The sequence below is a fragment of the Scyliorhinus torazame genome, chromosome 9, assembly GCF_047496885.1.
Source record: "Scyliorhinus torazame isolate Kashiwa2021f chromosome 9, sScyTor2.1, whole genome shotgun sequence".
Taxonomy (NCBI): domain Eukaryota; kingdom Metazoa; phylum Chordata; class Chondrichthyes; order Carcharhiniformes; family Scyliorhinidae; genus Scyliorhinus; species Scyliorhinus torazame.
In genome coordinates, this window is record NC_092715.1 from 34891522 (window position 1) to 35179879 (window position 288358).

Genomic DNA, 288358 nt, shown 5'->3' on the forward strand with positions numbered 1-288358 from the left:
GAATAAATAATATACAACAAAAACGAAAACTAAAACTAAATGGCAACTGCCTTGTCTCAGATAAACACTCTCCAAAAATATGATTTAACAGTCCAATATACAATTATTTATAGCAACGACCTATACATATTATACATATATATTAACAACCCTGAGAGTCCTTCTGGTTCCTCCCCCCCCCCCCCCCCCCCCCCCCGGGCTGCTGCTGCTGTCTTCTTCTTTTCCATTCCCTCTATCTCTCTGTGAGGTATTCGACGAACGGTTGCCACCGCCTGGTGAACCTTTGAGCCGATCCCCTTAGGACGAACTTAATCCGTTCCAGCTTTATAACCCTGCCATGTCATTTATCCAGGTCTCCACACCCGGGGGCTTGGCTTCCTTCCACATCAACAGTATCCTGCGCCGGGCTACTAGGGACGCAAAGGCCAAAACATCAGCCTCTTTCGCCTCCTGCACTCACGGCTCTTCTGCAACCCCGAATATAGCCAACCCCCAGCTTGGTTCGACCTGGACCCCCACCACCTTCGAAAGCACCTTGTCACCCCCACCCAGAACCCCTGCAGTGCCGGACATGACCAGAACATGTGGGTGTGATTCGCTGGGCTTCTCCAGCATCTCGCACACCTATCCTCTACCCCCAAAAATTTACTGAGCCGTGCTCCAGTCATATGCGCCCTGTGTAACACCTTAAATTGAATCAGGCTTAGCCTGGCACACGAGGACGATGAGTTTACCCTACTTCGGGCATCCGCCCACAGCCCCTCCTCAATCTCCTCCCCCAGCTCTTCTTCCCATTTCCCTTTCAGCTCATCAACCATAATCTCCCCCTCGTCCCTCATTTCCCTATATATATCTGACACCTTACCGTCCCCCACCCATGTCTTTGAGATCACTCTGTCCTGCACCTCATGCGTCGGGAGCTGCGGGAATTCCCTCACCTGTTGCCTCGCAAAAGCCCTCAGTTGCATATACCGGAATGCATTCCCTTGGGGCAACCCATATTTCTCGGTCAGCGCTCCCAGACCTGCGAACTTCCCATCCACAAACAGATCTTTCAGTTGCGTTACTCCTGCTCTTTGCCATATTCCAAATCCCCCATCCATTCTCCCCGGGGCAAACCTATGGTTATTTCTTATCGGGGACCCCACCAAGGCTCCCGTCTTTCCCCTATGCCGTCTCCACTGTCCCCAAATTTTCAAAGTCGCCACCACCACCGGGCTTGTGGTGTATTTCTTCGGTGAGAACGGCAATGGGGCCGTCACCATAGCTTGTAGGCTGGTCCCCCTACAGGACGCCCTCTCCAATCTCTTCCACGCCGCTCCCTCCTCTTCTCCCATCCACTTACTCACCATTGAGATATTGGCGGCCCAGTAGTACTCACTTAGGCTCGGTAGTGCCAGCCCCCCCCTATCCCTACTACGCTGTAAGAATCCCTTCCTCACTCTCGGGGTCTTCCCGGCCCACACAAAACTCATGATACTCTTTGCGATCCTTTTGAAAAAAGCCTTCGTGATCACCACCGGGAGGCACTGAAACACAAAGAGGAATCTCGGGGGGACTACCATTTTAACCGCCTGCACCCTCCCTGCCAGTGACAGGGATACCATGTCCCATCTCTTGAAGTCCTCCTCCATTTGTTCCACCAATCGCGTTAAATTTAACCTATGCAATGTACACCAATTCTTGGCTATCTGGATCCCCAAGTAACGAAAGTCCCTTGTTACCTTCCTCAGCGGAAAGTCCTCTATTTCTCTGCTCTGCTCCCCTGGATGCACCACAAACAACTCACTTTTCCCCATGTTCAGTTTATATCCTGAGAATTCTCCAAACTCCCGAAGTGTCCGCATTATCTCTGGCATCCCCTCCGCTGGGTTCGCTACATATAACAACAAATCATCCGCATACAGAGATACCCGGTGTTCTTCTCCTCCTCTAAGTACTCCCCTCCACTTCTTGGAACCCCTCAATGCTATTGCCAGGGGCTCAATCGCCAGTGCAAACAATAATGGGGACAGAGGGCATCCCTGCCTTGTCCCTCTATGGAGCCAAAAGTATGCAGATCCCCGTCCATTCGTGACCACACTCGCCACTGGGGCCCTAGACAACAGCTGCACCCATCCAACATACTCATCTCCAAAACCAAATCTCCTCAGCACCTCCCACAGATAATCCCACTCCACTCTATCAAATGCTTTCTCGGCATCCATCGCCACACTATCTCCACTTCCCCCTCTGGTGGGGGCATCATCATTGCCCCTAGCAGCCTCCGTATATTCGTATTCAGCTGTCTCCCCTTCACAAACCCAGTTTGGTCCTCATGGACCACCCTCGGGACACAATCCTCTATCCTCATTGCCATTACCTTGGCCAGAATCTTAGCGTCTACATTTAGGAGGTAAATAGGTCTATAGGACCCGCATTGCAGCGGGTCCTTTTCCTTCTTTAGGAGAAGCGATATCGTTGCCTCAGACATAGTCGGGGGCAGCTGTCCCCTTTCCTTTGCCTCATTAAAGGTCCTCATCAGTAGCGGGGCGAGCAAGTCCACATATTTCCTGTAAAATTCAACTGGGAATCCATCCGGTCCCGGAGCCTTCCCCGCCTACATGCTCCTAATTCCTTTCACTACTTCCTCTATTTCAATCTGTGCTCCCAGTCCCACCCTTTCCTGCTCCTCCACCTTGGGAAATTCCAGCCGGTCCAGAAAGCCCATCATTCTCTCCCTCCCATCCGGGGGTTGAGCTTCGTATAATTTTTTATAAAATGCCTTGAACACTCCATTCACTCTCTCCGCTCCCCGCTCCATCTCTCCTTCCTCATCCCTCACTCCCCCTATTTCCCTCGCTGCTCCCCTTTTCCTCAATTGGTGGGCCAGCAACCTGCTCGCCTTCTCCCCATATTCGTACTGTACACCCTGTGCCTTCCTCCACTGTGCCTCTGCAGTACCCGTTGTCAGCAAGTCAAATTCTACGTGTAGCCTTTGCCTTTCCCTGTACAGTCCCTCCTTCGGTGCCTCCGCATATTGCCTGTCCACCCTCAGAAGTTCTTGCAGCAACCGCTCCCATTCCATTCTCTCCTGCTTTCCTTTATGTGCCCTTATTGATATCAGCTCCCCTCTAACCACTGCCTTCAGCGCCTCCCAGACCACTCCCACCTGGACCTCCCCATTATCATTGAGTTCCAAGTACTTTTCAATGCACCCCCTCACCCTTAGACACACCCCCTCATCTGCCATTAGTCCCATGTCCATTCTCCAGGGTGGGCGCCCTTCTGTTTCCTCCCCTATCTCCAAGTCCACCCAATGTGGAGCGTGATCCGAAATGGCTATAGCCGTATACTCCGTTCCCCTCACCTTCGGGATCAATGCCCTACCCAGCACAAAAAAGTCTATTCGCGAGTAGACTTTATGGACATAGGAGAAAAACGAGAACTCCTTACTCCTAGGTCTGCTAAATCTCCACGGGTCTACTCCTCCCATCTGCTCCATAAAATCTTTAAGCACCTTGGCTGTTGCCGGCCTCCTTCCAGTCCTGGACCTCGACCTGTCCAGCCCTGGTTCCAACACCGTATTGAAATCTCCCCCCATTACCAACTTTCCCACCTCTAGGTCCGGGATGCGTCCTAGCACACGCCTCATAAAATTGGCATCATCCCAGTTCGGGGCATATACGTTTATCAAAACCACCGTCTCCCCCTGTAGTTTGCCACTCACCATCACGTACCTGCCCCCGCTATCCGCCACTATAGTCTTTGCCTCAAACATTACCCGCTTCCCCACTAATATAGCCACCCCCCTGTTTTTCGCATCTAGCCCCGAATGGAACACCTGCCCCACCCAACCTTTGCGTAGTCTCACCTGGTCTATCAGTTTCAAGTGCGTTTCCTGTAACATAACCACGTCTGCCTTAAGTTTCTTAAGGTGTGCGAGTACCCGTGCCCTCTTTATCGGCCCGTTCAGCCCTCTCACGTTCCACGTGATCAGCCGGGTTGGGGGGCTTTTTACCCCCCCCTTGTCGATTAGCCATCCCCTTTTTCCAGCTCCTCACCCGGTTCCCACGCAGCTGTGTCTCCCCCAGGCGGTGCCCCCCCCGCCCATCCCACCCCATGCCAGCTCCCCCCTCTCCCCAGCAGCAGCAGCCCAATAATTCCCCCCCCCACCCCCCCCCCCGCTAGATCCCCCACTAGCGTAGTTACACCCCCCATGTTGCTCCCAGAAGTCAGCAAACTCTGGCCGACCTCGGCTTCCCCCCGTGACCTCGGCTCGCACCGTGCGACGCCCCCTCCTTCCTGCTTCCCTATTCCCGCCATGATTATCATAGCGCGGGAACCAAGCCCGCGCTTCCCCCTTGGCCCCGCCCCCAATGGCCAACGCCCCATCTCCTCCACCTCCTTTCCTCCCCCCACCACCTCCTGTGGAAGAGGGAAAAGTTACCACATCGCAGGATTACCAACATAAAACTCCTCTTTCCCCCCTTTTTACCCCCCTCTTCGCCCCCCATACTCGCCCCACCACTTTGTTTCAAACGTTCTTTTTTTAATAACCCGCTCATTCCAATTTTTCTTCCACGATAAAAGTCCACGCCTCATCCGCCGTCTCAAAGTAGTGGTGCCTCCCTTGATATGTGACCCACAGTCTTGCCGGTTGCAGCATTCCGAATTTTATCTTCTTTTTGTGAAGCACCGCCTTGGCCCGATTAAAGCTCGCCCTCCTTCTCGCCACCTCCGCACTCCAGTCTTGGTATACGCGGATCACCGCGTTCTCCCACTTACTGCTCCGAGTTTTCTTTGCCCATCTAAGGACCATCTCTCTATCCTTAAAACGGAGGAATCTCACCACTATGGCTCTAGGAATTTCTCCTGCTCTCGGTCCTCGCGCCATCACTCGGTATGCTCCCTCCACCTCCAACGGACCCGTCGGGGCCTCCGCTCCCATTAACGAGTGCAGCATCGTGCTCACATATGCCCCGACGTCCGCTCCCTCCGCACCTTCAGGAAGACCAAGAATCCTTAAGTTGTTCCTCCTCGCGTTGTTCTCCAGCGCCTCCAGCCTTTCCACACATCGTTTATGGTGTGCCTTGTGCATCTCCGCCTTCACCACCAGGCCCTGTATGTCGTCCTCATTCTCGGCAGCCTTTGCCTTCACGACCCGAAGGTCCCGCTCCTGGGTCTTTTGCTCCTCCTTTAGTCCTTCGATCGCCTGTAATATCGGGGCCAACAGCTCCTTCTTCATTTCCTTTTTGAGTTCTTCCACGCAGCGTTTCAAAAACTCGTGTTGTTCAGGGCCCCATATTAAACTGCCACCTTCCGACGCCATCTTGGTTTTTGCTTGCCTTCCTTGCCGCTGCTCTAAAGGATCCACCGCAATCCGGCCACCTTCCTCTCCTTTTTTCATCCGCATCCAGGGGGGATTCCCTTCTGGTTCACCGCACAGTACTTTTAGCCGTTAAAATTGCCGTTGGGGCTCTTATTAAGAGCCCAAAAGTCCGTTCCACCGGGAGCTGCCGAAACGTGCGACTCAGCTGGTCATCGCTGCACCCGGAAGTCACGCCAGCAGCTCCTTAAAATAAAGCGCCTCACCCTAGCGACTGCCATCGAGACCTGTGTCCTCCATGAGAATGTGACCAGCCGGTACTCCCAAATCCAGGCGGCCGAAACGGCACGGCACGGGTCCCACGAGGCGGAGCAGGTCCAGTCGATCAAGTTCCTCCCGGCCCGCGGCCATTTCGCGCGCTCTCCGAGGCCTCCCGCACTTGTACGTGTCAAAAGAGGGGACGTTGACGCAGAGGGACGTGATGCGCAAGCGTGCTCTACGCAGGACCGCACCATGCATGTGCGGTGGCGCAACAAATGCAACGAACGCCATGACGTCACGACGTGTGGCAACTGTGGCTCCGCCCACTTAAAGCGGCAATGTCTGGCCAAAGCGCGACAATGCCTCCGCTGTGGCAGGATGGGCCACTATGCTGCCTGCTGTCAAGCAGCTCAACCTGCCAACTCCCAACAATTCCACCAGCCTCGCAAGGACGTGCGGGCGATTCAGCCCCCCTACACTGAGTCATATCCAGACAGTATGCAGACCAGCGATACTGAAGACAGGGAGCCCTTCCGCGTTGCGGTAATCCACAAGAACCGGATGTCCCGAAGTCGGAACCACCAGCCGCTGCCAGTGCACAGTATTGATCCGGGCGATGAGTGGTGTGCCACCCTAACGGTCAACCGATCACAGATCACATTTCGCCTGGACACTGGTGCCTCCGCCAATCGCCTCGCATGGTCAGCCTTCCAGACCTTGAAGGTTAAACCACCGATTCTGCCATCCCACTGTCAGCTAGTTGACTACAATGGAAACGTTATCCCGGCCACGGGGTCCTGCCAGCTCGAGGTTACACACAACTCACACAAAGCCACATTATCATTTGAAATTGTTGGATCCTCGAAGGACTCTCTTGTTAGGCACACAGGTGTGCAAGATCCTCCACCTTGTTCAGCGGGTACACACTCTGTCTCCAGAAGGCACATCCGATTTCCCAGATGCAGACTTTAGGGCGCAGCTCCACTCACTCCTCACGCACAGCCAGGAGGTTTTCGAGGGCATGGGCACACTGCCCTACACTTACAGAATACGGCTCAAACCGGACGCCACCCCAGTCATTCACGCACCTCGTAGAGTCCCAGAACCACTCAAGGACCGTCTCAAGCAGCAGCTGCAGGACCTGCAGGACCAAGGAGTGCTTTCCCAGGTCACGGAGCCAACGCCATGGGTCAGCTCCATGGCGTGCGTCAAGAAGCCCTCCGGCGAGCTCCGGATCTGTATCGACCCAAAAGATTTAAATCACATTATGAGGGAACACTACCCCATACCCAAAAGAAAAGAAATCACTAGCGAAATGGCTCGGGCAAAAATATTCACCAAGCTTGATGCCTCAAAGGGTTTTTGGCAGATTCAATTGGATCAGTCCAGCAGGAAGCTGTGCACTTTCAACACCCCATTCGGCAGATACTGCTACAATAAGATGCCATTCGGCATCACCTCGGCCTCCAAGGTGTTCCATCGCATCATGGAACAGATGATGGAGGGCATCGAAGGGGTACGCATCTACGTAGATGACGTTATCATCTGGTCTACCACACCACAGGAGCACATCAGTCGTCTCCAGCGTGTCTTTGCACGGATACGAGATCAGGGCCTGCGCCTGAACCGAGCCAAGTGCTCTTTTGGCCAGACTGAGCTAAAGTTTTTGGGGGACCACATCTCCCGGTCGGGTGTGTGGCCGGATGCCGACAAAGTGGCAACCATCGCAGCCATGCCGCAGCCGTCAGACAAGAAGGCAGTGCTGCACTTTCTCGGGATAGTCAACTTCCTGGGGAAGTTCATTCCTAACCTTGCTTCGCATACGACTGCTCTTCGCCACCTGGTCAAAAAGACAACAGAATTCCAGTGGCTGCCCGCACACCAGAGTGAATGGGAGGAGCTCAAGGTCAAGCTCACCACCGCCCTCTTCTGGCGTTTTTCGATACCACACGGGAAACAAAGATCTCAACTGACGTCAGCCAGTCCGGCATTGGGGCGGTACTCCTGCAACGGGACGACACTGCATCATGGGCCCCGGTCGCCTATGCGTCACGGGCCATGACCCCCACAGAACAGCGCTATGCGCAGATTGAGAAGGAGTGCCTAGGCCTGTTGACTGGCATCGACAAATTTCACGATTATATATATGGTCTTCCGCAGTTCACTGTGGAGACCGACCATCGCCCCCTGGTCGGCATCATTCAGAAGGACCTCAACGATATGACCCCTCGCCTCCAGCGCATTCTGCTCAAGCTCCGGAGGTACGACTTCCAACTTGTCTACACCCAGGGAAGGATCTCATCATCGCAGATGCTCTGTCCAGGGCGGTTAACACACCGCCCGACTCGGAGAGGTTTGTTTGTCAGGTCGACGCACAAGTAGCCTTCACATCGGCTAATCTGCCGGCCACTGACGCACGTCTGGCCCACATTCGCCGTGAGACTGCGGCTGACCCCCTTCTACAGCATGTAATGCGCCACATGACGGAAGGGTGGCTCAAGGGGCAGTGCCCATAATTTTACAATGTCCGGGACGACTTGGCCGTCATTGATGGTGTCCTCCTAAAGCTGGACCGGATTGTGATCCCCCACAGCATGCACTGGCTTGTCCTCCAACAACTGCACGAAGGCCATCTCGGGGTTGAAAAGTGCAGGCAGAGGGCCCGAGAGGCTGTGTACTGGCCGGGCATCAGCGACGACATCGCCAACATTGTGCTCAACTGCCCCACCTGCCAAAGGTTTCAGCCGGCGCAACACCCTGAGACCCTTCAGCCCCATGAGTTGGTCACGTCCCCGTGGTCGAAGGTGGGCGTGGACCTCTTTCATGAGCTCGGCAGGGACTACATTATTCTGATTGACTACTTCTCAAGTTATCCGGAGGTCATACGCCTGCACGACATGACATCATCAGCTGTCATCCGGGCATGCAAAGAAACCTTTGCTCGCCATGGAATTCCCCTCACCGTCATGTCTGACAAAGGGCCTTGCTTTGCGAGCCAAGAATGGTCTTCCTTTGCCAATTCACACAACCTCACACACGTGGCGTCCAGTCCCTTGCATCCTCAGTCGAATGGCAAGGCGGAAAAGGGAGTCCACATTGTGAAGCGGCTCCTCTGCAAGGCTGCCGATGCCGGATCTGACTTCTGTTTAGCCCTGCTGACCTATCGCTCAGCCTCACTGTCCACGGGCCTCTCGCCAGCCCAGCTGTTGATGGGTCGCACCCTCAGGACCACTGTGCAGTCCATTCATGTTCCTAAGCCCGACCATGCTCCACTACTGCAAAGGATGCGACAGCAGCGTGCTCAGCAGAAGGTGGCACATGACGCTCGGGCAACTGATCTTCCTGTCCTGGCGCCTGGAGACAACGTCCGCATACACCTACCGAAGGGTGGCTGGTCGGCAACCGCCGAGTTTCTCCGCCACGTGGCTCCCCGCTCGTTCCTGGTTCGCATGCCTGATGGCTCCATTCGCCGCCGTAATCGGTGGTCCCTTCGTCTGGTTCCACACTCGCTACGAGATCATGCACCGGTGCCACGCCCTCCTGTTGTCCCTGATGTCGACTTTGTTGAACTTCCTGCCACTCTGCCTCTTCCTCTCTCGCTCATGGCCAGGCACATTCCTCAGCCGGTGGATCCTGACCCAGCCTTGAGGCGGTCAACCCAAATTCGTCGCCCACCTGAGAGACTTGACTTATGAGCCTATTAGCACATTGGACTCACTGAACTATTTTACAGTACTGTTAACGAGTTTCTTTTCTTGTTGTTCATTGTTCCAGAAGTTTTCTCTCGTCGTTTGCTGATTGTATTTGTTCTGTTATTGGTACAACCTCGTTGCTCTGTTGCACCTGACACCTTCCTCTGTATATAGTTTAGCCTCATGTATATGTTGTAAATATTGCACACACATACTCAGATGCACTCAGTACACATTTCTATTTATTAGCATGAAGGCACATATCCTTGTGAAAGGGAGGGATGTCATGATATCCACATCAGCATATCATGGTGCAATCACACACACACTGATGGACAGGTAGTTGGACCAACCAGCACACACATAATATCGCAGCCAATCACCAGTGAGAGCACACGCACTATAAAACAGGGAACACCACAGTTCCCGCTCATTCTACCAGGGGATAGCTCAGAGCACAGAGCTCACAGCGCGCCACTCAGACATAGACCATGTGCTGAGTGCCTCACTAAGATAATGATAGGGCTGGGTCCACAGGTTAGCTGGTGAAGCACGTACCCAAGCCAGCAGTTAGTAGTTGTCGTTGTTAAGACAATAAAACAGAGTTGTACCATCTACAGCCGTGTTGGATCATTTGTGCATTAGAACACCCAAAACGACAAGCGCCCGCAGTGGAGGTTGATGTGGGACGACTGTTAGCGGATGAGGAGATTTGTGAGCGGGTGAGGGTTACTATTTGGGGGTATGTGGAGTTGAGTGACACGGGGGAGGTTTCGGCCGTCACGCTATGGGAGGCACTGAAAGCAGTGGGGAGGGGGCGGAGCGGGCGGAGATGGAGAGGTTAGTGGATAAGATCCTGCAGTGGATAGGAGGGATTCGGAGTCATTGGAGGCGGGGGTGTTGAGGGAGTGGCAGAAACTCCAGATGGAGTTTGGACTGATATCTATGGATAAGGCGGTGGGGAAGTTGAGGAGGGCAAGGGGGGCAGCCTATGAATATGGGGAAATAGTGATCAGGATGTTGACACATCAATTGAGGAAGCAGGAGGAGGTGGGAAGATCGGAAAGGTGAAGGATAGGAGGGGGAACACGGTCTTGGACCCAGTGGGGGTGAATGGGGTATTGCAGGATTTTTATAAGAGGCTATATGATTCAGAACCCCCAGCTGGGGTGGAGGGAATCAGGCACTTCCTAGACAGGTTGGAATTCCCTAACGTGGAGGAGGACGTGGTGGAGGGACTGGGAACCTCCAATGGGCTGATGGAAGTGTTGGAATGTATGGGGGCGATGCAGGCAGGGAAGGCCCTGGGCTTGGATGGATTCCCGGTTGAATTTTATAAAATGTTTTCGGGGGATCTTGGCCCCTGCTGGTAAGGGTATTAGACGAGCTGAGGGAGCAGGGCATGCTCCCCCTACGTTATCGCAGGCCTCAGTCTCCTTAATTTTAAAGGATAAGGACAGGGAATAGTGTGGGTCTTACTGGCCAATTTCATTGCTAAATGTGGACACTAAGTTGCAGGCCAAGATCTTGGCCACACGATTTAGGACTTTGTGCCGGGGGTGATAGGGGGAGATCCGACAGGGTTTGTAAAGGGAAGGTATCTGTCGGCTAATATTAGACATTTGTTAGACATTACAATGATGCCCCCGGAGGGACGGCGTATGGAGGTGACGGTCGCCATGGATGCAGAGAAGGCCTTCGACCGGGTGGAATGGGACTATTTGTTGGAGGTGATGGGACGGTTTGGGTTTGCGCAGGGGTTTGTGATTTGGGTCTGCCTGTTGTATCAGGCGCCGACAGCGAGAGTGCGGACAAACCGGGTGAGTTCGGAGTATTTCAAGTTGCACCGTGGGACGAGGCAGGGATGCCCACTCTCCTCATTGCTTAGAGTATCATGGTATTGGCAGGGGATAGTGCGGAGGGGGTGGAGAATAGGGCCTTGTGTGCGGACGATTTATTGCTCTATATATCAAACCTTTTGGAAGGTATTGGGGGGAGTATGGGCCTATTGGAGGAATTTGGCTGGTTATCGGAGTACAAATTGAATATGGGGAAGAGTGAGGTTTTCCCGATCCAAGTGAGGGGGCAAGAGAGGAGGTTGGGGGAGTTGCCATTTAGAGTAGTGAGGGCAAGCTTAAGGTGCATAAGAACATAAGAGCTAGGAACAGGAGTTGGCCATCTGGCCCCTCGAGCCTGCTCCGCCATTTAATGAGATCATGGCTGATCTTTGTGGACTCAGCTCCACTCTCCGGCCCGTACAGCATATCCCCGAATCCCTTTATTCTTCAGAAAGGTATCTATCTTTTTCTTAAAAACGTTTAAAGAAGGAGCCTTAACTGCTTCACTGGGCAAGGAATTCCAGAGATTCACAACCGTTTGGGTGAAGAGGTTCCTCCTACACTCCGTCCTAAATCTACTTCCCCTTATTTTGAGGCTATGCTTTCCCCGACCAGTGGAAACAACCTGCCCGCATCTATCCTATCTATTCCCTTCATAATTGTATATGTTTCAATAAGATCCCCCGCATCCTTCTAAACTCCAATGAGTACAGTCCCAGTCTACTCAACCTCTCGTCATAATCTAATCCCCTCAACTCTGGGATCAACCTAGTGAATCTCCTCTGCACTCCCTCCAGTGCCAATATGTCCTTTCCCAGGTAAGGAGACCAAAACTGAACACAATACTCCAGATGCGGCCTCACCAACACCCTATACAATTGCAGCATAACCTCCATAGTCTTGAACTCCATCCCTCTAGCAATGAAAGATAAAACTCGATTAGCCTTCTTAATCACCTGTTGCACCTGCACACCAACTTTTTGCGACTCGTGCACCAGCACACCCAGGTCCCTCTGCACAGCAGCAGGTTTTAACATCTTACCATTTAAATAATAATCCATTTTGCTGTTATTCCTCCCAAAATGGATAGCCTCACACTTGGCAACATTGAATTCCATCTGCCTGACCCTAGCCCATTCACCTAACCTATCCAAATCCTTCTGCAGACTTCCGGTATCCTCTGCACTTTTTGCTTTACCACTCATCTTAGTGTCGTCTGCAAACTTTGATACATTGCACTTGGTCCCCAACTCCAAATCGTCTATGTAAATTGTGAACAACTGCGGGCCCAACACTGATCCTTGAGGGACCCCACTAGTTACAGGTTGCCAACCAGAGAAACACCCATTTATCCCCACTCTCTGCTTTCTGTTAGTTAACCAATCCTCCACCCATGCTACCACTTTACCCTCAATGCCATGCATCTTTAGTTTATGCAGCAACCTTTTGTGTGGCACCTTGTCAAAAGCTTTCTGGAAATCCAGGTATACCACATCCATTGGCTCCCTGTTATCTACTGCACTGGTAACGTCGTCAAAAAATTGTACCAAATTAGTCAGACACGACCTACCCTTTGTGAACCCATGCTGCGTCTGCCCAATGGGACAATTTCCCTCCAGGTGCCCCACTATTTCCTCCTTAATGATAGATTCCAGCATTTTCCGTACAACCAAAGTTAAGCTTACCGGCCTATAATTACCCGCTTTCTGCTGACCTTTTTTAAACAGTGGTGTCACGTTTGCTATTTTCCAATCCTCTGGGACCACCCCAGAGTCTAGTGAATTTTGATAAATTATCACTAGTGCGTTTACAATTTCCCTAGCCATCTCTTTTAACACTCTGGGATGCATCCCATCAGGGCCAGGAGACTTGTCTACCTTTAGCCCCATTAGCTTGCCCAATAAGACCATAAGACCATAAGACAAAGGAGCGGAAGTAAGGCCATTCGGCCCATCGAGTCCACTCCGCCATTCAATCATGGCTGATTTCAACTCCATTTACCCGCTCTCTCTCCATAGCCCTTAATTCCTCGAGAAATCAAGAATTTATCAACTTCTGTCTTAAAGACACTCAACGTCCCGGCCTCCACCGCCCTCTGTGGCAATGAATCCCACAGACCTACCACTCTCTGGCTGAAGAAATGTCTCCTCATCTCTCTTCTAAAGTGACTCGCTTTTATTCTAAGGCTGTGCCCCCGGGTCCTAGTCTCCCCTGCTAATGGAAACAACTTCCCTACATCCACCCTATCTAAGCCATTCATTATCTTGTAAGTTTCTATTAGATCTCCCCTCAACCTCCTAAACTCCAATGAATATAATCCCAGGATCCTCAGACGTTCATCGTATGTTAGGCCTACCATTCCTGGGCTCATCCATGTGAATCACCGCTGGACCCGCTCCAGTGCCAGTATGTCCTTCCTGAGGTGTGGGGCGCAAAATTGCTCACAGTATTCTAAATGGGGCCTAACTAATGCTTTATAAAGCTTCAGAAGTACATCCCTGCTTTTATATTCCAAGCCTCTTGAGATGAATGACAACTTTGCATTTGCTTTCTTAATTACGGACTCAACCTGCAAGTTTACCTTTAGAGAATCCTGGACTAGGACTCCCAAGTCCCTTTGCACTTCAGCATTATGAATTTTGTCACCGTTGAGAAAATAGTCCACGCCTCTATTCTTTTTTCCAAAGTGCAAGACCTCGCACTTGCCCACGTTGAATTTCATCAGCCATTTCTTGGACCACTCTCCTAAACTGTCTAAATCTTTCTGCAGCCTCCCCACCTCCTCCATACTACCTGCCCCTCCACCTATCTTTGTATCATCGGCAAACTTAGCCAGAATGCCCCCAGTCCCGTCATCTAGATCGTTAATATATAAAGAGAACAGCTGTGGCCCCAACACTGAACCCTGCGGGACACCACTCGTCACCGGTTGCCATTCCGAAAAAGAACCTTTTCTCCCAACTCTCTGCCTTCTGCCTGATAGCCAATCGTCAATCCATGTTAGTACCTTGCCTCGAATACCATGGGCCCTTATTTTACTCAGCAGTTTCCCGTGAGGCACCTTATCAAAGGCCTTTTGGAAGTCAAGATAGATAACATCCATTGGCTCTCCTTGGTCTAACCTATTTGTTATCTCTTCAAAGAACTCTAACAGGTTTGTCAGGCACGACCTCCCCTTACTAAATCCATGCTGACTTGTCCTAATCTGACCCTGCACTTCCAAGAATTTAGAAATCTCATCCTTAACAATGGATTCTAGAATCTTGCCAACAACCGAGGTTAGGCTAATTGGCCTATAATTTTCCATCTTTTTCCTTGTTCCCTTCTTGAACAGGGGGGTTACAACAGCGATTTTCCAATCCTCTGGGACTTTCCCGGACTCCAGTGACTTTTGAAAGGTCATAACTAACGCCTCCACTATTTCTTCAGCTATCTCCTTTAGAACTCTAGGATGTAGTCCATCTGGGCCCGGAGATTTATCAATTTTTAGACCTCTTGTTTCTCTAGCACTTTCTCCTCTGTGATGGCGACCATATTCAACTCTGCCCCCTGACTCTCCGGAATTGGTGGGATATTACTCATGCCTTCTACTGTGAAGACTGACGCAAAGTACTTATTTAGTTCCTCAGCTATTTCCTTGTCTCCCATCACTAGATTACCAGCATCATTTTGGAGAGACCCAATGTCTACTTTTGCCTCCCGTTTGTTTTTAATGTATTTAAAGAAACTTTTACTATCATTCCTAATGTTACTGGCTAGCCTACCTTCATATTTGATCCTCTCTTTCCTTATTTCTCTCTTTGTTATCCTCTGTTTGTTTTTGTAGCCTTCCCAATCTTCTGACTTCCCACTACTCTTTGCCACATTATAGGCTTTCTCTTTTGCTTTGATGCATTCCCTAACTTCCTTTGTCAGCCATGGCTGCCTAATCCCCCCTCTGATAATCTTTCTTTTCTTTGGGATGAACCTCTGCACTGTGTCCTCAATTACTCCCAGAAACTCCTGCCATTGCTGTTCTACTGTCTTTCCCACTAGGCTCTGCTCCCAGTCGATTTTCGTCAGTTCCTCCCTCATGCCCCTGTAGTTACCTTTATTTAACTGTAACACCTTTACATCTGATTCTACCTTATTTCTTTCAAATTGGAGATTGAATTCTACCATATTATGATCACTGCCTCCTAAGTGCTCCCTTACTTTAAGATCTTTAATCAAGTCTGACTCATTACATAACACTAAGTCCAGAATGGCCTGTTCCCTCGTGGGCTCCATCACAAGCTGTTCCAAAAAGCCCTCCTGTAAACATTCAATGAATTCCCTTTCCTTGGGTCCACTGGCAGCATTATTTACCCAGTCCACCTGCATATTGAAGTCCCCCATGATCACTGTGACCTTGCCTTTCTGACATGCACTTTCTATTTCGTGGTGCATTTTGTGCCCCCGGTCCTGACCACTGTTAGGAGGCCTGTACATAACTCCCATTATGGTTTTTTTGCCTTTGTGGTTCCTCAACTCTACCCACACAGACTCCACATCATCTGACCCTATGTCGTTTAGTGCTATTGATTTAATTTCATTCCTAATTAACAAGGCAACCCCGCCCCCTCTGCCCACCTCCCTGTCTTTTCGATAGGTTGTGAATCCCTGGATATTTAAATGCCAGTCCTGAACACCCTGCAACCATGTCTCTGTGATGCCTACCACATCATACCTGCCAGTCACAATCTGGGCCACAAGCTCATCTACCTTGTTCTGTACACTGCGCACATTTAAATATAGCACCTTTAATTCTCTATTGACCATCCCTTTTTGTTTTCTTAGTGTGGTGGACCTTGGTTTACTGAGCCTTTCCATACACTGTGTCATATTTTGTGGGATGGGGACTATCGTAACCTCTCCTGAGTTTTGTCTTTTCGTGCTTTTTTGTATTCCTAAGCAGCTACGCTTCCCACTGATTACTTCACCTCTTGGTTCCCTGACTTTCCCTTCCCCCCCAATATTTAGTTTAAAGTCCTATTGACCACCCTATTTATTCTTTTCGCCAGAACACTGGTCCCAGTTCGGTTCAGGTGGAGACCATCCCTGTCCCAAAACTGATGCTAGTGTCCCATGAAAAGGAACCCCTCATTCCCACACCACTCTTTCAGCCACGTGTTAACTTCCCTTATTCTTGCCTCCCTATGCCAATTTGCACGTGGCTCGGGCAGTAATCCGGAGATTATGACCCTTGAGGACCTGTTTTTTAATTTGAATCCTAGCTCTTTATAATCTCTAAACAGGTCTTCTTTCCTAGACTTGCCTATGTTGTTGGTACCGACATGGACCACAACAACTGGATCCTCCCCCTCCCTCTCCAGTATCCTTTCAAGCCGGTCAGAGATGTCCCACACCCTAGCACCGGGCAGGCAACATACCATGCGGGACTCTTTATCCTGCTCACAAAGGTTACTATCTATCCCCCTGATAATAGAATCCCCTACAACTACAACTTGCCTATTTACTCCCTCCCCTTGAATGGCCTGCTGAACCATGGTGCCTTGGTCAGCTGACTCACCCTTCCTGCAGCCCTGTTCGCCATCCACACAGGGAGCAAGTGCCTCATAGCTGTTGGACAGAGTCAAGGGCTGAGGCTCCTGAGTTCCTGACTGCTGGTTCCCTTTACCTGCCTGACTTGCAGTCACACCCTGCTGTCCCTGGCCACTGGCAGGATTTAAACTACTTACACTGACAGGTGTGACTGCCTCCTGAAACACAGTGTCCAGGTAAGTCTCCCCCTCCCGGATGTGCCTCAGTGTTTGAAGTTCAGACTCCAGCTCATCAACTCTGAGCCGGAGCTCTTCGAGCAGCCAACACTTACTGCAGATGTGGTCGCTGCAGCTCGCAATGGGATCTGCCAGCTCCCACATCAAGCAGCTCAAGCACATCACCTGACCAGCCATCACTAATTAATTAATTAGTTTAATTTAAGTTTATGAGTTTTGCTGTGTTTTTTTTTAAATTTGGGGCAGATTTGCTATCAACCACTCAGATCACAGCTTCCCTCTGACGTCACTTTTGGGAAAAAAACTGGAAAACAGGAAGTTTCCGTTAGGTTTTTATACTCACAGAGACTGCTCCTCCTCCTCCGAACGGCTCCCGAAATTAGGCCGGAAGAAATACTGCCTCCTTAGTGATTACAATCATCTCAAGGTCCTCACCTATCATATCTTTATTTCTATCAGTCACTGGCATGTTATTTGTGTCCTCCACTGTGAAGACTGACCCAAAAAACCTGTTCAGCTCCTCAGCCATTTCCCCGTCTCCTATTATTAAATCTCCCTTCTCATCTTCCAAAGGACCAATATTTACCTTAGCCACTCTTTTTTGTCTTATATATTTGTAGAAGCTTTTACTATCTGCTTTTATGTTCTGAGCCAGTTTACTTTCATAGTCTACCTTACTCTTCTTTATAGCTTTTTTAGTAGCCATGGTTAGGAAGTGGGTAGTAGATGAGTGGTCGGTATGGGAGCGGATGGAGGCAGCCTCTTGTAAGGATTTGAGTTTAGGGGACTGTTGTCAGTCAAACCTGGAAATGCTGGAAATATTGGCATGGACATTTTAGCAGTGAAGTGCCTTCACTTCCTCTTTCTTCACAATGGAAAGCACTTAACAGCTTTTGATGTGGTCAGGAGCTGCCAATCATTGCTTGATGTTTATAAACATTGTGATTAGGTTCAAAGCAGAGTTTGTGAGATGCATTCAAGCGTGAGGGGAGATGAAAATAAACAATCCAGGCACCTGGCTGTCTGGAAGATGTTACCCTGCCAATTACAGCCTACTAAAAGCTATTTCACTTTGAAAGTGAATAGAAGACTTGCAGATCAAAGGATCTGAGGGGGTTTACAGCCTTGTAATGTGGTTTCGGCTTTCTATGAAGTAACAGCTGCTGCTTTATATACCTCTAACTGAGGCAGCAGGTGTAAGGGACAAGTAAGTAAAAAAAGCAGTGCATTTTCACTGTTTCTGTCTGGAATGCTCTTTAGCTTACAGCCAGGGGTGACTGATGGGATGTCTTTGATATGGGGGCAGTTTGTTTTTGGGGGGTTCTCTGATATGGTAAATCTCTGACAGGAGTCTCTGATATGGGGATCTGGTAAGGAAGTCTGATGGGGGACCTGATGGGGGGACCTGATGGGGGGTCTCTGTTGGGGGTTTCTGATGAGGGGGTCTGTTGGAGGTCTCTGATGGGGGGGTCCAATGGGGGGGGTCTGATGGGCGTTTCTGATAGGGGGGTCTGTTGGGCGTCTCTGATGGGGGGTCCATTGGGGGGGGGGGTCTGATGGGTGTCTCTGATGGGGGGGGGGGGGGGTCAGTAGGTAGGTCAGGTCACCCTCATGGATTCTGTGGAAGGGGTGACCCAGCGCTTCCCGGGGTGGGGGAGAGACTCCTACTTGTCAGCGGTGGGGGTGGGGGGCAGGATTTGCATTGTGGAGGGGAGTGAGTCCAGCTGCCGGACCTCGGTATCAAAATGGGGAGCCAATAGTGAGATTCGGAATGGAATCCCTCGAGCTCCCATCATGCATAAATTAGCATGACAAGGGAGAGGGAATCGTTCCAGGGTGCCTCTCCTCGTGCCAGCGCAGACCAGGAATGATTCACCTCCGGCGGGAGAACATGGGGCAGAATTCTCCATTCCTGAGACTCAGTGTTGATGCTGGAGCAGGATTTGTCGTGTTGTACGACAGAAACACTGGCGCCGCATCTGGACTGATTCAGTGACTGTTGAGGGGCTTGCATCAGCGCCACATGGACCACAATCAAGTCCAATGGGAAACAATGCCAGATTTGCCGGGTTCACTATTGACACTCAGGAGGCTGACAAGCTGCAGCTGCATATACACATTGCACTCCCCACACGCACCATCCCAGCCAACAGGATGGCAGCGTGGAGAGCAGCACCCCGTTTCACCGACACTGAGCTGAGACCCTCTTGGATGGCGTGGAGGAGAGGCGGGCAAACCTGAATCCCGACCTGGGAAGGAGGCTGCCAGCCACCCCCGTTCACCGTGCCTGGTGGCAGGGGCAGTCAGCAACATCATCCAGACTGGCCAACAGTGGTATAAAAAAACTGCACAACCACCTTAGGGCGGCCAGGGTGGCCAGGATGGAACCAACCCCTGTCCCACACACCCGTAACCCTGCCCCCCACCAACCCAGAGGGCACTTGAACCCCCATCCTGCACCGCAGGCCGAAACCCATACCAGTCGCCATGGAGGGTGCCCTGGCCACTGAGGCCACCAGCTACCCATCCCCTGGGCTGCATGCATCGGACTGTCTAACACTGTGCATTTTCCGTTTCCCCCCGCGGCCCCAGGAGAAGGCTGCCCATAACCACCGGGAGCGCGGGAAGACGGGAGGGGGACTGCCGGACTTGCGGCTCCTCACCACTGCCGAGACAAGGGCTCTGTATGTGGTAGGCAGACCCAAGGAAAAGGCAGTCGCCGGGGCGGGGGTCAGCACGGGTGAGGAAGTGAGACCCTGCTGAGTTGCGGTTCCCCGTGATAAGTGTGTCACCCTCCACCCCCCCACCGACACCACCCACACCACCCTCACCCCCACACTATCCTCACCCCCGCTGCATCCCCACACCCACACCAACCCCTCACACCCGCTCCACACCCCCCCAATAGCCCTGCTCCCCCCCCCCCACCCCCCCCCCCCACCCCCCCCGCCCTGCAGTCTAATCGTGCGTCTTCTATCTTGCAAGATCTCCTGGAGATGGGGTGGGTCCTTCTGGTGTGTCCCCTGCCCCCTGCCAGAGCTCAGGTACCGAGCAGGGACGAGGATGATACTGACACGGACGGGAGCCATCAACCCGAGACTCGGGACACTGAGCTCGAGTCCAAGGATGACATGGACTTTCCGTCACAGCTGTCTTCGTGTTGGAGATCCATCCCTGAGACCTCACCTCGGCTGGGCATTTTAGTGAAGAGGCTCCTGGGACACTATCTGGTTCTCACCACACAAATGCTCCAGTACATCAGGTGGAGGTAGGAACTCCTGAGAGGGTGGACAGTTGGAGGGCAGGCCAACCCCAGGGACTAGCTGCCATCCAAATGGGTTGCGGCCTTCTGGAACTGACGGTCCCATCCATCGTGGAGATGCAATCGCAGAGCCAGGGACTACATGAGGGATTGTTCGCGAGCATCCAACACCAGCCGGCACAGTTGGAGGAGCCCAGGAGCAGGAGGTGGTGCCGGCCATGCATGCCACCCAGGCCAACACCGCACGAGTGGCGTCCCATCGTGGATGCTTTCGGAGCAAGGGTTTTGGCCATGGATCAGCATGTCCAAGGCCTGGGGCACGCTGGGCAGGCGGTCGCCAAGGCCCTTACAGGGCTGACCTCTCACAGGCAGCCATGTGCCAGAGCATCCGGGATGTTGCAACAGTGCTCCTGCATGTGGCCCAGTCAGAGCGGGCCATGGCTAGGAACGTCAGCGGCATTGCCCAGGCGCTGGCCGGCGTGGCCCAGTCCCAGAGGGAGGTGGCCCAGTCCCAGAGGGAGGTGGTGCAGTCACTGGCTGATGTGGCATGATGTGGAGATGCCGGCATTGGACTGGGGTGAGCAGCACAGTAAGAAGTCTTACAACACCAGGTTAAAGTCCAACAGGTTTGTTTCAAACACTAGCTTTCGGAGCACTGCTCCTTCCTCAGGTGAAGGAAGGAGCAGTGCTCCGAAAGCTAGTGTTTGAAAGGGCTTCATGGCCCCGTCCCTCCTCAATTTTCCCCCTTGTTTCGATCTGTGATTCCCTTGGGTTCCCTCCTCTCCCCTTCCTCCTCTGCTTTGTTTTCCTCCATCCCTCTTTCCCACTCTTCGCCCCCTCTCTTCCTCGTGGCTATTGGCTTCGAACAGGTCTTGGAACAGGCTGATGAAAGGCCCCCACGCTTCGTGGAAGCCCTCGTCCGACAGGTCTGCCAGCCAGTCTGCAGCTGTGGGTGGTGCTGCTGATCGCCAGTCGAGCATGATTGTCCGGCGTGCGATCAAGGAAGCAAAAGCAGGGCGTCAGCCCTCTTCCTCATTTGTAATTCTGGCTGGTCTGATATGCCGAAGTCTGCCAATCTTTAGCACGGCTCCACCCTCACCCCCACAACTTTGGACATCGCCTCAAAGAACCCGACAAGTCTGGGGCAAGCCCAGAACATATGGGTGTGGTTGGCTGGGCCTACCTGGCACCGTTCACATTATCCTCCGCTTCCAGCAAGAACCTGTTCCGTCGGGTTCTGCACACCAATTTAAACTGCATTAGACTTAGGAGGAGGTGGAGTTGGCCCTGCTCAGTGCTTCGCTCCAGAGTCCCGCCTTACCTCCATCCCCAGTTTGTCCTCCCATTTCCGTCTGGCTCCATACGGTGATATTCTTGCCCTATCCAGTAACCATCTGTCATGATATGCAGACATGCACTTAATGAGATACAGACAGGTACCTAATGAACACAGAGAACAGGACATAACCAATCAGCAGGCAGAACACTTGGGGGTGGTTTTCCACTAAAAAAGGCACAAGGCACTCACACTCCGCCTCTTTCCATTAGGGACATCTACAGAGTGAGTCCGGTGTATATATCACAATGCATACAGCACGTGGCTAAGAGCTAGTCTGGTTCAGTCAGACAGGGAGATCACACTTAGGTTAGAAGAGAGTCGTACTCACAGAGAACTGTGCTAACTGTGTGACGGGTTCAATAAATGAAATTGAACTAATTTCAAGGTTTGGAGTCTATTTCAGTTATAGCTGCATTGAGTTGCAGCCCGTGTTATCTCACTGTGCTTAACACAACACTATCCATAGCTCTTTCCAAAGTTCCCCCCCTCCTTACTGTCCGTGTGTTTTAGTTCCTCCAATAGTATGTCTCTCGGGGGCCCTGGGGTACCTGACCATCTCCTTGCAGAGAAAGTGTTTAATTTGAAGTTGCCTGTGTTTCTTTCCTGTCAGTAGTTCCAAGTCTTCCTGTCAGTTCGCCCAAGGTCGCAAGTCCCTGACTGTGAGCATCCCCCAGTCCTGTATCCATTTTTGAAAGGTGGTGTCGAGCATGGCTGGTGGGAAGATGAGGGCCATGGGGACATCCCGGTTAAACCAAAATGCTGCCTCATATGGTTCCATGTCTTCAGTGTGGCTACCACCACTGGGCAGGATGTGTACTTGTTGGGGGGGGATGGGAGTGCTGCTGTGGCGAGGGCCCAGAGGGTCATTTCCTTGCAGCAGGCGTCCACCATCCGCACCCATTCTGTGTTGGGTTCTCATATCCATCCCCTCACCCCCTCGTTGTGGCTGCCCAGTGGTGGTATTGTTGATTCAGTCGAGCCAGTCTGCCCATATTTTTCCTACTTTGCAGTGTCAACTTAGGAATCCTTGGATTCTCATGCCCCCCATCAAATGGCATGATCATTTTGTCTACCTTATGGAAAAAGGCCTTGGGGATGAAGATCGGTATGGATCTAAACACAAAGAGGAACCTCGGCAGTACGTTCATCTTGATCGTCTGCATCCTCCCCGCCAGGGAGAGTGGGAGTGTGTCCCACCTCTGCAGGTCCTTTTAACTTCCTCCGCCAGACTGGTCAGTTTCCACTTGTGGCTCCGTGGTCCAGTCATAGGCAATCTGGACCCCCAGGTAGAGGAATTTGTATTGGGCTAGTTTGAATGCTCGTCCTTCCCCGGTTCAGGTTCACTGGGAATGCCTCACTCATGCCCAGGTTGAGTTTGTAGCCCAAGAAGGCTCCGAAGTCTTCTGGGAGCTGCATGTTTGTTTTCACGCCGCTCTGTGGGTCCAAGACATAGAGGAGCCAGTCATCCGCATAGAGCGACAGGCTGTGCGTGAACCCCACCCCCGCCGGCCGCCAAATTCTCCGGCACCGCAAATTCGGCGGGGGCGGGAATCGTGCCGCGCCGGTCGGCGGCCCCCCCCCCCGTCAATTCTCTGGCCCGCGATGGGCCGAAGTCCCGCTGCTGGAATGCCAGTCCCGCCGACGTGAATCAAACCATCACCTTATCGGCGGGACTGACGGCGCAGGCGGGCTCCGGGGTCCTGGGGGGGGGGGGGGGGGGGAGGCGCGGGGCCATCTGGCCCAGGGGGGTGCCCCCACGGTGGCCTGGCCCGCGATCGGGGCCCACCGATCCACGGGCGGGCCTGTGCCGTGGGGGCACTCTTTTACTACGCGTCGGCCGTGTAGATCTCCGCGATGGCCGGCGCGCAGGTGACCCCCCCCTGCGAATGCACGGGGATGACGTCAGCAGCAGCTGATGCTCCCGCGCATGCGCGGACTTCCGCCGACCGGTGAAGTCCTTTCGGCCCCGACTGGCGTGGCACCAAAGGCCTTTCCCGCCGGCTAGCGGCGCGCTAACCACTCCGGCGCGGGGCTAGCCCCTCTAGGTGAGGGCTTGGTCCCTAAAGGTGTGGAGAAATCCGCACCTTTGGGGCGACCTGACGTCGGAGTGGTTCACGCCACTCCATCCCGCCGGGACCCCCCCACCCCGCCGGGTAGGGGAGAATCCCGCCCCTTTTCTGCGTCCAGGGAGATGATGACCTCTGGTGTTCTCTCCCCGGATGGGGTTGTTATTACATTCAGAAGCCGCCTGATGTTTGCTGTTAGCTGTCTACCCTTAACAAAGTCCCTCGGGTCCTCTGCGACCACCTCCGGTACGCAGTTCTTCAGTCTCTTGGCCAGGACTTTCGCGAGTATCTTCGTGTCTACGTTGAGAAGCAAAATGGGTCTGAACGATTCGCAGTCCGTCAGCTCAGTGTCTTTTTTGGGGTATCAGCGATATCGTGGCCTGTGTTAGCGTTAGAGGCAAGGTGCCCCTCGCTGCGAACATATCCTGTAGGTGTGAGGCCAGGCTGATGCAAATTTTTCATAAAAGTCCGCTGGGAACCCATCGGGTCCCGGCACCTTCCTCGCCTGCATGGAGTTCATGCTCTCCATGATCTCTCCCCGTCCTATTGGTGCTTCCAGTTCCCCCACCTATTGTCCCCCACGACTGCCATGTCCAGTCCATCAATGAACCGTTTTATCTCCGCGTCTCCGTCGGGAGATGTACAGTCCTCGGTAGAAAGTCTCAACCTCTTTTTCCTCGGTTACGAGTCTGCTATTCTTCACCTGGACTAACTCTTTCTCAGCTGCTGAGCCAGTAGGTGGCCAGCCTTTTCTCTGTGTTCATAGAAGGACCCCCGTGTCTGGCGGAGGTGGTGTACTGCTTTCCTGGTGGATAGCAGGTAAAGTCCATTTGTAGCTTTTACCTCTCCACCAGAAGCTCTATGGTCAGGGCCCCGGAGTACTTTCTGTCAACCTCCTGAATGTAGTCGATCAGTTGTTGCCAGGCCTCCCTCTCTTCCCTGTCTCTACGTGCCTTGTAGAGTCTAATGAGTCTCTATTTCTTTAGCGATCTTCCTCTGATCAGCCTTCATCTTGCCTCGTCTGTCCCTTGTCCAGGCCATTGGTCAATATGAATTTGTTTGTCTCTGCCGGGGTGTTGAAATAGTGCTCTTTGTTCTGGTATGTGACCCAGAGCCTGGCTGGGAACAGCATACCAAATCGCACCCTGTTCTTGTACAGGGCCGACTTCGCCTGGTTAAATTCAGACCGGCGATGTGCCAGATCTGCCCCAATGTCTTGGTAAATTTGGATTTTGTGCCCTTCCCGAGTACTCACTTTTGTCTGTCTTACCCACTGCAGGATCCTCTGTAGCCCAACACCGAAATCGTGATCGGTGATCGGGTGGAGAATGGCTTCCGACGTCGGAATCAGGGCAGGCGCCGGTTAGATACCGGTTGCCGATGCTCCGCCTCCTCCAAATTGGCATCATCGGGCCGCGCGCCGCGCACAGTCGTAACACCGTTGGCGCGTTAAAACTGTCTTTATAATAATTATCTTTACTGGTGTCACAAGTAGGCTCACATTAACACTACAATTAAGTTACTGGGCGGGATTCTCCCCTACCCATCGGGGCGGGTGGTCCCAGCGCCGAGGAGTGGCGTGAACCACTCCAGCGTTGGGCCGCCCCAAAGGTGCGGAATCCTCTGCACCTTCAGGGGCTAGTCCGGCGGCAGAGTGGTTTGCGCCCGCTGGCTGGCGCGGAAGGGGCTTGACGCCAAGCCAACCGGCGCCAAGGGCCTCCGCCAGCCAGCGTGAGTTGGCGCATGCGCGGGAGCACCAGCGTGTGCTGGCGTTATCCCAGCACATGTACAGAGGCAGTTCATCTCCGTGTCAGCCATCATGGTGGACCACAGCAGTCGACGTGGAGGAATAGCGTGCCCCCACGGCACAGGCCCACCCGCAGATCGGTGGGCCCCGATCACGGGTCAGATCACCGTGGGGGCACCCCCCCGGGGCTAGATCCCGCCGCGTCCCTCCGAGGACGCCGGAGGCCGCCCATGCAGCCAGTTCCCGCCAGTAAGTACCTACTCTAATTTACGCCGGCGGGACCGGCCGAAAACGGGCGGCCACTCGGCCCACCTCGGGCCGGAGAATCGGCGGGGGGGGGGGGCGATGCCAGCGGCCGCCGACCAGCACGGTGCGATTCCCGCCCCGCCAAATCCCCGGCGGCAGAGAATTCAGCAGCCGGTGGGGGCGGGGTTCATGCCGCCCCCCGGCGATTATCCGACCCGGCGGGGGTCGGAGAATCCCGCCCACTGTGAAAATCCCCTAGTCGCCTGTTCGTGTACACGGAGGGAGAATTCAGAATTTCCGATTCACCTAACAAGCACGTCTTTCGGGACTTGTGGCAGGAAACCGAAGTGCCATGCAGACACGGGGAGAAAGTGCAGAGTCCGCACAGATAGTGATCCAAGAGCGAATCGAACTCGGGAGCCTGGTGCTCTGAAGCAATCATGCTAATCATTGTGGTGCCATTTGGGAGCCACTGATGAGAATCCTGAGTGGAAACAATCCCCTGCCTCAGGTCATGGCTCCTGCTCCACACATCAGAAAGAACATCTGGGAAAGGGGGTTCCCGAGGCAGGCATTGGCACCAAATGAACATCTGGAAGGGACCTCATGCCCGATTTCGGTGACCTCCTGGAATGCCCCCCCCCCAAAAAGGCCTGTTGAAAATTAGCAGCAGCCCGACGACACGCACAGAACAGGCACGGGCTGTACCACTGCTAAATTTAATCAGCACCGCTTCCGTTTATTGCCTGAAAAACAGTGGCAACACTTACCCATTTCCACCTCGGAATATCCTGAGGATGTGAAATGTTCCGTATACAACAACAACTTTATATCGTACCTTTAACGTATTGGAACATATTTAAATTCTTCATTACTTTGAGTTCTTGTTGATGCCAACAGTGGAGAGAGGTCGTTGACATCTAAATGCAGCAAACATATTAGACACCTGAATGCCGGCCTATATTATTTGAGACAACCCTAGCTGGTTGTTACGATGGCTTTGAATGCCCACAGTTGAGTGAGAGAAAGATCGGCCAGGCTTCCTTCTTTTTGTTCATATCCAGTGACCCCTGTGATCTGTACTGGCGCATGACCAAGGTCAGCTTTTGGCTGTCACTTTCTCTTGCAGTAAAATAACTTGCCAACACGTGTGTTCAGCCTCACACATGAATAATGGCTCCTTGGGTTGAATACCTGAGAGCAGCTTAAGTGGTAGTTCTGGAACCCAATGCCAGCAAATAGCCACTGCCTTCAGATAAAGAGCAGAGACAAGTTCACAAGGAAATATACACCTTACTCGGTCTAAAAGAGGGAGAAATCAGTCCAAATCTTAGATTTATATTTTCTGCTGTTTTCTACCGCAGTGCTATCTGAGGTGAGATAACACCTGTGGGATACATTCTCCAGCAACGCCACCGCGAATGCTCAAGGTGTGGCACTCATACAGAATGCTGCCATTCTTCACAGAGTGGGCAGTTCTTGCACGGCGAGGTCAAGCATTGTACACTTATTTCTTTCCGTATCTTGTTACTTATCGGTAATGTTTACCTAAGGCGAAAAAAGAGACTTGACAGTAAAGAGTAACTATTCCGTATTGTCCAGTGGAATCAGGGGACATGGCCTCCATTGGTGATGGAGGGTAAATTCTAATCTACTGAAGCAATGATTATCTCAATTTTAACTCCTTCCATACCAATGCATGATGGGCTGCAGATGACCTGAAAGATGTCAGTGCCGCACTCGTTTATAGATCATCGAATTTACAGTGCAGAAGGAGGCCATTCAGCCCATCGAGTCCGCACCAGGTCTTATAAAGAGCACCCGACGTAAGACCACACCTCCAACCTACCCCGTAACCCAGTAACTCCACCTAAACTTTTTGGCCACTAAGAGCAATTTAGCACGGCCAATCCACCTAACCTACACATCTTCGGACTGTGGGAGGAAACCGGAGCACCCGGAGGAAACCCACGCAGACACGGGGAAAAGGTGCAAAATCCATAGCGACAGTGACCCAAGCCGGGAATCGAATCTGGGAACCTGGAGCTATGAATCAACAGTGCTAACCACTGTGCTACTGTGCTGTGCTCTCTAAATACTGCATGGGAATGAGAGCCTAGATCTTGTGCCAGGTCTTTGGAGGGTGACTTGAACACAAAGAGTACCATAAATTAGCTTGCAATAGTAAATTTTGGGGAATATAAAATTGATGAATGTTGGAGATTGGCGAATAAATGTTGCCATTATTCCAATTGATCAGTTTCCACGTGTTATGAAGGAATGCTCTTTAAATCTTGAAGATCAACAACATTCAAACTGGAGCACATAAGCTGCATTTGTTGTGCCATACTGCATATGTACCTTTAAGGATGCATATTTTAAACTGCTGTCAATCATTGCCACCTTGGGCAAGGTGTGATGTATTAGTCCCATGACTTGCAGTCAGTCTACAAGCAGCAGGTGTAAGATTCATATGTACTAAATTTAGTCTCCAAGTCAACTACATTTGGCTGTAGTCTTATCAGTAAATAAATGACTTATATTAATTTCAGAAATCCGCGTTGTGCGATAGGTATGTTTGTGATGCAAAGAATGTAACAAAACCCATCCTCTGAGTCCTGTCAATTTGACTCTTTTGCATTCTTGTTGGATGTTTGAATAATGTTGGTCTGAAGTAGGGCAGCACAGTGGTTAGCACAGTTGCTTCACAGCGCCATGCTTCCTGGTTTGATGGGCCGAATGGCCTCCTTCTGCACTGTAAATTCTATGAAGTCTATGAAGTTTTCGAAAGAGTCGTTGATAACTTTTTTTTAAAATTTAGAGTATCCAATTCATTTTTTTTTTCCAATTAAGAGGCAATTTAACGTGGCCAATCCACCTGCCCTGCACGTCTTTGGGTTGTGGGGGTGAAACCCACGCAGACACAGTGAGAATGTGCATACTCCACACGGACAGTAACCCAGGGCTGGGATCGAACCTGGGACCTTGGCGTCAGGAGGCAACAGTGCTAACCACTGTGCCACCATGCTGCCCCCATTGATAACGTTTTGATTAAACCTGAATCGGAACACCAAGGCCCATTAACTTCCAGAATTTGAGCTATGCAAATGACAGGGTGCAGAAAGTTTTGCTCAGCTGAGCATCCCAATAAGACCAAGAATCTTTAAGGGTATCAATATTCTATAAACAGCAATATAACAACAAAATGCTGCATGGATATAGTGGGTGGGATTTCGCCCCCTCCCCCCACCCCACCGCACGGCGTGAATACCAGTAGCTTGCCATTGGCTTCTGGCGGGATAGTCGGTCCCTGCGGCTTTTTGCTGTTCCCTACAGGTTGCTTCTCCCGCCAGTAGGGAACCCACTGCAAGGGGCAGTCTTCAGCGGGACCAGAAGACCCCCCCCTAGGCCGGAAGGCGCAGAACATCTTCACCCCACCTCCCCACCATTGTCCTTCATGGCCGGAAGGCGCAGAACATCTTCACCCCACCCCCCCACCATTGTCTTTCATGTAGCAAGGTGCTTTACAGAATCATAATCGGTCAAAATTGTCACTGAGTGAAAAAAGGAGGCAACAGGACGGGGTGGCGGCGGCGGGGTGGGGGTGGGGGTGGGGGGGGGGGTGGGGGGGGGGGGGAGACAGATTTTAAGGGGAGTTTGAATGGAGAGAGAGGTGGAGAAGTTTAGTTCAGGAATTCCAGAGTTCAGGATCTGCATGGCTGAATGCATGGGCGCCAATAGTGGCTTGACGAAAGTGGAGGGTGTACAAGATGCCAGGATTGGAGTGTTGGAGATACCTTCAGAGGGTTGTGGGCCTGGAGCAGGTTTGCAGATATAGAGTCACAGAATGGTCACACCAGAGACAGAGGCCATTTGATGATTTGACTTGTTTCATTTCCCTGTCCTTTCCCTCGAGCCCTGTAATTTCTTTCCCTTGAGGCACCTTCCAAACCCATGGATACTGCCATCTAGAAGGACAAGGGCAGCAGGTACATGGGAACACAATCACCTGCAAATTCACCTCCAAGTCACACACAATCCTGATGCTCCGAAACTACCGCCAGATCAAAATCGTGGAACTCCCTCCCTGACAGCACTGTGGATATACTTACACTACATGGACTGTAGCGGTTCAAGAGGGCAGCACAACATCACCTGCTCAAGGGCAATTATGTGTGGGCAATTAAAATGCTGGCCTCGCCAGTGGTGCTAATATCCCATGGAAGAATTAAAAAGGTGCCAATTAAATTTCTCTTTGAAAGCCATGATTGAATTCACTTCCATCATCCTTTCAGGCAGCGCATTCTAAATCATAATCACTGACCATATGAACAAAACTTTCCTCTTGCCGTCTTTTCCAATCACTTATCTGTTTCTCGACCCCTGTGCCAATGTGGAGAGCTTCTCTCTATAGATAGAAATAGGGAGCATCAACGTCGTTTGCGGATGGGCTTGGCGCCACACCAACTGGTGCTGAAGGGCCTCCGGCGGCCGGCGCGAGTTGGCGCATGCGCGGGAGTGCTAGAATGTGCTGGCGTCATCCCAGCACATTCTGGCGGGATTCACGCCGCCCCCCCGCCGATTCTCCGACCCGGCGGGAGGGTCAGACAATCCCGGCCAAGGAATTCTAAGATTAGAAAGAGTGATTTGCCTCTGAAGTAGGGATTAAAAATAAAAAGCAGACTTCATGCACTGGGAAAGGTTAAAAAGTTTATAACCATGTCTGGGCATAATTGTGTGTTCAAGGGCAACAACATCCTACGGCATAGGATATATTTCATTTCATTTCATTTCATAGTATACCCTCTAACACAAGGCAGTCCTGAAAAAACAAGAACTGGGCTCTACATCACCTCAGCAAGTCATTGATAAATTATAAGTTAATACACTTTCTGAAGGGCAACTAGGGATGGGCAATAAATGCTGATCTAAGCAGTGACACCCACATCCTGTAAAATGAATTTTAAAAAATCTAACAAAGGGTAATCTGACGGATAATCCTAAACAACTTGATTGAAAATGAAAAATTGAATGTAGTGACCATTACCTGCACCTCTTAGCATCCCGTTTGCTTGAAGGATAGTAATTATAATGAAGGATGTTGATGAAATCGAAGGATATTTCCCAGTATGTGTGCTCAACAAGCTTCCTGCTGGTTCAGTTCTTTTATGGTACAATATTGGATACACACAGTAGTGTTGAACCTCCAGGTCTCTGTTTCTTACAAGAGATCAAATAGTTATGTATCAAACAAACACTGTTCACTGAACTTATTATTCAACACAATTCAATTCACTAGACTTCAATCAAATACTTGTGACAATAAGTGATTATTATTATTATTAAATATACTATGTATTCAAAGCTTATGCTGTACAAATGATTACAATTGTCCCAAGACTCACATAACTTTAGACATAAGTTAGATATTACCCCATTAGAACTGGCCAAGTTCGTTCTTCTTCGGAGGTCTCCCCTGTTCTTCAGTCAGGATGTTGTATGTGCGATGTTGGTCCCAGATTACGCCAAAAGAAATGAGTCAAGAGCTGCGTATTTATGCCTCCTGCGTGTGCGTTTCACGAAAGAGGTCATGACTGATCCAAAAGCACAACGGGCCAAATGAGCTGCTTCTTCTAACCACATGGGCAGCACAGTAGCACAGTGGTTAGCACAGTTGCTTCACAGCTCCAGGGTCCCAGGTTCAATTCCCGGCTTGGGTCACTGTCTGTGCGGAGTCTGCACGTTCTCCCCGTGTCTGCGTGGGTTTCCTCCGGGTGCTCCGGTTTCCTCCCACAGTCCAAAGATGCGCAGGTTCGGTGGATTGGCCATGATAAATTGCCCTTAGTGCCCCAAAAAGTTAGATGGGGTTACTGGGTTACGGGAATAGGGGTGGAGGTGTGGGTTTAGGTATGGTGATCTTTCCACGGGCTGGTGTAGACTTGGTGGGCCGAATGGCCTCCTTCTGCACTGTAAATTCTATGATCTATGATCGGTGATCTACATGGTCACATTCAGACATTGTCGATTCAAGGTGTCGATTTGTGCAGTTACAAGTTCCTGTTTTTGCACTTTACAAACTCTCCTTAGATGGGTCATTCAAAGGTCCATGGATATGTCTGATTGCTACATTCCTGGCTTTGATCCATTAAACGATGGTATTTTGGATCACAATTAAACGTCCAGATATTCTTCAGCCAGCTTTATGTTTGCACATGGATATATATATCATACTTATTGTCCAAGCTATGTTACACAGTTCATTATTTTAAAATAATTTTTTAATAATTCATTTCTCATAAGCTTGACAATTCTCACACAGATATATGTTTAGAATTGGTTATACAACATTTAGGATAAGTCCTTAAGCGATTATCTCTAAACCGACATTATTCAAAGCCAGCTACAACAGATGTGGGCAGCACGGTAGCATTGTGGATAGCACAATTGCTTCACAGCTCCAGGGTCCCAGGTTCGATTCCCGGCTTGCACATTGTCCATCAGTTGTTGTACAACTTTCATGACTGACAGCTGCCAGTTCAGGTTCTGATAAGTCCAATCCCAAGACGGCTTCAATCCCCTTCAGGGCCGTCCCGTCATTGGGACATGTGCTGTATTTCTTTCTAACGTTAGTACAAAGGGTAGCACCACATTCTGTGTTGAGTTATTTTGCAGTACTGTTTTCCGCATCATTGTTTTTAGGGTTCTGTTCATTCTTCCCACTATCTTGCTGGATTGTGGATGATAGACTACATGGAACTTCGGATTGATTCCTAATCGTGCCATTATTCTCTGCAATATTTGAGCTGTAAAGTGAGTACCTTGGTCAGATACAATACTACGGGGTAAACCCCACCAGGCAAACACCTGTTGTACCGAGATCATGGCTGTGATCTTGGCTGTATTTGTTCTGGTGGGGAAGGCTCCTACGATTTGGTAAATGAGTCGATTACCACTAGGATGTACTTGTACCTCTCTTTACAGGGTGGCAAAGGACCAACATAGTCAATCTGTAAATTTGTCCATGGTCCTCCCACGAGTCAGGTATGCCTTTATTCCCCTTCTTTGCGTAGTGGTCTGGATTATTTTGTGCACACAATACAATTTTCTATTTAATGTTTCACATCTTTGGCGTAATTTGGCCACCAACATAAGTTTCCAACACTGTCAGCGGTTGTGTCAATCCCTTGATGCCTGTGCCTGTCATGACACTGGTAATTGATTTGATTTCTATTTGGGTAGGTACCAAGTACCCTCCTTCTTTTGGTACCAGGCCATTCTTAGTTTCTAATTTATTTTTTCCAATTCTCGGAGGGGTCAGGCATATTGCCTTCTTTGATTGATGTAATCTCTTTAGCTTCCCTTTGGGCTGCTTCAAGATCCTTGATCTTGATTTGGTTAGTGGCTACTGCGCCAATTTGTTCTGTACTTTTGGGAGTCGGGAGTTGCCATGGGATCCCATCATGGGCACCCTGTTTTGCGAACTCATCTGCTCTTACGTTGCCAGCTGGAGAAGACCTGTGATGGGCCTTTAACTTAATGATGGCGTATAGGGGGCTGGTTTCGCACAGTGGGCTAAATAGCTGGCTTGCAAAGCAGAACAATGCCAGCAGTGCGGGTTCAATTCGCGTACCGGCCTCCCCGAACAGGTGCAGGAATGTGGGGACTAGGGGCTTTTCACAGTAACTTCATTGAAGCCTACTTGTGATAATAAGCGTGTGGTAGTATGTATTAGGGGTAGTACGGTACCTGTGATGCCGATGCCGAGAGGCTATTGGTAGCCAGACACTGGGTCCTGATTGGATCTGCCGCCTGCTGGCTCCACCCAGTAAGGCGGAGTATAAGAACCCGGGTTCTCCCAGCAGCCGCATTCTGTAACTGAGCTGCTGGGGAACAAGTCTGCTTAATAAAGCCTTCGATTGACTTCATCTCTTCTCGTCTCGTGAGTAATTGATTGTGCTACAAAGTGATTATTATTATTATTACTCTCAGCCTTGGGTTTGGGATAAGATCTATTGAAGGAGAGGGGCAGAGAGTGAAGTTTTACCATCTGCAGAACTGAAGCCTCTGGTTTCCCATATGGGTAATAAATCTGTTAGGCTGCTGCACACATCCATACTGTCTGACTGGATATCTGCTGGCGTTGGAAAACCTTGATGTAAACTTACAACGTAAACCACAGCTACTAGTTCAGTTGCTTGTGCGCTCATAATGCTGGGCAGCTTGAGTGCTAATTTATGTACCACATTTCCTTTTGAATCTTCAACACAAATGCCACATCCTGTTTTACAGACACCATCCCCCACACTGGAGGCGCCACCTACAAACATGTTCAATTGATGGGTTTGGATGTCTTTCGGACCCATGTCTTTCTCTTCCTCTGTTGTTTGTTTTAGTGCTTGTTTGGTGAGTGGCTTTTGCCTTGCCACTTCCCCCTTTTTGTTTCGGCACAAAGTGGCTCCTGGGATCCTGTGCTGCCAAAATGTGGCACTTGTGTGGCTCCCCACTATAATTCAAATTGGCTGCTAAGAGGGTGGGTGTTTTGGTTCTTTTTATAGCTAAATCCTGTCCCTGGAGCATCAGACTCCCGCGGACAATGCAATTTTGGCTCAGTGTACCATCTTTTATTCTTCCATCTAATAACAATTGGAGAAGGGTGTGTTCTGTTAGAATGGGAAACAGATTTAATCCAATTATGAATGCGAGCCCAAAATACTGCAAGTATACGTCTGTCACAGACTGTAAAACCTTGTTCCACAGGAGATAGTAACTGAGGTACCCTCAATAACGAAGCTTAGAGATTAAACTGTAAAGAAGGCTTTATTAGACTAAGAACTATGTTAGAGCTGAGACAAGTGCTGACTGCTACACAGCCCATGAGGCAGCCCTTTATATATGGCTCACAGATGGGCGGAGCCAGAGGCGGAGTCCCCAGGGTTCCAAGCCCGGTCTTAAAGGGGACATCACCTTACATGATGATAAGGCAGTAACCGTTCATCACAGTAACCTAGATGCATAGCAATAGATTCCAATCTCCCAAGCCAGTCCTGCAGTAAGGTTGCCAAAATGGTGCTTTTAGTGGTTGCTGCCTCTAGCACAAAGGTTAGTTCAGGGTCAGAGATCTGCAGGGCTGGTGCCTTAGCTAGAACTTGCTTTAGTTTGAGTAAGACTTGGGTGTCATAATATCCACTCATGTATATAATGAGATGCAGACAGGCAGTGATTGACACACAGGATAACCAATGAACACACACGACACAGAACAACCAATCACCAGACAGGACACCACCACTATAAAGCCCACAGGGCATTATGACTCTCTCGCTCTCACAGGACACAGCTACTGAGATAGTTAGAGTGCACAAGCCAGTGAGCACTATCACCATGAGGTAGAGAGCTAGTCTGGTCAAGCCAGAAGGAAGTTATCAGTTAGGTTAATAGAGTGTCAACCCACAGCAGATTTCTACAGCAATCAGCAAGTTCAATAAAACAGTGTTGGACCATCTCCTGTGTCGGAAGCCTGTTTCTAGTTTCACTGCATCCAGTTGCAGTCAACGCTGAACCAATTCACACAACACATCATGGTACCAGAGTGCTATTAATCCTAACGAACCTACCTCGAGTGAATCTGCAACGTCCAGCAAGCAGCCATCCAGCGGCATGGAAGAGATCCAGCCTCCTCCGCAACTCCGGATCTCCGGCAACCTCGGCGCCAACTAGAAAGTCTTCACACAGACGTTCCTCCTGTACATCGAGGCCTCCGACCTCGAGGCAGCATCGGATGCCAGAAAGATCGCGCTGTTCCTGTCGACTGCGGGGGATCAAGCCAGCCACATTTATAACTCGCTCACCATTGCCGATGGTGAACACAAGACGAAGTTCAAGACACTGCTGCTGAAATTCGACAGCCACTGCGACATTGAGGTGAATGAGAGCTTTGAACGGTACATCTTCCACAGAGGCTTCAGGGTAAGGATGAACCTTTACAGTCCTTCCTGACCCATGTCCGCATCCTTGTGCAGTCATGTAACTATGACTCGACAGCTGATTCCATGATCCGGGATCAGATCGTTTTTGGGGTCCAGTCCGACTCCCTGCGGGAGCAGCTCCTCAAAATCAAACAGTTGACCCTCTCCGTCGCCATCGAAATGTGCATTGTCCATGAGCATGCTAGAAATCGCTACTCACACATCAGGGCGGCAGAAACTGCAAAACTGGCCTCCCACGAGGCAGTCTCGCATCCAATTTAAATTGGACACTGGCGCTTCTGCAAACCTCATATCACAGTCGGACCTCGACAGCATCCGACACCAACCTAGTATTCTTCCACCAGCCTGCCAGTCCCTTGACTACAATGGTAATGTCATAGGTGCCAGTGGATTGTGTCAGCTAGGTGTATCTCACAAGGCAATCAAGGCAACGTTAAGATGCAAGATCGTCTGGCCTGACAAGGCATCCCTGCTCGGTGCTCGCGCATGCAAACTCCTAAATCTGGTCCAGCGAGTCCATGCCATGTCTTCGACATCGGCGACTGCCTCGCCCAATGAGAATCTCCAGGCTGAGATAGACGTCATTCGCACGCAATACCACAATGTGTTTGATGGGATGGGCACGCTCCCATATCGCTACAAGATATTGCTCAAGCCGAATGCGACCCCAGTCATCATCATGACTTGTCCAAATTGTGGTGCCGGCTCCCCTCAAGGATCATCTGAAAATGCAGCTATGAGAGCTCCAAGACCAGGGCATCATCTCAAAGGCCACGGAACCAACAGACTGGGTCAGCTCCATGGTCTGCGTTAAGAAACCCTCTGGCGAACTCCGCATTTGCATTGATCCCAAAGACCTGAATCGCAACATCATGCGAGAGCACTACCCGATCCCGAAGCGTGAAGAATTAACCTGTGAGATGGCTCATGCCAAATTCTTTACCAAGCTGGACGCCTCCCGTGGTTTCTGGCAGATACTGCTGGATGAGTCCAGTCGGAAGCTGTGCACGTTTAACACTCCATTCGGCAGGTACTGCTGCAACCGCATGCATTTTGGTATCATCTCAGCTTCCGAAGTATTTCATCGCATAATGGAGCAAATGATGGAGGGCATCGAAGGGGTGCGAGTCTATGTGGGCGACGTGATCAACTGGTCCACGATGCCCGAGGATCATATCGCTCGCCTCAGATAGGATTTCCAGAGGATTCATGAAAATGGCCTCCAGCTCAACAGGGTCAAATGCTCATTTGGTCGGTCCACTATCAAGTTTCTGGGTGACCACATTTCACAGCAAGGTGTGCAACCTGACGCCGACAAGGTGCTGGCAATCAATGCCATGAAGACCCCAGAGGACAAAAAGGCGGTCCTCCAATTCCTCGGGATGGTAAATTTTCTCGGAAAATCTATTCCCAACACGGCATCCCACACCACGGCCGTCCGGCATCTTGTTAAAAAGTCGACAGTGTTCCAGTGGCTTCCCGCACATCAAGCGGAGTGGCTTTGAGCTGAAGGTGAAGCTCCCCACAACCCCAGTACTGGCGTTTTTTGACCCAACCAAGGATACCAAGAAATCCACAGATGCAAGCCAGGATGGCATTGGGGCGGTGCTCCTCCAGCGAGACGACTCCTCGTCCTGGGCTCCAGTGGCATATGCATCCAGGGCCATTACTCCGACCGAACAACGGTATGCCCAGATTGAAAAGGAGTGCTTGGGTCTCCTGACAGGAATAGTCAAGTTTCATGACTACATATACGGTCTGCCAAAGTTCACAGTGGAAACAGACCACAGGCCTTTAGTCCAGATAATCCAGAAGGATTTAAATGACATGACACCTCGGCTGCAGCGAATTCTTCTTCGTTTCCGCCGATATGACTTTGAACTCGTCATACACACCGGGTAAGGAGCTGATCATCGTGGATGCCCTATCCCGATCCATCACCATGCCGTGTGAACCGGGCGACTTCATTCGCCACATCGAGGCACAGGTGCAGTTGTGTGCCAGCAACCTCCCAGCCACTGGTGAACGAGTTGTCCAAATACACGAAGAAACTGCCAAAGATTCTCTACTGCAGCGCGTGATGCAACACCTTGCCCCTGGCTGGCAAAAGTGGCAGTGCTCCCAGTTCTTCAACGTTAAGGATGAGTTAATGGTTGTTGAGGGGATCCTTCTTAAACTGGATAGAATCGTCATTCCCCAAAGCATGCAAACCATGGTGCTCAGCCAGATCCATGAGGGTCACCTTGGGGTCGAGAAATGTCGACGCAGCTTACTGGCCTGGCATCAGCCAGGACATTGCCAACACAGTCCTCGACTGCACAACATGCCAGAGGTTTCAACCAGCTCAGCCCAAGGAAAGACTGCAACAGCACGAGATCGTGACTTCTCCGTGGTCCAAGGTGGTGATCGACCTCTTTCACGCAAATGGGCGTGATTACGTGTTCCTGGTCGATTACTTCTCCAGCTACCCAGAAGTGGTAAAACTGTCGGACCTCACATCCAAGTCAGTCATCAAAGCCTGCAAAGAGACGTTTGCCAGGCACGGGATACCATTCACAGTAATGAGTGACAACGGTCCATGTTTCTACAGCCAAGAGTGGTCCGACTTTGCACGATCCTACCACTTCAGGCATATCACATCCAGTCCCCATTACCCGCAATCAAACGGGAAGGCCGAAAAAGGGGTCCATATTGTCAAGCGGTTGCTGTGCAAGGCTGCAGACTCAGCCTTGGATTTCAACCTGGCGCTGTTGGCATACAAGGCAACCCCTCTGTCGACTGGTTTGTCTCCAGTGCAGCTGCTCATGAACCGCAACCTGAGGACGACTGTTCCAGCCTTCCATGTTCCAGACCTTGACCACCTCACGGTGCTGCAGAAAGTGCAGCGATCCAGGGACCAGCAGATGATCACGTATGATGCTCATGCCACAGATCTGCCTGCGCTGGCTCCAGAAGATGTTGTTCGCGTCCCGTTGCCTGAGGGAGGCTGGCCAGCCCCAGCTGTTGCCATCAGACAGGCTGCCCCCAGGTCTTTCATTATTCAACTGGCTGATGGCTCCATTCTACGGCGCAACAGGAGGGCGCTGCGCAAAGTTCCCTGCCCACCACCTGACTGCATTTCTCCGCATGTCATCATGCCGCCTCAGGACATCTCGCCCCACGTGGCCACAGATCTGGCAGCGATCCTGTCCATCCACGAGGCCACCAGAATGGCAGCAATCCCGCCTGTCCAGGTGCCGGCGTCCCCCCCTCCACCTCTGCGGTGATCGACAAGAATTTGTCGCCCGCCACAAAGACTGAATCTATATATTTAAACCTTGTAAATTTTGTTCAGTTTGCTCTGTATCTGCACGATAGACGCCTTCCCATGTACATATGTTCATTCATTCACCACTTGTATATAATCATGCATGTATGTACTGCCACATTCCAAAATTTATTTTAAAAAGGGGAGATGTCATAATATCCACTCATGTATATAATGAGATGCAGACAGGCAGTGATTGACACACAGGATAACCAATGAACGCACATGACACAGAACAACCAATCACCAGACAGGACACCACCACTATAAAGCCCACAGGGCATTAAGACTCTCTCTCTCTCACAGGACACAGCTACTGAGATAGTTAGAGTGCACAAGCCAGTGAGCACCATCTCCATGTGGTAGAGCGCTAGTCTGGTCAAGCCAGTAGGAGGTTATCAGTTAGATTAATAGAGTGTCAACCCACAGCAGATTATGTACAGCAATCAGCATGTTCAATAACACAGTGTTGGACCATCTCCTGTGTCTGAAGCCGGTTTCTAGTATCACAGCTCCAGTTTTTCGGAATGGCAACCGGTGACGAGTGGTGTCCCGCAGGGTTCAGTGTTGGGGCCACAGCTGTTCTCTTTATATATTAACGATCTAGATGACGGGACTGAGGGCATTCTGGCTAAGTTTGCCGATGATACAAAGATAGGTGGAGGGGCAGGTAGTATGGAGGAGGTGGGGAGGCTGCAGAAAGATTTAGACAGTTTAGGAGAGTGGTCCAAGAAATGGCTGATGAAATTCAACGTGGGCAAGTGCGAGGTCTTGCACTTTGGAAAAAAGAATAGAGGCGTGGACTATTTTCTAAACGGTGACAAAATTCATAATGCTGAAGTGCAAAGGGACTTGGGAGTCCTAGTCCAGGATTCTCTAAAGGTAAACTTGCAGGTTGAGTCCGTAATTAAGAAAGCAAATGCAATGTTGTCATTCATCTCAAGAGGCTTGGAATATAAAAGCAGGGATGTACTTCTGAAGCTTTATAAAGCATTAGTTAGGCCCCATTTAGAATACTGTGAGCAATTTTGGGCCCCACACCTCAGGAAGGACATACTGGCACTGGAGCGGGTCCAGCGGAGATTCACACGGATGATCCCAGGAATGGTAGGCCTAACATACGATGAACGTCTGAGGATCCTGGGATTATATTCATTGGAGTTTAGGAGGTTGAGGGGAGATCTAATAGAAACTTACAAGATAATGAATGACTTAGATAGGGTGGATGTAGGGAAGTTGTTTCCATTAACAGGGGAGACTAGTACCCGGGGGCACAGCATTAGAATAAAAGGGAGTCACTTTAGAACAGAGATGAGGAGAAATTTCTTCAGCCAGAGAGTGGTGGGTCTGTGGAATTCATTGCCACAGAGGGAGGTGGAGGCCGGGACGTTGAGTGTCTTTAAGACAGAAGTTGATAAATTCTTGATTTCTCGAGGAATTAAGGGCTATGGAGAGAGAGCGGGTAAATGGAGTTGAAATCAGCCATGATTGAATGGTGGAGTGGACTCGATGGGCCGAATGGCCTTACTTCCACTCCTATGTCTTATGGTCTTATGGGTATGTTGTTCTTTCCATTCCCATTTTTCTTTAATAGGTCTGATAAGGGAGCAGCTTTGGTAGCAAATCCATCAATGTGATTTCTATAGTAACCTACCAGGCCTAAAAATGATTCGATTGATTTCAAATTAGTTGGCGGTGGCAATTAGGCAATGCTTTTTATTCTACCTTCTTCTATTTCTCATTTTCCACATGTAATGGTTGTTCCCAGGTAGTTGACCTATGATTCCATGATCTGGGCCTTCTTGGGGTTCACTTTTAAACCCAATTTGTTTAAAGGGTTCAATAATTCACTGATCAATTGCAAATGTTCTCCCCATACCAACGTTGGCGGAGTTGCTGATGGTCAGAGGATACAACAGGATACAGATAGATTGGAGACTTAGACACAGAAATGGCAGATGGAGTTTAATCTGGACAAATGCCAGGTGATGCATTTTGGAGGATCAAATCAAGGTCTGAATTATACTGTAAATGGCAGAACCCTTAGGAACATGAACATAGAGAGGGGTCGTTTTTTAGTTACGGCACCATGATTGGCACAAGTTTGGAGGGCCGAAGGGCCTGTGTTGTACTTTTCTTTGTTCTTTGTACTTTCTGCCTGCAGATCATCTGCATACTGTACTAGGCATTCTGGCTTTGAGAATCTGGTTTAGCCTTGTGTTAACCTTTGGAGAAATATTGAGGACGAATTGTGGAACCCTTGAAGTAGGTGTTATGGGCCAGTGTTTAGAGAATCCCAAAGTGTATCATGGAGTTCACCTGACCCACAACTTTTAATAGATTGTGGTATGGGGAGCACACGGCCCACTCTACAGGTGTGGTGCAGCAGAAATGGAAAAGTAATTTTTAAGCAAAACAATGTTTATTCTATGAACTCAAGTTAACCTTTTTGAAACATACAGTGAACATCTTAGCAACCATCAATTCAAATACAACCCCCAAAGAATACAACATTAAGTAATCCTTAATAACTTCCCAAACAACATCCTGAAGACAGAAGAAACACCTTTTAACAGAAGCACATTAGGTTTACATCCACTACTGAGTACATTTATAATTCTGAATTCACCAAATGATCAAGAGATAGTCTTTTGATGGCAGAGAGAACAGCAGTACACCTGCTTGGTCTGGCTTCAGCTCCAACACTGAAAACAAAACTAAAACACACCCTGCAGCAGTCTAAAATGAAAGTAAAAAGCTGACAGACAGCCCAGCTCCACCCACACTCTGACATCACTGATAATACCCATTTCTTAAAGGTACATTTCTTAAACACCCATTTCTTAAAGGTACTCTCACATGACATAGGCATGTTCAAGCATACTGTTGGTTCTGGAAGGTAAAAGCAAATTTGTACTGACACTGCCTGTTCAGTGGGATAGACCAGAATCCATTACTAACATCAAAAACTATGCAATTTCTTCCCCGAGGACTTTGTTTCATCATTCCTTCGGGCTTGTTGCCACCACTGTGTGATTAGGGGAGTTACACTATTAAGCTCTCTATAGTCCATAGAAATATAGAAACATAGAAACTTCCTTTTCAGCTGGCTTAGGAGAGCCATACTGCTTCTGTGGTTTGGGGTCTGCGCCTTTGTCGTAACCTCACCTTCCATTCTACTGCAGTCTTGCTTGCTCAGGGCGAAGACGTTTTTATTTCTGTCTATTAGTTTCTGAACGTCTTTTTTATCTGATATTCCCTGTGGTTTAACCCACAGCTGTCCAACTGTGCAAATTCTCTCACTGCATTCCTCGGCAGATATTTCTTTGGGGGCCTCCTCCGAGTCTTCCATGTACCACACACAACAATATACAGGGTCAAATAATAAACCGCATTTCTTCATAACATCTGAGCCTATATGTGCTCTGCCTCGGGGAGTAATTTTACTAAAATAGCTGGGTGATTATATACCATGTTTCCTAGTCTAAATTTTAATGCTTTGTGTTTCAAATCCCTTCTGAGAGTGGCCAGTGAATCTACTTATATTATTGTTCTTCTGGTTTTCCAAGGTGGGTCAGTCTCATGGGCCGTATTAAGGCTATCCAGTATCCCATAGAAATTTGACAGGGTGGCCTCCTACCTCTCCTTCTACGAGTGGACATCCTACACTATCCTACTTGGTTTCACAGAACCAAACAGGAGAAGCCTGACACCATCATGCGCTATTTTGATTCTGATTTTTCCGTGGTCCAGAGGGGCCAGGGTAATAGTCACTGGAGTACAGAGGTGCCATTGACTGACCATTTCTTGATGGTCCCTCCTAGGGGCAATTGTGGACTTCTGTTCTGTGGCCCTTGTGGTGGATTGTTGCTAGGGGTCGATGGACAATTCCTTGCATAGTGCCCTTTGCCACCAAAGTATAACACTGATCACTGGGACCGGTTCCTCTTTGTCCCCGGAGGTCCTTGGTGTCGACCTCTTTGAGGTCCAGAGTTCGGTCTGCCTCTGGCTAATTTGCTGTTGCTTGGAGGTGGGGGCCCCTCGGGGTAACCTCCTCTTTCTTTTCATCATCCCTCATTTCTGCAATGGGGGCATTGGTTCTGGAGGGTATTTTGTCTTGTTTGTTTTCCAAGATCTTGTTTTGACCCCCTTTCCCAAGCTCTAGTCATTCTCTGAAGTATCCAGGCTTCTTTATGTGTTGGGGTCAAATGTGGGGTCAAATAATTCTATAAGATTTCTTGACCCTTCTCGGGTCCTTCTCGGACCCTATTAGGGTCCTTGTCCACTGACCTAGACACCTATCTAAGTTGTGTCTGAGTATATTTAGTCTATCGACTGCATTAAAATAAACCCACACCTATTTGCAAACGCTGTAGGATATTCTCCCTTTCTTTATCTACACTTGTTTAAATTACCTACGGGATCACACCCATCGCTTCCCACAGCTTGGAGAATAGCTGCTTTCATTGCGGCTAGCGTATCTACCACCCGACTCTGAGCATCGGGTAAGGCTGAGAGAAATACTGACCCAAAACACATTAACAGCAATTTATTTTCTTCATTGTCATTTAATCCATATAATATTCTTTGCTGGTTAGTTTTTTTGAAAGAATTCGTACTCAATTTTATGGCACGCTATAACATTCAAATCTGTGGGCAAAGTGCTGGCAAGTGGGATGAGGTGGGCAGGTCAGGCCTTTCATGCGTTGGTGCCGACTCGATGGGCTGAAGGGCCTCTTCTGCACCGTAGTATTCTGTGATAATCTTTAGGGCCGAATTCTCATTTTGCTAGCTATTTTTGATAACTGGTTTACTGTACATGGTGGGTCTATAAACTGTGAGGTCCACCCGAAACCTGAGGGTTTGTTCTTTGGGTAGTTATCGGATTCATCGGGATTTCTGCACCAGGTGCAGAGGGTTCTGGACTGTCAGTCCAAGGCAGGGGTGGTTCCCAGTCTCTTCCATCATTACATCTACCAGCTTCTTCTTCTAGGCCACTCCAGTTAATATTATCCTCATCACTGACGACTTCCTCTTTTTCCCCAAAGGCGCATGTTGTGCCTCTCTATATTTGTAACTGGGATTTTAATTGACCAGTTTCCCTTTGACACTTAGAATGGTCTGCAGCATCACGTCTGCTCTGAACATTATCTGAACGCAACACAGTGATTATTATTTCCAGACTTTCATTTTGATCTGTCAATTTGGTTACTTCCTTCTGATCTACTTCTTTGTCACAAAGTGCTCTACCTTTTTCCTAGAAAGCCCTTTCGCAATGAGCTTGGATCTGACTCATAGAACATAGAACATAGAACAATACAGCGCAGTACAGGCCCTTCGGCCCACGATGTTGCACCGAAACAAAAGCCATCTAACCTACACTATGCCATTATCATCCATATGTTTATCCAATAAACTTTTAAATGCCCTCAATGTTGGCGAGTTCACTACTGTAGCAGGTAGGGCATTCCACGGCCTCACTACTCTTTGCGTAAAGAACCTACCTCTGACCTCTGTCCTATATCTATTACCCCTCAGTTTAAAGTTATGTCCCCTCGTGCCAGCCATATCCATCCGCGGGAGAAGGCTCTCACTGTCCACCCTATCCAACCCCCTGATCATTTTGTATGCCTCTATTAAGTCTCCTCTTAACCTTCTTCTCTCCAACGAAAACAACCTCAAGTCCGTCAGCCTTTCCTCATAAGATTTTCCCTCCATACCAGGCAACATCCTGGTAAATCTCCTCTGCACCCGCTCCAAAGCCTCCACGTCCTTCCTATAATGCGGTGACCAGAACTGTACGCAATACTCCAAATGCGGCCGGACCAGAGTTCTGTACAGCTGCAACATGACCTCCCGACTCCGGAACTCAATCCCTCTACCAATAAAGGCCAACACTCCATAGGCCTTCTTCACAACCCTATCAACCTGGGTGGCAACTTTCAGGGATCTATGTACATGGACACCTAGATCCCTCTGCTCAGCCACACTTTCAAGAACTTTACCATTAGCCAAATATTCCGCATTCCTGTTATTCCTTCCAAAGCGAATCACCTCACACTTCTCTACATTAAACTCCATTTGCCACCTCTCAGCCCAGCTCTGCAGCTTATCTATATCCCTCTGTAACCTGCTACATCCTTCCACACTATCGACAACACCACCGACTTTAGTATCATCTGCAAATTTACTCACCCACCCTTCTGTGCCTTCCTCTAGGTCATTGATAAAAATGACAAACAGCAACGGCCCCAGAACAGATCCTTGTGGTACTCCACTTGTGACTGTACTCCATTCTGAACATTTCCCATCAACCACCACCCTCTGTCTTCTTTCAGCTAGCCAATTTCTGATCCACATCTCTAAATCACCCTCAATCCCCAGCCTCCGTATTTTTTGCAATAGCCTACCGTGGGGAACCTTATCAAACGCTTTGCTGAAATCCATATACACCACATCAACTACTCTACCCTCGTCTACCTGTTCAGTCACCTTCTCAAAGAACTCAATAAGGTTTGTGAGGCATGACCTACCCTTCACAAAGCCATGCTGACTATCCCTGATCATATCATTCCTATCTAGATGATTATAAATCTTGTCCCTTATAATCCCCTCCAAGACTTTACCCACTACAGACGTGAGGCTCACCGGTCTATAGTTGCCGGGGTTGTCTCTGCTCCCCTTTTTGAACAAAGGGACCACATTTGCTGTCCTCCAGTCCTCTGGCACTATTCCTGTAGCCAATGATGACATAAAAATCAAAGCCAAAGGTCCAGCAATCTCTTCCCTGGCCTCCCATAGAATCCTAGGATAAATCCCATCAGGTCCCGGGGACTTATCTATTTTCAGCCTGTCCAGAATTGCCAACACCTCTTCCCTACGGACCTCAATGCCATCTATTCTATTAGCCTGGGGCTCAGCATTCTCCTCCACAACATTATCTTTTTCCTGAGTGAATACTGACGAAAAATATTCATTTAGTATCTCGCCTATCTCTTCAGACTCCACACACAATTTCCCATCCCTGTCCTTGACTGGTCCTACTCTTTCCCTAGTCATTCGCTTATTCATATGTATGAAAGCATCTTGTGACTTGCGTTTTTGTTCTGCTTTCAATTTTTCTAAGTCTGCTTTATCTTGCTTCGGATTTCCTATTTCTTCCCTCAATCTCGCGGGCTAATCATTGCACTTGCTCAGCTGCCACACACAGCTGGCAATAGCGATCTCTTTCATTAACCTTTCTTTTTTTATTTCCTTGACAATCTCTGGCGCCGTCCCAATGCTCCTCTCCAGAGGCGCCGGCACCAGGCAAGTTGTTTTTCTGCAAAATCGAGCCATGCAGGTCATTTTTCTCTCAAGTTGTTCTCTAGTACTGATCTCCTACTTAAATCTGCAATGCTGATCATCAGCTTTTGTTTGCCGCCTTCCGAATTTAAAACAAGACGCCAGTAACGCTTATTGTCACGAAAAGTGAATTGTATGTTCTGGTCCTTAATACACTTTTATATTGTCTAGAAAATATCGCCATACGTTGTTGAATGGCGAGGTACATTGTTGAATAGAGCTGTCCGGGCCCATAATATATCCAGGTTGTTATAATCTAGCTCAAACTTGTTAAAACGTCCATCTGGAGTAGGGTGACATTTACTGCTGGTTTCATTTCTTTCGTAGAGTTAAATCAGTGTTTGAGATGCATTTCAGTCTGTGTGTAGCCTGTCTTTCTCAATCTTAAATGAGAATGATTATCTGAGGCATATGCCTACAAATGAACATACAAACATACAAATTAAGAGTAAAGGTAGGCCACTCGGTCCCTCAAGTCTGTTCCACAACTCAATAAGATAATGGTTGATCTAATTTTAACATCAACTCCAGATTCCGGCCAATCCTCCACAATCTTTCACTCCCTTTCTTATCAGGTTTCCTCTGGGTGCTCTGGTTTCCTCCCACAAGTCTCAAAAGACGTGGGGCGGGGTTCTCTCGCAGTTCTCTGAGAGCAAAAATAACCTAATCTCTGTCTTAAATGGGGTACCCCTTATGTTTAAACAGTGAACCCCTAGTTCCAGATTCTCCCAGAAGAAGAAACACCCTCTCCACATCCACCCTGTCAAGTTCCCTCAGGATCTTGGGCGGGATTCTCAGCGATCGGCACGGTGGCCCGACGCCGGCGTCAAAAACGGCGCGAGCCACTCCGGCGTGGAAAACCTCCGACCCAGAAGGGGCTAGCAGCAGCATGATGTCATTCACAACAGCGTCACGTGCGTGCCGTCATTGACGCTGCACGGCGTTGCAGCACAAAAGACCCCCCCCCCCCCGCCGGAGACCCGGCAAAATGGCCGCCCGCCGCGCAGTGCCGATGATCCAGGAGCGCGACATTGAGCCGTTCCTGGATGCAGTGGAGCAGAGGAGGGAGGCCCTGTACTCCGGACAGGGCCGCTGGGTCGCACCACACCTCAGCCGGCACCTGTGGAGGGAGGTGGCAGAGGCCGTCAGCGCTGTGGCCGTAACAGCCAGGACAGGCACCCAATGCCACAAGAATGTTAATGACCTAGTCAGGGTAGCCAGGGCAAGTACCCCCCACCTCCTCCACCCCGCGATGGGCGGGATGAGCCCTAGCTGAAACCGACATGGCTGCACCCACCCATGCAGGCTGCATTGGCAGGATGGGGTGTTAACCCATGCCATTATACACACAACCACTGGTCCGCATGTATATGTCTGCCTAACAGCGTTGCCCATTATCCCTGCCCCACCCCCCCCCACCCCCACCCCCACCCCCACCCGCAGAAGAAGCGCGCTCATAACAACCAGGAGCGAGAGAGGACTGGAGGGGGTCCACCTGAAGTGCGCCCCCTCACCGTTCATGAAGAGGGCGCCCTGGACCTTGCAGGCGAACCCGAGGACCGGGAGGCTGCGGATGCAGAGGTCGGGGGCGCACCACCAAGTGAAACTCCCCACTGCCTGCCTCATTTTCCTCCATCACCCATATCTCCCCCCCCATATCTCCCCCCCTTCCCCCCCCATATCTCCCCCCTTTGCCCCTTCCGCCCAATCCCCCAATCCCCAATCCCCTTCCCCCATCCCCCTATCCCCTTCCCCCCTTCCGCCACCCCCCTTTGCCCCTTTCCCCCATCCTCGTCTGCGTGTCTAACCACAACAATGCGGCCGACCCTATCTGACGGGTACTGGAGGGCCCCTCCAGAGCGGTCCAGCCACATGAAGCGCATCTTCAGCAGTCCAAAGCACCTCTCTATCACACCCCTGGTCACTGCATGGGCATCGTTGTAGCGGTTCTCCGCGTCAGTCTGTGGCCTCCATAGAGGTGTCATCAACCACGACCGCAACGGGTAACCCTTGTTGCCCAGCAACCAGCCTCTCAGCCAGGGGTGGCATCCCTCAAACATTGCGGGGATGAACGATTGCGCCAATATGAACGAGGCATGTACACTGCCCGGGTACCGGGCGCAGACATGCAGGATCCTCATGTGGTGGTTGCAGGCCACTTGAATGTTTATGGAGTAGATCCTCTTCCTATTTGTGAACACAGCCCTGTTTTCAGCTGGTGGCCGCACGGCGACACGCATCCCATCGATCGCCCCCTGTACCATGGGCGTCCTGGCCACGGCAGTGAAGCCCACTGCCCAAGCATCTTGGCTGGCACCGTCCATTGGGAACTGGATGTAGCGGTCCGCGATGGCAAACAGGGCGTCCGTCACTGCACGGATGCACCGGTGCACCGATGCCTGCGAGATGCCGGACAGGTCCCCACTTGGCGACTGGAATGACTCCGTCGCGTAGGAGTTCAGGGCCACCGCAATCTTGACGGCCACCGGGAGAGGGTTTCCTCCCCCAGTGCCACGCGGTGCCAGGTGTGCCATCAGGTGACAGATATGGCCGACGGTTTCCTGGCTCATCCGGAGTCTCCTCCTGCATGCCCGACCTGTGAGGTCCTGGTACGACACACGGGGCCTCATCGGGCGTCTCCGTCACCGTGGCACCACCACCTCCTCCTATTCCTCCTCCTCCTCGTCCTGTCGGTAGGGCGGCCCTCCAGCCTTGTCGGCTGCCACCTGCTTCTCTGCGGCACGCTTCTTTGCGGCAGCCTACACAGCCTCCCTGGCATGCTCCTGCTCCAGGTCCCCCAGGGCAACATGTAGAAGGGCGGCTCCCAACATCGCTGGGTGATGCCCAAACATTACGGTCTGCAGGGTGTGGGGGGTGGGGTATAGACGACATATCATCATTGTACATACCCCCCTCTGCAGCCAGGTGCCATGGGCTGCATGGTCGTGACTGTTGCCACCTGGCACCTGACCAGGCAAACACCCCACCCGGCACTCACACTCCCCAGCCCCCCCCTCCCTCCCCGGCAATCACTCCCCAACCCCCCCCCCTTGGAATTATCAGGTATTGCAGTACTCGTGAAGCTTAAGTTCCAATGGTTAAACCTGGGGGTTTACCATTGGCTGTATAGTATGTAGCTCCGCCCTGATAGACGGGGTATAAGAACCAGTGCCATCCCAGCAGCCCTCATTCTGTACCTGAGCTGCTGGGGACTAGTTCTTGTCTATTAAAGCCTTGAGTTGTGCTATAACCTCGTTGTAGTAGTTATTGATCGTGCATCAATTTAATAGACTACACTTAAGTAGAAAGGGTGGATCTCTGAATCAAGCCGGAGTGTCTGCAACTCAGACCCCACGCGGCGAACTCAGCGGTGATTTTCAAGCACTGGCTGGCGTGTTTCAAAGGCTACCTTGAGACGGCTGGAGGCACACCCTCGGGGGAGCAAAAACTGCATCTCCTGCACTCAAGGATAAGCCCTGGGATCTACACCCTCATCGAGGAGGCGGAAGACTTTGATGCAGCAATCGAACTTTTAAAAGGATATTATATCCACCCAGTAAATCAGGTCTACGCGCGTCACCTGCTTGCAACGAGACGACAAAGCCCTGGGGAATCGTTGGAGGAGCTCTACCGCGAGCTACTGGTTCTGGGCAGAAGCTGTGGCTGCCCGCAAGTTTCGGCGAGCGACCACACGGAACTCCTAGTCCGGGATGCCTTCGTAGCAGGTATGAGCTCCTCAGAGATCAACCAGCGTCTTTTAGAGAAAGACAGCCTGGGACTTAGGAAGGCACGGGCCCTGGCAGGGTCCATGGACGTTGCCTCCAAGAATGCACAATCCTACCTGCCCGACCGCGCGGCGGCCCCCTGGGCAGTGTGGAATCCCACAGCGGCAACCCCACAGATCTTCCCCATGTCCCCGCAGGCCTGCGCTGTAAGGTGGCCCGCCAACTCCGATGGGCCCCGCTGTTTCTTCTGCGGGCAGGAAAAGCACCCCTGCCAGCGCTGCCCGGCCCGCACATCCACCTGCAAAGTGTGCGGCAAGAAGGGCCATTTTGTGGGGGTCTGCCAGGCACGAGCGGTGGCCGTGGTCTCCAGCGGCGACTCCGGACTACCACAGTGAACTTCTCCTTGGGCCCCAAGCGGCCAGCGGTCACCGCCACCCCCGTATCCTAGGGCCATGTGCGGCCCACGGGTGCCGCCATCTTGTTCCCCGGACATCGCGCTGGACGGATGGGCGCAGCCATTTTGTCCATCTCCGACCACCATGTGAGACGCTATCTTGGATAGGGCCCCAGGACCCCAGCCCGTCTGACTACACACTGCCCGATCAAAATTCACAACTACTGCGTCTGGATCAAACTCGACATCGAACACTCTCAACAGCAACGACGACGATCTTCATCAACGGCCACGAGACGTCCGGCCTGATCGACTCTGGGAGCACGGAGAGCTTTATACACCCCGACACAGTAAGGCGCTGTTCACTTTTTACCCACCTTGTAAATCAAAGAATCTCCCTGGCCTCCAGTTCCCACTCAGTGGAGATAAAGGGGTTCTGTCTAGCAAACCTCACAGTCCAAGGAAGGAAATTCAACAATTTCTGCCTTTATGTCCTGCCGCACCTCTGCGCGGCTACACTCCTGGAGTTGGACTTCCAATGTAACCTGCAAAGTCTGACCTTCCAATTCGGTGGCCCTACACCCCCCTTTACTGTCTGCGGACTCGTGACCTGAAAGGTCGACCCGCCTTCCCTGCTTGCGAACCTCACCCCGGATTGAAAACCCGTCGCCACCAGGAGCAGACGGTACAGTGCCCAGGACCGGACCTTCATTAGGTCGGATGTCCAAAGGCTACTGAGGGAAGAGGTCATTGAAGCTAGCAACAGCCCCTGGAGAGCCCAAGTAGTGGTGGTAAAGATCAGGGAGAAGCATAGGATGGTCATTGACTACAGTCAGACCATCAACAGGTTTACGCAGCTAGACGGGTATGCCCTCCCCCGCATATCCGACCTGGTCAACAGGATCGTGCATTATAAGGTCTTCTCCACGGTGGATCTCAAGTCCGCCTACCACCAGCTACCCCTCCGCACTTGTGACCGCAAATACACTACCTTCGAAGCAGATGGGCGGCTCTATCATTTTTTAAGGGTTCCCTTCGGTATCACCAACGGGGTCTCGGTCTTCCAATGGGAGATGGACCGAATGGTTGACCGCTACAACTTACGCGCAACGTTTCCGTATCTCGATTATGTCACCATCTGCAGCCATGACCAGCAGGATCATGACACCAATCTCCGAAAATGTCTCCAGACCGCTAAAATCCTTAACTTAACGTACAATGAGGATAAATGCGTGTTTAGCACCGACCGTCTAGCTATTCTCGGCTATGAGGTACGAAATGGAGTTATAGGCCCTGACCCTGAACGCATGCGCCCCCTCATGGAGTTCCCCCTCCCTCCCCAAGGCCCTGAAGCGCTGCCTCGGGTTTTTTAGCTACTACGCCAAGTGGGTCCCTAACTACGCAGACAAAGCCCATCCCCTGATCCAGTCCACAACCTTCCCCCCGTCTATGGAGGTCCGCCAGGCCTTCAGCCGCATCAAAGCAGACATTGCAAAGGCCACGATGCATGCCATCGACGAGTCCCTCCCCTTCCAGGTCGAGAGCGATGTGTCCGACGTAGCTCTGATGGCCACCCTCAACCAAATGGGCAAACCCATGGCCTTCTTCTCCCGTACCCTCCATGCTTCCGAAATCCGCCACTCCTCAGTCGAAAAGGAGGCCCAGGCCATAGGAGAAGCTGTGCGAGACTGGAGGCAATACCTGGCCGGCAGGAGATTCACTTTCCTCACTGACCAACGGTCGGTGGAGTTCATGTTCGATAATGCACAGCGGGGCAAGATAAAAAACGACAAGATCTTGCGGTGGAGGATAGAACTCTCCACCTACAACTACGAGAACTTGTATCGTCCCGGGAAGCTAAACGAGCCTCCCGCGGCACATGTGCCACCAAAGTGGACCGCCTCCGAGCCCTCCACGAGGAGTTCTGCCACCCCGGGGTCACTCGCTTTTTCCACTTCATTAAGACCATCGAGGAGGTCTGGACAGTCACCAGGGACTGCCAAATCTGCGCGGAGTGCAAACTGCACTTCTACCGGCCAGAGAGGGTGCATCTGATAAAAGCTTCCCGTCCCTTTGAACGCCTCAGCATGGACTTCAAAGGCCCCCTCCCCTCCACCGACCGCAACACGTATTTCCTGAACGTGGTTGACGAGTACTCCCGGTTACCATTCGCCATTCCCTGCCCAGACATGACCGCAACCACCGTCATCAAGGCCCTCCATAGCATCTTTGCACTGTTCGGGTTCCCCGCTTACATACACAGTGATAGGGGGTCCTCCTCTATGAGCGACGAACTGCGTCAATTCCTGCTCAGCAAGGGCATCGCCTCAAGCAGGACGACCAGTTACAACCCCCGGGGAAATGGGCAGGTAGAGAGGGAGAACGGAATGGTCTGGAAGACCGTTCTACTGGCCCTACGGTCCAGGAACCTCCCAGTCTACCGCTGGTAAGAAGTCCTCCAGGAGGCCCTCCACTCCATCCGGTCACTGCTCTGTACGACCACCAATCAGACACCTCACGAACGACTCTTTGCCTTCCCCAGGAAGTCCTCCTCCGGGACATAGAATATAGAACATAGAACAATACAGCGCAGTACAGGCCCTTCGGCCCACGATGTTGCACCGAAACAAAAGCCATCTAACCTACACTATGCCATTATCATCCATATGTTTATCCAATAAACTTTTAAATGCCCTCAATGTTGGCGAGTTCACTACTGTAGCAGGTAGGGCATTCCACGGCCTCACTACTCTTTGTAGTGAGTTGTGCTACAACCTCGCTCCTGACCTGGCTGGCAGCACCCGGACCCATCCTGCTCCGAAAACACGTGCGGGCACACAAGTGGTCGAGAGGGTCCAGCTGCTGCACGCTAACCCCCAGTACGCCTATGTGGCGTTCCCTGACGGCTGACAAGATACGGTCTCCCTACGGGACCTGGCGCCCGCCGGAACCCCACGCGCACCCTAACCAGCCCCCCCCCCTCCACAGCATCTCACAGGAGGTTCAGTCCACCTGCCGCCCCTGCCTGGGCCCTCCCACCCACCGACGCCCCCTACAGGCGCCCCCCCTCCCAGGTCAACCGCTTTCACCACCAGCGCCGTCTAGGGGTGACAAAGCTGCCATGGAGGCCGTAGCCACGCTCCCGGAGTCGCAGACGCCTGGACCCCCACCGGAATCACCACCGAGGCTCAGACAATCCCAAAGGACGACCAGGGCACCCGACCGACTGATTGCTTCATTTTAACCGATCTGTAACTGTAAATAATAAACACTGACTGTATATATCTGCCATGACTGTAAATATCCTCTAAACACTGTAAGGAGGTATCACGGTACCTCCATATCTGATCATACCATGTTGAATACAGTTGTAGCCGCTGGCCACCACCCCTGCCGGACTCCTTTTTAACAGGGGGTGAATGTGGTATTATCAGGTATTGCAATACCCGAGAGGCTGAAGTTCCATTGGTTAAACCTGAGGGTTTACCATTGGCTGTATAGTATGTAGCTCCGCCCTGATAGGCAGGGTATAAGAACCAGTGCCGTCCCAGCAGCCCTCATTCTGTACCTGAGCTGCTGGGGAACAGTTCTAGTCTATCAAAGCCTTCAGTTGTGCTACAACCTCGTTTTAGTAGTTATTGATCGTGCATCACCCCCCTCCCTAGCACTCACCTTCCCCACCCCCCTCCCCTCCCAGGCACTCACCCTCCCCAGACCCCCCCATACCCGGCACTCACCCTCCCTGGCACTCACCCTCCCCGGCGCTCACCCCCCACAGCCCCCCCCTCCCTGGCACTCACCCTCCCCAGTCCCCCTCCTCCCTGGCACTCACCCTCCCCAGCCCCAACTCCCTGGCACTCACCCTCCCCAGCCCCCACTCCCTGGCACTCACCCTCCCCAGCCCCGGCCCCTCAATGGCACTCACCCTCCCCGGCACTCAACCCACACCCCTCCAGCACTCACCCCCCACCCCCGGCACCGACCATGATCACCGGCACGCACCCTCGACCCATCCCCACCTATGGTCGCACCGACACTTCTCCGGCGGCCGCCGTACACCAACCCCTACTTCCGCGCTGGCCGGCGTCAACCAGCACGACTGGTTGACGCCATTAAAAAGGTTGTTTGATTTACGCCGACATGACCCGTGGTCACGTCGGCGGGACTTCGGCCCATCCGGCCCAGAGAATTGGAGCAGCCCCAGGGCCCATAGCGTCGCGCCGGCCCTCGCTATTCTGCTAGGCGCGCGGCGCGATTCCCGTCGGCGCGAATTTTTGGCTGCCAGAGATTATCGCCGGCGGCGACGGAGCGGGATTCATGCCGCCTCCCGCCGATTCTCCGACCCGACGGTGAGTCAGCGAATCCCGTCTCTTTTATGTTCAAATCAAGTCACTTCTTAGTCTTCTAAACTCCTGTGGATACAAGCCAAACCTGTTCAACCTTTCCTCGAAAGACAACCCACCCATTCCAGATTTTAGTCGAGTGAATTTTCTCTGAATTACATCCAATGCATTTACATCCTGGGCGGGATTCTCTGACCCCCCACTGGGTGGGAGATTCGCCGGGGGTCGGCGTGAACCCCGCCCCCGCCGTCCGCCCAATTCTCCCGCCCCCAAAAAACCGGCCCGGCGTGAGTCGTGCCGCCTGCCTCGGAGAATGGCGGGGTCCGGCGCGACTCAATGGGCGCCGCAGCCGCCCGAATTCTCCGGCCCGCGATAGGCCGAAGTCCCGCGCATCTGTCGCCGGTCCCGCCGGTGTAAATCAGAGTAGGTCCCTTACTGGCGGGACCTGGCAATGTGGGCAGGCTCCCGGGTTCCTGGGGGGTCGTAGGGGGGAGGGGATCATGCCCCGGGAGGTGCCCCCACGGTGGCCTGGCCGTGGTCAGGACCCACCGATCCGCGGACGGGCCTGTGCCGTGGGGACACTCTATTGTTCCGCATCGGCCGCTGTGGTCCTCCGCGATGACCGGTGCGGAGACGAACCACCCCGCGCATGCGCCGACTCGCGCCGGCCGGCAGAGGCCCTTCGGCGCCTGTTGGCATGGCGCCAACCACTCCGGGGGGCCTAGCCCCTGAAGGTGCGGAGGGTTCCGCAGCTTTAGGGTGGCCGGATGCCGGAGTGGTTCACGCCACTCCGTCCTGCCGGGACCCCCCGCCCTGCCGGGTACGGGAGAATTCTTTAAATAAGGAGACCAATGCTGAACACAGTATTCCAGATATTGATTCACCAATGCCCCGTATAGCTGAAGCATAACCTTCCCATACTTGCATTTGATTCTCCTTGCAATAAATAATAAAATTCTATTAGCTTTGTTAATTACTTGCTGTAGCTAGAGACTAACTTTTTGCGAATCATGCACGAGGGCTCCCAAGTGCCTCTGAATCGCAGAGCTCTGGGGTGGGATTCTCCGACTTCACGTGACGCCGCTCCGACGCCTGCAGTCTCTCACCATTTGGGTCATATGCTTATCTTTTGTCATACCAAATGGACAACCCCATATTTTCCCACATTATGCTCTATTTTCCAGATCTTTGTCCACTCACCCAATCTATGTATATCCTTCTGTTAACCCCTTATGTGCTCTTCACAACATACTTTCCTACCGATCTTGTCATTAGCAAATGTCACACCATTTGTCACATCCTGCCAACCTGAAAATGAACCATTGATGCCTCCTTTCTCTTTCCTATTACCTAGCCAATCTTCAATCCATTCCAATATGTAATCTCCCACACCATAAGCATTTATTTTCCACAATAACATTTGACTTGGCACCTTATCAAAGACCTCCTGGAAGTCAAATGCATCAATTCAGCAGTTCCCCTTCATCCAGAGCACGTTATTTCTTTAAAAAATTGGTTAAACATGATTTCCCTCTCCTAAAACCACGTTGACTCTACCTGATTACTATGAATTTATCTAAGTACTCTGTTATAACATCTTTAATAATAGCATTTAATATTTCCCCATGACAGATGTTAAGCTTACTGGCCTACAGTTTTCTGCTTTCTCTCTTCCTTCTTTTTTGAATAAAAGAGTTACATAGCAATCTAATGGAACCTTCTCCTATCTATTACCCAATCGGTCATTGGGAAAATGTCGGAGTCCATTATAAAGGATATAATAACAGAGCATTTAGAAATACACAATAGAATCAAATGACACTAGCTTTGGGGAAGGCCATAAGGCGTGGAAGCAGGAGTAGTCCATTCAATGAGATCATGGCTGATCGGATATGATAATCCTCAGCTCCACTTTTCCACTTTATCCCCATAAGCCTTGATTTCTTTACTGGTTAAAAAGCTGTCTATCTCAGCCTTGAACATACTTAACGATGCAACCTCTGCAGCTCTCTGCGGATAAAGAATTCCATAAATTCATTACCCTCTGAGAGAAGAAATTCCTCCTCATTTCGGTCTTAATTGGGTGACCCCTTCCTCTGAGATTATGCCCTCTGGTCCTAGACTCTCCCACAAGAGGAAACATCAACCCTGTGCAATCCCCTGAGTATCCTCTTTGTCTCAATAAGGTCACCTCTCATTCTTCTAAACTCCAATGAGTACAGGGCCAACCTCTACAGGGTCTACATCTGAACCTGAGGGGCACAAATATCCTGGGGGGGAGATTTGTTAGTGCTCTTTGGGGGGGTTTAAACTAATGCAGCAGGGGCATGGGAACCTGGATTGTAGTTTTAGGGTACGCGAGATTGAGAGTATAGAGGTCAGGAGCACAGATTTGACTTCGCAGGAGGGGGCCAGTGTTCAGGTAGGTGGTTTGAAGTGTGTCTACTTCAATGCCAGGAGTATACGAAATAAGGTAGGGGAACTGGCAGCATGGGTTGGTACCTGGGACTTCGATGCTGTGGCCATTTCGGAGACATGGATAGAGCAGGGACAGGAATGGTTGTTGCAGGTTCCGGGATTTAGGTGTTTTAGTAAGCTCAGAGAAGGAGGCAAAAGAGGGGGAGGTGTGGCGCTGCTAGTCAAGAACAGTATTACGGTGGCGGAGAGGATGCTAGATGGGGACTCTTCTTCCGAGGTAGTATGGGCTGAGGTTAGAAACAGGAAAGGAGAGGTCACCCTGTTGGGAGTTTTCTATAGGCCTCCAAATAGTTCTAGGGATGTAGAGGAAAGGATGGCGAAGATGATTCTGGATAAGAGCGAAAGTAACAGGGTAGTTATTATGGGAGACTTTAACTTTCCAAATATTGACTGGAAAAGATATAGTTCGAGTACATTAGATGGTCGTTTTTTGTACAATGTGTGCAGGAGGGTTTCCTGACACAATATGTTGACAGGCCAACAAGAGGAGAGGCCACATTGGATTTGGTTTTGGGTAATGAACCAGGCCAGGTGTTAGATTTGGAGGTAGGTGAGCACTTTGGGGACAGTGACCACAATTCGGTGACGTTTACGTTAGTGATGGAAAGGGATAAGTATACCCCGCAGGGCAAGATTTATAGCTGGGGGATGGGCAATTATGAAGCCATTAGACATGACTTGGGGGGATAGGTTGGAGAAGTAGGCTGCAAGTGTTGGGCATACTGGATATGTGGAGCTTGTTCAAGGAACAGCTACTGCGTGTTCTTGATAATTACGTACCGGCCAGGCAGGGAGGAAGGCGTCGAGCGAGGGAACCGTGGTTTACCAAAGAAGTGGAATCTCTTGTTAAGAGGAAGAAGGAGGCCTATGTGAAGATGAGGTGTGAAGTTTCAGTTGGGGCGATGGATAGTTACAAGGTAGCGAGGAAGGATCTAAAGAGAGAGCTAAGACGAGCAAGGAGGGGACATGAGAAGTATTTGGCAGGTAAGATCAAGGAAAACCCAAAAGCTTTATATAGGTAAGTCAGGAATAAAAGAATGACTAGGGTAAGAGTAGGGCCAGTCAAGGACAGGGATGGGAAGTTGTGTGTGGAGTCTGAAGAGATAGGCGAGATACTAAATGAATATTTTTCGTCAGTATTCACTCAGGAAAAAGAGAATGTTGTGGAGGAGAATGCTGAGACCCAGGCTATTAGAATAGATGGCATTGAGGTCCGTAGGGAAGAGGTGTTGGCAATTCTGGACAGGCTGAAAATAGATAGGTCCGCGGGGCCTGATGGGATTTATCCTAGGATTCTCTGGGAAGCCAGGGAAGAGATTGCTGAGCCTTTGGCTTTGACTTTTATGTCATCATTGGCTACAGGAATAGTGCCAGAGGACTGGAGGATAGCAAATGTGGTCCCTTTGTTCAAGAAGGGGAGTAGAGACAACCCCAGCAACTATAGACCGGTGAGCCTCATGTCTGTTGTGGGTAAAGTCTTGTAGGGGATTATAAGAGACAAGATTTATAATCATCTCGATAGGAATAATATGATTAGGGATAGTCAGCATGGCTTTGTGAAGGGTAGGTCATGCCTCACAAACCTTATCGAGTTCTTTGAGAAGGTGACTGAACAGGTAGACGAGGGTAGAGCAGTTGATGTGGTGTCTATGGATTTCAGTAAACCGTTTGATAAGGTTCCCCACGGTAGGCTATTGTAGAAAATACGGAGGCTGGGGATTGGGGGTGATTTAGAGATGTGGATCAGAAATTGGCTAGCTGAAAGAAGACAGAGGGTGGTGGTTGATGGGAAATGTTCAGAATGGAGTTCAGTTACAAGTGGCGTACCGCAAGGATCTGTTCTGGGGCCGTTGCTGTTTGTCATTTTTATAAATGACCTAGAGGAGGACGCAGAAGGGTGGGTGAGTAAATTTGCAGACAACGCTAAAATTGGTGGTGTTGTCGACAGTGCGGAAGGATGTAGCAGGTTACAGAGGGACATAGATAAGCTGCAGAGCTGGGCTGAGAGGTGGCAAATGGAGTTTAATGTAGAGAAGTGTGAGGTGATTCACTTTGGAAGGAATAACAGGAATGCGGAAAATTTGGCTAATGGTAAAGTTCTTGGAAGTGTGGATGAGCAGAGGGATCTCGGTGTCCATGTACATAAATCCCTGAAAGTTGCCACCCAGGTTGATAGGGTTGTGAAGAAGGCCTATGGAGTGTTGGCCTTTATTGGTAGAGGGATTGAGTTCCGGAGTCATGAGGTCACGTTGCAGCTGTACAAAGCTCTGGTACGGCCGCATTTGGAGTATTGCGTACAGTTCTGGTAACCTCATTATAGGAAGGACATGGAAGTTTTGGAGCGGGTGCAGAGGAGATTTACCAGGATGTTGCCTGGTATGGAGGGAAAATCCTATGAGGAAAGGCTGATAGACTTGAGGTTGTTTTCGTTAGAGAGAAGAAGGTTAAGAGGAGACTTAATGGAGGCATACAAAATGATCAGGGGGTTAGATAGGGTGGACAGTGAGAGCCTTCTCCCGCGGATGGAAATGGCTAGCACGAGGGGAGATAGCCTTAAACTGAGGGGTAATAGATATAGGACAGAGGTCAGAGGTAGGTTCTTTACGCAAAGAGTGGTGAGGCCGTGAAATGCCCTACCTGCAACAGTAGTGAACTCGCCAACATTGAGGGCATTTAAAAGTTTATTGGATAAGCATATGGCTGATAATGGCATAGTGTAGGTTAGATGGCTTTTGTTATTTGACTTCCCATGTCGGTGCTACATCGTGGGCCGAAGGGCCTGTACTGCGCTGTATCGTTCTATGTTCTATGTTCTAACCCACTACACCTCTCCTCATAGAAAATCCTTCCATACCCGGGATCAACCGAGTGAACCTTCTCTGGACTGCCTCAAATGCCGGTGTATCTTTCCTTAGATAAGGGCACCAAAACTGTTCACAGTATTGCTGGTGGAGTCTAACGACTGCCTTTTATGCTTTTAGCAGGACTTCCCTGTTGTTATAAAGGCCAACATTCCATTTGCCTTCGTAATTACCTGCAGAACCTGCATGTTAGCTTTTAGTGATTTATGCATGCAGACCCCCAAATCCCCGTGCTGCAGCTTTCTACGGCCTTTCTCCATTTAAATGATATCCAGCTCCTTTACTTTTCCTACCAAAGTGCGTTACTTCACATTTTCCTGCATTATATTCTATCTGCCAATATTTGGGGATTCACTTAACCTGTCTATATCCCTCTGTAGGCTCTTTGCGTCATCCTTATCACTTGCCTTGCCACCTATTTTTGTGTCATCCGCAAACTTAGCAAAAATACATTCACTTAGAACATAGAACATACAGTGCAGAAGGAGGCCATTCGGCCCATCGAGTCTGCACCGACCCATTTAAGCCCTCACTACCACCCTATCCCCGTAACCCAATTACCCCTCCTAACCCTTTTTGATCACTAAGGGCAATTTATCACTCAGGCCAATCCACCTAACCTGCACATCTTTGGACTGTGGGATGAAACCGGAGCACCCGGAGGAAACCCACACAGACACGGGGAGAACGTGCAGACTCCGCTCAGACAGTGACCCAGCAGGGAATCAAACCTGGGAGCCTGGCGCTGTGAAATCACACTTGGAGTTTCGGCGGGAGCGGAGTGCAGGGGCTGCCGGTGGGTGAGTATTTAAGTTTAAAATAACTTACCTTGCAGGGGCAGCACTTGGAGTTTCAGCGGGAGCGGAGTGCAGCGGCAGCCGGTGGGTGAGTATTTAAGTTTAAAATAACTTACGTTGCAGGAGCGGCACTTGGAGTTTCAGCGGGAGCGGAGTGCAGAGGCTGCTGGTGGGTGAGTATTTTAGGTTTGAAATACTTACCTGGTCCCGTTTCTGTTCTGTTCCTCTTTGCTGTTGTATTTTTAAAAAAAAATATTTTTTAAGGCGGGAACCGGAAGTTCGACCCGCGGACTTCTGGGAAGGTTTCCCCCCCTCCCCTCACCAATAAATTCTGGTGGAGAGGAAACCCGAGACACTACACGTGTAGTGTCTCCCACCCGCCCTCCTCCTCTAACCTAATAATAAAACCCATTGGTGTGAGGTAAGTGCCATAGTATATTATTATTATTATTTTTATTTTTATTTTTAAAATTTATTTGTTAGCCAGATCTTGGTTTAAAGTTAGAGGGATGGCAGGGAAGGGAGTGCAATGTTCCTCCTGCAGGATGTTTGAGGTGAGGGATGCCGTTAGTGTCCCTGCTGATTTTACCTGCAGGAAGTGCTGCCATCTCCAGCTCCTCCAAGACCGAGTTAGGGAACTGGAGCTGGAGTTGGAAGAACTTCGGATCATTCGGGAGGCAGAGGGGGTCATAGATAGCAGCTTCAGGGAATTAGTTACACCAAAGATTGGAGATAGATGGGTAACTGTAAGAGGGACTGGGAAGAAGCTGTCAGTGCAGGGATCCCCTGCGGTCGTTCCCCTGAGAAACAAGTATACCGCTTTGGATACTTGTGGGGGGGAGGGACTTACCAGGGGTAAGCCATGGGGTACGGGCCTCTGGCACGGAGTCTGTCCCTGTTGCTCAGAAGGGAAGGGGGGAGAGGAGCAGAGCATTAGTAATTGGGGACTCGATAGCCAGGGGCACAGATAGGAGATTTTGTGGGAGCGAGAGAGACTCACGTTTGGTATGTTGCCTCCCAGGTGCAAGGGTACGTGATGCCTCGGATCGTGTTTTCCGGGTCCTTAAGGGGGAGGGGGAGCAGCCCCAAGTCGTGGTCCACGTTGGCACTAACGACATAGGTAGGAAAGGGGACAAGGATGTCAGGCAGGCTTTCAGGGAGCTAGGATGGAAGCTCAGAACTAGAACAAACAGAGTTGTTATCTCTGGGTTGTTGCCCGTGCCACGTGATAATGAGATGAGGAATACGGAGAGAGAGCAATTAAACACGTGGCTACAGGGATGGTGCAGGCGGGAGAGATTCAGATTTCTGGATAACTGGGGCTCTTTCTGGGGAAGGTGGGACCTCTACAGACAGGATGGTCTACATCTGAACCTGAGGGGCACAAATATCCTGGGGGGGAGATTTGTTAGTGCTCTTTGGGGGGGTTTAAACTAATGCAGCAGGGGCATGGGAACCTGGATTGTAGTTTTAGGGTACGGGAGAAAGAGTGTATAGAGGTCAGGAGCACAGATTTGACATCGCAGGAGGGGGCCAGTGTTCAGGTAGGTGGTTTGAAGTGTGTCTACTTCAATGCCAGGAGTATACGAAATAAGGTAGGGGAACTGGCAGCATGGGTTGGTACCTGTAACTTCGATGTTGTGGCCATTTCGGAGACATGGACAGAGCAGGGACAGGAATGGATGTTGCAGGTTCCGGGGTTTAGGTGTTTTAGTAAGCTCAGAGAAGGAGGCAAAAGAGGGGGAGGTGTGGCGCTGCTAGTCAAGAGCACTATTACGGTGGCGGAGAGGATGCTAGATGGGGACTCATCTTCCGAGGTAGTATGGGCTGAGGTTAGAAACAGGAAAGGAGAGGTCACCCTGTTGGGAGTTCTCTATAGGCCTCCAAATAATTCGAGGGATGTAGAGGAAAGGATGGCGAGGATGATCCTGGATAAGAGCGAAAGTAACAGGGTAGTTATTATGGGAGACTTTAACTTTCCAAATATTGACTGGAAAAGATATAGTTCCGATACATTAGATGGGTTGTTTTTTGTACAATGTGTGCAGGAGGGTTTCCTGACACAATATGTTGACAGGTCAACAAGAGGCGAGGCCACATTGGAATTGGTTTTGGGTAATGAACCAGGCCAGGTGTTAGATTTGGAGGTAGGAGAGCACTTTGGGGACAGTGAACACAATTCGGTGACGTTTACGTTAGTGATGGAAAGGGATAAGTATACACCGCAGGGCAAGAGTTATAGCTGGGGGAAGGGCAATTATGATGCCATTAGACCATAAGACCATAAGACATAGGAGCGGAAGTAAGGCCATTCGGCCCATCGAGTCCACTCCACCATTCAATCATGGCTGATTTCAACTCCATTTACCCGCTCTCTCTCCATAGCCCTTAATTCCTCGAGAAATCAAGAATTTATCAACTTCTGTCTTAAAGAAACTCAACGTCCCGGCCTCCACCGCCCTCTGTGGCAATGAATTCCACAGACCCACCACTCTCTGGCTGAAGAAATTTCTCCTCATCTCTGTTCTAAAGTGACTCCCTTTTATTCTAAGGCTGTGCCCCCGGGTCCTAGTCTCCCCTGCTAATGGAAACAACTTCCCTACATCCACCCTATCTAAGCCATTCATTATCTTGTAAGTTTCTATTAGATCTCCCCTCAACCTCCTGAACTCCAATGAATATAATCCCAGGATCCTCAGACGTTCATCGTATGTTAGGCCTACCATTCCTGGGATCATCCGTGTGAATCTCCGCTGGACCCGCTCCAGTGCCAGTATGTCCTTCCTGAGGTGTGGGGCCCAAAATTGCTCACAGTATTCTAAATGGGGCCTAACTAATGCTTTATAAAGCTTCAGAAGTACATCCCTGCTTTTATATCCCAAGCCTCTTGAGATGAATGACAACATTAGACGTGACTTGGGGGGGATAGGTTGGAGAAGTAGGCTGCAAGTGTTGGGCACACTGGATAAGTGGAGCTTGTTCAAGGAACAGCTACTGCGTGTTCTTGATAAGTACGTACTGGTCAGGCAGGGAGGAAGGCGTAGAGCGAGGGAACCGTGGTTTACCAAAGAAGTGGAATCTCTTGTTAAGAGGAAGAAGGAGGCCTATGTGAAGATGAGGTGTGAAGTTTCAGTTGGGGCGATGGATAGTTACAAGGTAGCGAGGAAGGATCTAAAGAGAGAGCTAAGACGAGCAAGGAGGGAACATGAGAAGTATTTGGCAGGTAGGATCAAGGAAAACCCAAAAGCTTTCTATAGGTATGTCAGGAATAAGCGAATGACTAGGGTAAGAGTAGGGCCAGTCAAGGACAGGGATGGGAAGTTGTGTGTGGAGTCTGAAGAGATAGGCGAGATACTAAATGAATATTTTTCGTCAGTATTCACTCAGGAAAAAGAGAATGTTGTAGAGGAGAATGCTGAGACCCAGGCTATTAAAACAGATGGCATTGAGGTACGTAGGGAAGAGGTGTTGGCAATTCTGGACAGGCTGAAAATAGATAAGTCCCCGGGGCCTGATGGGATTTATCCTAGGATTCTCTGGGAGGCCAGGGAAGAGATTGCTGGGCCTTTGGCTTTGATTTTTATGTCATCATTGGCTACAGGAATAGTGCCAGAGGACTGGAGGATAGTAAATGTGGTCCCTTTATTCAAAAAGGGGAGTCGAGACAACCCCGGCAACTATAGACCGGTGAGCCTCATGTCTGTAGTGGGTAAAGTCTTGGAGGGGATTATAAGAGACAAGATTTATAATCATCTAGATAGGAATAATATGATCAGGGATAGTCAGCATGGCTTTGTGAAGGGTAGGTCATGCCTCACAAACCTTATCGAGTTCTTTGAGAAGGTGACTGAACAGGTAGACGAGGGTAGAGCAGTTGATGTGGTGTTTTTGGATTTCAGTAAAGCGTTTGATAATGTTCCCCACGGTAGGCTATTGCAGAAAATACGGAGGCTGGGGATTGAGGGTGATTTAGAGATGTGGATCAGAAATTGGCTAGCTGAAAGAAGACAGAGGGTGGTGGTTGATGGGAAATGTTCAGAATGGAGTTCAGTTACAAGTAGCGTACCACAAGGATCTGTTCTGGGGCCGTTGGTGTTTGTCATTTTTATAAATGACCTAGAGGAGGGCGCAGAAGGGTGGGTAAGTAAATTTGCAGACAATACTAAAGTCGGTGGTGTTGTCGACAGTGTGGAAGGAAGTAGCAGGTTACAGAGGGACATAGATAAGCTGCAGAGCTGGGCTGAGAGGTGGCAAATGGAGTTTAATGTAGAGAAGTGTGAGATGATTCCCATCCCGCGGATGGAAATGGCTAGCACGAGGGGACATAGCTTTAAACTGAGGGGTAATAGATATAGGACAGAGGTCAGAGGTAGGTTCTTTATGCAAAGAGTGGTGAGGCCGTGGAATGCCATACCTGCAACAGCAGTGAACTCGCCAACATTGAGGGCATTTAAAAGTTTATTGGATAAGCATATGGATGATAAGGGCATAGTGTAGGTTAGATGGCTTTTGTTTCGGTGCAACATCGTGGGCCGAAGGGCCTGTACTGCGCTGTATCGTTCTATGTTCTATGTTCTAATCACTTGTGCTACTGTGCTGCCCCCATCACTTCTCTCAGCCACATCATTAATGTATATTATAATTAATTGTGGAACCAGGACTGATCCCTGTGGTATTTCACTAGTCACAGTTTGCCATCCTGAAAATATTCCTTTTATCCCAACTCATCTCAAATGATTCTAATAAATTTGTCAGGCATGATTTCCCCTTCATTTGATTATATCCCTCAATGCCAGCAAAACTAAAGAGCTGGGCATCGACTTCAGTAAGCGAAGTATCGTACACACTTCAGTCAGCATCAACGGGGCCGAGGTGGAGATGGTTGACCGCTTCAAATTCCTAGGTGTGCACATCACCAACAATCTGTCCTGGTCCACTCACATCGCGATACGCCAAAAAACACAACAGCGCCTATACTTTCTCAGGAAACTAAGGAAATTCAGCATGTCCCCATTTACTCTTACCAACTTAGACAGATGCACCACAGAAAGCTACCTATCTGGCTGCATCATGGCCTGGTATGGCAAGTGCTCGACCAAGACTGTGAGAAACTACAGAGTCGTGAGCACAGCCCAATCCATCACATGAACCCACCTCCCATCCATTGACTCTGTCTACACCTCCCGCTGCCTTGGGAATGTGGGCAGTATAATCAAAGACCTTCCCACCAGGCTTACTCACTCTTCCAACTTCTTCCATCGGGCAGGAGGTACAAAAGTCTGAGAATACACTCTATAATAATAATCTTTTTATTGTCACAAGTAGGCTTGCATTCACACTGCAGTGAGATTACTGTGAAAAGGCCCTGGTCACCACATTCGGCACTTGTTCGGGAACACAGAGGGAGAATTCAGAATGTCCAAATTACCTATCAGCACGTCTTTTGGGGCTTGTGGGAGGAAACCGGAGCACCCGGAGGAAACCCACGCAGACACGGGGAGAACATGCAGTCTCCGCAGAGACAGTAACCTATGCCGGGAGTCAAACCTGGGACCCTGGCGCCGAGAAGCAACAGTGCTAACCACTGTGCTACCGTGACAGCTTCTGCCCCGCTGTTACCAGACTCCTAAATGGCCCTCTCATGGACTGATCTGATCTCTTCACACAACTTCTCTACTGAGTTGCACTGCACACTTCACCCGAAGGCCGTGTCGATGTAAATACATGTGTATTTTATGTTTGCCCTATGTATTATCTTTTCGTGTATGGAATGATCTGTCTGAACTGTACGCAGAACAACTTTTCACTGTACCTCGATACACCTGACAATAAACAAATCCAATCCAATCTCCCTCAAACTGAATTTAAGATTTAATGCTACCTAGATCCAGCTTCACTATGAGGTCATTAATTAATCCATTCGGAGGTAATTAATTCTATCTCGATGCACAATACCAGTTTGCTCCAGGATGTGCTGTTCTAAGAAATTGTTCCAAAACATTCTATGAATTTGCCACCTACACTACTTTTGCCATTGGACTTTCTCAGTCTCTTTGTAGATTAGAATCCCCCATGACAATTGCCATACCTTCCTGACAAGCTCCGACTATTTCTTCAGTAATACCCCCATTCTACCATGTAATTGCTGTTAGGGAGCCTGTTCACCCCTCTCAAGTGATTTCTTGCCATTGCCGTTCCTTATCTCTACCTAAACTTGCTTCCATATCCTGGTTTCCTGAACTTAGATCACCCCTCTCGTGCTAACATAATGTTTAGTTAGCAGAGCCACACCTCCACCTTCTCCTGATTTCCTACTGTAATAATCCACAGGAGGCAGGGGTTCGTCACTACACCAGTATTTATTTGCAATAACTTATATACAAGAGCAGCTCCAAACAGTGCTGCTAGCATTCCAGTCAACTTAAGACTGCCTCACAAAGCCTACACAGATGCTTATATGGGCCCCTGCAATGAGCTATCATTGAGGGAGCTCATACTCCAATTGGCCAACCAATAATGCCAATTGGAGGTCATTACACCTACCCTTCCTAAATGTCACACGACCTTCAATATTCAGATTAATTAGCCTGATCCGGGATAGTTCCAAAAAGGGGCTAGGATTCTAATCCACTTTATTATCTGTTAATCTCTACTTGCTAATGGAGGAATTCTTCCCATCAGATAACAAAACAAAATCACGTTAACATTGTTGCTAACACTGTGTTGATCTGAGGCCAGTCAGAAAGTTCCAGCTTCTTATCTTACAAATTAAATTTTTTACAGTATTTGTTTATTTTCCATCTGCCCAGTTTGCATGTCAGCCTGTTTAGTCTAGGTTTAATTCAAGTTGCTTAACTGATTGTGCATGTTACTGCTTCACTGCTCCAGGCATCCAGACAATTTAAAAGTGAAGCCATATCTTCTTGCATTGCATTAAGCCTTGTTGAAAATGAAAATGAATGAAAATCGCTTATTGTCACAAGTAGGCTTCAATGAAGTTAGTGTGAAAAGCCCCTAGTCGCCACATTCCGGCACCTGTTCGGGGAGGCAGGTATGGGAAATGAACCGTGCTGCTGGCCTGCCTTGGTCTGCTTTAAAAGCCAGCGATTTAGCCCAGTGAGCTAAACCAGCCCCTAAGTGAGCTAAACCAGCCCGTTGTTCAATCCACAATAGATACATTTTTATTCAGCAAAGGTATTGTGGTGATATGCATCACTGTAAACACACAAGGGGTTAATGTAAATACACTACAACTAAGTAAACACTAGAGGGAGCATCGGAGATGTCATGACAAGCAGACATACAGCTAATGAACGTATAGAATAGGTCACGACCAATGGGCAGTCAAGACACCCAGAGGTGACACTACCACAAGGGGGCATTACACAACCCATATATAAAAGGACAGGGCACACATGCTCTGTCTCTTTCCACAGGCGACACTTAGAGAGTAGTGTCATGATATCCACATTAACATATTATGGTGCAATCACACACACACACTGATGGACAGGTAGCTGGACCAACCAACACACACACAACATCGCTGCCAATCACCAGTGAGAGCACACGCACTATAAAACAGGGAACACCACAGTTCCTGCTCATTCTACCAGGCGATAGCTCAGAGCACAGAGCTCACAGCGTGCCACTCAGACATACACCATGTGCTGAGTGCCTCACTAAGATAGTGCTAGGGCTGGGTCCACAGGTTAGCTGGTGAAGTATGAACCACAGTCAGAAGTTAACAGTTATTATTGTATAGAATAATAAAACAGAGTTGTACCATCTACAACCGTGTTGGTTCGTTTGTATATCGGAACACCCAACACGACATGATACCAGGTCTGGAAACTCGCCAGCGACTGTGAGACCTACCTGCACCTCTTCAGAAACCCGCCATCCTGCGCCATGGAAACCATCAGCCCGCCGCAGCCGCTCCGGATCGTTGGAAATCTTAGCGTCAACTGGAAGCTGTTTAAACAGCGCTTCCAACTCTTCCTAGAAGCCACAGACAGGGAGAATGCATCGGACACCAGGAACATCGCCCTCCTCCTCTCCACGGCGGGGCAACACGCCATCCACATCTACAACTCCCTGGCATTCACGGAAGGCAAGGACAAGACGAAGTACAACACGGTCCTTCTAAAATTTGAGGAACACTTCAATGTGGAAGTTAATGAGAGCTTCGAGAGGTACCTCTTCCAGCAGCGCCTGCAGGGTAAGAATGAGCCTTTTCAATCTTATTTGACACACCTCCGTATCCTCGCGCAGTCCTGCGGCTATGAGGCGACCTCCGACTCCATGATTCGGGATCAGATAGTTTTTGGGGTCACCTTGGACACCCTACGCCAGCAGCTCCTCAAAATAAAGCGCCTCACCCTAGCCACCGCCATCGAGACCTGCGTCCTCCACGAAAACGCGACCAGCTGGTACTCCCAATTCCAGGCGGCCGAATCGGCACGGCAGGGGTCCTACGAGCCCAAGCGGGTCCAGTTGATCGAGTTCCTCCCGGCCCGCGGCCCGGACGAGGGTGGCCATTTTGCGCGCTTTCCGAGGCCTCCTGCGTTTGTATGCTGCAAAAGAGGGGACGTCGACGCAGAGAGACGGGATGCGCAGGCGCGTTCTCCGCAAGACCGCAACGCGCATGTGCGGTGGCACAACGAACGCCATGACGTCACGACGTGCGGGAACTGTGGAACTGCACACTTAAAGCGGCAATGTCCGGCCAAAGCGCAACAATGCCTCCGCTGTGGCAAGATGGGCCACTACGCTGCCTGCTGTCGAGCAGCTCAACCTGCCAACTCTCCACAATTCCGCCAGCCTCGCAGGGCCGTGCGGGCCACTCAGCCCCCGTACACCGAGTCATAGCCTGACGACGTGCAGACCGGTGATACCGACGACCGGGAACCCTTCCGTGTTGCGGTAATAAACAAGAACCGGATGTCTCCTAGTCGGACCCACCAGCCAGTGCACAGCATTAATTCGGGCGATGCATGATGTGCCAACCTAACGGTCAACCGATCACCAATCACATTCCGCTTAGACACTGGTGCCTCCGCCAATCTCATTGCATGGTCAGCCTTCCACACCTTGAAGGTTAAACCACTGATTCTGCCATCCCACTGTCAGCTGGTTGATTATAACGGAAACATTATCCCGGCCATGGGGTCCTGCCAGCTCGAGGTTTCACATAATTCACATACAGCCACACTGTCTTTTGAGATAGTTGGATCCTCGAAGGACTCTCTGTTAGGCGCATAGGCGTGCAAGATCCTCCACCTTGTTCAGCGGGTACACACTCTGTCCCCAGAAGGCACGTCCGATTTCCTGGATGCAGACTTTAGGGCACAGCTCCACTCGCTCCTCGCCCACAACCAGGAGGTTTTTGAGGGCATGGGCACACTGCCCTACACTTACAGAATATGACTCAAACCGGACGCCACCCCGGTCATTCACGCACCTCTAGAGTCCCAGCACCACTCAAGGAATGCCTCAAGCAGCAGCTGCAGGACCTGCAGGACCAAGGAGTGTTTTCCCGGATCACGGAGCCAACGCCATGGGTCAGCTCCATGGTGTGCGTAAAAAAGCCCTCCGGCGAGCTCCAGATCTGCATCGACCCGAAAGACCTGAACAATAACATCATGAGGGAACACTACCCCATACCCAAACGGGAAGAAATCACGAGCGAAATGGCCCGGGCTAAAATTTTCACCAAGCTTGATGCCTCAAAGGGTTTTTGGCAGATTCAACTGGATCAGTCCAGCAGGAAGCTTTGCACTTTCAACACTCCCTTTGGCAGATACTGTTACAATAGGATGCCGTTTCGCATCATCTCGGCATCCGAGATGTTTCATCGCATCATGGAACAGATGATGGAGGGCATCGAAGGGGTACGAGTCTATGTTGACGACGTCATCATCTGGTCCATAGATCACAGAACATAGAACAATACAGCGCAGTACAGGCCCTTCGGCCCACGATGTTGCACCGAAACAAAAGCCATCTAACCTACACTATGCCATTATCATCCATATGTTATCCAATAAACTTTTAAATGCCCTCAATGTTGGCGAGTTCACTACTGTAGCAGGTAGGGCATTCCACGGCCTCACTACTCTTTGCGTAAAGAACCTACCTCTGACCTCTGTCCTATATCTAGTACCCCTCAGTTTAAAGTTATGTCCCCTCGTGCCAGCCATTTCCATCCGCGGGAGAAGGCTCTCCCTGTCCACCCTATCCAACCCCCTGATCATTTTGTATGCCTCTATTAAGTCTCCTCTTAACCTTCTTCTCTCCAACGAAAACAACCTCAAGTCCATCAGCCTTTCCTTATAAGATTTTCCCTCCATACCAGGCAACATCCTGGTAAATCTCCTCTGCACCCGCTCCAAAGCCTCCACGTCCTTCCTATAATGCGGTGACCAGAACTGTACGCAATACTCCAAATGCGGCCGTACCAGAGTTCTGTACAGCTGCAACATGACCTCCCGACTCCGGAACTCAATCACTCTACCAATAAAGGCCAACACTCCATAGGCCTTCTTCACAACCCTATCAACCTGGGTGGCAACTTTCAGGGATCTATGTACATGGACACCTAGATCCCTCTGCTCATCCACACTTTCAAGAACTTTACCATTAGCCAAATATTCCGCATACCTGTTATTCCTTCCAAAGTGAATCACCTCACACTTCTCTCCATTAAACTCCATTTGTCACCTCTCAGCCCAGCTCTGCAGCTTATCTATATCCCTCTGTAACCTGCTACATCCTTCCACACTATCGACAACACCACCGACTTTAGTATCGTCTGCAAATTTACTCACCCACCCTTCTGCGCCTTCCTCTACGTCATTGATAAAAATGACAAACAGCAACGGCCCCAGAACAGATCCTTGTGGTACTCCACTTGTGACTGTACTCCATTCTGAACATTTCCCATCAACCACCACCCTCTGTCTTCTTTCAGCTAGCCAATTTCTGATCCACATCTCTAAATCACCCTCAATTCCCAGCCTCCGTATTTTCTGCAATAGCCTACCGTGGGGAACCTTATCAAACGCTTTGCTGAAATCCATACACACCACATCAACTGCTCTACCCTCATCTACCTGTTCAGTCACCTTCTCAAAGAACTCAATAAGGTTTGTGAGGCATGACCTACCCTTCACAAAGCCATGCTGACTATCCCTGATCATATTATTCCTATCTAGATGATTCTGAATCTTGTCTCTTATAATCCCCTCCAAGACTTTACCCACTACAGACGTGAGGCTCACCGGTCCATAGTTGCCGGGGTTGTCTCTGCTCCCCTTTTTGAACAAAGGGACCACATTTGCTGTCCTCCAGTCCTCTGGCACTATTCCTGTAGCCAATGATGACATAAAAATCAAAGCCAAAGGTCCAGCAATCTCTTCCCTGGCCTCCCAGAGAATCCTAGGATAAATCCCATCAGGTCCCGGGGACTTATCTATTTTCAGCCTGTCCAGAATTGCCAACACCTCTTCCCTACGTACCTCAATGCCATCTATTCTATAAGCCTGGGGCTCAGCATTCTCCTCCACAACATTATCTTTTTCCTGAGTGAATACTGACGAAAAATATTCATTTAGTATCTCGCCTATCTCTTCAGACTCCACACACAATTTCCCATCCCTGTCCTTGACTGGTCCTACTCTTTCCCTAGTCATTCGCTTATTCCTGACATACCTATAGAAAGCTTTTGGGTTTTCCTTGATCCTTCCTGCCAAATACTTCTCATGTCCCCTCCTTGCTCGTCTTAGCTCTCTCTTTAGATCCTTCCTCGCTACCTTGTAACTATCCATCGCCCCAACCGAAACTTCACACCTCATCTTCACATAGGCCTCCTTCTTCCTCTTAACAAGACATTCCACTTCTTTGGTAAGCCACGGTTCCCTCGCTCGACGCCTCCCTCCTTGCCTGACCGGTACATACTTATCAAGAACACGCAGTAGCTGATCCTTGAACAAGCCCCACTTATCCAGTGTGCCCAACACTTGCAGCCTACTTCTCCACCTTATCCCCCCCAAGTTACGTCTAATGGCATCATAATTGCCCTTCCCCCAGCTATAATTCTTGCCCTGCGGTGTATACTTATCCCTTTCCATCATTAACGTAAACGTCACCGAATTGTGGTCACTGTCCCCAAAGTGCTCTCCTACCTCCAAATCCAACACCTGGCCTGGTTCATTACCCAAAACCAAATCCAACGTGGCCTCGCCTCTTGTTGGCCTGTCAACATATTGTTTCAGGAAACCCTCCTGCACACACTGTACAAAAAACGACCCATCTATTGTACTCGAACTATATCTTTTCCAGTCAATATTTGGAAAGTTAAAGTCTCCCATAATAACTACCCTGTTACTTTCGCTCTTATCCAGAATCATCTTCGCCATCCTTTCCTCTACATCCCTAGAACTATTAGGAGGCCTATAAAAAACTCCCAACAGGGTGACCTCTCCTTTCCTGTTTCTAACTTCAGCCCATACTACCTCGGAAGAAGAGTCCCCATCTAGCATCCTCTCTGCCACCGTAATACTGCTCTTGACTAGCAGCGCCACACCTCCCCCTCTTTTGACTCCTTCTCTGAGCTTACTAAAACACCTAAACCCCGGAACCTGCAACATCCATTCCTGTCCCTGCTCTATCCATGTCTCCGAAATGGCCACAACATCGAAGTCCCAGGTACCAACCCATGCTGCCAGTTCCCCTACCTTGTTTCGTATACTCCTGGCATTGAAGTAGACACACTTCAAACCACCTACCTGAACACTGGCCCCCTCCTGCGACGTCAAATCTGTGCTCCTGACCTCTATACTCTCATTCTCCCCTACCCTAAAACTACAATCCAGGTTCCCATGCCCCTGCTGCATTAGTTTAAACCCCCCCAAAGAGCACTAACAAATCTCCCCCCCAGGATATTTGTGCCCCTCAGGTTCAGATGTAGACCATCCTGACTGTAGAGGTCCCACCTTCCCCAGAAAGAGCCCCAGTTATCCAGAAATCTGAATCCCTCCCGCCTGCACCATCCCTGTAGCCACGTGTTTAAATGCTCTCTCTCCGTATTCCTCATCTCACTATCACGTGGCACGGGCAACAACCCAGAGATAACAACTCTGTTTGTTCTAGTTCTGAGCTTCCATCCTAGCTCCCTGAAAGCCTGCTTGACATCCTTGTCCCCTTTCCTACCTCTGTCGTTAGTGCCAATGTGGACCACGACTTGGGGCTGCTCCCCCTCCCCCCTAAGGACCCGGAAAACGTGATCCGAGACATCACATACCCTTGCACCTGGGAGGCAACATACCAAACGTGAGTCTCTCACGCTCCCACAAAATCTCCTATCTGTGCCCCTGACTATAGAGTCCCCAATTACTAATGCTCTGCTCCTCTCCCCCCTTCCCTTCTGAGCAACAGGGACAGACTCCGTGTCAGAGGCCCGTACCCCATGGCTTACCCCTGGTAAGTTGTCCCCCCCACAAGTATCCAAAGCGGTATACTTGTTTCTCAGGGGAACGACCGCAGGGGATCCCTGCACTGACTGCTTTTTCCCAGTCCCTCTTACAGTTACCCACCTATCTCCAATCTTTGGTGTAACTAATTCCCTGAAGCTGCTATCTATGACCCCTTCTGCCTCCCGAATGATCCGAAGTTCTTCCAACTCCAGCTCCAGTTCCCTAACTCGGTCTTGGAGGAGCTGGAGATGGCAGCACTTCCTGCAGGTAAAATCAGCAGGGACACTAACTGCATCCCTCACCTCAAACATCCTGCAGGAGGAACATTGCACTCCCTTCCCTGCCATTCCTCTAACTTTCTACCAAGATCTGGCTAACAACTAAATTAAATTTTTTATAAAAAATAATAATAATATAATAAAATATGGTCCTTACCTCAGACCAATGGGTTTTATTATTAGGTTAGAGGAGGGGGGCGGGTGGGAGACACTACACGTGTAGTGTCTCGGGTTTCCTCTCCACCAGAATTTATTGGTGAGGGTCTTCCCAGACGTCCGCGGGTCGAGTTCCTGTTCCCGCCTAAAACACTAATTAAAAAAAAAAATTCTCAGCTCCCGCTGAAACTGACTCACCAGCTGTCCTCCCGCCGAAATCGACTGGCCTGCCCCTGCAAAGACAAGTGCTTTTAAAGGACAGACTTACCTCCCAGCAGCCACTTCCGCACTGCTCCCGCTGAAACTGACTCACCACACCACAGGAGCACATCAGTCGTCTCCAGCGTGTCTTTGCACGGATACGAGATCAGGGCCTGCGCCTCAACTGAGCCAAGTGCTCTTTTGGCCAAACTGATCTAAAGTTTCTGGGGGACCACATATCCCGGTCAGGGGTACGGCCGGATGTCGACAAAGTGGCAGCTATTGCAGCCATGCCGCAGCCGGCAGACAAGAAGGCAGTGTTACGCTTTCTTGGGATGGTCAACTTCTTGGGGAAGTTTATTCCCAACCTTGCCTAGCACACAACGGCTCTTCGCCACCTGGTCAAGAAGACAACGGAATTCCAGTGGCTGCCCGCACACCAGAAGGAATGGGAGGAGCTCAAGATCAAGCTCACCACCGCCCCGCTGTTGGCGTTTTCGACGCCACTCGGGACACAAAGATCTCGACTGATGCCAGCCAGTCCGGCATTGGGGCGGTATTCCTGCAACGGGATGACACTGCATCATGGGCCCCGGTCGCCTATGCCTCGCGGGCCATGACCCCCACAGAATTGAAAAGAAATGCCTGGGTTTGTTGACCGGCATCGACAAATTCCAAGATTATGTGTATGGTCTTCCGCAGTTCACTGTGGAGACCGACCATCGCCCCCTAGTCGGCATCATTCAGAAGGACCTCAACGATATGACCCCTCGCCTCCAGCGCATTCTGCTCAAGCTCCGGAGGTACGGAGTCCAACTTGTCTACACCCCGGGAAAGGACCTCATCATCGCGGATGCCCTGTCCAGAGCAGTGACCACACCGCCCGAATCGGAGGGGTTCGTTTGTCAGGTCGACGCACAAGTAGCCTTCACATCGGCCAATCTGCCGGCTGCTGATGCACGTCTGGCTCACATTCGCCGTGAGACTGCAGCTGACCCCCTTCTACAACGTGTGATGCACCACATGACGGAAGGGTGGCTCAAGGGGCAGTGCCCACAATTCTACAATGTCCGGGACGACTTGGCCGTCGTTGATGGTGTCCTCCTAAAGTTGGACCGGATTGTGATCACACACAGCATGCACCGGCTTGTCCTTGAACAATTACACGAAGGCCATCTCGGAGTTGAAAAGTGCAGGCGGAGGGCCCGAGAAGCTGTGTACTGGCCGGGCATCAGCGACGACATCGCCAACATGGTGCTCAACTGCCCCACCTGCCAAAGGATTCAGCCGGCGCAACCCCCTGAGACACTTCAGCCCCATGAGTTGGTAACGTCCCCTGGGCAAAGGTGGGTGTGGACCTTTTTCATGCGCTCGGCAGGGACTACATCAATATAATTGACTATTTTTCAAATTATCCGGAGGTCATACGCCTGCACGATTGACATCATCATCTGTCATCAGAGCATGCAAAGAAACCTTCGCTCGCCATGGCATCCCGCTCACCGTCATGTCTGACAACGGGCCCTGTTTTGCGAGCCAAGAATGGTCTTCTTTTGCCGCTTCATTCGACTTCACACACGTGACGTCCAGCCCTTTGCATCCCCAGTCGAATGGCAAGGCGGAAAAGGGTGTCCATATCATGAAGCGGCTCCTCTGCAAGGCTGCTGATGCCGGATCTGACTTCTGTTTAGCCCTGCTGGCCTATTGCTCGGCCCCACTGTCCACGGGCCTCTCGCCAGCCCAGCTGTTGATGGGACGCACCCTCAGGACCACTGTGCCGTCCATTCATATTCCTAAACCCGACCATGCTCCAGTACTGCAAAGGATGCGACAGCAGCGTGCTCAGCAGAAGGTGGCACATGACGTTTGGGCAACTGATCTTCCTGCCCTGGCGCCTGGAGACAACGTCCGCATAAACCTATCGGAGGGTGGCTGGTCGGCAACCGCCGAGGATCTCCACCGCGTGGCTCCCCGCTCGTTCCTGGTTCGCATGCCTGATGGCTCCATTCGCCGGCGTAATCGGCGGGCCCTTCGGCTGCATCCGCGCTCGCTATGTGATCATGCACCGATGCCACGCCCTCCTGTTGACCCTGATGTCGGCTTTGTTGAGCTTCCTGCCACTCTGCCTATTCCTCTCTCGCCCGTGGCCAGGCCCATTCCTCAGCCGGTGGATCCTGACCCACCCTTAAGGCGGGCAACCCAAATTTGTCACCCACCTAATAGACTGCACTTATGAGCCTGTTAGCACATTGGACTCACTGAATTGTGCGATAATGTTAACGTGTTTCTTTCTTGTCGTTCCAGAAGTTCTCTTTCGATGTTTGCTGATTGCACTTGTTTTGTTCGTGGTACAACCTCGTTGTTCTGTTGTGCCTGACACCTTCCTACGTATATAGTTTAGCCTCATGTACATGTTGTAGATATTGCACACACATACTCAGATGCATTCAGTACACACCAATATTTATTACCATGTAGGCACATATTCTTGTGAAAAGTGGGGGTGTCATGATATCCACATTCACATATCATGGTGCAATCACACACACACATTGATGGACAGGTAGCTGGACCAACCAACACACACACAACATCACAGCCAATCACCAGTGAGAGCACACGCACTATAAAACAGGGAACACCACAGTTCCCGCTCATTCTACCAGGCGATAGCTCAGAGCACAGAGCTCACAGCGTGCCACTCAGACATACACCATGTGCTGAGTGCCTCACTAAGATAGTGCTAGGGCTGGGTCCACAGGTTAGCTGGTGAAGTACGAACCACAGCCAGAAGTTAATAGTTATTATTGTACAGAATAATAAAACAGAATTGTACCATCTACACCGTGTTGGATCGTTTGTGTATCGGAACACCAACACGACAAGTAGGATGGGGCAGATCAGAAGCATCACACCCACCACGTGGCTTAGAGCAGACTGGTTAGTTAGACTGAGTTACTATAGCAAGATTAGCAGGAGAGTCGAACTCATAGAGAACTGTACTAATGGTCCAATAAATCACATTGAACTTACTTCAAAGTCTGGAGTATCTTTTGGCAAAGCTGCATCGAATTGCAGCCTGTGTTATCCCAGAGTACATAACACATCAGGTATTAAGGTATATGGGCCGAGCCCAGTTATATGGAGTTAAGCCACAGACCAGTCATGATCTCATTGAATGACGGAGTAGGCTCGAGGGGCTGAATGGCCTGGTCCTGTTCCTATGAATCTTGAATTACATGTAGGCCAGGTGATATCCGAAAAAACATCAGTGAACAAAATGGGTTTTTACAAGAGTCATATTTTTACTGAGTTCAGGTTTCGCCATTTGTTGGGGTGGAATTCAAACCAGGGTCCCAGAGCATTACTGTGGGTCTCTGGATTATTAATCCAATGACAATACCATTAGGCCACCATCTCCAAAGCAAGGTGTTATGGAGAAAGCGCTCATCAATCACTCTGTTCTGGAGATGACAGATGGTAGCGTCACGTACCCCCATGAGGTTAGAATGCACTCAACTCCCCTCACGTCTCACCCTTTGGGGAGTTACGTGGCCCGCTGAGGCTCTCAAGAGTCAAGGCACTTCATTCAGCTAGAGTTGAGACTTGTGGTGATGAGGCTATTGTGTGAGAGGAGAGGGAGTGACGCTCATTGGAAAAGTACTCACTTAGGGGGATGCCCAGATCCTGGGAGGGCTGTGGGTCACCAGAAGATGGACCTCCTGAGAAGATGGAATCTCCGGGAACGTTCTGAGACCAGAGGATGGACGCCCTCCGGGTCAACAAATCTGTAAGGTCCACCTGAAGGTGCTCCCCCCACCCATTGCTGCGGCGTTCCAGGTTTCCAGGGTTGGGGGTGGCCTCCATCCTGAACTCCGGAGGCAGCCCCAGGTTTTGTTCAAGTGAGTCCTGACATCCACACACCACGTTGTTCCGGATGTGCTTCATGCCAGTCTGTTTTCCTGCCAGCATTACAGAAAATCTGATGTGTGTGTGTGTGTGGGGGGGGGGGGGGGGGGGGGGGGGGGGGTTGTGGCGGTCATCTGCATGGGGGGGGGGATGTTGGGGCGCTCATCTGCATGGGAGGGGGTTTCATCTGCATACTACTAATGCGATGTAGTTCACAATGGCCTCTGGCGAGTTTTCTGACCTGCCATGAAGGGTACCAGCGGAACATCCCGCTGTAAATTCACACCAGCGTGAAACCAATTTCTGGGCTTCCCGCCATTTTCTCCCACCGTGCCCATCATCAAAGACACTGATGGGGGTCTTGGGAGAATTCCGTCCCTCCTCTCGCACGTATGCACATCCAGGCACAAACACAGCACTCCTGTGTTCTTGAATGCTCAATATTAATTTTAATTTCATGAGCATTTTGGGCTTTTGTCCCTTTGTTCAAAATTATTTGAAGGGAAGTGTCTGCTTTGAAGTTGCTGGAAACCAAAGGAATATATTCTATCAGTGTGGCTGAGTGAAGATTCAGTTGGATCCTGGGAAATGAGGCAGGCTGCACATGCTCAGACTGTCCAATCAAAATAAAGCTCAGTGTCACAGCTCAACCCTTGTCGAGCCTTTGAGAAGGAAAGAAGCCTTCAAATAAAAAATGTTAATGACGGAATTAAAAAACACAAAAGATAAATCACTAGATGAATTTATTTGCAACTGCAAAGGATGCAATTTTGTGATTATTTTGAAGGAATTGTTTAAAGGCTTATTTTGCGACACTGATTAATGCGAAAATAAAGCAGTGGGTTAAAAAAGAATGTTTAGAAATTTTGGGTTTCGATTGTGAAATCTCAGGATAATATAACGGCCCCTATGAAATAGCAGATTTTGAATTCACGCAGCTTTAACAATGAAAATGCATTTTTGTGTGTGATATATACACACCAATGAGGTGTATATTGTGGTTTAAAAAAAACAATTTAGCGTACCCAATTCATTTTTCCAATTAAGGGTCAATTTAGTGTGGCCAATCCACTTTCCCTGCATATCTTTTGGGTTCTGGGGGTGAAACCCAGGCAGACATGGGGGGAACATGCAAACTCCACATGATCAGTGACCCCGAGCCGGGATCGAACCTGGGACTTCGGCACCATGAGGCAGCAATGTTAACCACTGCGCCACCGTGCTACCCTATATATCATCTTTTATTCGTTCAACATGGACAGCACTGGCTGGGCCAGCATTTATTGCCCATCCCTAATTGCCCTTGAACGGAAGGCATTTCAGAGGCAATCACACTGCTATTGGGTGTGGAGTCACTCATAGGTCAGACCAGGTAAGGACAATTGGATAGCACAATTTCTTCACAGCTCCAGGGTCCCAGGTTCGATTCCGGCTTGGGTCACTGTCTGTGCGGAGTCTGCACTTCCTCCCCGTGTGTGCGTGGGTTTCCTCCGGGTGCTCCGGTTTCCTCCCACAGTGCAAAGATGTGCAGGTTAGGTGGATTGGCCGTGATAAATTGCCCTTCGTGTCCAAAATTGCCCTTAATGTTGGGTGGGGTTACTGGGTTATGGGGATAGGGTGAAGGTGTTGACCTTGGGTAGGGTGCTCTTTCCAAGAGCCGGTGCAGATTAGATGGGTCGAATGACCTCCTTCTGCACTGTAAATTCTATGACATTGGTGAACCAGATGAGTTTTTACAACAACGGTTCCATGGTCATCATTAGACTCTTAATTTTAGATTTTTATTGCATTCAAATTTCGCTATGTGCCTTGGTGGGATTTGAACCCGGGTTGCTGAAGCATTACCCGAGGTCTCTAGATTATTAATAATAATAATCTTTATTGTTGTCACAAGTAGGCTTACATTAACACTGCAATGACGTTACTGTGACAATCCCCTAGTCGCCACACTCAGGCGCCTGTTTGGGTACACTGGGGGAGAATTCAGAATGTCCAAATTCACCTAACAGCACTTTTGGGACCTGTGGGAGGAAACCGGAGCACCCGGAGGAAACCCACGCAGACGCGGGGAGAACGTGCAGACTCCACACAGACAGTGACCCAAGCCGGGAATCGAACCTGGGACCCTGGCGCTGTGAAGCCACGGTGCTAACCACTGTGCTACCGTGCCGCCCATCATGGAAACCATTCAGAGAAACATTAAAAATCCATTTACGTTACGCCATCTACATTTACTTTAATTACCTAATTGATCACCTCTAGTAATTTTCATGGGTTTAACGCGTTTCATATACTAACTTTGTTGGGAATCAGCAGAGCCCACAGCTGCATTTTAAAAAACAGCGATGTGTGAAACAGTTCTAAAAGGGGGGCAAAAGTGAAGAAGAAAAGTACTTGGGAAGGAGAGAATCCTTAACAGATTCAACAGACACACAGCATACCAAGACACAAAACACACATGCGTGTACACACATACCACACTTTCTTCACATTAATGCAAGCACCTGCACAGTCAGATGCTGTTCAAAGCGCTGTTTTGATTAATCTCTTCTGAGGATGTTTCCCTTATCTCATAAGCTGTTTTAATATCTATTTGCGGGCAGAATGAGTTAGGAAATTACACTGTAGCAAACCGTGTAATAACTGTTCTCAAGCAATGTGACCTTTGGAAATCGAGTTTTCATTTGATAATTGAAACGTGCAGTTTGAATTTCATGAACTGTTTGCGTTTTTTTATTCCCTGAAAGGTTTCTTTCGAACTTTTGCCCTCTCATTGGGTTTCCAGAAGGTTCTGTTGTGGTTCTCATCCCCCACTATGTCAGTCTTTATGCCATCTGCTCTTGTCGAGCTGCATAACCTGGTTGTCAACAATCAGGTTTAATGCAGTAATCTGTTTATCTAACTTAATGTAGTTTTACTCACTTCAGAATGGCAGAGATGACACTCAGATAGATGGCAATAATTCAAATATTTATTCATAATTACTTAGTTATGGTTCAATGCATAAGAGGGTAGGCCTCCTGGGGATGTTTTCCCAATTTTTAAAAATATTTATATTTAATTGTGAATAAATATTTGAATTATTGCCATCTATCCGAGTGTTATCTCTGCCGTTCTGAAGTCAGTGCAGCATGAAAGTACATTAAGGTGGGTAAACAGATTACTGCATTCAACCTGATTATTGACGACCAGACCATGCAGCTCGACAAGGGCAGATGGCATAAAGACAATGACATCAGGTTTGTAGGGGTTGAGAACCACAGCAGAACTTTCTGGAAACCCATTGGCACAATGACCTTGAATCACATTTTACCAGGCATCCTGCCAGAGTCACAAAGCCTCTGTGGGAACTTTATACCACATGCAAGGTGTTAGAACCAGACCGGAGGCCATGGGGCCTGCAACCTCAGAGACCCTTTGGCCTCACCTGAGTATGATCTGCCTAGATGAGGGATGTGCCAGGGGCCACTGGGTCGTATGTACGCCGGCCCAAGTGTGGGCTGGGTACGGGAGACCCTTTGGGGAATACATAGTACATAGAGTACATAGAACATACAGTCTGCACCGACCCACTTAAGCCCTCAGTTCCACCCTATCCCCATAACCCAATAACCCCTCCTAACCCTATTGGACATTAAGGGCAATTCATCATGGCCAATCCACCTAACCTGCACGTCTTTGGACTGTGGGAGGAAACCGGAGCACCTGGAGGAAACCCACGCAGACACGGGGAGAACGTGCAGACTCCACACAGACAGTGACCCAGCGGGGAATCAAACCTGGGACCCTGGCGCTGTGAAGCCACAGTGCTAGCCATGTGTGCTACTGTGCTGCCCTAAGTAGGAGTAGGAGGTGTAATATAACAGGTAAGATAAATGTGAGTTTTTGTTACAGTCATCGCTTCCGTATGGTCGCTCGCCTGGAACTCTACACTGGCGATGAGGATGGGATGGCCGGGTCGACCATGGTCCCGCCTCCACGTGCATTTCGCGGGACACTTTCATGTATCTAATTATCGTGGGCGCCCATTTGAATGGATAGATGTCCACCAAATGACCACTACTGAGCGGCTCAGACAAACCTTTAGTGTTCCCGGGCTTCCCTAGATGTTGGTCTCGGACAACTGCACAGCTTTTACGAGTGTAGAGTTCGCCGACTTTCTGAAGCAAAACGGGACCCGCCATGTCTGGAGATGCACCTTACCACACATCATCCAACGGATTGGCCAACCGGGCAGCGCAGACATTTAAGCTCGGCATGGAAATACAGACCTCTGGTTCCCCGGAGACCCATCAGGCCCATTTTCTTTTCTATTAGCGGATCACACCACATGCCACCACTGCAGTGGTGCCCTTGGAATCGGCTGTACACACGGTTGGGCCTCGTCCTGCCAGACATCGGGGAAAACGTCTGCGGCCGGCAGGAACACGATGAAACACAACGATCCAGACTCATCAGGGAATTTATGCCGGGCGAAGCGATCTACATCCGGAATTTCGCCGACGGGACGTTGTGGATTCCAGGGACAGTGGTAAAGCGATCAGGATCGATCTCGTACTCCGTATGAGTAAAATATAAAGATTCAAACAGGTGCCTGGACCACCTCCACAGCCGAGCCTTACAGGTCCTTGAGGACAAATCAAAGGCCCCATGGCCAGTGGTGTCCCTTCCTTCGGAGCAGCCACCAGTGGATTGGATGAGCCCCTCGATTCGGAGATGCAGGAGGTCGACTCACTCCACGCAGAATCAGACATGGAGACTTTGCCAACAGCAGTCGAAACGGGCCCAGTAGTGACTGCCGGGCCCAGCACAGTGGAACCACCGAGATGTTTTGCCAGCAAATGCCTCTCCCCGGACCAGAACAGCGGACCTTCGAGGGACAGCCCCGAGCAAAGCGGGCAAGGATCTCCTCCCCCACTTCTGCCATTGAGATGGAAGACACATCGGACTTGGGAAGGGTGGGTGGTATTTAACCCCGACTGGAGGCTATGGGGTCTGCAATCTCCAAGTCCCTGTGGCCTCACCTGAGTACAATCTCCCTAGATGAGGAGGCAGAGCCACCCCCTTAAACCAGGGACATCTGGGACATCCAAGTGTGGGCCGGGCATGGGAGACCCTTCAGGGAGTATGAGGTGTAATATAATGGGTATAATAAATTGGAGTTTTCTTACAGTCATCACTTCCGAGTGGTGGCTCGCTTGGAACTTTGCACAAGAAGTGTCCATAATGGGTTAATTCCTGAAGGATTACCATCCTGAATTGATTAATGTCCCTGAATGAATGGTGCCCCAAAAGAACAAATGCCCATAAAGGAATAATGTTGAAAAGACATGAATGCCCCTACATAGTAAACGCTGAGGAAACACTAATACCCCAAAATGATTAAAGTCCCCAAAGAAATCATGCCCTAAATGAATGCTGAGGAAACACTCATGCCTCTGAACGATGAATGCCCCACAAGGATTAATGCCCAGAAAGGAATAATTTCCCTTAACGGTTAATACCCATAATGGATTAATACCCCAAAACTATTAGTATGCATTAACGATTTATGCCCCTGAAGGATTAATGCCACTAAATAATTAGTGCACATAAATTAATAATGACCCCCGAGGGACTAATCCTCCTTAATGAATAATGCATGTCCATAAAGCATTAATGCTCATTAAAGAATAATGAATGGCCTTAAAGGATTAAGTCTATCAAAGATTAATAGTGATTCATGATTGATGCCCCGAAAGGATTAGAAGCAAGGAGCAGGAGTAGGGCATTCGGCACTTCGAGCCTGCTCCACTATTTGTTATGATCATGATTGAACATCCAAGTCAGTAATCTGTTCCCGCTTCGCCCCCCGCCATATCTCTTGATCCCTTTAACACCCAGAGCGATATCTAACTCCTTATTGAAACATACAATGTTTTGGAACAGGTGTAGGCCGTGCAGAACCCCTCCCCATCAGGCCTGTTCTACTATTTAATTCGACCTTGACTGATCTGTATCCCAAATCCATTTACTCACCATACATGTCCCTTAACACCATAGAATAGAACCCTGTAGTGCAGAAGGAGACCATTTGGCCAATCGAGTCTGCACCCACCCTCTGAAAGAGCACCCACCCAGGTCCACTCCCCCACCCTACCTCTACAGCCCCGTAACCCCACCTAAACTGAACATCTTTGGACTATGGGAGGAAACCGGAGCACCTGGAGGAAACCCACGCAGACACGGGGAGAAAGTGCAAACTCCACACAGACAGTCACCCGAGGCCGGAACTGAACCCGGGTCCCTGGCGCCGTGAAGTAGCAGTGCTAACCACTGTGCCACTCCTTAGATAATCAAAAAACTATTAATCTCAAGTTTGGAATTTTCAATTGATCCCCGGCCTCAACAAAGTTTTGGGGAGAGAGTTCCAGATTTCTGCTACCCTTTATGTGAAGAGATATTGTCTGGCTTTTACCCTAAATCGACCAGCTCTGTTGTTCTGGACTCCCTCAACCAATGGAAATGTTTTGATCAATCCCGTTCACCCACTTAAACACACATCTGGACAACCTCTTAACGTCCAATTCTCAAGGGAATGCTATGCTGCTCAGCAGTTGCATATCCAGGGCTCTGAGCCATAGAGATCTCACCGGTTGGATAGCAGGGGAAAGAACAATTGCTGAAATAATTCAAGGAACAGCTGGATGTTGGTGATGTTGGGAAATCTTTCTGCAAGGATGATGGGCTGAATGGCCTTGCTTTTAGCATCTTCGAATGATACAGCATAGAAGATGGTAATTTGACCCTTGATGCCTACACCAGCCCTTTGAAAGGGCTGCCCAACAAGTTCCACTCTCCTGGCGCATTTAGCGTAGCCCAGAATATTTTTCTCTTTGGTTATTTATCTAATTCTCTTCAGGCTGCTGACGACTGAATATTTTTCCACCATCGTCTCAGGGAGTAACCTCCAGAGCACAACAACTCACTACATAAAAGAAATATCCTCATGTTGCCTCTGCTTCCTTGACCAGTCACCTTTGACCTATCCGCTGGTTACGTGACTCTTCTGTCACTGAGAGCAGTTTGCGTTTTATTTTGTCAAAACCCCCTTTACGATTTCGAACACCTCTATCAAATTTCAACCTCCGCTCTATGGAGAGCAATCTCAGATTCTCCCGTCTTTGTGTAGAAAGTCCCTCATTCCTAGTATCACTCTGGTAAATCTCCTCTGCAGTCTTTCGGAGGCCTTGAACTCCTTCCTAAAGTGTGGCATCCAGTATTGAACACAATACTTCAGCTGAGGTTTACACAGGTATCATATTTATCTTGTGTCATCGATTGCTTATTTAAGTAGCTTTCACGAGGAGATTTTCTGGCCACCAGTAAATCATTAAAAGAAGGCACTGAGAAATATAATTGTTCCCATTGTTCTAATGAAACTAAAGTTTGGAAATGACGGTGAGTGGAGTCACAATATGACACCTCATAAATTCTCTCTCCTTTTAATGGAAGAGCTGTTTATTTTAGATGAGTTTAATGCCTCCAATAAAATAGCAGACAGGAGAATTTGATACAAGCCCAGCTTCTGCAATAAAGTCAGCAAAAGTATTTCCTCAGCTTGTTAGTTCTTAACGTTTATTCTTTAATGTTAGCCAAATTTCAAGCGCCTTCTTTCACATTGCATCAGGAAGGTGAGGACTGAGATGACAGTGAGGTGAAATATATCAGTAAAGAAGTGTTGTGTAAGATTAAAGAAGCCAAATGTTCCGCCTCACGACCTTCTTCAGGATGCTGTTTTGAGAAGGACATACAAATTGGGAGACATGGGCTGCTGATTCACCGTCACAGACGCCCAAAGTCACCATTTTGCACAAGGTGCGGCACTTTTTACCTGTGCTGTTTTCTGGAGGAATGTAGAAATAAAGAAACATAGAAAATAGGAGAAGGAGGAGGCCATTTGGCCCTCCCAGCCTGATCGGCCATCCGATATGATCATGACTGATCATCCAGCTCAGTAACCTGTTCCCGCTTTCTCCCCATGTCCTTTGATCCCTTTAGCACTGAGAACTACATCGAGCTCCTTCTTGAAAACATATGGGCAGGATTTTCCACACGCCCCGCTGTGAGGCGGCCAGTGGTGGAATCTTCCAGCCCCATCCATTGTCAATGGGGTTTCCCATTGACTGCGCCTTCGCCGCGGGGAAACCCGTGGCGGGGGGTGCGCCATCGGTACGACCAGATGATCCTGCCGGCGTGAACGGAAGGAAACTTCCTGCCACAATGTTTTGGCCTGAACTGATTTCTATGGTAGCGAATTCCACGGGCTCACCACTCTCTGGGTGAAGACATTTCTCCTCAACTCAGTCCTAAATAGTTTACCTCATATCCTCAGACTGTGACCCCTGGTTCTGGACACACCCACCATCAGGAACCTCCTTTCTGCACCTTCCCTGTCTAGTCCTGTTGGACTTTTATAGGTTTCTATGAGATTCCCCCCTTCGTCCTTCTATACTCTAGCGAATATATTCCTAACCGTCTCAATCTCTCCTCATACGTCAGTCGCACCATCTCAGGAATCCGCCTGGTAAACCTTCACTGCTCTCCCTCTATAAGAATTCCCTCTATAATAAGAACATCGTTCCTCAGATAAGGAACCAAAACTGCACATAATATTCCAGGCTTGGCCTCACCAACGCCCTGTATAATTGCAGCAAGACACCCCTGTTCCTGTACTCGAATCCTCTTGCTGTGAAGGCTAACAACAGCCTTCTTCACAACCTGCTGCACCTGCAGACTGAAATGAATCTTATCAGCCTCTTCGAAATATCCAATACGAACATACAAATTAGGAGCAGGAGTCGGCCATTTGGCCCCTGGAGCCTGCTCTGCCATTTGATAATAATCTGACTGATTTGACCGTCTCCTCAACTCTACCTTCCTGCATACCCTTGATATCCTTTGACTTGCTTGTCAACCAGAATTCATCTAACTCAGCCTTAAAAATATTCAATGACCATTGCCTCCACCTTTCTGGGAAGTGAATTCCACAGCGAATTCTGCTTTCTGGGGAAGTGAATTCCACAGACTAACAATCATCTGAGAGAAAATAATTCTCTTAATCTCTGTCTTAAACTGGGGAGCACTTTATTCCGGGCAGGTCCCTTAATTCTAGTCCCTCTCATTCGGAGAAACATCCTTTCAGTAACCACTCTGTCAAGTCCCTTCAGGATCTTCTATGTTTCAATCAATTAACCTCTCATTTTTCTAAAGTCCAATGGATATCATTGATTATCATAGAATTTACAGTGCAGAAGGAGGTCATTCGGCCCATCTAATCTGCACCGGCTCTTGGAAAGAGCACCCTACCCAAGGTCAACACCTCCACCCTATCCCCATAACCCAGTAACCCCACCCAACACTAAGGGCAATTTTGGACACGAAGGGCAATTTATCACGGCCAATCCACCTAACCTGCACATCTTTGGACTGTGGGAGGAAACCGGAGCACCCGGAGGAAACCCACGCACACACGGGGAGGACGTGCAGACTCCGCACAGACAATGACCCAAGCCGGAATCGAACCCGGGACCCTGGAGCTGTGAAGCAATTGTGCTATCCACAATGCTACCATGCTGCCCAATATAGGCCCTGCTCAATCTTTTCTCACTTATGGGTGGCACGGTAGCACAGTGTTTAGCACTATTGCTTCACAGCGCCCGGGTCCCAGATTTGAATCCCGGTTTGGGTCACTGTCTGTGCGGAGTTTGCATGTTCTCCCCGCGTCTGCGTGGGTTTCCTCCCACAAGTCCAAGAAGACGTGCTTGTTCGGTGAATTGGAAATTTGAATTCTCCCTCAGTGTACCCGAACAGGCGCCAGAGTGTGGTGACTAGGAGATTTTCCCAGTAACTTCACTGCAGTGTTAATGTAAGCCTACTTGTGACACTAATAAAGATTATCACTATTACATATGATAATGTCTAGAATCAAGGAATTTGATAGGGGCAGACAGCCAAATTCACCAAAGGCAAAATCAAAGTGGAAAAAATTAGCCAGACCCTCAGAAGCAAGGCAGGCCAGTTACTACCTAGCAGGCAGAAGATAAGCCAGTTTCTGTCGAACAACATGTAAGTTTAGAATGCAGTGCAGAAAACCTTTGAAAATGAAAATGAAAATCACCTATTGTCACAAGTAGGCTTCAAATGAAGTTACTGTGAAAAGCCCCTAGTCGCCACATTCCAGCGCCTGTTCAGGGAGGCTGGTACGGGAATTGAACCGTGCTGATGTCCTGCTTTCAAAGCCAGTGATTTAGCCCTGTGCTAAACCAGCTCCTTGTAAAGTCAGTTTAAATATCTTTTCTGGACAAGGTGCTTCCCAGATTTGAGTATCATCCCTATAAATTGTGGTCATTCTAAGATGGTTTTAATTTATAGATTTACTTAATTTGGAATTTGTTTTGGGAAACAGGGAAATCTTAAGGGCTTCAGGAATCGTAGATATATTTTGGAATGAGGGGTACGTTCTACATAAGCTGTGTGTGTATAGTAATTAATTTATCTGAATTGTTGTACAGCAGAGTAGTCCTGTTCATGTGTATTTGTCTTTCTTTATAAATTGTCTTTAATAAGTGTTACCTGTTGATGGCTGTTTGTTCTCACTGAGGTTTCACTTGTCTCCTCATACCAAAACAAGGCAACACTATACACCCCCACGAACCGGTCGGGATACCCTCGCCGATAACATCTTCGTGCTTTGTGAAAGAGGCACTTACCTTTCACTCCAGCAGCCTCCAGGTTCCAGCCACGGGACACCCTAACAGAAGTCCACAACTAGGCAGGCAAAAAAAGGAGGGATTGGGGGAATCTGGTACATCTTACTGGAACAATAGCAACCAATGGTCGAGCAGCCTGTCAATCAGAATGGTCGACACACCAGATTGGCTGCTTTGGGCACTGACCATCCAGAATGACAAGCTGCTGGGCCAATGGACTCCAAACTTCCCTGGCCCCAGGCCCCAGTGATTGGCACCATCTGTACACCTTTCTCCTGAACCTTGTCCCTCTCTCCCCCTTTATAACCCCACTCTGCCCAAATCTCGCTCTCGTGTATCTCTGTTTTAAGCCCCGTTTTGATCCCTCCAGAGGTACTGGGAGTCAGAAATTCAGATCCATGACAACAATGTAGCCAGAACAAGTTTATTTAATAATTCTCAATGATCAATACAAATGACAACGGTTGAGATCGTACAATCTTATTGCAAAGAAAACACTTTGGACTTTAATAATAATAATAATAATAATCTTTATTTTGTCACAAGTATGAAGTTACTGTGAAAAGCCCCTAGTCGCCACATTCCGGCACCTGTTTGGGTAAGTTTAGTTTTTTTTTTATAACACAAATAGAATGATGATATTCGGGACGATCCTTTAAAACAGGGATGAGGAGGAACTTCTTCAGCCAGAGGGTGGTGAATCTGTGGAACTCTTTGCCGCAGAAGGCTGTGGAGGCCAATTCACTGAGTGTCTTTAAGGCAGAGATAGATAGGTTCTTGATTAATAAGGGGTTCAGGGGTTATGGGGAGAAGGCAGGAGAATGGGGATGAGGAAATATCAGCCATGATTGAATGGCGGAGCAGACTCGATGGGCTGAGTGGCCTAATTCTGCTCCTATGTCTTATGGTCTTATGGAAGGCTGAGTTTTGGCACCTCAAAGTTGTCAAGTGTTTAACATCCCAGCCCCTCATCATTCCTGAAAAGTGCATGGAAAGTTTTAGTGCACCTTACCACATGAATGTAGAACAGGGGGGGAGATTTGAACCTAAGCTCCCCAACAGGAAAGTTGAAGGGATCGGATGTGACAATGAACGTGAGGAATAGGAGCAAAAGTCGGCTATATGGCACCTTGAGGCTGTGCCACCATTCAATAACTTCCGAGATTACCTTTGATCTTAATTTTCCGCTGATTCCCATATTCCATAATTACCCAAAGCTGAACAGCTGTCTATCTCGGTCTGGAATATGCTCGAGGACTGAGCATCTCCAGCCCACTAGGACAGAGAATATCAAAGACACACAATCCTCTGAGTGAAGAAATCTCACCTCATCCCAGTTCAAAATAGCTAACCCCTTATCCCGAGACTACATCCCCATGGTCCAGACACTCCAACCAGCGATTCAGCATTTACCTTGTCGAGCCCTCGCAGGTCACTCTGAAGTCACTGGGGGAGTAAAATGTCTCAGTCCCTAGTCACACCAATCTAAGAAAAAACACTGAATCTGCAGCAAGTGGTAACTTTCCTTCCTGCCCCATCACCAGTTCCGATGGAGCAGGAATCACAAAGTGGGTGACTGGCACTGACGCAGTCCCAGTGAGGCAAGGGTGCTGGATGAAGAGAGAGGGGGAGTGGATCAAATTGCTGAACAGCCGATAGTCGCCTGGACCAAAGTGGACCAAATTGCTGGACAGGTGATGGTCGCCTGGAAAATGGAGGGCCTGTGAACCTATAGAATATTTCACAAGTCCACAGCTTGAGTATGGAGTGCGTACCAGACCATTCACTGGGTCTGACTGAGTCAGTGAGCTCTAATGTGTGATACAGCTGCATTTCACCCATGTACGAAGCACAGGGGCACGTAGGAGGTGCCAGCAGGAGTAATTTTAATGCATGCGCCACTTGGTCCATCTTTCAAAGTGTCAAGACCACTCCCGTACATATATACACATTGTATCATTGCTTTAAATTATTCTCAGCAGCTTTCAATAACAGATTAACCTCAATAATCTTTGGTCCGAAAGTGATAATGGCTTTTAAACTGAGTAACAAGAAAAAAAAAAGATATTGCACTTTGAAATGTGTAAAGGTAACATATTCCACCCTCGATATAGGATGTTTTAAAAAACCCCAAACCTTGATTTTAGGTTTGCCTGCCTAACGTAAAACAGGCAGAGGGAGGAGAGACCATTTGGAATTGAGTGGGAAGTGGGTTACTTTCCCATTCCATTCCCTTCTCAATCTGACCACAATGAATTTGACATTCCAGGAGGCAAGGTGGGGGTCCTCTTTAAACATACAGATGGAGTTGTATGATGCTAATCCTAGCCTGAGGCCTAATTGAGCAGTGGTAGTTTTCCCTCATCAGATTGAAGTGGGAAATGGTTCAAAAGGGCACTTGGCACAGAAGATGGCTACCTGACACACAAGATGGAGACACAGAGAATAAAGCAGACATAACTGATGCCTGGAGTCCAGCGGGGTGCCAGTAGGACAGATAGGAACAATCCAGGACAAAGGCAGCCAGACAGGAAGATTAAGAAATACATAAATGCGGGACACCACTTGAATAAAGCTGACTTCAGCCAAGGTGTACACAATGATATGCTAATACGAATGTTTGGGCCATTTCCTAAAACAAAGGGACAATCAATACTACCTTCCTGCTGCTGCCTGTAACCTGTTAAACCTCTTTGACTGTGGCCATGTGTAAATGGCAAAATGCTTACAAATAGCAATGTACAATCTATAAAATGTTTAAAGATAACAAGGTGATAATTGTTTTGTATCTGGGCTCATTGTGAACCCGAAGTGGCTGTTTAAAGATAACAAGGGGATAATTGTTTTGTATCTGGGCTCATTGTGAACCCAAAGTATAAAATGAATGACTGCCATTCAAACCGGGAGAAAGGCTGGCTACTGTACCGCGGGGTACGTACGCTTTCTCCCGAAGCTTCGTGTAACAATAAAACTGCATTTATCTGAGCACAGCAAGTCTGACTCTTGAAGTGGTTGATTTTTCCCACAACAAGATCAAACCTGAACAGTGCCCAGGGATAGGAGAGGCAGTTAAGAGTCAATCACTTTACTGTGAGCCTGGAGTCACATGTAGGCCAGGCCAGATAAGGACGGCAGATTTACTTCCCTAAAATACATCAGTTAACCAGGTGGGCTTTTATGACAATCCAGGAGTTTCATGACCATTAGTAATCATTACTAATGGATCCAGTACTTTTGTTTCCTTATTGTTGAAAGGCCGGGGGGGGGGGGGGGGGGGGGGGGGGGGGGGGGGGGGGGGCAGTGGATGTATGAGCTGGATTGTTCCTCCAGATCACACCAGGAAACATTTTCCTTCTTCAACGTGGATCCTTCTTGTAGTATTCCACAAGGGACCTATGGGGTGGGAATGCTTGTCTTCCCAGTGCTCCTTGCGAGTACAAACTCCCCCGCTCATGACGGGGCACCTCAATTACCCACTGTACATAAGGTCGGCCAGTAAGTCACTGACCAGAGAGGAACCCAGTAGGGAGCTACTGGGTAGCGTATATATCATTTGTGGAAGTAAAACTTTGTTTCTTTTACTTGGTGTGGACTCCCTATATCCTTATTAAACCTCTCCCAGAGTTCTTCGAGAGACTCTGTGCACTGTGACTTTGTGGGGGATACTCGTAGTCCCCCCAAGCAACTCCAAATAGGAGCCTGGCAAATCCCTGCACTGGGCCGAGGACAAGCTCAGCTCAGTGAGATCAGTGTTTTGCCATTTTCTCAGAGGTTCTGCAGTTACAGCAGGAAGGTCGAAGAAAGTGAAATCCAGTGGAATTTTGCTACAGTGACAAAAAAATCCTTCTCCCCCCCACCCCTTCCTTCGCTTTGTTTTCTAGCACGTTTTGCAGTTCAGGAGGATTCAATGAATTCTTGTCCACTGATGTATCAAAAGATCCGTGGGTAAGGTCAGGACAGATGCTAAACTTCTAAACACATGGGATCTAACACATGGCAATAGCAGGTGAGGATTTGGAATATAGTTGATTTTAACTATCATAGGGTTTAGTTGGTCATTCTTTTTCATTTGCCCATGGGGCGTGAGCATTGTAATTCCTACCGAGTGGGTGGCAAGCTTCTTGGACAGCTTTAGACTATCTGGTGCAGGTTTTCTGTATTGGTTTGATACAACTGAGTGTCTTGCTAGGGCATTCCAGAGAGCAGTTAAGGGTCAATCACTTTGCTGTGAGCCCGGAATCACATTTAGGCCAGGCCAGATAAGGATGGCAGATTTCCTTCCCTAAAATACATCATTTAAGCAGATGGGTCGGGCAACACGGTGGCGCTGTGGTTAGCACTGCTGCCTCACGGCACTGGGGTCCCAAGTCCGATCCCGGCTCTGGGTAACTGCCCATGTGGAGTTTGCACAATCTCCCCTTGTTTGCGTGGATTTTGGGCCCACAACCCAAAAATGTGCAGGGTAGGTGGATTGACCACGCTAAATTGCCCCTTAATTGGAAAAATGAATTGGGTACTCTAAATTTATTTTTAAAAAAAGAAAAAAAGTAGTTTCTGCAGCAATCTAGTAGTTTCATGCACATTGTTAATGAGTGGCGTGTTTTAGTCAGATTTATTAATTGAGTATCAAATCCCCATTTATCCGGTAGGATTTAATATATCTACTTGGCACCGTACCTTGGGCCACTTCCCCACCCTATCATCTAATCTGCATATCTTTGGACACTAAGGGGCAATTTAGCATGGCCAATCCCACCTAATCTGCACGTCTTTGAAATCAGAGAACCTGGAGGAAACCATGCAGACACGCGGAGAAAGTTCAAACACCACACGGACAGTCACCCAAGGCCGGAATCGAACCAGGGTCCCTGGAGCTGTGGGGCAGCAGTGCTCACCACTGTGCCAACGTGCTGCTCAGTGACATTACCACTAGGCTCCATGGAGGCCAAGAAGATCTCAGCTTCAATTCCCAATATTAGAGTTTTAATGGAGCAGAGAACGATGAAGATTATCCTTGGTGGTTTGGTGAAGCCTTTCAGTCTCAGAAAAGAGAGTTTGGCCTTATTGAAAGGTTTCTGCCTTTTTCTCCAACAATCTATGCTGGAAAACATGCAATGCGCCAGGTACACTTGTTCATGATGTCCTAACACTCACGACTTAAGCTCAGTTAGGTGAGTCACTGGAGACTGCCATGGAATTACATGGAAGTACATAGGGTGGTGAATGTATAGAACAGGCTGCTCAGGGAGACATGATAAGGCAGATTGGGATTGGAACAGTCATGTTTCTTTGTGTTAATCGCTACTACGATAATGCTAAGAAATTTAGTTAATTAATTTCTGGTTTAGATCTGGATAAAATTATGAAGAGTACTCATTTGTTGTAAAAACCTAATCAGCTCATCATCTTCTTTCAGGGATGGTCTGGCGTATATGTGACTCCAGTCCCACTCTTATGTTGACTCTTGATGTTCTCAAGGCAATGACATATGGGCAATAAATAGTTGCCAGTGTCACCCATGGGGGGAAATTCTACTTTGTTACTATATACATACATACAAGAGATTTTCATTTCCCTGAAGATTTCATGTTAAGTTAAAGCTCATGTCTCCCTATGGAATTTTGATTCCCTGTTAAAGTTCGATTCTCCCCTACCCGGCGCGGCGGGCGTTCCCAGCGCCGAGGAGTGGCGTGATCCTTTCCGGCGTCGGGCCGCCCGGAAGGTGCGGAATCCTCCACGCCTTCAGGGGCTAGGCCGGCGCCGGCAGGGTTGGCACCGTGGCAGTTGGGGTTGGCGCCCTGCCAACCGGCGGCGAAGGGCCTCCGCTGGCCAGCGTGTGCTGGCATCATCCCAGCGCATCCACAGGAGTTTTGTCTCCGCACTGGCCATGGCGGAGGTCCACAGCAGCCGGTGCGGAGGGAAAGAGTGCCCCACGGCACAGGCCCGCCCGCGGATCGGTGGGCCCCGATCGCGGGCCAGGTCACCGTGGGGGCACCCCCCGGGGCCAGATCCCTCCACACCTCCCCGAGGCTGCCTGCAGAGCCAGGTCCCGCCGGTAAGTACCAGGCCTAATTTACGACGGCGGGACTGGCCTAAAACGGGCGGCCGCTTGGCCCATCGCGGGCCGGAGAATGGCCGGGAGGCCTCTGCCAGCGGCTGCCGACCGGCGCGATTCCCGCCCCGCCAAAACCCAGGCGCCGGAGAATTCGTCAGCCGGCGGGGGCGGGATTCATGCCGCCCCCCGGCGATTCTCCGGCCCGGCGGGGGGTCGGAGAATCCCGCCCTGATGTTCCCCCCCCCCGCCCGTCACCCTCACCCTGCCTGGAAGTGTGAGAACCTGAAGTTGATGATGCTTCATACTCCCCTTCCTAATAGCATGGTAGGTGCACCGACACCACAGGGACCGCTGCGGTTCAAGAATGAAGCTCACCATCACCTTCTCGAGGGCAATTAGGGGTGGTCTAGCCAGCAATGCCCACATGAACTAATTGAATTAAAAAAAATGATTGCCATCATAAGGAATCATGAGGCCTATAAGGACATCATTTGGGCTCATTGTGCCTGCACTAAAAGAATGGGTAAAGACATATCTATGCATAGAAAGATAGGTCTGGATATTAATTGGGATTGGTACAGAGATTCCAATGGAAAGCCTGGCAACGTGCCTTTTGTCATTGACAGGTTTACCTGCTCGGAGGTCCGTCTCATTGGCTGTTTTAACTTACAGGCAGGCAGGGAGGACTCTGGAACAGCCAAGCCTGATCCATGACCCAGAGGAGTATTCCTGTTTCTCCTGGCCCACAAGCAGTGCTGTAAAAGCATTTTCTTTCTTGCTGAAGATGTCCTTGCCTCCCTTGAGCTGGCAGGTGTGCTGGAGGACTGGGAAACCCAACCAACCAAGCCTGGATTTGTCAACACTGCCAGCCTCATTAAAATATTTAAATGGATAGCCCACCTCCCGGGAGATGATTGGCTATCTACCCCTTGTCCCACCTCAGTGTAACCTAGAAGTAGGGGTTTGGGGTCGGATTTCAAGGGGTAGATTTTCCGGTCTCACTCGCCGTGGGAATCATCACTGGCAGGATAGAAAATTTGATTGACCATTCAAAGGTCCATTGACTTCGTGTGTGAATTTCCAGTCTCTGGGCAGGTGTGACTGGAAAATACCGCCCCAAGTGTTCAGCATCTGTCCTGACCCCAACCCACCATTTTGTAGTGGTTGCAGTTCAGCCCAGAAAACTGAAAACATCTGGCAACATCGAAGGAAAAAAAAACTACCTCTGGGTAACAAATTGAAAAATAAAATACTATTGACTGATATTACAGACTTTTATCTGTTATGTATTAAAGGGATCATTTGGCATGTATGCCTTGGGGCCGTGGACACCATGTATATGATGCGCCATTGCTTTAAGCTACTCAAAACACACACACCAAATAAAAACCCATCAAGTTTTACTGATTAATACCAGGATAAATAGGAAGCACGGTCCAGATAAGTGGATTATGGAGGTATGAGAGGTTCAGGAGTTCCCTTGAGCATAAATAAAATCTTGGCAATTGGAAAAGAAGCATTGCGAGTTCAAGCTCCTCATTGTTCGTTTAAACTACAATTTGTGGAATGGAATCCACAATTATTTCACGCCCCAGGCCTTTTTGATTCTGAAAGTGTAATTAAATTAAACGATTTAAAGAAGAAAAGGTTAAAATATTTCAGGCAGACCCATGGCAGAGAGTCATCTGGAAAACGAGCAACCTGCAGCCAATCAGAATTTTTGCAAGCCACATTTTCAATGCAATGGAGCTGTGTCGTTTTCACTCAAGCGCTCGTCCACTAAACACAGAGGCAGGATAATTTGAGAAATGCACTGTTGGCAAGACTGAGGCAGCACTGATAGTACACGCTTTATTTCACTTCTGGCTGTACCAACGTCGTCTCGTAGACCTCGAAGTGGATCCCCTGTGACTTGGTTATCTTCATTACCGCTCCGTTCAGCTCTTTCTCTTGAAGTATTTTCATCAATCCCTGAACGATTAACGATGGTCTGCAAACGGCAATATTTCTATTTTATTTTGGAAACTCTATTTCCACGTAAATATATTCACAAATACCTCCACAGGGGCATCTCTTCATGGACAAGAGAACGGAGGAGTGACCTGATTGTAGTGTGTAACAATGCTGAAAGGATTTGATAAGGTAGGTACAGAGAAACTGCTTCCTCTGGTGGGGGAAATAAGGAACAAGAGAATCTGTGGAATTCTTTGTACCGTGGCGGGCTGCAGAGGCTGGGTCTTTACGTTCATGGCGGAGATAGACACATTTTTAATCAGTAAAGGAATCAAAGATTATGGGGATAAGGCGGGAAAGTGAAGTTGAGGATTGTCACATCAAATTCGTCATGATCTCACTGAATGGCGGAGCAGACTCAAGGGCCGAATGGCCTAATTCAGCTCCTATGTCTTATGGTATAATTAGAGCTGAAGTCCTTAAGGGAATTCAGGCAGTACCTTTTCCATATCAAGTTTGCAACCCCCCCCCCCCCCCCCATCCCATACTCACACACACACACACACACATATACACACAAAAGGATGAGACATTGGGGATCAACTGGAGCTCGAAATGGTGAGAGATTCCAGAGTTCTGAGGTACAGAGGGATCTGGGTGCATTAATCGCAAAAGGCTAGTATGCAGGTGCAGCAAGTAGTGAGGGAAGCCAATAGAATGTTTTGTTTGTTGCGAAGGGGACTGATTATTAAGGTAGGGAGGTTATGCTTCAGTTGGACAGGGCATTGGTGAGACCACATCTGAGGTGTTGTGTACATTATTGGTCTCGTTATTTAAAGAAAGGTGCAAATGTGTTAGAAGCAGCTCAGAGAAGGTTTATTGTACTACTACCTAGCATGGGTGGGTTGTATTATGAGGAAAGGTTGGAGAGGCTAGGTTGTTATCTACTCGAGGCAACTTAATTGAAACCTTTAAGATCCCGGGGTTCATTGACAGGGTGGATGCGGAGAGGACGTTTCCTCTTGTCGGAGAAGTTAGAACTAGGTGGTGACTGTTGGAAAATAAGGGGTCACTCATTTAAAACAGAGATGAGGAGAAATTCATTCTCTCAGAGGGCTGCGAGTCTCTTGAACTCTCTTCCTCAAAAAGCAGTGGAAGCAGAGTCTTTGAATATTTTTAAGACAACGGTAGATAGATTCTGGATTAACAAGGGGGTGAAAGGTTATTGGGGGTGTGCAGGAATGTGGAGTTGAGGTTACAATCAGAGCAGCCATGATCTTATTGAATGGCAGAGCAGACTCTAGCGGCCGAGTGGCCTACTCCTAGTTCACGTGTGTGCTATATGTTACTCCATATGTTCATATGTATGTTTGTATGTCTTGACACCCTGAGAAGCTGGTTGCATTGGTGGAAATGTGTTCTTTGTAACGTTTTAGGGGCTGGTTCAGCACAGTGGGCTAAACAGCTGGCTTGTAATGCAGAACAATGCCAGCAGCGCGGGTTCAATTCCGTACCAGTCTCCCCAAACAGGCGCCGGAATGTGGCGACTAGGGGGTTTTCACAGTAACTTCATTGAAGCCTACTTGTGACAATAAGCAGTTATTATTATTATTATTGTTTTGATGTAACAAAGTATCTAGACCACTTCAGTAAATAGGTATTGAAATCACACATGGGCCAGATCTAGTCAGGATACCAGGTTTACCTAAAGTAGCGAAGCATTTAGGTTTTTATGACTAATCCAATAGCTAGTCAGATTTACCGGCACCAACTTCTTAGTTCCAAATTTCCTTCGAATGAAACTGAATTCAAATCCTCAGGCCAGCGTGAAGCTCCTTGCGATTGTTAATCTCAGTGTCTAGATTGCTAGTCTTTGGAACTTAATCAATGTCTTCACACAAACACTTCTTGCAAGTCGGCTAACAGAAGCGCAAACTAGAGTCAATGGAATTTGGATGTCAGTGTTTCCATAGAAGCATGGGTTAGATGGGCTGATTGGCCTGCCTCATCTGTACGTTTCAGTTCACGGAATTTCAAAAATGTCGGTGACTGTGTAAACTAATTTGCGAAAGATTGAAATATTGAAACTATTGGGGGGGGGGGGGGCTGCTTTTTTAAACAAAATATCAAAATAGAATGTTGATGCTTATCATAAAGTGGTTGGAATACAAAAGTTATACTGCAGTAATATAATGTCCCCACTGTGTTCAGTCTGTACCCCAAGATGGAAATATTTGAAGGATGTGCCATACAGCTTTACTGGAAGGAAACTGGGGCTAAAAGGGTTAAGTTATGTTGCATAGACTCGGCTTGTATTCCTTGAGTAAATGAATTAAGGTGCAGTTGCTGAGTTACGCTTACTGGAATCTACATTAAGCCACATTAGGTCAGGCTTGCACATTGTTAATCCAACACAATGCATGCTTGTTTTACCTTCATTGGCCACAATGAAAATCCATTGAGTGGAGTAACCTGTTAAGGTTGCCTTCAATTCCAGGTGTTGCGTTGTTTTTTCACAGCATGAACCTAACTTGAACCTAATTTGTCAAATGGAATCATCACAGAACCAAGCCAAAGTCAATACCACACAGTAGCGTTGTTATAAAACTGAATGGTGTGACTTCATGCTCAGATATGATCACTGGCTGTTTTGGCGCTCGTTGAGGTAAGGAAATTGAATATAGGTGCATGCCATACCAATCCCTGTGTGGCCAGCCTCCCATTTTCAAGCCTCAGCTCTTCCAGAACTCTGTCACCTTCCCTCCATCAAATCCCGTTCAACCATCACCCTGGCGTTCGCCGATTTAGATAGGCTCCTGGTCCTGCAATGCCTCAACTTTAAATTGTGTTCAAATCCCTCCTCAGGTCTGTGACATTATCATAAGTGTAAAGAACTGCAAGGGTTAATGTTATGCTTAAATTAACCACTAGAGGGAGCTATATAGATGCACAACTATATAAGGCATTGATGCTAAGCCTTGTGGGTGAGAGGTTGAGGAGAAAGCTGGAGTACAGACGGAAGGAAAGATAGTGTGAGTGCGTGCAGATCATAGTTGATGTAATAGTGCAGAGATTAGTAGTAGATGAGTGTAGATTATATGTTGTATGTGTTGAATCCAATTAAATAGTGTCAATAAATATATAGCATTGTTCAATTTAAAAGCTATTTGTGGTCTTTGTGAACACTACACCAACAATCCTGAATTTAGCAACACAAAGAACACCACAAGGCTCCCTAACCATCTGATAACTCTATTCCTCCAGTTCCGGCCTCCTGTCCTTCACCAGTTTCCTTCGCCTCACCATTGACAGCCTTGCCTTCAGCTATGTTTTTCCTTTGTTAAAACACTCCACCTCTCTTTCATCCTTTAAGAGGCTCCTTTAAAATCTTTGACCATCTCTTTTGGTCATTTGTCCTAATTTATGGTTTGGTGTCAAATCTTGTCTGAACAAGCTCTTGTCATAGATTATCATAGAATTTACTGTGCCGAAGGAGGCCATTCGGCCCATCGAGTCTGCACCGTTGGTGCTCTTGGAAAGAGCACTGTACCCAAGTTCAGCACCTCCACCCTATCCCCATAACCCAGTAACCCCACCCAACACTAAGGGCAATTTTGGACACTAAGGGCAATTTATCATGACCAATCCACATAACCCGCACATCTTTGGACTGTGGGAGGAAACCGGAGCACCCGGAGGAAACCCACGCACACACTGGGAGGATGTGCAGACTCCGCACAGACAGAGACCTAAGCCGGAATCGAACCTGGGACCCTGGAGCTGTGAAGCAATTGTGCTATCCACAATGCTACCGTGCTGCCCTGAACCACCATGGGGCACTCTCACATTAAATGTGCTACATAAATGCACGCTGTTGTTGCTGTATGCACCATTTCCTATCTTCCCGCAATTCTTCCCCCCCCCCCCCCCCCCCCCCCACCCCCTCTGCAATCAGTATGAGCACCAAAGTTTCACTGATCAAACTTAAACAACAGTAGACAGTTCCACAATATATTTAAAAAGGAGTCCATGGGAATGCTTTAGAGCCTGGTGAAGAATGATGTTGGTTTGTTTGACTTTAATGATAAACAAAGCAGAGTCAAATTTCAAATGGCAGATGTGGTGTTGTGGTAAATAGTGAGGAGCAAGGCCTTGGATTACAGGGCAATATAGACGGGCTGGTTAGCTGGGCAGAAGAGTGGCAAATGGAATTTAACCATCAAAAGTGTGAGGTAATGCATTTCCAGAGGACTGTCAAGGCAATGGAATATACAATGAATGGTTGGACCCTCGGAGGGTCAAAGGGACAATGGTGTGCATGACCAAAAATCTCTGAAGACAGAAAGACAGGTTGATAAGGTGGGTAAGAAGGCTCTGAAGCGGAGATGGTCGATAGCTTTACGTTCCTGGGGGTCATCATCACCAACAGTCTGTCCTGGTCCACTCACGTTGATGCAATAGTCAAGAAAGCCCAACAACGTCTCTATTTCCTACAGTACGAAGTCTTACAACACCAGGTTAAAGTCCAACAGGTTTGTTTCGATGTCACTAGCTTTCGGAGCGCTGCTCCTTCCTCAGGTGACCTACGGAAGCTAAAAAAATTCAGCATGTCTGCATCGACTCTCACAAACTTCTACAGATGTGCCATAGATAGCATTCTATCTGGCTGCATTACAGCTTGGTATGGCAACTGCTCGGCCCAAGATCACAAGAAACTACAGAGTGTGGTGAACTCAGCCGAACACATCACACAAGCTTACCACATGCACATTGATTCTGTATACACCTCCCGTAGCCTCAGGAAGGCAGCATTATCAGAGACTCCTCCCACCCAGGTAGTGTTGGCGGTTTAGGTAACTATTTTGGAAGAGGAGAAGGCACCACTGGAAGGGATCAAAGCAAAGTGGGAGGAAGAGTTGGGAGAGGATATGGAGGAGGGGTTCTGGTGTGAGGTGCTCCGGAGAGTAAATGCCTCCACCTCGTGCGCGAGGTTGGGGCTGATACAGCTGAAGGCGGTATACAGAGCACATCTCACGAGGGCGAGGATGAGCCGATTCTTTGAACGAGTAGAAAATGTGTGTGAATGTTGCGTGGGGGAGGGGGGGGGGGGGGGGCGTTAATCACTTTCATATGTTTTGGTCCTGTCCAAAGCTAGAGGATTACTGGAAGGAGGTTTTTAGGATAATCTCTAAAGTGGTGCACGTGAAACTGGACCCGGGCCCTTGGGAGGCCACGTTCGGGGTGTTGGACTAGCTGGGGTTGGAAACGAGTGCGGAGGCAGATGTTGTAGCCTTCGCCTCGTTGATCGCCCGAAGGCGGATCCTGATAGGTTGGAGAGCAACCTCTCCACCCTGTGCCCTGGCGTGGCGGGGGGACCTGATGGAATTCTTGACTCTTGAGAAGGTTAAGTTTGAACTGAGGTGAAGGATGGCGGGGTTCTACAATTCATGGGCATTATTCATTATGCACTTTCAAGAACTGGATCACATCGAACATTAGTTGGGTGGAGGGGGGGTGGTTGGGAGGGTTGGGGGAGGGGGACTGTATGTGTTAATGGTAAACAAAGAAGAACAAAGCAAAGTACAGCACAGGGACAGGCTCTTCGGCCCTCCAAGCCCGTGCCGACCATGCTGCCCGTTGAAACTAAAACCTTCTACACTTGGATCCGTATCCCTCTATTCCCACCCGATTCATGTATTTGTCAAGATGCCCTTAAACGTCACTTTCGTCCCTGCTTCCACCACCTCCTCCGGCAGCGAGTTCCAGGCACCCACTACCCTCTGTGTAAAAAAACTTGCTTCGAACATCTCCTCTAAATCTTGCCCCTCGCACCTTAAACCTATGCCCCCTAGTAATTGACCCCTCTACCCTGGGAAAAAGCCTCTGACTATCCACTCTGTCTATGCCCCTCATAATTTTGTAGACCTCTATCAGGTCTCCCCTCAACCTCCGTCGTTCCAGTGAGAACAAACCAAGTTTATTCAACCGCTCCTCACAGCTAATGCCCTCCATACCAGGCAACATCCTGGTAAATCTCTTCTGCACCCTCTCTAAAGCCTCCACATCCTTCTGGTAGTGTGGCGACCAGAATTGACCACTATACTCCAAGCGTTCTATACAAGGTATAAGGTTCTATACAGCTGCAACATGACTTGCCAATTCTTATACTCAATGCCCCGGTCAATGAAGGCAAGCATGCCTTATGCCTTCTTGACTACCTTCTCCACCTGTGTTGCCCCTTTCAATGACCTGTGGACCTGTACATCTAGATCTCTCTGACTGTCAATACTCTTGAGGGTTCTACCATTCACTGTATATTCCCTACCTGCATTAGACCTTCTAAAATGCATTACCTCACATTTGTCCGGATTAAACTCCATTTGCCATCTCTCCGCCCAAGTCTCCAAACAATCTAAATCCTGCTGTATCCTCTGACAGTCCTCATCGCTATCCGCAATTCCACCAACCTTTGTGTCATCTGCAAACTTACGAATCAGACCAGTTACATTTTCCTCCAAATCATTTATATATACTACGAACAGCAAAGGTCCCAGCACTGATCCCTGTGGAACACCACCAGTCACAGACCTCCATTCAGAAAAGCACCCTTCCATTGCTACTCTCTGCCTTCTATGACCTAGCCAGTTCTGTATCCACCTTGACAGTTCACCCCTGATCCCGTGTGACTTCACCTTTTGTACCAGTCTACCATGAGGGACCTTGTCAAAGGCCTTACTGAAGTCCACATAGACAACATCCACTGCCCTACCTGCATCAATAATCTTTGTGACCTCTTCGAAAAACTCTATCAAGTTTGTGAGACACGACCTCCCCTTCACAAAACCGTGCTGCCTCTCACTAATACAATGGGTGACTATGGGTGATTCCTGATTCCTTTTTGTCATTTGTTTATGTGAACATGTGGGCTAATGTTTAGGGTTTAGTGGGAGGATGAGATTGTGGTTATTGTTATGGGGATTGACATATTTGTTACTGATTATTGTTTATTGTTGGTGGGTGTAAAATTAGGAGAAAATGTGAAAAAGGTGGAGAATAAAAATATTTTTTTTAAAAGTCAAGGGGCCGCCGAACAAAATTTAGGAAGGTAAGAGTTTGGCATAATATTAAACATGAAAAAAAGTATGATAAGAAACAATTGACCGAGTAAAAAGAGAAAAAGTAATAAATAAAGATGAGTATTCGACGGTAATAGGGTGAGGATGTGCGTCACCGGCTCACTGTCAGGAGGATACCTGGAGTGAGCCAGACCGATGGACACGCACTGCTCGAGCATGCATTCTCCCCATATAATCTCACCCGTCTCACACTCCCTCTCTCCCCACTCACACTCGGCTCCCCACTCCCACTCTGCTCCCCACTCGCACTCTGCTGCCCACCCGCACTTTGCACCCCACTCCCAATCTGCTCCCCAATCCCACTCTGCTCCCCAATCCCACTCTGCTCCCCAATCCCACTCTGCTCCCCACTCGCACTCTGCGGCCCACTCGCACTCTGCTCCCCACTCGCACTCTGCTCCCCAATCCCACTCTGCTCCCCAATCCCACTCTGCTCCCCATTCCCACTCTGCTCCCCATTCCAACTCTGCTCCCCACTCCCACTCTGCTCCCCACTCCCACTCTGCTCCCCACTCCCACTCTGCTCCCCACTCGCACTCTGCTCCCCACTCGCACTCTGCTCCCCACTCGCACTCTGCGGCCCACTCGCACTCTGCGGCCCACTCGCACTCTGCTCCCCATTCCCACTCTGCTCCCCACTCGCACTCTGCGGCCCACTCGCACTCTGCTCCCCACTCGCACTCTGCTGCCCACTCTGCTCCCCGCTCCCACTCTGCTCCCCGCTCCCACTCTGCTCCCCGCTCCCACTCTGCTCCCCGCTCCCACTCTGCTCCCCGCTCCCACTCTGCTCCCCGCTCCCACTCTGCTCCCCGCTCCCACTCTGCTCCCCCCTCCCACTCTGCTCCCCCCTCCCACTCTGCTCCCCCCTCCCACTCTGCTGCCCACTCGCACTCTGCTCCCCACTCGCACTCTGCTCCCCACTCGCACTCTGCTCCCCTGTCCTACTCTGCTCCCCACTCCCACTCTGCTCCCCACTCCTACTCTGCTCCCCACTCGCACTCTGCTGCCAACTCCCACTCTGCTGCCCACTCCCACTCTGCTGCCCACTCCCACTCTGCTGCCCACTCCCACTCTGCTGCCCACTCCCACTCTGCTCCCCACTCCCACTCTGCTCCCCACTCCCACTCTGCTCCCCTCTCCCACTCTGCTCCCCTCTCCCACTCTGCTCCCCTCTCCCACTCTGCTCCCCTCTCCCACTCTGCTCCCCACTCCCACTCTGCTCCCCACTCGCACTCTGCTCCCCACTCGCACTCTGCTCCCCACTCGCACTCTGCTCCCCACTCCCACTCTGCTCCGAGTCCCACTCTGCTCCCCACTCCCACTCTGCTCCCCACATGCACTCTGCTCCCCACTCGCACTCTGCTCGCCACTCGTACTCTGCTCCCCACTCGTACTCTGCTCCCCACTCCCACTCTGCTCCCCACTCCCACTCTGCTCCCCACTCCCACTCTGCTCCCCACTCCCACTCTGCTGCCCACTCCCATTCTGCTGCCCACTCCCACTCTGCTGCCCACTCACACTCTTCTCCCCACTCCCACTCTTCTCCCCACTCCCACTCTGCTCCCCACTCCCACTCTGCTCCCCACTCACACTCTGCGGCCCACTCGCACTCTGCTCCCCACTCGCACTCTGCTCCCCACTCGCACTCTGCTCCCCAATCCCACTCTGCTCCCCAATCCCACTCTGCTCCCCAATCCCACTCTGCTCCCCATTCCCACTCTGCTCCCCATTCCCACTCTGCTCCCCATTCCCACTCTGCTCCCCATTCCCACTCTGCTCCCCACTCCCACTCTGCTCCCCACTCCCACTCTGCTCCCCACTCCCACTCTGCTCCCCACTCGCACTCTGCTCCCCACTCGCACTCTGCTGCCCACTCGCACTCTGCGGCCCACTCGCACTCTGCTCCCCATTCCCACTCTGCTCCCCACTCGCACTCTGCGGCCCACTCGCACTCTGCTCCCCACTCGCACTCTGCTGCCCACTCTGCTCCCCGCTCCCACTCTGCTCCCCGCTCCCACTCTGCTCCCCGCTCCCACTCTGCTCCCCGCTCACATTCTGCTCCCCGCTCCCACTCTGCTCCCCCCTCCCACTCTGCTCCCCCTCCCACTCTGCTCCCCCCTCCCACTCTGCTGCCCACTCGCACTCTGCTCCCCACTCGCACTCTGCTCCCCACTCGCACTCTGCTCCCCTGACCTACTCTGCTCCCCACTCCCACTCTGCTCCCCACTCCTACTCTGCTCCCCACTCGCACTCTGCTGCCAACTCCCACTCTGCTGCCCACTCCCACTCTGCTGCCCACTCCCACTCTGCTGCCCACTCCCACTCTGCTCCCCACTCCCACTCTGCTCCCCACTCCCACTCTGCTCCCCTCTCCCACTCTGCTCCCCTCTCCCACTCTGCTCCCCTCTCCCACTCTGCTCCCCTCTCCCACTCTGCTCCCCTCTCCCACTCTGCTCCCCACTCCCACTCTGCTCCCCACTCGCACTCTGCTCCCCACTCGCACTCTGCTCCCCACTCGCACTCTGCTCCCCACTCCCACTCTGCTCCGAGTCCCACTCTGCTCCCCACTCCCACTCTGCTCCCCACATGCACTCTGCTCCCCACTCGCACTCTGCTCCCCACTCGTACTCTGCTCCCCACTCGTACTCTGCTCCCCACTCCCACTCTGCTCCCCACTCCCACTCTGCTCCCCACTCCCACTCTGCTCCCCACTCCCACTCTGCTCCCCACTCCCACTCTGCTCCCCACTCCCACTCTGCTGCCCACTCCCACTCTGCTGCCCACTCCCACTCTGCTGCCCACTCCCATTCTGCTGCCCACTCCCACTCTGCTCCCCACTCCCACTCTTCTCCCCACTCCCACTCTTCTCCCCACTCCCACTCTGCTCCCCACTCCCACTCTGCTCCCCACTCGCACTCTGCTCCCCACTCGCACTCTGCTCCCCACTCGCACTCTGCTCCCCACTCGCACTCTGCTCCCCACTCCCACTCTGCTCCCCACTCCCACTCTGCTCCCCACTCGCACTATTCTCTCCACTCCCACTCTGCTGCCCACTCCCATTCTGCTCGCACTCCCACTCTTCTCCCCACTCGCCCTCTTCTCCCCACACGCCCTCTGCTCCCCACTCGCACTCTGCTCCTCACTCGCTCGCTGCTCTTCACTCGCACTCTGTTCCTCACTCGCACTCTGCTCCCCACTCGCACTCTGCTCCTCACTCGCACTCTGCTCCTCACTCGCACTCTGCTCCCCACTCGCACTCTGCTCCCCACTCGCACTCTGCTCCCCACTCGCACTCTGCTCTTCACTCACACTCTGCTCCCCACTCGCACTCTGCTCTTCACTCGCACTCTGCTCCCCACTCCCACTCTGCTCCCCACTCGCACTCTGCTCCCCACTCGCACTCTGCTCCCCACTCGCACTCTGCTCTTCACTCACACTCTGCTCCCCACTCGCACTCTGCTCTTCACTCGCACTCTGCTCCCCACTCCCACTCTGCTCCCCACTCGCACTCTGCTCCCCACTCGCACTCTGCTCCCCACTCGGCTCCCCACTCGCACTCTGCTCCCCATTCGCACTCTGCTCCCCATTCCCACCCTGCTGCCCACTCGCACTCTGCTGCCCACATCCACTCTGCTGCCCACTCCCACTCTGCTGCCCACTCCCACTCTGCTGCCCACTCCCACTCTGCTGCCCACTCCCACTCTGCTGCCCACTCCCACTCTGCTCCCCACTCCCACTCTGCTCCCCACTCTTCTCCCCACTCGCACTCTGCTCCCCACTCGCACTCTGCTCCCCACTCGCACTCTGCTCCCCACTCAGCTCCCCACTCGCACGCTGCTCCGCACTCCCACTCTGCTCCCCACTCCCACTCTGCTACCCACTCCCACTCTGCTCCCACTCCCACTCTGCTCCCCACTCTGCTCCCCACTCGCTCTCTGCTCCCCGCTCCCACTCTGCTCCCCGCTCCCACTCTGCTCCCCGCTCTTACTCTGCTCCCCACTCACACTCTGCTCCTCACTCACACTCTGCTCCCCACTCACACTCTGCTCCCCACTCACACTCTGCTCCCCACTCACACTCTTCTCCCCACTCACACTCTTCTCCCCACTCGCACTCTTCTCCCCACTCGCACTCTTCTCCCCACTCGCACTCTTCTCCCCACTCGCACTCTTCTCCCCACTCGCACTCTTCTCCCCACTCACACTCTTCTCCCCACTCACACTCTTCTCCCCACTCGCACTCTTCTCCCCACTCGCACTCTTCTCCCCACTCGCACTCTTCTCCCCACTCGCACACTTCTCCCCACACGCACTCTTCTCCCCACTCGCCCTCTTCTCCCCACTCGCCCTTTTCTCCCCACTCGCCCTCTTCTCCCCACTCGGCCTCTGCTTCCCACTCGCCCTCTGCTTCCCACTCGCCCTCTGCTTCCCACTCGCCCTCTGCTCCCCACTCGCCCTCTGCTCCCCACTCGCCCTCTGCTCCCCACTCGCCCTCTTCTCCCCACTCGCCCTCTGCTACCCACTCCCACTCTGCTCCCCACTCGCACTCTGCTCCCCACTCGCACTCTGCTCCCCACTCGGCTCCCCACTCGCACTCTGCTCCCCATTCGCACTCTGCTCCCCATTCCCACCCTGCTGCCCACTCGCACTCTGCTGCCCACATCCACTCTGCTGCCCACTCCCACTCTGCTGCCCACTCCCACTCTGCTGCCCACTCCCACTCTGCTGCCCACTCCCACTCTGCTGCCCACTCCCACTCTGCTGCCCACTCCCACTCTGCTCCCCACTCCCACTCTGCTCCCCACTCTTCTCCCCACTCGCACTCTGCTCCCCACTCGCACTCTGCTCCCCACTCGCACTCTGCTCCCCACTCAGCTCCCCACTCGCACGCTGCTCCGCACTCCCACTCTGCTCCCCGCTCCCACTCTGCTCCCCGGTCTTACTCTGCTCCCCACTCACACTCTGCTCCTCACTCACACTCTGCTCCCCACTCACACTCTGCTCCCCACTCACACTCTTCTCCCCACTCACACTCTTCTCCCCACTCACACTCTTCTCCCCACTCGCACTCTTCTCCCCACTCGCACTCTTCTCCCCACTCGCACTCTTCTCCCCACTCGCACTCTTCTCCCCACTCGCACTCTTCTCCCCACTCGCACTCTTCTCCCCACTCGCACTCTTCTCCCCACTCACACTCTTCTCCCCACTCACACTCTTCTCCCCACTCGCACTCTTCTCCCCACTCGCACTCTTCTCCCCACTCGCACTCTTCTCCCCACTCGCACTCTTCTCCCCACTCGCACACTTCTCCCCACACGCACTCTTCTCCCCACTCGCCCTCTTCTCCCCACTCGCCCTCTTCTCCCCACTCGGCCTCTGCTTCCCACTCGCCCTCTGCTTCCCACTCGCCCTCTGCTTCCCACTCGCCCTCTGCTTCCCACTCGCCCTCTGCTCCCCACTCGCCCTCTGCTCCCCACTCGCCCTCTGCTCCCCACTCGCCCTCTTCTCCCCACTCGCCCTCTGCTACCCACTCGCCCTCTGCTACCCACTCCCACTCTGCTCCCCACTCGTACACTGCTCGCCACTCACACTCTGCTCCCCACTCACACTCTGCTCCCCACTCACACTCTGCTCCCTACTCACACTCTTCTCCCCACTCACACTCATCTCCCCACTCACACTCATCTCCCCACTCACACTCTTCTCCCCACTCCCACTCTGCTCCCCACTCCCACTCTGCTCCCACTCCGACTCTGCTCGCCACTCACACTCTGCTCGCCACTCCCACTCTGCTCCCCACTCGCACTCTGCTCCCCACTCACACTCTTCTCCCCACTCCCACTCTGCTCCCACTCCGACTCTGCTCGCCACTCCCACTCTGCTCCCCACTCCCACTCTGCTCCCCACTCCCACTCTGCTCCCCACTCCCACTCTGCTGCCTACTCCCATTCTGCTGCCCACTCCCACTCTGCTCCCCACTCACACTCTTCTCCCCACTCCCACTCTTCTCCCCACTCCCACTCTGCTCCCCACTCCCACTCTGCTCCCCACTCGCACTCTGCGGCCCACTCGCACTCTGCTCCCCACTCGCACTCTGCTCCCCAATCCCACTCTGCTCCCCAAACCCACTCTGCTCCCCAATCCCACTCTGCTCCCCATTCCCACTCTGCTCCCCATTCCCACTCTGCTCCCCACTCCCACTCTGCTCCCCACTCCCACTCTGCTCCCCACTCCCACTCTGCTCCCCACTCGCACTCTGCTCCCCACTCGCACTCTGCTGCCCACTCGCACTCTGCGGCCCACTCGCACTCTGCTCCCCATTCCCACTCTGCTCCCCACTCGCACTCTGCGGCCCACTCGCACTCTGCTCCCCACTCGCACTCTGCTGCCCACTCTGCTCCCCGCTCCCACTCTGCTCCCCGCTCCCACTCTGCTCCCCGCTCCCACTCTGCTCCCCGCTCCCACTCTGCTCCCCCCTCCCACTCTGCTCCCCCCTCCCACTCTGCTCCCCCCTCCCACTCTGCTCCCCCCTCCCACTCTGCTCCCCACTCGCACTCTGCTCCCCACTCGCACTCTGCTCCCCTGTCCTACTCTGCTCCCCACTCCCACTCTGCTCCCCACTCCTACTCTGCTCCCCACTCGCACTCTGCTGCCAACTCCCACTCTGCTGCCCACTCCCACTCTGCTGCCCACTCCCACTCTGCTGCCCACTCCCACTCTGCTGCCCACTCCCACTCTGCTCCCCACTCCCACTCTGCTCCCCACTCCCACTCTGCTCCCCACTCCCACTCTGCTCCCCTCTCCCACTCTGCTCCCCTCTCCCACTCTGCTCCCCTCTCCCACTCTGCTCCCCTCTCCCACTCTGCTCCCCTCTCCCACTCTGCTCCCCACTCCCACTCTGCTCCCCACTCGCACTCTGCTCCCCACTCGCACTCTGCTCCCCACTCGCACTCTGCTCCCCACTCGCACTCTGCTCCCCACTCCCACTCTGCTCCGAGTCCCACTCTGCTCCCCACTCCCACTCTGCTCCCCACATGCACTCTGCTCCCCACTCGCACTCTGCTCGCCACTCGTACTCTGCTCGCCACTCGTACTCTGCTCCCCACTCGTACTCTGCTCCCCACTCCCACTCTGCTCCCCACTCCCACTCTGCTCCCCACTCCCACTCTGCTCCCCACTCCCACTCTGCTCCCCACTCCCACTCTGCTGCCCACTCCCATTCTGCTGCCCACTCCCACTCTGCTCCCCACTCCCACTCTTCTCCCCACTCCCACTCTTCTCCCCACTCCCACTCTGCTCCCCACTCGCACTCTGCTCCCCACTCGCACTCTGCTCCCCACTCGCACTCTGTTCCTCACTCGCACTCTGCTCCCCACTCGCACTCTGCTCCTCACTCGCACTCTGCTCCTCACTCGCACTCTGCTCCCCACTCGCACTCTGCTCCCCACTCGCACTCTGCTCCCCACTCGCACTCTGCTCTTCACTCACACTCTGCTCCCCACTCGCACTCTGCTCTTCACTCGCACTCTGCTCCCCACTCGCACTCTGCTCCCCACTCGCACTCTGCTCCCCACTCGCACTCTGCTCCCCACTCACACTCTGCTCCCCACTCGCACTCTGCTCTTCACTCGCACTCTGCTCCCCACTCCCACTCTGCTCCCCACTCGCACTCTGCTCCCCACTCGCACTCTGCTCCCCCCTCGGCTCCCCACTCGCACTCTGCTCCCCATTCGCACTCTGCTCCCCATTCCCACCCTGCTGCCCACTCGCACTCTGCTGCCCACATCCACTCTGCTGCCCACTTCCACTCTGCTGCCCACTCCCACTCTGCTGCCCACTCCCACTCTGCTGCCCACTCCCACTCTGCTGCCCACTCCCACTCTGCTGCCCACTCCCACTCTGCTCCCCACTCCCACTCTGCTCCCCACTCTTCTCCCCACTCGCACTCTGCTCCCCACTCGCACTCTGCTCCCCACTCGCACTCTGCTCCCCACTCAGCTCCCCACTCGCACGCTGCTCCGCACTCCCACTCTGCTCCCCACTCCCACTCTGCTACCCACTCCCACTCTGCTCCCACTCCCACTCTGCTCCCCACTCTGCTCCCCACTCGCTCTCTGCTCCCCGCTCCCACTCTGCTCCCCGCTCCCACTCTGCTCCCCGCTCTTACTCTGCTCCCCACTCACACTCTGCTCCTCACTCACACTCTGCTCCCCACTCACACTCTTCTCCCCACTCACACTCTTCTCCCCACTCGCACTCTTCTCCCCACTCGCACTCTTCTCCCCACTCGCACTCTTCTCCCCACTCGCACTCTTCTCCCCACTCGCACTCTTCTCCCCACTCGCACTCTTCTCCCCACTCGCACTCTTCTCCCCACTCACACTCTTCTCCCCACTCGCACACTTCTCCCCACACGCACTCTTCTCCCCACTCGCCCTCTTCTCCCCACTCGCCCTCTTCTCCCCACTCGCCCTCTTCTCCCCACTCGGCCTCTGCTTCCCACTCGCCCTCTGCTTCCCACTCGCCCTCTGCTTCCCACTCGCCCTCTGCTCCCCACTCGCCCTCTGCTCCCCACTCGCCCTCTGCTCCCCACTCGCACCCTCTGCTCCCCACTCGCCCTCTTCTCCCCACTCGCCCTCTGCTACCCACTCGCCCTCTGCTACCCACTCGCCCTCTGCTACCCACTCCCACTCTGCTCGCCACTCGTACACTGCTCGCCACTCACACTCTGCTCCCCACTCACACTCTGCTCCCCACTCACACTCTGCTCCCTACTCACACTCTTCTCCCCACTCACACTCTTCTCCCCACTCACACTCTTCTCCCCACTCACACTCTTCTCCCCACTCCCACTCTGCTCCCACTCCGACTCTGCTCGCCACTCACACTCTGCTCGCCACTCCCACTCTGCTCCCCACTCGCACTCTGCTCCCCACTCGCACTCTGCTCCCCACTCGCACTCTTCTCCCCACTCCCACTCTGCTCCCCACTCCCACTCTGCTCCCCACTCCCACTCTGCTCCCCACTCCCACTCTGCTCCCCACTCCCACTCTGCTCCCCAATCCTACTCTGCTCCCCACTCCCACTCTGCTCCGCACTCCCACTCAGCTCCCCACTCCCACTCAGCTCCCCACTCCCACTCTGCTCCCCACTCCCACTCTGCTCCGCACTCCGACTCAGCTCCCCACTCCGACTCAGCTCCCCACTCCCACTCTTCTCCCCACTCACACTCTGCTCCCCACACGCACTCTGCTCCCCACTCGCACTGTGCTCCCCACTCGCACTCTGCTCCCCATTCGCACTCTGCTCCCCATTCCCACTCTGCTGCCCACTCGCACTCTGCTGCCCACTCCCACTCTGCTGCCCACTCCCACTCTGCTGCCCACTCCCACTCTGCTGCCCACTCCCACTCTGCTGCCCACTCCCACTCTGCTGCCCACTCCCACTCTGCTGCCCACTCCCACTCTGCTCCCCACTCCCACTCTGCTCCCCACTCCCACTCTGCTCCCCACTCCCACTCTGCTCCCCACTCCCACTCTTCTCCCCACTCTTCTCCCCACTCGCACTCTGCTCCCCACTCGCACTCTGCTCCCCACTCAGCTCCCCACTCGCACTCTGCTCCGCACTCCCACTCTGCTCCGCACTCCCACTCTGCTACCCACTCCCACTCTGCTCCCACTCCCACTCTGCTCCGCACTCCCACTCTGCTCCCCACTCGCTCTCTGCTCCCCACTCGCTCTCTGCTCCCCACTCGCTCTCTGCTCCCCACTCACACTCTTCTCCCCACTCACACTCTTCTCCCCACTCGCACTCTTCTCCCCACTCGCACTCTTCTCCCCACTCGCACTCTTCTCCCCACTCGCACTCTTCTCCCCACTCGCACTCTTCTCCCCACTCGCACTCTTCTCCCCACTCGCACTCTTCTCCCCACTCGCACTCTTCTCCCCACTCGCACTCTTCTCCCCACTCGCACTCTTCTCCCCACTCACACTCTTCTCCCCACTCGCACTCTTCTCCCCACTCGCACACTTCTCCCCACACGCACTCTTCTCCCCACTCGCCCTCTTCTCCCCACTCGCCCTCTTCTCCCCACTCGCCCTCTTCTCCCCACTCGGCCTCTGCTTCCCACTCGCCCTCTGCTTCCCACTCGCCCTCTGCTTCCCACTCGCCCTCTGCTCCCCACTCGCCCTCTGCTCCCCACTCGCCCTCTGCTCCCCACTCGCCCTCTTCTCCCCACTCGCCCTCTGCTACCCACTCCCACTCTGCTCCCCACTCGTACACTGCTCGCCACTCACACTCTGCTCCCCACTCACACTCTGCTCCCCACTCACACTCTGCTCCCTACTCACACTCTTCTCCCCACTCACACTCATCTCCCCACTCACACTCATCTCCCCACTCACACTCTTCTCCCCACTCCCACTCTGCTCCCACTCCGACTCTGCTCGCCACTCACACTCTGCTCGCCACTCCCACTCTGCTCCCCACTCGCACTCTGCTCCCCACTCGCACTCTGCTCCCCACTCGCACTCTTCTCCCCACTCCCACTCTGCTCCCCACTCCCACTCTGCTCCCCACTCCCACTCTGCTCCCCACTCCCACTCTGCTCCCCAATCCTACTCTGCTCCCCACTCCCACTCTGCTCCGCACTCCCACTCAGCTCCCCACTCCCACTCAGCTCCCCACTCCCACTCTGCTCCCCACTCCCACTCTGCTCCCCACTCCGACTCAGCTCCCCACTCCGACTCAGCTCCCCACTCCCACTCTTCTCCCCACTCACACTCTGCTCCCCACACGCACTCTGCTCCCCACTTGCACTCTGCTCCTCGCTCGCACTCTGCTCTTCACTCGCACTCTGCTCTTCACTCGCACTCTGCTCTTCACTCGCACTCTGCTCTTCACTCGCACTCTGCTCTTCACTCGCACTCTGCTCTTCACTCGCACTCTGCTCTTCACTCGCACTCTGCTCCTCACTCGCACTCTGCTCCCCACTCGCACTCTGCTCCGCACTCGGACTCTGCTCCCCACTCGCACTCTGCTCCCCACTCGCACTCTGCTCCCCACTCGCACTCTGCTCCCCACTCGCACTCTGCTCCCCACTCAGCTCCCCACTCGCACTCTGCTCCCCACTCCCACTCTGCTCCCCACTCCCACTCTGCTACCCACTCCCACTCTGCTCCCCACTCCCACTCTGCTCCCCACTCTGCTCCCCACTCGCTCTCTGCTCCCCGCTCCCACTCTGCTCCCCGCTCCCACTCTGCTCCCCACTCTTACTCTGCTCCCCACTCACACTCTGCTCCCCACTCCCACTCTGCTCCCCACTCCCACTCTGCTCCCCACTCGCACTCTGCTCCCCATTCGCACTCTGCTCCCCATTCCCACTCTGCTGCCCACTCCCACTCTGCTGCCCACTCCCACTCTGCTGCCCACTCCCACTCTGCTGCCCACTCCCACTCTGCTGCCCACTCCCACTCTGCTGCCCACTCCCACTCTGCTGCCCACTCCCACTCTGCTCCCCACTCCCACTCTGCTCCCCACTCCCATTCTGCTCCCCACTCCCACTCTGCTCCCCACTCCCACTCTTCTCCCCACTCTTCTCCCCACTCGCACTCTGCTCCCCACTCGCACTCTGCTCCCCACTCAGCTCCCCACTCGCACTCTGCTCCGCACTCCCACTCTGCTCCGCACTCCCACTCTGCTACCCACTCCCACTCTGCTCCCACTCCCACTCTGCTCCGCACTCCCACTCTGCTCCCCACTCGCACTCTTCTCCCCACACGCACTCTTCTCCCCACTCGCCCTCTTCTCCCCACTCGCCCTCTTCTCCCCACTCGCCCTCTTCTCCCCACTCGCCCTCTGCTTCCCACTCGCCCTCTGCTTCCCACTCGCCCTCTGCTCCATACTCGCCCTCTGCTCCCCACTCGCCCTCTTCTCCCCACTCGCCCTCTGCTACCCACTCACACTCTGCTCCCCACTCACACTCTGCTCCCCACTCACACTCTGCTCCCCACTCACACTCTGCTCCCCACTCACACTCTGCTCCCCACTCACACTCTGCTCCCTACTCACACTCTTCTCCCCACTCACACTCATCTCCCCTCTCACACTCATCTCCCCACTCACACTCTTCTCCCCACTCCCACTCTGCTCCCACTCCGACTCTGCTCGCCACTCCCACTCTGCTCCCCACTCGTACTCTGCTCCCCACTCGCACTCTGCTCCCCACTCGCACTCTGCTCCACACTCGCACTCTGCTCCACACTCGCACTCTGCTCCACACTCGCACTCTGCTCCACACTCGCACTCTGCTCCCCTCTCGCACTCTGCTCCCCACTCCCACTCTGCTCCCCACTCCCACTCTGCTCCCCACTCCCACTCTGCTCCCCACTCCCACTCTGCTCCCCACTCGCACTCTGCTCCCCACTCCCACTCTGCTCCCCACTCGTACTCTGCTCGCCACTCGCACTCTGCTCCCCACTCCCACTCTGCTCCCCACTCCCACTCTGCTCCCCACTCGTACTCTGCTCGCCACTCGCACTCTGCTCCCCACTCGCACTCTGCTCCCCACTCGCCCTCTTCTCCCCACTCGCCCTCTTCTCCCCACTCGCCCTCTGCTCCCCACTCGCCCTCTGCTCCCCACTCGCCCTCTGCTCCCCACTCGCCCTCTGCTCCCCACTCGCCCTCTGCTCCCCACTCGCCCTCTGCTCCCCACTCGCCCTCTGCTCCCCACTCGCCCTCTGCTCCCCACTCGCCCTCTGCTCCCCACTCACCCTCTGCTCCCACTCTGCTCCCCACTCTGCTCCCCACTCGCTCTCTGCTCCCCGCTCCCACTCTGCTCCCCGCTCCCACTCTGCTCCCCGCTCTTACTCTGCTCCCCACTCACACTCTGCTCCCCACTCACACTCTGCTCCCCACTCACACTCTGCTCCTCACTCACACTCTTCTCCCCACTCACACTCTTCTCCCCACTCGCACTCTTCTCCCCACTCGCACTCTTCTCCCCACTCGCACTCTTCTCCCCACTCCCACTCTTCTCCCCACTCGCACTCTTCTCCCCACACGCACTCTTCTCCCCACTCGCACTCTTCTCCCCACACGCACTCTTCTCCCCACTCGCCCTCTTCTCCCCACTCGCCCTCTGCTTCCCACTCGCCCTCTGCTTCCCACTCGCCCTCTGCTCCACACTCGCCCTCTGCTCCCCACTCGCCCTCTTCTCCCCACTCGCCCTCTGCTACCCACTCCCACTCTGCTCCCCACTCACACTCTGCTCCCCACTCACACTCTGCTCCCCACTCACACTCTGCTCCCTACTCACACTCTTCTCCCCACTCACACTCTGCTCCCCTCTCCCACTCTGCTCCCCACTCCCACTCTGCTCCCCACTCCCACTCTGCTCCCCACTCCCACTCTGCTCCCCACTCCCACTCTGCTCCCCACTCCCACTCTGCTCCCCAATCCCAGTCTGCTCCCCACTCCCACTCTGCTCCCCACTCCCACTCTGCTCCTCACTCCCACTCTGCTCCCCACTCCCACTCTGCTCCCCACTCCCACTCTGCTCCCCACTCCCGCTCTGCTCCGCACTCCCACTCTGCTCCGCACTCCCACTCTGCTCTGCACTCCCACTCAGCTCCCCACTCACACTCTTCTCCCCACACGCACTCTGCTCCCCGCTTGCACTCTGCTCCTCGCTCGCACTCTGCTCTTCACTCGCACTCTGCTCTTCACTCGCACTCTGCTCTTCACTCGCACTCTGCTCTTCACTCGCACTCTGCTCTTCACTCGCACTCTGCTCTTCACTCGCACTCTGCTCCCCACTCGCACTCTGCTCCCCACTCGCACTCTGCTCCCCACTCGCACTCTGCTCCCCACTCGCACTCTGCTCCCCACTCGCACTCTTCTCCCATCTCGCACTCTTCTCCCCACTCCCACACCGCTCCCCACTCCCACTCTACTCCCCACTCCCACTCTGCTCCCCACTAGCACTCTGCTCCCCACTCCCACCCTGCTCCCCACTCGCACTCTTCTCCCCACTACCACTCAGCTCCCCACTACCACTCTGCTCCCCACTCGCACTCTGCTCCCCACTCGCACTCTGCTCCCCACTCGCACTCTGCTCCCCACTCGCACTCTGCTCCCCACTCGCACTCTTCTCCCCACTCCCACTCTGCTGCCCACTCCCATTCTGCTCCGCACTCCCACTCAGCTCCCCACTCCCACTCAGCTCCCCACTCCCACTCAGCTCCCCACTCCCACTCTGCTCCCCACTCCCACTCTGCTCCGCACTCCCACTCAGCTCCCCACCCCCACTCTTCTCCCCACTCGCACTCTTCTCCCCACACGCACTCTGCTCCCCGCTTGCACTCTGCTCCTCGCTCGCACTCTGCTCTTCGCTCGCACTCTGCTCTTCACTCGCACTCTGCTCTTCACTCGCACTCTGCTCTTCACTCGCACTCTGCTCTTCACTCGCACTCTGCTCCCTACTCGCACTCTGCTCCCCACTCGCACTCTGCTCCCCACTCGCACTCTGCTCCCCACTCGCACTCTGCTCCCCACTCGCACTCTGCTCCCCACTCGCACTCTGCTCCCCACTCGCACTCTGCTCCCCACTCGCACTCTGCTCCGCACTCCCACTCTGCTACCCACTCCCACTCTGCTCCCACTCCCACTCTGCTCCCACTCCCACTCTGCTCCCCACTCTGCTCCCCACTCGCTCTCTGCTCCCCGCTCCCACTCTGCTCCCCGCTCCCACTCTGCTCCCCACTCACACTCTTCTCCCCACTCACACTCTGCTCCCCTCTCCCACTCTGCTCCCCACTCCCACTCTGCTCCCCACTCCCACTCTGCTCCCCACTCACACTCTGCTCCCCACTCCCACTCTGCTCCCCACTCCCACTCTGCTCCCCAATCCCAGTCTGCTCCCCACTCCCACTCTGCTCCCCACTCCCACTCTGCTCCCCACTCCCACTCTGCTCCCCACTCCCACTCTGCTCCCCACTCCCACTCTGCTCCCCACTCCCACTCTGCTCCCCACTCCCGCTCTGCTCCGCACTCCCACTCTGCTCCGCACTCCCACTCTGCTCCGCACTCCCACTCTGCTCTGCACTCCCACTCAGCTCCCCACTCACACTCTTCTCCCCACACGCACTCTGCTCCCCGCTTGCACTCTGCTCCTCGCTCGCACTCTGCTCTTCACTCGCACTCTGCTCTTCACTCGCACTCTGCTCTTCACTCGCACTCTGCTCTTCACTCGCACTCTGCTCTTCACTCGCACTCTGCTCTTCACTCGCACTCTGCTCTTCACTCGCACTCTGCTCTTCACTCGCACTCTGCTCCCCACTCGCACTCTGCTCCCCACTCGCACTCTGCTCCCCACTCGCACTCTGCTCCCCACTCGCACTCTTCTCCCATCTCGCACTCTTCTCCCCACTCCCACACCGCTCCCCACTCCCACTCTGCTCCCCACTCCCACTCTGCTCCCCACTAGCACTCTGCTCCCCACTCCCACTCTGCTCCCCACTCGCACTCTTCTCCCCACTACCACTCAGCTCCCCACTCCCACTCTGCTCCCCACTCGCACTCTGCTCCCCACTCGCACTCTGCTCCCCACTCGCACTCGGCTCCCCACTCCCACTCTGCTCCCCACTCCCACTCTGCTCCCCACTCCCACTCTGCTCCCCACTCCCACTCTGCTCCCCACTCCCACTCTGCTCCCCACTCCCACTCTGCTCCCCACTCGTACTCTGCTCCCCACTCGCACTCTGCTCCCCACTCGCACTCTGCTCCCCACTCCCACTCTGCTCCGCACTCCCACTCAGCTCCCCACTCCCACTCTTCTCCCCGCTCGCACTCTTCTCCCCACACGCACTCTGCTCCCCGCTTGCACTCTGCTCCTCGCTCGCACTCTGCTCTTCACTCGCACTCTGCTCTTCACTCGCACTCTGCTCCCCACTCCCACTCTGCTCCCCACTCCCACTCTGCTCCCCACTCCCACTCTGCTCCCCACTCCCACTCTGCTCCCCACTCCCACTCTGCTCCCCACTCCCACTCTGCTCCCCACTCGTTCTCTGCTCCCCACTCGCACTCTGCTCCCCACTCGCACTCTGCTCCACACTCGCACTCTGCTCCACACTCGCACTCTGCACCCCACTCGCAATCTGCTCCCCACTCGCACTCTGCTCCCCACTCGCACTCTGCTCCCCACTCGCACTCTGCTCCCCACTCGCACTCTGCTCCCCACTCCCACTCTGCTCCCCACTCCCACTCTGCTCCCCACTCCCACTCTGCTCCCCACTCCCACTCTGCTCCCCACTCCCACTCTGCTCCCCACTCGTACTCTGCTCGCCACTCACACTCTGCTCCCCACTCACACTCTGCTCCCCACTCGTACTCTGCTCGCCACTCGCACTCTGCTCCCCACTCCCACTCTGCTCCCCACTCCCACTCTGCTCCCCACTCGTACTCTGCTCGTCACTCGCACTCTTCTCCCCACTCGCCCTCTTCTCCCCACTCGCCCTCTGCTCCCCACTCGCACTCTGCTCCCCACTCGCACTCTGCTCCCCACTCGCACTCTGCTCCCCACTCGCACTCTGCTCCGCACTCCCACTCTGCTACCCACTCCCACTCTGCTCCCACTCCCACTCTGCTCCCACTCCCACTCTGCTCCCCACTCTGCTCCCCACTCGCTCTCTGCTCCCCGCTCCCACTCTGCTCCCCGCTCCCACTCTGCTCCCCACTCACACTCTTCTCCCCACTCACACTCTGCTCCCCTCTCCCACTCTGCTCCCCACTCCCACTCTGCTCCCCACTCCCACTCTGCTCCCCACTCACACTCTGCTCCCCACTCACACTCTGCTCCCCACTCCCACTCTGCTCCCCACTCCCACTCTGCTCCCCAATCCCAGTCTGCTCCCCACTCCCACTCTGCTCCCCACTCCCACTCTGCTCCCCACTCCCACTCTGCTCCCCACTCCCACTCTGCTCCCCACTCCCACTCTGCTCCCCACTCCCACTCTGCTCCCCACTCCCACTCTGCTCCCCACTCCCGCTCTGCTCCGCACTCCCACTCTGCTCCGCACTCCCACTCTGCTCCGCACTCCCACTCTGCTCTGCACTCCCACTCAGCTCCCCACTCACACTCTTCTCCCCACACGCACTCTGCTCCCCGCTTGCACTCTGCTCCTCGCTCGCACTCTGCTCTTCACTCGCACTCTGCTCTTCACTCGCACTCTGCTCTTCACTCGCACTCTGCTCTTCACTCGCACTCTGCTCTTCACTCGCACTCTGCTCTTCACTCGCACTCTGCTCTTCACTCGCACTCTGCTCTTCACTCGCACTCTGCTCCCCACTCGCACTCTGCTCCCCACTCGCACTCTGCTCCCCACTCGCACTCTGCTCCCCACTCGCACTCTTCTCCCATCTCGCACTCTTCTCCCCACTCCCACACCGCTCCCCACTCCCACTCTGCTCCCCACTCCCACTCTGCTCCCCACTAGCACTCTGCTCCCCACTCCCACTCTGCTCCCCACTCGCACTCTTCTCCCCACTACCACTCAGCTCCCCACTCCCACTCTGCTCCCCACTCGCACTCTGCTCCCCACTCGCACTCTGCTCCCCACTCGCACTCGGCTCCCCACTCCCACTCTGCTCCCCACTCCCACTCTGCTCCCCACTCCCACTCTGCTCCCCACTCCCACTCTGCTCCCCACTCCCACTCTGCTCCCCACTCCCACTCTGCTCCCCACTCGTACTCTGCTCCCCACTCGCACTCTGCTCCCCACTCGCACTCTGCTCCCCACTCCCACTCTGCTCCGCACTCCCACTCAGCTCCCCACTCCCACTCTTCTCCCCGCTCGCACTCTTCTCCCCACACGCACTCTGCTCCCCGCTTGCACTCTGCTCCTCGCTCGCACTCTGCTCTTCACTCGCACTCTGCTCTTCACTCGCACTCTGCTCCCCACTCCCACTCTGCTCCCCACTCCCACTCTGCTCCCCACTCCCACTCTGCTCCCCACTCCCACTCTGCTCCCCACTCCCACTCTGCTCCCCACTCCCACTCTGCTCCCCACTCGTTCTCTGCTCCCCACTCGCACTCTGCTCCCCACTCGCACTCTGCTCCACACTCGAACTCTGCTCCACACTCGCACTCTGCACCCCACTCGCAATCTGCTCCCCACTCGCACTCTGCTCCCCACTCGCACTCTGCTCCCCACTCGCACTCTGCTCCCCACTCGCACTCTGCTCCCCACTCCCACTCTGCTCCCCACTCCCACTCTGCTCCCCACTCCCACTCTGCTCCCCACTCCCACTCTGCTCCCCACTCCCACTCTGCTCCCCACTCGTACTCTGCTCGCCACTCACACTCTGCTCCCCACTCACACTCTGCTCCCCACTCGTACTCTGCTCGCCACTCGCACTCTGCTCCCCACTCCCACTCTGCTCCCCACTCCCACTCTGCTCCCCACTCGTACTCTGCTCGTCACTCGCACTCTTCTCCCCACTCGCCCTCTTCTCCCCACTCGCCCTCTTCTCCCCACTCGCCCTCTGCTCCCCACTCGCCCTCTGCTCCCCACTCGCCCTCTGCTCCCCACTCGCTCTCTGCTCCCCGCTCCCACTCTGCTCCCCGCTCCCACTCTGCTCCCCGCTCTTACTCTGCTCCCCACTCACACTCTGCTCCCCACTCACACTCTGCTCCCCACTCACACTCTTCTCCTCACTCACACTCTTCTCCCCACTCACACTCTTCTCCCCACTCGCACTCTTCTCCCCACTCCCACTCTTCTCCCCACTCCCACTCTTCTCCCCACTCGCACTCTTCTCCCCACACGCACTCTTCTCCCCACTCGCACTCTTCTCCCCACACGCACTCTTCTCCCCACTCGCCCTCTTCTCCCCACTCGCCCTCTGCTTCCCACTCGCCCTCTGCTTCCCACTCGCCCTCTGCTCCACACTCGCCCTCTGCTCCCCACTCGCCCTCTTCTCCCCACTCGCCCTCTGCTACCCACTCCCACTCTGCTCCCCACCCACACTCTGCTCCCCACTCACACTCTGCTCCCCACTCACACTCTGCTCCCTACTCACACTCTTCTCCCCACTCACACTCATCTCCCCACTCACACTCATCTCCCCACTCACACTCTTCTCCCCACTCCCACTCTGCTCCCACTCCGACTCTGCTCGCCACTCACACTCTGCTCGCCACTCCCACTCTGCTCCCCACTCGCACTCTGCTCCCCACTCCCACTCTGCTCCCCACTCCCACTCTGCTCCGCACTCCCACTCAGCTCCCCACCCCCACTCTTCTCCCCACTCGCACTCTTCTCCCCACACGCACTCTGCGCCCCGCTTGCACTCTGCTCCTCGCTCGCACTCTGCTCTTCGCTCGCACTCTGCTCCGCACTCCCACTCAGCTCCCCACCCCCACTCTTCTCCCCACTCGCACTCTTCTCCCCACACGCACTCTGCGCCCCGCTTGCACTCTGCTCCCCACTCGCACTCTGCTCCCCACTCAGCTCCCCACTCGCACTCTGCTCCGCACTCCCACTCTGCTACCCACTCCCACTCTGCTCCCACTCCCACTCTGCTCCCCACTCTGCTCCCCACTCGCTCTCTGCTCCCCGCTCCCACTCTGCTCCCCGCTCCCACTCTGCTCCCCACTCACACTCTGCTCCCCACTCCCACTCTGCTCCCCACTCCCACTCTGCTCCCCACTCCCACTCTGCTCCCCACTCCCACTCTGCTCCCCACTCCCACTCTGCTCCCCACTCCCACTCTGCTCCCCACTCCCAGTCTGCTCCCCACTCCCACTCTGCTCCCCACTCCCACTCTGCTCCCCACTCCCACTCTGCTCCCCACTCCCACTCTGCTCCCCACTCCCGCTCTGCTCCCCACTCCCGCTCTGCTCCCCACTCCCGCTCTGCTCCCCACTCCCGCTCTGCTCCGCACTCCCGCTCTGCTCCGCACTCCCACTCTGCTCCGCACTCCCACTCTGCTCCGCACTCCCACTCAGCTCCCCACTCACACTCTTCTCCCCACACGCACTCTGCTCCCCACTAGCACTCTGCTCCTCACTCGCACTCTGCTCTTCACTCGCACTCTGCTCTTCACTCGCACTCTGCTCTTCACTCGCACTCTGCTCTTCACTCGCACTCTGCTCTTCACTCGCACTCTGCTCTTCACTCGCACTCTGCTCTTCACTCGCACTCTGCTCTTCACTCGCACTCTGCTCTTCACTCGCACTCTGCTCTTCACTCGCACTCTGCTCCCCACTCGCACTCTGCTCCCCACTCGCACTCTGCTCCCCACTCGCACTCTTCTCCCATCTCGCACTCTTCTCCCCACTCCCACTCCGCTCCCCACTCCCACTCTGCTCCCCACTAGCACTCTGCTCCCCACTCCCACTCTGCTCCCCACTCGCACTCTTCTCCCCACTACCACTCAGCTCCCCACTCCCACTCTGCTCCCCACTCGCACTCTGCTCCCCACTCGCACTCTTCTCCCCACACGCACTCTGCGCCCCGCTTGCACTCTGCTCCTCGCTCGCACTCTGCTCTTCGCTCGCACTCTGCTCCGCACTCCCACTCAGCTCCCCACCCCCACTCTTCTCCCCACTCGCACTCTTCTCCCCACACGCACTCTGCGCCCCGCTTGCACTCTGCTCCCCACTCGCACTCTGCTCCCCACTCAGCTCCCCACTCGCACTCTGCTCCGCACTCCCACTCTGCTACCCACTCCCACTCTGCTCCCACTCCCACTCTGCTCCCCACTCTGCTCCCCACTCGCTCTCTGCTCCCCGCTCCCACTCTGCTCCCCGCTCCCACTCTGCTCCCCACTCACACTCTTCTCCCCACTCACACTCTGCTCCCCACTCCCACTCTGCTCCCCACTCCCACTCTGCTCCCCACTCCCACTCTGCTCCCCACTCCCACTCTGCTCCCCACTCCCACTCTGCTCCCCACTCCCAGTCTGCTCCCCACTCCCACTCTGCTCCCCACTCCCACTCTGCTACCCACTCCCACTCTGCTCCCACTCCCACTCTGCTCCCCACTCTGCTCCCCACTCGCTCTCTGCTCCCCGCTCCCACTCTGCTCCCCGCTCCCACTCTGCTCCCCACTCACACTCTTCTCCCCACTCACACTCTGCTCCCCACTCCCACTCTGCTCCCCACTCCCACTCTGCTCCCCACTCCCACTCTGCTCCCCACTCCCACTCTGCTCCCCACTCCCACTCTGCTCCCCACACCCACTCTGCTCCCCACTCCCACTCTGCTCCCCACTCCCACTCTGCTCCCCACTCCCACTCTGCTCCCCACTCCCACTCTGCTCCCCACTCCCACTCTGCTCCCCACTCCCACTCTGCTCCCCACTCCCGCTCTGCTCCCCACTCCCGCTCTGCTCCCCACTCCCGCTCTGCTCCCCACTCCCGCTCTGCTCCCCACTCCCGCTCTGCTCCGCACTCCCGCTCTGCTCCGCACTCCCACTCTGCTCCGCACTCCCACTCTGCTCCGCACTCCCACTCAGCTCCCCACTCACACTCTTCTCCCCACACGCACTCTGCTCCCCACTAGCACTCTGCTCCTCACTCGCACTCTGCTCTTCACTCGCACTCTGCTCTTCACTCGCACTCTGCTCTTCACTCGCACTCTGCTCTTCACTCGCACTCTGCTCTTCACTCGCACTCTGCTCTTCACTCGCACTCTGCTCTTCACTCGCACTCTGCTCTTCACTCGCACTCTGCTCTTCACTCGCACTCTGCTCCCCACTCGCACTCTGCTCCCCACTCGCACTCTTCTCCCATCTCGCACTCTTCTCCCCACTCCCACTCCGCTCCCCACTCCCACTCTGCTCCCCACTCCCACTCTGCTCCCCACTAGCACTCTGCTCCCCACTCCCACTCTGCTCCCCACTCCCACTCTGCTCCCCACTCGCACTCTGCTCCCCACTCCCACTCTGCTCCCCACTCCCACTCTGCTCCCCACTCCCACTCTGCTCCCCACTCCCACTCTGCTCCCCACTCCCACTCTGCTCCCCACTCGCACTCTTCTCCCCACTCGCACTCTTCTCCCCACTCCCACTCTTCTCCCCACTCGCACTCTTCTCCCCACACGCACTCTTCTCCCCACTCGCCCTCTTCTCCCCACTCGCCCTCTTCTCCCCACTCGCACTCTTCTCCCCACACGCACTCTTCTCCCCACTCGCCCTCTTCTCCCCACTCGCACTCTTCTCCCCACTCCCACTCTGCTCCCCACTCCCACTCTGCTCCCCACTCGCACTCTTCTCCCCACTCGCACTCTTCTCCCGACTCCCACTCTTCTCCCCACTCGCACTCTTCTCCCCACACGCACTCTTCTCCCCACTCGCCCTCTTCTCCCCACTCGCCCTCTTCTCCCCACTCGCCCTCTGCTCCCCACTCGCCCTCTGCTCCCCACTCGCCCTCTGCTCCCCACTCGCCCTCTGCTCCCCACTCGCCCTCTGCTCCCCACTCGCCCTCTGCTCCCCACTCGCCCTCTGCTCCCCACTCGCCCTCTGCTCCCACTCCCACTCTGCTCCCCACTCTGCTCCCCACTCGCTCTCTGCTCCCCGCTCCCACTCTGCTCCCCGCTCCCACTCTGCTCCCCGCTCTTACTCTGCTCCCCACTCACACTCTGCTCCCCACTCACACTCTGCTCCCCACTCACACTCTTCTCCTCACTCACACTCTTCTCCCCACTCACACTCTTCTCCCCACTCGCACTCTTCTCCCCACTCCCACTCTTCTCCCCACTCCCACTCTTCTCCCCACTCGCACTCTTCTCCCCACACGCACTCTTCTGCCCACTCGCACTCTTCTCCCCACACGCACTCTTCTCCCCACTCGCCCTCTTCTCCCCACTCGCCCTCTGCTTCCCACTCGCCCTCTGCTTCCCACTCGCCCTCTGCTCCACACTCGCCCTCTGCTCCCCACTCGCCCTCTTCTCCCCACTCGCCCTCTGCTACCCACTCCCACTCTGCTCCCCACCCACACTCTGCTCCCCACTCACACTCTGCTCCCCACTCACACTCTGCTCCCTACTCACACTCTTCTCCCCACTCACACTCATCTCCCCACTCACACTCATCTCCCCACTCACACTCTTCTCCCCACTCACACTCTTCTCCCCACTCCCACTCTGCTCCCACTCCGACTCTGCTCGCCACTCACACTCTGCTCGCCACTCCCACTCTGCTCCCCACTCGCACTCTGCTCCCCACTCCCACTCTGCTCCCCACTCCCACTCTGCTCCGCACTCCCACTCAGCTCCCCACCCCCACTCTTCTCCCCACTCGCACTCTTCTCCCCACACGCACTCTGCGCCCCGCTTGCACTCTGCTCCTCGCTCGCACTCTGCTCTTCGCTCGCACTCTGCTCCGCACTCCCACTCAGCTCCCCACCCCCACTCTTCTCCCCACTCGCACTCTTCTCCCCACACGCACTCTGCGCCCCGCTTGCACTCTGCTCCCCACTCGCACTCTGCTCCCCACTCAGCTCCCCACTCGCACTCTGCTCCGCACTCCCACTCTGCTACCCACTCCCACTCTGCTCCCACTCCCACTCTGCTCCCCACTCTGCTCCCCACTCGCTCTCTGCTCCCCGCTCCCACTCTGCTCCCCGCTCCCACTCTGCTCCCCACTCACACTCTTCTCCCCACTCACACTCTGCTCCCCACTCCCACTCTGCTCCCCACTCCCACTCTGCTCCCCACTCCCACTCTGCTCCCCACTCCCACTCTGCTCCCCACTCCCACTCTGCTCCCCACTCCCAGTCTGCTCCCCACTCCCACTCTGCTCCCCACTCCCACTCTGCTCCCCACTCCCACTCTGCTCCCCACTCCCACTCTGCTCCCCACTCCCGCTCTGCTCCCCACTCCCGCTCTGCTCCCCACTCCCGCTCTGCTCCCCACTCCCGCTCTGCTCCGCACTCCCGCTCTGCTCCGCACTCCCACTCTGCTCCGCACTCCCACTCTGCTCCGCACTCCCACTCAGCTCCCCACACGCACTCTTCTCCCCACACGCACTCTGCTCCCCACTAGCACTCTGCTCCTCACTCGCACTCTGCTCTTCACTCGCACTCTGCTCTTCACTCGCACTCTGCTCTTCACTCGCACTCTGCTCTTCACTCGCACTCTGCTCTTCACTCGCACTCTGCTCTTCACTCGCACTCTGCTCTTCACTCGCACTCTGCTCTTCACTCGCACTCTGCTCTTCACTCGCACTCTGCTCCCCACTCGCACTCTGCTCCCCACTCGCACTCTGCTCCCCACTCGCACTCTTCTCCCATCTCGCACTCTTCTCCCCACTCCCACTCCGCTCCCCACTCCCACTCTGCTCCCCACTCCCACTCTGCTCCCCACTAGCACTCTGCTCCCCACTCCCACTCTGCTCCCCACTCGCACTCTTCTCCCCACTACCACTCAGCTCCCCACTCCCACTCTGCTCCCCACTCGCACTCTGCTCCCCACTCGCACTCTTCTCCCCACACGCACTCTGCGCCCCGCTTGCACTCTGCTCCTCGCTCGCACTCTGCTCTTCGCTCGCACTCTGCTCCGCACTCCCACTCAGCTCCCCACCCCCACTCTTCTCCCCACTCGCACTCTTCTCCCCACACGCACTCTGCGCCCCGCTTGCATTCTGCTCCCCACTCGCACTCTGCTCCCCACTCAGCTCCCCACTCGCACTCTGCTCCGCACTCCCACTCTGCTACCCACTCCCACTCTGCTCCCACTCCCACTCTGCTCCCCACTCTGCTCCCCACTCGCTCTCTGCTCCCCGCTCCCACTCTGCTCCCCGCTCCCACTCTGCTCCCCACTCACACTCTTCTCCCCACTCACACTCTGCTCCCCACTCCCACTCTGCTCCCCACTCCCACTCTGCTCCCCACTCCCACTCTGCTCCCCACTCCCACTCTGCTCCCCACTCCCACTCTGCTCCCCACTCCCACTCTGCTCCCCACTCCCAGTCTGCTCCCCACTCCCACTCTGCTCCCCACTCCCACTCTGCTACCCACTCCCACTCTGCTCCCACTCCCACTCTGCTCCCCACTCTGCTCCCCACTCGCTCTCTGCTCCCCGCTCCCACTCTGCTCCCCGCTCCCACTCTGCTCCCCACTCACACTCTTCTCCCCACTCACACTCTGCTCCCCACTCCCACTCTGCTCCCCACTCCCACTCTGCTCCCCACTCCCACTCTGCTCCCCACTCCCACTCTGCTCCCCACTCCCACTCTGCTCCCCACTCCCACTCTGCTCCCCACTCCCAGTCTGCTCCCCACTCCCACTCTGCTCCCCACTCCCACTCTGCTCCCCACTCCCACTCTGCTCCCCACTCCCACTCTGCTCCCCACTCCCACTCTGCTCCCCACTCCCACTCTGCTCCCCACTCCCGCTCTGCTCCCCACTCCCGCTCTGCTCCCCACTCCCGCTCTGCTCCGCACTCCCGCTCTGCTCCGCACTCCCACTCTGCTCCGCACTCCCACTCTGCTCCGCACTCCCACTCTGCTCCGCACTCCCACTCTGCTCCGCACTCCCACTCAGCTCCCCACTCACACTCTTCTCCCCACACGCACTCTGCTCCCCACTAGCACTCTGCTCCTCACTCGCACTCTGCTCTTCACTCGCACTCTGCTCTTCACTCGCACTCTGCTCTTCACTCGCACTCTGCTCTTCACTCGCACTCTGCTCTTCACTCGCACTCTGCTCTTCACTCGCACTCTGCTTTTCACTCGCACTCTGCTCTTCACTCGCACTCTGCTCTTCACTCGCACTCTGCTCCCCACTCGCACTCTGCTCCCCACTCGCACTCTGCTCCCCACTCGCACTCTTCTCCCATCTCGCACTCTGCTCCCCACTCGCACTCTGCTCCCCACTCGCACTCTGCTCCCCACTCGCACTCTTCTCCCATCTCGCACTCTTCTCCCCACTCCCACTCCGCTCCCCACTCCCACTCTGCTCCCCACTCCCACTCTGCTCCCCACTAGCACTCTGCTCCCCACTCCCACTCTGCTCCCCACTCGCACTCTTCTCCCCACTACCACTCAGCTCCCCACTCCCACTCTGCTCCCCACTCGCACTCTGCTCCCCACTCGCACTCTGCTCCCCACTCGCACTCGGCTCCCCACTCCCACTCTGCTCCCCACTCCCACTCTGCTCCCCACTCCCACTCTGCTCCCCACTCCCACTCTGCTCCCCACTCCCACTCTGCTCCCCACTCGCACTCTTCTCCCCACTCGCACTCTTCTCCCCACTCCCACTCTTCTCCCCACTCGCACTCTTCTCCCCACACGCACTCTTCTCCCCACTCGCACTCTTCTCCCCACACGCACTCTTCTCCCCACTCGCCCTCTTCTCCCCACTCGCCCTCTGCTTCCCACTCGCCCTCTGCTTCCCACTCGCCCTCTGCTCCACACTCGCCCTCTGCTCCCCACTCGCCCTCTTCTCCCCACTCGCCCTCTGCTACCCACTCCCACTCTGCTCCCCATTCACACTCTGCTCCCCACTCACACTCTGCTCCCCACTCACACTCTGCTCCCTACTCACACTCTTCTCCCCACTCACACTCATCTCCCCACTCACACTCTTCTCCCCACTCCCACTCTGCTCCCACTCCGACTCTGCTCGCCACTCACACTCTGCTACCCACTCCCACTCTGCTCCCCACTCGCACTCTGCTCCCCACTCGCACTCTGCTCCCCACTCGCACTCTTCTCCCCACTCCCACTCTGCTGCCCACTCCCATTCTGCTCCGCACTCCCACTCAGCTCCCCACTCCCACTCAGCTCCCCACTCCCACTCAGCTCCCCACTCCCACTCTGCTCCCCACTCCCACTCTGCTCCCCACTCCCACTCTGCTCCGCACTCCCACTCAGCTCCCCACCCCCACTCTTCTCCCCACTCGCACTCTGCTCCCCACTCGCACTCTGCGGCCCACTCGCACTCTGCGGCCCACTCGCACTCTGCTCCCCATTCCCACTCTGCTCCCCACTCGCACTCTGCGGCCCACTCGCACTCTGCTCCCCACTCGCACTCTGCTGCCCACTCTGCTCCCCGCTCCCACTCTGCTCCCCGCTCCCACTCTGCTCCCCGCTCCCACTCTGCTCCCCGCTCCCACTCTGCTCCCCGCTCCCACTCTGCTCCCCGCTCCCACTCTGCTCCCCGCTCCCACTCTGCTCCCCCCTCCCACTCTGCTCCCCCCTCCCACTCTGCTCCCCCCTCCCACTCTGCTGCCCACTCGCACTCTGCTCCCCACTCGCACTCTGCTCCCCACTCGCACTCTGCTCCCCTGTCCTACTCTGCTCCCCACTCCCACTCTGCTCCCCACTCCTACTCTGCTCCCCACTCGCACTCTGCTGCCAACTCCCACTCTGCTGCCCACTCCCACTCTGCTGCCCACTCCCACTCTGCTGCCCACTCCCACTCTGCTGCCCACTCCCACTCTGCTCCCCACTCCCACTCTGCTCCCCACTCCCACTCTGCTCCCCTCTCCCACTCTGCTCCCCTCTCCCACTCTGCTCCCCTCTCCCACTCTGCTCCCCTCTCCCACTCTGCTCCCCACTCCCACTCTGCTCCCCACTCGCACTCTGCTCCCCACTCGCACTCTGCTCCCCACTCGCACTCTGCTCCCCACTCCCACTCTGCTCCGAGTCCCACTCTGCTCCCCACTCCCACTCTGCTCCCCACATGCACTCTGCTCCCCACTCGCACTCTGCTCGCCACTCGTACTCTGCTCCCCACTCGTACTCTGCTCCCCACTCCCACTCTGCTCCCCACTCCCACTCTGCTCCCCACTCCCACTCTGCTCCCCACTCCCACTCTGCTGCCCACTCCCATTCTGCTGCCCACTCCCACTCTGCTGCCCACTCACACTCTTCTCCCCACTCCCACTCTTCTCCCCACTCCCACTCTGCTCCCCACTCCCACTCTGCTCCCCACTCACACTCTGCGGCCCACTCGCACTCTGCTCCCCACTCGCACTCTGCTCCCCACTCGCACTCTGCTCCCCAATCCCACTCTGCTCCCCAATCCCACTCTGCTCCCCAATCCCACTCTGCTCCCCATTCCCACTCTGCTCCCCATTCCCACTCTGCTCCCCATTCCCACTCTGCTCCCCATTCCCACTCTGCTCCCCACTCCCACTCTGCTCCCCACTCCCACTCTGCTCCCCACTCCCACTCTGCTCCCCACTCCCACTCTGCTCCCCACTCGCACTCTGCTCCCCACTCGCACTCTGCTGCCCACTCGCACTCTGCGGCCCACTCGCACTCTGCTCCCCATTCCCACTCTGCTCCCCACTCGCACTCTGCGGCCCACTCGCACTCTGCTCCCCACTCGCACTCTGCTGCCCACTCTGCTCCCCGCTCCCACTCTGCTCCCCGCTCCCACTCTGCTCCCCGCTCCCACTCTGCTCCCCGCTCCCATTCTGCTCCCCGCTCCCACTCTGCTCCCCCCTCCCACTCTGCTCCCCCCTCCCACTCTGCTCCCCCCTCCCACTCTGCTGCCCACTCGCACTCTGCTCCCCACTCGCACTCTGCTCCCCACTCGCACTCTGCTCCCCTGTCCTACTCTGCTCCCCACTCCCACTCTGCTCCCCACTCCTACTCTGCTCCCCACTCGCACTCTGCTGCCAACTCCCACTCTGCTGCCCACTCCCACTCTGCTGCCCACTCCCACTCTGCTGCCCACTCCCACTCTGCTCCCCACTCCCACTCTGCTCCCCACTCCCACTCTGCTCCCCTCTCCCACTCTGCTCCCCTCTCCCACTCTGCTCCCCTCTCCCACTCTGCTCCCCTCTCCCACTCTGCTCCCCACTCCCACTCTGCTCCCCACTCGCACTCTGCTCCCCACTCGCACTCTGCTCCCCACTCGCACTCTGCTCCCCACTCCCACTCTGCTCCGAGTCCCACTCTGCTCCCCACTCCCACTCTGCTCCCCACATGCACTCTGCTCCCCACTCGCACTCTGCTCCCCACTCGTACTCTGCTCCCCACTCGTACTCTGCTCCCCACTCCCACTCTGCTCCCCACTCCCACTCTGCTCCCCACTCCCACTCTGCTCCCCACTCCCACTCTGCTCCCCACTCCCACTCTGCTCCCCACTCCCACTCTGCTGCCCACTCCCACTCTGCTGCCCACTCCCATTCTGCTGCCCACTCCCACTCTGCTCCCCACTCCCACTCTTCTCCCCACTCCCACTCTTCTCCCCACTCCCACTCTGCTCCCCACTCCCACTCTGCTCCCCACTCGCACTCTGCTCCCCACTCGCACTCTGCTCCCCACTCGCACTCTGCTCCCCACTCGCACTCTGCTCCCCACTCGCACTCTGCTCCCCACTCCCACTCTGCTCCCCACTCCCACTCTGCTCCCCACTCGCACTATTCTCTCCACTCCCACTCTGCTGCCCACTCCCATTCTGCTCGCACTCCCACTCTTCTCCCCACTCGCCCTCTTCTCCCCACACGCCCTCTGCTCCCCACTCGCACTCTGCTCCTCACTCGCTCGCTGCTCTTCACTCGCACTCTGTTCCTCACTCGCACTCTGCTCCCCACTCGCACTCTGCTCCTCACTCGCACTCTGCTCCTCACTCGCACTCTGCTCCCCACTCGCACTCTGCTCCCCACTCGCACTCTGCTCCCCACTCGCACTCTGCTCTTCACTCACACTCTGCTCCCCACTCGCACTCTGCTCTTCACTCGCACTCTGCTCCCCACTCCCACTCTGCTCCCCACTCGCACTCTGCTCCCCACTCGCACTCTGCTCCCCACTCGCACTCTGCTCTTCACTCACACTCTGCTCCCCACTCGCACTCTGCTCTTCACTCGCACTCTGCTCCCCACTCCCACTCTGCTCCCCACTCGCACTCTGCTCCCCACTCGCACTCTGCTCCCCACTCGGCTCCCCACTCGCACTCTGCTCCCCATTCGCACTCTGCTCCCCATTCCCACCCTGCTGCCCACTCGCACTCTGCTGCCCACATCCACTCTGCTGCCCACTCCCACTCTGCTGCCCACTCCCACTCTGCTGCCCACTCCCACTCTGCTCCCCACTCCCACTCTGCTCCCCACTCTTCTCCCCACTCGCACTCTGCTCCCCACTCGCACTCTGCTCCCCACTCGCACTCTGCTCCCCACTCAGCTCCCCACTCGCACGCTGCTCCGCACTCCCACTCTGCTCCCCACTCCCACTCTGCTACCCACTCCCACTCTGCTCCCACTCCCACTCTGCTCCCCACTCTGCTCCCCACTCGCTCTCTGCTCCCCGCTCCCACTCTGCTCCCCGCTCCCACTCTGCTCCCCGCTCTTACTCTGCTCCCCACTCACACTCTGCTCCTCACTCACACTCTGCTCCCCACTCACACTCTGCTCCCCACTCACACTCTTCTCCCCACTCACACTCTTCTCCCCACTCACACTCTTCTCCCCACTCGCACTCTTCTCCCCACTCGCACTCTTCTCCCCACTCGCACTCTTCTCCCCACTCGCACTCTTCTCCCCACTCGCACTCTTCTCCCCACTCACACTCTTCTCCCCACTCACACTCTTCTCCCCACTCGCACTCTTCTCCCCACTCGCACTCTTCTCCCCACTCACACTCTTCTCCCCACTCGCACACTTCTCCCCACACGCACTCTTCTCCCCACTCGCCCTCTTCTCCCCACTCGCCCTCTTCTCCCCACTCGCCCTCTTCTCCCCACTCGGCCTCTGCTTCCCACTCGCCCTCTGCTTCCCACTCGCCCTCTGCTTCCCACTCGCCCTCTGCTCCCCACTCGCCCTCTGCTCCCCACTCGCCCTCTGCTCCCCACTCGCCCTCTTCTCCCCACTCGCCCTCTGCTACCCACTCCCACTCTGCTCCCCACTCGCACTCTGCTCCCCACTCGCACTCTGCTCCCCACTCGGCTCCCCACTCGCACTCTGCTCCCCATTCCCACCCTGCTGCCCACTCGCACTCTGCTGCCCACATCCACTCTGCTGCCCACTCCCACTCTGCTGCCCACTCCCACTCTGCTGCCCACTCCCACTCTGCTGCCCACTCCCACTCTGCTGCCCACTCCCACTCTGCTGCCCACTCCCACTCTGCTCCCCACTCCCACTCTGCTCCCCACTCTTCTCCCCACTCGCACTCTGCTCCCCACTCGCACTCTGCTCCCCACTCGCACTCTGCTCCCCACTCAGCTCCCCACTCGCACGCTGCTCCGCACTCCCACTCTGCTCCCCGCTCCCACTCTGCTCCCCGGTCTTACTCTGCTCCCCACTCACACTCTGCTCCTCACTCACACTCTGCTCCCCACTCACACTCTGCTCCCCACTCACACTCTTCTCCCCACTCACACTCTTCTCCCCACTCACACTCTTCTCCCCACTCGCACTCTTCTCCCCACTCGCACTCTTCTCCCCACTCGCACTCTTCTCCCCACTCGCACTCTTCTCCCCACTCGCACTCTTCTCCCCACTCACACTCTTCTCCCCACTCACACTCTTCTCCCCACTCGCACTCTTCTCCCCACTCGCACTCTTCTCCCCACTCGCACTCTTCTCCCCACTCGCACTCTTCTCCCCACTCGCACACTTCTCCCCACACGCACTCTTCTCCCCACTCGCCCTCTTCTCCCCACTCGCCCTCTTCTCCCCACTCGGCCTCTGCTTCCCACTCGCCCTCTGCTTCCCACTCGCCCTCTGCTTCCCACTCGCCCTCTGCTTCCCACTCGCCCTCTGCTCCCCACTCGCCCTCTGCTCCCCACTCGCCCTCTGCTCCCCACTCGCCCTCTTCTCCCCACTCGCCCTCTGCTACCCACTCGCCCTCTGCTACCCACTCCCACTCTGCTCCCCACTCGTACACTGCTCGCCACTCACACTCTGCTCCCCACTCACACTCTGCTCCCCACTCACACTCTGCTCCCTACTCACACTCTTCTCCCCACTCACACTCATCTCCCCACTCACACTCATCTCCCCACTCACACTCTTCTCCCCACTCCCACTCTGCTCCCACTCCGACTCTGCTCGCCACTCACACTCTGCTCGCCACTCCCACTCTGCTCCCCACTCGCACTCTGCTCCCCACTCACACTCTTCTCCCCACTCCCACTCTGCTCCAACTCCGACTCTGCTCGCCACTCCCACTCTGCTCCCCACTCCCACTCTGCTCCCCACTCCCACTCTGCTCCCCACTCCCACTCTGCTGCCTACTCCCATTCTGCTGCCCACTCCCACTCTGCTCCCCACTCACACTCTTCTCCCCACTCCCACTCTTCTCCCCACTCCCACTCTGCTCCCCACTCCCACTCTGCTCCCCACTCGCACTCTGCGGCCCACTCGCACTCTGCTCCCCACTCGCACTCTGCTCCCCAATCCCACTCTGCTCCCCAAACCCACTCTGCTCCCCAATCCCACTCTGCTCCCCATTCCCACTCTGCTCCCCATTCCCACTCTGCTCCCCACTCCCACTCTGCTCCCCACTCCCACTCTGCTCCCCACTCCCACTCTGCTCCCCACTCGCACTCTGCTCCCCACTCGCACTCTGCTGCCCACTCGCACTCTGCGGCCCACTCGCACTCTGCTCCCCATTCCCACTCTGCTCCCCACTCGCACTCTGCGGCCCACTCGCACTCTGCTCCCCACTCGCACTCTGCTGCCCACTCTGCTCCCCGCTCCCACTCTGCTCCCCGCTCCCACTCTGCTCCCCGCTCCCACTCTGCTCCCCGCTCCCACTCTGCTCCCCGCTCCCACTCTGCTCCCCCCTCCCACTCTGCTCCCCCCTCCCACTCTGCTCCCCCCTCCCACTCTGCTCCCCCCTCCCACTCTGCTCCCCACTCGCACTCTGCTCCCCACTCGCACTCTGCTCCCCTGTCCTACTCTGCTCCCCACTCCCACTCTGCTCCCCACTCCTACTCTGCTCCCCACTCGCACTCTGCTGCCAACTCCCACTCTGCTGCCCACTCCCACTCTGCTGCCCACTCCCACTCTGCTGCCCACTCCCACTCTGCTGCCCACTCCCACTCTGCTCCCCACTCCCACTCTGCTCCCCACTCCCACTCTGCTCCCCACTCCCACTCTGCTCCCCTCTCCCACTCTGCTCCCCTCTCCCACTCTGCTCCCCTCTCCCACTCTGCTCCCCTCTCCCACTCTGCTCCCCTCTCCCACTCTGCTCCCCACTCCCACTCTGCTCCCCACTCGCACTCTGCTCCCCACTCGCACTCTGCTCCCCACTCGCACTCTGCTCCCCACTCGCACTCTGCTCCCCACTCCCACTCTGCTCCGAGTCCCACTCTGCTCCCCACTCCCACTCTGCTCCCCACATGCACTCTGCTCCCCACTCGCACTCTGCTCGCCACTCGTACTCTGCTCGCCACTCGTACTCTGCTCCCCACTCGTACTCTGCTCCCCACTCCCACTCTGCTCCCCACTCCCACTCTGCTCCCCACTCCCACTCTGCTCCCCACTCCCACTCTGCTCCCCACTCCCACTCTGCTGCCCACTCCCATTCTGCTGCCCACTCCCACTCTGCTCCCCACTCCCACTCTTCTCCCCACTCCCACTCTTCTCCCCACTCCCACTCTGCTCCCCACTCCCACTCTGCTCCCCACTCGCACTCTGCTCCCCACTCGCACTCTGCTCCCCACTCGCACTCTGCTCCCCACTCGCACTCTGCTCCCCACTCCCACTCTGCTCCCCACTCCCACTCTGCTCCCCACTCGCACTATTCTCTCCACTCCCACTCTGCTGCCCACTCCCATTCTGCTCGCACTCCCACTCTTCTCCCCACTCGCCCTCTTCTCCCCACACGCCCTCTGCTCCCCACTCGCACTCTGCTCCTCACTCGCTCGCTGCTCTTCACTCGCACTCTGTTCCTCACTCGCACTCTGCTCCCCACTCGCACTCTGCTCCTCACTCGCACTCTGCTCCTCACTCGCACTCTGCTCCCCACTCGCACTCTGCTCCCCACTCGCACTCTGCTCCCCACTCGCACTCTGCTCTTCACTCACACTCTGCTCCCCACTCGCACTCTGCTCTTCACTCGCACTCTGCTCCCCACTCGCACTCTGCTCCCCACTCGCACTCTGCTCCCCACTCGCACTCTGCTCCCCACTCGCACTCTGCTCCCCACTCGCACTCTGCTCTTCACTCGCACTCTGCTCCCCACTCCCACTCTGCTCCCCACTCGCACTCTGCTCCCCACTCGCACTCTGCTCCCCCCTCGGCTCCCCACTCGCACTCTGCTCCCCATTCGCACTCTGCTCCCCATTCCCACCCTGCTGCCCACTCGCACTCTGCTGCCCACATCCACTCTGCTGCCCACTTCCACTCTGCTGCCCACTCCCACTCTGCTGCCCACTCCCACTCTGCTGCCCACTCCCACTCTGCTGCCCACTCCCACTCTGCTGCCCACTCCCACTCTGCTCCCCACTCCCACTCTGCTCCCCACTCTTCTCCCCACTCGCACTCTGCTCCCCACTCGCACTCTGCTCCCCACTCGCACTCTGCTCCCCACTCAGCTCCCCACTCGCACGCTGCTCCGCACTCCCACTCTGCTCCCCACTCCCACTCTGCTACCCACTCCCACTCTGCTCCCACTCCCACTCTGCTCCCCACTCTGCTCCCCACTCGCTCTCTGCTCCCCGCTCCCACTCTGCTCCCCGCTCCCACTCTGCTCCCCGCTCTTACTCTGCTCCCCACTCACACTCTGCTCCTCACTCACACTCTGCTCCCCACTCACACTCTTCTCCCCACTCACACTCTTCTCCCCACTCACACTCTTCTCCCCACTCGCACTCTTCTCCCCACTCGCACTCTTCTCCCCACTCGCACTCTTCTCCCCACTCGCACTCTTCTCCCCACTCGCACTCTTCTCCCCACTCGCACTCTTCTCCCCACTCACACTCTTCTCCCCACTCGCACACTTCTCCCCACACGCACTCTTCTCCCCACTCGCCCTCTTCTCCCCACTCGCCCTCTTCTCCCCACTCGCCCTCTTCTCCCCACTCGGCCTCTGCTTCCCACTCGCCCTCTGCTTCCCACTCGCCCTCTGCTTCCCACTCGCCCTCTGCTCCCCACTCGCCCTCTGCTCCCCACTCGCCCTCTGCTCCCCACTCGCCCTCTGCTCCCCACTCGCCCTCTTCTCCCCACTCGCCCTCTGCTACCCACTCGCCCTCTGCTACCCACTCGCCCTCTGCTACCCACTCCCACTCTGCTCGCCACTCGTACACTGCTCGCCACTCACACTCTGCTCCCCACTCACACTCTGCTCCCCACTCACACTCTGCTCCCTACTCACACTCTTCTCCCCACTCACACTCTTCTCCCCACTCACACTCTTCTCCCCACTCACACTCTTCTCCCCACTCCCACTCTGCTCCCACTCCGACTCTGCTCGCCACTCACACTCTGCTCGCCACTCCCACTCTGCTCCCCACTCGCACTCTGCTCCCCACTCGCACTCTGCTCCCCACTCGCACTCTTCTCCCCACTCCCACTCTGCTCCCCACTCCCACTCTGCTCCCCACTCCCACTCTGCTCCCCACTCCCACTCTGCTCCCCACTCCCACTCTGCTCCCCAATCCTACTCTGCTCCCCACTCCCACTCTGCTCCGCACTCCCACTCAGCTCCCCACTCCCACTCAGCTCCCCACTCCCACTCTGCTCCCCACTCCCACTCTGCTCCGCACTCCGACTCAGCTCCCCACTCCGACTCAGCTCCCCACTCCCACTCTTCTCCCCACTCACACTCTGCTCCCCACACGCACTCTGCTCCCCACTCGCACTGTGCTCCCCACTCGCACTCTGCTCCCCATTCGCACTCTGCTCCCCATTCCCACTCTGCTGCCCACTCGCACTCTGCTGCCCACTCCCACTCTGCTGCCCACTCCCACTCTGCTGCCCACTCCCACTCTGCTGCCCACTCCCACTCTGCTGCCCACTCCCACTCTGCTGCCCACTCCCACTCTGCTGCCCACTCCCACTCTGCTCCCCACTCCCACTCTGCTCCCCACTCCCACTCTGCTCCCCACTCCCACTCTGCTCCCCACTCCCACTCTTCTCCCCACTCTTCTCCCCACTCGCACTCTGCTCCCCACTCGCACTCTGCTCCCCACTCAGCTCCCCACTCGCACTCTGCTCCGCACTCCCACTCTGCTCCGCACTCCCACTCTGCTACCCACTCCCACTCTGCTCCCACTCCCACTCTGCTCCGCACTCCCACTCTGCTCCCCACTCGCTCTCTGCTCCCCACTCGCTCTCTGCTCCCCACTCGCTCTCTGCTCCCCACTCACACTCTTCTCCCCACTCACACTCTTCTCCCCACTCGCACTCTTCTCCCCACTCGCACTCTTCTCCCCACTCGCACTCTTCTCCCCACTCGCACTCTTCTCCCCACTCGCACTCTTCTCCCCACTCGCACTCTTCTCCCCACTCGCACTCTTCTCCCCACTCGCACTCTTCTCCCCACTCGCACTCTTCTCCCCACTCACACTCTTCTCCCCACTCGCACTCTTCTCCCCACTCACACTCTTCTCCCCACTCGCACTCTTCTCCCCACTCGCACACTTCTCCCCACACGCACTCTTCTCCCCACTCGCCCTCTTCTCCCCACTCGCCCTCTTCTCCCCACTCGCCCTCTTCTCCCCACTCGGCCTCTGCTTCCCACTCGCCCTCTGCTTCCCACTCGCCCTCTGCTTCCCACTCGCCCTCTGCTCCCCACTCGCCCTCTGCTCCCCACTCGCCCTCTGCTCCCCACTCGCCCTCTTCTCCCCACTCGCCCTCTGCTACCCACTCCCACTCTGCTCCCCACTCGTACACTGCTCGCCACTCACACTCTGCTCCCCACTCACACTCTGCTCCCCACTCACACTCTGCTCCCTACTCACACTCTTCTCCCCACTCACACTCATCTCCCCACTCACACTCATCTCCCCACTCACACTCTTCTCCCCACTCCCACTCTGCTCCCACTCCGACTCTGCTCGCCACTCACACTCTGCTCGCCACTCCCACTCTGCTCCCCACTCGCACTCTGCTCCCCACTCGCACTCTGCTCCCCACTCGCACTCTTCTCCCCACTCCCACTCTGCTCCCCACTCCCACTCTGCTCCCCACTCCCACTCTGCTCCCCACTCCCACTCTGCTCCCCAATCCTACTCTGCTCCCCACTCCCACTCTGCTCCGCACTCCCACTCAGCTCCCCACTCCCACTCAGCTCCCCACTCCCACTCTGCTCCCCACTCCCACTCTGCTCCCCACTCCGACTCAGCTCCCCACTCCGACTCAGCTCCCCACTCCCACTCTTCTCCCCACTCACACTCTGCTCCCCACACGCACTCTGCTCCCCACTTGCACTCTGCTCCTCGCTCGCACTCTGCTCTTCACTCGCACTCTGCTCTTCACTCGCACTCTGCTCTTCACTCGCACTCTGCTCTTCACTCGCACTCTGCTCTTCACTCGCACTCTGCTCCTCACTCGCACTCTGCTCCCCACTCGCACTCTGCTCCGCACTCGGACTCTGCTCCCCACTCGCACTCTGCTCCCCACTCGCACTCTGCTCCCCACTCGCACTCTGCTCCCCACTCGCACTCTGCTCCCCACTCAGCTCCCCACTCGCACTCTGCTCCCCACTCCCACTCTGCTCCCCACTCCCACTCTGCTACCCACTCCCACTCTGCTCCCCACTCCCACTCTGCTCCCCACTCTGCTCCCCACTCGCTCTCTGCTCCCCGCTCCCACTCTGCTCCCCGCTCCCACTCTGCTCCCCACTCTTACTCTGCTCCCCACTCACACTCTGCTCCCCACTCCCACTCTGCTCCCCACTCCCACTCTGCTCCCCACTCGCACTCTGCTCCCCATTCGCACTCTGCTCCCCATTCCCACTCTGCTGCCCACTCCCACTCTGCTGCCCACTCCCACTCTGCTGCCCACTCCCACTCTGCTGCCCACTCCCACTCTGCTGCCCACTCCCACTCTGCTGCCCACTCCCACTCTGCTGCCCACTCCCACTCTGCTCCCCACTCCCACTCTGCTCCCCACTCCCACTCTGCTCCCCACTCCCACTCTGCTCCCCACTCCCACTCTTCTCCCCACTCTTCTCCCCACTCGCACTCTGCTCCCCACTCGCACTCTGCTCCCCACTCAGCTCCCCACTCGCACTCTGCTCCGCACTCCCACTCTGCTCCGCACTCCCACTCTGCTACCCACTCCCACTCTGCTCCCACTCCCACTCTGCTCCGCACTCCCACTCTGCTCCCCACTCGCACTCTTCTCCCCACACGCACTCTTCTCCCCACTCGCCCTCTTCTCCCCACTCGCCCTCTTCTCCCCACTCGCCCTCTTCTCCCCACTCGCCCTCTGCTTCCCACTCGCCCTCTGCTTCCCACTCGCCCTCTGCTCCATACTCGCCCTCTGCTCCCCACTCGCCCTCTTCTCCCCACTCGCCCTCTGCTACCCACTCACACTCTGCTCCCCACTCACACTCTGCTCCCCACTCACACTCTGCTCCCCACTCACACTCTGCTCCCCACTCACACTCTGCTCCCCACTCACACTCTGCTCCCTACTCACACTCTTCTCCCCACTCACACTCATCTCCCCTCTCACACTCATCTCCCCACTCACACTCTTCTCCCCACTCCCACTCTGCTCCCACTCCGACTCTGCTCGCCACTCCCACTCTGCTCCCCACTCGTACTCTGCTCCCCACTCGCACTCTGCTCCCCACTCGCACTCTGCTCCACACTCGCACTCTGCTCCACACTCGCACTCTGCTCCACACTCGCACTCTGCTCCCCTCTCGCACTCTGCTCCCCACTCCCACTCTGCTCCCCACTCCCACTCTGCTCCCCACTCCCACTCTGCTCCCCACTCCCACTCTGCTCCCCACTCGCACTCTGCTCCCCACTCCCACTCTGCTCCCCACTCGTACTCTGCTCGCCACTCGCACTCTGCTCCCCACTCCCACTCTGCTCCCCACTCCCACTCTGCTCCCCACTCGTACTCTGCTCGCCACTCGCACTCTGCTCCCCACTCGCACTCTGCTCCCCACTCGCCCTCTTCTCCCCACTCGCCCTCTTCTCCCCACTCGCCCTCTGCTCCCCACTCGCCCTCTGCTCCCCACTCGCCCTCTGCTCCCCACTCGCCCTCTGCTCCCCACTCGCCCTCTGCTCCCCACTCGCCCTCTGCTCCCCACTCGCCCTCTGCTCCCCACTCGCCCTCTGCTCCCCACTCGCCCTCTGCTCCCCACTCACCCTCTGCTCCCACTCCCACTCTGCTCCCCACTCTGCTCCCCACTCGCTCTCTGCTCCCCGCTCCCACTCTGCTCCCCGCTCCCACTCTGCTCCCCGCTCTTACTCTGCTCCCCACTCACACTCTGCTCCCCACTCACACTCTGCTCCCCACTCACACTCTGCTCCTCACTCACACTCTTCTCCCCACTCACACTCTTCTCCCCACTCGCACTCTTCTCCCCACTCGCACTCTTCTCCCCACTCGCACTCTTCTCCCCACTCCCACTCTTCTCCCCACTCGCACTCTTCTCCCCACACGCACTCTTCTCCCCACTCGCACTCTTCTCCCCACACGCACTCTTCTCCCCACTCGCCCTCTTCTCCCCACTCGCCCTCTGCTTCCCACTCGCCCTCTGCTTCCCACTCGCCCTCTGCTCCACACTCGCCCTCTGCTCCCCACTCGCCCTCTTCTCCCCACTCGCCCTCTGCTACCCACTCCCACTCTGCTCCCCACTCACACTCTGCTCCCCACTCACACTCTGCTCCCCACTCACACTCTGCTCCCTACTCACACTCTTCTCCCCACTCACACTCTGCTCCCCTCTCCCACTCTGCTCCCCACTCCCACTCTGCTCCCCACTCCCACTCTGCTCCCCACTCCCACTCTGCTCCCCACTCCCACTCTGCTCCCCACTCCCACTCTGCTCCCCAATCCCAGTCTGCTCCCCACTCCCACTCTGCTCCCCACTCCCACTCTGCTCCTCACTCCCACTCTGCTCCCCACTCCCACTCTGCTCCCCACTCCCACTCTGCTCCCCACTCCCGCTCTGCTCCGCACTCCCACTCTGCTCCGCACTCCCACTCTGCTCTGCACTCCCACTCAGCTCCCCACTCACACTCTTCTCCCCACACGCACTCTGCTCCCCGCTTGCACTCTGCTCCTCGCTCGCACTCTGCTCTTCACTCGCACTCTGCTCTTCACTCGCACTCTGCTCTTCACTCGCACTCTGCTCTTCACTCGCACTCTGCTCTTCACTCGCACTCTGCTCTTCACTCGCACTCTGCTCCCCACTCGCACTCTGCTCCCCACTCGCACTCTGCTCCCCACTCGCACTCTGCTCCCCACTCGCACTCTTCTCCCATCTCGCACTCTTCTCCCCACTCCCACACCGCTCCCCACTCCCACTCTGCTCCCCACTCCCACTCTGCTCCCCACTAGCACTCTGCTCCCCACTCCCACCCTGCTCCCCACTCGCACTCTTCTCCCCACTACCACTCAGCTCCCCACTACCACTCTGCTCCCCACTCGCACTCTGCTCCCCACTCGCACTCTGCTCCCCACTCGCACTCTGCTCCCCACTCGCACTCTGCTCCCCACTCGCACTCTTCTCCCCACTCCCACTCTGCTGCCCACTCCCATTCTGCTCCGCACTCCCACTCAGCTCCCCACTCCCACTCAGCTCCCCACTCCCACTCAGCTCCCCACTCCCACTCTGCTCCCCACTCCCACTCTGCTCCGCACTCCCACTCAGCTCCCCACCCCCACTCTTCTCCCCACTCGCACTCTTCTCCCCACACGCACTCTGCTCCCCGCTTGCACTCTGCTCCTCGCTCGCACTCTGCTCTTCGCTCGCACTCTGCTCTTCACTCGCACTCTGCTCTTCACTCGCACTCTGCTCTTCACTCGCACTCTGCTCTTCACTCGCACTCTGCTCCCTACTCGCACTCTGCTCCCCACTCGCACTCTGCTCCCCACTCGCACTCTGCTCCCCACTCGCACTCTGCTCCCCACTCGCACTCTGCTCCCCACTCGCACTCTGCTCCCCACTCGCACTCTGCTCCGCACTCCCACTCTGCTACCCACTCCCACTCTGCTCCCACTCCCACTCTGCTCCCACTCCCACTCTGCTCCCCACTCTGCTCCCCACTCGCTCTCTGCTCCCCGCTCCCACTCTGCTCCCCGCTCCCACTCTGCTCCCCACTCACACTCTTCTCCCCACTCACACTCTGCTCCCCTCTCCCACTCTGCTCCCCACTCCCACTCTGCTCCCCACTCCCACTCTGCTCCCCACTCACACTCTGCTCCCCACTCCCACTCTGCTCCCCACTCCCACTCTGCTCTCCAATCCCAGTCTGCTCCCCACTCCCACTCTGCTCCCCACTCCCACTCTGCTCCCCACTCCCACTCTGCTCCCCACTCCCACTCTGCTCCCCACTCCCACTCTGCTCCCCACTCCCACTCTGCTCCCCACTCCCGCTCTGCTCCGCACTCCCACTCTGCTCCGCACTCCCACTCTGCTCCGCACTCCCACTCTGCTCTGCACTCCCACTCAGCTCCCCACTCACACTCTTCTCCCCACACGCACTCTGCTCCCCGCTTGCACTCTGCTCCTCGCTCGCACTCTGCTCTTCACTCGCACTCTGCTCTTCACTCGCACTCTGCTCTTCACTCGCACTCTGCTCTTCACTCGCACTCTGCTCTTCACTCGCACTCTGCTCTTCACTCGCACTCTGCTCTTCACTCGCACTCTGCTCTTCACTCGCACTCTGCTCCCCACTCGCACTCTGCTCCCCACTCGCACTCTGCTCCCCACTCGCACTCTTCTCCCATCTCGCACTCTTCTCCCCACTCCCACACCGCTCCCCACTCCCACTCTGCTCCCCACTCCCACTCTGCTCCCCACTAGCACTCTGCTCCCCACTCCCACTCTGCTCCCCACTCGCACTCTTCTCCCCACTACCACTCAGCTCCCCACTCCCACTCTGCTCCCCACTCGCACTCTGCTCCCCACTCGCACTCTGCTCCCCACTCGCACTCGGCTCCCCACTCCCACTCTGCTCCCCACTCCCACTCTGCTCCCCACTCCCACTCTGCTCCCCACTCCCACTCTGCTCCCCACTCCCACTCTGCTCCCCACTCCCACTCTGCTCCCCACTCGTACTCTGCTCCCCACTCGCACTCTGCTCCCCACTCGCACTCTGCTCCCCACTCCCACTCTGCTCCGCACTCCCACTCAGCTCCCCACTCCCACTCTTCTCCCCGCTCGCACTCTTCTCCCCACACGCACTCTGCTCCCCGCTTGCACTCTGCTCCTCGCTCGCACTCTGCTCTTCACTCGCACTCTGCTCTTCACTCGCACTCTGCTCCCCACTCCCACTCTGCTCCCCACTCCCACTCTGCTCCCCACTCCCACTCTGCTCCCCACTCCCACTCTGCTCCCCACTCCCACTCTGCTCCCCACTCGTTCTCTGCTCCCCACTCGCACTCTGCTCCCCACTCGCACTCTGCTCCACACTCGCACTCTGCTCCACACTCGCACTCTGCACCCCACTCGCAATCTGCTCCCCACTCGCACTCTGCTCCCCACTCGCACTCTGCTCCCCACTCGCACTCTGCTCCCCACTCCCACTCTGCTCCCCACTCCCACTCTGCTCCCCACTCCCACTCTGCTCCCCACTCCCACTCTGCTCCCCACTCCCACTCTGCTCCCCACTCCCACTCTGCTCCCCACTCGTACTCTGCTCGCCACTCACACTCTGCTCCCCACTCACACTCTGCTCCCCACTCGTACTCTGCTCGCCACTCGCACTCTGCTCCCCACTCCCACTCTGCTCCCCACTCCCACTCTGCTCCCCACTCGTACTCTGCTCGTCACTCGCACTCTTCTCCCCACTCGCCCTCTTCTCCCCACTCGCCCTCTTCTCCCCACTCGCCCTCTGCTCCCCACTCGCCCTCTGCTCCCCACTCGCCCTCTGCTCCCCACTCGCCCTCTGCTCCCCACTCGCCCTCTGCTCCCCACTCGCCCTCTGCTCCCCACTCGCCCTCTGCTCCCCACTCGCCCTCTGCTCCCACTCCCACTCTGCTCCCCACTCTGCTCCCCACTCGCTCTCTGCTCCCCGCTCCCACTCTGCTCCCCGCTCCCACTCTGCTCCCCGCTCTTACTCTGCTCCCCGCTCACACTCTGCTCCCCACTCACACTCTGCTCCCCACTCACACTCTTCTCCTCACTCACACTCTTCTCCCCACTCACACTCTTCTCCCCACTCGCACTCTTCTCCCCACTCCCACTCTTCTCCCCACTCCCACTCTTCTCCCCACTCGCACTCTTCTCCCCACACGCACTCTTCTCCCCACTCGCACTCTTCTCCCCACACGCACTCTTCTCCCCACTCGCCCTCTTCTCCCCACTCGCCCTCTGCTTCCCACTCGCCCTCTGCTTCCCACTCGCCCTCTGCTCCACACTCGCCCTCTGCTCCCCACTCGCCCTCTTCTCCCCACTCGCCCTCTGCTACCCACTCCCACTCTGCTCCCCACCCACACTCTGCTCCCCACTCACACTCTGCTCCCCACTCACACTCTGCTCCCTACTCACACTCTTCTCCCCACTCACACTCATCTCCCCACTCACACTCATCTCCCCACTCACACTCTTCTCCCCACTCCCACTCTGCTCCCACTCCGACTCTGCTCGCCACTCACACTCTGCTCGCCACTCCCACTCTGCTCCCCACTCGCACTCTGCTCCCCACTCCCACTCTGCTCCCCACTCCCACTCTGCTCCGCACTCCCACTCAGCTCCCCACCCCCACTCTTCTCCCCACTCGCACTCTTCTCCCCACACGCACTCTGCGCCCCGCTTGCACTCTGCTCCTCGCTCGCACTCTGCTCTTCGCTCGCACTCTGCTCCGCACTCCCACTCAGCTCCCCACCCCCACTCTTCTCCCCACTCGCACTCTTCTCCCCACACGCACTCTGCGCCCCGCTTGCACTCTGCTCCCCACTCGCACTCTGCTCCCCACTCAGCTCCCCACTCGCACTCTGCTCCGCACTCCCACTCTGCTACCCACTCCCACTCTGCTCCCACTCCCACTCTGCTCCCCACTCTGCTCCCCACTCGCTCTCTGCTCCCCGCTCCCACTCTGCTCCCCGCTCCCACTCTGCTCCCCACTCACACTCTGCTCCCCACTCCCACTCTGCTCCCCACTCCCACTCTGCTCCCCACTCCCACTCTGCTCCCCACTCCCACTCTGCTCCCCACTCCCACTCTGCTCCCCACTCCCACTCTGCTCCCCACTCCCACTCTGCTCCCCACTCCCAGTCTGCTCCCCACTCCCACTCTGCTCCCCACTCCCACTCTGCTCCCCACTCCCACTCTGCTCCCCACTCCCACTCTGCTCCCCACTCCCGCTCTGCTCCCCACTCCCGCTCTGCTCCCCACTCCCGCTCTGCTCCCCACTCCCGCTCTGCTCCGCACTCCCGCTCTGCTCCGCACTCCCACTCTGCTCCGCACTCCCACTCTGCTCCGCACTCCCACTCAGCTCCCCACTCACACTCTTCTCCCCACACGCACTCTGCTCCCCACTAGCACTCTGCTCCTCACTCGCACTCTGCTCTTCACTCGCACTCTGCTCTTCACTCGCACTCTGCTCTTCACTCGCACTCTGCTCTTCACTCGCACTCTGCTCTTCACTCGCACTCTGCTCTTCACTCGCACTCTGCTCTTCACTCGCACTCTGCTCTTCACTCGCACTCTGCTCTTCACTCGCACTCTGCTCTTCACTCGCACTCTGCTCCCCACTCGCACTCTGCTCCCCACTCGCACTCTGCTCCCCACTCGCACTCTGCTCCCCACTCGCACTCTTCTCCCATCTCGCACTCTTCTCCCCACTCCCACTCCGCTCCCCACTCCCACTCTGCTCCCCACTAGCACTCTGCTCCCCACTCCCACTCTGCTCCCCACTCGCACTCTTCTCCCCACTACCACTCAGCTCCCCACTCCCACTCTGCTCCCCACTCGCACTCTGCTCCCCACTCGCACTCTTCTCCCCACACGCACTCTGCGCCCCGCTTGCACTCTGCTCCTCGCTCGCACTCTGCTCTTCGCTCGCACTCTGCTCCGCACTCCCACTCAGCTCCCCACCCCCACTCTTCTCCCCACTCGCACTCTTCTCCCCACACGCACTCTGCGCCCCGCTTGCACTCTGCTCCCCACTCGCACTCTGCTCCCCACTCAGCTCCCCACTCGCACTCTGCTCCGCACTCCCACTCTGCTACCCACTCCCACTCTGCTCCCACTCCCACTCTGCTCCCCACTCTGCTCCCCACTCGCTCTCTGCTCCCCGCTCCCACTCTGCTCCCCGCTCCCACTCTGCTCCCCACTCACACTCTTCTCCCCACTCACACTCTGCTCCCCACTCCCACTCTGCTCCCCACTCCCACTCTGCTCCCCACTCCCACTCTGCTCCCCACTCCCACTCTGCTCCCCACTCCCACTCTGCTCCCCACTCCCACTCTGCTCCCCACTCCCAGTCTGCTCCCCACTCCCACTCTGCTCCCCACTCCCACTCTGCTACCCACTCCCACTCTGCTCCCACTCCCACTCTGCTCCCCACTCTGCTCCCCACTCGCTCTCTGCTCCCCGCTCCCACTCTGCTCCCCGCTCCCACTCTGCTCCCCACTCACACTCTTCTCCCCACTCACACTCTGCTCCCCACTCCCACTCTGCTCCCCACTCCCACTCTGCTCCCCACTCCCACTCTGCTCCCCACTCCCACTCTGCTCCCCACTCCCACTCTGCTCCCCACACCCACTCTGCTCCCCACTCCCACTCTGCTCCCCACTCCCACTCTGCTCCCCACTCCCACTCTGCTCCCCACTCCCACTCTGCTCCCCACTCCCACTCTGCTCCCCACTCCCACTCTGCTCCCCACTCCCGCTCTGCTCCCCACTCCCGCTCTGCTCCCCACTCCCGCTCTGCTCCCCACTCCCGCTCTGCTCCCCACTCCCGCTCTGCTCCCCACTCCCGCTCTGCTCCCCACTCCCGCTCTGCTCCCCACTCCCGCTCTGCTCCCCACTCCCGCTCTGCTCCGCACTCCCGCTCTGCTCCGCACTCCCGCTCTGCTCCGCACTCCCACTCTGCTCCGCACTCCCACTCAGCTCCCCACTCACACTCTTCTCCCCACACGCACTCTGCTCCCCACTAGCACTCTGCTCCTCACTCGCACTCTGCTCTTCACTCGCACTCTGCTCTTCACTCGCACTCTGCTCTTCACTCGCACTCTGCTCTTCACTCGCACTCTGCTCTTCACTCGCACTCTGCTCTTCACTCGCACTCTGCTCTTCACTCGCACTCTGCTCTTCACTCGCACTCTGCTCTTCACTCGCACTCTGCTCCCCACTCGCACTCTGCTCCCCACTCGCACTCTGCTCCCCACTCGCACTCTTCTCCCATCTCGCACTCTTCTCCCCACTCCCACTCCGCTCCCCACTCCCACTCTGCTCCCCACTCCCACTCTGCTCCCCACTAGCACTCTGCTCCCCACTCCCACGCTGCTCCCCACTCCCACTCTGCTCCCCACTCGCACTCTGCTCCCCACTCGCACTCGGCTCCCCACTCCCACTCTGCTCCCCACTCCCACTCTGCTCCCCACTCCCACTCTGCTCCCCACTCCCACTCTGCTCCCCACTCCCACTCTGCTCCCCACTCGCACTCTTCTCCCCACTCGCACTCTTCTCCCCACTCCCACTCTTCTCCCCACTCGCACTCTTCTCCCCACACGCACTCTTCTCCCCACTCGCCCTCTTCTCCCCACTCGCCCTCTTCTCCCCACTCGCACTCTTCTCCCCACACGCACTCTTCTCCCCACTCGCCCTCTTCTCCCCACTCGCACTCTTCTCCCCACTCCCACTCTGCTCCCCACTCCCACTCTGCTCCCCACTCGCACTCTTCTCCCCACTCGCACTCTTCTCCCGACTCCCACTCTTCTCCCCACTCGCACTCTTCTCCCCACACGCACTCTTCTCCCCACTCGCCCTCTTCTCCCCACTCGCCCTCTTCTCCCCACTCGCCCTCTGCTCCCCACTCGCCCTCTGCTCCCCACTCGCCCTCTGCTCCCCACTCGCCCTCTGCTCCCCACTCGCCCTCTGCTCCCCACTCGCCCTCTGCTCCCCACTCGCCCTCTGCTCCCCACTCGCCCTCTGCTCCCACTCCCACTCTGCTCCCCACTCTGCTCCCCACTCGCTCTCTGCTCCCCGCTCCCACTCTGCTCCCCGCTCCCACTCTGCTCCCCGCTCTTACTCTGCTCCCCACTCACACTCTGCTCCCCACTCACACTCTGCTCCCCACTCACACTCTTCTCCTCACTCACACTCTTCTCCCCACTCACACTCTTCTCCCCACTCGCACTCTTCTCCCCACTCCCACTCTTCTCCCCACTCCCACTCTTCTCCCCACTCGCACTCTTCTCCCCACACGCACTCTTCTGCCCACTCGCACTCTTCTCCCCACACGCACTCTTCTCCCCACTCGCCCTCTTCTCCCCACTCGCCCTCTGCTTCCCACTCGCCCTCTGCTTCCCACTCGCCCTCTGCTCCACACTCGCCCTCTGCTCCCCACTCGCCCTCTTCTCCCCACTCGCCCTCTGCTACCCACTCCCACTCTGCTCCCCACCCACACTCTGCTCCCCACTCACACTCTGCTCCCCACTCACACTCTGCTCCCTACTCACACTCTTCTCCCCACTCACACTCATCTCCCCACTCACACTCATCTCCCCACTCACACTCTTCTCCCCACTCCCACTCTGCTCCCACTCCGACTCTGCTCGCCACTCACACTCTGCTCGCCACTCCCACTCTGCTCCCCACTCGCACTCTGCTCCCCACTCCCACTCTGCTCCCCACTCCCACTCTGCTCCGCACTCCCACTCAGCTCCCCACCCCCACTCTTCTCCCCACTCGCACTCTTCTCCCCACACGCACTCTGCGCCCCGCTTGCACTCTGCTCCTCGCTCGCACTCTGCTCTTCGCTCGCACTCTGCTCCGCACTCCCACTCAGCTCCCCACCCCCACTCTTCTCCCCACTCGCACTCTTCTCCCCACACGCACTCTGCGCCCCGCTTGCACTCTGCTCCCCACTCGCACTCTGCTCCCCACTCAGCTCCCCACTCGCACTCTGCTCCGCACTCCCACTCTGCTACCCACTCCCACTCTGCTCCCACTCCCACTCTGCTCCCCACTCTGCTCCCCACTCGCTCTCTGCTCCCCGCTCCCACTCTGCTCCCCGCTCCCACTCTGCTCCCCACTCACACTCTGCTCCCCACTCACACTCTGCTCCCCACTCCCACTCTGCTCCCCACTCCCACTCTGCTCCCCACTCCCACTCTGCTCCCCACTCCCACTCTGCTCCCCACTCCCACTCTGCTCCCCACTCCCAGTCTGCTCCCCACTCCCACTCTGCTCCCCACTCCCACTCTGCTCCCCACTCCCACTCTGCTCCCCACTCCCACTCTGCTCCCCACTCCCACTCTGCTCCCCACTCCCGCTCTGCTCCCCACTCCCGCTCTGCTCCCCACTCCCGCTCTGCTCCGCACTCCCGCTCTGCTCCGCACTCCCACTCTGCTCCGCACTCCCACTCTGCTCCGCACTCCCACTCAGCTCCCCACACACACTCTTCTCCCCACACGCACTCTGCTCCCCACTAGCACTCTGCTCCTCACTCGCACTCTGCTCTTCACTCGCACTCTGCTCTTCACTCGCACTCTGCTCTTCACTCGCACTCTGCTCTTCACTCGCACTCTGCTCTTCACTCGCACTCTGCTCTTCACTCGCACTCTGCTCTTCACTCGCACTCTGCTCTTCACTCGCACTCTGCTCTTCACTCGCACTCTGCTCCCCACTCGCACTCTGCTCCCCACTCGCACTCTGCTCCCCACTCGCACTCTTCTCCCATCTCGCACTCTTCTCCCCACTCCCACTCCGCTCCCCACTCCCACTCTGCTCTCCACTCCCACTCTGCTCCCCACTAGCACTCTGCTCCCCACTCCCACTCTGCTCCCCACTCGCACTCTTCTCCCCACTACCACTCAGCTCCCCACTCCCACTCTGCTCCCCACTCGCACTCTGCTCCCCACTCGCACTCTTCTCCCCACACGCACTCTGCGCCCCGCTTGCACTCTGCTCCTCGCTCGCACTCTGCTCTTCGCTCGCACTCTGCTCCGCACTCCCACTCAGCTCCCCACCCCCACTCTTCTCCCCACTCGCACTCTTCTCCCCACACGCACTCTGCGCCCCGCTTGCATTCTGCTCCCCACTCGCACTCTGCTCCCCACTCAGCTCCCCACTCGCACTCTGCTCCGCACTCCCACTCTGCTACCCACTCCCACTCTGCTCCCACTCCCACTCTGCTCCCCACTCTGCTCCCCACTCGCTCTCTGCTCCCCGCTCCCACTCTGCTCCCCGCTCCCACTCTGCTCCCCACTCACACTCTTCTCCCCACTCACACTCTGCTCCCCACTCCCACTCTGCTCCCCACTCCCACTCTGCTCCCCACTCCCACTCTGCTCCCCACTCCCACTCTGCTCCCCACTCCCACTCTGCTCCCCACTCCCACTCTGCTCCCCACTCCCAGTCTGCTCCCCACTCCCACTCTGCTCCCCACTCCCACTCTGCTACCCACTCCCACTCTGCTCCCACTCCCACTCTGCTCCCCACTCTGCTCCCCACTCGCTCTCTGCTCCCCGCTCCCACTCTGCTCCCCGCTCCCACTCTGCTCCCCACTCACACTCTTCTCCCCACTCACACTCTGCTCCCCACTCCCACTCTGCTCCCCACTCCCACTCTGCTCCCCACTCCCACTCTGCTCCCCACTCCCACTCTGCTCCCCACTCCCACTCTGCTCCCCACTCCCACTCTGCTCCCCACTCCCAGTCTGCTCCCCACTCCCACTCTGCTCCCCACTCCCACTCTGCTCCCCACTCCCACTCTGCTCCCCACTCCCACTCTGCTCCCCACTCCCACTCTGCTCCCCACTCCCACTCTGCTCCCCACTCCCGCTCTGCTCCCCACTCCCGCTCTGCTCCCCACTCCCGCTCTGCTCCGCACTCCCGCTCTGCTCCGCACTCCCTCTCTGCTCCGCACTCCCACTCTGCTCCGCACTCCCACTCTGCTCCGCACTCCCACTCTGCTCCGCACTCCCACTCTGCTCCGCACTCCCACTCAGCTCCCCACTCACACTCTTCTCCCCACACGCACTCTGCTCCCCACTAGCACTCTGCTCCTCACTCGCACTCTGCTCTTCACTCGCACTCTGCTCTTCACTCGCACTCTGCTCTTCACTCGCACTCTGCTCTTCACTCGCACTCTGCTCTTCACTCGCACTCTGCTCTTCACTCGCACTCTGCTCTTCACTCGCACTCTGCTTTTCACTCGCACTCTGCTCTTCACTCGCACTCTGCTCTTCACTCGCACTCTGCTCCCCACTCGCACTCTGCTCCCCACTCGCACTCTGCTCCCCACTCGCACTCTTCTCCCATCTCGCACTCTTCTCCCCACTCCCACTCCGCTCCCCACTCCCACTCTGCTCCCCACTCCCACTCTGCTCCCCACTAGCACTCTGCTCCCCACTCCCACTCTGCTCCCCACTCGCACTCTTCTCCCCACTACCACTCAGCTCCCCACTCCCACTCTGCTCCCCACTCGCACTCTGCTCCCCACTCGCACTCTGCTCCCCACTCGCACTCGGCTCCCCACTCCCACTCTGCTCCCCACTCCCACTCTGCTCCCCACTCCCACTCTGCTCCCCACTCCCACTCTGCTCCCCACTCCCACTCTGCTCCCCACTCGCACTCTTCTCCCCACTCGCACTCTTCTCCCCACTCCCACTCTTCTCCCCACTCGCACTCTTCTCCCCACACGCACTCTTCTCCCCACTCGCACTCTTCTCCCCACACGCACTCTTCTCCCCACTCGCCCTCTTCTCCCCACTCGCCCTCTGCTTCCCACTCGCCCTCTGCTTCCCACTCGCCCTCTGCTCCACACTCGCCCTCTGCTCCCCACTCGCCCTCTTCTCCCCACTCGCCCTCTGCTACCCACTCCCACTCTGCTCCCCATTCACACTCTGCTCCCCACTCACACTCTGCTCCCCACTCACACTCTGCTCCCTACTCACACTCTTCTCCCCACTCACACTCATCTCCCCACTCACACTCTTCTCCCCACTCCCACTCTGCTCCCACTCCGACTCTGCTCGCCACTCACACTCTGCTACCCACTCCCACTCTGCTCCCCACTCGCACTCTGCTCCCCACTCGCACTCTGCTCCCCACTCGCACTCTTCTCCCCACTCCCACTCTGCTGCCCACTCCCATTCTGCTCCGCACTCCCACTCAGCTCCCCACTCCCACTCAGCTCCCCACTCCCACTCAGCTCCCCACTCCCACTCTGCTCCCCACTCCCACTCTGCTCCCCACTCCCACTCTGCTCCGCACTCCCACTCAGCTCCCCACCCCCACTCTTCTCCCCACTCGCACTCTTCTCCCCACACGCACTCTGCTCCCCGCTTGCACTCTGCTCCTCGCTCGCACTCTGCTCTTCGCTCGCACTCTGCTCTTCACTCGCACTCTGCTCCCTACTCGCACTCTGCTCCCCACTCGCACTCTGCTCCCCACTCGCACTCTGCTCCCCACTCGCACTCTGCTCCCCACTCGCACTCTGCTCCCCACTCGCACTCTGCTCCCCACTCAGCTCCCCACTCGCACTCTGCTCCGCACTCCCACTCTGCTACCCACTCCCACTCTGCTCCCACTCCCACTCTGCTCCCCACTCTGCTCCCCACTCGCTCTCTGCTCCCCGCTCCCACTCTGCTCCCCGCTCCCACTCTGCTCCCCACTCACACTCTTCTCCCCACTCACACTCTGCTCCCCACTCACACTCTGCTCCCCACTCCCACTCTGCTCCCCACTCCCACTCTGCTCCCCACTCCCACTCTGCTCCCCACTCCCACTCTGCTCCCCAATCCCAGTCTGCTCCCCACTCCCAGTCTGCTCCCCACTCCCACTCTGCTCCCCACTCCCACTCTGCTCCCCACTCCCACTCTGCTCCCCACTCCCACTCTGCTCCCCACTCCCACTCTGCTCCCCACTCCCGCTCTGCTCCCCACTCCCGCTCTGCTCCGCACTCCCACTCTGCTCCGCACTCCCACTCTGCTCCGCACTCCCACTCAGCTCCCCACTCACACTCTTCTCCCCACACGCACTCTGCTCCCCACTTGCACTCTGCTCCTCGCTCGCACTCTGCTCTTCACTCGCACTCTGCTCTTCACTCGCACTCTGCTCTTCACTCGCACTCTGCTCTTCACTCGCACTCTGCTCTTCACTCGCACTCTGCTCTTCACTCGCACTCTGCTCTTCACTCGCACTCTGCTCCCCACTCGCACTCTGCTCCCCACTCGCACTCTGCTCCCCACTCGCACTCTTCTCCCATCTCGCACTCTTCTCCCATCTCGCACTCTTCTCCCCACTCCCACTCCGCTCCCCACTCCCACTCTGCTCCCCACTCCCACTCTGCTCCCCACTAGCACTCTGCTCCCCACTCCCACTCTGCTCCCCACTCGCACTCTTCTCCCCACTACCACTCAGCTCCCCACTCCCACTCTGCTCCCCACTCGCACTCTGCTCCCCACTCGCACTCTGCTCCCCACTCGCACTCGGCTCCCCACTCCCACTCTGCTCCCCACTCCCACTCTGCTCCCCACTCCCACTCTGCTCCCCACTCCCACTCTGCTCCCCACTCCCACTCTGCTCCCCACTCCCACTCTGCTCCCCACTCGTACTCTGCTCCCCACTCGCACTCTGCTCCCCACTCGCACTCTGCTCCCCACTCCCACTCTGCTCCGCACTCCCACTCAGCTCCCCACTCCCACTCTTCTCCCCGCTCGCACTCTTCTCCCCACACGCACTCTGCTCCCCGCTTGCACTCTGCTCCTCGCTCGCACTCTGCTCTTCACTCGCACTCTGCTCTTCACTCGCACTCTGCTCCCCACTCCCACTCTGCTCCCCACTCCCACTCTGCTCCCCACTCCCACTCTGCTCCCCACTCCCACTCTGCTCCCCACTCATACTCTGCTCCCCACTCGCACTCTGCTCCCCACTCGCACTCTGCTCCACACTCGCACTCTGCTCCACACTCCCACTCTGCACCCCACTCGCACTCTGCTCCCCACTCGCACTCTGCTCCCCACTCGCACTCTGCTCCCCACCCGCACTCTGCTCCCCACTCGCACTCTGCTCCCCACTCCCACTCTGCTCCCCACTCCCACTCTGCTCCCCACTCCCACTCTGCTCCCCACTCCCACTCTGCTCGCCACTCACACTCTGCTCCTCACTCACACTCTGCTCCCCACTCGTACTCTGCTCGCCACTCGCACTCTGCTCCCCACTCCCACTCTGCTCCCCACTCCCACTCTGCTCCCCACTCGTACTCTGCTCGCCACTCGCACTCTTCTCCCCACTCGCCCTCTTCTCCCCACTCGCCCTCTTCTCCCCACTCGCCCTCTGCTCCCCACTCGCCCTCTGCTCCCCACTCGCCCTCTGCTCCCCACTCGCCCTCTGCTCCCCACTCGCCCTCTGCTCCCCACTCGCCCTCTGCTCCCCACTCGCCCTCTGCTCCCCACTCGCCCTCTGCTCCCACTCCCACTCTGCTCCCCACTCTGCTCCCCACTCGCTCTCTGCTCCCCGCTCCCACTCTGCTCCCCGCTCCCACTCTGCTCCCCGCTCTTACTCTGCTCCCCACTCACACTCTGCTCCCCACTCACACTCTGCTCCCCACTCACACTCTTCTCCTCACTCACACTCTTCTCCCCACTCACACTCTTCTCCCCACTCGCACTCTTCTCCCCACTCGCACTCTTCTCCCCACTCCCACTCTTCTCCCCACTCGCACTCTTCTCCCCACACGCACTCTTCTCCCCACTCGCACTCTTCTCCCCACACGCACTCTTCTCCCCACTCGCCCTCTTCTCCCCACTCGCCCTCTGCTTCCCACTCGCCCTCTGCTTCCCACTCGCCCTCTGCTCCACACTCGCCCTCTGCTCCCCACTCGCCCTCTTCTCCCCACTCGCCCTCTGCTACCCACTCCCACTCTGCTCCCCACTCACACTCTGCTCCCCACTCACACTCTGCTCCCCACTCACACTCTGCTCCCTACTCACACTCTTCTCCCCACTCACACTCATCTCCCCACTCACACTCATCTCCCCACTCACACTCTTCTCCCCACTCCCACTCTGCTCCCACTCCGACTCTGCTCGCCACTCACACTCTGCTCGCCACTCCCACTCTGCTCCCCACTCGCACTCTGCTCCCCACTCGCACTCTGCTCCCCACTCGCACTCTGCTCCCCACTCGCACTCTTCTCCCCACTCGCACTCTTCTCCCCACTCCCACTCTGCTGCCCACTCCCATTCTGCTCCGCACTCCCACTCAGCTCCCCACTCCCACTCAGCTCCCCACTCCCACTCAGCTCCCCACTCCCACTCTGCTCCCCACTCCCACTCTGCTCCGCACTCCCACTCAGCTCCCCACCCCCACTCTTCTCCCCACTCGCACTCTTCTCCCCACACGCACTCTGCTCCCCGCTTGCACTCTGCTCCTCGCTCGCACTCTGCTCTTCGCTCGCACTCTGCTCTTCACTCGCACTCTGCTCTTCACTCGCACTCTGCTCTTCACTCGCACTCTGCTCTTCACTCGCACTCTGCTCCCTACTCGCACTCTGCTCCCCACTCGCACTCTGCTCCCCACTCGCACTCTGCTCCCCACTCGCACTCTGCTACCCACTCGCACTCTGCTACCCACTCCCACTCTGCTCCCACTCCCACTCTGCTCCCCACTCTGCTCCCCACTCGCTCTCTGCTCCCCGCTCCCACTCTGCTCCCCGCTCCCACTCTGCTCCCCACTCACACTCTTCTCCCCACTCACACTCTGCTCCCCACTCACACTCTGCTCCCCACTCACACTCTGCTCCCCACTCCCACTCTGCTCCCCACTCCCACTCTGCTCCCCAATCCCAGTCTGCTCCCCACTCCCACTCTGCTCCCCACTCCCACTCTGCTCCCCACTCCCACTCTGCTCCCCACTCCCACTCTGCTCCCCACTCCCACTCTGCTCCCCACTCCCACTCTGCTCCCCACTCCCACTCTGCTCCCCACTCCCGCTCTGCTCCCCACTCCCGCTCTGCTCCCCACTCCCGCTCTGCTCCGCACTCCCACTCTGCTCCGCACTCCCACTCTGCTCCGCACTCCCACTCTGCTCCGCACTCCCACTCAGCTCCCCACTCACACTCTTCGCCCCACACGCACTCTGCTCCCCACTTGCACTCTGCTCCTCGCTCGCACACTGCTCTTCACTCGCACTCTGCTCTTCACTCGCACTCTGCTCTTCACTCGCACTCTGCTCTTCACTCGCACTCTGCTCTTCACTCGCACTCTGCTCTTCACTCGCACTCTGCTCTTCACTCGCACTCTGCTCCCCACTCGCACTCTGCTCCCCACTCGCACTCTGCTCCCCACTCGCACTCTTCTCCCATCTCGCACTCTTCTCCCCACTCCCACTCTGCTCCCCACTCACACTCTGCTCCCCACTCCCACTCTGCTCCCCACCCCCACTCTGCTCCCCACTCGTACTCTGCTCGCCACTCGCACTCTGCTCCCCACTCGCACTCTTCTCCCCACTCGCCCTCTTCTCCCCACTCGCCCTCTTCTCCCCACTCGCCCTCTGCTCCCCACTCGCCCTCTGCTCCCCACTTGCCCTCTGCTCCCCACTCGCCCTCTGCTCCCCACTCGCCCTCTGCTGCCCACTCGTACTCTGCTCGCCACTCGCACTCTGCTCCCCAATCGACCTCTGCTCCCCACTCGCCCTCTGCTCCCCACTCGCACACTGCTCCCCACACCCACTCTGCTCCCCACTCCCACTCTGCTCCCCACTCCCACTCTGCTCCCCACTCCCACTCTGCTCCCCACTCCCACTCTGCTCCCCACTCCCACTCTGCTCCCCACTGGCACTCTGCTCGCCACTCACACTCTGCTCCCCACTCACACTCTGCTCCCTACTCGCACTCTTCTCCCCACTCGCACTCTGCTCCCCACTCACATTATTTTCCTCAGCTCAACTCCCACACTTCTCCCTACTCGCACTCTTCTCCAGACTCCCACTCTGCTCCCCACTCCCACTCTGCACCCAACTCCCACTCTGCTCCCCACTCCCACTCTGCTCCCCACCCGCCCTCTGCTCCCCACGTGCCCTCTGCTCCCCACTCCCACTCTGTCCCCACTCGTACACTGCTCCCCAGTCCCACTCTCCCCAGTCCCACTTCTCCCCAGTCCCACTCTGCTCCCACTCCGACTCTGCTCGCCACTCGCACTCTGCTCCCCACTCGCACTCTGCTCCCCACTCCCACTCTGCTCCCCACTCCCACTCTGCTCCCCACTCCCACTCCCACTCACTACTCGCACTCTTCTCCCCACTCGCACTCTTCTCCCCACTCGCACTCTTCTCCCCACTCGCACTCTTCTCCCCACTCCCACACTTCTCCCTACTCGCCCTCTGCTCCCCACTCGCCCTCTGCTCCCCACTCGCCCTCTGCTCCCCACTCGCCCTCTGCTCCCCACTCGCCCTCTGCTCCCCACTCGCCCTCTGCTCCCCACTCGCCCTCTGCTCCCCACTCGTACTCTGCTCCCCACTCGTACTCTGCTCCCCACTCGTACTCTGCTCGCCACTCGCACTCTGCTCCTCACTGGCACTCTGCTCCCCACTCGCACTCTGCTCCCCACTCGCACTCTGCTCCCCACTCGCACTCTGCTCCCCACTCACACTCTTCTCCCCACTCACACTCTTCTCCCCACTCCCACTCTGCTCCCCACTCCCACTTTGCTCCCCACTCCCACTCTGCTCCCCACTCGCACTCTGCTCCCCACTCACACTCTTCTCCCCACTCCCACTCTTCTCCCACTCCCACTCTGCTCCCCACTCCCACTTTGCTCCCCACTCCCACTCTACTCCCCACTCCCACTCTGCTCCCCACTCCCACTCTGCTCCCCACTCACACTCTGCTCCCCACTCCCACTCTGCTCCCCACTCGCACTCTTCTCCCCACTACCAATCAGCTCCCCACTCCCACTCTGCTCCCCACTCGCACTCTGCTCCCCACTCGCACTCTGCTCCCCACTCGCACTCTGCTCCCCACTCGCACTCTTCTCCCCACTCGCACTCTTCTCCCCACTCGCACTCTTCTCCCCACTCGCACTCTTCTCCCCATACGCACTCTTCTCCCCACACGCACTCTTCTCCCCACACGCACTCTTCTCCCCACACGCTCTCTTCTCCCCACTCGACCTCTTCTCCCCACACGCCCTCTTCTCCCCACTCGCCCTCTGCTCCCCTCTCGCCCTCTGCTCCCCACTCGCCCTCTGCTCCCTACTCGCCCTCTGCTCCCCACTCGCCCTCTGCTCCCCACTCGCCCTCTGCTCCCCACTCGCCCTCTGCTCCCCACTCGCCCTCTGCTCCCCACTCGCCCTCTGCTCCCCACTCGTACTCTGCTCCCCACTCGTACTCTGCTCGCCACTCGCACTCTGCTCCTCACTGGCACTCTGCTCCCCACTCGCACTCTGCTCCCCACTCGCACTCTGCTCCCCACTCGCACTCTGCTCCCCACTCACACTCTTCTCCCCACTCACACTCTTCTCCCCACTCCCACTCTGCTCCCCACTCCCACTTTGCTCCCCACTCCCACTCTGCTCCCCACTCGCACTCTGCTCCCCACTCACACTCTTCTCCCCACTCCCACTCTTCTCCCACTCCCACTCTGCTCCCCACTCCCACTTTGCTCCCCACTCCCACTCTACTCCCCACTCCCACTCTGCTCCCCACTCCCACTCTGCTCCCCACTCACACTCTGCTCCCCACTCCCACTCTGCTCCCCACTCGCACTCTTCTCCCCACTACCAATCAGCTCCCCACTCCCACTCTGCTCCCCACTCGCACTCTGCTCCCCACTCGCACTCTGCTCCCCACTCGCACTCTGCTCCCCACTCGCACTCTGCTCCCCACTCGCACTCTGCTCCCCACTCGCACTCTGCTCCCCACTCGCACTCTGCTCCCCACTCGCACTCTGCTCCCCACTCGCACTCTGCTCCCCACTCGCACTCTGCTCCCCACTCGCACTCTGCTCCACACTCCCACTCTGCTCCCCACTCCCACTCTGCTCCCCACTCCCACTCTGCTCCCCACTCGCACTCTGCTCCCCACTCGCACTCTGCTCCCCACTCGCACTCTGCTCCCCTCTCCCACTCTGCTCCCCATTCGCACTCTGCTCCCCATTCGCACTCTGCTCCCTACTCCCACTCTGCTCCCCACTCCCACTCTGCTCCCCACTCGCACTCTGCTCCCCACTCGCACTCTGCTCCCCACTCCCACTCTGCTCCCCACTCCCACTCTGCTCCCCACTCGCACTCTGCTCCCCACTCGCACTCTTCTCCCCACTCGCACTCTGCTCTTCACTCGCACTCTGCTCTTCACTCGCACTCTGCTCTTCACTCGCACTCTGCTCTTTACTCGCACTCTGCTCCCCACTCCCACTCTGCTCCCCATTCGCACTCTGTTCCCCATTCGCACTCTGCTCCCCACTCCCACTCTGCTCCCCACTCCCACTCTGCTCCCCACTCCCACTCTGCTCCCCACTCCCACTCTGCTCCCCACTCGCACTCTGCTCCCCACTCACACTCTGCTCCCCACTCACACTCTGCTCCCCACTCCCACTCTGCTCCCCACTCGAACTCTGCTCCCCACTCGCACTCTTCTCTTCACTCGCACTCTGCTCTTGACTCGCACTCTGCTCTTCACTCGCACTCTGCTCTTCACTCGCACTCTGCTCTTTACTCGCACTCTGCTCCCCACTCGCACTCTGCTCCCCACTCGCACTCTTCTCACCACATGCACTCTGCTCCCCACACGCACTCTGCTCTTCATTCGCACTCTGCTCTTCACTCGCACTCTGCTCTTCACTCGCACTCTGCTCTTCACTCGCACTCTGCTCTTCACTCGCACTCTGCTACCCACTCGCACTCTGCTCCCCACACGCACTCTTCTCCCCACTCCCACTCTGCTCCCCACTCCAACTCTGCTCCCCACTCGCACTCTGCTCCCCCCTCGTACTCTGCTCCCCACTCGCACTCTTCTCCCCACTACCACTCAGCTCCCCACTCCCACTCTGCTCCCCACTCCCACTCTGCTCCCCACTCCCACTTTGCTCCCCACTCCCACTCTACTCCCCACTCCCACTCTGCTCCCCACTCACACTCTGCTCCCCACTCACACTCTGCTCCCCACTCCCACTCTGCTCCCCACTCGTACTCTTCTCCCCACTCGTACTCTTCTCCCCACTCGCACTCTTCTCCCCACTCGCACTCTTCTCCCCACTCGCACTCTTCTCCCCACTCGCACTCTTCTCCCCACTCGCACTCTGCTCCCCACTCGCACTCTGCTCCCCACTCGCACTCTGCTCCCCACTCGCACTCTGCTCCCCACTCGCACTCTGCTCCCCACTCGCACTCTGCTCCCCACTCGCACTCTGCTCCCCACTCGCACTCTGCTCCCCACTCCCACTCTGCACCCCACTCGCACTCTGCTCCCCACTCGCACTCTGCTCCCCACTCGCACTCTGCTCCCCTCTCCCACTCTGCTCCCCATTCGCACTCTGCTCCCCATTCGCACTCTGCTCCCTACTCCCACTCTGCTCCCCACTCCCACTCTGCTCCCCACTCGCACTCTGCTCCCCACTCGCACTCTGCTCCCCACTCCCACTCTGCTCCCCACTCCCACTCTGCTCCCCATTCGCACTCTGCTCCCCATTCGCACTCTGCTCCCTACTCCCACTCTGCTCCCCACTCGCACTCTGCTCCCCACTCGCACTCTTCTCCCCACTCGCACTCTGCTCTTCACTCGCACTCTGCTCTTCACTCGCACTCTGCTCTTTACTCGCACTCTGCTCCCCACTCCCACTCTGCTCCCCATTCGCACTCTGTTCCCCATTCGCACTCTGTTCCCCATTCGCACTCTTCTCCCCACTCCCACTCTGCTCCCCACTCCCACTCTGCTCCCCACCAGCACTCTGCACCCCACTCGTACTCTGCTCCCCACTCGCACTCTTCTCCCCACTACCACTCAGCTCCCCACTCCCACTCTGCTCCCACTCCCACTCTACTCCCCACTCCCACTCTACTCCCCACTCGCACTCTGCTCCCCACTCGCACTCTGCTCCCTACTCACACTCTTCTCCCCACTCACACTCTTCTCCCCACTCGCCCTCTTCTCCCCACTCGCCCTCTTCTCCCCACTCGCCCTCTTCTCCCCACTCGCCCTCTTCTCCCCACTCGCCCTCTTCTCCCCACTCGCCCTCTTCTCCCCACTCGCCCTCTTCTCCCCACTCGCCCTCTGCTCCCCACTCGCCCTCTGCTCCCCACTCGCCCTCTGCTCCCCACTCGCCCTCTGCTCCCCACTCGCCCTCTGCTCCCCACTCGCCGTCTGCTCCCCACTCGTACTCTGCTCGCCACTCGTACTCTGCTCGCCACTCGTACTCTGCTCGCCACTCACACTCTGCTCGCCACTCACACTCTGCTCCCCACTCACACTCTGCTCCCCACTCACACTCTTCTCCCCACTCACACTCTTCTCCCCACTCACACTCTTCTCCCCACTCACACTCTGCTCTTCACTCGCACTCTGCTCCCCACTCGCACTCTGCTCCCCACTCGTACTCTGCTCCCCACTCGCACTCTTCTCCCCACTACCACTCTGCTCCCCACTCCCACACTGCTCCCCACTCGCACTCTGCACCCCACTCGCACTCAGCTCCCCACTCCCACTCTGCTCGCCACTCGCACTCTGCTCCCCACTCGCACTCTGCTCCCCACTCGCACTCTGCTCCCCACTCGCACTCTGCTCCCCACTCGCATTCTGCTCCCCACTCGCACTCTGCTCCCCACCCGCACTCTGCTCCCCACTCGCACTCTGCTCCCCACTCGCACTCTGCTCCTCACTCGCACTCTGCTCCTCACTCGCTCTCTGCTCTTCACTCGCACTCTGTCCCTCACTCGCACTCTGCTCCCCACTCGCACTCTGCTCCCCACTCGCACTCTGCTCCCCACTCGCACTCTGCTGCCCACTCGCACTCTGCTCCCCACTCGCACTCTGCTCCCCACTCGCACTCTGCTCCCCACTCGCACTCTGCTCCCCACTCGCACTCTGCTCCCCACTCGCACTCTGCTCCCCACTCGCACTCTGCTCCCCACTCGCACTCTGCTCCCCACTCGCACTCTGCTCCCCACTCGCACTCTGCTCCCCACTCGCACTCTGCTCCCCACTCGCACTCTGCTCCCCACTCCCACTCTGCTCCCCACTCCCACTCTGCACCCCACTCGCACTCTGCTCCCCACTCGCACTCTGCTCCCCACTCGCACTCTGCTCCCCTCTCCCACTCTGCTCCCCATTCGCACTCTGCTCCCCATTCGCACTCTGCTCCCTACTCCCACTCTGCTCCCCACTCCCACTCTGCTCCCCACTCGCACTCTGCTCCCCACTCGCACTCTGCTCCCCACTCCCACTCTGCTCCCCACTCCCACTCTGCTCCCCATTCGCACTCTGCTCCCCATTCGCACTCTGCTCCCTACTCCCACTCTGCTCCCCACTCGCACTCTGCTCCCCACTCGCACTCTTCTCCCCACTCGCACTCTGCTCTTCACTCGCACTCTGCTCTTCACTCGCACTCTGCTCTTTACTCGCACTCTGCTCCCCACTCCCACTCTGCTCCCCATTCGCACTCTGTTCCCCATTCGCACTCTGTTCCCCATTCGCACTCTTCTCCCCACTCCCACTCTGCTCCCCACTCCCACTCTGCTCCCCACCAGCACTCTGCACCCCACTCGTACTCTGCTCCCCACTCGCACTCTTCTCCCCACTACCACTCAGCTCCCCACTCCCACTCTGCTCCCACTCCCACTCTACTCCCCACTCCCACTCTACTCCCCACTCGCACTCTGCTCCCCACTCGCACTCTGCTCCCTACTCACACTCTTCTCCCCACTCACACTCTTCTCCCCACTCGCCCTCTTCTCCCCACTCGCCCTCTTCTCCCCACTCGCCCTCTTCTCCCCACTCGCCCTCTTCTCCCCACTCGCCCTCTTCTCCCCACTCGCCCTCTGCTCCCCACTCGCCCTCTGCTCCCCACTCGCCCTCTGCTCCCCACTCGCCCTCTGCTCCCCACTCGCCCTCTGCTCCCCACTCGCCCTCTGCTCCCCACTCGCCGTCTGCTCCCCACTCGCCGTCTGCTCCCCACTCGTACTCTGCTCGCCACTCGTACTCTGCTCGCCACTCGTACTCTGCTCGCCACTCACACTCTGCTCGCCACTCACACTCTGCTCCCCACTCACACTCTGCTCCCCACTCACACTCTTCTCCCCACTCACACTCTTCTCCCCACTCACACTCTTCTCCCCACTCACACTCTGCTCTTCACTCGCACTCTGCTCCCCACTCGCACTCTGCTCCCCACTCGTACTCTGCTCCCCACTCGCACTCTTCTCCCCACTACCACTCTGCTCCCCACTCCCACACTGCTCCCCACTCGCACTCTGCACCCCACTCGCACTCAGCTCCCCACTCCCACTCTGCTCGCCACTCGCACTCTGCTCCCCACTCGCACTCTGCTCCCCACTCGCACTCTGCTCCCCACTCGCACTCTGCTCCCCACTCGCATTCTGCTCCCCACTCGCACTCTGCTCCCCACCCGCACTCTGCTCCCCACTCGCACTCTGCTCCCCACTCGCACTCTGCTCCTCACTCGCACTCTGCTCCTCACTCGCTCTCTGCTCTTCACTCGCACTCTGTCCCTCACTCGCACTCTGCTCCCCACTCGCACTCTGCTCCCCACTCGCACTCTGCTCCCCACTCGCACTCTGCTGCCCACTCGCACTCTGCTCCCCACTCGCACTCTGCTCCCCACTCGCACTCTGCTCCCCACTCGCACTCTGCTCCCCACTCGCACTCTGCTCTTCCCTCGCACTCTGCTCTTCCCTCGCACTCTGCTCTTCACTCGCACTCTGCTCCCCACTCACACTCTGCTCCCCACTCACACTCTGCTCCCCACTCCCACTCTGCTCCCCACTCCCACTCTGCTCCCCACTCCCACTCTGCTCCCCACTCAAAGAACAGCAAAGAACAAAGAAATGTACAGCACAGGAACAGGCCCTTCGGCCCTCCAAGCCCGTGCCGACCATGCTGCCCGACTAAACTACAATCTTCTACACTTCCTGGGTCCGTATCCCTCTATTCCCATCCTATTCATGTATTTGTCAAGATGCCCCTTAAATGTCACTGTCGTCCCTGCTTCCCCCACCTCCTCCGGTAGCGAGTTCCAGGCACCCACTACCCTCCCCGTACATCTACTCTAAACCATGCCCCTCTCACCTTAAACCTATGCCCCCTTGTAATTGACCCATCTACCCTGGGGAAAAGCCTCTGACTATCCACTCTGTCTATGCCCCTCATAATTTTGTATACCTCTATCAGGTCTCCCCTCAACCTCCTTCGTTCCAGTGAGAACAAACCGAGTTTATTCAACCGCTCCTCATAGCTAATGCCCTCCATACCAGGCAACATTCTGGTAAATCTCTTCTGCACCCTCTCTAAAGCCTCCACATCCTTCTGGTAGTGTGGCGACCAGAATTGAACACTATACTCCAAGTGTGGCCTAACTAAGGTTCTATACAGCTGCAACATGACTTGCCAATTCTTATACTCAATGCCCCGGCCAATGAAGGCAAGCATGCCGTATGCCTTCTTGACTACCTTCTCCACCTGTGTTGCTCCTTTCAATGACCTGTGGACCTGTACTCCTAGATCTCTTTGACTTTCAATACTCTTGAGGGTTCTACCATTCACTGTATATTCCCTTCCTGCATTAGACCTTCCAAAATGCATTACCTCACATTTGTCCGGATTAAACTCCATCTGCCATCTCTCCGCCCAAGTCTCCAAACAATCTAAATCCTGCTGTATCCTCCGACAGTCCTCCTCGCACCCTGCTCCCCACCCGCACCCTGCTCCCCGCTCGCACCCTGCTCCCCGCTCGCACCCTGCTCCCCGCTCGCACCCTGCTCCCCGCTCGCACCCTGCTCCCCGCTCGCACCCTGCTCCCCGCTCGCACCCTGCTCCCCGCTCGCACCCTGCTCCCCGCTCGCACCCTGCTCCCCGCTCGCACCCTGCTCCCCGCTCGCACCCTGCTCCCCGCTCGCACTCTGCTCCCCGCTCGCACCCTGCTCCCCGCTCGCACCCTGCTCCCCGCTCGCACTCTGCTCCCCGCTCGCACTCTGCTCCCCCTCGCACTCTGCTCCCCGCTCGCACTCTGCTCCCCGCTCGCACTCTGCTCCCCGCTCGCACTCTGCTCCCCGCTCGCACTCTGCTCCCCGCTCGCACTCTGCTCCCGCCTCACACTCTGCTCCCGCCTCACACTCTGCTCCTGCCTCACACTCTGCTCCCGCCTCACACTCTGCTCCCGCCTCACACTCTGCTCCCGCCTCACACTCTGCTCCCGCCTCACACGCTGCTCCCCACTCACACTCTGCTCCCCACTCACAATCTGCTCCCCACTCACACTCTGCTCCCCACTCACACTCTGCTCCCCACTCACACTCTGCTCCCCACTCACACTCTGCTCCCCACTCACACTCTGCTCCCCACTCACACTCTGCTCCCCACTCACACTCTGCTCCCTACTCACACTCTGCTCCCTACTCACACTCTGCTCCCCACTCACACTCTTCTCTCCACTCACACTCTGCTCGACACTCACACTCTTCTCCCCCTCACACTCTTCTCCTCCCCTCTCACACAATCTTCGGCCCCCTTAGACTCTCTCTATCTGAGCCCTGCTCTGGGCCAGCTGCACCCCGCTCTGGGCCAGCTGCACCCTGCTCTGGACCAGCTGCACCCCACTCTGTCCTAGCTGCACCCCGCTCGAGACCAGCTGCACCCCGCTCTAGACCAGCTGCACCCCACTCTAGACCAGTTTCACCCCACTCTAGACTAGTTGCACCCCCCCCACAGTATACCAGTTGCACCCCGCTCTAGACCAGCTGCACCCGCTCTAGACCAGCTGCACCCCGCTCTAAACCAGTCACACCCCACTCTAGACCAGCTGCACCCCGCTCTAGACCAGTCTCACCCTGCTCTAGACCAGTCTCACCCTGATCGAGACCAGTCGCACCCTTCTCTGGATGCCTGGCAATTCTGTTCTCTGGGCCCTAAACTCATTGTCGTTAGTATTTGTAACTCCTGCAACCACGGATTGTTGCTCTCCCACACCAGTGATTTTATCAGTGGCACGCTTGGGAGGGAAATGACCTGTGATTGGCAGAGCAGCTCCAAGCTGAATCTTCCTTTCAAATTTTACCTGTCGGACCAGCAATTTGAAAACCAGTTCCTGGGGCCACATAATGGTACAAAAAGCCCCAGGGCCGTACTTGGACCAGCCCAGATTAGAGTGATCCACACAGGGATACAGAAACAAATAGTGGGAGTAGGCCATTCAGCCCTTCGAGCCTGCCCCGTCATTCAATATCATCACGGCTGACCCTCTATTTCAATTTCATATTACTGCTTTCTCCCCAAACCCCCTTGATGCCATTAAAATCTCAAAGATTATCAATCTCTTTCTTGAATACATTCAGTGACTTGACCTCCATCGCCTTCTGCGGTAGAGAATTCCACACGTTCACTACACTTTGAGTGAACAAATTTTGCCACATCTCAGTCATAAATGGCCTACCTCATGTCCTGAGGCTGTGTCCTCTGCTTCGAGATACCCCAACCAGGGAGGATATCCTCCCTGCATCGAGTCTGTCCAGCCCTGTTAGAATGTGATGCATTTCAATCACATCTCCTCTCATCCTTCCAAACTCTAGTGAATATACGCCCAGTCGAACCAATCTGTCCTCATAGGACCGTTCCGTTAACACTGGTATCAGCCTTGTGATCTTCCGCTGTAACCCCTCTATAGCAAGTACATCCTTTCTTAGGTAGGGAGACCAAAAATGCAAACAATAATAACAATAATCTATATTGTCACAAGTAGGCTTACATTAACACTGTAATGAAGTTACTGTGAAAAGCCCCTAGTCACCACACTCCGGAGCCTGTTCGGGTACACAGAGGGAGAATTCAGAATGTCCAAATTACCTAACACCACGTCTTTCGGGACTTGTGGGAGGAAACCGGAGCACCCGAAGGAAATCCATGCAGACACGGGGAGAACGTGCAGACTCCGCACAGTGACCAAAGCTGGGAATCAAACCTGGGACCCTGGCGCTGTGAAGCCAATACTCTAGGTGTGGTGTCACCAAGGCTCTGAATAACTGCAGTGAGGTCTCCCTACTTCTGAATTTAAATCCTCTAACAATGAAGGCCAACATATAATTGGCCTTCTTAGCTGCTTGCTGCATCTGCCTCTCCACTTTTATTGACTGGTGTACAAGGACACCCAGATCCCTTTGTGCATCCACACTTCCCAATATTCCGCCACTTAAATAACACTCTTTATTTCTATTTTTCACACCAGAATGTATAACTTCGCATTTAGCCATGTTGAACTGCATCGGCCATCTGTTTTCCCACTCATTCAACTTGTCTAAATCACCTTGAAGCCTCCTTGCATCCTCCCCACAACTCACAATTCTGCCCAGATTTGTGTCATCGACAAATCAGGAAATGTTACATTTGGTTTCCTCATCCAGGTCATTTATATATTTTGTGAACTACTGGGGCCCAAGCACTGATCACTGACCCCACTGCCTGCCATTTAGAAAAAAAATACATTTATTGCCACTCTCTGTTTCCTGTCTGTACACCAATCCTCGTTCCATGCCAATATATTACCCTCTATCCCATGTGCTTTAATTTTTCCCACTAACCTCTTATGTGGCACCTTATCAAAAGCCTTCTGAAAGTCCAAATATACCATATCAAATGGTTCTCCCTTACCTATTCTACAATTGCATCCTCAATACGGGGCTGGTTATCACAGGGCTAAATCGCTGGCTTTGAAAGCAGACCAAGGCAGGCCAGCAGCACAGTTCAATTCCCGTACCAGCCTCCCCGAACAGGAGCCGGAATGGTGCGACTAGGGGCTTTTCACAGCAACTTCATTTGAAGTCTACTTGTGACAATAAGCGATTTTCATTTTCATTTCATTTCATTTCAATAAACTCCGGTAGATTTGTTAAGACTGATCTGCCTTTCAGAGACCTTTCAGAAACCCATCCTGTCCTTGTCCAATCCTGTTATTGCTTTCCAAAAGTTCTGTTTTCACGCCTTTTATAACAGACTCTAGCATCTTCCCTACTACTAATGTCAGGCTAACCAGTCCGTAATTCTCCTTTTTTTTCTCTCCCTCCCCTTTTTAAACAGTGGGGTTTTATTTGCCACCCACCAATCTGGAGGAACTGCTCCAGGGTCTATAGAATTTTGGACGATGACCAACAATGCATGCAACATTTCCAGGGTCACTTACTTTAAAACCCTGGGATATATATTATCAGGTCCTGGTAATTTGTCAACCGTTAACCCCATTAATCCATTTTCTTACTAATACTGATTTCCTTCAATTCGGGCCTCTCACTAGACCGGGGAGGTTATTTGCGCTATCTTTTCTGAAGACCAAACCAAAGTATGTGTTCAGTTCTTCTGCCATTTCTTTGTTCCCCATAAATAATTTCCCCTGCTTCTGGCTGTAAGGGACCAACATTTATCTTTACTAACCTTTTTTGTTTCACGTATTTATAGAAGCTTTTACGGCCAGTTTCAATGTTGCTGCAATTTTACTCTCATACTCTATTTCCCCCCGTTGAGCAAAGTTTTTGTCCTCTTTTGTTGAATTCTAAAGTTTTTAAAAGTATTTTTACATTACATTTTCATCTCTAAAAATGTACTTACTCCAGTATTCCGTAGTGCTGAATCAGCTTTTCGACAGCATCCTTGAATACGTAATATTTGCCCATAATTTCCTCATGATTGATGGAGTTCAGAAGTGGCGTATCCACAAAGGCTGGGCAAATTGTGTTGATCCGAACTCCATAGCCCAAGATCTTTGATGTTGCCTGAAAAAGGAAAGCACTGGAGAGTTACCATTCACCAGATACTCTGGTTCCACTGGGCGCATCTTGTGCATTGAGGAGCAAAAGCAAGCAGTGGCTAAGCAGCCAGTATCCTCACTGGGAGTTCTGGGGCAAGGACATGAACTTCAGAATTCCTTCAGAATTTTCCAGCCGATCAGGATGTCTGACTCCTTTTATTGCAAAAGGACTCACATTGATATCAGACCATAAGATGTAGGAACAGAAGTAGGCCATTCGGCCCAGTGAGTATGCTCTGCCTTTCAATGAGATCATGATTGATCTTATGTTATAATCCTCGACTCCTCTTTCCCACCTTATCCCATAATCCTTGATTCCTTTCTTGATTAAAAATCTCTTTATTGAACATAGCTTTTTTTAAAAATGTATGTTATTACAACATGTATCAAAGCAGGTTACAGCGAATAAAAACCCCGGAAAACATACTCCCCAACAATCTGTGTAGATGTTTCCCCTTTTTCGCCCCCCCCCCTTCTCCCGTGATGAACAGCCCCTCAAACACAGTCACAAACATCCCCCACCTTTCCTCAAACTCCCCTGAAGAGCCCCTTAACTCATACTTTCTCTTCTCTAATCGCAGGAAGTCGTACAGGTCACCCAACCAAGACGCTACACCCGGTGGCGATGCCGACCGCCAATCCAGCAAAATGCTTCTTAAAGGTACCCTCACATGAAACCTCCCCCCAAGAAAAAAATAATAAACCATCAACTTCAAGATGGTTTCATTTTCCACCTTTTCACTATCCTTTAAGAAATGCACCGAGTAAATAGACTTTTTTGTTTAAAAAAAACACCACACGCAAACAGGTACAACAATATAGTCCATTTTTTGTTTTTCCTCCAACTGGAATCCTTCTCGATTGACAGTTTCTTTGAACAAGAAGGTTTCTGCATGATCCATCCATTTTTGATCAAATCCACTCATGCCAAGAAATCGCATTATTTCCCGTCGTGTCGAGGGTATTGAAAACTCCTCAATAACTGTTGGTTTCACATCCCGTGTGACCATTCGACCCTGTCCGATTGTATGGCCAAGGAAAGTGACTTGAGCTTTTCGAAATTCACTTTTGGCTAGGTTCATCACCAAACCCGCCTCCTGAAGTCGATCGAATAACTCCATCAGATGTTTTCAATGTTCTTTCCACGTCTGGCTAAAAATTACCAGATTGTTGATGTACACCGCACAATTGGGTAATACTGAAACAACTTTGTTAGTTAACCGTTGAAATGTGGCTGGGGCGTTTCTCATGCCAAATGGCATAACTTTGAATTGGTAAATACCATCTGGAGTCACAAAAGCTGAAATCTCCTTTGCCCTTTCGGATAAAGGTACCTGCCAGTAACCTTTAAGTAAATCCAATTTGGAAATAAAAGCTGACTGTCCTACTTTCTCAATGCAATCCTCCAAACATGGGATAGGATAAGAGTCCGTTCTTGTAACTGCATTAACCTTTCTATAGTCATAACACAATCTTTGGATACTGTCTGGTTTACGTTCCATCACTATGGGTGAGCTACATTGGCTGCAACCCACTTCAATTATGCCATTTTTAAGCATACTCTCAATCTCTTTGTTAACCTGTGCCAATTTTAAAGGGTTAAATCTGTATGGATGTTGTTTGATTGGAACAGCATTTCCCACATCTACATCATGTATAGCCATTTTGGTACTTCCCAATTTATCTCCACAAACTTGCCCATGTGATATCAATTACTCTTTCAGGTCAGTTTATTTTTCCTCTGAAAGGTAACTCAACAATTTATCCCAATTTTTAAGAACATCCTCATTTTCCAATTTAATTTGAGGTATGTCAAATTCAGTCTTTGGTTCGTCACTTTGAGTTAGAATCATTAAAAACACCTCCTTTTCCTCTCCTTCCCTTTCAAAGAACCTTTTAAGCATATTCACATGATACACTCTGTGAGTTTTCCTTCTATCTGGTGTTTTTGCCACATAATTCACCTCACTTAATTTCCTTTCAATCTGATAAGGTCCACAAAACCTTGCTTTAAAAGGTTCACCGACCACTGGTAGCAATACTAAAACTTTATCTCCACTGGCAAAACTACGAACTTTGGATTTCTTGGGCGGAATTCTCCGGTATCGGCGCGATGTCCGCCGACTGGCGCCCAAAACGGTGCAAATCAGTCGGGCATTGCGCCGCCCCAAAGGTGCGGAATGCTCCGCATCTTGGGGGGCCGAGCCCCAACTTTAAGGGGCTAGGCCCACGCCAGACGAATTTCCGCCCCGCCAGCTGGCGGAAAAGGCCTTTGGTGACCCGCCAGCTGGCCCGGAAATGACATCTACAGGCGGCGCATGCGCGGGAGCCTTAGTGGCCGCTGACGGCATTCCTGCGCATGCGCAGTGGAGGGAGTCTCTTCCACTTCCGCCATGGTGGAGACCGTGGCGAAGGCGGAAGGGAAAGAATGCCCCCACGGCACAGGCCTGTCTGCGATTGGTGGGCCCCGATCGCGGGCCAGGCCACCGTAGGGGCACCCCCGGGGCCAGGTCGCCCCGCGCCCCCCCCCCCAGGTCCCCGGAGCCCACCCGCGCCGCCTTGTCCCGCCGGTAAGGTAGGTGGTTTAATCTACGCCGGCGGGACAGGCATTTTAGCGGCGGGACTTTGGCCCATCCGGGCCGGAGAATCGCGGGGGGGGGCAGCCAACAGGCGCGGCGCGATTCCCGCCCCCGCCGAATATCCGGTGCGGGAGAATTTGGCAACCGGCGGGGGCGAGATTCACGCCAGCCCCCGGCGATTCTCCGACCGGGTGGGGGATCGGAGAATCTCGCCCCTTGTCCGCTACCCATTTCATCACTTTTTGTGCAACTTTTAAATGTTGTCCAGCCAATTCACCTGCTCTATTTAATCGTTCCCTAAAATTTGACACGTATTCCAATAATGTAATATCCGATTTCTCGCTCACCAATTTTTTCTTAATCAATTTAAGTGGTCCTCTTACCTCATGACCAAAAATTAGTTCAAAGGACTAAATTTGGTTGACTCATTAGATGCATCCTTAATTGCAAACAGTACGAATGGAATTCCTTTATCCCACTCCTCTGGATAATCGTGACAATAAGCCCTCAACATTGTCTTTAATGTCTGATGCCACCTTTCTAACGCTCCCTACGATTCTGAATGGTACGCAGTTGATGTAAATTGTTTTATTCCTAAACTATCCATAACTTCTTTGAATAACCTTGAGGTAAAATTTGATCTTTGATCCGATTGTATTTCTGTGGGTAGTCCATAACTAGTAAAGAATTTAAGTAACTCCTCCACAATCTTTTTAGCTGTACTGCAATGGCCTCTGGAAACCTAGTAGACACATTCATTATAGTCAAAAGATATTGATTCCCACTTTTTGTTTTCGGAAGCGGTCCGAAGTAATCAATTTGGACCCTTGTAAAAGGTTCCTCAAATGCTGGAATGGGTATTAAGGGCGCTGGTTTTATCACTGCTTGAGGTTTCCCTATCACTTGACATGTGTGACATGATTGACAAAATTTAACTACATCTTTATGTAGTCCATGCCAATAAAAATGTTTCTGGATTTTAGCTTGAGGTTTTCCTTATTCCCAAATGACCTCCCACTGGTACCTCATGTGCAACTTGCAACACCTCCTTTCTATACCCTACCGGCAATACTACTTGATGAACTTCTGCCCACTTTTCATCCGCCTGCATATGTAAAGGTCTCCATTTTTTCATCAAGACATTATTTTTACGGTAATAACACTCTGGTATACACACAGATTCCTCTTCCGTGTATGCTTTCTGATACATCCGTTTTATTTCTATATCTTTTTGTTGTAACTCCGCCAATTTTCCTGAACTTAAAATATCCGTCTCATCCTCCACCTGTTCTTGTTCTTTTTCAACCATCTGATCAAAAGTCGTTTCTGATAATTGCACTTCAACTTCATCTTCACTCTTTGATTTCTCCTCTTGTCTTAACCTGTGACTTTGCAACCTTGTTACTACACAATCCGGAAAAATCCCAGGATATTCGTCCTTCAACACTTCAGTTGTCTGATTTTTCACTGGCTTATCAACCACAGTAGGCATCACTCCCACTTGTGATCCAGCTATATCATTACCCAAGATAAACTGTATTCCTGGACAAGATAGTTTCTCCATTACTCCTACTACCACTTCACCACTCTTCACTGGACTTTCCAACCTTACCTTATATAATGGAACACTATTCCTCTCACCCTGAATTCCACATGTTACCACCTTTTCTGGCAACATTCTTCCCAAACTACACAACTCCTCATCTCTTACCATTAAAGATTGACTAGCTCTCGTATCTCTCAAAATTGTGACTTATTTACCTGCTCCTCCTGATACACATGAGTAAACTTTACCCACACAAGTAAATTCTTTAAAGAGATCTGGCACCTTCTTATCAGGCTTGTACAATCTTTTGCACCTCCTTCGCTTCACTTGGACTTTCCTTTACCACTTTAACAAACCCCACGGTCTTATCCTGTTTTACCACATCAGCCTTCCCAGAGCTTTTCTTCAACCACCAACACTGTGACTTTGCATGGCCTAGTTTATTACAGTGAAAACATTTGAAACTTTTAATTTCTCTTCCATCCTTCGGGATTTCTTTTTTAATCTGAGGTACACTCTCCTTATTATCTCCCATTAGACCATCTTTACCTTTACCAGTTGAGTATTTCTCATGTCCCCAGTTTCTATCCCTCACAGGCTGAAACTGATGTCAGAAACCATGCTTTGATTTATGAACTAATTCATAATCATCTGCCACTTCTGCTGCTAATCTCGCAGTTTTAACCCTCTGCTCTTCCACATGAGTTCTCACTACATCAGGAATTACATTTTTAAACTCCTCAAAAAGTATAATTTATCTGATACTTCATACGCTTGGTCTATTTTTAAAGCCCTTATCCACCTATGAAAATTATTCTGTTTTAGCCTTTCAAACTCCATGCATGTTTGACCAAATTCTTTCCTTAAATTGCTGATCCTTTGTCTGTCGGCTTCAGGCACTAATTCATATGCACCTAAAATTGATTTTTTTCACCTCCTCATACGTCCCAGATGCCTCCTCCGGTAGTGATGCAAACACTTCACTAGCCCTACCTACCAACTTTGTTTGAATCAGTAATACCCACATGTCCTGTGACCATTTCATTTGTTTAGATACCTTCTCAAATGAAATGAAAAAGGCTTCACGTCCTTCGCATCAAACGTTGGCAATGCTTGGATGTATTTAAATAGATCCCCACCAAGCCTTCGACTATGACTCTCTTTCTCACTATCCTCATCACTATCCTCCAACTGTACGTTTCCCTTTACGTCTGCCAATTTTAACCGACTGTTATGTTTCACAGCCATTTTCTGAAGTTCAAACTCTCTCTTTTTCCCTTTCCTCTCTATCTCTTTCCTTTTCTTCTGCTGGGGCCATTCTTTCTTTGTTTCTTTCTTCTCTCTCCTTTTCTTTCCCCCCGATCTGTATCTCCCTCTCTCTTTCTTTTTCTCTCATTGCATATTCAAGCTGCTTTAATTCTTTTTCATGTTCAAGTTGCTTAATCTGCAACTGGATATTTGCCATTTCCAATGAGTCAAACTGTATCTCAGGTAACTTTACATGCTTAGCCACCACCATAATTACCTCATCTTTTCGCATTTTGTCAGGTAATGTTAACTGCAATGTTTTTGCCAAATCTAAAAGTCTGGTTTTAGTCTCTGTCCATAAGGTACTGCGTGTGACCGTCTCCACCCCCAAAAATGTAAGAGCCTCTGAAAGTGCCATTGTTCACAACGCACTCCCTACTTAAACTAAAATAACACTCCCAAAAAGCACCCACAATATGCTCACCCCTCACTGTCTTAAAGTTCACTGAGCCATCCAATAGATATACTTTTATCCCCCTTGAGCCCCAATTTGTTATGGAACAGGGTTTAGAGAACCCCAAAGTGTATCATGGAGTTCACCTGACCCACAACCTTTGATAGATTGTCGTATGGGGAGCACACGGCCCACTCTACAGGTGTGGTACAGCAGAAATGGAAAAGTATTTTATAAAGCAAAACAATGTTTATTCTATGAACTCAAGTTAACCTTTTTAAAATATACAGTGAACATCTTAGCAACCATCAATTCAAATATAACCCCCAAAGAATACAACACTAAGTAATCCTTAAGCTGTCCTTTTAACATCCAGAAGTCTTAAAAAAACCTTGAAACAGAAGCACATCAGGTTAACGTCACTACTGAGAGCAGTTATTAGTTTTAAATCACCAAAGGATCGATTTACAGTCTTTAGAATACAGAGAGAGAGACTCATACATATTCTGGGTGTGACTGCAGCTATGCAGCTCTGAAAACGAAACGAAAACACACCCTGCAGCAAACAGCCTAAAACGAAAGTAAAAAGCTGACAGACAGCCCAGCTCCACCCATACTCTGACATCACTGATAAACACCCATTTCTTAAAGGTACACATCTTAAACACCCATTTCTTAAAGGTACCCTCACATGAAACCTCCCCCCAAGAAACAAATTCTCAAACATTCATTTCTTACAGGTACTCTCACATGACATACTGTATCAGGCTCATCCAAGAGGCTGGTTTAGCACAGGGCTAAAGTGCTGTCTTTTAAAGCAGACCTTTCGTGCAAAGTCCCTAACCTGCAGATATTGCCGACCACCACGCCAGCAAAATTCGCCGGCGTGCAATCAGAGAGGCGAAGGCCACGACATCGGCCTTCCTAAGCTCTGGCTTCTCTGAAACCCCAAATACCGCCACCAAAGGGTCCGGGTCCACTTCCTCCTCCACTATCCTTGCTAAAACCACAAACACTCCCGCCCAGAATCTTCCCAATTTTTTGCAACCCCAAAACATGTGCATGTGATTCACTGGCCTCCGCCCATACCTTTCACACTCATCTGCTACCCCCTGAAAGGACCCATTCATTCTCGCCCGAGTCATATGCACTGTGTGCACCACCTTAAACTGTATGTGGCTCATTCTTGCACAAGAGGAGGTCCTGTTTACCCTACGCAGTGCCTCACTCCATATTCCCCAATTGATCTCCCCTCCCAACTCCGCTCGTCTCCCTGCTCCCCCAGCCACTTGTATACATCCCCAGTTCTTCCGTCCCTTTCCCCATTTGGAACCAGCAGTCGCTCCAGCAGGGTGCATCCCAACAACCTGGGGACCCCCTCCAGACCTTTTGTGCAAAGTCCCTAACCTGCAGATACCTGAACTCATTCTCCCTCGGCAGCTCTACCCTCTCTCTTAACTCGTCCAGACTGGCAAACCCTTTCTCCAAATGCAGATCCCTCACCTTGACCAGCCCCACTTCCCTCCACATCCTGTATACACTATCCCCCCCCCCCCCACCCGGCTCAAGCCCATGATTCTCGCACAGCGGCGTTAGCACCGACGTCCCTTCCACCCTAAAAAGCCTCCTCAACTGATTCCATATCATCACCGTGGACTGCACTACTGGGCTCCTTGAATACCTATGGAGCCATTGGCAACGCTGCCGTCACCATAGCCCTCCAACTGGACCCCTTACACGATTCCTCCTCCACGCTAGCCCTCTCTACCCCTTCTCCTTCCCACCACTACCGCATCTTGTCCACATTTGCCGCCCAATAATAATGAAGCAAGTTCGGCAACGCAAACCCCCCCTGCTGCCTCTGCCTCTGCAGCAGGATCCTCCCCACCTTCGAATCCTACCCCGCTCATACAAAGTCAGAAATGATCGTGTCCACTTCCCGGAAAAAGGCCTTTGGTATAAAGGTCGGGAGAACTTGAAAGATAAACAAGAACCTCGGCAGGATATCATTTTCACCACTTGGACCCTCCCCACCACGTTAAGTGCAGTGTATCCCACCTCTTAAGATCTCCCTAGCCTCCTCCAGCAGCTTTGTTAAGTTCCAATTATGGAGCCCGTCCATTCCCTCGCTACTTGAATGCCTAAATACCTAAACCTATCCCTCGCTATCGTAAATGGCATCCCCGCTAAATTAGTCTGCTGTGCCAGCTCATTCACCGGGAATACCTCGCTTTTCCCTACATTCAGCTTGTACCCCAAGAACCCTCCAAACCTCCCCAGCAGGCCCATAATCCTTCCCATACTCTCCAAAGGATCCGAAACATACCGCAAGAGGTAATCGGCACAGAGCGACACCCGATGCCTCTTCTGTGCCCTCATAATCCCCCGCCACTCTGCCAACCCCATGAGAGCCATTGGCAACGGCTCTATGGCCAGCACAAACAGCAGTGGCGATAGCGGGCAACCCTGCCTCATACCCCTGTGTAAGTCAAATCTTTGTGAGCTCATAGCATTCGTCCTCACCCTCACCCTTGGTGCCACATACAGCAACCGTACCCATGCCACAAATTTTGGCCTAAACTAAACCTTCCCAAAATTTCGAACAAGTACCGCCACTCCACCCGATCAAATGCCTTCTCTGCATCCATGGACATCACCGCCTCCGGTACCAGAGCCTCCAACGGATTCATCACCTCATTTAATAGCCGTCTTATATTACCCGCGAGCTGCCTGCCCTTCACAAAACCTGTTTGATCTTCTGCCACCACCCCCGGAACACACTCCTCCATCCACCCCGCCAACAACTTAGCCAATACTTTCACATCCATGTTCAATAGTGATATGGGCCTATACGGTCCACATTCCACCGGTCCTTCCCCTTTTTCAGGATTAGTGTGGATTACTGCCTGCGTCATCGTCTCCGGCAACTTCCCCTTCTCCAGTGCTTCATAAAACTCCCCCAACAGATGTGGTACCAGGTCCGTTGCAAATTCCTTTTAAAATTCCGCTGGGTACCCATCCGGCCCAGGGGCCTGCCCCGACTTCATACCCCTGATACTATCCAGCACCTCCCTCAGCCCCAGGGGCTCCTCCAATGCCTGCCTCTTTGCTTCCTCCACCTGGGAAAATTCCAGCTTTTCCAGAAAACGCTGCATATACCCCTCCTCTCCTCCCGGGTCTGCCTCATAAAGTCCCTGGTAATACTCCCTAAATGCCTCATTTATCTACCCTGGCTCTGACACCACATACCCAGCCCCAGTCCGTATCTTCAATATTTCCCTGGATGCAGCCTGCCTCCACAGCCGGTGCGCCAGCATGCTGTTCGCCTTCTCCCCATACTTATATAGCACCCACCTTGCCCTACGCAGTTGCCCAACACCCTCCCCGTTGTCAGCCTGTCAAACTGTCCCTGCAACATTTTTCCTCCTCGCCAATCCCTCCATGGTGGGCATCCTCAAATATTCCCTGTCCACCTCCACTATCAATTTGGGGCATACACATTTACCAACACCATCAGTGCCCCTTCCAACACCCTACTCACAATCACAGATCTCCCACCCGGATCCCTGACCTCCTTCGCACTCACAAATCCCATTTTTTTGCTCATTAAAATCGCCATTCACTCAATTTCAAAACAAACCCTGAGTGAAAAACCTGCCCGACCCACTCCTTCCTTAACCTAACCTGGCCCTTCACATGGAGGTGCGTCTCCTGCAGAAAGACCACCCCCGCTTTCAAGCTCCTGAGGTGCGCGAACACCGGCCCATTCAATCCCTGAACGTTCCACGTTACCAGCCTTACCGGAGGCATATGCCCCAAATCCCCTCGACTGTCTTCCCCACTTAACTCCCGCCTCTTTAATTCCACCCTACACCTAGTCCATCCCAGATGGCCCCTTTCTCCACCTATGAGCATGTCATCTCTCACGCCCTGCCACGTGGCAACAACCCCCTCCCCCAGCCCCCCCTCCCCGGCCACCCCTCTCGCCTTCTCCCCATCACCTCACTCCCGTTCACCAGCATAACCTGCTACGCAGCTGCCCCTGCCCAAAGGCACTTACCGACACCCCCCCCCCCCCCCCCCCGCCCCGCCACTCCTCAGCTCAAGGAGGAAGGCTCGCTGTTGACGTTAGTCTCCCCCACCCAAACAGAGACATCTCCTGAACTCCAGGCAGCCTTCCCCAAAAGCAAACAAACAAATGTTAAACATATATAGTCCCAGAAAACGGGAGGGGGGACGGGAACATCCATCCCCACATAAACTTTCCCCTTACAATCCCAACAGTAAACTGGGCAGCACGGTAGCATAGTGGTTAGCACAGTTGCTTCACAGCTTCAGGGTCCCAGGTTTGTTTCCCGGCTTGGGTCACTGTCTGTGCGGAGTCTGCACATTCTCCCTGTGTCTGCGTGGGTTTCCTCCGGGTGCTCTGGTTTCCTCCCACAGTCCAAAGATGTGCGGGTTAGGTGGACTGGCCGTGATAAATTATCCTTAGTGTCCAAAAAGGTTAAGTGGGCGTTCCTGGGATAATTTATGTTCTCCCTCTGTCTGCGTGGATTTTCTCCGGGTGCTCCAGTTTCCTCCCACAAGTCCCGAAAGACGTGCTGTTAGGTAATTTGGACATTCTGAATTCTCCCTCAGTGTACCCGAACAGGGGCCGGATTGTGGTGACTATGGGCTTTTCACAGTAACTTCATTGCAGTGTTAATGTAAGCCTATTTGTGACAATAAAGGTATTATTATTAAAATGATCTATTCATCCCAACTCCCCGGTTTCCAGTTGCTTAGCCAATCCTCTATCCGTGACAATATATCATTCCCTCCCCCAACACCCTCTGCTGCAATAGGTTTGTAACATTGTTTTCCGCCTGTGTCAGATAATCAGTTGCTCAAAGGTAAAACCTATTATAAAGCAGCCAACATTTGGCCCAGTGTCAATCTTTGTGTTACATGTAAAACTGCTGAAGCCAATGGAAATGTTTCAGGAGGTCAAATTGCATGACAGAAGTGAGGGAACATTTACAGCTGGTTAGCATCACCAGACTACAAAGTGATTCGAACATGTGACTATCCTGGAGAACTGTACACAGAAGTAAAGTTGCCCTTTGTTCGAAGCGCCCGATTGTAAAGGAAATACTGAATCGACAAAATGAGGTCAAAGGTCTTCGGTGATTAAACAGGTGAATAAACACAACCACGAACAATAAACAGCATCACTAGAAACTTGCTTTCTATATACAAGAACGTAGAAATTTGGAGCAGGAGGAGGACATTCGGCCCTTCGAGCCTGCTCCGCCATTCAATATGATCATGGCTGATCATCCAACTCAGTAACCTGTTCCCGCTTTCCTCCTATATCAAAGAACAGGGGAGCATGGCAGCACAGTGGTTATCACAGTTGCTTCACAACTCCAGGGTCCCAGGTTCGATTCCCGGTTTGGGTCACTGTCTGTGCGGAGTCTGCACGTTCTCCCCGTGTTTGCGTGGGTTTCCTCCGGGTGCTCAGGTTTCCTCCCACAGTCCAAAGATGTGCAGGTTAGGTGGATTGGCCATGATAAATTGCCCTCATGTCCAAAAAGGTTGGGTGGGGTTACTGGGTTATGGGGTTACGGGCATACGGTGGAGGTGTGCGCGTAAGTGGGCTGCTCTTTCCAAGAGCTGATGCAGACTTGATGGGCCGAATGGCCTCCTTCTGCACTCTAAATTCTACGATTCTATGAACAATGAACATTACAGCACAGGAACAGGCCCTTCGGCCCTCCAAGCCTGCACCGACCATGCTGCCCATCTGAACTAAAAACCCCTACACTTCCGGGGACCATATCCTTCTATTACCATCCTCTTCATGTATTTGTCAAGATGCCCCATAAAAGTGACTCTTGTATCTGCTTCCACCACCTTCCCTGGCAGCGGGTTCCAGGCTTGCACCACCCTTTGTTTAAAAATTTGATCCATTTAACCCAAGAGCTACATCTAATTAATTCTTGAAAACATACAATGTTCTGGCTTCAATAACTTCCTGCGGTAGCGCATTCCACAGGCTCCCCACCCTCTGGCGTAGACAAACACATTTACTACTCAGGGTTAATTGCCTCAGGGATGTTTTTGTGTTGGTTACATTTGGCAAAGTTGACAAGTCAGTCTCATCAAAACCAGGCACCGCTGGACTTTTTGGGAGAAAATGTGACGGGATGGAAACAACCAAGTTCTGCAGAGCATAGGCAGCCTGTAATCCAAACAAGACATAAATAACAAGGCTTCACAGCACTTTGCCGTGATTTCAACTTGAAGGGCTTTTATTTTACTAAGAAGCCTTTTGCATAGTTCCTTATCAAATGCTTTTTGGAAATCCAAGTATATTACATCTACTAGTTGCTTTATCTATCCTGCTTGTTACCACTTTGCCACTTTGATGATGTAGATGATCTTACTGGATGGTGGAGTGAGCTAGAAGCGCTGAATGGCCTACGCCGGCTCCTTTTTTGAATGTTATATTTTTATGAATCAACTAACTGGAGATGCCACAATTATCCTCAGCCTCAAGGATGGCAGAACTCAGCACATCAGTGCAAAAGACAAGGCTGAAGAATTTCCAACCCTCTTCAGCCTGATGTGTCAAGCGGACGATTCACTTCCGCCTCCTCCTGACCTCCCCAGCATCTTCAAGACCAGTCTTCAGCTGCTTAATGTGATCTCAAGGAATGACTAACTGCACTGGATACAGCAAAGGCTCAGGGCTCTGATAATATCCCAGCTGTCGTACTGAGGACATGTCCTCCAGAACTAGCCATACCCATAGCTAAACTGTTTCAGGACATCCACAACACTGGAATCTACCCGGCAATGTGGAAAATTATTCAGGCATGACCTGTCCACAAAAAGCAGGACAGGTTTGGTCAGTCCAGTTATCACCTCTTCAGTCTATGCTTGGATCATCAGCAAAGAGATGGAAGGGGTTGTTGACAGTGCTATCAAGCAGCACTTAGCAATAACCTGCTCACAAATGCTCTCAGTTTTGGTTAAAATCATAAGGCTATCAGAAATAGGAACAGGACCAGATTGTTTGGCCCCTCAAGCCTGCTCCGCCATTCAATAGAATCATGGCTGATCTGACATTCCTCAAATACACTTTCCTGCCCTTTCCCCCCAACCTTTGATTCTCTTACTGATCAAGAATCGTCCTGGGGCACAAAGTTGTTTTGCAACACAAAAAATATAACGACACTAAAAATACTGGTTCCACCTCACCACAGCCAAATGTGAACAGCAAAGGCAACCAGAGATAAGAGTGAGATTGGGAGAAAAGAATGGCTCGGGAGTACTCACTGCAATAGCCCTGGTGAATCCCACCACGCCATGTTTCGTGGCTGTATACACTGGCCCGTGTGCGGCTGGGAATAAACCTAAACAGAAATAGAGACAAAAAAAAACAGACTAGAATGGATTAAACAACAACTTGCATTTATATAGTTTTTGTTTAATGTAGTAAAACGTCTCAAAGCGTTATGAAACACAATTAACCCCAGACCACGGGAGGAGATATTGATGTCGGTGAGCGAAAGAGGTAGATTTCAATGAGTATTGTGCAGCACAAGAGTCGAGAAATGGTGAGAAGGAAATCAAAAGCTGTGGACCTAGGCAGCTGAGGGTATAGCGATGGTGGAGCAATAAAAATCTAGCATGTGCAAGAGGCCATAAGAAGGAGTTCCGAGATAGTGAAAGTAAGGCCATGGAGGAATCGTAAAACTGGAAATTCTGACATACAAACACCAATGACTGACGATACAACTCTGACACCGTGCAGTATAATTCTCCTACTGTGTGCATGTGTGCTTCTGAGATCTCGCATCTGCACACAATCCTCAATCTCTTCTATTATCAATTAGAACAGTGGGGATTTGATAGAAACTTTTCAGATTACAAAGGGATGGCACAAGGTCTGAGCCATGGCAACACAGATACAACACTAAACGAAGAAGATTTAATATGGAGATGCCGGCGTTGGACTGGGGTGGGCACAGTAAGAAGTCTTACAACACCAGGTTAAAGTCCAACAGGTCTGTTTTGAATCACTAGCTTTCGGAGCGCAGCTCCTTCCTCAGGTGAATGAAGAGGTGGGTTCCAGAAACACAAATATAGACAAAGTCAATGATGCAAGACGATACTTTGAATGCAAGTCTTTGCAGGTAATTAAGTCTTTACAGGTCCAGACCGAGCGACTGGAGAGAGGGATAATCACAGGTTAAAGAGATGTGAATTGTCTCAAGCCAAGACAGTTGGTAGGATTTCACAAGCCCAGGCCAGATGGTGGGGGGATGAATGTAATGCGACGTGAATCCAAGGTCCCGGTTGATGCCATACTCATGTGTGCGGAACTTGGCTATAAGTTTCTGCTCGGCGAGACAGAGAGCGAGAGAAACAAACTGACACAAAAGAGGGTGTAATGCATTATCAGAAGATGGGTTGAAGATGAGAGGAATAAAGTGATGGAGGGATGGTCAGCCACATGGGATCAGGCATACCGCTCATGTGACAGTTAAACACAAGCACAGGCTGGATGGGGAAAATGGCCGGTTTCCATGTTGTCAGTTCTATGTTGTTCCATGCAGGATTCTGGTATGCAGATCTGTATCGGAAACTACCAAAGCAATGTTTGGTGCAACATCACCACATGTTAGAGAGTGGAACTGCACTATAACCACTTTACTCAAGCAGTTCCCATTAGAAACGTGGACAGAGGAGCAGATGGACACAAGAAATAGGACGAGTAAGCGATTTGGCCCATCAAGCCTGCTCTGCCATTCAATGTGGTCACAGCTGATCTTTGACATCAACTTCACCTGCCTGAACTATCCCCACATTTCCTTGGCTCTCTACTTGTTTTTCCGTCAGCCTTCCATCTCACGAGGTGCCAGTGTTCACCGTGTACTGAGCATTATCTGGTGTGGCGCAGAATTCCCCGCTCTGACCTGGCTGTCCCTCTTGCAGCAGTGAGCTGAGAGGGTGCAGGTTTTGCTGGCCTCTGCTTTCTCAGGGCCCTTCTTCTCAGCCAGCTGAGCTTTGGATTTGAATTTGTTTATTGTCACGTGTACAGTGAAAAGTATTGTTCTGCGTACAGTCCAGACAGATCATTCCAACATGAAAAAAACCATAGGACATATATAAATACACAATGTAAATACATAAACAGAGGCATTGGGTGAAGCATACAGGAGTGTAATACTACTCAGTAGAGAAGATGTGTGAAGAGATCAGGTCAAGTACATAAGAGGGTCATTTAGGAGTCTGGTAACAGCGGGGAAGAAGCTGTTTTTGAATCTGTTAGTGCGTGTTCTCAGACTTTTGTATTTCCTGCCCAATATGCAAGACGTTGGAAGAGTGAATAAGCCGGGTGGGAGGGGTCTTTTATTATGCTGCCCGCTTTCTCAAGGCAGCGGGAGATGTAGACAGAGTCAATGGATGGGAGGCGGGTTCGCGTGATTGACTGGGTTGTATTCACGACTCTGATGTTTCTTATGGTCTTGGGCCGAGCAGTTGCCATACCAGGCTATGATGCATCTGTAAAAGTTGGCAAGAGTCAATGTGGAAACTAAGAGTCCTTAGTTTCTTGAGGAAGTATAGGCGCTGTTGTGCTTTCTTGGTCGCAGCGTTGACGTGGGTGGACCAGGAGAGATTGTTGGTGATGTGCACACCTAGAAATTCAAAGCTGTCAACCATCACCACCTCGCTACCATTGATGCAGACAGGGGTGTGTATGTTACTTTGCTTCCTGATGTCAATTACCAGCTCTTTAGTTTTGCTGACATTAAGGGAGAGATTTTGTCATTACATAATGCCACTTGGTTCTCTATCTCCCTCCTATACTCTGACTCATCGTTGTTTGAGATCCGACCCACTACGGTTGTGTCATCAGCAAACCTGTAGATGGAGTTGGAACCACATTTTTCCACACAGATGTGTGTGTATAGGGAGTATAGCAGGGGGCTAAGTACATGCCTTGCGGGGCCCCGGTATTGAGGATTATTGTGCAGGAGGTGTTGTTGTTTATCCTTCCGGATTGTGGTCTATGGGTCAGGAAGTCGAGGATCCAGTTGCAGAGGGAGGAGCCAAGTCCAAGGGTTTGGAGCTTTGATAAGACCTTGGATGGGATTATGATGTTGAAGGCGGAGCTGTAGTCAATGAATAGGAGTCTGAGTGTCAAAGTGCTCCAGGGATGAGTGTAGGGCCAGGAAAATGGCGTCTGCTATGCAACAGTTGTGGCAGTACGCGAATTGCAGTGTATGAAATGAAATGAAAATCGCTTATTGTCACAAGTAGGCTTCAAATGAAGTTACTGTGAAAAGCCTCTAGTCGCCGCATTCCGGCACCTGTTCGGGGAGGCTGGTACGGGAATTGAACCATGCTGCTGGCCTGCCTTGGTCTGCTTTCAAAGCCAGCGATTTAGCCCTGTGCTAAACAGCCCCTAGGCATTCTGAGGTGCATCTAGGCATTCTGGGAGTATGGAGTTGATATGTCTCATGACCGATCTCTCGAAGCACTTCATAATGATTGATGTCAAGGCCACTGGATGGCAGTTGTTCAGGCATGTTGCCCGGTTCTTCTTTGGCACCAGTATCATGGTGGTCTTCTTGAAGTATGACGGTGTAGGGAGAGGTCGAATATGTCCGTGAACACATCCGCCAGCTGGCCCGCTTAGTCTGCTATTGCCTTTTGGCATCCCTGAAGACTTTGCGGCAGTCATACGTTTGCATTTCTGCTTCCTTCTTCCAATGCCCTTCCAAACAGGTAGCCTCCAAAAGGTCACGGCATTCAACATCAGTCTCCCAATAGTCCGTGTCGATGCACTTGTAGTGGAGGCATGAACGTCCGGGAGATCATGACCCAATAGTTCTCCATGCATCCAAATGTCCATAGAAGAATCCACAGAATCCCTGCAGTGCAGAAGGAGGCCATTCAGCCCATCAAGGCTGCGCCGACCTACCTAGGCCCACTCCCCCACCCTTTCCCTGTCACTCCACCTAACCGGCACATCTTTGGACACTAAGGGGCAACTCAGCATAGCCAATCCATCTAATCTGCACATCTTTGGACTGTGGGCGGAAACCTGAGCATGTGGAGGACATCCAAAGAGAAAGTGCAAATGTCACACAGGCCATCGTCACTCAAGGCTGGAATCAAACCTGGATCTTTGGCCCTGTGAGGCACCACTGTGCCACCGTGTTGCCCACTGCCACAATGCTGCTTATATATATATATAAATATGTAGAAAATACTGGACAATCTCAGCAGTTCTGACAGCATTTGTGAAGAGAAAAGGGAGCTAACGTTTCGAGTCTGGATGACTCTTTGTCAAAGATCTATATCTATCAATATATATCTATCTCTATTGTAATTATGTTCAGTGACTCAGAATCCACAGCTCTCTAAGTTAGAGAATTCCAAATATCGTCAATCCTTTTAGTCTCAGTCCTGAATGACCAGCTCCAAGTTCCAGACACCCAGCGAGGCAAACAATTTTCTCAGCAACTACCCTGTCAACCCCTCAAGAATTTATAAGGTTCAATGAGTTCATTTCTCACTTAATTTGAAGAAGACCTAACAAATAGTAAAAATAGGAACAAAATGGATGGGTTGAAAAACAACTGGATCAGTTCTGCATCGAATTATTCTGCCCTCTTAGCCTGCCTTACCTAAAGATAACACTTGGCTTTGACCTGCTGTGGGTAATTTTGGTTTTTTGGAGAAGATTGTGAGAACCGGTGACATTTGAGATGATTTTCATTCCTATTGACTTAAATGGAAATCAGGGGCGAAATTCTCCGGAAACGGCCCGATGTCCGCCGACTGGAGCCCAAAACTGCGCAAATCAGTCGGGCATTGCGCCACCCCAAAGGTGCGGAATGCTCCGCATCTTTGGGGGCCGAGCCCCAACCTTAAGGGGCTAGGCCGGCGGCGGACGAATTTCTGCCCCGCCAGCTGGCGGAAAAGGCCTTTGGTGCCCCGCCAGCTGGCGCGGAAACGACATCTCCGGGCGGCGCATGCGCGGGAGCGTCAGTAGCCGCTGACGGCATTCCCGCGCATGCGCAGTGGAGGGAGTCTCTTCCGCCTCCACCATTGTGGAGACCGTGGCGAAGACGGAAGGAAAAGAGTGCCCCCACGGCACAGGCCCGCCCGCGGATCGGTGGGCCCCCCCGGGGCCAGATCGCCCCACGCCCCCCCCAGGACCCCGCCCGCGCCGCCTTGTCCCGCCGGTAAGAGAGGTGGTTTAAACCACGCCGGCGGGACAGGCATTTTAGCAGCGGGACTTCGGCCCGTCCGGGCCGGAGAATCGCGGGGGGGGGGCCCGCCAACCGGCGCGGCGTGATTCCCGCCCCCACCTAATATCCGGTGCCAGAGACTTCGGCAACAGGTGGGGGCGGGATTAACGCCAGCCCCCGGCGATTCTCCGACCCGGCCGGGGGGGGTCGGAGAATCTCGCCCCAGGATTGAGAGGGATGAGACTCGATCCTTTATATAATTAACCAGAGTCAAAGTCTAACACCTTGGGAAATCAACAAGTAGTTTGTAAATGGTTGTGAAAGAGGAGGCCACAGGCAGGTACGTTTAAGGGAGATGTGCGTGGAAAGTTTTTTACGCAGAGGGTGGTGGGTGCCTGGAACGCTTTGCCAGCGGAGGTGGTAGAGGCGGGCATGATAGCATCATTTAAGATGCATCTAGACAGATGTATGAATGGGCGGGGAACAGAGGGAAGTAGATCCTTGGAAAATAGAAGACCGGTTTAGATAAAGGATTTGGATCGGCGCAGGCTGGGAGGGCCGAAGGGCCTGTGCTGTAATTTTATTTATACATAGAACATACAGTGCAGAAGGAGGCCATTCGGCCCATCGAGTCTGCACCGACCCACTTAAGCCCTCACTTCCACCCTATCCCCATAAGCCAATAACCCCTCCTAAACTTTTTGGACACTAAGGGCAATTTAGCATGGCCAATCCACCTAACCTGCACGTCTTTGGACTGTGGGAGGAAACCGGAGCACCCGGAGGTAACCCACACACAAACAGAGAATGTGCAGACTCCGCACAGAGAGTGGGGAATCGAACCAGGGACCCTGGCACTGTGAAGCCACAGTGCAAGCCACTGTGTGCTACCGTGCGGCCTTATGAAGGGAGATTGAGCAGTTTAGGCCTCTACTCTCTCGAGTATAGAAAAGTGAGAGGAGATCTCATTGAAGTATATAAGACAAAGAACAAAGAAATGTACAGCACAGGAATGTACGCCCACCATCGGGAACACCCTTCCTGCACCTACCCTGTCTAGTCCTGTTAGAAAGTTATAAGTTTCTATGAGATCCCCCTCATTCTTCTGAACTCAAGCGAATACAATCCTGACAGATTCAATCTCTCCTAGTACGTCAGTCCTGCCTTCCCAAGAATCAGCTTTGTAAACCTTCAACGCACACGCTCTAGAGCAAGGACATCCATCCTCAGATAAGGAGACCAAATCTGCACACATTATTCCAGGTGTGGCCTCACTAAGGCCCTGTATAATTGCAGCAAAAAACAAATAACAAACAAAAGTACAGCACAGGAACAGGCCCTTCGGCCCTCCAAGCCCGTGCCGACCATGCTGCCCATCTAAACTAAAATCTTCTACGCTTCCTGGGTCTGAATCCCTCTATTCCCATCCTATTCATGTATTTGTCAAGATGCCCCTTAAATGTCACTATCGTCCCTGCTTCCACCACCTCCTCCGGCAGCGAGTTCCAGTCACCCACTACCCTCTGTGTAAAAAACATGCCTCTTACATCTCCTCTAAACCTTGCCCCTCGCACTTTAAACCTATGCCCCCAGTAATTGACCCCTCTACCCTAGGAAAAAGCCTCTGACTATCCACTCTGTCTATGCCCCTCATAATTTTGTAGACCTCTATCGGGTCTCCCCTCAACCTCCTTCGTTCCAATAAGAACAAACCGAGTTTATTCAACCGCTCCTCATAGCTTATGCCCTCCATACCAGGCAACATTCTGGTAAATCTCTTCTGCACCCTCTCTAAAGCCTCCACATCCTTCTGGTAGTGTGGCGACCAGAATTGAACACTATACTCCAAGTGTGGCCTAACTAAGGTTCTATACAGCTGCAACATGACTTGCCAATTCTTATACTCAATGCCCCGGCCAATGAAGGCAAGCATGCCGTATGCCTTCTTGACTACCTTCTCCACCTGTGTTGCCCCTTTCAATGACCTGTGGACCTGTACTCCTAGATCTCTTTGACTTTCAATACTCTTGAGGGTTCTACCATTCACTGTATATTCCCTAACTGCATTAGACCTTCCAAAATGCATTACCTCACATTTGTCCGGATTAAACTCCATCTGCCATCTCTCTGCCCAAGTCTCCAGACAATCTAAATCCTGCTGTATCCTCTGACAGTCCTCATTGCTATCCGCAATTCCACCAACCTTTGTGTCGTCTGCAAACTTACTAATCAGACCAGTTACATTTTCCTCCAAATCATTTATATATACTACAAAGAGCAAAGGTCCCAGCACTGATCCCTGTGGAACACCACTGGTCACAGCCCTCCAATTAGAAAAGCATCCTTCCATTGCTACTCTCTGCCTTCTATGACCTAGCCAGTTCTGTATCCACCTTGCCAGCTCCCCCCTGATCCCGTGTGACTTCACCTTTTGTACTAGTCTACCATGAGGGACCTTGTCAAAGGCCTTACTGAAGTCCATATAGACAACATCCACTGCCCTACCTGCATCCATCATCTTAGTGACCTCCTCGAAAAACTCTATCAAGTTAGTGAGACACGACCTCCCATTCACAAAACTATGCTGCCTCTCACTAATACGTCCATTTGCTTCCAAATGGGAGTAGATCCTGTCTCGAAGAATTCTCTCCAGTAATTTCCCTACCACTGAAGTAAGGCTCACCGGCCTGTAGTTCCCTGGATTATCCTTGCTACCCTTCTTAAACAGAGGAACAACATTGGCTATTCTCCAGTCCTCCGGGACATCCCCTGAAGACAGTGAGGATCCAAAGATTTCTGTCAAGGCCTCAGCAATTTCATCTCCAGCCTCCTTCAGTATTCTGGGGTAGATCCCATCAGGCCCTGGGGACTTATCTACCTTAATATTTTTTAAGACACCCAACACCTCGTCTTTTTGGATCTCAATGTGACCCAGGCTATCTACACACCCTTCTCCAGACTCAACATCTACCAATTTCTTCTCTTTGGTGAATACTGATGCAAAGTATTCATTTAGTACCTCGCCCATTTCCTCTGGCTCCACACATAGATTCCCTTGCCTATCCTTCAGTGGGCCAACCCTTTCCCTGGCTACCCTCTTGCTTTTTATGTACGTGTAAAAAGCCTTGGGATTTTCCTTAACCCTATTTGCCAATGACTTTTCGTGACCCCTTCTAGCCCTCCTGACTCCTTGCTTAAGTTCCTTCCTACTTTCCTTATATTCCACGCAGGCTTCGTCTGTTCCCAGCCTTTTAGCCCTGACAAATGCCTCCTTTTTCTTTTTGACGAGGCCTACAATATCTCTCGTTATCCAAGGTTCCCGAAAATTGCGGTATTTATCCTTCTTCCTCACAGGAACATGCCGGCCCTGAATTCCTTTCAACTGACACTTGAAAGCCTCCCACATGTCAGATGTTGATTTGCCCTCAAACATCCGCCCCCAATCTATGTTCTTCAGTTCCCGCCTAATATTGTTATAATTAGCCTTCCCCCAATTTAGCACATTCATCCTAGGACCACTCTTATCCTTGTCCACCAGTACTTTAAAACTTACTGAATTGTGGTCACTGTTACCGAAATGCTCCCCTACTGAAACATCTACCACCTGGCCGGGCTCATTCCCCAATACCAGGTCCAGTACCGCCCCTTCCCTCGTTGGACTGTCTACATATTGTTTTAAGAAGCCCTCCTGGATGCTCCTTACAAACTCCGCCCCGGAGTTCTTTGTTAAACCTGTCAAAGTGGCAGGACAGGTTTAACAGGCTATTGAATAATAAGTGAGATCACGAGCTTTAGAAATAGAGGCAGAGTATAAAAACAAGGAGGTTCTGGCCAACATTTATCCCTCAAACTATGCCACCCAAAGCAGATTATTTGGTCATCACCCTCAGTTAGCCTGTGGCGTCTTGCTGTGCACAGTTTGACTGTCTAGTTGGTCGACGTAAACAAAAGAATAAAATGACAAAGAGCCACAAACGCTTCCTTTTGAGATGATTAATGAGTCTCCTGCTTGCTCCTTAGCAAAGGAGTGAATTTAAGAAACAGCTTGTTTTTTAGATAGCACGTTGCATTTTTGTTATTCATTTACAGCATGTGGGTGTCACTGACTAGGTCAGCATTTATTGTCCATCCCTAATTGCCCTGCAGAAGCTGTTGGTGAACTGCCTTTGTGAACTGCTGCAGTCCATATGGTGTAGGTGCACCCACAGAGCTGTGAGGGTGTTCCAGGATTTTGACCCAGAGACAGTGAAGGAACTGTGTGCCCTCCATGTCCTGAGAAGTGTTTCGTAACTAGAGAACTCGATTCAAAGTAGGCAGATGCCACATCTAATTTACAAACAAGCAGTATACAAACAGCCATGAGATAATTGGCCAGTTAATCCGTCTATTTGCTCGTGTTGGGCCAAGGATAACCATTGCCCAGAAGACCCAGAGGTGTCCATTCTCTTCTTTGAAAAAACGGCAAGAAATCTTTTACATCCACCTGAGGGTTTAAAGATTTAGTCAAACCAGTGCAGCATCTCCTCAATACTGCACTGGAATGTCATCTTAGATTATGTGCCAATTTCCTGGCGTGGGAATAAAACCTGGAACATTCGCTTCAGAGTAGACTTTGAAGCATTTTTTAAAAGCTGAATGTGACGTCTGATGGACGACAAGAAGATGGATTCTGAGTCTGAAAAATAGGCCATTCGGCCCTTTGAGCCTGCTCTGCTATTCTATATGATCATGGTTGGTCCTGGATTTCAATGCCATATTTCTGCTTTCTCCCCATACCCCTTGATGCCATTAAAATCTAAACATTTATCTACCACTTCCTTGAATACATTCAGTGGCTTGGCCTCCACAGCCTTCTGTGGTAGAGAATTCCACAGGTTGTCTACACTTTAAGTGAAGAAAGTTTCCCTTATCTCAGGCGCAGTGAAACCAATCCCTCCTCCCTATGCTGATACCTGCCAACCCTGGTATCAGCATAAAGAATCTCCGCTGTACTCCCTCTATGGCATCTCAATGTCAGGGTGCAGGTTGCAATTGTGCATGTCCGCCCTGGAGGTGAAATGTATCTCAGACGGTTGAACAAAATGATTGATAGTGCACTGTGGCAGCTGGTTTATGGCACCGGTGAAGTTCGTGAATCTCACCACATTTACTCCTCGCAATTTACAATAATGTACTCTAACGATGAATCTACTGGAATTCTTCGAGGATGTAACTAGTAGAGTTGACGAGGGGGAGCAAGTGGATGTGGTATATTTGGCATTTCAGAAGGCTTTTGACAAAGTCCTGCTTAAACAGTTAGTCTGTAAAATCAAAGCTCATGGGGAGGGAGAGTACTGAGATGGATAGAAAACTTGTTGGCAGACAGAAAACAAAGAGTAGGAATTATCAAGTCCTTTTCAAATTGGCAGGCAGTGACTAGTGGGGTACTGCCGGGATCAGTGCTGGGACTCCAGCTATTCACAATATATATGAATGATTTAGATGAGGGACCGAAATGTCATATCGCCAAATTTGCAGATGACACTAAGTTGGGTGGGAGCGTGAGCTGTGAGGAGGATGCAGAGATAATTCAGTGTGATTTGGACAAGTTTAGTGAGTGGGCAATTGAATGGCAGATGCAGTATAATTTGGAGAAATGTGAGGTTATCCACTTTGGTAACAAAAACAAGAAGGCAGACTGTAGGAGAGGGGAATATGCAATGAGACTTGGATGTCCTTGTACATCAGTCACTGAAGTTTAGCATGCAGGTACAGCAGGCGGTAAAGAGGGCAAATAGCATGTTGGCCTTGATAGTGAGATGATTCAAGTACAGGAGCAGGGATACCTTACTTAGAACCTTAGTTAGGCCACACTTGGAGTATAGTGTTCAATTCTGGTCGCCACACTTCCAGAAGGATGTGGAGGCTTTAGCGAGGGTGCAGAAGAGATTTACCAGGATGTTGCCTGGTATGGAGGGCATCAGCTATGAGGAGCGGTTGAATAAACTCGGTTTGTTCTTATTGGAACGAAGGAGGTTGAGGGGAGACCTGATAGAGGTCTACAAAATTATGAGGGGCATAGACAGAGTGGATAGTCAGAGGCTTTTTCCTAGGGTAGAGGGGTCAATTACTGGGGGCATAGGTTTAAAGTGCGAGGGGCAAGGTTTAGAGGAGATGTAAGAGGCATGTTTTTTACACAGAGGGTAGTGGGTGACTGGAACTCGCTGCCAGAGGAGGTGGTGGAAGCAGGGACGATAGTGACATTTAAGGGGCATCTTGACAAATACATGAATAGGATGGGAATAGAGGGATTCAGACCCAGGAAGCGTAGAAGATTTTAGTTTAGATGGGCAGCATGGTCGGCACGGGCTTGGAGGGCCGAAGGGCCTGTTCCTGTGCTGTACTTTTCTTTGTTATTTGTTCTTTGCTGCAATTATACAGGGCCTTAGTGAGGCCACACCTGGAATAATGTGTGCAGATTTGGTCTCCTTATCTGAGGATGGATGTCCTTGCTCTAGAGCGTGTGCGTTGAAGGTTTACAAAGCTGATTCTTGGGAAGGCAGGACTGACGTACTAGGAGAGATTGAATCTGTCAGGATTGTATTCGCTTGAGTTCAGAAGAATGAGGGGGATCTCATAGAAACTTATAACATTCTAACAGGACTAGACAGGGTAGGTGCAGGAAGGGTGTTCCCGATGGTGGGCGTGTCCAGAGCCAGGAGTCACAGTCTGGGGATAGGAGGTGGACCATTTAGGACAGAGAGTGGGAGAAATGTCTTCACCCAGAGAGTGGTCGGCCTGTGGAATTTGTTACCACAGGAAGTTGTTGAGGCCACAACGTATGTTTTCAAGAAGCAGTTAGACATAGCACTTAGGGCGAAGGGGATAAAAGGATATGGGGGGAAAGCAGGGTTAGGCTATTGAGTTGGAAGATCAGCCATGGGCGTAATGAATGGCAGAGCAGGCTCGAAGGGCCGAATGGCCTCTTCCTGTTCCTGTTTTCTATGTTTCTACTTGCCTCAGAATTCACAACAACATTATAAAAAGCTTTCATTCCAGTCAGAGATGGGAATGAGGGTGTGATGGCAACTGCATTCCATACACCGTGACTGAGCAGAAAATCTTCAGGGGAAGAATAGCTTTTGTGGCAATATAATGAGGAACTGTGTGAAATGTCAGCTGCCCTGTCACTTGGGTCTGCTCCACCATTCAATGAGATCATGGCTAGTCTGTAACCTGGAAAAACCACAGCGTTTGAGAATTAACCTACATTTGTTCAAGTAGGAACTGACAAGATAGCCATCATTGATGTGGTTATTTCATGTCGAAATTTAAGACAGGAAATTTTTCATCGATTTCGTCTGGCCGACGGAAACTTGGATTTACACAAACGTATTTGCGGTACCGAAATATCAGTGTGTCACGGGTTGGCTCGAATCGTAGCACGGTTACTTTGGAAAGGTGGGTGAAAGAAATAGCGTTTCAAGAAGAGCTTACATGTCATCGTATTCTTGAATGTGTTTGAGATATTGCACCATTGAAACAAATCATTTGGCCCAATCAGCCCATGTGGTGTTTACCCACCACATTATTATCTCCAGGCCAGTCCATTCTCCTTTTCCGCTAACATCCATCTGATCCTTTAATTGGAGACACAGGGCGCGGTTTTACTACCGTGCTGCAGCTGGTGACGGTTCCTTTGCACTGGGCGCATAGAGGGAGAAGCCCAAAACGGGTTCCGAAGGGTGGGGGTTGCCCTAAAGGTGGGAGAGGGGGGACAAATTGCGACCCTCCAACGCCCACCCTTTAAAAATGGCACGCAGAAAGTTCCCCACGGCAGACAAAAATTCTGAGTGTGTGATTTTCCAGTGAGAAACTCCCCAAGCTCCAAATATATGACTCAGTGTGGGTGAATACCGGCCTGAATCACATCCGACGGCAATCATCCCGCCAAACCCAGCCAAAATGATACATTTTGTGGGAGAATCATGCCCTGTTCTTTACTTCAATTGCAGACTCTAGTTGGACGTTCTGCAGCTTTGAAGCACTTGTGAAAACACTGGGCGAGATTCTCCGTTTGGGTTCTATTGATTTACAAACCCCCTGGGAGCGTGAATTGGGGAGCAATTCAGTCTCCCTTTCCATGCAAATGTATGCATGGTGCGGAATACGAGGGATTCCCTAGGGAATCCTGATATTGGGCCGTCATTTTGAGCGGGCGACCCAATGGCGAAGGCCCGCGGCCTGCCACTCCCCTCCCGTTTTGGGGGTCTGGTTGAGGAGGGGTGGGCAGCTAGTGCATTGTGGGGGGGGGGGTTGGGACGGTGGCTCATGGATGGACTTTGTGTTACCCCTTTGGCCCACCGCGGGGTCCAACACGTCAGGCTCACGTTTAGTGCGACCTGCAATAATCCCCACCCATGTGATTCTCAGCCCAGGGGACCGAAGAATCACGGAGGGCGGAGAACAGACTGACGGGCACACTAAATGGGTCATTAAGACGCATGGTCATGAACCTCAATCCCCTTATACTGGAAGAAAAAAAGCATTTTGCAACCATTGACTTCTTAAGTTGACAGTTACATAGGGAAATATGAAAGCCAATTCGTACCTTACGCATCCACTACTCCACCTTCAGTACCCATCATCTACAGCACTGCAGCCACTTGCAAAGCTTCCCTCGACGGCACCTTCCAAACCCGTGGCTTTGACTGCGTAGAAGAACAAGGGCGGCAGACCACCTGCAAGTTACCCTTCAAGTCACGCATTATACCGACTTTGGAAATATATTGCTATTCCTTCGTCATGGCTGCCTCAAAATGTTGTAATGCTCTGCCCAAGAGCATTGTGCACGTACTTACACCAGATAAACTACAGCAGCTCAAGGTGGAGGCTCACCATCTCCTCCTGAAGCGTAATCAGAAATGGGCACTAAACGCTGGTCTTGTCAGAGATATTCTCATCCCATGAATGAATACTTTTTTCACAATGGTCCACTATCATTCTTAAATATACTGTTGATGTGATTTGGTGGTCCTGATTAAATGACAAAATGGTTGCCTCCGACATACTATTCTTTGAATTGTGTCTCAGCAGACAGGTGTTGGCTTAACATCTCATTCACCAGACGACATCTCTAATGACGCAATACTCCCCGGGCCCTGGACTGAAATGTCAGCTTGGAGTAAATTCGCAAGTTCTGGAGCAAAGTGTCGTCCCACAACCTTCAGACTCAGAAGGGAGTATTGGCTGCACCAATCCAAGGAGGCTTTTCGAGGTGGCGGAGCTGCAACAAGGGGGAAAGGTTTAAGAGAATTGTTAAATGTGGGGTGAGGTTACTGCAAAGCCTTCTGCCACTGTGAGCAAAATGGAAGCAAGAGATCAGAATCCAGAGAGTAGAGGGTCTGAGTGAGACGCAGAGCCAAGTCGGTTACAGTGGAAAGAGCAAACGGTGTGTATTTATGCAGCACTCCAAACGCAACTAAACAAGCTGGCTGAACTTCAAAAAAGGCAAGTAGATTCGTCAGCCAATGTGGACATAGCAAAGGCCCACTAAGCAGTAATGAGAGAAGTGACCTGTTAATCTGTTACAGTGGTGTTGCCTGAAAGATGAATATTGACCAGGAAAATGGGAGAACTTCCGTGCTCTGCTACGAGTAGATAGGGCGGGATGAAGTGGGTACAGAGGGATTCTGTGCTAAGCTCTGGGCACATTTCCTTTAGTCGTCAAATTTAATTTGGCGCCATGCCTGATCGAGTTGGCGAACTTTGCTGATGGCCAATGCATCCCTGCGCTCCTCCCACCTTCGGGAATGAGTGGTTAGCCACGAATGGGGCGGCCTTCCACTGTTCTGACTCGCTATCATTGACACAGCTCGCTGGTGTATTGAGAAAGTGCTCAGAAAAGTGCATTGCCAAAGACCTCTTTGAGCTGGAATCTGCTGCTCCGCTCCCAATTTCACATTTCAGTTGCACAAACAGCGCAACAGTGGCTGACTAAAGCCTGCCGAGGAGGGCGAGGCAGCTGATATGGCAACAGCAATGAAACTTTAATCACTTCCAGGACGGCACAAAGCCCATGTGACGCTGATTCCACCGTGACAGAGCGGCTCAAAACTAACAACAGCCTAAAGGTGCTGAAATTCCTCAGCGTTGATTCAACCTGTCATGTTCTTCCCTGCCAGGTAAACACTGACGTCACTTGTGGAAGGGAAAAGACGTAAATGAAGTGAGTCATCCAAGGTGTTGGTGTTTGATTGAAGGAGAATCTGGGCCAAATAAACAACGGTGCCAAAAGAAATCAGAAATAAAAACAAAACATGCCCATCTGGCAGAATCTGTAGGGAGAGAAGCAAAGTTAATCGACTGGATTCTCCGTTCCCGAGGCTAAGTGTAGATGCCAGGGCCGGACTCGTGGAGTTCTACAACAGCAAAACTAGTGCCACATCTGGACTGATTCAGCGACCATTGAAGGGCTAGCACCAGCACCATGTGGAACACTAAACGATTCCAATGAGAAACGGTGCCGGATTCGATGGGTTTGTGATTGACTCTCAGGAAGCTGATAAGCTACAGCTGCATATCCACACTGCACTCCTCACACACACTGTCCCAGACAAGTTGGCAGCAATATGCAAGGCCCCAAAGTTCACCAATGTGGATCTCGAGACCCTGCCATACGGCGTGGAGGAAGTCGGGTGAGCCAGTATACCAGGCTGGGAAGGAGGCTGCCATCCGCTGCCGTTTTCCAGGCCTGGACGCGGGTGGAAGAGGTGGTCAGCACCATGGGCAACACCGTCCGGGAAGGCCTGCAGTGGAGGAAAAAATTGCACGGTCTCCTCGCGGCTGCCAGGGAGAGTAGGCAGCACTGAGCCTCTGGCACCAACACCCGTCCCACACACCTGTAATCACCCCCCCCCCCCCCCACCCACCCCCACCCAGAGGGCGGCCGAACCACCACCCTACACGCCCTACCCATACTGGTCGCATCGCTGGGCGCCCCTGCCCTCTCGGAGAAGGCTGCTCATAACTGCTGTGAGTGTGGTAAGGCTGAAGGAGGCACACGGGATCAGCGGCTCCTATCTTCAGCAGAACAGTGGGCCCTCAGCGTGGCCGCAGGGCCCAAAGAAAGCGCAGTCACTGGGGTGGAGGTCGGCATTGGGCGAAAACGTGAGACTCTGCTGAGTTGCGATTCCCCAAGGCACGTGGGGGGGGGGGGGGGGGGGGGGGTGAAGATTTTGGTCATTGGTCAAGATGTCCAAGGCATGGGGCACTCTGTGCAGGCGGTGGCCGAGCCCCAGGACAAGGTTGTCCTCTCACAGGACGCCATGTGCCAGGGCCACCTGGACATTGCGCCGGTGCTCCAGAGCGAAATGGCGCAGTCCCTGGGTGATGTGGTACACATCCAGAAGGTGGTGGCATATGGAGCAGTCACAGTCGGAGGTGGTCCACTCCCTGTGCTCCATGGCACGAGCATGCACCCTGGTCAAGACGGCAGCGGATCTCCAGGACTGGCAGCGCCAGGTGGCAGGGGAGTCTCAGGGGTTCGCAACCATACCCGCTGCGACTGCCAACCCAGGGCTGTACCCAGTAGTGAGGCAGATAGGAGTCACGTAGAGGGTAAAGGGCAGTGTGGGTGGGGGTGGGGGCAGGCCACTGTGGAGCTGGGTTGTAATGGCCGTGCATCTGGTCATTCTCCCGCCCGCCCACTCCTGTTGGTGAACCTGGAGGCGATTAGAGCGTCCCATGCACATTGGCCATGGTACACATTGTATAAAGCCTTCATACCTGTCCGGGCCCTACGTCTTGCCCATCTCGCCCTCCCCCCCGCATCCTCCTCGTTGGATGAGGCCCGTCATTCATCCCCTCCTCCTGCACGTTGCCCCACTGCTGCGTGATGATGTGGAGATGGCAGCTGGCCACCACTATTTTGGTGACCTTCCCAGCACTATACTGGAGTCACCACCAGAGCAGTCAAGGGACGTGAACAGCATCTTTAGGATGCCGAAGCACCGCTGGATCCTGCCCCTCGTCACTGCACGGGCGCCATGGTAATGGATCCTCTTGTCGATCTGTGGCCTCTGGATACATGCCCGCAGGGAGGGAGATCCACGATTTTGACCCAGCGACAGTGAAGGAATGGCGATATATTTCAAAGTCGGGGTGGTGAGTTACTTGGAGGGCAACCTCTAGGTGGTGGGGTTCCCAGGTATCTGCTGCTCTTGTTGTTTGAGATGGTAGTGGTCGTGGGTATGGGAGGTGCTGCCTAAGGAGCCTTGGTGAGCCACTGCAGTGCATCTTGCACATGTTGCACGCGGTTGCTACTGTGCGTCGGTGATGGAGGGTTTGAATGTTTGTGGAAGGGTAGCAATCAAGCTCGCTGTTTTGTCCTGGATGGTGTCAAGCTTCTTGATCATCCAGGCAAGTGGAGAGTATTCCATTACACCCCTGACATGTGCCTTGTAGATGGTGGGCAGACTTTGGGGAGTCAGGAGGTGAGTTACTCACCGTAGGATTCCTAGCCTTTGACCTGCCCTGGTAGCCACAGTATTAATGTGGCTTGTCCAGTTCAATCTCTGATCTATTGAAACTGCACAAAATGATAACATTTTCGCGTCTACATCAAATGTCTCTCAGCGAAAGTGTTTGGAGAGCAGGGTATTTTGAAAATAGCTTCAGATCAGGAGTGTTTCTATTTACTCCATCAATACATGACAGTATGGATTATAGTTTGAAACAGGCTCCGAATTGCAAGGAATTATGCTGCTCACTACTCAAATGGTAGAGACCCAGGAAAGCGGTCAGAGAGAGCTGTGGAAGAATATTGTTGGATCTCAACCTAGTTGCTCAATGGAAGAACTGACTAATGACATTTGCTCAGAGCAATGTGCTGCTTAACAAAAAGGTCTGAGTTCCACAGAGTATCTGCAGTGAGAATGCTTCACTTGAAAGGAAAACCAAAATTTGCGGGCTGGATTTTTGCTCGAGACAGACAGCTCAAGTTGGGAAATTTCCCAACTTAATTCCCAATTTGAAAGGCACCAATAGACCCGATTTTCACTCTGCAGAGGAGAGGGTGGGATGGAAGCAGATTCTGCATGGCCATGGCAGACGAAAGGAGGGTAGTGGGTGGGTGCTAGGGCAGTCTGGTTAGAAGGCCAAACTCAGTTCTCTTGGCCTCTATCCCAATTGTTTTAAAAGCTTTTCAGCCTTCTGGCCCTCACCCTGCGTAGCCCCTCAACCACTCCATATCACCTCAACGTAAACACATGTCCTCCACCCAATCACCATGCCCCCTTTTACCCCATGCTATCTCGATGACAACTCAATGCCCCACCCCACCCATTCCGACCTCCATGCCACCACCATAGCCACTCACTCAGTATCTACTGTGGTCAGACTCCGATTTTAAAAAGCAAAAGGTCTGGTACAACTCCCACTTATGCACAGTAAGAAAAAAAACAATTCAAAGCTTTTAAATCTCCTCAAATGATTAATCAGTTCGAGAACAAACTTCCGTTCAGATGCCACAGCAACGACAGATGATCCTTGAACAGCAGCATTAAACTGTCACTCAAACTATATAAACACAGAAATTCCTGCTGGGATACTTGTAGCTGTTGAAGCATAGCCAAACATCCATAATGACACAATAACAGGCCTTGAGAAAATATCAACAATGAACACTGTTAAAACTTCACAACGTAACAATTCTTTTCAACAACATCACATGACTCACACTGACAATATCAGCACGTTTTCCCCCGCATGTTTGAAGAGCAAGGAATTGTGTAAATAGCATCAATGCCACTGACTTTGTGGATTAGGGTCCTGGCAACAGCAAAAAATGGGATCTGTTGCAACTCAACACAAAGTTCAAATGGTCCTGTTGAGGTTGGGTTGCCTCCCTATGTGGATCACACTCCATCCCCTTTCTCCCACTGTTAAAAATAAATGGAAGTGAGACTTCTGCATCTGGGTTCTGTCCACCACATTTGAAGGCCCGTAGAGTCCTCCCAACTCCACGAAAACCCGGTGTTAGGTTAATGATAAATCCAATAGGAAATTCAGGGAGAAATGTCCTCATGCAGAGAGTGGAACTTGTCATCACACGGGACAAATTTCTTTTAGAGGGGAAGCTCGATAAACTCATGAAGCAGAAGTGAATAGAAAGATATGCTGACAGGGTGAGCATGCAGCATGGTGGATGGAGATTCCTGTGGAGCACAAACCTGCTGGGTCTGTTTGTGTGCTGTACAATTCTATGCATGAAAAGATCAGCATTCAATTTGAATTAGGTGCAAACATCAAGAAAATTAAACATTTTTACTCTTGATAAAAGACTTTCTGGGAACACAACTCTCCACATCGACGCTGTTAAGACTTGCCTAGAAATATTCATCTTCAGTTTCTATATGAAGAATATCATAGATCATAGAATTTACAGTGCAAAAGGAGGCCATTCGGCCCATCGGGTCTGCACCGGCTCTTGGAAAGAGCACCCTACCCAAGGTCAACACCTCCACCCTATCCCCATAACCCAGTAACCCCACCCAACACTAAGGGCAATTTTGGACACTAAGGGCAATTTATCATGGCCAATCCATCTAACCTGCACATCTTTGGACTGTGGGGGAAAACCGGAGCACCCGGAGGAAACCCACGCACACACGGGGAGGGTGTGCAGACTCCTCACAGACAGTGACCCAAGCCGGAATTGAACCTGGGACCCTGGAGCTGTGAAGCAATTGTGCTATCCACAATGCTACCGTGCTGCCCATATTAGAATGCAAAGTCATAAAAAATGGATTTCTCCATGGGAATGTAATCACCGTGAACTATTCATTAGAAGTCATTGAAGTTTAAGTCAATCTGACCAATACTATTCTCATTTTATAAGCTGAGATATGTGCCCTTCATTGACGTGACATGGGTCTGGTTTACTATAAGCAAGTGAGTTGATGGAAACAGACTCATCATCTATAATTCCATCTGGCCAGGACCTGTGACTGAAAATATGATGACTCATCGACCATCAGTCACAAATTTAATCGTAGTATGATTAAAATAAAGATGCATGATGAGAGCTGTAGTTCTTTGAATAGATGTCTTTTGGGAAGCAGAAGAGGAGGTGTTAGAGTTGAGTTTTTTTGAGCTGGTCTTTAGAACTGAAGCGTTGCCGGCAAAATTCCCCTGAAGCCACTTCTTTAAAAGCGGCTTCAATTCCACTATATTAGTATTAGTAAAGAAATGGTTCTAGGGAAATTAATGGGACTGAAGGCAGACAGATCTCCAGGGCCTGATAATCTTCATCCCAGAGTACTTAAGGAAGTGGTCCTAGAAATAGTAGATCTATTGGTGGTCATCTTCCAAAATTTGCAAATGCTGCAATGTTGGGTGGGAGGGTGAGCTCTGAGGAGGATGCAGAGATGCTTCTGTGGGATTTGGATAGGTGAATGAGTGGTCACATACATACATGGCAGATTCAGCATTATGTGGATAAATGAGTGAAAAATGAAAATCGCTTATTGTCACAAGTAGGCTTCAAATGAAGTTGCTGTGAAAAGCCCCGAGTCGCCATATTCCGGCGCCTGTTTGGGGAGACTGGTACAGGAATGGAACCGTGTTGCTGGCCTGCCCTGGTCTGTTTTAAAAGCCAGCGATTTAGCCCAGGGAGCTAAACCAGCCCCTATGTGATAAATGTGAGGTTATCCGCTTCGGTAGCAAAAATAAGAAGTTATATTATTGTTTGAATGGATGTAAATTGAGAGAGGTGGATACTCAGCAAGATTTTGGTGTCCTCAAGCATCAGTCGCTGTCATATGGGGAGAGACTAAATTGGTTAGGATTACATTCATTGGAGTTTAGAAGAGTGAAAGGGGATAGAAACTTACAAAATTCTAACAGAATTCTAACAGAATTAGACATGGTAGATTCAGAAAGAATGTACCCGAGGGTGGTGGGAGTCCAGAACTAGGGGTAGACCTTTTAGGGCTGAGGTGAGGCGAAATTTCTTCACCCAGAGAATGGTGTATCTGTGGAATTTGCTACCACAGAAAGTAGTTGAGGCCAAAACGTTGTGTCATTTCAAGAAAGAATTAGATATAGCTCTTGGGGCTAAAGAGATCAGAGGATGTGGGGGAAGGCGGGATCAGGGTATTGATTTAAGTCCAGCAGCATGCAACAACCAGTAAGCGAGCGCAGCGAACGGAAAATCATGACAGATAAACGTTGAATAATCTGTTTGGAATTAGCAGCCAGAGATAGCAGGGTGGTCTCAACAGCTTCAGGTCAGGTAGGAAAAAGGTCCCGAGACCCCCACTGGGAGTGCACAGGGAGAGACCTTGGCAGAGAAATGGGGTTGCCTGCCATCCAGGATTTCCTCCGAGTCTCCAAGAACTAAATTAACTCAAAATGGGTGTCACATTATTTCACTCAGATTTACAGTGCCTTGGCAGAGTTCAAAACTGAACTCGCTAGGAGTCCAAAGTGATTTGGAGCAGAAATTGTTTTTATAGAAAGTCGATATGCCTAAAAAAAAAATGAAACTAGATGCAATAAATTATCTTTAATTTACACAAGATGCAGGTCCCAAAACAAGATACACAGGGGCGATTCTCCGAGCCCTGTGCCGGGCAGAGAATCGCCGCAACCACGCCACGGTGCCCCGACGCTGGCGCGCGATTCTCCGAGGTGCAGAGAATCGGCGCCATTTGCGCCGGCGCGTTTGGCACGGCGCCGGCCGCTGGAATCGATGGGCCGAGCGGCCGTGCGGATACGACAGAGTCCCGCCGGCGCCGTTCACCCCTAGTCGCTGCCGGCGGGAACTCTGTGCGAATGGTCGGGGGGGGGGGCGGCCTGTGGGGGGGGGGCTCCTTCACCGTGGGGGCCTCCGATGGGGTCTGGCCCGCGATCGGGGCCCACCAATCGGCGGGCCGGCCTCTCCCCCCGGGGCCTACTTCCCTGCGCGGCCGGGCCCCTGAACACCGACGCCATGTTGAGTCAGGGCCGGCGCGCTAAAGAAGTCCCCCGCGCATACGCAGGTTAGCGCGGCCCAACTGCGCCTGCGCGGGTTGGCGCGGCGCCCATTTGGTGCCGGAAAGGAGGCTGGAGCAGCGTGAACCGCTCCAGTGCCGTGCTGGCCCCCTGTGGGGGACAGAATAGGTCGTACCCGGGCCCGCCCGCCGTCGTGAAACGCGACGGAGTTCACTACGGCGCGAACACTTGGGCTCCATTTGGGAGAATTGCCCCCAAAATGTAAGATAAAAATAAAGGGCGTGATCGAACGGCCTCATTGCACCTGACTCAGTGACACAATGAGGCCGTTAAATCTGGGGATTTGCGAAGCTTGGAATGCCTTGCAAGATCTAACGAGATCTCGTGAGACATCGCGATCTGGATCTTGCCCTCACTGGGATCCAGATTTCCATATTTAAGTGAGCCATTCGGCTTCTTTAAACATGTCAGCACCTGATTCTCCCGAGACATGGGAATGAACGCCCATGCCTGAGAAGCCTCGTCATGGCGCCGTGTAGCTCTGGTCCACACAAATGTGGAACATCCGTAACGGCACCTGTGCAGATTCTCCCAAGCCATCGGAGGCCCTCTGGTAGTTGGGCTCTGGGCAGGGTGGTATCCTGGCCCTCCCACTGGCACCTGGGAGCCTTGGCACTGCCAGAGTGCCAGGCTGTCTGTGCCAGCGATCGGGCCTGGGAGTGTCCTGCCCTTATGAGGTGGGGTGAGGACCCCCCCCCCCCCCCCCACCCCCCCAACCCCCCCACCCCACAAGAGGTAAGTTGGGACACTGGGGGAGTCCGGAGGCCAGGATGGGGAGTCCAAGTGTGGTCATGTAATCGGAACAGCATTTAAAAATGGCGCCCCAGTGCAAGAAGTGAGTCCCATTTGATAGCTATGCCGTTCTCGGCACCGACTACACATGCCCAAAGCAGGACTTTGTTTTTGGGGCGTTAAATCGTGCCCAAAATCTTGGAAGACATACATAACACCAATTAATAAATTCAATGGAGATGACACCCACTGACTAGGTCTCAGAAACACAGAAGACAGTCAGCCAGGAACACAGGCCCACAACAGTGCCACCGGGATTAAACCATGAAATTGGTTGAATCTGTCAAGCTGCAAGTTCAATTGGGTATATACAGAGCTATTTCCTCTGCTTTCCCCAAACAAAAATGTAAGACTTTTACACTTGCATTTGGAAAGGAGCGCATTTTACTCCCCATACAAAGGGTGGAATTTCCCGTGCAGAACGTGGTCCTGACCTGGCTTAAAATTCAGGTGTGAGCCTACCTCCGCGTGGCTGGAAAGCTCCAAGCTGATTTAACGACCATTGGGCCATTAGCTGCCTCAATCCGAGATTTCTGTTCTCGTCTGGGAATAGTCCTGCCTCCGAGACTACTGGCCAGTGCTGGGAGTGCAGGCAGTTCCCAATTGTCACTGGAGTCGGATTAGAAGCTGGGCAGTGCAGGAGGGGTGGCTGCTCGGCACCGAGGTGGTTTCACCAGAGCCAGGCTGGCAGCCGGGCAGGGGTAGAACTTACAGGAGATGGGTAGTACTGGAAGGTGAAGCCACTGTTGGACACTGCCAGTATATGCTGTGGTTTATGATGCAGAACAAGGCCAGCAGTGCGGGTTCAATCCTTGTTCAGGCTGAGCTTATTCATCAGGGCCCTCTGGGCTGGGAATCATGTGGGTGTGAACTGGTGCCAGTCCTGACAAACGTGTATTTGATGCCGTGGACCCTGTGATTGGTCAAGCGGGAAACTCTAAGTGAGTTGCTTCCATGCTTCTGTTTAAAAGGACAAGTCCTTTTGTTATGATTTCTGGGGAGTAGATAATTAGAAACATTCAGCCGGATTCACAATCCCTGTTGACAAAGGTTTTGTGGAGTTCTCCAACAGCACAACTGGCACCACAGCTGGACTGCTGTGGGGCTAGCACCGTGGAGCACGATCGATCCCAATGGAAAATGGTGTCGGATTCGCCGGGGTCGGAATTGACACTCGAGAGGCTCCCAAGCTGCTGCCGAATGTACACACTTCACTCCCCACACTCATCCCAGTCAACAAGATGGCACTGGTTGCACTGGAGCGCGCCCATCCTGTTGATGGGTCAACTGGGCCCAGAGGGTACCAAGGGGGTTGCTTGGGTGGTACCCAAATGACGCATGGCGCTAAATTCACAGTGAGCATGCGCAGTGGCATGACTGCCTGGCAGGCTGCGGCAATGGTGTTCCATTCACCTTGTTTGGGAGATTTAGGAAAGTAAGTGTTTTATTTTATTGTTAAACATTATTTAACAATAATTGTAAGTTATTTATTTTATGATGTTATTTTAATCCTGTGTTAATAATAAAGTTTGTTTTAATATACTACATCCCTATTTGTGCGTGGATTCACTCTTGGAGCAAAGTGTCCTTTCCTCTCAGTCTTCCAAATTAAAAAATGTTGGGGTTTTTGTCCGGGAACCCAGAAAATGTTGGGGTCTGGATTGGATTGGTTTGTTTATTGTCACGTGCACCGAGGTACAGTGAAAAGTATTTTTCTGCGAGCAGCTCAACAGATCATTACGTACATGGGAAGAAAAGGGAATAAAAGAAAATACATAATAGGGCAACACAGCATATACAATGTAACTACATAAGCACTGGCATCGGATGAAGCATACAGGGTGTAGTGTTAATGAGGTCAGTCCATAAGAGGGTCATTTAGGAGTCTGGTGACAATGGGGAAGAAGCTGTTTTTGAGTCTGTTCGTACGTGTTCTCAGACTTCTGTACCTCCTGCCCGATGGAAGAAGTTGGAAGAGTGAGTAAGCAGGGTGGGAGGGATCTTTGATTATGCTGCCCGCTTTCCCCAGGCAGCGGGAGGTGTAGATGGAGTCAATGGATGGGAGGCAGGTTTGTGGATGGACTGGGCGGTGTTCACGACTCTCTGAAGTTTCTTGCGGTCCTGGGTCGAGCAGTTGCCATACCAGGCTGTGATGCAGCCCGATAGGATGCTTTCTATGGTGCATCTGTAAAAGTTGGTAAGGGTTAATGTGGATATGCCGAATTTCCTTAGTTTCCTGAGGAAGTATAGGCGCTGTTGCCGGGTCTGGTCCGGGATCGTAATGAACAGCTTTAAGCCCATCACAGTCCTACCACTCTTCAGTTATGAAGAAGTCATATGAACTCAAAACATGAACTCTGATTCTCTCTTCACACATGCGCAGCACGGTAGCACAGTGGTTAGCACAGCTGCTTCACAGTTTCCAGGGTCCCGGGTTCGATTCCTGGCTTGGGTCACTGTCTGTGCAGAGTTTGCATATTCTCTGTGTGCCTGTGTGGGTTTCCTCCGGGTGCTCCGGTTTCCTCCCACAGTCCAAAGATGTGCAGGTTAGGTGGATTGGTCATGCTAAATTACCCTTTGTGTCCAAAAAGGTTAGGTGGGGTTACAGGAAGAGGGTGGAGGTGTGGGCTTAAGTAAGGTGCTCTTTCCAAGGGCCGGTGCAGACTCGATGGGCCAAATTGCCTCCTTCTGCACTGTAACTTCTATGATTCTATTATGCTGTCAGACGTGCTGAGATTTTCCAGCACTTTTTGTTCTGCTCCCAGCTCATCTCAGCCCCTTGACATAACTGAAGAGCTTTTTCCGTTACCATTCCAGCAAATCTCATCTGCACTCTCTTTCGCATCCTTTGCGGAGCTTTGCAAATCTGTAAAATGCGCCTCCGAATCCAAAAACAACAATGTTAAAGCATAGATGACAGCTCAGCAAGAATGACAAGCCACAGAGGATGTTTGTTTCCCTGGGAACAAGCTAAATTTGTTACTGACTTCTGCAAGAGGAAACTCAGAGGCAGCAAGATAATGCTTGAATGGCCTCACTTTGCCGAACTCTTGAAACCTGTTGAGTCGATGTTCTTTCATCGGAGCTGGGTAACGACAGAAATGTAATAGGCTTTAAGCAGCGAGAGGAGGGAGGATGCGATGGAAAAGAAGCCAAAAGGGAGATCTGCGATAGTGTGAGGGACAGGAAAGATAAAATAACATAAACGTTGGTGTTGCAGGACCAATAGGTGTAGGTAAGGGGAAGAGACATAAAGATGTGCCTGGAGGAGATGTAAATGGCAATATCATGGACAGCTGACGCTCAAAAGGGGAATAAAAGACAAGGGGAAAAGATAGAGAAAAAAAACAGAACCTATTTGGAAAACAGCTGTTCATCGTTCTGCCATCCGCAGCTCTATTGGACACATCTTTGGTTTGGTTATTTGTCCCATGAACTGATTCTTTCATGGGATTGTAGGCGTCGGTGGCAAGGCCATAATTTGTTGGCCATCCCTAATTGCCCTTGTGTCAAGTGGCTTGCCACACCGTTCCAGAGGGCAGTGGTACTAGGAACAGGCTGAAAAGGGGGAAAAACCACATAGGCCAGAAACTGCCAAATGAGGCCCTGGCTGGAATTGATGCTGGCCATCTGCAATTGCACTGCACTTATGTCAACACAGAGACGCATTACCACTATATTGTCTTTGTGATTGCCCACTCACAGTAGGTATCACGTTTACACAACACCATGGGCGTGACTCTCCGTCCCGCTGTACCAGGTTTCTGGTGTGGCCCGCCCCCCCAGATTCTCCATCTAGCCAGCCGGCCAATGGGGTTTCCCATTGTGGGCAGCCCCCACGCCTTCAGGAAACCCCTGGCTGCCGGCGCAATGGAGAATCTCGACAGCTGAGGACCCAGCCCCATGCTATGAATATGTAACTGGCTTCCAGACAGGAGGTGATTAACTTTGAAATGAAATGAAATGAAAATTGCTTATTGTCACAAGTAGGCTTCAAATGAAATTACTGTGAAAAGCCCCTAGTCGCCACATTCCGGCGCCTGTTCGGGGAGGCTGTTAAGGGAATTGAACCGTGCTGCTGGCCTGCCTTGGTCTGCTTTCAAAGCCAGCAATTTAGCCCTGTGCTAAACAGCCCCTTGCAGTACAACAGACTACAAAGAAGCCATCTGATTCTATAATGGGGTAATACTGGTCAGACAAGAGTGTTTCAGAGGACAATAGATCTTGATTGAAGGGACCCTAGGCTCAAGCTCAGAGAAGGCATCCACATCGGGGGAGGGGGGGGCATGTGTGGGGTGGGGGGGGGGGGGAGTTTTCCTTATGTCTGTGGATGGGGATTCCCTGGGGTGCATGTACATTGGGGGGGGGGTACTTTTTCCTTAATCCTATTATCCTGAGATAGGGGTGCCCTTCAAAAAGGGTGCCCTGATCTCTGGAAAGCTGTCGTTGCTGGAGGCTGCCAGCGTGATGTCGTGGGACCTCCAGAATTTTCTCCGATGAAGTGTGCTGCCTGCTGGCTCCACAGCTGACTTTTCCCACCTAGTTGACACTTAGTCCAAAAAAACCGGAAAATTCCTTCCATTATCTTTGCTTTTCTCTCCACAGATGTTGCCTGGCCTGCTGAGTATTTCTAGCATCTGCAATATTTTGCTTTTGTGTTGGTGTCCAAATCAATTGTTTGCTTGACCCAGCATTAACGACATAAGAAGTAGGCAGGGCGGCACAGTGGTTAGCGCTGCTGCCTCCCACGAGCCTCGGGTGACTGTGTGGAGTTTACACGGTCTCCGGTTTGCTCCCACAGTCCAAAGATGTGCAGGTGACGTGGATTGGCCGCGCTAAATTGTCCCTTAGCATTCAAAGGTGCGGTGCGGTTACTGGGTTACAGGGTTAGAGTGGGGCGTGGACCTAGGTAGGGGGCTCTTTCAGAGAGTCGGTGGAGACCCAATGAGCTGAACGGCTTCCTTCTGGACTGTAGTGATTCGATGATTCTGTGTAGACTGTACGACGCTTTGAGCCTGCTACGCAATTCAATATGATCATGGTTGATATTGGGACTTCAACTCCATTTTGCAGCCTACTCTCCGTATCCCTTAATTCCCTGAGACACTCAGTCCATCCCAGCCTTAAAGATATTCAATGATGGAGTATTCACAACCTTCTGGAGTAGAGAATTCCAAATATTCACAACTCTTTCAGTGAAGTAATTTCTCCTTATTTCAGTCTTCAATGATTGGCCCATTATCCTGATACTGTTGCCCCTGGTTTTCGATACCCCGTTTTTTAATCTTCCACGACCTGCAGAAACAATCTCTGAGTCCACCCTACCAAGCCCTTCAGAACTTTGTAGTTTTCAAAACGATTATCTCTCAGTCTTCTAAACACCAAAGAACATAAACCCAATTTTCTCAGCCTATCACAGGACAACCCCCTCTCCCAGGATCTAACCTGTTGAACCTTCACTGTACCACTGTCAATGCAAACATATCCTTTCTTGAATTTGGAGATGAAAACTGCACATAGTATTCCAGATGCAATCTCACCAAAACCCGGTACAAATGTGGCAAGTCATAGTTATTTCTGTACTCCAATCTCCTTGCAATAAGTTGACCATGGAAGAGCATCATGAAATTTTGCTCCAGGCCTATCTAATATGTGCTTTCCAAACAGGCGCTAAAAACTTGTCGGCGCCCATTTTTCCTGACCCACCAGCAGTGGGCAAACCTCAAGCTGTCCAATTAACTACCTAATTGTATCATTCAGCCAGGTAGGGCTCACACTGCTGGTTAAATGCTCCAAATGGGGCCTAGTGGAAAAGGTGATCGGCCCCTCTTAAAAAGGAGCATCAATGACTGAAAGGAAGTAAGTACGCTGATTTGAACAAAGCACATGGAACACCAGGGCTGACTGAGGGTGCCCAGATTCATAGAGGTGACACTGGAGACCTTCGTCATGGAGGTTGACAAGAGCACAGAGGTCATGTTTCGAGATGGAAGCCACAAAGCCATCAGGGGCCACACTCTGAAGGGAATGGGGACAGATGACCATGGAGGTCAACCCGAGTCTGGTTTCCACTGTGCCACAAGAATGTCAATGACCTCATCTGATTTGTCAAGGTCAGTTTTCCTGCCATGCCACCATCTGCCCCTCTGGCTATTAGCTCAGGCCTAATATTCAGGTACTCTACCCCAGCCATCTTCCAACGATGCCAGTGTCACACCCTCCTCTCACAGCTTCCACAAAGCTCCAGCTATTCAGCTATCGCAGGCAAATCGCTCAAAAGCAGGCTGCACAATCACCGATACCCTTCTCTCTCTGCTGCAGGACATGGTGACATAGAACATAGAAGAATACAGCACAGAACAGGCCCTTCGGCCCACGATGTTGTGCCCAACCTTTGTCCTATATTAATCATAGATTATCATAGAATTTACAGTGCAGAAGGAGGCCACCCGGCCCATCGAGTCTGCACCGGCTCCTGGAAAGAGCACCCTACCCAAGGTCAACACCTCCACCCTATCCCCACAACCCCACCCAACACTAAGGGCAATTTTGGACACTAAGGGCAATTTATCATGACCAATCCACCTAACCTGCACATCTTTGGACTGTGGGAGGAAACCGGAGCACCCGGAGGAAACCCACGCACGCACGGGGAGAACATGCAGACTCCGCACAGCCAGTGACCCAAGCCGGAATCGAACCTGCAGCGGAATGGAGCACAGCAGAAATAATAGGGGGCCAGACACCCCTGAGCACTACCAAGAGGGTTATGCTATGCATCATGAATCTTTCTGGGAGATAATCCGCAGTATTCAGCATGGCTGACAGCATCCAGCATGACTGTCTATTGCCACCTTATGCCACTTCTTAACCATCAGTTCACCTTCATCCTGCTATCCTGTTATACAACAACATCTGCTGATGTTGATCATTGAACCCTCTTTTTCCATTACCCTGTTGCCCACTTCCGTTGTCCTAACCTTGCCCATCTGATTTTGAGGTTTCAGATGCACGAGAGCTATGGCCTGCCCAGCCTCAGAGGGAAGTGAGAGAGGAACCCCACCCTAAATGAGGAAGAAACTCCCTCACTTGATCTGACAGTCACAGGAAGAAGCTCAGACACTGGCACCGTGGGAACTTTGGAGAACTGTATAGAGTGGAAATCTGCACAGTCACTCGACATCGGTGGAGTGCAGCGAGGCCAGCGGGAAAAGCTAGCTGGTGTGCCAGATCCCTGGAGGGCGAGACTGCAGACGTGTTCTGCTTAGGAGATGCAGATGAGAAGTTCGATAGGGTGGCTGACAGGAGAATGCTAATGAGCTTGCGCAGCGAGATCCTGGATTTCAGGACCTGCTAGATGAGTCAGGTGCGGGGGCCTTATCTGAGCAGCCACCCCTCTGGTCCTATCTCGGTGCGAATGACAAGTCTGCCTCAGGATGAAAACATCATGGCTGTTGCCAGGGTAACTGGTATTCATCGACATGATTGTGCACATGCTGACACAGCAGCTAAACACAGCCGGAATGGGAGCCTCATGGTTCCCATGGCTTTCTACATTGACATAGGGGGCCCTCATAACCAGGTGTACGCAATGATCACTCACACGGATGGAAAGCCCATTATTATGACAAAGAAATATGCCTGATCATCCCACTTAACTTAGCTTTGAGTAAATATGGTGACAATGCCTTGCTTTTTAATTCAAGTTTTCACAAAATATCAACAACAAAATGTAAAAGGAACCCAATAAAATTAAACACAAAAAACAAAACAACCCAGTGCCCCCCTCCCCTATACATAATATATTAACACCCTCCGAAACACATAGCAAACATAGCAAATATACACACCCCCTCAGATCCCCCAGTATAGACAAACAAAAATAAAATAGAACCCCCCCCCCCTCCCCCCCGGGTTGCTGCTGCTGCTGACCATTGTCTACCGTTCTGACGGGAAGTCCAAGAACGGTTGCCACCGCCTGATGAACCCTTGCATTGATCCCCTTAAGGCAAATTTCATCCTCTCCAATTTAATAAACTCCGCCATATCGTTGATCCAGGATTCCACGCTTGAGGGCCTCGCATCCTTCCACTGAAGAAGAATCCTTCGCGCGGCTACCAGGGACGCAAAGGCCAGAATACCGGTCTCTTTCGCCTCCTGCACTCCCGGCTCCTCTGCAACCCCAAATATTGCGAGCCCCCAGCCCGGTTTGACCCTGGATCCTACCACCCTCGACACCGTCCTCGCTATGCCCTTTCAAAATTCCTCCAGCGCTGGGCATGCCCAGAACATATGGGTGTGGTTTGCTGGGCTCCCTGAGCACCTAACACACCTGTCCTCACCCCCAAAAAACCGGCTCATCCTTGTCCCGGTCATGTGTGCCCAGTGCAGCACCTTAAACTGTATGAGGCTGAGCCTCGTGCACGAAGACAAAGAGTTCACCCTCCCTAGGGCATCTGCCCACGTCCCCTCCTCGATCTCCTCCCCCAACTCCTCCTCCCACTTACCTTTCGGCACCTCCACCGAGGCCTCCTCCTCCTCCTGCATCACCTGGTATATTGCCGAGATCTTCCCCGCTCTAACCCACGCCCCGAGAGCACCCTGTCCTGTACCGTACGTGGCGGCAGCAGCGGGAATTCCACCACTTGCCGCCTGGCAAATGCCCTTACCTGTAGATACCGAAAAGTGTTTCCCGGGGGGGGCCCGTACTTCTCCTCCAGCTCACCCAGGCTCGCGAACTTCCGATGCACAAACAGGTCCCCCAACCTTCTTATCCCTGCTTTGTGCCACCCCAAAAACCCTCCATCTATTCTCCCTGGGACAAACCGGTGGTCCCCCCGCATCGGGGTCCACACCAAGGCCCCCACTTCCCCCCTGTGCCGCCTCCATTGCCCCCAAATTTTGAGGGCAGCCGCCACCACCGGGCTTGTGTTATACCACATTGGAGGGAGCGGCAGTGGTGCCGTTGCCAGTGCCTCCAGACTCGTACCCTCATAAGATGCCGTCTCCAGCCTCTTCCATGCAGCCCCCTCCCCCTCCATCACCCACTTGCGCACCATCGCCGCATTGGCAGCCCAGTAGTACTCACAGAGGTTGGGCAGCGCCAGCCCCCCCCCCCCCCCCCCCCCCCCCCGTCCCTACTGCACTCCAGGAACACCCTTCTCACCCTCGGAGTCCCTCGCTCCCACACAAACCCCGTTATGCTCCTGTTGACCCGCCTAAAGAAGGCCTTCGTGATAAGAATGGGGTGGCACTGGAACAGGAACAAAATCCTTGGGAGCACCGTCATCTTGACTGACTGCACCCTACCCGCCAGGGACAGCGGCAACGCGTCCCACCTCTTAAACTCTTCCTCCATTTGCTCCACCAGCCTCGTGAAATTAAGTCTATGCAGGGCCCCCCAGCTCCTGGCCACCTGGACCCCCAAATACCTGAAGCTCCTCTCCGCCCTTTTTAGTGGGAGCTCGCCAATCCCCCTCTCCTGGTCCCCTGGGTGAACCACGAACAACTCGCTCTTCCCCATGTTGAGCTTGTACCCTGAGAAATCCCCGAACTCCCTGAGGATCCTCATTACCTCTGGCATTCCCCCCACCGGGTCCGCCACATATAGCAGCAAGTCGTCCGCATAGAGCGACACCCTATGCTCCTCCACACCCCACACCAACCCCTTCCAGTTCCTCGACTCTCTCAGTGCCATAGCCAGGGGTTCAATCGCCAGCGCGAAGAGCAGGGGGGAAAAGAGACACCCCTGCCTCGTCCCTCGATGCAATCGAAAGTACTCAGATCTCCTCTTGTTCGTGGCCACACTCGCCATCGGGACCTCGTACAACAGCCTAACCCACCTGATGAACCCCTCCCCAAACCCGAACCTCTTCAGCACCTCCCACAAGTGCCCCTACTCTACCCTATCGAAGGCTTTCTCAGTGTCCATCGCCGCCACTATCTCCGCCTCCCCCTCCCTCGCCGGCATCATAATAACGTTCAGGAGCCTCCGCACATTCGCGTTCAACTGCCTCCCCTTCACGAACCCCGTCTGGTCTTCGTGGATCACCTGCGGCACACAATCCTCAATTCTCGTGGCTAAGACCTTCGCCAGCACCTTGGCATCTACATTTAACAATGAAATCGGCCTGTAAGACAATGCCTTGCTTCACATACAGAGCCTCCATGTACTCCTGGATTTTTAGTGTTGGATGGTATACTGAGAGACATTTGCTAGATTGCCTAACTCAGTCTCGAATGATTTGGTCTCAGAAGTTTAATGCTGTGACCACTGGCAGTGCGATCTTCACTAATGTGTGAGAAACTTTGATTTGATTTGATTTATTGTCACATGTATTCGTATACAGTGAGAAGTATTGTTTCATGCATGCTGTACAAACAATGCATACCGTACATAGGGAAGGAACGGGGCTCAGTTTTGTGACCACTCCTTCTTAAATCAGGCAATGCACGTGTCTGAGGTAGATGTTGGAGGGGTGTTCCTGGTAAACCTTTGGTGAGCAGTGCCTTCTGTGGAGAGACTCTCTTTATCCTCTCTGTCGCGACCATGAGGACATAAGAAATAGGAACAGGAGTAGACAACACAACCCATCGACTCTGCTCCGTCATTCGTTTTGATCACGATTGATCGGGTGGCATGGTGGCACAGTGGTCAGCACTGCTGCCTCACAGCGCCAGGGACCCGCGTCCAATTCCGGCCTTCGGTGACTGACTGTGTGGAGTTTGCACTTTCTCCCCACAGCTGCGTTGGTTTCAATTTCTTCTTTATATGATTTTCACTAGAGGTCCTGGAGCTCTGTATACAGCTCACAGCGCTGTTTGTCCTGCCATGGACGCTCCTGAGCAGTTCTCTCCAGCATATTCAGTTTTGAGATCCTGGACTGTTTGTGTCTCTGGCTCTCTCTTCCTTATTATAAAATTACCCGTGTTCACCTCGTCACAGTCCTGTTACTCGTTTGCTGGCAGCTACAAAATGGAGGAATCTCTCCTCTGTGATTCTGCACCCAATGCACAGATGCACAGGGTGCAGAACATCAGTGTATGTGCCAGGCGCATGACCTGCTCTCTGCTGCCACTTCTGGCGGGAAGACTCCAGCGTTCGCATTTAAAGGCTAGTCACAGCCACCATTCTCAACCTAAAAGCAGGTCGCAGCAGGCATTCTTAAAGTCTGGTCGCGGCCATTGAGTGCTTCACTTGCAACCGGGAAAGCCGCAACCGATCGCTCCGCAACTCTCCCGACACCTTCAGTTTGAAATGCCCTGCTCTAGATTGCTAGGACAGTGGGCTGGAGGTTTTCCTGGAGCAGGATAGGAGATCTCAACCTCCATTGGTGCAAGCCATCAATGACCTTTGACTCTAGATCTACAGCACTCTGAAATGGCACTCTGTTCATGGGCAATAAATGCAGGCCCTGCCAGCGACGCCCACATCCAATGAATGAATAAAACAAAAAAAAGATAAATTATTGTTCCCTTTGAAATTTGGCATTCTTGGATCAGTCCTGATGTATGTAATTTCTTTTCAGCAGTCCTCTGTACTACCAACTGACTAAAGTTGCATATCCTCCAACTCACCAATCATAATGCAATGAGAATATGCCAATCGTATTTTAACTTTGAGCAGTTACAATAGTGCGTTGGCTTGAGAGTATGTTAGTTGTGACAAATTCCCCAACATGCAAAATTATCAGAAACCACAGGCATTTATTCTCTGGCAGTATTGCACCCGGCGCCAATTCCGGACCCTCTAAACAGGGTTCGTGCCAGGCGCTGAAATGATTGCGATGATCCTGATCCGTGACACCCAACACGATCTGGATCATGCCCCTGCCGGGCATGATGCAATCAGCATATTTAAATGAGTCTTAAAACTTATTTAAATATGTGTAGCCTAGTCGAGGCTGGAGTCTCCCGGCTCCCGGGATTCACTGGCCCCACCGGTGCAGTGTGAGGCCGGCGCGAATCAACACTGGTCTCCGTCAATGGGGACCATGCATGATGGCCATGCCAGGGGGGCTCGGAGATCATTGGGGCGCCCGGCTGGTTGGGGACAAGGCAGTGCTAGGATGCCATGTTGGCAGTGCCAGGTGGTGTGGCCTATCGGGGCCATGGCGGGGAGCCTGAAGGGGTGTATGAAGGGTGGGTATGAAGGGGGCTGGCTGAAAGGGGGAGGTGGGCTTAAAGTTTGGCAGCCCTCAGTGACCCCATAGCCGGGTATGCTCACTTGGGGTGGGGGGGTGCGGTGGGGGGGGGGGGGGGGGGGGGGGGGGGGGGAACACACCTTCATCTTCACTTTGGGATCCGGGTACCCTTTATAACGAATGCCCCGATCTCCGAGGAACCGGTCTTGCTGGCATCTTTGGTTCCCCACTCCAGAAATAATGATAAATGTGGGACTTTCCAGTGAGAAACTTCCCAAGCTCCAAAAAATTGACTACGTGTGGGTGAATACCGGTCTCGATCACACCCAAACACCCGATGGGAATCACCCCGCCAAACCCACCCAAAATAACACAAGTCATCTTTTGGGAGCGTTTCGCCCCACAGCTTTTAAAGAGCTGCCCTACCTTGTGCATATTAGCTTCTGAGAAAGGCTATTTACCGATGGCGAAGATCTGAGTGCCAAGACACCACGTCAGCAAACACCATTGGTCAGTGTTATATTTAGAACATTTCCTTCTCTTTGTCACTGAATGGATGGGGAAAGAAAACATCACAAAGCTTCCCTTGCAAAGTTTACCAATGACAACCAAAGGTTCATGATTACAGATTTCACTCTGCCAGCGCTACAAATCTGATCAGAAAACTGAAGGAAACTATCAGAAAATATGTATCCTGAAAAATTGGAGGATGGGACAATGTTGACTTAAATCCCATTGATATTAAAATGATGTTTAAATGTCCAGAAACCCATGGTTAATTCTACATAAAATGTGATGCTGAGTGTAATGCTGTCATAAATATTATTGACAAAAAGTGACGAGAAGCATTGAAAATATTTTAAATTTTGAAACCTCTTGCAATACATGACAGATCATGCTTCGTTCACCGAGAGAATAGACAAAAGATGTTTTGAACTGATCCCTTCTTCAGAACACAATGATTTGCATTCCTGTCACAACCTCAGGATGTGTCAGACAGCAAAGTACAGTTGTAGTATAGACACTGTTCTTTTTTTAAATTGTTCCAATTAAGGGGAAATTTAGCGTGGCTAATCCATCTACCCTGCACATCTTTTGGGTTGTGGAGGTGAGACCCACGCAGACACGGGGAGTCCGTGCAAACTCCATACGGACAGCGACCCGACGCTGGGGTTGAACCCGGGTCCTCGGCAGCGTGAGACAGCAGTACTAACCACTGCAACACCGTGTAGACACTGTTCTAATGTGGGAAATTCAGCAGCCAATTTGCGCATAGCAAGCTTCCACAAACAGCAATATGATAATGGACGACACGGTGGCAAGCACTGCTCTCCCAGTGCCAGGGACCAAGGTGCAATTCCAACCTGGAGTGGCAGTCTGTGTGGAGTTTGCACCTTCTCGCCGTATTTGCGTGGGTTTCCCACAGGTGCTCCAATTTCCTCCCACAGTCTAAAGATGTGCAGGTTAGGTGGACTGGCTATGATCAATGCACGGGGTTGTGGAAGGGAGTGGGCCTGGGGAGGGTGCTCTTTTGGAGGGTCGGTGCAGACTCGATGAGTTGAATGGCCTCCTTCTGCAATGTAGGGACTCTACATATTCTAAATCATCTGTTTTTTTTAACAATGTGATGTCGGTTGAAGGATAAATATTGGTCAGGATAAAGGTAAGGGGATGGATTCTCCGCTGTCGAGATTTCATAGATTTCATAGAATTTACAGTGCAGAAGGAGGCCATTCAGCCCATCGAGTCTGCACCGGCTCTTGGAAAGAGCACCCTACCCAAGGTCCACACCTCCACCCTATCCCCATAACCCAGTAACCCCAGCCAACACCAAGGGCAATTTGGACATTAAGGGCAATTTATCATTGGCCAATCCACCTAACCTGCACATCTTTGGACTGTGGGAGGAAACCGGAGCACCCGGAGGAAACCCACGCACACACGGGGAAAATGTGCAGACTCCGCACAGACAGTGACCCAAGCCGGAATCGAACCTGAGACCCTGGAGCTGTGAAGCAATTGTGCTATCCACAATGCTACAGTGCTGCCCTGTTCTCTGTTGTGCTGGCAGCGCACCCACGCTGGGGGATTTCCTGACCGCGTGGGGCGGCCCACAATGCAAAACCCCGGCCGGGATTCTCCAAAATCCCGGTCAAGTGTTGACGCCGGCGTAAACACCCGAGTGTTTCATGCCGGCGTCAACAGGTTTCTTGGCCCAGCGATTCAGTGGGCCACAGGGTGCCAGCATGGCCGCGGAGTGCTGCGCGCTGCTCCAGCGGCGATATGTGGCCCTGCACTGCTGATGCGGGTCTGCGCATGCGCGTGGTGGCCTTTTCCGCCCCAGTGCATGCGCGTGGTGGCAGTTTCCGCCCCGGCGCATGCGCGTGGTGGCCATTTCCGCCCTGGCGCATGTGCGTGGTGGCCATTTCCGCGCTGGCGCATGGTGGCCGTTTCCGCGCCAGCGCCACGCAACATAGCGGAGCCACACAGCAGGCCCCCGCGGAAGGAGGTGGGCCCCCTTCAGAATGCGCACGCCCCCCCGGTCGGTAGCCCCAATCGCGGGCCTGGTCGTCGTGCAGGCTCCCCCGGAGTCTGATCCACCGCATCTCACACCAGGACAGCCACCGCGGCAGCGGCTCCGAGCTCCCGCCGGGTGGTGCGGTAGAAAACTAGTGCGGCGGGACGGAGAATCCCGCCCCAGAACTCTCCACCCCTTCTTTAATACAGTGCCTTGGGCGCTTTATGTCCATCTGCAAAGGCAGATGGGGCCTTGTTTTAATACCTCATCCAACAGCCGTGCTCGAACCACTGGAGTGGGCTTTCAATCTTATGACTCCGAGGCAAGTGTGTTAGTAACTAAGCTGACACGGGCTGTTTAGCACAAGGCTAAATCACTGGCTTTGAAAGCAGACCAAGGCAGGCCAGCAGCACGGTTCAATTCCCGTAACAGCCTCCCCGAACAGGCGCTGGAATGTGGCGACTAGGAGCTTTTCACAGTAACTTAATTTGAAGCCTACTTGTGATAATAAGCGATTTATTTCACTGAAGCCAAAGATTTGAATACAATTTGCCTCACAACAGAGCTACTGGTGATTGCAACCAGCTTTTTGGTATCTCAGAGTCAAGACACTTGGGGGGAGTCCTTCTAACCCGGTGCTATTGGGAAGGAGCCTGCAACACGGCTGCTCTCCACGTTTTTTTCCAGAGCTTTTTAAAATTATTTGATTTCAGACGGTCTTTGTTTCCTTGAGTAGCTCTCTCGCCATCTTAAGAGACTCACACATGCTTTTAATTTATTTTGATTAACCTGTAACCATTTTCTTTCAAGTAATGGATCAATCAATTCTATTCACTTTGGACTGAATTTTTCTCAAGATTCGGAGGCCCCGTTCAGTGCACAAGCGGCCAGGCTGAATTATTTTTGAGGAAATCCAGTTTCCCCCCAGCATTCCTCAACCTGCGCTATTTTCCTTTGATTAGGAATACCTTTTGCGCAGAACAAACACCCACTCCCTGTTGATGTTGGGTTCCCCATTTTAAATGGAGGACAAAAGTCAGATATCCTCCAGCACACCATTTGCGCCTGGCGCTGGAGAGTTTTTGAAGCCGATTAAAGGCACGCCAGATTTGAGAGTTCATTAAGAAAATACAAAGCCTGCTGAGGAGTCAGAACCTTTCTGAAAGGCAGCTGTAAAATCTTTTCACACCTCACATGTTATTAGTTGCTATATTGTAATGTAGAATTCTTATTCATGCAGTGCTTCATCATAAGGGATCACTCCTTTAAAAGTACCTCGATCCTCATTGAAGTACTTTTCTGATGGAGAAAGTGCAAATAGCGCAGGAAACAAAAATGTTACAGGACATCCTGCCAATGTGCGCTGCCACCTTTTGTACTGTGATTTAAATTGAGCGATAGCTATGGCTGTTTAAAACAAAAGTGCTTTTGACACTTGGAAAATTAAATCTAACCAACTGCTCCTCTCCATGATTGGCAGGCTCTCTGCTTTGAAATGAGCACCTTTTGTACTTTCCATCTCAGAGAGTACTCTACCATTTAGACAGCTGTTGCCATTGTGAGGGGTGATGTTTAGGAGGACTTTATACAATCTAGGAGCTATGCTGTTGTCAACGGGAAGCAAGGCAGGTCTTCTGACCAACCCACCTCCACACCTGCACTGGTTCGCAGCTCGCAAACTGTCATAATATGCACATCAGTATATGATGGTGCAGAGACACACACTGACTGACACACTGCAAGACTAATCAACACACACAACACAGCCGCCAATCGCCAGTTAGGGCACGGTCACGAGAAAGACAGAGGGCACTAGTTTTCCCGCTCATTCGGGATGCAGCCTCTGAGACAGACAGAGTCCGCAGTCAGTAGCACAAACCTCCACCATGTGCTAGCAGTGTAGGCTGGTCAGGTTAGGCATAGGTCTTCAGTCAATATTACAACATTGACTGACAACAAAGTGTCGACCCACAGTGCAAGTATGTTTAACAGCTCTTAGTTAAATAAAATAGAGTTGTACTATTACAAGTGTTGGTAGCCTGTCTATGTTACTGCTGAGGTAAATGCAGTCTCCACAGATCCAGAGTACCCAACACATCACAAACAGCACCGTGAAATGGCCCAACTCAATAAATGCCCTGCCAAGCGGAAAGTCCAGCCTGAATTCATCTCTGTGCAATATCTTTTAATTTTTAGGCTTCACCCAATTCCATTGAATCTTTTTGCCTGAATTTCGGTCTTTGATGCTGTGGAACTCAGTCTTGAACATTACATAATTTTTTGTCTCCACCTTGATGCTTATTTTTCAGACAGGTTCCATCTTAAAACCTGGTTTCTAAGGTTTCACAGTGGGAGCAAAGGTTCTGCTCCTCCTGTGCTTCACGAATACAAATCAGAAAGTCTGCATGCACTCAACCTGCACTTATCGAAGCAGAGAGCTTTGAATGCTCTGAAAAAAAGAATCCATAGAATCCCTACAATGCAGAAAACAGTCATTTGGCTCATCGAGTCTGTACCGACCCTCTGAAAGAGCACCCTACCGAAGCCCACTCCCCCCGCCCTATCCCTGTAACCCCACCTAACCTCTACATCCTTGGACTGTGGGAGGAAACCCACGCAGACACTGGGAGAAAGTGCAAACTCCAAACAAACAGTCACCCAAGGCCAGAATTGAACCCGGGTCCCTGGCGCTGTGAGGCAGCAGTGTTAATTACTGTGCCCGCCCTCCCCCAGTGATAAGCTACCTAATAAATTCCACGCCAGTTCTTGCATCCTGCAATCATCCATTAAAATGAATAGGAAATCGCAGGTTGGGGATGGGGGGGGGGGGGGGGGGGGGAAGAGAACCATAATTTGGGATTTTTACCCAAACGTCACTCCACTTGCAACCAATGCAATTGAAAATGAAATGAAAATGAAAATCGCTTATTGTCAAAAGTAGGCTTCAATTAAGTTACTGTGAAAAGCCCCTAGTCGCCACATTCCAGCACCTGTTCGGGGAGGCTGGTATGGGAATTGAACCGTGCTGCTGGCCTGCCTTGGTCTGCTTTAAAAGTCAGCGATTTAGCCCAGTGTGCTAAACCAGCCCCTCTTTTCCCCTGGACGAACAACTCTTCACTCAATGACAAAGTACACCATTCTTTGTAACGTTTCAGCAGAATTGTGTTCCTGTTCAATAAACTGCTTCGACAGTGGCATTTCCGTTGTGAGAGAAACGTCAGAGATGCTTTCTTACCTGCTAAAGATGATATGTTCACAATAACTCCTCCTTTTCCACCATTCTCTCGGCTCATGTATTCCAGAGCTATGTATGTTCCTCTTATCACCGAGGTCTGGCATTTAGAAAGTACAACTTATTTTAAATCTGCTCAGTTACCTGCTGATAAAGTGCAAGTCTGGCTCAGGTAGTCAGTGATGAGATGGATTCCCCCATTAACCTTTGATGTAGACAATTAATTCCGAACAGTGACACGTGTGACCCTGCTGGAATCAGGTGTGGGGAATATGGTTCATAGGATGGCATGATTTATTTTCCCTAAGCAGGGATGGGACACTTCAGTAATGGGAGAAAATCGAGTAGAATGCCTTGGAGCAGGGAAACCTGAGGGGTTTTTAATCAATGTTCAAGATTCAGAGAAGTCTTGAGGATAAAGAGAGTTGGTTTGTATTGACAGGTAAATTGGCAGATTGGAGATAATTCACACAAGGAAAGCCAGGCATGAGATGTGTGTGTGTATGTTGGGATTTCAGCTGTAAGGGCCCTTCCTGTTTATTCTCTAATTTCCCCTTTCTTTTATTTTGCTGTTGGGATTTTTGATCCATGGATAATTAATGGACTTGTACCTTTATGTCAAGTAGCAGAATTCAGAGGTTACCTGGGGAGAATACTAATTCCTGCTGGTTTGAACAGGAGGCTTCCGAATTGTTGGCACCAAAGAGAGAGAGAGAGAGAGAGAGAGTGAGAGAGAGATATGGTGAGAGTCAGGTTGATTGATTGGCAGGTGGCCAATGAATGGGCCCAAAAGGTTGTACTCTGCCCTGTAACAGCCAGTACAGGCTGCAAACAAAGACCAGAACCTGCTACTCTCTCTCCAGAAAGGCTGTGACTGCTGTCGTTCTGAAGTTGCAGAGAATCTGGATGAATTAAACTACAGAGAAGACCATTACAGGCCACAGACAGAGACTTTAACTTGTAAGTTTTCTGTGAAGGAATGTGTGCTAAAAACCATCAACTAAAACAAACATTTGTTTTCCTTTTGCTTTTTATTTCAACCCTTTCCACCCCTCTGTGTCTGTCTGTCTTGTGTGTGTGTGTAAAAAAGGGTGGAGGTGGCAAGTTAAAGTGGAGAGTTTGGAATTAGTTTATAGTTAACCAGTTGTATTTGCTGCATATTTCATTGTAGTTCTTGTTATAAATAAACAGTAATTGTGTTTAAACTTACAAACCTGGTGACTGCAATTATTGGGCAGCCAAGGATCAAAGACTTTGAGTATTTGTTTTTAAGTATTATTAGTGAATGATTCCGGGTCACGTGGGGCTGGAATTGACTGAGCGTTAACCCAGGGTATCGTCGTACCGCCCGTACTATTCAGCGTATTTTGCATCTCAAATGAGTTCAAATTTTGCTCTGTCTTTATTTTGGCGTTGCTTTTCTGTTTATTTAAGATGTTTTCTAATTATCATCATACTACTAGCTGTTGCCGAGATGCCAACTTTTTACAATGACAGCAATACTGTGGACTCAAGTCCTATGTGGCAACAGCTCGCTGCAAACATAAGATTCTCGACAGTTTGTGTCATGCACAATTCCACTCGAGCCAGGCTTAAAATCATAGAATCCCGACAGCACAGAAGAAGGCCATTTGGTCCATCGAGTCTGCACTGACCCTCTGAAAGAGGTCCCTTTCCCACCCTATCCCCACCTAGGGGCAATTTCGTCAGGCCTATCCACCTAACCTGTACATCTTTGGACTGTGGGAAGAAACCGGTGCACCCAGAGAAAACACACACAGACACAAAAATAATGTGCAAACTCCACACAGACACCCAAGGTTGGAACTGTACCCGGTCTCTAGCGCTGTGAGGCAGCAGAGCTAACCACTTAAAACGTGGAGAGACAAAGGGTCATAGATCATAGAATTTACAGTGCAAAAGGAGGCCATTCAGCCCATCGTGTCTGCATCGGCCCTTGGAAAGAGCACCCAACTTAAACCCACATCTCCACCCTACCCAGTAACCTCACCTAACCTTTTTAGACACCAAGGGCAATTCAGCATGGCCAATCCACCTAACCTGCACATCTTTGGATTGTGGGAGGAAACCGGAGCACCCGGAGGAAACCCACGCACACACGGGGAGAGAGTGCAAATTCCACACAGTCAGTACGCAAGCCAAGAATTGAACATGGGATCCTTGAGCTGTGAAGCAACTATACTAACCACTGTGCTACCGTGACCTTTTCATCAAAAATGTACTAGGTTTGAACCAAGGGTGGGTCAGTGAAAGGGTGGGAAACTGGAAAGGTTGAATAACAGGAGCGTTAGTATTCCAGGGACCAAAGGGTAGATGTAAGCACATCTTCTGTTTCTTTCCTTGTTCCGACACCCATAATTTTGACCTCGGAAGACATCATTTCTGTAATTTAATCTCTCCTGCCTTCCACTTTAATCACAGACCTTTGTTTTGCCCATTGTCCCACCGAGCAAATACCCATTACATCTCCAATTTGTCCCAGTTCTGATGAAAGGCCATAGACCTGAAACGTGAACAGATGCATTTAAGAGCCGTGAGGTGATGATGCAGCTGTACAAAACTTTGGTAAGGCCACATTTGGAGTACTGTGTACAGTTCTGGTCGCCTCATTTTAGGAAGGATGTGGAAGCTTTGGAAAAGGTGCAAAGAAGATTTACCAGGATGTTGCCTGGAATGGAGAGTAGGTCTTACGAGGAAAGGTTGAGGGTGCTAGGCCTTTTCTCATTAGAACGGAGAAGGATGAGGGGCGACTTGATAGAGGTTTATAAGATGATCAGGGGAATAGATAGAGTAGACAGTCAGAGACTTTTTCCCCGGGTGGAACAAACCATTACAAGGGGACATAAATTTAAGGTGAAAGGTGGAAGATATAGGAGGGATAGCAGAGGTAGGTTCTTTACCCAGAGAGTAGTGGGGGCATGGAATGCACTGCCTGTGGAAGTAGTTGAGTCGGAAACATTAGGGACCTTCAAGCAGCTATTGGATAGGTACATGGATTACGGTAAAATGATATAGTGTAGATTTATTTGTTCTTAAGGGCAGCATGGTAGCATTGTGGATAGCACAATTGCTTCACAGCTCCAAGATCCCAGGTTCGATTCCGGCTTGGGTCACTGTCTGTGCGGAGTCTGCACATCCTCCCCGTGTCTGCGTGGGTTTCCTCCGGGTGCTCCGGTTTCCTCCCACATTCCAAAGATGTGCAGGTTAGGTGAATTGGCCAATGATAAATTGCCCTTAATGTCCAAAATTGCCCTTGGTGTTGGGTGGAGGTGTTGAGTTTGGGTAGGGTGCTCTTTCCACTCAAGGGGCCAAATGGCCTCCTTCTGCACTGTAAATTCAATGATAATCTATGATTAATCTAGGACAAAGGTTCGGCACAACATTGTGGGCCGAAGGGCCTGTTCTGTGCTGTATTTTCTATGTTCTATGCACTGTTCACCTCTCTTCGCAGACCTGCTGAGTATTTCCTGCACTTTCTGTTTATCTTTCAGGTTTGCAGCATCCCCATGATTTCGCTTTTCGAGACTTAAAATGTGCCAGCTGGGCCTTTTTGGAAGGGTGATTTAAAACCTCAGAGAGTGTTTATGCAATGCCGGGACCACAAAGCCAACTGCACTTCTCACAACGCTTAAATGTATCTGTCTGCAATTGCAGCTTGTGAGCATGAGTGAGTACTGCCCTTCCTGGGTGACCAAAATTCAGCACGCAATAAGGCAAAGCACCAGGGGAGGGAGGAATCAGCCCCAGTAAATATCACAGGGGCTTAGCAGCTATATAGCAGAGGTAACTCTGGACACAGTTAACAAAACAGTGGCATGAAAGCACCAATTTTCAAACGAGAATTAACTGATCCTGAACTTTGCTTGAGGTGTAAATTTGTTGCACGTTGATAAAATACTTTTTTAAAGAATTGATTTCTGGGCTGTGGCTCATCTGGATTCTCTGGCTCATCTCAAGTTGCCCTTGAGCTGCCTTCTTGAGCTGCTGCAGTCCCTGTGGTATAGGTACACTCACAATACTTCTACGGAGAGAGTTCTAGGATTTTGACCCAGTGACAGTGAAAGAACGGTAATATATTTCTAAATCAGGATGGTGAGTGTCTTGGCGGGGAACTTGTGGGTTGTGGTGTTCCCTTGTGTCAACTGCCCTTGTCCTTCTAGACGGTAGCGATTGTGGATTTGGAAGACACTGCCTGAAGGAATCTTGGTGAGTTCCTGCAGTGCATCTTGCAGATGATACACACGGCTGCTGCTGTTCGTTGGTAGTGGAGGGAGTGAATGTTTGTGGAATGGCTCCCAATCAAGCAGGCTGCTTTTTCCTGGAGTGAGTTGAGCTTCTTGAGTATTGGGGTTGCACTTATCCAGGCAAGTAGAGAGTATTCCATTACACTCCTGACTTGTGCCTCGCAGATGGCGTACAGGCTTTGGGGAATCAGGAGGTGAGTTATTTGCCACAGGATTCCTAGCCTTTGACCTGCTCTGGTAGCCATAGTATTTATATGGCTAGTCCAGTTCAGTTTTTGGTCAATAGTAAGCCTGAGGATGTTGACTGTGGGGGATTCAGCGATGGCAATGACGTTGAATATTATTGCCTCGTACTTGTGTGGCATGAGTGTTTCTTGCCACTGGTCAGCCCAAGCCTGGATATTATACTCTGAATTATCAATCACACAGCATGGAGAGTAGCCAACATTAATTTAGTGGCGTCGTTCCCAAAAAAACCTGCCTTGAAATTCAGCACCAGCTTGAATTATGAGGACTGAAATTTACTCTCAGTCATAAATAATAAGAGAATTATCCATTTAAACGAGTCCACAACATACCCCAAAACAACAGGATACGGGACTAAAAATACAATCACTGCAATTTAGAAGCCATTATGAGGACTTAGAAAGTAAAGATTGGTTTCTGCTTTATCAACCAGGGATAATGATAACTGTGAGCTCACAAGTGTACTCAAGACCTATCTTTTCTTACCAAATTGACGGTGATTGTTTGCTCCCATTTGTTCTCATTGTTTATGCCAGCATTGTTACACACTATATCCAAACTTCCAAAGAAATCCATCGTCTTCTTAAAGGCACCTAAACGCAAGACAGAAATCACAGAATAGTACAACACAGGAGTATGTGCCAGCGTTTTCAACACGCAATCCTGTACATCCCACTGCCCCCACTCTCCTGCCCTTTCCCCCTATCACTGCACTGTATTTATCAATTGGCATGTGAAAGTTACTACTGTACTTAATTTGTCTCCACCACATGATCAAGCAGTGCATTCCAAATCCTACACAATTTGTTGTGTCAAACAGATTTTCCTCACATTGGGCAAAAAGCCAGGAAGATCCCAGTGTCGCCTCATTTTTGAGGGAGGCTCACCACCCTTGGTGCCAGGCACTTAACTAGATAGCAGCAGGCCTTGTCCCCATGATGAAAGACCCCAGGGGGGGTGCCAGCAAATCAGAGGCGGGGTGCTCTCCATTGTCTGGCCGCGCTACTGGGCAAGCAGCACTGCGATAATGATCAGATAATATATTTTTGTGATGTTGTTAATTGAGGGATAAATATTGGCCAGGACTCTACGGATAACTCCCCAGCTCTTCTGCAAAATAACGTCTGGTCTGAGGGGGCAGGTGGCCCACGGTTTAATTTCTCATCCAAATGACAACACCCTTTGTGCCGCATTCATAGAATTTACAGTGCAGAAGGAGGCCATTCGGCCCATCGATCTGCACTGGCTCTTGGAAAGAGCACCCTACTTAAGTCCACGCATCCACCCTATCCCCGTAGCCCAGTAACCCCACATAATCATTTTAGACACGAAGGGCAATTTATCATGGCCAATCCACCTAACCTGCACATCTTCGGGCTGTGGGAGGAAACCGCAGCTCCCGGAGGAAACCCACGCAGACACGGGGACAATGTGCAGATTCCGCACAGACAGTGACCCAAGACCGGAATCGAACCAGGGACCCTGGAGCTGTGAAGCAACTGTGCTAACCACTGTGCTACCATGCCGCCGCATTGTAACATCAGCTTTGATATTTGTGCTCAAGCCTTGACGTGGTGTTTCAACCCAGAACATTGCAACTCAGATGCAAGCGCACTCCAAATCAGCCAGAGCTGACACCTCAGTCATTTTAAATGGATGGAAATAAAGAGGGAATCCTTAGAAATGAATGTTTCACATCCATGAGATTACATTTGGTCGATGTACTGATATCTTGGATGTGTGTGTGTGTGTGTGTATATTTGAAATTTAGCAAAGGATATGTTAATGACATACTGAATCAGTACACAATTATAAATCCAACACACTGCGGAGGATCATATTAAAATCTGCACACTGCTTTAAGAGGCCAACCATGTCCTGATCCACTTACATTTTAATTGTTCCTCTGATCCCACGTTGCATGTGATGAACAAACTGTTAGCAGCCCCAAATTCCTCATCCAATGCCTTCTTGCAGTCTTCCCCGATACTTCTATTCAAATCCACAAGAGCCACCTAGTCATAGAAAGGTATGTAGCAGCGAGGTGAGAACAAGGGCAGGGGGGCGAGGAGCAAGGGTGAGGAGGGAGGAGAAGTGGGGGGAAGGAGGGAGGGGTGATGGGGAGGAGGGAGTTAGAAGTAGTGGGAGGGGCAGTGAGTGAGGTGGGCACCAGAGAGGTGCGCGGGGAAAGGGCATGAGACGAGTGTGATGGGGGTGTGAGGGGGTATATGGGGTGAGAGGGGCATGAGGGGGTGGAGTGGTGTGAGGGGGAGGGGGTTGTGAGGGGGAGGGGGGTAGAGGGTTGTGAGGGGGAGGGGGGTAGAGGGTTGTGAGGGGGAGGGGGGTAGAGGGTTGTGAGGGGGAGGGGGCAGAGGGTTGTGAGGGGGAGGGGGTTGTGAGGGGGAGGGGGTTGTGAGGGGGAGGGGGGCAGAGGGTTGTGAGGGGGAGGGGGGTAGAGGGTTGTGAGGGGGAGGGGGTTGTGAGGGGGAGGGGGTAGAGGGTTGTGAGGGGGAGGGGGTAGAGGGTTGTGAGGGGGAGGTGGCCAGAGGGTTGTGAGGGGAGGGGGGCAGAGGGTTGTGAGGGGGAGGGGGTTATGAGGGGGAGGGGGTAGAGGGTTGTGAGGGGGAGGGGGTAGAGGGTTGTGAGGGGGAGGGGGTTGTGAGGGGGAAGGGGTAGAGTGTTGTGAGGGGGACGGGGGCAGAGGGTTGTGAGGGGGAGGAGGTAGAGGGTTGTGAGGGGGAGGGGGTAGAGCGTTGTGAGGGGGAGGGGGTTGTGAGGGGGAGGGGGTAGAGGGTTGTGAGGGGGAGGGGGTAGAGGGTTGTGAGGGGGAGGAAGTAGAGGGTTGTGAGGGGGCAGAGGGTTGTGAGGGGGAGGGGGTAGAGGGTTGTGAGGGGGAGGGGGCAGAGGGTTGTGAGGGGGCAGAGGGTTGTGAGGGGGAGGGGGTAGAGGGTTGTTAGGGGGAGAGGGTTGTGAGGTGGCAGAGGGTTGTGTGGGGGAGAGGGGTGTGAGGGGGAAAGGGGGTTTTGATGGAGGGGTGTGAGGGGGATTAGAGGCAGGGAGGTTTGAGGCAGGGAGGGAGTGGGAGTGAGGGGAAGCAGGGAGTGAGGGAGCAGTAAGAGGGAATGAGGGGGGAATAAGGGGGAGTGAGGGGGATTAAGGGGGAGCGAGGGGGAAGACAGAGGGTTTCAGGTGAGGGGGTGGGGAAGAGGGGCAGCGAGGTGGGAATAAGGGGGAGCAAGGGGGGAATAAGGGGGAGCGAGGGGGGAATGAGGGGGAGCGAGGGGGGATAAGGGGGAGTGAGGGGGATAAAGGGGAGTGAGGGGTGAATAAGTTGGAGCGAGTGGGAATAAAGGGAAGCGAGGGGGGAATAAGCGAGACCGAGGGCCGAATAAGGTGGAGCGAGGGGGGAATATGTGGGAGCGAGGGGGGATTAAGCGAGACCGAGGGGAATAAGAGGGAGCGAGGGGGGAATAAGGGGGAGTGAGGGGGAATAAAGGGGAGCGAGGGGGAATAAAGGGGAGCGAGGGGGAATAAGGAGGAGTGAGGGGGGAAGAAGGGGGAGCGAGTGCGGAATAAGGGAGACCGAGGGCGGAATAAGGGGGAGTGAGGGGGTATATGTGGGAGAGAGTGGGAATAAGGGAGAGCGAGGGGGAAATAAGGGGGAGCGAGGGGGGAATAAGGGAGAGCAAGGGGGGAATAATGGGGAGCGAGGGGGGAATAAGGGGGAGCGAGGGGGGAATAAGGGGGAGCGAGGGGGAATAAGGGGGAGCGAGCATGGAATAAGAGGGAGCGAGGGCAGAATAAGGGGGAGCGAGGGCGGAATAAGGGGGAGCGAGAGGAAATAAGGGGGAGTGAGGGGGGAATAAGGGAGAGCGAGGGGGAATAAGGGGGAGTGAGGGGGAATAAGGGGGAGCGAGGGGGGAATAAGGAGGAACGAGGGGGTATAAGGGGGAGTGAGCGTGGAATAAGGGGGAGCGAAGGCAGAATAAGGGAGAGCGAGGGCGGAATAAGGGGGAGCGAGGGAAAATAAGGGGGAGCAAGGGGGGAATAAGGGAGAGGGAGGGGGAATAAGGGGGAGCGAGGGAAAATAAGGGGGAGCAAGGGGGGAATAAGGGAGAGCGAGGGGGAATAAGGGGGAGCGAGGGGTAATAAAGGGGAGCGAGTGCGGAATAAGGGGGAGCGAGGGCAGAAAAGGGGGGAGCAAGGGAGAATAAGGGAGTGCGAGGGGGAATAAGGGGGAGTGAAGGGGGAATAAGGGGGAGCGAGGGGGGAATAAGGGAGAGTGAGGGTCGAATTAGGGGGAGCAATGGCAGAATAAGGGGGAGCGAGGGGGGAATAATGGGGAGCGAGGGGTGAATAAGGGGGAGCGAGAAGGGAATAAGGGGGAGCATGTGGGGAATAAGGGGGAATAAGGGGGAGTGAGGGGATTCAGGGGAGGGGGTGTTGGGGCGAGAGAGTGAGAAAGTGGGGAGTAAGGCAGGTGGGAGGAGTGAAGGGAGAGTGGAGTAGGGGTGAGGAGGGTTAGTGAAGGGGATGGGGGGGGGGTGAGAGAGGAATGAGGGTGAGAGGGGAATGAGGGTGAGAGGAATGAGGGTGAGTGAAGGGGAGTGAAGGGGATGGGGTGAGAGGAATGAGGGTGAAAGAGGAATGAGGGTGAGAGGGGAATGAGGGTGAGGGGAATGAGGGTGAGTGAAGGGGAGTGAAGGGGATGGGGTGAGAGGAATGAGGGTGAAAGAGGAATGAGGGTGAGGGGAATGAGGGTGAGGGGAATGAGGGTGAGTGAAAGAGATGGGGAATGACGGGGAGTGAAGGGGATGGGGAGGTGAGGGTGAGAGGGGGGAGTGAGGGGGAGAGGGGAGTGAGGAGCAGGAGAGGGGTGATCGCGAAAACGGGAGAGAAAATTGTTTTTAAAAATGACATTTAACAAGACAGTGCATTAATCTCGGCTTCTTTCAGTTTCAGGTTGTTTGTACCTTTGCGCCGTGTCTGAGGAGAGCTTCAGTGAACGACCTGCCGATGCCCTGAGCCGCTCCTGTCACCAGGGCCACTTTGCCAGTCAGGTCCATCTGGGTGTCCCCGGGATCTGCGGGCTCCTCCCGCCTGCCTTCCATCCAGACCCAGCAGAGACTGAGCAGCGCAGCGCCCAGCTTCCCGTGGCAGCGAGCGAGGGAGCCAGTCACTGTGCAAACTTCAGCAACTTCTTTCCCTCTCTGTCGCGCAGTGTTTGCTCTCCTCAGCTTCCCTTATTGTTTGCATCACGTGCAGTGCAAACAATTGATCAGTGAATGAGGTAACAGGCAGCGTGAATGTCACTACCCAGCCCTCCAAAATCACTGCTCCCTCCCTCCACTGTGCAACATGGACCCCGTTCACCATGCACCATCCCCTTTTTCTCTCCATCTGTGTCAGCCAGCCGCGAGTGAAATAGTCAACCGTGCAGCAACTTAATAAAACTGCAGTAATGACATTTAAGCGAGCTCGTCCAAAATCTGATTAAAAAGAGCGATGTTAAGACACGCAAGCTGGAGAGTTCTGTCACTGTGAGGAACTCCATTCACCAACATCTCTGGCTATAAAGGGTGTGCATGTTCTTCCAGCATATTCTCTTCTGGCACCCTTTTAAAAAATATTTTAGGGACGAGTGTTGCTGGCAAGGCCAACATTAATTGCCCATCCCTAATTGCCCCTGAGAAGATGGTGCTGAAGGAGGAACAGTAAGAAGTCTTACAACACCAGTCGAACAGGTTTGTTTGGAGTCACTGGGCTGGATTTTCCGGTTGCCGACGGCGAAATCATGTTCGGCGAACGGCCGGAGAATCACATTTCCTGACCGAAACGGGTTTCGCGATGCTCCACTCCCCTCCAAAGCGGCCACGTTTCGCCGCCTCAGGTCATTGCCTAAGGCTCGCATCCCGATGCTCGGCGCCCAACTGGCTGAGTTACCGATGGCGCGGGACACATGTGGTCTCATCCGTTGGGAACTGAGCGTAGCGGCTGCGGACTCAGTCCATCGCCGCCACAGTTGGGGGAGGACTGATCCGCGGGCAGCGGGGGGGGGGACATTATTCGGGGCTGGGGGCACTGTGGTGGGGCAGTCCGGGGCGCACAAGCCGGCCGAAGAGGGAAACTATTTTGCAGGCCGAGTCCGCGAGTGGCCTCCGCCATGATGGCCTCTGCAATGCGCATGAATGGCCATGGACCCGGCAATTCTCCGGGGCGTATCGGCTGCTGGAGCCGGGTGCTCTACGCTGCCATCCTGCTAGCCCCCCAGCAAAAACGGGGAGTCGGTGCCCATTTTGCGCCAGTGCTTCTGGCGTAAAACGCCACAGTTCCCTTGCCGGCATGGGGACATAGCCCCAGAATCGGTGAAATCAGCCCACTAACCTTTGAAGCGTAGCTCCTTCACCTGAGGAAGGAGCTGTGCTCCGAAAGCTAGTGACTCCAAACAAACCTGTTGGACTTTAACCTGGTGTTGTAAGACTTCTTACTGTGCCCACCCCAGTCCAACGCCGGCATCTCCACACGTAAGGAAGGAAGTTTGAGGATTTTGACCCAGGGACAGTGAAGGGAGATAGACCTGTGGATTATTGTGCGGCCCTTGTCCTTTTGGGTAGTAGAGGTCATGGGTTTGGAAGGTGCTGTTGAAGGAGAGAGAGTTGGCATGTTTCTACAGTACATCTTGGAGATGGTACACACTGTTCATCAATGGTGAAGGAAGTTAATGTTCAAGTTGATGGATTGGGGGTGGGGGGGGGGGGGGCGGTGCGCAATCAAACAGGGATTCTCCGCTCGAATGCCGATTACGATAGCGGCGTCTGGCAATGGAGAATCCCGACCCAAGATATTGAGGACAGAAGTCAAAAGGACAGGATGATGAGCACAGGCTTGGAGGGCTGAAGAGTCTGTTCCTATGCTACATTTTACTTTGTTCTTTGTTCTCAATGGGGTGATTAAGGCTAAGGAGGGTGCTGATAGCGACACATAAAGAGATTAAAATGTGTAAATAGCAGAACAAAGGAGGGCAGTGTGTAAAGGGCAACTAGGAACAGTTGGCCCAGGTAGAGTGTGGGCGGGGGAAGGGAAACAACGGTGAGGGAGAAACTGATCAACGGAAGAAATGAAAATAAAAATAAAAGTAAATTGATAGAAATAAAAATGGGGTGAAGGTAGAGGAGAGAGTTCACAGTCTGCCTTCTACAACTGCCTTCCCTTGTGCAGTAAGAAGTCTTACAACACCAGGTTAAAGTCCAACAGGTTTATTTGGAATCACTAGCTTTCGGAGCGCAGCTCCTTCATCAGGTTATGGCTTCAAGCAGTGGTGAGTCCTCCCCTTATTTCCCTTACATTTCAATTTTACTGTCCTTACTCCTGCTACTAAACAAAAGCTGCCTCAATGTCTCAGCTCACCTCTGGATTTAGCTCCTTTGTTCATATTTGGTTGTAGGCTGTAATCAGGTGTGAATCTGAGGGGGATTGGTGGAGACCAAGTGTTACTTGATAGCACTGCCAAAGATACCTTCCATCACTCTGCTGATGAGAGTAGACTGATGGGGCAGTAATTGGCCAGGGTGGATTTGTCATGTTTCTTGTGTACCGGGCATACCTGGGATATTTTCCATACTTTCGAGTAGACGCCAGTGCTGTAGCTGCACTGGAACCGCTTGGGCAGACGTGTGGCTAATTCTGGCATAAAGGTCTTCATTGCTACTCCTGGGATGTTGTCAGGGCCCATTGGCTTTAGTGTATCCATTGTCTTTAGCCATTTCTTGTTGCCATCCTGTGGAATCATATTGGTTGAAGACTGGCTCATGTGATGATGGGGACTGGCTCATGTGATGACGGGGAGGCTTGGCAAATGCTACAACCTTGCCTTTCGCACTGATGTGCTGGGCTGCTCCAGCATTGAGGATGGTGATATTTGTAAAGCCTCCTCCTCCTGTTAATTGTAGAATTGTACATCACTATTCATGATTGAAATTGGCAGGGCTGCAGACCTGAAACGTTAACTCTGTTTTTCATCTCCCAAGATGCTGAATGTTTGCAGCATTTTCTGTTCTTACCACTGCAGAGATATGGGTCAAGATTCTCTAAAAATGGGGTTATGTCCCCACGCCGGTGGCAAAACTGGCACCAACGACTCCGGCGTCAACGGCCCCCGAGAGTGAGGAATTCTCACCTTTCTACAGGGCTAGGTTGCCGTCGGAGTTGTCCCCGCTGCTCCAGCTGGCGGGGAACGGCCCGCGCATGCTCGCAATGGCCGGCGTGGGGGCCCCGACCCGGGGTTGGATCCACCGCTCCCCCTCCAGGACAGCCACCGCACACTTACCTGCCAGGTCCCGCTGTGTGTGAGGTGAGTAATCCACACCGGCGGGACTGGGCCAAACTCGGCGGCCACTCGGCCCATTGGGGCCCGTAGAATCGCCAGGGCGGCCGCTGTCAACGGTCCCCAACCAGCGTGGCGGTGATCCCGCCGCTGCCCCCCCTCACCCGGGGATTCTCCGACCCAGCGTCGGGTCGGAGAATCCCGGCCATGATCTGATCTGTGTGCCGCAGGATCATGTGCTGTTTCCACTATCTGATAGAGTCAGAGCATCATTAAGTATTACAGCACAGAAATCGGCCCTTTGGCCACTGTGTCTGTGCTGGCCTATCTACTCTAATCCCATTTGTCTACACTTGGTCCGTAGCATCTTTCGCTGATGATCTTGGCATGCCCACTTGCACTCCTCATTGCTCCGTCAGCTTAAGTTTAAATCTTAACTTCGTTAGGTTAGGTAGAGTGGTAATTGCCAGGATATGGAACAACTTGTTCGGTCAACTGTTCCACGCTGGTGCTTGTGTGTCCCAGGAACCTTTTTCCACCCCTTAAGTGCTCCTATGGAGACCACAAAATTAAATGTAGGCTCCAGCTGCCTCATTCTATCAAATGGATCACTTCACCCCTTAAGCTCTCTCCGTGCCTTTCTGGAGTTGTGCACTGCCCAACTTCAAGGCCGTATGCTGCTTCTGAATGCCTGTACTGAATGTCAAGCAGGCCATAACTATAATGAGGCCCAGAGACTGAAGCCGAGTGGTTGATGTATTCTGCGACCCAGGTGTTAGAACTTCCCTCTTCCAGGTTTCTTGCGTTTGTTAGGTTTTGTTCAATGTCGTGAATATTGACACCCGTGTACCAGCCAGTGAATTGGAGCCAGAGAGTGACGACCGGATTTAACTCAAAGAGGAGGTTTCACTACTGAAACTGCAGTGAAACAGAACCTTCCGAGCCCAGCAGGATTGTTTTTCCAGTAAAACATAGTGAACGAATTATGTGAGACAAATAGTGCGAGCAAAATTAACACCAGTCACTTTGAGCAATTGTGGTCACCATGCACAATTGGCCGAGGAAGTTATCCAATCTTATGCTGTTACCACATGCAGCCTGGTTTAAGTTCCACTCGGAGTGCAGAATCAGCCTCAGAAGGGGTGGAGGGGAGATGGTGGTTATTACTGATGTCAATGGACTAGTCATCCAAAGGCCCAGCCTAATGCTCTGGGATGTGGGTTCAACCCCCACCCCTGACAGCTAGTGGAATTTAAATTAAATGAATAAATCTAGTCTCAGAAATGGTGACCATGAAATTATCATTGAGTGTCATAAAAACCAGGGGCTAATGCCCTTCAGCGAAATAGATCTACCCAGTCCAGCCTACTCCAGACCCCTGACAACATGGTTGACTCTTATAAAAGAAAGGGTGCTGGAAACCTGAAATGAAAGCAGAAAATGCTGGACAAGCTCAGCAGGCCTGGCAGCATCTGTGGAGAGGGAAACGGGGGTTTTGACTGTCTGGCTCATCTTAGAATCGTGTAGAAGACTCGAAACCTTAACTCTGTCTCTCTCTCCAGAGATGTTGCCAGGCTTGCTGAGTTTAGCCAGCATTTTCTGTTTTTATTTGTGGGTTGGCTCTGAATTGTTCTCAAGGGCAATTAGGGATTGGCAGCAAATGCTAGTCTAACCGCAGCACCCACATCCCATGGAACTATATATTTTATTGACTAGTGAACAGGTTTGAGGATATGAAAGGCTTACTCCCAGTGCTGTGTTAGCAATTTCCGAGCAAAAATTTGAGGAACGCAAAGACTATCGAACCCATCTCTCCAGAATATTTCCAAAAATTCGAATCACCTCATTTGTTGACGTGAGACTGTTTAGTTTCTTCTTCAGACATTTATTTTTTACTTATTCATGGGACATGGTCGTCGGTGAGTAGGCGAGCATGTATCGTCCTTGAGAAGGTGGGGGTGAGCTGCCTTCTGAAACACTGTAACACTTTCAGTCCAACATTAGCCCCTATTTCATTTTCAAATCCTGACAATTCATCTGTTCCCTGGGGTGGGAAATGAGGCAGACGGGGAAATATAGTTGTGCAGGAGGCCATCAAAGCCACACACATGTCTGACTTGTCTGCACATGCTTCCGTCACACAAGCCCCAAAATCATGAAAGAATTTGGGCGGGATTTCTCAGTCCCGGGGCTGGGCCGGAGATTCGCCGCGACCGTCACGACGCCGGGACGCGATTCTCCACTTTTGGCGTGGTCGGCGTGGCGCCTCGGGGGCCGCTCTACGGGGCCCCCCTGGCGATTTTCGGCCGGGCTGGGCCGAGTGGCCGTAACAAAAAACCCGAGTCCCGCCGGCGCCGTTCTAACCTGGTCTTACCCGGCGGGATCTCAACGTTGAAAGGTCCAGGGGCGACCTGTGGGGGGGGGGGGGGGGGGCCTCCACTGTGGCCTTGTCTGCGACCGAGGCCCACCAATCAGTGGGCTGGCCTCTCGGGCTGGTGGTCTCCTTTCTTCCACGCTGGCCCCTGTAGCCCTGCGCCATGTTGCGTCGGGGCTGGCGCGGAGAAGGGAGCCACTGTGCATGCGCGTGTTGGCGCCGGTGCCACTGCGCATGCGCGGACCCCGCGGCGCCCAGTTGACTCCGGGATCGGCAGCTGGAACGGAGTGGATCGCTCCAGTGCCGTGCTGGCCCCCTGTAGGGGCCATAATTACTGATCCTGAGGCCGTGTTGACGCTGTCAGGAAATGCGACGTCAACACTTAGCATCAGGATCAGAGAACCCGCCCTTTGTTCGGAACGCCATGCATGCACCTGCAAATTATGTTTCTTTTTATTCATTCGTAGGGTGTGGGCGGTGCTGGCTGGGCCAGCATTTATTGCCCATCATTAATTGTCCTAGAACTGAGTGACTTGCTCGGCCATTTCAACCACATTGCTGTGGATCTGGAGTTACACGGAGGCCAGACCGGATTTCCTTCCTTAAAGGGGCATTAGTGAAAAAGATGGGTTTTTAATGACAGGGAAAGTTTCAGGTGCTGGCATCTCATGTATCTGTTGCCCTTGGCCTTCTAGATGATCGCGGTCGTGGGTTTGGAAGGTGCCGCCTAAGAAGCCTTGGTCAGCTCCTGCAGAGCATCTTGTGGAAGGTGTGCCAATCAAGCAGGCTATTTTGTCCTGGATGTACACTCATCCAGGCTAGTGGAGATTATTATAGACACCGGTGCCACCATTGTGCCATTAGAATTGTTTACGTTTTCCACCACAACGCCTTGGTGCAACCTCGACACCAGTAGCTGAGGTGGACTCAGCCTGTTGGCTGCTGTACCTCCATTCTCCGAGATGACCTTGTCAGCATCCTCAGGTGATCGATTCGAAGTCTAGAGGTCCCCAGCCTGCTGAGGCTCTCCTGTGCAGTTGCAGTGATACCCTCCTTGGCCTCACCTACTAGGATCACTGGCTGAGAGGATGAAGAACCCTTGAAGAACCCTGAGATTACAATCTGCAAGTTAATCCCCGAGTTAGCTGGCTGGCACCCTTCCTCCCTATCGGTTTGTGATGGCACCTTAATACTAGGTTGGATATATCTGTTACATTATTTGCTCCTTCAATGTGAGACTACTGTTAAAGTCACAGGAATTCAGACAATAAACAACAAATACATGGGTTATGTGTTGTAACCTGAACTGAAACATGTATACCCACCATAAGTAAAAGAGCAGATTTACGCACCTCCTTCTCTGTCGGTCTGCACCCACAATTATTGAGTCATGCGAGATGTGACATTACTTCCTTCAGTGACTCTCCACTTATAATTTCTTAAAGTGATCCCACATTCTCACTCTGTTGGGTTGACACTCAAAAGCCTTGCCAACCAAAGCAGACCCTCTGCTCTGCTCTCTGGCAGCCTCTTCCACGGCCACGTGTCTTCGAGTGCTGCCTGATGTGCATTTTTTTTAGTCCTGCAAGCAGACAGAATGAGTGAGTGTCATCTTAATGAATGCCTAACCCCTTTACAAACATGCAGCCCGAGTGCCAGTGGGAAGCTGCCTCGTAAGTGCTCCATTCGTGACTTCCACACATTTAGTACGCCTGTCCCAGCTGCTGCTGAGGCCCGAGACATAAACGTCCGCTTGGCATACCTCTCCAATCGCTCATGTACATTGCTTGATACCCTCACGAGAGCCACTTTGTGGAAACTGCAACATTTTCTTTGCCTTACAGAATGGCAGTGGGGTTGGTGCAGAATGGAAGGAAAGTTGTGTGTAGACCCACCTGGTTGGATCTTTGCCCACTTCACACATTACAAAATGTCAGGCTAGATAGGATACATCCTGTTGACATTGTGCATTGTATAACCCTGCAGTCAGAATGAAACTACCAGTGTAAAATCAAGTTCTTAGTTTGAGGGAAATAGAGAGGGTTGAGACAGAAAACTGTGAGGGTTTATGAACAGATTCCAATGTAGTCCACAGGATCATCAGAATTCTGCCCATTTTTCAAATGCCTGTCGGTTCTTCTACATTAATTCTCAAGGTCAAAGCCAGATTAGCAAGGCCAGCGTTCTTCGCCCTTCACCTTCACCCACTGCAGTTCACGTTGCGAGGGAGAAAGATCCAGGATGTTGCCTCGGTGACGATGAAGGACATCTCTAACTGCTCCCAATTCTAATGACAGGTCATTGACCACAAACATGAACTTTGTTTTTCCTCTCCACAGATACGGCCTGACCTGCTCAGTGTCTCCAGGATTTTCTGTTCCTGTTTTGAACTTCCAGCATTTGCCATTTTTTGCATTTGTGAATGTGTTGTTTCTGCTGCCGTATGTTGTATTTATGGGGGGCAGGGGAAGAAATCTATTCTGGCAAAGAAAGCTCGGTATAGTTGGAGAGTGTTCTCCGAGGCATTATGCAGTTGCTGAATTTGGCCACTTGATGGAGTGGTGAAATTTTGATTGTCATTTCCAACCAAACCCAAAACCCAGGGAATCCCAAAACATTATCCGATCCAATTTTCCTTGTCACGTTGCAGGTGGTTGGCAGTTAGCCAGATGGGAAATCATCACATATAGCTGGCAAATTAATCTGATTTGAATTCATAATTACTTTATAGTTAGCAACATGTTCTAAAAATGTAATCAGTACGATAGTGATAATAATTCATTTTGTTTTTTAAAAATATTTTTATCACCCTCCTTTTTCACATTTTCTCCAAAATTTACACCCACCAACAATAAACAATAATCAGTAACGAATATGTCAATCCCCATATCAATAACAATGATCCCATCCTCCCACCAAACCCCAAACATTAGCCCACATGTTTAAATAAACAAATGACAAAAAGGAATCAGGAATCACGCATAGTCACCATTAACACACACAACCCCCCTCCTCCCAAACCTCTCAACCAACCACCCTAACTAATGTTCGATGTTATCTAGTTCTTGAAAGTGCATAATGAATAATGCCCATGACTTGTAGAACCCCTCCGTCCTTCCCTTCAGTTCTTCAAGAGTCAAGAATTCCAACAGGTCCCCCCGCCATGCCAGGGCACAGGATGGAGAGGTTGCTCTTCAACCCATCAGGATCCGCCTTTGGGCGATCAACGAGGCGAAGGCTACAACACCTGCCTCCACACTCGTTTCCAACCTCGGCTGGTCAGACACCCCGAATATTGGGCGAGATTCTCCACTCCTGCGCCGGTTGGGAGAATCGCCTGGGCCGCCAGAATTTCCCAGGACGCCGGTCCGACGCCCTCCCGCAATTCTCCCAAGCGGCGGGAACGGCCCCGTTGAGTTCCGCGGGCCGCAGGCCGGAGAATCGCCGGAGACACCCAAAATGGCGATTCTCCGGCACCCCCGCTATTCTCAGGCCCGGATGGGCCGAGCGGCCAGGCCAAAACGGCGGGTTCCCCCCGGCGCCGTCCACACCTGGTCGCTGCCGTCGTGAACGGTCCGTGAACGCTGGGGGCGCGGCCTGCGGGGGGGGGGAGAGGAGGTATCCTGCACCGGGGGGTACCTTAAATGTGGCATGGCCCGCGATCGGTGCCCACCGATCGTCGGGCCGTCCTCTCTGGAGGAGGACCTCCTTCCTTCCGCGGCCCCGCAAGATCCGTCCGCCATCTTCTTGCGGGGCGGACTTAGAGAGGACGGCAACCACGCATGCACGGATGACGCCAGTTATGCGGTGCCGGCTGCGTCATCTATGCGGCACCGCCTTTACGCGGCGACAAGGCCTGGCGCGTGTAGATGCCGCGGCCCCGATCCTAACCCATTGTCAGGGCCTGAATCGGTCGGGATCGGGGCCGTTTCGCGCCATCGTGAACCTCGACGGCGTTCACGACGGCGCGGCCATCTCGGAGCGGGAGTGGAGAATCCCGCCCATGGCCTCCCGGGGGCCTGGGTCCAGTTTCACGTGCACCACTTTAGAGATTACCCTAAAAGCCTCCTTCCAGTAATCCTCCAGCTTTGGACAGAACCAAAACATGTGAACGTGATTAACGTGGCCCCCCCCCCCCGCAACGTTCACACACATCTTCTACCGCTTCAAAGAATCGGCTCATCCTCGCCCTCGTGACGTGTGCTCTGTATACCTTCAGCTGTATCAATCCCAACCTCGCGCACAAGGTGGAGGCGTTCACTCTCCGGAGCACCTCACACCAGAACCCCTCCTCCATATCCTATCCCAACTCTTCCTCCCACTTTGCTTTGATCCCTTCCAGTGGTGCCTTCTCCTCTTCCAAAATAGCTCCGTAAACCGCCAACACTACCCCCTTCTCCAGTCCCCTTGTCGTCAGCACCTCCTCCAGCAATGTGGAGGACAGCTCCGCCGGGAAGCTCTGTATCTGCTTCTGGCAAAATCACGAACCGGCATGTATGTAAACATTTCCCCCTGCTCCAGCCCATACTTCGCTTCCAGCTCCTTCAATCCTGCAAACCGACCCCCAAGAAACAAGTCTTTCAGTGTCTTAATCCCCTTCTTCTCCCATTTCCGAAAATTTCCATCCCGCTTCCCTGGCTCAAATCTGGGGTTCCCCCGAATCGGCACTTCCCTTGACCCTGCCGCCAACCCGAAGTGTCGGCAAAACTGTCTCCAAATTCTCAATGAAGCTATTATTACCGGACTCCCTGAGTATTTCCCTGGGGCCATCGGGAGCGGCGCTGTTGCTAGTGCTTTCAATCCCGACACTCTGCACAAACTCTCCTCCATTCTGACCCACTGGGAATCAACCCCTCTGACCCAGCTCCGCACCTTCTCCACATTCGCTGCCCAGTAATAATTCATCAGGTTCGGAAGACCCAAACCCCCCTGCCTGCCTTCCCCTCTGTAGCAGCACCTTTCTAACTCTGGCTACCTTCCCTCCCCATATGAACAAAGTAATCATTCCTTCAATCTCTCTGAAAAATTCATTTGGCAGGAAAATCGGCAGGCATTGAAAAATAAACAGAAATCGCAGCAACACCTTCATTTTAACCGTCTGTACCCGACCCTCCAGTGACAGAGGGAGACCATCCCACCTTGCCAGATCGGCTTTCACTCTCCCCACCAAACTAGAAATGTTGTACTTGCGGAGCACCCCCCGCCCCCTCACTCCCGGGCAACCTGCACCCCCAGTATATAAAGTGAGTCCTAGCCCTACGGAATGGCAGCCCCCCCACTCCTGTCCCCACCCCCGCCCGAGACACCACAAAATACTCACTCTTGTCTAGATTTAGTTTGTACCCGGGGACAGACCCAAACACCCGAAGCAGCTCCAATATTCCCCCTATTGACCCACTCGGTTCCGACACGAATAACAGCAAGTCATCGGCATATAAGGATACCCGATGCTCTACCCCCCCCCCCCACACTATCCCTTTCCATGCCCCCGAACGTCTTAATGCGATGACCAACGGCTCAATCGCGAGTGCCAACAGCAGGAAGGACATCCCTGCCTAGTCCCACGGTGGAGAGAAAAGTATCTCGAGCTGATGTTGTTTGTGCGGACACTCGCCCTCGGCTCCTTATATAACAGCTTTACTCAGTCCACAAATCTTGGTCCAATCCCAAACCGCTCCAGAACTGCCACCAAGTACCTCCATTCTACCCGGTCAAATGCCTTCTCAGCATCCAATACCACAACCACATCTGTTTCCTTCCCCTCCGCCGGTGCCATAACGACTCAATACCCTTTAAACGTTTGAAAAGAGCTGCCTCCCTCTCGCGAACCCCATCTGATCTTCACCTATCACCTTCGGGAGGCACTCTTCAGCCTACCCACCAGTACCTTCGCCAATATTTTTGAGTCCATGTTTAAAAGTGATATGGGCCTATACGACCCACACTCCGTCGGATCCTTATTTTTTTTAAGCACCAGGGAAATCGATGCCTGCCCCAAAGTTTGTGGCAACACACCCGTCCCTATCGCCTCTTCAAACATCCCCACCAAGGGTGCCAGCTTACCCTTGAATTTCTAAAATATTCCACCGGAAACCCATCCGACCCTGCCGCCTTCCCCGACTGCATCCTCCCAATCGCATCTATCTCCTGCTTCACTATCGCCCCTTCTAATGTTGTCCTGTCCCCCTCCCCTAACCTCGGGTACTCCAACCCACCTAGAAATTCCTGCATCTCCCAGTCTCCCCCAGGTGGCTCTGACCTGTACAACCTCTCAAATTCCTCAAAGACCTTGTTAATCCAATCTGGAGCCACCACCAACTTCCCTGCCCTATCCCTCACCTGAACAATTTCCCTTAGCGCTGCCTCCCTCCGAAGCTGACCTGCCTTATCTCCATGCTCGTAAACTGCACCCCTTGCTCGCCTCAGTTGGCGCACCGTCTTCCTTGTAGATAGTCGGTCAAAGCTCATCTGTAGTTCCTTCCTCTTTTCCAACTTCGCTGGGTCCCCATCTTCTGCATAACTCCTATCTACCTCTAATATCTCATCTATTACCCTCTGCCGCTCCAACCTCTCCTCTTTTTCCACCCTGGCCTTCAACAAGATCACCTCACCCCTCACCACTGCCTTTAGAACCTCTCAGACACCTTCGACACCTCACCCGTACAGTTGAAACCTACATATCCCTCAATTACCTTTTCAATTTTGTCACAGAACCCTCGGTCTCCCAACAGTCCCACATCTAATTTCCACCCCGGCCTCTGCACTACCCCCTTCTCCAGTAGCATATCCACCCAATACGGAGCATGATCTGATACTGCAATTGCCGAGTATTCCGACCCCATAACCCCAGCCAGCAAAGCCTTCCCCACCACAAAAAAGTCAATCTGCGAGTATAACTTATGGACTGCTGAGAAAAACTAGTATTCCCGCTCCCTCGGGTGCAGAAACCTCCAAGGGTCCACCCCTCCCATTTCCACCATTAGCCCAGCCAACGCCTTCGCCCCCCCCTGATGGGACCAGCGAGTTCGGCCGTGACCTGTCCAAACTTGGCTCCTGCACCAAGTTCCAGTCCCCCCCCCACTATCAGTTCGTGTGCGTCCAAGTCGGGGATGGCCCCAAACACCTTCTTCGCCAATCCCACATCGTCCCAATTGGGACCGTATGCACTTACCAGCGCCACTAACCTCCCCTCCAGTGCCCCTGTCACAATCACATATCTACCCCCCTGATCTGCAACCACATTCTTCATCTGGAAACGTACTCTTTTGCTGACCATTACCGCTACCCCTCGAGCCCTTCTGTCAAATCCAGAGTGAAACACCTGACTAACCCAGCCCTTTTTAAGTCTCACCTGGTCCTTCACCCTAAAGTGAGACTCCTACAGCATTGCTACATCGGCTTTCAAACTTTTAAGATGCGCAAGCACCCTTGACCTCTTGACTGGACCTCCTAAACCCTCTCACGTTCCACACGACTATCCTAACTGGGGGTCTCTCACCCCCCCCCCCCCCATCTTATCCACCATCATCATACCACCGGGCCCTGCCCCATGAGCCTGACCCACCCCTATCCGTTATTAACAAGAACCCCTTCACCCCCTCCCAGAATCCCCCCCTACATTTCCTCTCGAAAAAACGTCTCCCAGCATCGATCCCTTCCCCCACCCCCCTCGCTCGCCTCGTAGGCCCATCGAAACCTGCTAACCAGGCTCCAATGTCCGCAGCCCACCTCTCACATCACCTCCGTTCACTAGCCGACTTTAGTTAGCTAGCGCGGGTGGCTCCCCCCTCAATGGCCGTCGGCTTTGTACACGATTAGACCTCCTTTTCCCCAATTTGGCAGGGAGGATGGAGGGACGAGAAGCCTCCAAAAGAGAGATGTCATGATTCAGTGAAAGACAACAGATGATTTAAAACCGGCCACCCAGTTTCTGTGAGGAACTTTGCATCCCGACCATTGTGGATACCGGGGAAAATTGTGGCAAAAATCTACTCCTGTTTCGTACCTGGTGGACTTAGAGGGGAGACGTGTGGAAACGCGCAGCCCATAGAAGGAGACGAGAGGCGACAGTCCCAATGACTGCGTGGGCAGTACCAACACCCCTGAGGAGGAGGAAGAGTTCAGCGGAGACACCTCCCACTGCTACTGAGGGGACCGGAGAGAGGGGCGCCCCCAGCACAGCTGGCAAGACCTTGAGGCAACCTCCTGCTGTTAACGAAGAAACTGTCTCTCTGGTGGAGGAGCCAGTCATGGAACTGAGACTGTTCGACTAGGCCTAAGAATTCTCCTGACAGATTGACTTTGTGAAGGCCTGTCCTGTATTCCACCCCCATGGTGTTTCTGACCCCAATATACTTAGTTAACTGTAAATAACCTGTATATGTGCCGAGGGACTTTAGTGGGGAGGGATGTGGTAGCATGGCCGCTTTTAGGGGCTATCATGTGGCGCTCGCGAACTCCGACCAATGGGTGAACAGCATGGCGCCCTGGGAGCAAGGGCCCGGGTAGTGTGCACCCGGGGGTCAATGAGTAAAGATATGTATGAGATACTCTGTGCCTGTACATAGTGATGACTCATTGTTGTTTCCAATGAACCGCTTTGTTATTTAAGAAGCCTCCTGGTACCATGACACTGTCCTTCAGATGGGGTGTTAAACGGAAGCTCTTCCTACTCTTTCAGATGGATTTAAATGTGACGTGGTACTATCTAAAAAGAGATGTGGTGATCTCCCTGATGTCTAGCCCAATATCTATCCCTCGATCTACATCACTCGAACAGATTATATCCTCATTATCATATTGGCGTTTGTGGGGACTTGTGTGAAAATTGGCTGGAGCATTTCCAACAATACAATAGGGGCTTCACTACAAAAAGTGGCAAAACATTTTTCAGCATCCCGGTTTCTCGAAAGTCCCTAGAGACCTGGTGGCGTTTCTTCTTTCTGTTTTTGCTGTATGTGCAGTGAAGGAGGAAAGAACCTCTCTTTGCTCTTTCTATATGAGAGTAAGCCATTCTTGGGACACACTTCCCTTCACTCATATTCTTAGCGTGTCCTTTTCAAAGCCATGAGCAGCAACTCTTGTTGGAGTATGCTAATACCTATCAGAGAACTCTGCTGCTTCTCAGTGCCAATATGCAGGCTGCCAGAGTTGCATTGAGTAATAGCATTTGTGAGTACGCATAGCTTCCAGTTCTTTTCCAGTTGCAGCTGCCTACCTCCTCCATCAGATTCCCCAACACCCCTGGCTTCCAGTTGGGGGGGGGGGGGGGTGGGCAGGGGTGGTGCAGTGAAGAACAACCCTTGACACAGAACAGCAGCCAAGCAAATACATCTGTTGATCATTAGGAATGTCTTTGGGAAGGATTCGATTATGATGTGTTTCTGATAATGTTTTCTTCGATTATGTAACTTGGCCAGCGGTTTGCCAATTTTATCTCTTTCCTCATCACATGTTCACAGCTTATTAGGAACAAAGTCTGCCTTTGCCATATCGACCTCATTAATCTCATTGTTTTGGGTGAATGATTGATGAAGAACGTCGTAATGTTCCAGACTATTATTTTGCTCTAATTCATTTTCTCTGCAGTTTAACCATCTCCAACTAGAGAGGCTATACGTATAGGACAGTCACTGTGCTAGCTGATGAAGAGACTGATTTAACTCAATCAAAACCCATTCACTTACACAAAGAGACTGCTATCCCATGGAGGAACTGATGCCTTGTAAGGGAAGCTAGATAACCAAGTGAGGGATCAAGCAATAGAGATATTGTCATAACCCCTGCGAGGCCCACGGGGGAACCATTATTGATCTCCCTGTGGGGCATGTGGAGTGCGAGCTTCCCCAGTAGGGGGCAGAGGCCCACCCAGCTGGGGCTCGTTTGGACTTAGCAAGGACTGGCATGTTAGTTGTCCCAATGGGGACTGTGATTGTAGATGGTTACCGCCATGGGCAGATTATTATTAAAAGTAAAATAAATCATTTCCTTCCTATTGCAGGCTTCCTTCATCATTAAACTGGTGAAGAGGAAAAAGGAGACTCCGGACTCACTTTTTAAAATGCTCAGCCACCCCGCCAACTCCTGTGCAGGAACGTGAGGACATAAAGTTTGAAGATGCTGCTGTTTGGTAAGCTAGAGGCCTACGATGTGGGCCTGGAAGATTGGGGTCAATACGCAGAACGTATGAAGTGCTTCTTTCAGGCCAATGGTATCTTAGGGGAAGAACATGAAGAGGTGATCCTCCTGACAGCCTCCAGGCCCCTGACATTTGGAATTGTCAAGAGTCTTACTTATCCACTAGACTCCAAATCGGTCAATGAGTTGGTTGCAGTAGTGGTTGAATATTATGATCCATAACGTTCTATTATAATGCAACGTTATAGGTTCAACAAGGCTGTGCAGCCTCCAGATGAGTTGGCGACGGAGTTTTTGACCCACCATAGGCAGCTGGTGAAGCACTGTGAGTTTGGGCTGTTCTCTCAAAGATGTTGAGGGATAGGCTTGCTTGTGCAATAAATAAATCGGCCACATGGAGGAAGCTATTGGCAGAGCCCATGTTCCGCTTGAAATGAGCCATTGAGATGTCACTGTCCCACAAAAATGCAGAACAAGGAGTACAGGAGCTTCAGGGGTCCATGGACTATGGGGTCCACAACTTGATCCGCCCTCCGCATCAGACTCCCCCTACGCCACGGGGCAGTGCCAGAATGGCAACATCATCTCCCATGAGGCAACCCAAGACGCAATTCTGCAGTCGGACCCAATGCTCAGGAGCGACTGGAGACCTGCGGGATACCTCCCTTAAGGGCGAAGCGGAGGGTCGACCACATTGCCAGATGTGTGGATGGAGGACACATGGTGGTCAGAGCCACCAGAACCGGCCAAGAGAATGCCGCCTAGGACAGCCGATGAGGTCACCGTGAGCCAGGGCCTCACATGTGGCTTCGCCAGAAGAGGACAGTGTGATGCAGCTGAACTGAACAGTTGGCATGGTGGCACAGTTATTAGCACTGCTGCCTCACCGTTCCAGGGACCCGGTTCAATTCCAGCCTTGGGTGACTGTCTGTGTGGAGTCTGCAGTCTGCACGTTCTCCCCGTGTGTGCGTGGATTTCCTCCGGGTGTTCCGGTTTCCTCCCACAGTCCAAAGATGTGCCGATTAGGTGGATTGGCCAGGATAAATTTCTTTTTCGTGTCGAAGGGTGTGCAGCTTAGTTACTGGGATAGGGAGGTGTAGTTGGGGGAGTGGACCTGGGTAGTTCTTTTGGAGGGTCAGTGTGCACTCGACAGGTCGAATGGCCTCCTTCTGCACTGTAGGGATTCTCTGATAATATTACCCTTCCCTTATTTTTCTATAATATTCATTCTCACAAAGCAGACATGCCAACCCACCCCATGATGCATTGTACACTGCAAGCACAACTTGAAAGGGTAGCCAACATGCAGACATCTTCTGTTTCTATTCGCAATCCCCCAGTGCAATTATAAGTCATTATGCATTTCTTACATGTGCCAGGTTTGATGTACCCATTCAGGAGGTAACTATAATCTCAAAGGTCTTCCCAAGGTCTGAAATCGGAAGCTTTGCTTCAAGATAGTTCAAATATGCTCAATGATATGGGCTTCGTTATATCTGTGTTTACCTGGTGCCTGTGCCTTCTGGTAGAGTTTTACGGCATTGGGTTTTAGAGAGTTTTAATTTTCTCCCTCCTTCAAATGACCCATGTCTATCAGTGCATGAACGCTCAGCAAACTCTTTTCAAATTCCTACGTTCCTTTTTGTAACTCAAATAATTATGTTAATCTCTCTGCTATAAATAGTAGAGGAGGAACTTGAAGTTAACCTTCAGTATTCTCTGACAACAATCCATCAACAGAATTTAAAGGCTACAGATGGACTGATTCAATGAACTGGGTAGTTGCTGTTCTGATATTTATTTGGTGAAAGGTTTATTTACCCTGTATAATAATAATAATCTTTATTATCACAAGTAGGCTTACATTAACACTGCAGTTAAGTTACTGTGAAAAGCCCCTAGTCGCCACATTCCGGTGCCTGTTTGGTTACACTGAGGGAGAATTCAGAATGTCCAATTCATCTAACAGCATGTCTTTCGGGACTTGTGGGAGGAAATCGGAGCATCCGGAGGAAACCCACGCAGACACGGGAAGAACGTGCAGACTCCGCACAAACAGTGACCCAAGTTGGGAATCGAACCGGGGATCCTGGTGCTGTGAAGCAGCAATGCTAACCACTGTGCTGCTTTCAGTTCTTCAACTAGGATATTAAAAGTTCATCTTTTAATTATATGGGTGTGTTATTATAGGTATTACGGTACCTGATAGGCTAAAGCACCATTGGTGGAAACTGTATGTTTTCTATTGGTTAGAATGTATGATAGATCCGCCCTGCTAGGCGGGGTATAGGAACCCGTGCCACCCCAGCAGCCTTCATTCTGTACCTGAGCTGCTGGGGGAAACATCTAGCTTATTAAAGCCTTCAGTTGGACTACAACCTCGCTTTAGTGGTCATTGATCGTGCATCAATGGGTATTAAAACTCAGGAGGTAATCCAAAGGAAGTTTAATTTGACAACAAAGGTGAAGGCTGCAACACAGCTTACAACTCCAAGGTCCCAAATGGGATGACCGTTCGAGCTGGTTCCTGGCTCGGCCAGCTTTTATAAGGCAATTTCCACCTGCCCCAGCTGGACGGACCTCCATCCACTAGCAGAGGAGCTGGTATTCCACGAGGTCCCACGGGAGACAATTGGGGTGTCCCCATGGGTCCCGTGAGGGTTCTTACGTCCCTCCCCCCCCCCAAAGTCTGAAGGTCCCCCGGTAGCCAATGCAGAGGAGGGTCTCCTGTGCAGTTTTGCCCATAGCTGTGCCTCTTGCAATTGTGGGGCCAGGTCGGGATGTGTGTCATGTCAGGGACTGCCCTTATTGTGTCGAACACCAAGGGAGTCCTGGTGGTGGTCCAATTCCGACTATAATGTCCCTGAAAGTATTGAGGATTCCATGTGGATATCAGACGCTGAGTTGTCCGCATCCTGCTGGCCTGGGCACAGGTCTCTGGTGGGGAGTGCTCCTTGATTTGAGGATAGCAAGCAGTCGGGGATGGGGGTGGGCGCGTAGCACAGTAGTTAGCACTGTTGCTTCTCAGCACCAGGGACCCGGGCTGATTCACGGCTTGGGGCACTGTCTGTGCGGAGTCTGCACGTTCGCCCCGTGTCTGCGTGGGTTTCCTCCGGGTGCTCCTGTTTCCCTCCACAAGTCCCGAAAGACGTGCTTGTTAGGTGAATTGGACATTCTGAATTCTCCTTCAGTGTGCCCGAACAGGCACCGGAATGTGGCGACTGGTGGCTTTTCACTGTAACGTCATTGCAGTGTTAATGTAAGCCTACTTGTGACACTGATAAAGATTCTGTCCGGGATTCTCCAATCCCACGGCCAAGTTCCGACGCCGGTGTGAAAAGCGGCGCCAACCATGCCGGCCTCAAAGGTCTCCGATATTGAGGAATGCTCCCCTTCCTGGGGTGCTAGGTCAGCGCCGGAGTGGTCCCTGCAGCTCCAGCCGGCGCAGAAAGGCCGACGCGAGATCGCGCATGATTGGCACGGAGGTCTGACTCCTTCATTGCATTCCAGTATTCTCGCAACTATAAATCTTTTAAATATTGCGAATGGACAAGCCCAATGGGACAGCCAGAGTTGAAATAATGAGGATAGTGGACATCTGGGTGTTGCAGGTAACTCTGAAATTTGGAAAATGATCCCAAATATGGATGTGTGTGCGTTTGTGTGTTTGTGTGTGTTGGTGTGTGTTGGTGTGTGTGTGCATGCGTGCTTGTGAGATGAGAGGAGCCTGATTGATTCATTATTTGATTCAAACTGGCGCATTATCGAGCCAAACTGAGCTAGTTCCTTTCACTTTAACATCTGGTACTTCAGAGTGCAGACACTTCTGGAAAATAGAACAAAGGTTTGAGATGAAAGTAAACTGGCTGGTCTCCAATGTACAAAGAAACATTTTTACCACTGGAAAGGGGGAGACTTACGTTTATGCAATGCATATTTCACGAGCAGCAAACATCTCAAAACACTTTTCACCTAATTCTTCTGGTGTGCAGTCACTGTTGTAACATAACACTGAAGATAACTCCCCTGTTCTTCTTTGAATTAGTCCCATGGAATCTTTATATCAAACTGAGCGGGCAGACAGGGCCACGGCTTAGCAGCATTTCCAACAGTGCAGCACTGGGGTGTCAGCCTTGATTTTAGTGCTCAAGTCCTGGAGTGAGAGTTGTATCTGGAACCTTGTGATTTGGATTGGATTTTGTCACATGTACCGAGGCGCAGTGAAATGTATTGTTCTGCGTACAGTCCAGACATTTCATTCCATACATGAAATAAAACAAAGGTCATACATAAATACACAATGTAAATACATAGACACTGGCATCAGGTAAAGCATACAGGAGGGTAGTACAACTCAGTGGAGAAGATGTGTGAAGAAATCAGTTCAGCCCATCAGAGGGTCGTTTATAGAACAAAGAACAAAGAAAAGTACAGCACAGGAACAGGCCCTTCGGCCCTCCAAGCCCGTGCCGACCATGCTGCCCGACTAAACTAAAATCTTCGACACTTCCTGGATCCGTATCCCTCTGTTCCCATCCAATTCATGTAATTGTCAAGATGCCCCTTAGATGTCACTATCGTCCCTGCTTCCACCACCTCCTCCGGCAGCGAGTTCCAGGCACCCACTACCCTCTGTGTAAAAAACTTGCCTCGTACATCTCCTCTAAACCTTGCCTCTCGCACCTTAAACCTATGCCCCCTAGTAATTGACTCCTCTACCCTGGGGAAAAGCCTCTGACTATCCACTCTGTCTATGCCCCTCATAATTTTGTAGACCTCTATCAGGTCGCCCCTCAACCTCCGTCGTTCCAGTGAGAATAAACCAAGTTTATTCAAACGCTCCTCATAGCTTATGTCCTCCATACCAGGCAACATCCTGGTAAATCTTTTCTGCACCCTCTCTAAAGCCTCCACATCGTTCTGGTAGTGTGGTGACCAGAATTGAACACTGTACTCCAAGTGTGGCCTGACTAAGGTTCTATACAGCTGCAACATGACTTGCCAATTCTTATACGCAATGCCCGGCCAATGAAGGCAAGCCTGCCGTTTGCCTTCTTGACTACCTTCTCCACCTGTGTTGCCCTTTTCAGTGACCTGTGGACCTGTACATCTAGATCTCTCTGACTTTCAATACTCTTGAGGGTTCTACCATTCACTGTATATGTCACATGTACCGAGGTACATTATGAGTCTGGTGTCAGCGGGGAAGAAGCTGTTTTTGAAACTGTTAGTGCGTGTTCTCAGACTTTTGTAGATCCTGCCTGATGGAATTAGCTGGAAGAATGAATAATCCAGGTGGGAGGGGTCTTTGATTATGTTGCCTGCTTTCCCAAGGCAGCGGGAGGTGTAGACAGAGTCAATGGATGGGAGGCGGGTTCTTGCGATGGACTCGGTGTTGTTCAAGTCTCTCTGTAGTTTCTTACAGTCTTGGGCCGAGCAGTTGCCATACCAGGCTGTGATGCAGACAGATAGGATGCTTTCTATGGTGCATCTATAAAAGTTGGTCAGAGTCAATGTTGTCATGCCGAATTTCCTTTGTTTCCTGAGAAAGTATAGGCGCCATTGTGCTTTCTTGGTCGTAGCGTCGGCGTGGGTGGACCAGGACAGTTTGTTGGTGATGTGCATGTGGTAGTCTGTGTAGAGGTATTACGGTACCTGGTAATGCTGGAACACCATTGGTAGATATTGTATGTTTCCTATTGGTCAAGCTGTATTGTAGCTCCGTCCTGCAAGGTGGGGTGTAAGAGCCCGTGCCGCCCCAGCAGCCTTCTTTCTGTACCTGAGCTGCTGGGGGAAACATCTAGCTTATTAAAGCCTTCAGTTGGACTACAAACTCGCTTTAGTGGTCATTGATCGTGCATCAATTTAATAAGCTAGATTTAAAAGGATGGAGCTCCGAATCAAGCCGGAGTGTCTGCAACTCAGCCCCCATGCGACGAACTCAGCGGCAACCTTCAAGCACTGGCTGGCGTGTTTTAAAGGATATCTCGGAACGGCCGAAAACACACCCACGGGAGAACAGAAAACGTAAGCCCTGCACTCGAGGGTGAGCCCGGCAATTTACACCCTCATCGAGGACGCAGACGACTTCGATGCAGCAATGGAGCTGCTAAAAGGACATTATATTTGCCCGGTAAACCAGGTCTACACACGACATCTGCTAGCAACGAGGCGACAAATCCCTGGGGAATCGCTGGAAAATTCTACCGTGCACTCCTGGTGTTGGGGAGAAACTGCAGCTGCCCGCATGTTTCGGTGAGCGACCACACAGAACTCTTGATCCAGGACGCTTTCGTGGCAGGTATGCTGTCCTCCCAAATCCGCCAGCGATTGCTGGAAAAAGACACCCTAGGCCTCAAGGAGGCATGGGCCCTTGCAGGCTCCCTGAATGTGGCCTCCCGAATCGCCCGTGCTTACGTTCCCGACCGCGTGGCAGCCCCCTGGGCAGCGTGGAACCCCTCCGCAGCCGACCCCGAGACATCCCCATTCCCCCACAAGCTTGTGCTGCAAGGCGGCCTGGCAACACGGGGGGGCCCCGCTGCCATCTTTTGCGGGCAGGCCAAGCACCCCCAGCAGCGCTGCCCGGCCTACGCATCCACCTGCAAGGGATGCGGTAAAAAGGGCCACTCCGTGGTGGTATGCCAGGCCTGTGCGGTCGCCGCGGTCTCTGGTGGCGAATGCGGACCGCCACCACAAACCTCTCCACGGCCAGCGCGCGCCGCCACCTTCCTCCTCCAGGGCCATGTGTGGACCCCGGGTGCCGCCATCTTGTCCCGCGGATGCCACGTTCGATGGATGGGCGCCGCCATTTTGTACACCCCCAGCCATGTGCGACCAATGGGAACCGCCATCTTGGATGGACTCCCAGGACCCCAGCTCGACTGACCGCACACTGCCCGAAGAGAACACTCAACTGCTGCGATAGCTTCGGTGACCCTGGACCAGTCCCGGCCTCGAACACTCTCAACTGCTACAACAACAGTACTAATCAACGGGCACGAGACATCCTGATGCCCTGTCCCGCGGCACATGGGCCAACGCACAAGTGGACCACCTCCGAGCCCTCCACGAGGACTCTGCCACCCGGGGGACACTCGCTTCTTCCACTTTATCAAGACCCGCAACCTGCCCTACTCCATCGAGGAGGTCAGGACAGCCACCAGGAATTGTCAAATCTGCGTGGAGTGCAAAGCGCACTTCTACCGGCCAGATAAAGCGCACCTGGTAAAGGCTTCCCGTCCCTTTGAACACCTCAGCATGGACTTCAAAGGCCCCCTCCCCTCCACCAACTGCAACACGTACTTCCTGAACGTGATTGACGAGTACTCCCGGTTCTCATTCGCCATCCCCTGCCCCGACATGACCGCAACCACCGTCATCAAGGCCCTCCATAGCATCTTTACACTGTTCGGTTTCCCCGCGTACATACATAGTGATAGGGGGTCCTCCTTTATGAGCGACGAACTGCGTCAATTCCTGCTCAGCAAGGGCATCGCCTCGAGCAGGACGACCAGTTACAACCCCCGGGGTAACGGACAGGTAGAGAGGGAGAACGGAACGGTCTGGAAGACCGTCCTAGTGGCCCTACGGTCCAGGAATCTTCCAGTCTCCCGCTGGCAGGAGGTCCTCCCGGATGCCCTCCACTCCATCCGGTCACTGCTTTGTACCACGACCAACCAAACACCTCACGAACGCCTCCTGTCTTCCCCAGGAAGTCCTCCTCTGGGATCTCGCTCCCGACCTGGCTGGCAGCTCCTGGACCCATCCTGCTCTGAAAACACGTGCGGGCGCAAAAGTCGGACCCGTTGGTCGAGAGGGTCCAACTTCTGCACGCTAACCCACAGTATGCCTACGTGGTGTACCCCGACGGCCGACAAGATATGGACTCCCTACGAGACCTGCCGCCCGCCGGATCCCCACGCACACCCCAGCCACCAGTCCCACCCTCTCTCCCACCGGTGCACGTTACAGGAGGATCGGTCCTTCCGCCGGCCCCGTCTAGGCCCCCTCACCCACCAACGCACCCCCCAGATGCTCCCTTCCCAGTTCAACCATTTTCCCCACCAATGCCGTCTAGGGGTGTTGAAGCTGCCACAGAGCTCGGAGTCACAGACGCCCGAGCCTCCACCGGCGTCACCACCAAAGCTTCGACGATCACAGAGGATGACCAGGGCCCCCGATCAACTGATTGCTTCATTTTAAAGTGTATATAGTTAATTGTGAATCTGTAAATAGTTACAAAACGCTGTACGGAGGTATTACGGTACCTCCATAACTATAATTTCTACCACGTTACCATGTTGTAATATCAAGCCACCACCTCCGCCGGACTCTTTTTTAACAAGGGGTGGATGTGGTAGTCTGTGTAGAGGTATTACGGTACCTGGTAATGCTGGAACACCATTGGTAGATATTGTATGTTTCCTATTGGTCAAGCTGTGTGGAAGCTCCGCCCGGCTTCTTTCTGTACCTGAGCTGCTGGGGGAAACATCTAGCTCATTAAAGCCTTCAGTTGGACTACAACCTCGCTTTCATGGTCATTGATCGTGCATCAGTGCACATCTAGGAATTTGAAGCTGCCAATCATCTCCACCTCGGCCTCGTTGATGCAGACAGAGATATGTACGATATTTTGCTTCCTGAAGTCAATGACCAGCTCTTGTGTTTTGCTGATATTGAGAGAGAGATTACTATCATTACACCACTCCACTAGGTTCCCTATCTCCCTCCTGTGCTCTGACTCATCGGAGAGGAGAGTGATACCAATGGAGCCACAACGTCAACACAACCGAGGCTGCTCATTGGTTTCTGCCTTATTCACTCCTTTGGGATCCCAGGTTGGTTGAATCCTTCAACAAAGTTTATGGACAACTTTAAGCCGTTACTCAGTTTAACTCGTGCCTTATTTGATTTCTTATTCTGGATTTCACCAATAGTCTCCTGCCAGACCTTCCACCTTACATCCTCCATAAACAAAATGAAAATTGCTTATTGTCACAAGTAGGCTTCAAATGAAGTTACTGTGAAAAGCCCCTAGTTGCCACATTCCGGCGCCTGTTCGGGGAGGCTGGTACGGGAATTGAACCGTGCTGCTGGCCTGCCTTGGCCTGCTTTAAAAGCCAGCAATTTAGCCCTGTGCTAAACCAGCCCCTGTGCTAAACCTGAGCTGATCCAAACCTCTGCTCATCCCAACTTACACTTTTCATTTTTTAAATTAAGGGACAATTTAGTGTGGTCAATCCACCTACCCTGCACATCTTTGGGCTGTGGGAGTGAGACCCACGGAGAGAATGTGCTAATTCCACACAGACAGTGAACCGGGGCTGGGACCGAACTTGTGTACTCGGCGCCGTGAGGCAGCAGTGCTAGCCATTGCGTCACCGTGCCGCCCCCACCTTTCCTTTAAACATCTGCTCCAAATTCTTTGCTATTTTTAAATCCCTTCATGACCTTGGCCCTCCTTAGCTCTGTAGTTTCCTCCAGCCTGCAAACCTAGGATGGCCCAGTCGTCAGCACTGCTGCCTCACAGTGCCAGGCACCTGGGTTCAATTCCAGCCCAAGGTGACTGTCTGCGTTGAGTTTGTACTTTCGCCCCGTGTCTGCGTGGGTTTCCTCCGGGTGCTCCGGTTTCTTCCCATAATCCAAAGATGTGCAGGTTAGGTGGATCGGCCATGGTAAATCGCCCCTTAGTGTCCAAAGGTTCGGTAGGCTATGGGAATTTTAAAAATAAAATTGTTTTTAGGGGATGTGGGCAACACTGGTGAGTTGATGCCATTTGAATGTATCAGTACAGAGCCCTTTGTCTCATATACTCACTTGGTCCCGGAGGTGCAGAGAGCAGGATGTTATCTGTATTGCTGTGAACTAAGTAAAGCTTGCAAGCTAAATAAAATAACTAATGTTATACCTGCAAATCCATCTCGACTTTTATTGAGGTCAGACTGACGGGTAAAGAAACCTGGGATTCAACATTTCAAGTTTCACATACTCGACGCCCATAGGTCATCCTATATCCCTCCTGACCTGTTTGATCTATTCTGATTGGCTCACTTCCAATCCCTTCCTCCGGCCCCTATTATCCAGCATCACTCTCGTAGACACACCTCTTCCTGCTGTTTCCATGCGGTCTGAAATCCTTTGCCTATGAACTAACCAGAATCAAAGTGGCCTATTTCTACATTACATTAACTAATATCTCTAAAGTAACTATTTTATATCACATTCGTCATTAGGAGCCTTGGCGAGTTCTTGCAGTGCATCTTGTAGATGTTACACATGACTGCCACTGTTCGTCGGTGATGGAGAGATTGAATGTTTGTGGAAGGGGGAGCAATTAAGCGGGCTGCTTTTCCTGGATGGTGTCACGCTTATTAAGTGTTGTTGGAGCTGCGCTCATACAGGCAAGTGGAAAGCATTCCATTACACTCCTGACTTGTGACATGGACAGTCTTTGGGGGAGAACTGGGTGGAGGGGGGGGGGGGGGGGTAATGTGGTGCGTTAATTGCCATAGGATTCCTAGTCTTTGACCTGCCCTGGTAGCCGCAGTATTAATATGGCTAGTCCAGTTCATTTCCTGATCAATGGTAACTCCCAGGATGTTGATTGTGGTGGTTTCAGTGATGGTAATGACATTGAATGTCAAGGGGCGATGGTTAGATTGTCTCTTGCAGGAGACGGTCACTGCCTGGTATTTGTGTGGTGCGAATGTAACTTGCTACTGGTCAGCCCAAGCCTGGATAGGGTGGGGGAGTGAGCCTAGGTGGGATGCTATTTCAGAGGGTCATTGTAGACTTGATGGGCTGTATGGCCTCCTTCTGGGGATTCTATGGTTCTATGATTTTATGATATCTAAGGGCTCTTCCTCTTGTCTGATTTTATTTCCTCCGCCATTGGCAGTTGTGTCTTTGGCTGCTTATCTTTGTTGGCTTGCCTGACTCTTTCTTTTCCTTTAAAATGATACTGCCCTTGACATCAAGACCACAGTTTAACACGCGTGGTATCAAGGAGCACCACCCAAACTGGCCGTGGCAGGAACCACTGGACGGAGCATTCCCAAAAGTGAAGCAACAGCTGCTGTCGTCCCGCATCTTCGCGCACTACAATCCCACAAGACTGCTGGTACTTACATAAGTTCAAACGATAAGATATATGTCAGAAAGATCGACTGAAAGGAAGGGGAGGTGGCGTAGCCCTGCTGCTGGCGAAACAGATCAGTGCTGTAATGAGAAATGACATAAGCACTGGAGATCAAGATGTGGAATCAGCCTGGGTAGAAATAAGAAAAAGCAAAGGGAAAAAGTTCTTGACAGGAGTAATCTATAGCTCTCCAACAGAAGTTCTGCAGTGGGACACAGTAAAAACCAGGAAATAGTGAGGGTTTGCAAGAAAAGTGCAGCAATAATCATGGGTGGTTTTAATATGCACATAGACTGGAAGAATCAAGTTGGCAAGGGTAGCCTGGAGGAAGAGTTCATTGAATGCATTCGAGATAATTTCCTGCAACAGTATGCTGGTGAATCAACCAGGGAGCAGGCTATGCTCGATTTGGTATTGTGTAATGAGGAGGGATTAATTAATCACCGCATAGTTAAGGACCCTCGAGGGAGTAATGACCATAGTATGGTTGAATTTAAAATTCAGTTTGGGGGTGAGAAAGTGCAGTCCCACACTTGCGTTCTGGAATTAAACAAATTAAGGCATGTGGACCGATTTGGCCTAAGGAGAGTGGGCAGCAGGAAAGCTAACGGCTAAGATAGCCGATGAAAAGTGGCAGTTGTTTAAGGAGATACTCAATTCGATTTGATTTGATTTGATTTATTGTCACATGTACCGAGGTACAGTGAAAAGTATTTTTCTGCAGCCGAGGGAACGGACACAGTACGTCCATAGTAGAAACAAGAATAATTAACAGAGAACATTGACAAATGGTACATCGACAAACAGTGATTGGTTACACTGTGGAACAAGGGGCCAAACAATACAAATAATAAAAAGGGCTAAGGTAAATTTTGAAAGAAAACTTGCACTGAATATCAAAAAACGAAATCTTCTGTAAGTACATAAAAGGGAAGATAGTCGCTAAAGTGAATGTTGGTCTCTTGGGAGATGAAACCGGAGAGTTAATAGTGGGGAACACAGAAATAGCAAAGATGGTAAATCAATAGTTTGCCTCAGTTTTCATTGTGGAGGATACTAGGACCATTCCTATAGGAACGGGCAATTTAGAGGCAATAGAAATAGTGGACCTGAGAACAATCAACATCATCATTGAAACGGTACTCAACACACTATTGGGATTGAGGGCAGGAAAGTTCCCCGGACCTGATGGCTTACCCTAGGGTGTTAAAGGAAGTGACAGTGGAGATAATGGATCCATAGGTTATAATACTCCAAAATACACTGGACATGTTAAAGGTTCCAGGGGATTGGAAAAATGCTAACGTAATGCACTTATTCAAAAAGGGAGGAAGAAGGTGGGAAATTACAGACCAGTTAATTTAACATTTATTGTCGGGAAATTGTTAGAATCCATTATCAAGGAAGTAATATCAGGACATTTGGAAAGTTAAAACGCTATCCATCAGAATCAGCATGGTTTTATGAAGGGCAAATCATAGAATTTGCAGTGCAGAAAGAGACAATTCGGCCCATCGAGTCTGCATGGCCCTTGGAAAGAGCACCCTACTTAAACCCATGTCTGCACCCTATCTCCGTAACCCCGCCTAAGCTTTTGGACACTAAAGGGGCAATTTATCATGGCCAATCCATCTAATCTGCACATCTTTGGACTGTGGGAGGAAACTGGAGCACCCGGAGAAACCCACGCAGGCACAGGGAAAAAGTGCAAACTCCACACAGCCAGTCACCCGCGGATGGAATTGAAACCGGGACCCTGGAGCTGTGAGGCGACAGTGCAAATCACCGTGCCACCCTCCTCCTCGTGTTTGACTAATTTGCTAGAGTTCTTCGAAGATGTAACAAGCAAAGTGGGTAATGGGGAACCTGTAGATGTAATATATCTGGACTTCCGGAAGGCGTTTAATAAGGTGCCGCACGGAAGGTTATTCACAAGATGAGATGACATGGGGTAGGAGTAATTTATTAGCTTGGACGGACAGGAGACAGAGAGTCGGGATAAATGGGTCTTTTTTTGGATGTCATCCCCCAAGAGAACAGAGACTCGGGCTCAGAAATGGAGGTTGAGATGATTGATCTGCAGCCGGAAATCAACATTGAGGAAGAGCCCCATCGGTGGCCCTTTGATCCTCAGCTTGAAAGCGACGATCCCACATTTGCTTCACGGCCTCAAATCTGACCCCGCTGACGGTGGACTCAAGGTCGTGTGCAAAGACGCCAAGGAGGCCCCATCGTCATGCGAGTGAGGGGGAGGGTTTCTACTTGTGGGGGAAATTATGTGATAACCCTACGATGACCATGGAGAATCATTCATTGAACACCCCGTGGGGCTTGTAAAGTACACGTTCCCAAGGTAATGGGCGGAGACCCTCCTAGGAGGGCTCGTTACCGAACCCTTTCAATGCCAGACACATACCGGGGGTACTATTAGTTCCGGGCTGAGATACTGCACCCATGTTTTGAGTTGAGAATGAATCTGTTTAAATATTCATCTTCATGTCTCCTCGATTTCTGCACAGATCTACAATTGTGTTAATGCCTCGTAAAGTTGTTGCAACCTTTGAGTTTTGCTGCTGTTGCATTGACAAGTGGAACCAACCCAGAGCCATTGATTACTTAACAACACTAAAATAACCTATTTGAAAGGACAAGCTCCATTCTAAAGGTTGAAAAGTGTCAGATGTGAAATGTTTACTGTCAGGAAAGTAATCATTAAAAACTTGTTGATTGTAGGTGGGAGGACACAGAGGGGGGGAGGGGCAGTTAGCTTCGCAGGTTTGGTGGTTAGACTGGTGCTACCGTGCTGCCCACCAATCTTATGATGAATAAATTACTGACTGTATTTGTCTACATGACAGGAGGGATCATTCTCCAATATGCTTCATTGTTTCTGGAGCATTTTATGACACGCTGAAGATGCGATATTAATTAAAGTTTTTTTAAAATTCATTCATAGGGTGTGAATATCACTGATCAAGGCCCATCTCATTAACCTTGTGAAAGTGACAATGAGTTGCCTTCTTGAACTTGCGTAGGTACACCCACAGTGCTGTTAGGAAGGGAGTTTCATGATTTGAACCAAGTGACAGTGAAGGAATGACGATGTATTTCCAAGTCAGGATCGTGTTTGTCTTGGAAGGAAGATGCAGGTGGGGTGGTGCTCCCATGCATCTGCTGCCCTTGCACTTCCAGGTGATTGATGTCGTAGGTGTGGAAGGTATCGTTGAACGAATGCTGGTGAGTTGCTGCAGTTCATCTTGTAGATGGTACACACTGCTGCCTCTGCATGTCGGTGTTGGAGGGAGTGAATGTTTATGATGTTAAATGGGATGCTGGTCAAGCCGATTGTTTCTTCTGGATGGTGTGGGACTTCTTGAGCATTGTTGAATCTATACTTACTGGGCTGGATTTTCCATTGTTGGGATTCTCCATTGCGCTGGCAGCCCGGGAATTTCCCATTGGGAAACCCCATTGGCTGGCAGGTGAGATGGAGAATCCCGGGGCGTAGTGCACCAGAAATCTGGTACAGCGGGACCGAGAATCCTGCCCAATGTTCTTGGGGACACAGTATTTATATGGCTGGTCCAGTTGAGTGGCTGGTCAATGGTAACCCTGAGAATGTTGATTAGTGGAGATTTAGCAATACCTAAATTAGATTTAAATTTAGTGTCACATGTACCGAGGTACAGTGAAAAGTATAGTTTTGCGTACAGTCCACGCAGATCTGTCCATACATGAAAACATGGAACATACGATACATACACAATGTAAATACATCAACATCGGGTGAAGCATACGGAGTACAGTGCTACAACTGCAGAGAAGATGCACAGAGAGATCAGTTCAGTCCATCTGAGGGCCATTCAGGAGCCTGGTAAGAGCGGAGAAGAAGCTGTTTTTGAACTATTCTCAAATGCTTGTATCTTCAGCCCGATGGAAAAGGTTGGAAGAGAGAATAACCTGGGTGGGAGAGGTCTTTGATTATGCTGCTCGCTTTCCCAAGGCAGCGGAAAGTGTAGACAGAGTCAATGGATGGGAGGCGGGTTCACGTGATGGACTGGGCTGTGTTCACGACTCTCTGTAGTTTCTTACACTCTTGGGCCAAGCAGTTGCCAAACCAGGCTGTGATGCAGCCAGAGAGGATCCTTTCTGTGGTACATCTACAGAAATTAGTAAGAGCCAATGTGGACATGCCGAATTTCCTTAATCTCCTGAGGATGTATAGGCGTTGTTGTGCTTTCTTGGTTGCTATTGCATTTAATGGCGAGAAGAGGTGGTTACATTTTTCTTTTCGGAGATCATCAAACTGCCTGGGTCCTATGTGGCATGAATGTTTCTTGCCACTCATTAGCCCGAGGCTGAATGTTGGCTCAGATCTCGCTGCATCTGAAAATGGATTGCTTCTCCATATGATGTGCTGTGAAAGGCACTGACCACTAGGGAATTACCAATACATCCCCACTTCTGATTCTATTTGGAGGTTGGAGCAACTGATAGAAGATGGTTGAACCTTGGACCCTCTGCAGAGGAACTCGAGCAACGATGTTCTGGCACTGAGATGATTTTTTTTTTTTAATAAACATTTTATTGAGGTGTGTTTTGGTTTTACAAGAACGACAAAATAAACAATATACGTAAGTCTATAAACATAGTGCAAAAAAAGCCTGCTACCTCCCTTGCAGGTCCCACCTTAATTAACCCCCGACTCTAAACTAAACTAACCACCCCCCTTCTGCTGATGATTAATTTTCTGCAAAGAAGTCGACGAACGGTTGCCACCTCCGGGTGAACCCTAACAGTGACCCTCTCAAGGCGAACTTGATTTTCTCCAGACAGAGAAAGCTGCCATGTCAGTCAGCCATGTCTCCGACTTCGGGGGCTTTGAGTCCCTCCAAACTAATAGTATCCATCTCCGGGCTACCAGGGAAGCAAAGGCCAGAACGTCTGCCTCTTTCTCCTCCTGGATTCCGGATCTTCCGACGCCCCGAAAATCGCAACATCTGGAATCGATGCCACCCTTGTTTTTCACACCGTGGACATGACATCTGCAAACCCCTGCCAGAATCCCCTGAGCTTTGGGCACGTCCAGAACATATGGACATGCTTTGCTGGCCCCCCCGCACACCTTGCACACATGTCTTCTACGCCAAAGAACCTGCTCATCCGGGCCAATGTCATGTGAGCCCAGTGAACGACCTTGAAATGTATCAGGCTGAGCCTGGCACCTGTTGTGGACGCGTTGATTCTACTCAACGCATGAACCCAGAGACCATCCTCTATCTCTCCTCCCAACTCCTCCTCCCATTTGAGCTTCAGCTCCTCAGTCTGCGTGTCCTCTGACCCCATGAGCTCCTTATAGATGTCGGAGACCTTCCCTTCTCCCACCCTCACTCTGGAAACTACCCTATCCTGGATCCCCTTTGCTGGTAGGAGTGGGAAGGTTGAGACCTGTCTACGTAGGAAGTCCGGCACCTGCAGGTACCTAAATTTGTTTCCCCTCGCCAATCTGAATTTCTCCTCCAGCTCCCTCAAGCTAGGAAGGCTCCCTTCTATAAACATATCCCCAATCCTCTCAATTCCTGCCCTCTGCCATCTCCGAACCCCCCCGTCCATCTTTCCCGGGGCAAACCGGTGGTTATTACAGATTGGGGACTAGACCGATGCTCCCTCCATTCCCACATGCTTCCTTCATTGCCCCCAGACTCTCAGGGCTGCCACCACCACGGGGCTGGTGGAGTACCGTGCCGGCGGGAACGGCAGAGGTGCCACTATCGATGCCCCCAAACTGGTGCCCTTGCACGATGCCGCCTCCATATGCTCCCATGCCGACCCTCCCCCCACCACCCACTTTCTAATCATGGCTTTATTCGGTCCCCAATAATAGTTACTGAAGTTTGGCAGCGCCAGCCTGCCCACTCCCCGACTCTGCTCACTCACCCCTTTTTTACTCGCGGGGTCTTGCCCGCCCATACAAAGCCTGTGATAACTTTATTAACCCGTTCAAAGAAGAAGTGCGGAATAAAGATGGGGAGACACTGGAACACAAACAGGAATCTCGGAAGGACCGTCACCTTCACCATCTGCACCCTCCCAGCTAGTGTCAGCGGGAGCGCGTCCCACCTCCGAAAATCGTCTTTCATTTGGTCCACCAGAAGCGCCAGTTAAGTTTGTATAACTGTTCCCATTCCCGCGTCACTTGAATGCCTAGATATCTAAAACTTCCCCCTCCCACTTTAAACGGCAGTTCCCCCAGTCGCCTTTCCTGTCCCCTTGCCTGGATCACAAACATCTCGCTTGTCTCCATATTTCGTTTGTACCCCGAGAACCGGCCAAATTCCCCCAGAATCCTCATGATTTCTCCCTCCCCCCCCCCCAAATCCCCCCCCCCCCCCCCCCCCACCACCACCACCACAGGGTCCGACACAGGCAGGAGCAGGTCATGTGCGTAAAGTGAGACTCTGTGTTCCACTCCCCCCCCCCCCGGACCAACCCCTTCCAGTCCCTTGAGGCTTTCAGCGCAATTGCCAGCGGCTCTATGGCGAACGCGAACAACAGTGGGGAGAGGGGACATCCCTGCCTCGTGCCCTGGTTTAGCCTAAAATAGTCCGATGTCGTCCTATTCGTCCGTACGCTTGCCACAGGAGCCTGATACAGCAGCATGACCCAGTCAATAAAGCCCCGTCCAAATCTAAACGTCCCAGCACCTCCCACAAATATTCCCATTCTATGCAATCAAAAGCCTTCTCTGCGTCCATTGTGACCACTACCTCCACCTCCCTACCTTCTGGGGGCATCATGATCGCATTTAGCAACCTTCTTACATTGGACACCAACTGCCTTCCCTTAACGAACCCCATCTGCTCCTCCCCAATAACGTTCAGAACACAATCTTCAATCCTAGAGGACAAACTTTTGGCCAGCAGATTGGCATCCACATTCAATAGGGATAGTGGCCTGTAGGACCCAAAGAGCTCCGGATCCTTATACCGCTTCAAAATCAACGAGATCGTGGCCTGTGGCATCGTTGGGAGAAGCTCCCCTCTCTCCCTTGCCTCATTGAATGTCCTCATCAACAGTGGCCCCAATATCCCAGAGGAGGTTTTGTAGAACTCTGCTGGTTACCCGTCCGGAGCCTTTGCAGTCTCCAGTGCATTTAGTCATATCTTGATCCCACATGAAACAGCTGAAGACTGGTCTCTAAGATGCTGGGGGTGTCAGGAGGAGGCGGAAGTGAATAGTCCGCTTGCCACATCAGGCTGAAGATGTTTGGAAATTCTTTATGATGTGGATCAAGATATGACTAAACGCACTGGATACAGCAAAGGCTCTGGACTCTGGTAATATTCTAGCTGTAGTACTGAGGACATATCCTCCAGAACTAACCATAACCATATCTAAGCTGTTTCAGGACATCTACAACACTGGAAAACACTGAAAAAGGTGTGCCCTTGGAAATTTTTTAGCCTTGTCTTTTACACTGATGTGCTGAGATCTGCCATCCTAGATGCTGAGGATGTTTGTGGGGTTTCCAGTTAGTTGTTTAATAAAGCATAATGAATAGGAGAAGGATTAGGCCATTTAACACTTTGAGCCCAATCCACCATCCAGTAAAACCATCTCTGATCTTCTACATCCACACCATTTTCTGACACTAACCCCATATCCCTTGATGTTTTCAATCTCTGACTTGAACTTACTCAATGACGGAGACTCCGCACACTATGGAACAGAGAATTCCAAAGGCTCACCACCGGCTGAGTGAAATTCCCCCTCGTCTCCATATGAATTGGCCTGCCCCTTATTCTGAGACTGTGGCTCCTGGTTATAGACACACCCAGCCAGGGGAAACATCCTGCCTGTCTCTACCCTGTCAAGCCCTACAAGAATTTTGTACGTTTGAATGAAATCCTCCATCCCTGGAATTAGTCTGGTGAAATTACTTTGCACTCTCTCCATGGCCAGTATATCTTTCCTTCGGTAAGGAAACCAAAACTACACCCACAATTCCAGGTGTGGTCTCGCCAAGACTTGACATAGTTGCAGTAAGACACCTTTACTCCTGTATTCAAATCCTCTTGTAACTGTCAATCAAAAATCACCACTGGAATGAGGCAGGACGGTGGAGCTTTGATCTGATCTGTGGGTCATGGGATTAGTGAGCTTGGTCAACAGCATAATGCTTCTGTTGTCTAACTTGCATTTAGCCCAGTGTTCCAGCTTCACCTCATTTTCACATATACCGAGTGCTTCTCTATCATTGCTTCCATCATAGAATCATCGAATTTACAGTGCAGAAGGAGGCCATTTGGCCCGTCGAGTCTGCACTGGCACTTGGAAAGAGCACCCTACTTAAGCCCACGCCTCCACCCTGTCCCTGTAACCCAATAACCCAACATGTTGGACACTAAGGGCAATTTATCATGGCCAATACACCTAACCTGCACACCCTTGGACTGTGGGAGGACACCGGAGCACCCGGAGGAAACCCACGCAGACACGGGGAGAACGTGCAGACTCCACACAGACAGTGACCCAAGCCGGGAACCGAACCTGGGAACCTGGTGTCATGCAAGAGTGCCTTTAAGAAATGGCTGTTTAAGCAATGTACCTTTAAGAAAACAGTGATGTCAGAGAGTGGGTGGAGCTCAGCTCAAGTTCAGCCATTTTGCAGTCTGTGTTTTGCAGGTTTTTAGTTTCAATTTAAAAGCAGTGACTGTGTGTTTCCAGAGAGCTGCAAGTTTTGCAGTTTGGTTTTGCTGAGAGCAGCTAAAATGTGCCTGGCTGGTTTTGCTGAGAGCAGTTTAAAAGTAGAAAGCCAGTTTGCGTCAGTCTCTGCCATTCTACAGAATATATATATATATCCTTTAACCTGATGTGATACAGTTTAAAGGTGTTAAGTCTCTTGGAAGTTTGAAGAAACATTTTAAGGAAGTATTTACTGTTCCAATATTTTCTGAGTTATCTTTGAAGTAAGGGGTGTTAAGAGATCCAATGTTTATTTAAGATGTTAAGTTGAGTTCATGGAATAAACAGTATTTTGTGTTTAAAAACCCACGTGTCCATAATTGTAATCCCACGCCTAGGGAACAAGCCGTGTGCTCGGAAAAGCACCAAATCCATTAAAGGGAGAGGTTGGGTGAACTCCATGATACATTTTGGGGTTCTGAAAACGCCTCGCCCATAACACTGGAATCGAACCTGGGACCCTGGAGCTGTGAAGCAACTGTGCTAACCACGGTGCTACCATGCTGCCCCTTTCTCTTTCTTTCTTTCTTTCTCTTCATTTCTTTCTTTCTTCCTTTTCTTTCTTGTGACCGCACTTCAATGGTCGTCCACCGGCTGTGAATTTATACTGAGATGTCCTGAGAATACGATCGCAATTATGAGGTCAGTCTTTCCGGCAATTTCTATACCTACGGCTGCTTGACCTTTGACTGTTGTCAAAGGATCTCTTCCCTTGAGCCACCTTTGAATGGATCAGGAAAGAAATAGTTAAATCAGCTTCTTGAAATCACGGCAAAGTGCTGTGAAGCCTTGTTATTTATGTCTTGTTTGGATTACAGGCTGCCTATGCTCTGCAGAACTTGGTTGTTTCCATCCCGTCACATTATCTCCCAAAACATCCACCAGTGCCTGTTTTCAATGAGATTGACTTGTCAACTTTGCCGAACGTAATTAACACAAAAAGGTTCCTGAAGCAAATAACCCTGAGAAGCAAATGTGTTTGTCTTTATCCAAAGCATGTTTTTAGCGATGCTGTTTATTGTTTGTAGTTGGGTTTATTTACTTGTTTAATCACTGAAGACCTTTGACCTCCTTTTGGCGATTGAATATTTCTGCCACAATTGGGCGTGAGGTTAAAGGGCAACTTTACTTCTGTGTACAGTTCTCCAGGATAGTCACATGTTCGAATCACTTTGTAGTCTGGTGATGCTAACCAGCTGTAAATGTTCCCTCACTTCTGCCATTCAATTGGACTTCCTGAAACATTTCCATTGGCTTCAGCAGTTTTACATGTAACACAAAGATTGACACTGGGCCAAATGTTGGCTGCTTTATAATAGGTTTTACCTTTGAGCAACTGATTATCTGACACAGGCGGAAAACAGTGTTACAAACCTATTGCAGCAGAGGGTGTTGGGGGAGGGAATGATATATTGTCACAGATAGAGGATTGGCTAAGCAATTTGAAACCGGAGAGTTGGGATGAATGGATCATTTTCTGATTGGCAAACTGTAACGAGAGGGGTTCTGCAGGCACCAGTGTGCGGCATCAGCTGTAATTTTTAAAAATTCATTTACGGGATGTCGGCATCGCTGGTTAGGCCAGCATTTACTGCCCACTCCTCGTTGCCCTTCAGGAAGTGGTGGTGAGCAGCCTTCTTGAACCGCTGGAGTCCTTCACGTGTTGGTACACCCACTATGCTGTTAGAGAGGGAGTTCCAGGAGTTTGCCTCAGCGACAGTGAAGCAACGACGATATATTTCCAAGTCAAGGTGGTGAGTGACTTGAAAGGGAACCTCCAGGTTATGGGTTTCCCAGGTAGCTGCTGCTCTTGTCCTTCTAGATGGTAGTGGTCGTGGGTTTGGGTGAACAGCACCATGGGTATAGCTATACCACGTGGCCTACAGCGGTTTAAGAAGGCCACTCACCACTGCCAGCTCAAGGGCAATTAGGATGGGCAATAAATGGCAATCTGCCAGTGACGCCCACAACCCATGAAATAAGAACAGGGACAGATCATATTGTAGCCAAACACATAGATAGAAAGGAAGGAAAGTTGTGAGGAGGATACAAAGAGCCTGTAAAGGGAGGATAAAAGTTCTTTGTTTTCTTCTTCTTGGTCAGTGTCGAGGATGTCTTGCTTCCACTCCCGGGAGGTGGGTTCTGTGGTGGCTGAATAATCCAATCCTTGCTCTGCCCCAGGTTTGAGGTGGGTGGGTTGGACACTCTGGATTCTGCCCTCTCCTGCCACTGTTTACACTTGGCCTCCACGTGCTTCACCCTACGACACTCAAGGTGATTGTTGTCTTTGTGAATGCTTCGTGGATCAAAGTAGAGAAGTCTTGATGTAGCTGTATCCTTATTTCAGGAGGGATATTCTTCCATTGTAAACAATTGAAAGAAGGGTCACTCGACAGATTCTTGGAATGAAAGGGTTGTCTTGTGAGGAAAGATGGAACGGATTGGGCCTATAACTCATTATGTGTAGTCATCTTATTGAAACATATAAGATGTTGAGGGGGCTTGACAGGGTAGATGCTGGAAGATTGTTTTCTCTTTTGGGGGAATTGGAAACTGGGGAGACGGAGATGCCATTTAAAAATAAAGGATCTCCATTGAAGACAGATATGATTTTATTTCTCAGAGGATTTTCGTTTTGCAGAGAGGGTTATTAGACTTTGGAATTCTCCTCCACAGAGCGCAATGGAGACTGAGTCAGTGAATACAATCAAGACTTAATTGGTTTATTTTTTTAACGATAAGATTATGGGGACAAAGGCAGGAATGTGGAGTTAAGGTCACAGTCAGATGAGCCACGATCTAATTGAATGGTGGAGCAGGCTGGAGGGGTCAAATGGCCTACTCCTGCTTCTATTTCTTACGATGTTCACAAGGACTAATATGCATTGTGGATAAATGGGAGCCCTCAAATGAACTATACTTGGATTTCTAGAAGGCACTTGAAAAGGTGTGAAGTTAAAAACTCACCACTATTCTTAGAATTCCCCCTATACCAAAAAGGGTCGATATTCTAAATGGTGAACAGGGATTCTCACTCCTTGACTCCTGTGCATAAGAAATAAGAACATAAGAACTAGGAGCAGGAGTAGGCCATCTGGCCCCTCGAGCCTGCTCCGCCATTCAATGAGATCATGGCTGATCTTTTGTGGACTCAGCTCCACTTTCCCGCCCGAACACCATAACCCTTAATCCCTTTATTCTTCAAAAAACTATCTATCTTTATCTTAAAAACATTTAACGAAGGAGCCTCAACTGCTTCACTGGGCAAGGAATTCCATAGATTCACAACCCTTTGGGTGAAGAAGTTCCTCCTAAACTCAGTCCTAAATCTACTTCCCTTTATTTTGAGGCTATGCCCCCTAGTTCTGCTTTCACCTGCCAGTGGAAACAACCTGCCCGTATCTATCCTATCTATTCCCTTCATAATTTTATATGTTTCTATAAGATCCCCCCTCATCCTTCTAAATTCCAACGAGTACAGTCCGAATCTACTCAACCTCTCCTCGTAATCCAATCCCTTCAGCTCTGGGATTAACCTGGTGAATCTCCTCTGCACACCCTCCAGTGCTAGTACGTCCTTTCTCAAGTAAGGAGACAGGTGGGTGCTATTCAGGTCAAACTATGTTTTCAAGTTATCCCCCGGTATATTCCATCCCTTCACAGAAGAATTTTACCTATTTACCACTTAGTAGCATCGATATCCTGGGTCCTGCGTTGCTAAGTAAGTAAAGTAGGCTTTGTAAACCACTGTTTCAGGTTAAAACTTTTATATTATTTTATTATTATATTTTTTCTTTTAAAAGATGCAATCGCTGTCTTTACAGAATAGTAAAAAGATCTTGCTTCTGGATTCTCCAGTTGGTTGAAGGGACCTTCAGGCCTACCTTGACAATCACTTTTCCTTAGCTTTTGGTCTTCCTCAGATGTATTTGCTGTTCTGCTCGGTTGCTAGGCTCTATCTTTCCCATGTACCGAGCTGTGAGAGCTGGCTCTGAGCTGACTCTGCCTCCTCTTTCAATTCTGGTCTTCCTAAGATGTATCAGCTGTTTTAGCTCGGCTGCTTTGCTCTGTCCCTTTCCCATGACTGAGCTGACTGTAAACTGACTCTGCTTGTTTCTCTTGTTCCTTCTCTGCTTCTCTCTTTCTCTACTTCTCTGCCTACCGTCCTCTTTCTCAGGGTTTATATATCTTTCTAACAGTTATTAAGTTTTTATGACTTTATTGTAAAGCAACTGTTATTTCACTTGGATTGTAAAAGGAACCTTTAATCTAAATTTTTCGAACACGACTAAGTATTCATTTTGAGCATGACCTCAGCTCATAGATCTCTGATTACATTATTTCCTTTGTGATGTTCAAAAATGCTTTGATTTGCAAGTGGTGTTACCTTTGATTCCTGTCATTTCTATAGTTTTATTATTATCAAATTGTGTCCCCAGCTCATTATTTTTGACTTTGATTTGGGTCTAATTTGTGTTCTCGTAGACACGTTGTCTCCAGCTTTCTTTAATTTACCTGATATTAGCAGAACTTCACACCTTCAAAGAGGTGCGGGTTAGAGAGATTGGCCATGATAAATTTCCCCTTAATGTCCAAAGATGTGCAGGGGAGGTGGATTGGCCATGATCAATGCCCGCAGGGTTTATGGGGATAGGGTGGGGGTGTCAGCCGAGGTAAAGTGCACTTTCGGAGGTTCGGTGCAGACCCCAGGCCAAATGGTCTCCTTCTGCACTCCGGGCGATGAACATAAGAGTTCAGAACAGAGTACACCATTTGGCCCCTCAAGCCTGTTTGGTTATTCAATCAGATCATGACTGATCGTGGTTGTGTTCTCAATTCCTCTTTCCTGCCTGCCCCCCATAACCCTTGACCCCCTTGACCATCAGAAATCTGTCCAACTCTGCCTTGAACAGGTTTAACAACCCGGCCCTCACTGCTTTCCAGGGAAAGAGAATTCCTCAGACTAACTGCCTTCTGAGAGGGAAGAAACTCTTCCCTATATCAGTTTAAGAATCTCCCAATTAAGGCTTTGTCATCTGGTTTTAGACTCCCCTACAAGGGGAAAAGTCCTTTCAATGTCCACCCTGTCAAGTCCCCTCAGGGTCTTATATGTTTGAATAAGATAACCTCTCATTCTTCTGAACTCCAATGCGTTATAGGCCCAAGCTGTTCAACCTTTCCACATAAGACAACCCTTTCCTCCCAGGAGTCGGTTGACTGAACCTTTTCTGAACTGCTCCTGATTCTATTATTTCCTTTCTTTAGTAAGGAGACCAAAACTGTACACAGTATTCCAGACATGGTTTCAGCCATACTTTGTACAACTGCAGCACATCTTCTCCACTTTTCTACTCCATTCCCCTTACAATAAATGCCAGCAATTAACTTGTGAACTTACCCCACCACTGATCCCTGTGGTACTCGAAACATATACTCACCCATGTATCCCTGCTCTCTGCTTCCTCGTCTTTAATTGTAATTGATCGTGCATCAATTTAATAGACTACACTTAAGCTGAAAGGATGGATCTCCGAATCAAGCCGGAGTGTCTACAACTCATCCCCCACGCGGAGAACTCGGCAGCGCTATTTAAGCACTGGCTGGCGTGCTTTAAAGGCTACCTCGAGACGGCCGGAGGCACCCCCTCAGGAGAACAGAAACTGCTTCTCCTGCACTCAAGGGTAAGCCCTGGGATCTACACCCTCATCGAGGAGGCGGAGGACTTCGATGCTGTGATCGAACTGTTAAAAGGACATTATATCCGCCCTGTAAATCAGGTCTCGCACGTCACCTGCTTGCAACTAGACGGCAAAGCCCCGGGGAATCATTGGAGGAGTTCTACCGGGCGCTACTGGTGCTGGGCAGAAACAGGCCTCATCAGGTCTGAGGTCCAAAGGCTACTGAGGGAAGGGGTCATTAAAGCTAGCAACAGTCCCTGGAGAGCCCAAGTAGTGGTGGTAAAGACCGGGGAGAAACGTAGGATGGTCATTGACTACAGTCAGACCATCAACAGGTTTACGCAGCTGGACGCGTACCCTCTCCCCCGCATATCCGACCTGGTGAACAGGATCGTGCAATACAAGGTCTTCTCCACGGTGGATCTCAAGTCCGCCTACCACCAGCTACCCCTCCGTACTAGTGACCGCAAATACACTGCCTTCGAAGCAGATGCGCGGCTCTATCTATTTTTAAGGGTTCCCTTTGGTGTCACTAACGGGGTCTCAGTCTTCCAAGACGAAATGGACCGAATGGTTGACCGGTACGGTTTACGCGCAACGTTCCCGTATCTTGATAACGTCACCATCTGCGGCCATGACCAGCAGGACCACGACACCAACCTCCGAAAATTTCTCCAGACTGCGAAAATCCTTAACTTAACGTATAATAAGGATAAATGAGTATTTAGCACCGACCGTCTAGCCATCCTCGGCTACGTAGTGCGAAATGGAGTTATAGGCCCCGACCCTGAACGCATGCGCTCCCTGATGGAGCTCCTCCTCTCTCACTGCCCCAAGGCCCTGAAGCGCCGCCTCGGGTTTTTCAGTTATTACGCCCAGTGGGTCGCTAACTATGCAGACAAAGTCCGACCCCTAATCCAGTCCACAACCTTCCCCCTGTTGACGGAGGCCCGCCAGGCCTTCAGCCGCATCAAAGCAGACATTGCAAAGGCCACGGTGTGCGCCATCGACGAGTCCCTCGCCTTCCAGTTCGAGAGCGATGCGTCCGATGTAGCAATGGCCGCCACCCTCAACCAAGCGGGCAGACCCGTGGCCTTCTTCTCCCGTACCCTCCATGCTTCCGAAATTTGCCATTCCTCAGTCGAAAAAGAGGCACAAGCCATAGTAGAAGCTGTGCGACATTGGAGGCATTACCTGGCCGGTAGGAGATTCACTCTCCTCACTGACCAATGGTCGGTGGCGTTCATGTTCGATAATGCACAGCGGGGCAAGATAAAAAACGACAAGACCTTGCGGTGGAGGATAGAACTCTCCACCTACAACTACGAGATCTTGTATCGTCCCGGGAAGCTAAACGAGCCTCCTGATGCCCTGTCCCGCGGCATATGTGCCACCGCACAAGTGGACCGCCTCCGAGCCCTCCACGAGGACCTCTGCCACCCGGGGGATCACTCGTTTTTTCCACTTCGTTAAGACCCGCAACCTGCCCTACTCCATCGAGGAGGTCAGGACAGTCACCAGGGACTGCCAAATCTGCACGGAGTGCAAACCGCACTTCTACTGGCCAGAGCGGGTGCACCTGATAAAGGCTTCCCGTCCCTTTGATCGCCTCAGCATGGACTTCAAAGGTCCCCTCCCCTTCACCGACCGCAACACGTACTTCCTGAACGTGATTGACGAGTACTCTCGGTTCCCATTCACCATCCCCTGCCCAGACATGACCGCAACCACCGTCATCAAGGCCCTCCAGGGTATCTTTACACTGTTCGGTTTCCCCGCGTACATACACAGTGATAGGGGGTCCTCCTTTATGAGCGACGAACTGCGTCAATTCCTGCTCAACAGGGGCATTGCCTCAAGCAGGACGACCAGTTACAACCCCCGTGGAGATGGGCAGGTCGAGAGGGAGAATGGAACGGTCTGGAAGACCGTTCTACTGGCCCTACGATCCAGGAATCTCCCAGTCGCCCGCTGGCAAGAAGTCCTCCTGGAGGCCCTCCACGCCATCCGGTCTCTGCTCTGTAGAACTACCAACCAGACACCTCATGAACGTCTCCTTGTCTTCCCCAGGAAGTCCTCCTCCGGGACCTAGCAACACCCGGACCCATCCTGCTTCAGAAGCACGTGCGGGCGCACAAGTCGGACCCGTTGGTCGAGAGGGTCCACCTGCTGCATGCTAACCCCCAGTACGCCTACGTGGCGTTCCCTGACGGCCGGCAAGATACAGTCTCCCTTCGGGACCTGGCGCCTGCCGGAACCCCACACGCACCCGAACCATTACCTCCACCCACCCACCCCCCTCTCCACAGCACCTCACAGGAGGGTCAGTCCTCCCGCCGCTCCTGCCTAGGAGCTCCCACCCACCGACGCCCCCAACAGGCGCCCCCCTCTCGTGTCAACCGTTTGCCCCACCAGTGCTGTCTAGGGGTGACGAAGCAGCCATGGAGGCCGAAGCCACGCTCCCGGAGTTGCCGACGCCCGGACCCCCACCAGAACCACCACCGAAGCTCAGACGATCCAGGAGGACGACCAGGCCACCCGACCGACTGATTGCATCACTGTAACTGTAACTGTAAATGAACACTGAATGTATATATCTTCCACGCTTGTAAATATTCTCGACAACCCTGTAAGGACGAATCAATGTACCTCCATATCTGATCATACCATGTTAGATGCAATTTTAACCACTGGCCACCACCCCCACCGGACTCTTTTTTTAAACAGGGGGTGAATGTGGTATTATCAGGTATTGCAGTACCCGAGAGGCTGAAGACCATTGGTTAAACCTAGGAGTTTACCATTGGCTGTTTGGTATGTAGCTCCGCCCTGACAGGCGGGGTATAAGAAACGGTGCCGTCCCAGCAGCCCTCATTCTGTACCGAAGCTGCTGGGGAACAGTTCGAGTCTGTTAAAGCCTTCAGTTATGTTTCTACCTCGTCTTGAATTGTAATTGATCGTGCATCACCTGACTTCAATTCTGGCCTCGGGTGACGGTTGTGTGGAGTTTGCACGTTCTTCCTGTGTGTGCGTGGGTTTCCTCCGGTTGCTCCAGTTTCCTCCCAAAGTCCAAAGATGTGCAGGTTACGTGGATTGGCCATGCTAAATTGTCCCTACGTGTCCAAGAGGTTAGGTGGGGTTATGGGGATAGGGTGGGGGCTTGGGCCTGGGTAAGGTGCTCTTTCAGGGGGTCGGTGCAAACTCGATAGGCCGAATGGCCTCCTCTGCACGGTAGGGATTTTATGATTCTATGAGTCTATATGAAGTAAAGCAGAAGGTTCTCCTTCTGCCCTGATTGATAATTCTCCCTCTATCAATGCCCATCCACTCCTGAAACGGATGAATTGGCCACCAATATTGTTTAATGTTGCCGGAACTTGCAATGTGCCACCTGCCTGCCACCTTTGCGGGCGCAACAACGTCAGCAGTATTTCATTTGGCGCATGTCAAACGTGCTGTGCAAGTGAAGTTCCAGTTAGATGGTCCATGAAAAATTTGGGAAATACACAGTGTCACATCCTTGGTCAAAGATTTGGAATGGGAGTCAGTACAGGAAAGGATGGAACAAAAGGGACTGAAATATTGAATTGCATATTGTATGGAATGAACTGGTGGGAACCGACAAAAGCGAGTACCTGGTGACCTCTGGGAATGACAAAACACGAGGTAATCACCCACGCAAACTACAAAGGCCACTTGTCTCCAAGATATTTCATCAACATCTTTCTTCCCAGGGACAATCCTACAGCGGAACAGGTTACCACGAGGAGATACTGAAATCTTCAATGTGCATTTTTAGATTATTTCCATTTATAATTTTTCATTATCAGGGCTACCATCTCAGCAGGGTCAGCAAAATTGTGACAGAATATGGATGTTAGAGGGCTACGCTGACAGGAGCTGAAGCAGAAGAGAGGAAACAACAGTACAGTACTCGATGACAAAGCACTGTCGCTTCATCTGATTCTCACAGCTCATATATATATACTGCAAATATATTGTTGGGATCTGAATGTGGTGAGTCAATGAGCATGAGCGAATTCCATCCAGACCTAGGTGTTAAGAGGACCTTTTGTGTGCCAGTTCAAATGGAGAGCGCGTTCACAGATTAGTTTTTCTTCAGGGGGCTCAGATAAGGTCTACCCTGGGGCAGCCTGAAGGAGGGTGTTGCCCAAGTTGCGTCATGAAGAGTCTCTTCATGTCTCTGCAGCTTCTGCTCCATCTTTTTATACAGCTGCAGATTCTGAGGCACTGCAACTGCAACCCTATTGTGACCTTTGTGTTGTCAGGTGGCATTAGCTGTGGCCCACTCTCTGAGGATGCAACCAAATACAGCAACTCACGACATCACCTCCAAAAATACTCCACAGTACTGTCAGGTGGTTTACAACATCAGAAGTCATTCTAAGTTACCTTAGTGCAACTTGGAGGTTAGACAGAGTGAAGTCAGGTACATACTGAAAGAGAGATCAATGCAAATCACTGCTACTTCAGTGGTGTGTAGGTACGTTCCTGAGTGAAGACCTGGCCCTTTAAATAACACTACCACTTTGCAGCTGGGTGTACGCCCTTTGGTGAGAGGTATTGTCTGTACGTGGGCCGACCAAATAATGCATCAGATCACCTTGCTGGGCTGAGTGATGCCATGACAGCATGAGATCAAAGGCCTCTGGTGCAAGCTGGGAATGAGGCAGGACAGGGCACCACATAGGCGGTGCTGGAAGAAACTTCAGGTAAAGCGCATTTCACTTGGAGGGCCTCCAGCTTCCAAAACACCATCTCATGTCCGCAATGTTTAAACCGAGTGACTTTACCCTTCTGAGACACACAATGATCCGTTCCAAACACTTTGAATTAGAGGTCCCCATCCAACTTGAATGATGCCGAATAAGCCATGAGTCATGCTTCAGTACATTATGAACTTTCCGTCAATACTTTAACATTTTGAACACAAAGGGCAGGGTTCTTCCATCATGGGGCTACGACCCCACGCCGGCGTGAAAAGTGGCGCCAACCACTCCGGTGTCAACGGGCCCCGATAATGGGGAATGCTCCCCTTCCTAGGGGGCGAGGTTGGCGCTGGAGTGGTCCCCGCAGCTCCAGCCGGCACCGAGCGGCCGGCGTGATTCGGCGGATGCGCGGAACGGCCGGCATATTTCCGTGCATGCGCAGGGGTTCCCTTCTCTGTGCCAGCCCCCGGGCAATGTGGCTGAGCCCTACAGGAGCCTGGCACAGAGTAAAATAGGCCCCCACGGAACCAGCCCGCCCGCCGATTGGTAGGCCCCGATCACAGGCCAGACCACCGTGGGGCCCCCTCCAGGGGCGGATCCCCCCGGCCCCCTCCCCCCCCCACCCCACCAGGCCACCCCACACACACACAACTTCCAGATACCGCCGTGTGGCTCCTGAGTAACCCACGCCAGCGGGACTCAGCCAAACACGTCGGCCACTCGGCCCAACAGGGCCCGGAGAATCGCCGGGGGGGCCGCTGTCAACGGCCCCCGACCGGCGCAGCGGGAATCCATCGGGCGTCCGAGAATCGCCGGCGGAGAATGGGGAAGCCGGCGTCGGGATGGCCGGGCGCGATTCCCGCGTCCCCCTGGGGATTCTCCATCCCGACGCCAGGTCAGAGAATCCTGGCCAAAATGTCTATTATATTGGCCACTGCAAATTGTGTAACGTTTGGCATTTTGAGCCAGACAGTTCTGAATCTGAGGCCCTCCATAGACTTGCGGGTGGAAGTGTGAACTCCCGTGGAACTATTTTAAAAAAAGTAGGGGAGATATCCCCAGACACTTTGGTCAATATTGCTTCCTTCCAAACTCACAAGTCTGGATTCTCCGTTTTGGAGACTAAGTCCCCACGCCGGCGTGAAAACGGTGGTCTTTTACACCAGGAAAACTGGCACAAAATGGTCACCGATTCACCATTTTGCTGGGCGCTAGGAGGAAGGGAACGTAGAGCTCGCAGCCTAGCTGCTGAAACGGCCCTGAGCATTTCTGGTTCCGTGGCTGCACATGCGCACGGTGGCGACCTGCAGCAGCCGCGCCGTGCTTCATGGCGGACTCAGCCCGTGGACCCGGACCCCAAAAGTAGTGCCCCCTTTCGGTCATTCGTGTGCCAAGGACCGCCCACCCCACAGTGCCCCAAGCCCTGTGTCAGCCACGTGAGGTTCCCGGACAGTGTGAGCACACATAACCCATGCCATTGGGAACTCGGCCGGTTGGGGATGGAGCATTGTGGGGCAGGCCTCAGGCAATGGCCTCAGGCCATGGATAATTGGCGTAGCGTACTCCGAGAGTACGCCACTTTTCAGGGGGCGGAGAATACAAAAACCGTCACCACTCCCTATATTGGTGTCAAAACGGATTCTCCGCCCTGTTGCCGAACGTGATTTCGGCATCGTGGAGCGGAGAATCCAGCCCATGACCTTTACCACCTGGGGCAGCAGACACATGGGAACATCACCGCCTGCAGGTTCCCCTCCAAGCCACACACCATTCCTTCACTGTCGCTGGGTCAAAGTCCTCCCGAATAGCATAGAGGATGTACCTACACCATGTGGACGGCAGCGGTTCAAGAAGGCAGCTCACCACCACCTTTCAAGGGCAATTAGGGATAGGCCTAGCCAACGAATTTTTAAAAAATCCTGCAACTAGCATTAAAACCGGTTATTGGTTACTGTCACAGTGCTGTTTATTGAGCCTCGCTGTATGCAAATTGGCTGCTGTGCTAAAATGGTAGCCACACTTCAGAAGTGGTTCATTGGCTGTGAAGCTTTTATGAGCTGGAGCTGGGAATATTGCGACGTAAATGTACGTTTTTCTTCCTATGCTCGACTCCACCAATGTCCTCCTGCCTGTCAGATGAACTCAGCTCAGAGCACCTTGAGGGAGCCTTGTGAATACACAAATCAGTCATCAGTCATAGGCGAAATGTTCATTTCTGTCACAGAGTATCTGGCTGCATTTCCACTCCCTGTGAATTTTCTGCTGATAATCTATCATCACATTCATGCTGCAAGATTAATTGCTGCAAGCTTATCCAAACAGAATTTGGCATTGATTGCTGGTAAGTCCTACAAGTTGGGTATATTGTAAACGGCACCACGAGCAAACGCTGCAATTATTTTTCTTTCCCTTCACGGGAAGCTCTCAGTGACATTGTTGAGCGCACTTTTCACGCTTCACTGAAGACCTGTTTATAGAGGAACTTATATATTCGAAGCAAAGTTTTTAGCCATGAAAGAACCCTTTTGGGAATTAAAACCTGTGGAGGTAGTACAAGTGCAATGGCATGTGAATATACACTCAACATAGAACATAGAACATAGAACATTACAGCGCAGTACAGGCCCTTCGGCCCTCGATGTTGCGCCGACCTATGAAACCACTCTAAAGCCCATCTGCACTATTCCCTTATCATCCATATGTCTATCCAATGACCATTTGAATGCCCTTAGTGTTGGCGAGTCCACTACTGTTGCAGGCAGGGCATTCCACACCCTTACTACACTCTGAGTAAAGAACCTACCTTTGACATCTGTCTTATATCTATCTCCCTTCAATTTGAAGCTATGTCCCCTCGTGCTAGACATCACCATCCGAGGAAAAAGGCTCTCACTGTCCACCCTATCCAATCCTCTGATCATCTTGTATGCCGCAATTAATTCACCTCTTAACCTTCTTCTCTCTAACGAAAACAGCCTCAAGTCCCTCAGCCTTTCCTCATAAGATCTTCCCTCCATACCAGGCAACATTCTAGTAAATCTCCTCTGCACCCTTTCCAATGCTTCCACATCCTTTCTAAAATGCGGCGACCAGAATTGCACGCAATACTCCAAATACGGCCGCACCAGAGTTTTGTACAGCTGCAACATGACCTCATGGCTCCGAAACTCAATCCCTCTGCCAATAAAAGCTAACACACCGTATGCCTTCTTAACAACCCTCTCAACCTGGGTGGCAACTTTCAGGGATCTATGTACATGGACACCGAGATCTCTCTGCTCATCCACACTGCTAAGAATATTACCATTAGCCCAGTACTCTGTCTTCTTGTTATTCCTTCGAAAATGAATCACCTCACACTTTTCTGCATTAAACTCCATTTGCCGCTTCTCAGCCCAGCGCTGCAGCTTATCTATGTAACTTGTAACATCCTTCCGCACTGTCCACAACTCCACCGACTTTAGTGTCATCTGCAAATTTACTCACCCATCCTTCTACGCCCTCCTCCAGGTCATTTATAAAAATGACAAACAGCAGTGGCCCCAAAACAGATCCTTGTGGTACACCACTAGTAACTGGACTCCAGTCTGAACACTTCCCATCAACCACCACCCTTTGTCTTCTTCCAGCTAGCCAATTTAATTGTGCATGCCAAAAGGGGATATCGGGGTGAAACTTCCCACTTGTAATTTTTTGAGGATAATTTCTATATCATTCATCAGACACCCTGGTTTGGCCAATTGAACTTGGATTTGGTTATGTTTCCTGGTTTATTTAAAAAAAAGATTTTCCATTATAGCCGGAGAAATACATTCAATTACATTGAATTTGAACAAATTCAGACTCAGCAACAATTATAAATTTTCCTGGAGTCTGCAATCCAGTGACAGGGAAAGCATGTTACGCTTTGTGGGAGAAGATCTGGGTTCCGGACAGTATTAGTCATTTCTCCTTCATGCTGCATTGTGAACTGCGCCTTTGGAATCTGCTGACTCTCTGTATTGCCTTCAAGAGGAAGGTGCATTTTGCCTGAGACAGCAAGAACATCAGATAGGACATAAGTGTGTTTAGAGATGGCACAGTCCATGTGATCTTCTTTCCTGCTTCCGATGTTGAGTATATGCAGAATATGTCGTTCCTCCCCCCCCACTCCTCTTCCTGCCCTTGGGGCTTTTCTTTGTATTCTTGGCAGGAGATCACATGGCTGGATGGAACGAAAGAGAAAATGCTGGAAAATCTCAGCAGGTCTGGCAGCATGGCTGAATGGGGTGATAAAGAGAAGAAGTGCTGAGTCATGATACTCCAGTAATCCTGGTGTGGGGGGAGGCATGACAGATCAGCTCTCTTTAATATTTCATCCCAATTTTGAATATTCTTAGACTTGTGGTAGAATCCATTCAGTGCAGAATGAGGCCATTCAGCCCATCGCGTCTGCACTGATACTCCGAAAGATCACCCTAACCTAGGCCCACTCGGGCAGCACAGTGGCACAGTGGATTAGCCCTGCTGCCTCACGGCGCCGATGTCCCAGGTTCGATCCCGGCTCTGGGTCACTGTCCGTGTGGAGTTTGCACATTCTCCCCGTGTTTGTGTGGGTTTCGCCCCCACAACCCAAAAATGTGCAGGGTAGGTCAACTGGACACGCTAAATGGCCCCTTAATTGGAAAAATAAATTTTACGAGAAACCTAAGCCCACTCCCCCGCCCTGCCCCTAACCCCACCTAACCTTTTGGATTCTAAGGGGCAATTTAGCATGGCCAATCCACCTAACCTGCATTATCTTTGGACGGTGGGAGGCAACCAGGGCACTGGGAGGAAACGCACGCAGACACGGGGAGAACAGAGCTGAGTTAACGTGCAGGTTTTAAGGAGCACCATGAAGGTGGATGGTGATTCTAAGTCATTGAGGAGAGGATTGGAGTGAGTTATGATTTGGGGACAAGAATTGTGGAAGAGCTTCAGTTTACTTTACTTTAAAGGTGTTGTGGGCCAGCAATAATTGCCTAATTCCGAGTCAACCACTTAATTTACGTGGGGCAGACCAAGTAAGGATGGCAGATTTCCTCCAAGTTAGGCCACACTTGGAGTATAGTGTTCAATTCTGGTCGCCACACTACCAGAAGGATGTGGAGGCTTTAGAGAGGGTGCAGAAGAGATTTACCAGAATGTTGCCTGGTATGGAGGGCATTAGCTATGAGGAGCGGTTGAATAAACTTGGTTTGTTCTCACTGGAACGAAGGAGGTTGAGGGGAGACCTGATAGAGGTATACAAAATTATGAGGGGCATAGACAGAGTGGATAGTCAGAGGCTTTTCCCCAGGGTAGAGGGGTCAATTACTAGGGGGCATAGGTTTAAGGTGAGAGGGGCAAGGTTTAGAGTAGATGTACGAGGCAAGTTTTTTACGCAGAGGGTAGTGGGTGCATGGAACTCGCTACCGGAGGAGGTAGTGGAAGCAGGGACGATAGGGACATTTAAGGGGCATCTTGACAAATATATGAATAGGATGGGAATAGAAGGATACGGACCCAGGAAGTGTAGAAGATTGTAGTTTAGTCGGGCAGCATGGTCGGCACGGGCTTGGAGGGCCGAAGGGCCTGTTCCTGTGCTGTACATTTCTTTGTTCTTTGTTCTTTGTTCTTTGTTGTTCCCTGAAGGACATTAGTGAACCAGCTGGGTTTTTATGACAATCAACACTGGTTTCATGGTCATTGTGGATTTTTACTGAATTCAAATTTCACAATCGCAATGAGATTCAAAACACAGCATTACTCTGTGTCTCTGGGTTAGCAGTCCAGTGAGTGACACTACCACTACACCCCACCCCTCCCTTTGTGGTGATTAACCACATAGGAACAGCATTGTACTTTGCAGCGTAACTTGTGCTATTGTCCTTGTGTACAGTTTATTGTCATTGAACAATCTATCTCTAAAATAAGTCCTATCTAACTCTGTCAATTACTATCTTATCAGCTTCCTCTCATTTGCCAGCAATGTGATGAAAGCAGTCACCACTGTCACTATCAAGCAATACCTATGGTGCA

The 288358-nt window shown here is 52.6% G+C and overlaps 1 protein-coding gene across 2 annotated transcripts; it reads right to left on the reverse strand.

Moving 5' to 3' along the window:
• Positions 1 to 89933: 89933 nt before the first annotated feature.
• On the reverse strand, positions 89934 to 236466 carry hpgd (15-hydroxyprostaglandin dehydrogenase). Of its 2 annotated transcripts, XM_072515777.1 has the most exons (7): positions 236166 to 236464; positions 233084 to 233207; positions 231679 to 231785; positions 226685 to 226781; positions 186032 to 186108; positions 172683 to 172846; positions 89934 to 97568 (listed from the first exon to the last, which is right to left on the reverse strand). In XM_072515777.1, the coding sequence occupies exons 1-7, from the start codon at positions 236301 to 236303 to the stop codon at positions 97430 to 97432; spliced, it is 846 nt and encodes a 281-aa protein (XP_072371878.1). In that variant the 5' UTR covers positions 236304 to 236464; the 3' UTR covers positions 89934 to 97429. The 2 variants fall into 2 exon arrangements, with proteins under 2 accessions (XP_072371878.1, XP_072371879.1); XM_072515778.1 differs by lacking the exons at positions 89934 to 97568; positions 172683 to 172846; positions 186032 to 186108 and adding an exon at positions 210450 to 210973 and having other exon boundaries at positions 236166 to 236466.
• Positions 236467 to 288358: the final 51892 nt, after the last annotated feature.

Coding starts and splice junctions, on each gene's coding strand:
- hpgd (XM_072515777.1), bottom strand. CDS start 236,303: ATGGAAGGCAGGCGGGAGGAGCCCGCAGATCCCGGGGACACCCAGATG. Junction 233,208..236,165: donor TCCTCAGACACGGCGCAAAG/GTACAAACAACC, acceptor TTCTATGACTAG/GTGGCTCTTGTGGATTTGAA. Junction 226,782..231,678: donor AAACAATCACCGTCAATTTG/GTAAGAAAAGAT, acceptor TCTAAATGCCAG/ACCTCGGTGATAAGAGGAAC.